Raw genomic sequence first — 288,358 nt, 5'->3', positions numbered from 1 at the left:
ATCTAAGGGCTAAACGTCTTTACAAAACACCTTTTCAATATATGTGCAGCCACAGAAGCATGTTAAAACACTTAAAACATCAAGAAAACCATTCAAACAGAAGTTACATGCCAAACTCTGTAAATGCATTGAAAACGCTATTCAGAAGCTGTAAAGCACTTTAGAGCAATACAAAAATGAAAGTCTGATAAACTGAATCTAAAGGCTAAACATCTTCACAAAACACCTTTACCATGTACAAACAGCCGCAGAAACATGTTATAACACTTAAAACATCAAGAAAACCATTCAAACAGAAGTTACATGCCAAACTCTGTAAATGCATTGAAAACGCTATTCAGGAGCTGAAAAGCACTTTAGAGCAATGAAAAAATGAAAGTCTCAAAAACTGAATCTAAGGGCTAAACATCTTCACAAAACACCTTTACCATTTACAAACAGCCGCAGGAACATGTTATAACACTTCAAATATGAAGAAAAACCATTCAAACAGAAGTTACAGCCAAACTCTGTAAATGCATTGAAAACGCTATTCAGGAGCTGAAAAGCACTTTAGAGCAATAACGATAGGAAAGTCTCAAAAAGTGAATCTAAAGGCTAAACATCTTCACAAAACCCCTTTACCATGTACAAACAGCCGCAGAAACATGTTATAACACTTCAAACATCAAGAAAACCATTCAAACAGAAGTTACAGCCAAACTCTGTAAATGCATTGAAAACGCTATTCAGGAGCTGAAAAGCACTTTAGAGCAATAACGATAGGAAAGTCTCAAAAAGTGAATCTAAGGGCTAAACGTCTTTACAAAACACCTTTTCAATATATATGCAGCCACAGAAGCATGTTAAAACACTTAAAACATCAAGAAAACCATTCAAACAGAAGTTACATGCCAAACCCTGTAAATGCATTGAAAACGCTATTCAGGAGCTGAAAAGCACTTTAGAGCAATGAAAAAATGAAAGTCTCAAAAACTGAATCCAAGGGCTAAACATCTTCACAAAACACCTTTTCAATATATCTGCAGCCACATAATCATGTTAAAACACTTCAAACATCAAGAAAACCATTCAAACAGAAGTTACAGCCAAACTCTGTAAATGCATTGAAAACGCTATTCAGGAGCTGAAAAGCACTTTAGAGCAATAACGATAGGAAAGTCTCAAAAAGTGAATCTAAGGGCTAAACGTCTTTACAAAACACCTTTTCAATATATATGCAGCCACAGAAGCATGTTAAAACACTTAAAACATCAAGAAAACCATTCAAACAGAAGTTACATGCCAAACTCTGTAAATGCATTGAAAACGCTATTCAGGAGCTGTAAAGCACTTCAGAGCAATACAAAAATGAAAGTCTGATGAACTGAATCTAAAGGCTAAACATCTTCACAAAACACCTTTACCATGTACAAACAGCCGCAGAAACATGTTATAACACTTAAAACATCAAGAAAACCATTCAAACAGAAGTTACATGCCAAACTCTGTAAATGCATTGAAAACGCTATTCAGGAGCTGAAAAGCACTTTAGAGCAATGAAAAAATGAAAGTCTCAAAAACTGAATCTAAGGGCTAAACATCTTCACAAAACACCTTTTCAATATATCTGCAGCCACATAATCATGTTAAAACACTTCAAACATCAAGAAAACCATTCAAACAGAAGTTACAGCCAAACTCTGTAAATGCATTGAAAACGCTATTCAGGAGCTGAAAAGCACTTTAGAGCAATAACGATAGGAAAGTCTCAAAAAGTGAATCTAAGGGCTAAACGTCTTTACAAAACACCTTTTCAATATATATGCAGCCACAGAAGCATGTTAAAACACTTAAAACATCAAGAAAACCATTCAAACAGAAGTTACATGCCAAACTCTGTAAATGCATTGAAAACGCTATTCAGGAGCTGTAAAGCACTTTAGAGCAATACAAAAATGAAAGTCTGATAAACTGAATCTAAAGGCTAAACATCTTCACAAAACACCTTTACCATGTACAAACAGCCGCAGAAACATGTTATAACACTTCAAATATGAAGAAAAAATATTCAAACAGAAGTTACAGCCAAACTCTGTAAATGCATTGAAAACGCTATTCAGGAGCTGAAAAGCACTTTAGAGCAATAACGATAGGAAAGTCTCAAAAAGTGAATCTAAAGGCTAAACATATTCACAAAACCCCTTTACCATGTACAAACAGCCGCAGAAACATGTTATAACACTTCAAACATCAAGAAAACCATTCAAACAGAAGTTACAGCCAAACTCTGTAAATGCATTGAAAACGCTATTCAGGAGCTGAAAAGCACTTTAGAGCAATAACGATAGGAAAGTCTCAAAAAGTGAATCTAAGGGCTAAACGTCTTTACAAAACACCTTTTCAATATATATGCAGCCACAGAAGCATGTTAAAACACTTAAAACATCAAGAAAACCATTCAAACAGGAGTTACATGCCAAACTCTGTAAATGCATTGAAAACGCTATTCAGGAGCTGAAAAGCACTTTAGAGCAATAACGATAGGAAAGTCTCAAAAAGTGAATCTAAAGGCTAAACATCTTCACAAAACCCCTTTACCATGTACAAACAGCCGCAGAAACATTTTATAACACTTCAAACATCAAGAAAACCATTCAAACAGAAGTTACATGCCAAACTCTGTAAATGCATTGAAAACGCTATTCAAGAGCTGAAAAGCACTTTAGAGCAATGAAAAAATGAAAGTCTCAAAACTGAATCTAAGGGCTAAACATCTTCACAAAACACCTTTTCAATATATATGCAGCCACATAATCATGTTAAAACACTTCAAACATCAAGAAAACCATTCAAACAGAAGTTAAAGCCAAACTCTGTAAATGCATTGAAAACGCTATTCAGGAGCTGTAAAGCACTTTAGAGCAATACAAAAATGAAAGTCTGATAAATTGAATCTAAAGGCTAAACATCTTCACAAAACACCTTTACCATGTACAAACAGCCGCATAAACATGTTATAACACTTAAAACATCAAGAAAACCATTCAAACAGAAGTTATATGCCAAACTCTGTAAATGCATTGAAAACATTATTCAGGAGCTGAAAAGCACTTTAGAGCAATACAAAAATGAAAGTCTCATGAATTGAATCTAAAGGCTAAACATCTTCACAAAACACCTTTTCAATATATATGCAGCCACAGAAGCATGTTAAAACACTTCAAACATCAAGAAAACCATTCAAACAGAAGTTACATGCCAAACTCTGTAAATGCATTGAAAACGCTATTCAGGAGCTGAAAAGCACTTTAGAGCAATAACGATAGGAAAGTCTCAAAAAGTGAATCTAAGGGCTAAACGTCTTTACAAAACACCTTTTCAATATATATGCAGCCACAGAAGCATGTTAAAACACTTAAAACATCAAGAAAACCATTCAAACAGAAGTTACATGCCAAACTCTGTAAATGCATTGAAAACGCTATTCAGGAGCTGAAAAGCACTTTAGAGCAATGAAAAAATGAAAGTCTCAAAAACTGAATCTAAGGGCTAAACATCTTCACAAAACACCTTTTCAATATATATGCAGCCACATAATCATGTTAAAACACTTCAAACATCAAGAAAACCATTCAAACAGAAGTTACAGCCAAACTCTGTAAATGCATTGAAAACGCTATTCAGGAGCTGAAAAGCACTTTAGAGCAATAACGATAGGAAAGTCTCAAAAAGTGAATCTAAGGGCTAAACGTCTTTACAAAACACCTTTTCAATATATATGCAGCCACAGAAGCATGTTAAAACACTTAAAACATCAAGAAAACCATTCAAACAGAAGTTACATGCCAAACTCTGTAAATGCATTGAAAACGCTATTCAGGAGCTGTAAAGCACTTTAGAGCAATACAAAAATGAAAGTCTGATAAACTGAATCTAAAGGCTAAACATCTTCACAAAACACCTTTACCATGTACAAACAGCCGCAGAAACATGTTATAACACTTCAAATATGAAGAAAAACCATTCAAACAGAAGTTACAGCCAAACTCTGTAAATGCATTGAAAACGCTATTCAGGAGCTGAAAAGCACTTTAGAGCAATAACGATAGGAAAGTCTCAATAAGTGAATCTAAAGGCTAAACATCTTCACAAAACCCCTTTACCATGTACAAACAGCCGCAGAAACATGTTATAACACTTCAAACATCAAGAAAACCATTCAAACAGAAGTTACATGCCAAACTCTGTAAATGCATTGAAAACGCTATTCAGGAGCTGAAAAGCACTTTAGAGCAATGAAAAAATGAAAGTCTCAAAAACTGAATCTAAGGGCTAAACATCTTCACAAAACACCTTTTCAATATATATGCAGCCACATAATCATGTTAAAACACTTCAAACATCAAGAAAACCATTCAAACAGAAGTTACAGCCAAACTCTGTAAATGCATTGAAAACGCTATTCAGGAGCTGAAAAGCACTTTAGAGCAATAACGATAGGAAAGTCTCAAAAAGTGAATCTAAGGGCTAAACGTCTTTACAAAACACCTTTTCAATATATATGCAGCCACAGAAGTATGTTAAAACACTTAAAACATCAAGAAAACCATTCAAACAGAAGTTACAGCCAAACTCTGTAAATGCATTGAAAACGCTATTCAGGAGCTGAAAAGCACTTTAGAGCAATAACGATAGGAAAGTCTCAAAAAGTGAATCTAAGGGCTAAACGTCTTTACAAAACACCTTTTCAATATATATGCAGCCACAGAAGCATGTTAAAACACTTAAAACATCAAGAAAACCATTCAAACAGAAGTTACATGCCAAACTCTGTAAATGCATTGAAAACGCTATTCAGGAGCTGTAAAGCACTTTAGAGCAATACAAAAATGAAAGTCTGATAAACTGAATCTAAAGGCTAAACATCTTCACAAAACACCTTTACCATGTACAAACAGCCGCAGAAACATGTTATAACACTTCAAATATGAAGAAAAACCATTCAAACAGAAGTTACAGCCAAACTCTGTAAATGCATTGAAAACGCTATTCAGGAGCTGAAAAGCACTTTAGAGCAATAACGATAGGAAAGTCTCAATAAGTGAATCTAAAAGCTAAACATCTTCACAAAACCCCTTTACCATGTACAAACAGCCGCAGAAACATGTTATAACACTTCAAACATCAAGAAAACCATTCAAACAGAAGTTACATGCCAAACTCTGTAAATGCATTGAAAACGCTATTCAGGAGCTGAAAAGCACTTTAGAGCAATGAAAAAATGAAAGTCTCAAAAACTGAATCTAAGGGCTAAACATCTTCACAAAACACCTTTTCAATATATATGCAGCCACATAATCATGTTAAAACACTTCAAACATCAAGAAAACCATTCAAACAGAAGTTACAGCCAAACTCTGTAAATGCATTGAAAACGCTATTCAGGAGCTGAAAAGCACTTTAGAGCAATAACGATAGGAAAGTCTCAAAAAGTGAATCTAAGGGCTAAACGTCTTTACAAAACACCTTTTCAATATATATGCAGCCACAGAAGCATGTTAAAACACTTAAAACATCAAGAAAACCATTCAAACAGAAGTTACATGCCAAACTCTGTAAATGCATTGAAAACGCTATTCAGGAGCTGTAAAGCACTTTAGAGCAATACAAAAATGAAAGTCTGATAAACTGAATCTAAAGGCTAAACATCTTCACAAAACACCTTTACCATGTACAAACAGCCGCAGAAACATGTTATAACACTTCAAATATGAAGAAAAACCATTCAAACAGAAGTTACAGCCAAACTCTGTAAATGCATTGAAAACGCTATTCAGGAGCTGAAAAGCACTTTAGAGCAATAACGATAGGAAAGTCTCAATAAGTGAATCTAAAGGCTAAACATCTTCACAAAACCCCTTTACCATGTACAAACAGCCGCAGAAACATGTTATAACACTTCAAACATCAAGAAAACCATTCAAACAGAAGTTACATGCCAAACTCTGTAAATGCATTGAAAACGCTATTCAGGAGCTGAAAAGCACTTTAGAGCAATGAAAAAATGAAAGTCTCAAAAACTGAATCTAAGGGCTAAACATCTTCACAAAACACCTTTTCAATATATATGCAGCCACATAATCATGTTAAAACACTTCAAACATCAAGAAAACCATTCAAACAGAAGTTACAGCCAAACTCTGTAAATGCATTGAAAACGCTATTCAGGAGCTGAAAAGCACTTTAGAGCAATAACGATAGGAAAGTCTCAAAAAGTGAATCTAAGGGCTAAACGTCTTTACAAAACACCTTTTCAATATATATGCAGCCACAGAAGTATGTTAAAACACTTAAAACATCAAGAAAACCATTCAAACAGAAGTTACAGCCAAACTCTGTAAATGCATTGAAAACGCTATTCAGGAGCTGAAAAGCACTTTAGAGCAATAACGATAGGAAAGTCTCAAAAAGTGAATCTAAGGGCTAAACGTCTTTACAAAACACCTTTTCAATATATATGCAGCCACAGAAGCATGTTAAAACACTTAAAACATCAAGAAAACCATTCAAACAGAAGTTACATGCCAAACTCTGTAAATGCATTGAAAACGCTATTCAGGAGCTGTAAAGCACTTTAGAGCAATACAAAAATGAAAGTCTGATAAACTGAATCTAAAGGCTAAACATCTTCACAAAACACCTTTACCATGTACAAACAGCCGCAGAAACATGTTATAACACTTCAAATATGAAGAAAAACCATTCAAACAGAAGTTACAGCCAAACTCTGTAAATGCATTGAAAACGCTATTCAGGAGCTGAAAAGCACTTTAGAGCAATAACGATAGGAAAGTCTCAATAAGTGAATCTAAAAGCTAAACATCTTCACAAAACCCCTTTACCATGTACAAACAGCCGCAGAAACATGTTATAACACTTCAAACATCAAGAAAACCATTCAAACAGAAGTTACATGCCAAACTCTGTAAATGCATTGAAAACGCTATTCAGGAGCTGAAAAGCACTTTAGAGCAATGAAAAAATGAAAGTCTCAAAAACTGAATCTAAGGGCTAAACATCTTCACAAAACACCTTTTCAATATATATGCAGCCACATAATCATGTTAAAACACTTCAAACATCAAGAAAACCATTCAAACAGAAGTTACAGCCAAACTCTGTAAATGCATTGAAAACGCTATTCAGGAGCTGAAAAGCACTTTAGAGCAATAACGATAGGAAAGTCTCAAAAAGTGAATCTAAGGGCTAAACGTCTTTACAAAACACCTTTTCAATATATATGCAGCCACAGAAGTATGTTAAAACACTTAAAACATCAAGAAAACCATTCAAACAGAAGTTACATGCCAAACTCTGTAAATGCATTGAAAACGCTATTCAGGAGCTGTAAAGCACTTTAGAGCAATACAAAAATGAAAGTCTGATAAACTGAATCTAAAGGCTAAACATCTTCACAAAACACCTTTACCATTTACAAACAGCCGCAGGAACATGTTATAACACTTCAAATATGAAGAAAAACCATTCAAACAGAAGTTACAGCCAAACTCTGTAAATGCATTGAAAACGCTATTCAGGAGCTGAAAAGCACTTTAGAGCAATAACGATAGGAAAGTCTCAAGAAGTGAATCTAAAGGCTAAACATCTTCACAAAACCCCTTTACCATGTACAAACAGCCGCAGAAACATGTTATAACACTTCAAACATCAAGAAAACCATTCAAACAGAAGTTACAGCCAAACTCTGTAAATGCATTGAAAACGCTATTCAGGAGCTGAAAAGCACTTTAGAGCAATAACGATAGGAAAGTCTCAAAAAGTGAATCTAAGGGCTAAACGTCTTTACAAAACACCTTTTCAATATATATGCAGCCACAGAAGCATGTTAAAACACTTAAAACATCAAGAAAACTATTCAAACAGAAGTTACATGCCAAACTCTGTAAATGCATTGAAAACGCTATTCAGGAGCTGAAAAGCACTTTAGAGCAATAATGATAGGAAAGTCTCAAAAAGTGAATCTAAAGGCTAAACATCTTCACAAAACCCCTTTACCATGTACAAACAGCCGCAGAAACATGTTATAACACTTCAAATATGAAGAAAAACCATTCAAACAGAAGTTACAGCCAAACTCTGTAAATGCATTGAAAACGCTATTCAGGAGCTGAAAAGCACTTTAGAGCAATAACGATAGGAAAGTCTCAAAAAGTGAATCTAAGGGCTAAACGTCTTCACAAAACACCTTTACCATGTACAAACAGCCGCAGAAACATGTTATAACACTTAAAACATCAAGAAAACCATTCAAACAGAAGTTACATGCCAAACCCTGTAAATGCATTGAAAACGCTATTCAGGAGCTGAAAAGCACTTTAGAGCAATGAAAAAATGAAAGTCTCAAAAACTGAATCCAAGGGCTAAACATCTTCACAAAACACCTTTTCAATATATCTGCAGCCACATAATCATGTTAAAACACTTCAAACATCAAGAAAACCATTCAAACAGAAGTTACAGCCAAACTCTGTAAATGCATTGAAAACGCTATTCAGGAGCTGAAAAGCACTTTAGAGCAATAACGATAGGAAAGTCTCAAAAAGTGAATCTAAGGGCTAAACGTCTTTACAAAACACCTTTTCAATATATATGCAGCCACAGAAGCATGTTAAAACACTTAAAACATCAAGAAAACCATTCAAACAGAAGTTACATGCCAAACTCTGTAAATGCATTGAAAACGCTATTCAGGAGCTGTAAAGCACTTTAGAGCAATACAAAAATGAAAGTCTGATAAACTGAATCTAAAGGCTAAACATCTTCACAAAACACCTTTACCATGTACAAACAGCCGCAGAAACATGTTATAACACTTCAAATATGAAGAAAAAATATTCAAACAGAAGTTACAGCCAAACTCTGTAAATGCATTGAAAACGCTATTCAGGAGCTGAAAAGCACTTTAGAGCAATAACGATAGGAAAGTCTCAAAAAGTGAATCTAAGGGCTAAACGTCTTTACAAAACACCTTTTCAATATATATGCATCCACAGAAGCATGTTAAAAAACTTAAAACATCAAGAAAACCATTCAAACAGAAGTTACATGCCAAACTCTGTAAATGCATTGAAAACGCTATTCAGGAGCTGAAAAGCACTTTAGAGCAATAACGATAGGAAAGTCTAAAAAGTGAATCTAAAGGCTAAACATCTTCACAAAACCCCTTTACCATGTACAAACAGCCGCAGAAACATGTTATAACACTTCAAATATGAAGAAAAACCATTCAAACAGAAGTTACAGCCAAACTCTGTAAATGCATTGAAAACGCTATTCAGGAGCTGAAAAGCACTTTAGAGCAATAACGATAGGAAAGTCTCAAAAAGTGAATCTAAGGGCTAAACGTCTTTACAAAACACCTTTTCAATATATATGCAGCCACAGAAGCATGTTAAAACACTTAAAACATCAAGAAAACCATTCAAACAGAAGTTACATGCCAAACTCTGTAAATGCATTGAAAACGCTATTCAGGAGCTGTAAAGCACTTTAGAGCAATACAAAAATGAAAGTCTGATAAACTGAATCTAAAGGCTAAACATCTTCACAAAACACCTTTACCATGTACAAACAGCCGCAGAAACATGTTATAACACTTCAAATATGAAGAAAAAATATTCAAACAGAAGTTACAGCCAAACTCTGTAAATGCATTGAAAACGCTATTCAGGAGCTGAAAAGCACTTTAGAGCAATAACGATAGGAAAGTCTCAAAAAGTGAATCTAAGGGCTAAACGTCTTTACAAAACACCTTTTCAATATATATGCAGCCACAGAAGCATGTTAAAACACTTAAAACATCAAGAAAACCATTCAAACAGAAGTTACATGCCAAACTCTGTAAATGCATTGAAAACGCTATTCAGGAGCTGAAAAGCACTTTAGAGCAATAACGATAGGAAAGTCTAAAAAGTGAATCTAAAGGCTAAACATCTTCACAAAACCCCTTTACCATGTACAAACAGCCGCAGAAACATGTTATAACACTTCAAATATGAAGAAAAACCATTCAAACAGAAGTTACAGCCAAACTCTGTAAATGCATTGAAAACGCTATTCAGGAGCTGAAAAGCACTTTAGAGCAATAACGATAGGAAAGTCTCAAAAAGTGAATCTAAGGGCTAAACATCTTCACAAAACACCCTTTCAATGTATATGCAGCCACAGAAGCATGTTAAAACACTTCAAACATCAAGAAAACTATTCAAACAGAAGTTACATGCCAAACTTTGTAAATGCATTGAAAACACTATTCAGGAGCTGTAAAGCACTTTAGAGCAATAAAAAAATGAAATTCTCATAAACTGAATCTAAAGGCTAAACATCTTCACAAAACACCTTTACCATGTACAAACAGCCGCAGAAACATGTTATAACACTTAAAACATCAAGAAAACCATTCAAACAGAAGTTACATGCCAAACCCTGTAAATGCATTGAAAACGCTATTCAGGAGCTGAAAAGCACTTTAGAGCAATGAAAAAATGAAAGTCTCAAAAACTGAATCCAAGGGCTAAACATCTTCACAAAACACCTTTTCAATATATCTGCAGCCACATAATCATGTTAAAACACTTCAAACATCAAGAAAACCATTCAAACAGAAGTTACAGCCAAACTCTGTAAATGCATTGAAAACGCTATTCAGGAGCTGAAAAGCACTTTAGAGCAATACAAAAATGAAAGTCTGATAAACTGAATCTAAAGGCTAAACATCTTCACAAAACACCTTTACCATGTACAAACAGCCGCAGAAACATGTTATAACACTTCAAATATGAAGAAAAAATATTCAAACAGAAGTTACAGCCAAACTCTGTAAATGCATTGAAAACGCTATTCAGAAGCTGAAAAGCACTTTAGAGCAATAACGATAGGAAAGTCTCAAAAAGTGAATCTAAGGGCTAAACGTCTTTACAAAACACCTTTTCAATATATATGCAGCCACAGAAGCATGTTAAAACACTTAAAACATCAAGAAAACCATTCAAACAGAAGTTACATGCCAAACTCTGTAAATGCATTGAAAACGCTATTCAGGAGCTGAAAAGCACTTTAGAGCAATAACGATAGGAAAGTCTAAAAAGTGAATCTAAAGGCTAAACATCTTCACAAAACCCCTTTACCATGTACAAACAGCCGCAGAAACATGTTATAACACTTCAAATATGAAGAAAAACCATTCAAACAGAAGTTACAGCCAAACTCTGTAAATGCATTGAAAACGCTATTCAGGAGCTGAAAAGCACTTTAGAGCAATAACGATAGGAAAGTCTCAAAAAGTGAATCTAAGGGCTAAACATCTTTACAAAACACCTTTTCAATATATATGCAGCCACATAATCATGTTAAAACACTTCAAACATCAAGAAAACCATTCAAACAGAAGTTACAGCCAAACTCTGTAAATGCATTGAAAACGCTATTCAGGAGCTGAAAAGCACTTTAGAGCAATAACGATAGGAAAGTCTCAAAAAGTGAATCTAAGGGCTAAACGTCTTTACAAAACACCTTTTCAATATATATGCAGCCACAGAAGTATGTTAAAACACTTAAAACATCAAGAAAACCATTCAAACAGAAGTTACATGCCAAACTCTGTAAATGCATTGAAAACGCTATTCAGGAGCTGTAAAGCACTTTAGGGCAATACAAAAATGAAAGTCTGATAAACTGAATCTAAAGGCTAAACATCTTCACAAAACACCTTTACCATGTACAAACAGCCGCAGAAACATGTTATAACACTTCAAACATCAAGAAAACCATTCAAACAGAAGTTACATGCCAAACTCTGTAAATGCATTGAAAACGCTATTCAGGAGCTGAAAAGCACTTTAGAGCAATGAAAAAATGAAAGTCTCAAAAACTGAATCTAAGGGCTAAACATCTTCACAAAACACCTTTTCAATATATATGCAGCCACAGAATCATGTTAAAACGCTTCAAACATCAAGAAAACCATTCAAACAGAAGTTACAGCCAAACTCTGTTAATGCATTGAAAACGCTATTCAGGAGCTGTAAAGCACTTTAGAGCAATACAAAAATGAAAGTCTGATAAACTGAATCTAAAGGCTAAACATCTTCACAAAACCCCTTTACCATGTACAAACAGCCGCAGAAACATGTTATAACACTTCAAATATGAAGAAAAACCATTCAAACAGAAGTTACAGCCAAACTCTGTAAATGCATTGAAAACGCTATTCAGGAGCTGAAAAGGACTTTGGAGCAATAACGATAGGAAAGTCTCAAAAAGTGAATCTAAGGGCTAAACATCTTCACAAAACATCCCTTCAATGTATATGCAGCCACAGAAGCATGTTAAAACACTTCAAACATCAAGAAAACTATTCAAACAGAAGTTACATGCCAAACTTTGTAAATGCATTGAAAACGCTATTCAGGAGCTGTAAAGCACTTTAGAGCAATAAAAAAATGAAATTCTCATAAACTGAATCTAAAGGCTAAACATCTTCACAAAACACCTTTACCATGTACAAACAGCCGCAGAAACATGTTATAACACTTCAAACATCAAGAAAACCATTCAAACAGAAGTTACATGCCAAACTCTGTAAATGCATTGAAAACGCTATTCAGGAGCTGAAAAGCACTTTAGAGCAATGAAAAAATGAAAGTCTCAAAAACTGAATCTAAGGGCTAAACATCTTCACAAAACACCTTTTCAATATATATGCAGCCACAGAATCATGTTAAAACGCTTCAAACATCAAGAAAACCATTCAAACAGAAGTTACAGCCAAACTCTGTAAATGCATTGAAAACGCTATTCAGGAGCTGTAAAGCACTTTAGAGCAATACAAAAATGAAAGTCTGATAAACTGAATCTAAAGGCTAAACATCTTCACAAAACCCCTTTACCATGTACAAACAGCCGCAGAAACATGTTATAACACTTCAAATATGAAGAAAAACCATTCAAACAGAAGTTACAGCCAAACTCTGTAAATGCATTGAAAACGCTATTCAGGAGCTGAAAAGCACTTTAGAGCAATAACGATAGGAAAGTCTCAATAAGTGAATCTAAAGGCTAAACATCTTCACAAAACCCCTTTACCATGTACAAACAGCCGCAGAAACATGTTATAACACTTCAAACATAAAGAAAACCATTCAAACAGAAGTTACATGCCAAACTCTGTAAATGCATTGAAAACGCTATTCAGGAGCTGAAAAGCACTTTAGAGCAATAAAAAAATGAAAGTCTCAAAAACTGAATCCAAGGGCTAAACATCTTCACAAAACACCTTTTCAATATATCTGCAGCCACATAATCATGTTAAAACACTTCAAACATCAAGAAAACCATTCAAACAGAAGTTACAGCCAAACTCTGTAAATGCATTGAAAACGCTATTCAGGAGCTGAAAAGCACTTTAGAGCAATAACGATAGGAAAGTCTCAAAAAGTGAATCTAAGGGCTAAACGTCTTTACAAAACACCTTTTCAATATATATGCAGCCACAGAAGCATGTTAAAACACTTAAAACATCAAGAAAACCATTCAAACAGAAGTTACATGCCAAACTCTGTAAATGCATTGAAAACGCTATTCAGGAGCTGTAAAGCACTTTAGAGCAATACAAAAATGAAAGTCTGATAAACTGAATCTAAAGGCTAAACATCTTCACAAAACACCTTTACCATGTACAAACAGCCGCAGAAACATGTTATAACACTTCAAATATGAAGAAAAAATATTCAAACAGAAGTTACAGCCAAACTCTGTAAATGCATTGAAAACGCTATTCAGGAGCTGAAAAGCACTTTAGAGCAATAACGATAGGAAAGTCTCAAAAAGTGAATCTAAGGGCTAAACGTCTTTACAAAACACCTTTTCAATATATATGCATCCACAGAAGCATGTTAAAAAACTTAAAACATCAAGAAAACCATTCAAACAGAAGTTACATGCCAAACTCTGTAAATGCATTGAAAACGCTATTCAGGAGCTGAAAAGCACTTTAGAGCAATAACGATAGGAAAGTCTAAAAAGTGAATCTAAAGGCTAAACATCTTCACAAAACCCCTTTACCATGTACAAACAGCCGCAGAAACATGTTATAACACTTCAAATATGAAGAAAAACCATTCAAACAGAAGTTACAGCCAAACTCTGTAAATGCATTGAAAACGCTATTCAGGAGCTGAAAAGCACTTTAGAGCAATAACGATAGGAAAGTCTCAAAAAGTGAATCTAAGGGCTAAACGTCTTTACAAAACACCTTTTCAATATATATGCAGCCACAGAAGCATGTTAAAACACTTAAAACATCAAGAAAACCATTCAAACAGAAGTTACATGCCAAACTCTGTAAATGCATTGAAAACGCTATTCAGGAGCTGTAAAGCACTTTAGAGCAATACAAAAATGAAAGTCTGATAAACTGAATCTAAAGGCTAAACATCTTCACAAAACACCTTTACCATGTACAAACAGCCGCAGAAACATGTTATAACACTTCAAATATGAAGAAAAAATATTCAAACAGAAGTTACAGCCAAACTCTGTAAATGCATTGAAAACGCTATTCAGGAGCTGAAAAGCACTTTAGAGCAATAACGATAGGAAAGTCTCAAAAAGTGAATCTAAGGGCTAAACGTCTTTACAAAACACCTTTTCAATATATATGCAGCCACAGAAGCATGTTAAAACACTTAAAACATCAAGAAAACCATTCAAACAGAAGTTACATGCCAAACTCTGTAAATGCATTGAAAACGCTATTCAGGAGCTGAAAAGCACTTTAGAGCAATAACGATAGGAAAGTCTAAAAAGTGAATCTAAAGGCTAAACATCTTCACAAAACCCCTTTACCATGTACAAACAGCCGCAGAAACATGTTATAACACTTCAAATATGAAGAAAAACCATTCAAACAGAAGTTACAGCCAAACTCTGTAAATGCATTGAAAACGCTATTCAGGAGCTGAAAAGCACTTTAGAGCAATAACGATAGGAAAGTCTCAAAAAGTGAATCTAAGGGCTAAACATCTTCACAAAACACCCTTTCAATGTATATGCAGCCACAGAAGCATGTTAAAACACTTCAAACATCAAGAAAACTATTCAAACAGAAGTTACATGCCAAACTTTGTAAATGCATTGAAAACACTATTCAGGAGCTGTAAAGCACTTTAGAGCAATAAAAAAATGAAATTCTCATAAACTGAATCTAAAGGCTAAACATCTTCACAAAACACCTTTACCATGTACAAACAGCCGCAGAAACATGTTATAACACTTAAAACATCAAGAAAACCATTCAAACAGAAGTTACATGCCAAACCCTGTAAATGCATTGAAAACGCTATTCAGGAGCTGAAAAGCACTTTAGAGCAATGAAAAAATGAAAGTCTCAAAAACTGAATCCAAGGGCTAAACATCTTCACAAAACACCTTTTCAATATATCTGCAGCCACATAATCATGTTAAAACACTTCAAACATCAAGAAAACCATTCAAACAGAAGTTACAGCCAAACTCTGTAAATGCATTGAAAACGCTATTCAGGAGCTGAAAAGCACTTTAGAGCAATACAAAAATGAAAGTCTGATAAACTGAATCTAAAGGCTAAACATCTTCACAAAACCCCTTTACCATGTACAAACAGCCGCAGAAACATGTTATAACACTTCAAATATGAAGAAAAAATATTCAAACAGAAGTTACAGCCAAACTCTGTAAATGCATTGAAAACGCTATTCAGAAGCTGAAAAGCACTTTAGAGCAATAACGATAGGAAAGTCTCAAAAAGTGAATCTAAGGGCTAAACGTCTTTACAAAACACCTTTTCAATATATATGCAGCCACAGAAGCATGTTAAAACACTTAAAACATCAAGAAAACCATTCAAACAGAAGTTACATGCCAAACTCTGTAAATGCATTGAAAACGCTATTCAGGAGCTGAAAAGCACTTTAGAGCAATAACGATAGGAAAGTCTAAAAAGTGAATCTAAAGGCTAAACATCTTCACAAAACCCCTTTACCATGTACAAACAGCCGCAGAAACATGTTATAACACTTCAAATATGAAGAAAAACCATTCAAACAGAAGTTACAGCCAAACTCTGTAAATGCATTGAAAACGCTATTCAGGAGCTGAAAAGCACTTTAGAGCAATAACGATAGGAAAGTCTCAAAAAGTGAATCTAAGGGCTAAACATCTTTACAAAACACCTTTTCAATATATATGCAGCCACATAATCATGTTAAAACACTTCAAACATCAAGAAAACCATTCAAACAGAAGTTACAGCCAAACTCTGTAAATGCATTGAAAACGCTATTCAGGAGCTGAAAAGCACTTTAGAGCAATAACGATAGGAAAGTCTCAAAAAGTGAATCTAAGGGCTAAACGTCTTTACAAAACACCTTTTCAATATATATGCAGCCACAGAAGTATGTTAAAACACTTAAAACATCAAGAAAACCATTCAAACAGAAGTTACATGCCAAACTCTGTAAATGCATTGAAAACGCTATTCAGGAGCTGTAAAGCACTTTAGGGCAATACAAAAATGAAAGTCTGATAAACTGAATCTAAAGGCTAAACATCTTCACAAAACACCTTTACCATGTACAAACAGCCGCAGAAACATGTTATAACACTTCAAACATCAAGAAAACCATTCAAACAGAAGTTACATGCCAAACTCTGTAAATGCATTGAAAACGCTATTCAGGAGCTGAAAAGCACTTTAGAGCAATGAAAAAATGAAAGTCTCAAAAACTGAATCTAAGGGCTAAACATCTTCACAAAACACCTTTTCAATATATATGCAGCCACAGAATCATGTTAAAACGCTTCAAACATCAAGAAAACCATTCAAACAGAAGTTACAGCCAAACTCTGTTAATGCAATGAAAACGCTATTCAGGAGCTGTAAAGCACTTTAGAGCAATACAAAAATGAAAGTCTGATAAACTGAATCTAAAGGCTAAACATCTTCACAAAACCCCTTTACCATGTACAAACAGCCGCAGAAACATGTTATAACACTTCAAATATGAAGAAAAACCATTCAAACAGAAGTTACAGCCAAACTCTGTAAATGCATTGAAAACGCTATTCAGGAGCTGAAAAGGACTTTAGAGCAATAACGATAGGAAAGTCTCAAAAAGTGAATCTAAGGGCTAAACATCTTCACAAAACATCCCTTCAATGTATATGCAGCCACAGAAGCATGTTAAAACACTTCAAACATCAAGAAAACTATTCAAACAGAAGTTACATGCCAAACTTTGTAAATGCATTGAAAACGCTATTCAGGAGCTGTAAAGCACTTTAGAGCAATAAAAAAATGAAATTCTCATAAACTGAATCTAAAGGCTAAACATCTTCACAAAACACCTTTACCATGTACAAACAGCCGCAGAAACATGTTATAACACTTCAAACATCAAGAAAACCATTCAAACAGAAGTTACATGCCAAACTCTGTAAATGCATTGAAAACGCTATTCAGGAGCTGAAAAGCACTTTAGAGCAATGAAAAAATGAAAGTCTCAAAAACTGAATCTAAGGGCTAAACATCTTCACAAAACACCTTTTCAATATATATGCAGCCACAGAATCATGTTAAAACGCTTCAAACATCAAGAAAACCATTCAAACAGAAGTTACAGCCAAACTCTGTAAATGCATTGAAAACGCTATTCAGGAGCTGTAAAGCACTTTAGAGCAATACAAAAATGAAAGTCTGATAAACTGAATCTAAAGGCTAAACATCTTCACAAAACCCCTTTACCATGTACAAACAGCCGCAGAAACATGTTATAACACTTCAAATATGAAGAAAAACCATTCAAACAGAAGTTACAGCCAAACTCTGTAAATGCATTGAAAACGCTATTCAGGAGCTGAAAAGCACTTTAGAGCAATAACGATAGGAAAGTCTCAATAAGTGAATCTAAAGGCTAAACATCTTCACAAAACCCCTTTACCATGTACAAACAGCCGCAGAAACATGTTATAACACTTCAAACATAAAGAAAACCATTCAAACAGAAGTTACATGCCAAACTCTGTAAATGCATTGAAAACGCTATTCAGGAGCTGAAAAGCACTTTAGAGCAATAAAAAAATGAAAGTCTCAAAAACTGAATCCAAGGGCTAAACATCTTCACAAAACACCTTTTCAATATATCTGCAGCCACATAATCATGTTAAAACACTTCAAACATCAAGAAAACCATTCAAACAGAAGTTACAGCCAAACTCTGTAAATGCATTGAAAACGCTATTCAGGAGCTGAAAAGCACTTTAGAGCAATAACGATAGGAAAGTCTCAAAAAGTGAATCTAAGGGCTAAACGTCTTTACAAAACACCTTTTCAATATATATGCAGCCACAGAAGCATGTTAAAACACTTAAAACATCAAGAAAACCATTCAAACAGAAGTTACATGCCAAACTCTGTAAATGCATTGAAAACGCTATTCAGGAGCTGTAAAGCACTTTAGAGCAATACAAAAATGAAAGTCTGATAAACTGAATCTAAAGGCTAAACATCTTCACAAAACACCTTTACCATGTACAAACAGCCGCAGAAACATGTTATAACACTTCAAATATGAAGAAAAAATATTCAAACAGAAGTTACAGCCAAACTCTGTAAATGCATTGAAAACGCTATTCAGGAGCTGAAAAGCACTTTAGAGCAATAACGATAGGAAAGTCTCAAAAAGTGAATCTAAGGGCTAAACGTCTTTACAAAACACCTTTTCAATATATATGCATCCACAGAAGCATGTTAAAAAACTTAAAACATCAAGAAAACCATTCAAACAGAAGTTACATGCCAAACTCTGTAAATGCATTGAAAACGCTATTCAGGAGCTGAAAAGCACTTTAGAGCAATAACGATAGGAAAGTCTAAAAAGTGAATCTAAAGGCTAAACATCTTCACAAAACCCCTTTACCATGTACAAACAGCCGCAGAAACATGTTATAACACTTCAAATATGAAGAAAAACCATTCAAACAGAAGTTACAGCCAAACTCTGTAAATGCATTGAAAACGCTATTCAGGAGCTGAAAAGCACTTTAGAGCAATAACGATAGGAAAGTCTCAATAAGTGAATCTAAAGGCTAAACATCTTCACAAAACCCCTTTACCATGTACAAACAGCCGCAGAAACATGTTATAACACTTCAAACATAAAGAAAACCATTCAAACAGAAGTTACATGCCAAACTCTGTAAATGCATTGAAAACGCTATTCAGGAGCTGAAAAGCACTTTAGAGCAATAAAAAAATGAAAGTCTCAAAAACTGAATCCAAGGGCTAAACATCTTCACAAAACACCTTTTCAATATATCTGCAGCCACATAATCATGTTAAAACACTTCAAACATCAAGAAAACCATTCAAACAGAAGTTACAGCCAAACTCTGTAAATGCATTGAAAACGCTATTCAGGAGCTGAAAAGCACTTTAGAGCAATAACGATAGGAAAGTCTCAAAAAGTGAATCTAAGGGCTAAACGTCTTTACAAAACACCTTTTCAATATATATGCAGCCACAGAAGCATGTTAAAACACTTAAAACATCAAGAAAACCATTCAAACAGAAGTTACATGCCAAACTCTGTAAATGCATTGAAAACGCTATTCAGGAGCTGTAAAGCACTTTAGAGCAATACAAAAATGAAAGTCTGATAAACTGAATCTAAAGGCTAAACATCTTCACAAAACACCTTTACCATGTACAAACAGCCGCAGAAACATGTTATAACACTTCAAATATGAAGAAAAAATATTCAAACAGAAGTTACAGCCAAACTCTGTAAATGCATTGAAAACGCTATTCAGGAGCTGAAAAGCACTTTAGAGCAATAACGATAGGAAAGTCTCAAAAAGTGAATCTAAGGGCTAAACGTCTTTACAAAACACCTTTTCAATATATATGCATCCACAGAAGCATGTTAAAAAACTTAAAACATCAAGAAAACCATTCAAACAGAAGTTACATGCCAAACTCTGTAAATGCATTGAAAACGCTATTCAGGAGCTGAAAAGCACTTTAGAGCAATAACGATAGGAAAGTCTAAAAAGTGAATCTAAAGGCTAAACATCTTCACAAAACCCCTTTACCATGTACAAACAGCCGCAGAAACATGTTATAACACTTCAAATATGAAGAAAAACCATTCAAACAGAAGTTACAGCCAAACTCTGTAAATGCATTGAAAACGCTATTCAGGAGCTGAAAAGCACTTTAGAGCAATAACGATAGGAAAGTCTCAAAAAGTGAATCTAAGGGCTAAACGTCTTTACAAAACACCTTTTCAATATATATGCAGCCACAGAAGCATGTTAAAACACTTAAAACATCAAGAAAACCATTCAAACAGAAGTTACATGCCAAACTCTGTAAATGCATTGAAAACGCTATTCAGGAGCTGTAAAGCACTTTAGAGCAATACAAAAATGAAAGTCTGATAAACTGAATCTAAAGGCTAAACATCTTCACAAAACACCTTTACCATGTACAAACAGCCGCAGAAACATGTTATAACACTTCAAATATGAAGAAAAAATATTCAAACAGAAGTTACAGCCAAACTCTGTAAATGCATTGAAAACGCTATTCAGGAGCTGAAAAGCACTTTAGAGCAATAACGATAGGAAAGTCTCAAAAAGTGAATCTAAGGGCTAAACGTCTTTACAAAACACCTTTTCAATATATATGCAGCCACAGAAGCATGTTAAAACACTTAAAACATCAAGAAAACCATTCAAACAGAAGTTACATGCCAAACTCTGTAAATGCATTGAAAACGCTATTCAGGAGCTGAAAAGCACTTTAGAGCAATAACGATAGGAAAGTCTAAAAAGTGAATCTAAAGGCTAAACATCTTCACAAAACCCCTTTACCATGTACAAACAGCCGCAGAAACATGTTATAACACTTCAAATATGAAGAAAAACCATTCAAACAGAAGTTACAGCCAAACTCTGTAAATGCATTGAAAACGCTATTCAGGAGCTGAAAAGCACTTTAGAGCAATAACGATAGGAAAGTCTCAAAAAGTGAATCTAAGGGCTAAACATCTTCACAAAACACCCTTTCAATGTATATGCAGCCACAGAAGCATGTTAAAACACTTCAAACATCAAGAAAACTATTCAAACAGAAGTTACATGCCAAACTTTGTAAATGCATTGAAAACACTATTCAGGAGCTGTAAAGCACTTTAGAGCAATAAAAAAATGAAATTCTCATAAACTGAATCTAAAGGCTAAACATCTTCACAAAACACCTTTACCATGTACAAACAGCCGCAGAAACATGTTATAACACTTAAAACATCAAGAAAACCATTCAAACAGAAGTTACATGCCAAACCCTGTAAATGCATTGAAAACGCTATTCAGGAGCTGAAAAGCACTTTAGAGCAATGAAAAAATGAAAGTCTCAAAAACTGAATCCAAGGGCTAAACATCTTCACAAAACACCTTTTCAATATATCTGCAGCCACATAATCATGTTAAAACACTTCAAACATCAAGAAAACCATTCAAACAGAAGTTACAGCCAAACTCTGTAAATGCATTGAAAACGCTATTCAGGAGCTGAAAAGCACTTTAGAGCAATACAAAAATGAAAGTCTGATAAACTGAATCTAAAGGCTAAACATCTTCACAAAACCCCTTTACCATGTACAAACAGCCGCAGAAACATGTTATAACACTTCAAATATGAAGAAAAAATATTCAAACAGAAGTTACAGCCAAACTCTGTAAATGCATTGAAAACGCTATTCAGAAGCTGAAAAGCACTTTAGAGCAATAACGATAGGAAAGTCTCAAAAAGTGAATCTAAGGGCTAAACGTCTTTACAAAACACCTTTTCAATATATATGCAGCCACAGAAGCATGTTAAAACACTTAAAACATCAAGAAAACCATTCAAACAGAAGTTACATGCCAAACTCTGTAAATGCATTGAAAACGCTATTCAGGAGCTGAAAAGCACTTTAGAGCAATAACGATAGGAAAGTCTAAAAAGTGAATCTAAAGGCTAAACATCTTCACAAAACCCCTTTACCATGTACAAACAGCCGCAGAAACATGTTATAACACTTCAAATATGAAGAAAAACCATTCAAACAGAAGTTACAGCCAAACTCTGTAAATGCATTGAAAACGCTATTCAGGAGCTGAAAAGCACTTTAGAGCAATAACGATAGGAAAGTCTCAAAAAGTGAATCTAAGGGCTAAACATCTTTACAAAACACCTTTTCAATATATATGCAGCCACATAATCATGTTAAAACACTTCAAACATCAAGAAAACCATTCAAACAGAAGTTACAGCCAAACTCTGTAAATGCATTGAAAACGCTATTCAGGAGCTGAAAAGCACTTTAGAGCAATAACGATAGGAAAGTCTCAAAAAGTGAATCTAAGGGCTAAACGTCTTTACAAAACACCTTTTCAATATATATGCAGCCACAGAAGTATGTTAAAACACTTAAAACATCAAGAAAACCATTCAAACAGAAGTTACATGCCAAACTCTGTAAATGCATTGAAAACGCTATTCAGGAGCTGTAAAGCACTTTAGGGCAATACAAAAATGAAAGTCTGATAAACTGAATCTAAAGGCTAAACATCTTCACAAAACACCTTTACCATGTACAAACAGCCGCAGAAACATGTTATAACACTTCAAACATCAAGAAAACCATTCAAACAGAAGTTACATGCCAAACTCTGTAAATGCATTGAAAACGCTATTCAGGAGCTGAAAAGCACTTTAGAGCAATGAAAAAATGAAAGTCTCAAAAACTGAATCTAAGGGCTAAACATCTTCACAAAACACCTTTTCAATATATATGCAGCCACAGAATCATGTTAAAACGCTTCAAACATCAAGAAAACCATTCAAACAGAAGTTACAGCCAAACTCTGTTAATGCAATGAAAACGCTATTCAGGAGCTGTAAAGCACTTTAGAGCAATACAAAAATGAAAGTCTGATAAACTGAATCTAAAGGCTAAACATCTTCACAAAACCCCTTTACCATGTACAAACAGCCGCAGAAACATGTTATAACACTTCAAATATGAAGAAAAACCATTCAAACAGAAGTTACAGCCAAACTCTGTAAATGCATTGAAAACGCTATTCAGGAGCTGAAAAGGACTTTAGAGCAATAACGATAGGAAAGTCTCAAAAAGTGAATCTAAGGGCTAAACATCTTCACAAAACATCCCTTCAATGTATATGCAGCCACAGAAGCATGTTAAAACACTTCAAACATCAAGAAAACTATTCAAACAGAAGTTACATGCCAAACTTTGTAAATGCATTGAAAACGCTATTCAGGAGCTGTAAAGCACTTTAGAGCAATAAAAAAATGAAATTCTCATAAACTGAATCTAAAGGCTAAACATCTTCACAAAACACCTTTACCATGTACAAACAGCCGCAGAAACATGTTATAACACTTCAAACATCAAGAAAACCATTCAAACAGAAGTTACATGCCAAACTCTGTAAATGCATTGAAAACGCTATTCAGGAGCTGAAAAGCACTTTAGAGCAATGAAAAAATGAAAGTCTCAAAAACTGAATCTAAGGGCTAAACATCTTCACAAAACACCTTTTCAATATATATGCAGCCACAGAATCATGTTAAAACGCTTCAAACATCAAGAAAACCATTCAAACAGAAGTTACAGCCAAACTCTGTAAATGCATTGAAAACGCTATTCAGGAGCTGTAAAGCACTTTAGAGCAATACAAAAATGAAAGTCTGATAAACTGAATCTAAAGGCTAAACATCTTCACAAAACCCCTTTACCATGTACAAACAGCCGCAGAAACATGTTATAACACTTCAAATATGAAGAAAAACCATTCAAACAGAAGTTACAGCCAAACTCTGTAAATGCATTGAAAACGCTATTCAGGAGCTGAAAAGCACTTTAGAGCAATAACGATAGGAAAGTCTCAATAAGTGAATCTAAAGGCTAAACATCTTCACAAAACCCCTTTACCATGTACAAACAGCCGCAGAAACATGTTATAACACTTCAAACATAAAGAAAACCATTCAAACAGAAGTTACATGCCAAACTCTGTAAATGCATTGAAAACGCTATTCAGGAGCTGAAAAGCACTTTAGAGCAATAAAAAAATGAAAGTCTCAAAAACTGAATCCAAGGGCTAAACATCTTCACAAAACACCTTTTCAATATATCTGCAGCCACATAATCATGTTAAAACACTTCAAACATCAAGAAAACCATTCAAACAGAAGTTACAGCCAAACTCTGTAAATGCATTGAAAACGCTATTCAGGAGCTGAAAAGCACTTTAGAGCAATAACGATAGGAAAGTCTCAAAAAGTGAATCTAAGGGCTAAACGTCTTTACAAAACACCTTTTCAATATATATGCAGCCACAGAAGCATGTTAAAACACTTAAAACATCAAGAAAACCATTCAAACAGAAGTTACATGCCAAACTCTGTAAATGCATTGAAAACGCTATTCAGGAGCTGTAAAGCACTTTAGAGCAATACAAAAATGAAAGTCTGATAAACTGAATCTAAAGGCTAAACATCTTCACAAAACACCTTTACCATGTACAAACAGCCGCAGAAACATGTTATAACACTTCAAATATGAAGAAAAAATATTCAAACAGAAGTTACAGCCAAACTCTGTAAATGCATTGAAAACGCTATTCAGGAGCTGAAAAGCACTTTAGAGCAATAACGATAGGAAAGTCTCAAAAAGTGAATCTAAGGGCTAAACGTCTTTACAAAACACCTTTTCAATATATATGCATCCACAGAAGCATGTTAAAAAACTTAAAACATCAAGAAAACCATTCAAACAGAAGTTACATGCCAAACTCTGTAAATGCATTGAAAACGCTATTCAGGAGCTGAAAAGCACTTTAGAGCAATAACGATAGGAAAGTCTAAAAAGTGAATCTAAAGGCTAAACATCTTCACAAAACCCCTTTACCATGTACAAACAGCCGCAGAAACATGTTATAACACTTCAAATATGAAGAAAAACCATTCAAACAGAAGTTACAGCCAAACTCTGTAAATGCATTGAAAACGCTATTCAGGAGCTGAAAAGCACTTTAGAGCAATAACGATAGGAAAGTCTCAAAAAGTGAATCTAAGGGCTAAACGTCTTTACAAAACACCTTTTCAATATATATGCAGCCACAGAAGCATGTTAAAACACTTAAAACATCAAGAAAACCATTCAAACAGAAGTTACATGCCAAACTCTGTAAATGCATTGAAAACGCTATTCAGGAGCTGTAAAGCACTTTAGAGCAATACAAAAATGAAAGTCTGATAAACTGAATCTAAAGGCTAAACATCTTCACAAAACACCTTTACCATGTACAAACAGCCGCAGAAACATGTTATAACACTTCAAATATGAAGAAAAAATATTCAAACAGAAGTTACAGCCAAACTCTGTAAATGCATTGAAAACGCTATTCAGGAGCTGAAAAGCACTTTAGAGCAATAACGATAGGAAAGTCTCAAAAAGTGAATCTAAGGGCTAAACGTCTTTACAAAACACCTTTTCAATATATATGCATCCACAGAAGCATGTTAAAAAACTTAAAACATCAAGAAAACCATTCAAACAGAAGTTACATGCCAAACTCTGTAAATGCATTGAAAACGCTATTCAGGAGCTGAAAAGCACTTTAGAGCAATAACGATAGGAAAGTCTAAAAAGTGAATCTAAAGGCTAAACATCTTCACAAAACCCCTTTACCATGTACAAACAGCCGCAGAAACATGTTATAACACTTCAAATATGAAGAAAAACCATTCAAACAGAAGTTACAGCCAAACTCTGTAAATGCATTGAAAACGCTATTCAGGAGCTGAAAAGCACTTTAGAGCAATAACGATAGGAAAGTCTCAATAAGTGAATCTAAAGGCTAAACATCTTCACAAAACCCCTTTACCATGTACAAACAGCCGCAGAAACATGTTATAACACTTCAAACATAAAGAAAACCATTCAAACAGAAGTTACATGCCAAACTCTGTAAATGCATTGAAAACGCTATTCAGGAGCTGAAAAGCACTTTAGAGCAATAAAAAAATGAAAGTCTCAAAAACTGAATCCAAGGGCTAAACATCTTCACAAAACACCTTTTCAATATATCTGCAGCCACATAATCATGTTAAAACACTTCAAACATCAAGAAAACCATTCAAACAGAAGTTACAGCCAAACTCTGTAAATGCATTGAAAACGCTATTCAGGAGCTGAAAAGCACTTTAGAGCAATAACGATAGGAAAGTCTCAAAAAGTGAATCTAAGGGCTAAACGTCTTTACAAAACACCTTTTCAATATATATGCAGCCACAGAAGCATGTTAAAACACTTAAAACATCAAGAAAACCATTCAAACAGAAGTTACATGCCAAACTCTGTAAATGCATTGAAAACGCTATTCAGGAGCTGTAAAGCACTTTAGAGCAATACAAAAATGAAAGTCTGATAAACTGAATCTAAAGGCTAAACATCTTCACAAAACACCTTTACCATGTACAAACAGCCGCAGAAACATGTTATAACACTTCAAATATGAAGAAAAAATATTCAAACAGAAGTTACAGCCAAACTCTGTAAATGCATTGAAAACGCTATTCAGGAGCTGAAAAGCACTTTAGAGCAATAACGATAGGAAAGTCTCAAAAAGTGAATCTAAGGGCTAAACGTCTTTACAAAACACCTTTTCAATATATATGCATCCACAGAAGCATGTTAAAAAACTTAAAACATCAAGAAAACCATTCAAACAGAAGTTACATGCCAAACTCTGTAAATGCATTGAAAACGCTATTCAGGAGCTGAAAAGCACTTTAGAGCAATAACGATAGGAAAGTCTAAAAAGTGAATCTAAAGGCTAAACATCTTCACAAAACCCCTTTACCATGTACAAACAGCCGCAGAAACATGTTATAACACTTCAAATATGAAGAAAAACCATTCAAACAGAAGTTACAGCCAAACTCTGTAAATGCATTGAAAACGCTATTCAGGAGCTGAAAAGCACTTTAGAGCAATAACGATAGGAAAGTCTCAAAAAGTGAATCTAAGGGCTAAACGTCTTTACAAAACACCTTTTCAATATATATGCAGCCACAGAAGCATGTTAAAACACTTAAAACATCAAGAAAACCATTCAAACAGAAGTTACATGCCAAACTCTGTAAATGCATTGAAAACGCTATTCAGGAGCTGTAAAGCACTTTAGAGCAATACAAAAATGAAAGTCTGATAAACTGAATCTAAAGGCTAAACATCTTCACAAAACACCTTTACCATGTACAAACAGCCGCAGAAACATGTTATAACACTTCAAATATGAAGAAAAAATATTCAAACAGAAGTTACAGCCAAACTCTGTAAATGCATTGAAAACGCTATTCAGGAGCTGAAAAGCACTTTAGAGCAATAACGATAGGAAAGTCTCAAAAAGTGAATCTAAGGGCTAAACGTCTTTACAAAACACCTTTTCAATATATATGCAGCCACAGAAGCATGTTAAAACACTTAAAACATCAAGAAAACCATTCAAACAGAAGTTACATGCCAAACTCTGTAAATGCATTGAAAACGCTATTCAGGAGCTGAAAAGCACTTTAGAGCAATAACGATAGGAAAGTCTCAAAAAGTGAATCTAAGGGCTAAACGTCTTTACAAAACACCTTTTCAATATATATGCAGCCACAGAAGCATGTTAAAACACTTAAAACATCAAGAAAACCATTCAAACAGAAGTTACATGCCAAACTCTGTAAATGCATTGAAAACGCTATTCAGGAGCTGTAAAGCACTTTAGAGCAATACAAAAATGAAAGTCTGATAAACTGAATCTAAAGGCTAAACATCTTCACAAAACACCTTTACCATGTACAAACAGCCGCAGAAACATGTTATAACACTTCAAATATGAAGAAAAAATATTCAAACAGAAGTTACAGCCAAACTCTGTAAATGCATTGAAAACGCTATTCAGGAGCTGAAAAGCACTTTAGAGCAATAACGATAGGAAAGTCTCAAAAAGTGAATCTAAGGGCTAAACGTCTTTACAAAACACCTTTTCAATATATATGCAGCCACAGAAGCATGTTAAAACACTTAAAACATCAAGAAAACCATTCAAACAGAAGTTACATGCCAAACTCTGTAAATGCATTGAAAACGCTATTCAGGAGCTGAAAAGCACTTTAGAGCAATAACGATAGGAAAGTCTAAAAAGTGAATCTAAAGGCTAAACATCTTCACAAAACCCCTTTACCATGTACAAACAGCCGCAGAAACATGTTATAACACTTCAAATATGAAGAAAAACCATTCAAACAGAAGTTACAGCCAAACTCTGTAAATGCATTGAAAACGCTATTCAGGAGCTGAAAAGCACTTTAGAGCAATAACGATAGGAAAGTCTCAAAAAGTGAATCTAAGGGCTAAACATCTTCACAAAACACCCTTTCAATGTATATGCAGCCACAGAAGCATGTTAAAACACTTCAAACATCAAGAAAACTATTCAAACAGAAGTTACATGCCAAACTTTGTAAATGCATTGAAAACACTATTCAGGAGCTGTAAAGCACTTTAGAGCAATAAAAAAATGAAATTCTCATAAACTGAATCTAAAGGCTAAACATCTTCACAAAACACCTTTACCATGTACAAACAGCCGCAGAAACATGTTATAACACTTAAAACATCAAGAAAACCATTCAAACAGAAGTTACATGCCAAACCCTGTAAATGCATTGAAAACGCTATTCAGGAGCTGAAAAGCACTTTAGAGCAATGAAAAAATGAAAGTCTCAAAAACTGAATCCAAGGGCTAAACATCTTCACAAAACACCTTTTCAATATATCTGCAGCCACATAATCATGTTAAAACACTTCAAACATCAAGAAAACCATTCAAACAGAAGTTACAGCCAAACTCTGTAAATGCATTGAAAACGCTATTCAGGAGCTGAAAAGCACTTTAGAGCAATACAAAAATGAAAGTCTGATAAACTGAATCTAAAGGCTAAACATCTTCACAAAACCCCTTTACCATGTACAAACAGCCGCAGAAACATGTTATAACACTTCAAATATGAAGAAAAAATATTCAAACAGAAGTTACAGCCAAACTCTGTAAATGCATTGAAAACGCTATTCAGAAGCTGAAAAGCACTTTAGAGCAATAACGATAGGAAAGTCTCAAAAAGTGAATCTAAGGGCTAAACGTCTTTACAAAACACCTTTTCAATATATATGCAGCCACAGAAGCATGTTAAAACACTTAAAACATCAAGAAAACCATTCAAACAGAAGTTACATGCCAAACTCTGTAAATGCATTGAAAACGCTATTCAGGAGCTGAAAAGCACTTTAGAGCAATAACGATAGGAAAGTCTAAAAAGTGAATCTAAAGGCTAAACATCTTCACAAAACCCCTTTACCATGTACAAACAGCCGCAGAAACATGTTATAACACTTCAAATATGAAGAAAAACCATTCAAACAGAAGTTACAGCCAAACTCTGTAAATGCATTGAAAACGCTATTCAGGAGCTGAAAAGCACTTTAGAGCAATAACGATAGGAAAGTCTCAAAAAGTGAATCTAAGGGCTAAACATCTTTACAAAACACCTTTTCAATATATATGCAGCCACATAATCATGTTAAAACACTTCAAACATCAAGAAAACCATTCAAACAGAAGTTACAGCCAAACTCTGTAAATGCATTGAAAACGCTATTCAGGAGCTGAAAAGCACTTTAGAGCAATAACGATAGGAAAGTCTCAAAAAGTGAATCTAAGGGCTAAACGTCTTTACAAAACACCTTTTCAATATATATGCAGCCACAGAAGTATGTTAAAACACTTAAAACATCAAGAAAACCATTCAAACAGAAGTTACATGCCAAACTCTGTAAATGCATTGAAAACGCTATTCAGGAGCTGTAAAGCACTTTAGGGCAATACAAAAATGAAAGTCTGATAAACTGAATCTAAAGGCTAAACATCTTCACAAAACACCTTTACCATGTACAAACAGCCGCAGAAACATGTTATAACACTTCAAACATCAAGAAAACCATTCAAACAGAAGTTACATGCCAAACTCTGTAAATGCATTGAAAACGCTATTCAGGAGCTGAAAAGCACTTTAGAGCAATGAAAAAATGAAAGTCTCAAAAACTGAATCTAAGGGCTAAACATCTTCACAAAACACCTTTTCAATATATATGCAGCCACAGAATCATGTTAAAACGCTTCAAACATCAAGAAAACCATTCAAACAGAAGTTACAGCCAAACTCTGTTAATGCATTGAAAACGCTATTCAGGAGCTGTAAAGCACTTTAGAGCAATACAAAAATGAAAGTCTGATAAACTGAATCTAAAGGCTAAACATCTTCACAAAACCCCTTTACCATGTACAAACAGCCGCAGAAACATGTTATAACACTTCAAATATGAAGAAAAACCATTCAAACAGAAGTTACAGCCAAACTCTGTAAATGCATTGAAAACGCTATTCAGGAGCTGAAAAGGACTTTAGAGCAATAACGATAGGAAAGTCTCAAAAAGTGAATCTAAGGGCTAAACATCTTCACAAAACATCCCTTCAATGTATATGCAGCCACAGAAGCATGTTAAAACACTTCAAACATCAAGAAAACTATTCAAACAGAAGTTACATGCCAAACTTTGTAAATGCATTGAAAACGCTATTCAGGAGCTGTAAAGCACTTTAGAGCAATAAAAAAATGAAATTCTCATAAACTGAATCTAAAGGCTAAACATCTTCACAAAACACCTTTACCATGTACAAACAGCCGCAGAAACATGTTATAACACTTCAAACATCAAGAAAACCATTCAAACAGAAGTTACATGCCAAACTCTGTAAATGCATTGAAAACGCTATTCAGGAGCTGAAAAGCACTTTAGAGCAATGAAAAAATGAAAGTCTCAAAAACTGAATCTAAGGGCTAAACATCTTCACAAAACACCTTTTCAATATATATGCAGCCACAGAATCATGTTAAAACGCTTCAAACATCAAGAAAACCATTCAAACAGAAGTTACAGCCAAACTCTGTAAATGCATTGAAAACGCTATTCAGGAGCTGTAAAGCACTTTAGAGCAATACAAAAATGAAAGTCTGATAAACTGAATCTAAAGGCTAAACATCTTCACAAAACCCCTTTACCATGTACAAACAGCCGCAGAAACATGTTATAACACTTCAAATATGAAGAAAAACCATTCAAACAGAAGTTACAGCCAAACTCTGTAAATGCATTGAAAACGCTATTCAGGAGCTGAAAAGCACTTTAGAGCAATAACGATAGGAAAGTCTCAATAAGTGAATCTAAAGGCTAAACATCTTCACAAAACCCCTTTACCATGTACAAACAGCCGCAGAAACATGTTATAACACTTCAAACATAAAGAAAACCATTCAAACAGAAGTTACATGCCAAACTCTGTAAATGCATTGAAAACGCTATTCAGGAGCTGAAAAGCACTTTAGAGCAATAAAAAAATGAAAGTCTCAAAAAGTGAATCTAAGGGCTAAACATCTTCACAAAACACCTTTTCAATATATATGCAGCCACAAAATCATGTTAAAACACTTCAAACATCAAGAAAACCATTCAAACAGAAGTTACAGCCAAACTCTGTAAATGCATTGAAAGCGCTATTCAGGAGCTGAAAAGCACTTTAGAGCAATAACGATAGGAATGTCTCAAAAAGTGAATCTAAGGGCTAAACATCTTCACAAAACACCCTTTCAATGTATATGCAGCCATAGAAGCATGTTAAAACACTTCAAACATCAAGAAAAACCATTCAAACAGAAGTTACATTCCAAACTTTGTAAATGCATTGAAAACGCTATTCAGGAGCTGTAAAGCACTTTAGAACAATACTAAAATGAAAGTCTCATAAACTGAATCTAAAGGCTAAACATCTTCACAAAACCCCTTTACCATGTACAAACAGCCGCAGAAACATGTTATAACACTTCAAACATCAAGAAAACCATTCAAACAGAAGTTACAGCCAAACTCTGTAAATGCATTGAAAACGCTATTCAGGATTTGAAAATCACTTTAGAGCAATAACGATAGGAAAGTCTCAAAAAGTGAATCTAAGGGCTAAACATCTTTAAAAAACACCCTTTCAATATATATGCAGCCACAGAAGCATGTTAAAACACTTCAAATATCAAGAAAACCATTCAAACAGAAGTTACATGCCAAACTCTGTAAATGCATTGAAAACGCTATTCAGGAGCTGAAAAACACTTAGAGCAATACAAAAATGAAAGTCTCAAAAACTGAATCTGAAGGTTAAACATCTTCACAAAACCCCTTTACCATGTACAAACAGCCGCAGAAACATGTTATAACACTTAAAACATCAAGAAAACCATTCAAACAGAAGTTACATGTCAAACTCTCTAAATGCATTGAAAACGCTATTCAGGAGCTGAAAAGCACTTTAGAGCAATAACGATAGGAAAGTCTCAAAAAGTGAATCTAAGGGCTAAACATCTTTAAAGAACACCCTTTCAATATATATGCAGCCACAGAAGCATGTTAAAACACTTCAAACATCAAGAAAACCATTCAAACAGAAGTTACATGCCAAACTCTGTAAATGCATTGAAAACGCTATTCAGGAGCCGAAAAGCACTTTAGAGCAATAAAAAAATGATAGTCTCAAAAACTGAATCTAAGGGCTAAACATCTTCACAAAACACCTTTTCAATATATATGCAGCCACAGAAGCATGTTAAAACACTTCAAACATCAAGAAAACCATTCAAACAGAAGTTACATGCCAAACTTTGTAAATGCATTGAAAACGCTATTCAGGAGCTGTAAAGCACTTTAGAGCAATACAAAAATGAAAGTCTCATAAACTGAATCTAAAGGCTAAACATCTTCACAAAACCCCTTTACCATGTACAAACAGCCGCAGAAACATGTTATAACACTTCAAACATCAAGAAAACCATTCAAACAGAAGTTACATGCCAAACTCTGTAAATGCATTGAAAACGCTATTCAGGATTTGAAAATCACTTTAGAGCAATAACGATAGGAAAGTCTCAAAAAGTGAATCTAAGGGCTAAGGCCGAATCCCAATACTCCCCCTTACCCCTTCCCCTTAATTTACCCCTAGCCCTTGGCCCTCGAAACTAAGGGGTAAGGGCTACATAGCCCTAAGCAATGGGACACCACTTGGTTACAGGTACGTCATCTAGCACGTATCGATATCTCCAAAGCAAGTAGTGTTATGCACTGATTTAAACGAAATTCGCTGCTAATGGAGTTTACTTTAAACCGTAGACATGCTAGTCAAAGAAATGCGGGACTGTTGTGCAATTCAGCACTGTAATATTAGCGTACCAAACTAGCAATTTTTAGAAACGTTTCAATTAGGAAAATGGTTGCAAATATATATGTTCATGACCGCATATAACACAAAACAAGACTGTCATAATTTTTTTATCAATTAATTAAGCCGAAAATATTATATTTAGCGGACTCTCTGGATGATCTGGCCGCCATTGTTGCCGGTCGCGCAGTTTTCACATAGCCCTCGGTTTCAAGTAAGCTCCCGACCTCACTTGGTTTTAAGGGGTGTATACCCCTTAGTCTTAGCCCTTCCCCTAGCTCAAAAGGAGTATTGGGACAACACTAGCTCTCACGGGAACGCGCAAAACGAAGGGGAAGGGGTAAGGGGAAGGGGTAAGGGGGAGTATTGGGATTCGGCCTAAACATCTTTAAAAAACACCCTTTCAATATATATGCAGCCACAGAAGCATGTTAAAACACTTCAAACATCAAGAAAACCATTCAAACAGAAGTTACATTCCAAACTTTGTAAATGCATTGAAAACGCTATTCAGGAGCTGTAAAGCACTTTAGAACAATACTAAAATGAAAGTCTCAAAAAGTGAATCTAAGGGCTAAACATCTTTAAAAAACACCCTTTCAATATATATCCAGCCACAGAAGCATGTTAAAACACTTCAAACATCAAGAAAACCATTCAAACAGAAGTTACATGCCAAACTTTGTAAATGCATTGAAAACGCTATTCAGGAGCTGTAAAGCACTTTAGAACAATACTAAAATGAAAGTCTCATAAACTGAATCTAAAGGCTAAACATCTTCACAAAACCCCTTTACCATGTACAAACAGCCGCAGAAACATGTTATAACACTTCAAACATCAAAAAAACCATTCAAACAGAAGTTACAGACAAACTCTGTAAATGCATTGAAAACGCTATTCAGGATTTGAAAATCACTTTAGAGCAATAACGATAGGAAAGTCTCAAAAAGTGAATCTAAGGGCTAAACATCTTTAAAAAACACCCTTTCAATATATATGCAGCCACAGAAGCATGTTAAAACACTTCAAACATCAAGAAAACCATTCAAACAGAAGTTACATGCCAAACTCTGTAAATGCATTGAAAACGCTATTCAGGAGCTGAAAAACACTTAGAGCAATACAAAAATGAAAGTCTCAAAAACTGAATCTGAAGGTTAAACATCTTCACAAAACCCCTTTACCATGTACAAACAGCCGCAGAAACATGTTATAACACTTAAAACATCAAGAAAACCATTCAAACAGAAGTTACATGTCAAACTCTCTAAATGCATTGAAAACGCTATTCAGGAGCTGAAAAGCACTTTAGAGCAATAACGATAGGAAAGTCTCAAAAAGTGAATCTAAGGGCTAAACATCTTTAAAGAACACCCTTTCAATATATATGCAGCCACAGAAGCATGTTAAAACACTTCAAACATCAAGAAAACCATTCAAACAGAAGTTACATGCCAAACTCTGTAAATGCATTGAAAACGCTATTCAGGAGCCGAACAGCACTTTAGAGCAATAAAAAAATGATAGTCTCAAAAACTGAATCTAAGGGCTAAACATCTTCACAAAACACCTTTTCAATATATATGCAGCCACAGAAGCATGTTAAAACACTTAAAACATCAAGAAAACCATTCAAACAGAAGTTACATGCCAAACTTTGTAAATGCATTGAAAACGCTATTCAGGAGCTGTAAAGCACTTTAGAGCAATACAAAAATGAAAGTCTCATAAACTGAATCTAAAGGCTAAACATCTTCACAAAACCCCTTTACCATGTACAAACAGCCGCAGAAACATGTTATAACACTTCAAACATCAAGAAAACCATTCAAACAGAAGTTACATGCCAAACTCTGTAAATGCATTGAAAACGCTATTCAGGATTTGAAAATCACTTTAGAGCAATAACGATAGGAAAGTCTCAAAAAGTGAATCTAAGGGCTAAGGCCGAATCCCAATACTCCCCCTTACCCCTTCCCCTTACCCCTTCCCCTTAATTTACCCCTAGCCCTTGGCCCTCGAAACTAAGGGGTAAGGGCTACATAGCCCTAAGAAATGGGACACCACTTGGTTACAGGTACGTCATCTAGCACGTATCGATATCTCCAAAGCAAGTAGTGTTATGCACTGATTTAAACGAAATTCGCTGCTAATGGAGTTTACTTTAAACCGTAGACATGCTAGTCAAAGAAATGCGGGACTGTTGTGCAATTCAGCACTGTAATATTAGCGTACCAAACTAGCGATTTTTAGAAACGTTTCAATTAGGAAAATGGTTGCAAATATATATGTTCATGACCGCATATAACACAAAACAAGACTGTCATAATTTTTTTATCAATTAATTAAGCCGAAAATATTATATTTAGCGGACTCTCTGGATGATCTGGCCGCCATTGTTGCCGGTCGCGCAGTTTTCACATAGCCCTCGGTTTCAAGTAAGCTCCCGACCTCACTTGGTTTTAAGGGGTGTATACCCCTTAGTCTTAGCCCTTCCCCTAGCTCAAAAGGAGTATTGGGACACCACTATCTCTCACGGGAACGCGCAAAACGAAGGGGAAGGGGTAAGGGGAAGGGGTAAGGGGGAGTATTGGGATTCGGCCTAAACATCTTTAAAAAACACCCTTTCAATATATATGCAGCCACAGAAGCATGTTAAAACACTTCAAACATCAAAAAAACCATTCAAACAGAAGTTACAGACAAACTCTGTAAATGCATTGAAAACGCTATTCAGGAGCTGAAAAGCACTTTAGAGCAATAACGATAGGAAAGTCTCAAAAAGTGAATCTAAGGGCTAAACATCTTCACAAAACACCCTTTCAATGTATATGCAGCCATAGAAGCATGTTAAAACACTTCAAACATCAAGAAAAACCATTCAAACAGAAGTTACATTCCAAACTTTGTAAATGCATTGAAAACGCTATTCAGGAGCTGTAAAGCACTTTAGAACAATACTAAAATGAAAGTCTCATAAACTGAATCTAAAGGCTAAACATCTTCACAAAACCCCTTTACCATGTACAAACAGCCGCAGAAACATGTTATAACACTTCAAACATCAAGAAAACCATTCAAACAGAAGTTACAGCCAAACTCTGTAAATGCATTGAAAACGCTATTCAGGATTTGAAAATCACTTTAGAGCAATAACGATAGGAAAGTCTCAAAAAGTGAATCTAAGGGCTAAACATCTTTAAAAAACACCCTTTCAATATATATGCAGCCACAGAAGCATGTTAAAACACTTCAAATATCAAGAAAACCATTCAAACAGAAGTTACATACCAAACTCTGTAAATGCATTGAAAACGCTATTCAGGAGCTGAAAAACACTTAGAGCAATACAAAAATGAAAGTCTCAAAAACTGAATCTGAAGGTTAAACATCTTCACAAAACCCCTTTACCATGTACAAACAGCCGCAGAAACATGTTATAACACTTAAAACATCAAGAAAACCATTCAAACAGAAGTTACATGTCAAACTCTCTAAATGCATTGAAAACGCTATTCAGGAGCTGAAAAGCACTTTAGAGCAATAACGATAGGAAAGTCTCAAAAAGTGAATCTAAGGGCTAAACATCTTTAAAGAACACCCTTTCAATATATATGCAGCCACAGAAACATGTTAAAACACTTCAAACATCAAGAAAACCATTCAAACAGAAGTTACATGCCAAACTCTGTAAATGCATTGAAAACGCTATTCAGGAGCTGTAAAGCACTTTAGGGCAATACAAAAATGAAAGTCTGATAAACTGAATCTAAAGGCTAAACATCTTCACAAAACACCTTTACCATGTACAAACAGCCGCAGAAACATGTTATAACACTTCAAACATCAAGAAAACCATTCAAACAGAAGTTACATGCCAAACTCTGTAAATGCATTGAAAACGCTATTCAGGAGCTGAAAAGCACTTTAGAGCAATGAAAAAATGAAAGTCTCAAAAACTGAATCTAAGGGCTAAACATCTTCACAAAACACCTTTTCAATATATATGCAGCCACAGAATCATGTTAAAACGCTTCAAACATCAAGAAAACCATTCAAACAGAAGTTACAGCCAAACTCTGTAAATGCATTGAAAACGCTATTCAGGAGCTGTAAAGCACTTTAGAGCAATACAAAAATGAAAGTCTGATAAACTGAATCTAAAGGCTAAACATCTTCACAAAACCCCTTTACCATGTACAAACAGCCGCAGAAACATGTTATAACACTTCAAATATGAAGAAAAACCATTCAAACAGAAGTTACAGCCAAACTCTGTAAATGCATTGAAAACGCTATTCAGGAGCTGAAAAGGACTTTAGAGCAATAACGATAGGAAAGTCTCAAAAAGTGAATCTAAGGGCTAAACATCTTCACAAAACATCCCTTCAATGTATATGCAGCCACAGAAGCATGTTAAAACACTTCAAACATCAAGAAAACTATTCAAACAGAAGTTACATGCCAAACTTTGTAAATGCATTGAAAACGCTATTCAGGAGCTGTAAAGCACTTTAGAGCAATAAAAAAATGAAATTCTCATAAACTGAATCTAAAGGCTAAACATCTTCACAAAACACCTTTACCATGTACAAACAGCCGCAGAAACATGTTATAACACTTCAAACATCAAGAAAACCATTCAAACAGAAGTTACATGCCAAACTCTGTAAATGCATTGAAAACGCTATTCAGGAGCTGAAAAGCACTTTAGAGCAATGAAAAAATGAAAGTCTCAAAAACTGAATCTAAGGGCTAAACATCTTCACAAAACACCTTTTCAATATATATGCAGCCACAGAATCATGTTAAAACGCTTCAAACATCAAGAAAACCATTCAAACAGAAGTTACAGCCAAACTCTGTAAATGCATTGAAAACGCTATTCAGGAGTTGTAAAGCACTTTAGAGCAATAAAAAAATGAAATTCTCATAAACTGAATCTAAAGGCTAAACATCTTCACAAAACACCTTTACCATGTACAAACAGCCGCAGAAACATGTTATAACACTTCAAACATCAAGAAAACCATTCAAACAGAAGTTACATGCCAAACTCTGTAAATGCATTGAAAACACTATTCAGGAGCTGAAAAGCACTTTAGAGCAATGAAAAAATGAAAGTCTCAAAAACTGAATCTAAGGGCTAAACATCTTCACAAAACACCTTTTCAATATATATGCAGCCACAGAATCATGTTAAAACGCTTCAAACATCAAGAAAACCATTCAAACAGAAGTTACAGCCAAACTCTGTAAATGCATTGAAAACGCTATTCAGGAGCTGTAAAGCACTTTAGAGCAATACAAAAATGAAAGTCTGATAAACTGAATCTAAAGGCTAAACATCTTCACAAAACCCCTTTACCATGTACAAACAGCCGCAGAAACATGTTATAACACTTCAAATATGAAGAAAAACCATTCAAACAGAAGTTACAGCCAAACTCTGTAAATGCATTGAAAACGCTATTCAGGAGCTGAAAAGCACTTTAGAGCAATAACGATAGGAAAGTCTCAATAAGTGAATCTAAAGGCTAAACATCTTCACAAAACCCCTTTACCATGTACAAACAGCCGCAGAAACATGTTATAACACTTCAAACATCAAGAAAACCATTCAAACAGAAGTTACATGCCAAACTCTGTAAATGCATTGAAAACGCTATTCAGGAGCTGAAAAGCACTTTAGAGCAATGAAAAAATGAAAGTCTCAAAAACTGAATCTAAGGGCTAAACATCTTCACAAAACACCTTTTCAATATATATGCAGCCACAGAAGCATGTTAAAACACTTCAAACATCAAGAAAACCATTCAAACAGAAGTTACAGCCAAACTCTGTAAATGCATTGAAAACGCTATTCAGGAGCTGTAAAGCACTTTAGAGCAATACAAAAATTAAAGTCTGATAAACTGAATCTAAAGGCTAAATATCTTCACAAAACCCCTTTACCATGTACAAACAGCCGCAGAAACATGGTATAACACTTCAAATATGAAGAAAAACCATTCAAACAGAAGTTACAGCCAAACTCTGTAAATGCATTGAAAACGCTATTCAAGAGCTGAAAAGCACTTTAGAGCAATAACGATAGGAAAGTCTCAATAAGTGAATCTAAAGGCTAAACATCTTCACAAAACCCCTTTACCATGTACAAACAGCCGCAGAAACATGTTATAACACTTCAAACATCAAGAAAACCATTCAAACAGAAGTTACATGCCAAACTCTGTAAATGCATTGAAAACGCTATTCAGGAGCTGAAAAGCACTTTAGAGCAATACAAAAATGAAAGTCTGATAAACTGAATCTAAAGGCTAAACATCTTCACAAAACATCTTTACCATGTACAAACAGCCGCAGAAACATGTTATAACACTTCAAATATGAAGAAAAACCATTCAAACAGAAGTTACAGCCAAACTCTGTAAATGCATTGAAAACGCTATTCAGGAGCTGAAAAGCACTTTAGAGCCATAACGATAGGAAAGTCTCAAAAAGTGAATCTAAGGGCTAAACATCTTCACAAAACACCCTTTCAATGTATATGCAGCCACAGAAGCATGTTAAAACACTTCAAACATCAAGAAAACTATTCAAACAGAAGTTACATGCCAAACTTTGTAAATGCATTGAAAACGCTATTCAGGAGCTGTAAAGCACTTTAGAGCAATAAAAAAATGAAATTCTCATAAACTGAATCTAAAGGCTAAACATCTTCACAAAACACCTTTACCATGTACAAACAGCCGCAGAAACATGTTATAACACTTCAAACATCAAGAAAACCATTCAAACAGAAGTTACATGCCAAACTCTGTAAATGCATTGAAAACGCTATTCAGGAGCTGAAAAGCACTTTAGAGCAATGAAAAAATGAAAGTCTCAAAAACTGAATCTAAGGGCTAAACATCTTCACAAAACACCTTTTCAATATATATGCAGCCACAGAATCATGTTAAAACGCTTCAAACATCAAGAAAACCATTCAAACAGAAGTTACAGCCAAACTCTGTAAATGCATTGAAAACGCTATTCAGGAGCTGTAAAGCACTTTAGAGCAATACAAAAATGAAAGTCTGATAAACTGAATCTAAAGGCTAAACATCTTCACAAAACCCCTTTACCATGTACAAACAGCCGCAGAAACATGTTATAACACTTCAAATATGAAGAAAAACCATTCAAACAGAAGTTACAGCCAAACTCTGTAAATGCATTGAAAACGCTATTCAGGAGCTGAAAAGGACTTTAGAGCAATAACGATAGGAAAGTCTCAATAAGTGAATCTAAAGGCTAAACATCTTCACAAAACCCCTTTACCATGTACAAACAGCCGCAGAAACATGTTATAACACTTCAAACATCAAGAAAACCATTCAAACAGAAGTTACATGCCAAACTCTGTAAATGCATTGAAAACGCTATTCAGGAGCTGAAAAGCACTTTAGAGCAATGAAAAAATGAAAGTCTCAAAAACTGAATCTAAGGGCTAAACATCTTCACAAAACACCTTTTCAATATATATGCAGCCACAGAAGCATGTTAAAACACTTCAAACATCAAGAAAACCATTCAAACAGAAGTTACAGCCAAACTCTGTAAATGCATTGAAAACGCTATTCAGGAGCTGTAAAGCACTTTAGAGCAATACAAAAATTAAAGTCTGATAAACTGAATCTAAAGGCTAAATATCTTCACAAAACCCCTTTACCATGTACAAACAGCCGCAGAAACATGTTATAACACTTCAAATATGAAGAAAAACCATTCAAACAGAAGTTACAGCCAAACTCTGTAAATGCATTGAAAACGCTATTCAGGAGCTGAAAAGCACTTTAGAGCAATAACGATAGGAAAGTCTCAATAAGTGAATCTAAAGGCTAAACATCTTCACAAAACCCCTTTACCATGTACAAACAGCCGCAGAAACATGTTATAACACTTCAAACATCAAGAAAACCATTCAAACAGAAGTTACATGCCAAACTCTGTAAATGCATTGAAAACGCTATTCAGGAGCTGAAAAGCACTTTAGAGCAATACAAAAATGAAAGTCTGATAAACTGAATCTAAAGGCTAAACATCTTCACAAAACATCTTTACCATGTACAAACAGCCGCAGAAACATGTTATAACACTTCAAATACGAAGAAAAACCATTCAAACAGAAGTTACAGCCAAACTCTGTAAATGCATTGAAAACGCTATTCAGGAGCTGAAAAGCACTTTAGAGCAATGAAAAAATGAAAGTCTCAAAAACTGAATCTAAGGGCTAAACATCTTCACAAAACACCTTTTCAATATATATGCAGCCACAGAATCATGTTAAAACGCTTCAAACATCAAGAAAACCATTCAAACAGAAGTTACAGCCAAACTCTGTAAATGCATTGAAAACGCTATTCAGGAGCTGTAAAGCACTTTAGAGCAATACAAAAATGAAAGTCTGATAAACTGAATCTAAAGGCTAAACATCTTCACAAAACCCCTTTACCATGTACAAACAGCCGCAGAAACATGTTATAACACTTCAAATATGAAGAAAAACCATTCAAACAGAAGTTACAGCCAAACTCTGTAAATGCATTGAAAACGCTATTCAGGAGCTGAAAAGGACTTTAGAGCAATAACGATAGGAAAGTCTCAAAAAGTGAATCTAAGGGCTAAACATCTTCACAAAACACCCCTTCAATGTATATGCAGCCACAGAAGCATGTTAAAACACTTCAAACATCAAGAAAACTATTCAAACAGAAGTTACATGCCAAACTTTGTAAATGCATTGAAAACGCTCTTCAGGAGCTGTAAAGCACTTTAGAGCAATAAAAAAATGAAAGTCTAATAAACTGAATCTAAAAGCTAAACATCTTCACAAAACACCTTTACCATGTACAAACAGCCGCAGAAACATGTTATAACACTTCAAACATCAAGAAAACCATTCAAACAGAAGTTACATGCCAAACTCTGTAAATGCATTGAAAACGCTATTCAGGAGCTGAAAAGCACTTTAGAGCAATAACGATAGGAAAGTCTCAAAAAGTGAATCTAAGGGCTAAACATCTTCATAAAACACCTTTTCAATATATATGCAGCCACAGAATCATGTTAAAACACTTCAAACATCAAGAAAACCATTCAAACAGAAGTTACAGCCAAACTCTGTAAATGCATTGAAAACGCTATTCAGGAGCTGTAAAGCACTTTAGAGCAATACAAAAATGAAAGTCTGATAAACTGAATCTAAAGGCTAAACATCTTCACAAAACCCCTTTACCATGTACAAACAGCCGCAGAAACATGTTATAACACTTCAAATATGAAGAAAACCATTCAAACAGAAGTTACAGCCAAACTCTGTATATGCATTGAAAACGCTATTCAGGAGCTGTAAAGCACTTTAGAGCAATAACGATAGGAAAGTCTCAAAAAGTGAATCTAAAGGCTAAACATCTTCACAAAACCCCTTTACCATGTACAAACAGCCGCAAAAACATGTTATAACACTTCAAACATCAAGAAAACCATTCAAACAGAAGTTACATGCCAAACTCTGTAAATGCATCGAAAACGCTATTCAGGAGCTGAAAAGCACTTTAGAGCAATGAAAAAATGAAAGTCTCAAAAACTGAATCTAAGGGCTAAACATCTTCACAAAACACCTTTTCAATATATATGCAGCCACAGAATCATGTTAAAACGCTTCAAACATCAAGAAAACCATTCAAACAGAAGTTACAGCCAAACTCTGTAAATGCATTGAAAACGCTATTCAGGAGCTGTAAAGCACTTTAGAGCAATACAAAAATGAAAGTCTGATAAACTGAATCTAAAGGCTAAACATCTTCACAAAACCCCTTTACCATGTACAAACAGCCGCAGAAACATGTTATAACACTTCAAATATGAAGAAAAACCATTCAAACAGAAGTTACAGCCAAACTCTGTAAATGCATTGAAAACGCTATTCAGGAGCTGAAAAGGACTTTAGAGCAATAACAATAGGAAAGTCTCAAAAAGTGAATCTAAGGGCTAAACATCTTCATAAAACACCTTTTCAATATATATGCAGCCACAGAATCATGTTAAAACACTTCAAACATCAAGAAAACCATTCAAACAGAAGTTACAGCCAAACTCTGTAAATGCATTGAAAACGCTATTCAGGAGCTGTAAAGCACTTTAGAGCAATACAAAAATGAAAGTCTGATAAACTGAATCTAAAGGCTAAACATCTTCACAAAACCCCTTTACCATGTACAAACAGCCGCAGAAACATGTTATAACACTTCAAATATGAAGAAAACCATTCAAACAGAAGTTACAGCCAAACTCTGTATATGCATTGAAAACGCTATTCAGGAGCTGTAAAGCACTTTAGAGCAATAACGATAGGAAAGTCTCAATAAGTGAATCTAAAGGCTAAACATCTTCACAAAACCCCTTTACCATGTACAAACAGCCGCAGAAACATGTTATAACACTTCAAACATCAAGAAAACCATTCAAACAGAAGTTACAGCCAAACTCTGTAAATGCATTGAAAACGCTATTCAGGAGCAGTAAAGCACTTTAGATCAATACAAAAATGAAAGTCTGATAAACTGAATCTAAAGGCTAAACATCTTCACAAAACCCCTTTACCATGTACAAACAGCCGCAGAAACATGTTACAACACTTCAAATATGAAGAAAACCATTCAAACAGAAGTTACAGCCAAAGTCTGTATATGCATTGAAAACGCTATTCAGGTAAAGCACTTTAGAGCAATAACGATAGGAAAGTCTCAATAAGTGAATCTAAAGGCTAAACATCTTCACAAAACCCCTTTACCATGTACAAACAGCCGCAGAAACATGTTATAACACTTCAAACATCAAGAAAACCATTCAAACAGAAGTTACATGCCAAACTCTGTAAATGCATTGAAAACGCTATTCAGGAGCTGAAAAGCACTTTAGAGCAATACAAAAATGAAAGTCTCATAAATTGAATCTAAAGGCTAAACATCTTCACAAAACCCCTTTACCATGTAAAAACAGCCGCAGAAACATGTTATAACACTTCAAATATGAAGAAAAACCATTCAAACAGAAGTTACAGCCAAACTCTGTAAATGCATTGAAAACGCTATTCAGGAGCTGAAAAGCACTTTAGAGCAATAACGATAGGAAAGTCTCAATAAGTGAATCTAAGGGCTAAACATCTTCACAAAACACCCTTTCAATGTATATGCAGCCACAGAAGCATGTTAAAACACTTCAAACATCAAGAAAACTATTCAAACAGAAGTTACATGCCAAACTTTGTAAATGCATTGAAAACGCTCTTCAGGAGCTGTAAAGCACTTTAGAGCAATAAAAAAATGAAAGTCTCATAAACTGAATCTAAAGGCTAAACATCTTCACAAAACACCTTTACCATGTACAAACAGCCGCAGAAACATGTTATAACACTTCAAACATCAAGAAAACCATTCAAACAGAAGTTAAATGCCAAACTCTGTAAATGGATTGAAAACGCTATTCAGGATTTGAAAATCACTTTAGAGCAATAACGATAGGAAAGTCTCAAAAAGTGAATCTAAGGGCTAAGGCCGAATCCCAATACTCCCCCTTACCCCTTCCCCTTACCCCTTCCCCTTAATTTACCCCTAGCCCTTGGCCCTCGAAACTAAGGGGTAAGGGCTACATAGCCCTAAGAAATGGGACACCACTTGGTTACAGGTACGTCATCTAGCACGTATCGATATCTCCAAAGCAAGTAGTGTTATGCACTGATTTAAACGAAATTCGCTGCTAATGGAGTTTACTTTAAACCGTAGACATGCTAGTCAAAGAAATGCGGGACTGTTGTGCAATTCAGCACTGTAATATTAGCGTACCAAACTAGCGATTTTTTGAAACGTTTCAATTAGGAAAATGGTTGCAAATATATATGTTCATGACCGCATATAACCCAAAACAAGACTGTCATAATTTTTTTATCAATTAATTAAGCCGAAAATATTATATTTAGCGGACTCTCTGGATGATCTGGCCGCCATTGTTGCCGGTCGCGCAGTTTTCACATAGCCCTCGGTTTCAAGTAAGCTCCCGACCTCACTTGGTTTTAAGGGGTGTATACCCCTTAGTCTTAGCCCTTCCCCTGGCTCAAAAAGAGTATTGGGACACCACTAGCTCTCACGGGAACGCGCAAAACGAAGGGGAAGGGGTAAGGGGAAGGGGTAAGGGGGAGTATTGGGATTCGGCCTAAACATCTTTAAAAAACACCCTTTCAATATATATGCAGCCACAGAAGCATGTTAAAACACTTCAAACATCAAAAAAACCATTCAAACCGAAGTTACAGACAAACTCTGTAAATGCATTGAAAACGCTATTCAGGAGCTGAAAAACACTTTAGAGCAATAACGATAGGAAAGTCTCAAAAAGTGAATCTAAGGGCTAAACATCTTCACAAAACACCCTTTCAATGTATATGCAGCCACAGAAGCATGTTAAAACACTTCAAACATCAAGAAAACCATTCAAACAGAAGTTACATTCCAAACTTTGTAAATGCATTGAAAACGCTATTCAGGAGCTGTAAAGCACTTTAGAACAATACTAAAATGAAAGTCTCAAAAAGTGAATCTAAGGGCTAAACATCTTTAAAATACACCCTTTCAATATATATGCAGCCACAGAAGCATGTTAAAACACTTCAAACATCAAGAAAACCATTCAAACAGAAGTTACATGCCAAACTCTGTAAATGCATTGAAAACGCTATTCAGGAGCTGAAAAACAATTAGAGCAATACAAAAATGAAAGTCTCAAAAACTGAATCTGAAGGTTAAACATCTTCACAAAACCCCTTTACCATGTACAAACAGCCGCAGAAACATGTTATAACACTTCAAACATCAAGAAAACCATTCAAACAGAAGTTACATGCCAAACTCTGTAAATGCATTGAAAACGCTATTCAGGAGCTGAAAAGCACTTTAGAGCAATAACGATAGGAAAGTCTCAAAAAGTGAATCTAAGGGCTAAACGTCTTTACAAAACACCTTTTCAATATATATGCAGCCACAGAAGCATGTTAAAACACTTAAAACATCAAGAAAACCATTCAAACAGAAGTTACATGCCAAACTCTGTAAATGCATTGAAAACGCTATTCAGGAGCTGTAAAGCACTTTAGAGCAATACAAAAATGAAAGTCTCATAAACTGAATCTAAAGGCTAAACATCTTCACAAAACCCCTTTACCATGTACAAACAGCCGCAGAAACATGTTATAACACTTCAAATATGAAGAAAAACCATTCAAACAGAAGTTACAGCCAAACTCTGTAAATGCATTGAAAACGCTATTCAGGAGCTGTAAAGCACTTCAGAGCAATACAAAAATGAAAGTCTCATAAACTGAATCTAAAGGCTAAACATCTTCACAAAACCCCTTTACCATGTACAAACAGTCGCAGAAACATGTTATAACACTTCAAATATGAAGAAAAACCATTCAAACAGAAGTTACAGCCAAACTCTGTAAATGCATTGAAAACGCTATTAAGGAGCTGAAAAGCACTTTAGAGCAATAACGATAGGAAAGTCTCAATAAGTGAATCTAAAGGCTAAACATCTTCACAAAACCCCTTTACCATGTACAAACAGCCGCAGAAACATGTTATAACACTTCAAACATCAAGAAAACCATTCAAACAGAAGTTACATGCCAAACTTTGTAAATGCATTGAAAACGCTATTCAGGAGCTGAAAAGCACTTTAGAGCAATGAAAAAATGAAAGTCTCAAAAACTGAATCTAAGGGCTAAACATCTTCACAAAACACCTTTTCAATATATATGCAGCCACAGAATCATGTTAAAACACTTCAAACATCAAGAAAAACCATTCAAACAGAAGTTACAGCCAAACTCTGTAAATGCATTGAAAACGCTATTCAGGAACTGAAAAACAATTAGAGCAATACAAAAATGAAAGTCTCAAAAACTGAATCTGAAGGTTAAACATCTTCACAAAACCCCTTTACCATGTACAAACAGCCGCAGAAACATGTTATAACACTTAAAACATCAAGAAAACCATTCAAACAGAAGTTACATGCCAAACTCTGTAAATGCATTGAAAACGCTATTCAGGAGTTGAAAAGCACTTTAGAGCAATAACGATAGGAAAGTCTCAAAAAGTGAATCTAAGGGCTAAACGTCTTTACAAAACACCTTTACCATGTACAAACAGCCGCAGAAACATGTTATAACACTTCAAATATGAAGAAAAACCATTCAAACAGAAGTTACAGCCAAACTCTGTAAATGCATTGAAAACGCTATTCAGGAGCTGTAAAGCACTTTAGAGCAATACAAAAATGAAAGTCTGATAAACTGAATCTAAAGGCTAAACATCTTCACAAAACACCTTTACCATGTACAAACAGCCGCAGAAACATGTTATAACACTTCAAATATGAAGAAAAACCATTCAAACAGAAGTTACAGCCAAACTCTGTAAATGCATTGAAAACGCTATTCAGGAGCTGAAAAGCACTTTAGAGCAATAACGATAGGAAAGTCTCAAAAAGTGAATCTAAGGGCTAAACATCTTCACAAAACACCCTTTCAATGTATATGCAGCCACAGAAGCATATTAAAACACTTCAAACATCAAGAAAACTATTCAAACAGAAGTTACATGCCAAACTTTGTAAATGCATTGAAAACGCTCTTCAGGAGCTGTAAAGCACTTTAGAGCAATAAAAAAATGAAATTCTCATAAACTGAATCTAAAGGCTAAACATCTTCACAAAACACCTTTACCATGTACAAACAGCCGCAGAAACATGTTATAACACTTCAAACATCAAGAAAACCATTCAAACAGAAGTTACATGCCAAACTCTGTAAATGCATTGAAAACGCTATTCAGGAGCTGAAAAGCACTTTAGAGCAATGAAAAAATGAAAGTCTCAAAAACTGAATCTAAGGGCTAAACATCTTCACAAAACACCTTTTCAATATATATGCAGCCACAGAAGCATGTTAAAACACTTCAAACATCAAGAAAACCATTCAAACAAAAGTTACATGCCAAACTTTGTAAATGCATTGAAAACGCTATTCAGGAGCTGTAAAGCACTTTAGAGCAATACAAAAATGAAAGTCTCATAAACTGAATCTAAAGGCTAAACATCTTCACAAAACCCCTTTACCATGTACAAACAGCCGCAGAAACATGTTATAACACTTCAAACATCAAGAAAACCATTCAAACAGAAGTTACATGCCAAACTCTGTAAATGCATTGAAAATGCTATTCAGGATTTGAAAAGCACTTTAGAGCAATAACGATAGGAAAGTCTCAAAAAGTGAATCTAAGGGCTAAGGCCGAATCCCAATACTCCCCCTTACCCCTTCCCCTTAATTTACCCCTAGCCCTTGGCCCTCGAAACTAAGGGGTAAGGGCTACATAGCCCTAAGAAATGGGACACCACTTGGTTACAGGTACGTCATCTAGCATGTATCGATATCTCCAAAGCAAGTAGTGTTATGCACTGATTTAAACGAAATTCGCTGCTAATGGAGTTTACTTTAAACCGTAGACATGCTAGTCAAAGAAATGCGGGACTGTTGTGCAATTCAGCAATGTAATATTAGCGTACCAAACTAGCGATTTTTAGAAACGTTTCAATTAGGAAAATGGTTGCAAATATATATGTTCATGACCGCATATAACACAAAACAAGACTGTCATAATTTTTTTATCAATTAATTAAGCCGAAAATATTATATTTAGCGGACTCTCTGGATGATCTGGCCGCCATTGTTGCCGGTCGCGCAGTTTTCACATAGCCCTCGGTTTCAAGTAAGCTCCCGACCTCACTTGGTTTTAAGGGGTGTATACCCCTTAGTCTTAGCCCTTCCCCTAGCTCAAAAGGAGTATTGGGACACCACTATCTCTCACGGGAACGCGCAAAACGAAGGGGTAAGGGGTAAGGGGGAGTATTGGGATTCGGCCTAAACATCTTTAAAAAACACCCTTTCAATATATATGCAGCCACAGAAGCATGTTAAAACACTTCAAACATCAAAAAAACCATTCAAACAGAAGTTACAGACAAACTCTGTAAATGCATTGAAAACGCTATTCAGGAGCTGAAAAGCACTTTAGAGCAATAACGATAGGAAAGTCTCAAAAAGTGAATCTAAGGGCTAAACATCTTCACAAAACACCCTTTCAATGTATATGCAGCCATAGAAGCATGTTAAAACACTTCAAACATCAAGAAAAACCATTCAAACAGAAGTTACATTCCAAAGTTTGTAAATGCATTGAAAACGCTATTCAGGAGCTGTAAAGCACTTTAGAACAATACTAAAATGAAAGTCTCATAAACTGAATCTAAAGGCTAAACATCTTCACAAAACCCCTTTACCATGTACAAACAGCCGCAGAAACATGTTGTAACACTTCAAACATCAAGAAAACCATTCAAACAGAAGTTACAGCCAAACTCTGTAAATGCATTGAAAACGCTATTCAGGATTTGAAAATCACTTTAGAGCAATAACGATAGGAAAGTCTCAAAAAGTGAATCTAAGGGCTAAACATCTTTAAAAAACACCCTTTCAATATATATGCAGCCACAGAAGCATGTTAAAACACTTCAAATATCAAGAAAACCATTCAAACAGAAGTTACATGCCAAACTCTGTAAATGCATTGAAAACGCTATTCAGGAGCTGAAAAACACTTAGAGCAATACAAAAATGAAAGTCTCAAAAACTGAATCTGAAGGTTAAACATCTTCACAAAACCCCTTTACCATGTACAAACAGCCGCAAAAACATGTTATAACACTTAAAACATCAAGAAAACCATTCAAACAGAAGTTACATGTCAAACTCTCTAAATGCATTGAAAACGCTATTCAGGAGCTGAAAAGCACTTTAGAGCAATAACGATAGGAAAGTCTCAAAAAGTGAATCTAAGGGCTAAAAATCTTTAAAGAACACCCTTTCAATATATATGCAGCCACAGAAGCATGTTAAAACACTTCAAACATCAAGAAAACCATTCAAACAGAAGTTACATGCCAAACTCTGTAAATGCATTGAAAACGCTATTCAGGAGCCGAAAAGCACTTTAGAGCAATAAAAAAATGATAGTCTCAAAAACTGAATCTAAGGGCTAAACATCTTCACAAAACACCTTTTCAATATATATGCAGCCACAGAAGCATGTTAAAACACTTCAAACATCAAGAAAACCATTCAAACAGAAGTTACATGCCAAACTTTGTAAATGCATTGAAAACGCTATTCAGGAGCTGTAAAGCACTTTAGAGCAATACAAAAATGAAAGTCTCATAAACTGAATCTAAAGGCTAAACATCTTCACAAAACCCCTTTACCATGTACAAACAGCCGCAGAAACATGTTATAACACTTCAAACATCAAGAAAACCATTCAAACAGAAGTTACATGCCAAACTCTGTAAATGCATTGAAAACGCTATTCAGGATTTGAAAATCACTTTAGAGCAATAACGATAGGAAAGTCTCAAAAAGTGAATCTAAGGGCTAAGGCCGAATCCCAATACTCCCCCTTACCCCTTCCCCTTACCCCTTCCCCTTAATTTACCCCTAGCCCTTGGCCCTCGAAACTAAGGGGTAAGGGCTACATAGCCCTAAGAAATGGGACACCACTTGGTTACAGGTACGTCATCTAGCACGTATCGATATCTCCAAAGCAAGTAGTGTTATGCACTGATTTAAACGAAATTCGCTGCTAATGGAGTTTACTTTAAACCGTAGACATGCTAGTCAAAGAAATGCGGGACTGTTGTGCAATTCAGCACTGTAATATTAGCGTACCAAACTAGCAATTTTTAGAAACGTTTCAATTAGGAAAATGGTTGCAAATATATATGTTCATGACCGCATATAACACAAAACAAGACTGTCATAATTTTTTTATCAATTAATTAAGCCGAAAATATTATATTTAGCGGACTCTCTGGATGATCTGGCCGCCATTGTTGCCGGTCGCGCAGTTTTCACATAGCCCTCGATTTCAAGTAAGCTCCCGACCTCACTTGGTTTTAAGGGGTGTATACCCCTTAGTCTTAGCCCTTCCCCTAGCTCAAAAGGAGTATTGGGACAACACTAGCTCTCACGGGAACGCGCAAAACGAAGGGGAAGGGGTAAGGGGAAGGGGTAAGGGGGAGTATTGGGATTCGGCCTAAACATCTTTAAAAAACACCCTTTCAATATATATGCAGCCACAGAAGCATGTTAAAACACTTCAAACATCAAAAAAAACATTCAAACAGAAGTTACAGACAAACTCTGTAAATGCATTGAAAACGCTATTCAGGAGCTGAAAAGCACTTTAGAGCAATAACGACAGGAAAGTCTCAAAAAGTGAATCTAAGGGCTAAACATCTTCACAAAACACCTTTCAATGTATATGCAGCCACAGAAGCATGTTAAAACACTTCAAACATCAAGAAAACCATTCAAACAGAAGTTACATTCCAAACTTTGTAAATGCATTGAAAACGCTATTCAGGAGCTGTAAAGCACTTTAGAACAATACTAAAATGAAAGTCTCAAAAAGTGAATCTAAGGGCTAAACATCTTTAAAAAACACCCTTTCAATATATATCCAGCCACAGAAGCATGTTAAAACACTTCAAACATCAAGAAAACCATTCAAACAGAAGTTACATGCCAAACTTTGTAAATGCATTGAAAACGCTATTCAGGAGCTGTAAAGCACTTTAGAACAATACTAAAATGAAAGTCTCATAAACTAAATCTAAAGGCTAAACATCTTCACAAAACCCCTTTACCATGTACAAACAGCCGCAGAAACATGTTATAACACTTCAAACATCAAAAAAACCATTCAAACAGAAGTTACAGACAAACTCTGTAAATGCATTGAAAACGCTATTCAGGATTTGAAAATCACTTTAGAGCAATAACGATAGGAAAGTCTCAAAAAGTGAATCTAAGGGCTAAACATCTTTAAAAAACACCCTTTCAATATATATGCAGCCACAGAAGCATGTTAAAACACTTCAAACATCAAGAAAACCATTCAAACAGAAGTTACATGCCAAACTCTGTAAATGCATTGAAAACGCTATTCAGGAGCTGAAAAACACTTAGAGCAATACAAAAATGAAAGTCTCAAAAACTGAATCTGAAGGTTAAACATCTTCACAAAACCCCTTTACCATGTACAAACAGCCGCAGAAACATGTTATAACACTTAAAACATCAAGAAAACCATTCAAACAGAAGTTACATGTCAAACTCTCTAAATGCATTGAAAACGCTATTCAGGAGCTGAAAAGCACTTTAGAGCAATAACGATAGGAAAGTCTCAAAAAGTGAATCTAAGGGCTAAACATCTTTAAAGAACACCCTTTCAATATATATGCAGCAATAGAAGCATGTTAAAACACTTCAAACATCAAAAAAACCATTCAAACAGAAGTTACAGACAAACTCTGTAAATGCATTGAAAACGCTATTCAGGAGCTGAAAAGCACTTTAGAGCAATAAAAAAATGATAGTCTCAAAAACTGAATCTAAGGGCTAAACATCTTCACAAAACACCTTTTCAATATATATGCAGCCACAGAAGCATGTTAAAACACTTAAAACATCAAGAAAACCATTCAAACAGAAGTTACATGCCAAACTTTGTAAATGCATTGAAAACGCTATTCAGGAGCTGTAAAGCACTTTAGAGCAATACAAAAATGAAAGTCTCATAAACTGAATCTAAAGGCTAAACATCTTCACAAAACCCCTTTACCATGTACAAACAGCCGCAGAAACATGTTATAACACTTCAAACATCAAGAAAACCATTCAAACAGAAGTTACATGCCAAACTCTGTAAATGCATTGAAAACGCTATTCAGGATTTGAAAATCACTTTAGAGCAATAACGATAGGAAAGTCTCAAAAAGTGAATCTAAGGGCTAAGGCCGAATCCCAATACTCCCCCTTACCCCTTCCCCTTACCCCTTCCCCTTAATTTACCCCTAGCCCTTGGCCCTCGAAACTAAGGGGTAAGGGCTACATAGCCCTAAGAAATGGGACACCACTTGGTTACAGGTACGTCATCTAGCACGTATCGATATCTCCAAAGCAAGTAGTGTTATGCACTGATTTAAACGAAATTCGCTGCTAATGGAGTTTACTTTAAACCGTAGACATGCTAGTCAAAGAAATGCGGGACTGTTGTGCAATTCAGCACTGTAATATTAGCGTACCAAACTAGCGATTTTTAGAAACGTTTCAATTAGGAAAATGGTTGCAAATATATATGTTCATGACCGCATATAACACAAAACAAGACTGTCATAATTTTTTTATCAATTAATTAAGCCGAAAATATTATATTTAGCGGACTCTCTGGATGATCTGGCCGCCATTGTTGCCGGTCGCGCAGTTTTCACATAGCCCTCGGTTTCAAGTAAGCTCCCGACCTCACTTGGTTTTAAGGGGTGTATACCCCTTAGTCTTAGCCCTTCCCCTAGCTCAAAAAGAGTATTGGGACACCACTATCTCTCACGGGAACGCGCAAAACGAAGGGGAAGGGGTAAGGGGAAGGGGTAAGGGGGAGTATTGGGATTCGGCCTAAACATCTTTAAAAAACACCCTTTCAATATATATGCAGCCACAGAAGCATGTTAAAACACTTCAAACATCAAAAAAACCATTCAAACAGAAGTTACAGACAAACTCTGTAAATGCATTGAAAACGCTATTCAGGAGCTGAAAAGCACTTTAGAGCAATAACGATAGGAAAGTCTCAAAAAGTGAATCTAAGGGCTAAACATCTTCACAAAACACCCTTTCAATGTATATGCAGCCATAGAAGCATGTTAAAACACTTCAAACATCAAGAAAAACCATTCAAACAGAAGTTACATTCCAAACTTTGTAAATGCATTGAAAACGCTATTCAGGAGCTGTAAAGCACTTTAGAACAATACTAAAATGAAAGTCTCATAAACTGAATCTAAAGGCTAAACATCTTCACAAAACCCCTTTACCATGTACAAACAGCCGCAGAAACATGTTATAACACTTCAAACATCAAGAAAACCATTCAAACAGAAGTTACAGCCAAACTCTGTAAATGCATTGAAAACGCTATTCAGGATTTGAAAATCACTTTAGAGCAATAACGATAGGAAAGTCTCAAAAAGTGAATCTAAGGGCTAAACATCTTTAAAAAACACCCTTTCAATATATATGCAGCCACAGAAGCATGTTAAAACACTTCAAATATCAAGAAAACCATTCAAACAGAAGTTACATGCCAAACTCTGTAAATGCATTGAAAACGCTATTCAGGAGCTGAAAAACACTTAGAGCAATACAAAAATGAAAGTCTCAAAAACTGAATCTGAAGGTTAAACATCTTCACAAAACCCCTTTACCATGTACAAACAGCCGCAGAAACATGTTATAACACTTAAAACATCAAGAAAACCATTCAAACAGAAGTTACATGTCAAACTCTCTAAATGCATTGAAAACGCTATTCAGGAGCTGAAAAGCACTTTAGAGCAATAACGATAGGAAAGTCTCAAAAAGTGAATCTAAGGGCTAAACATCTTTAAAGAACACCCTTTCAATATATATGCAGCCACAGAAGCATGTTAAAACACTTCAAACATCAAGAAAACCATTCAAACAGAAGTTACATGCCAAACTCTGTAAATGCATTGAAAACGCTATTCAGGAGCCGAACAGCACTTTAGAGCAATAAAAAAATGATAGTCTCAAAAACTGAATCTAAGGGCTAAACATCTTCACAAAACACCTTTTCAATATATATGCAGCCACAGAAGCATGTTAAAACACTTAAAACATCAAGAAAACCATTCAAACAGAAGTTACATGCCAAACTTTGTAAATGCATTGAAAACGCTATTCAGGAGCTGTAAAGCACTTTAGAGCAATACAAAAATGAAAGTCTCATAAACTGAATCTAAAGGCTAAACATCTTCACAAAACCCCTTTACCATGTACAAACAGCCGCAGAAACATGTTATAACACTTCAAACATCAAGAAAACCATTCAAACAGAAGTTACATGCCAAACTCTGTAAATGCATTGAAAACGCTATTCAGGATTTGAAAATCACTTTAGAGCAATAACGATAGGAAAGTCTCAAAAAGTGAATCTAAGGGCTAAGGCCGAATCCCAATAATCCCCCTTACCCCTTCCCCTTACCCCTTCCCCTTAATTTACCCCTAGCCCTTGGCCCTCGAAACTAAGGGGTAAGGGCTACATAGCCCTAAGAAATGGGACACCACTTGGTTACAGGTACGTCATCTAGCACGTATCGATATCTCCAAAGCAAGTAGTGTTATGCACTGATTTAAACGAAATTCGCTGCTAATGGAGTTTACTTTAAACCGTAGACATGCTAGTCAAAGAAATGCGGGACTGTTGTGCAATTCAGCACTGTAATATTAGCGTACCAAACTAGCGATTTTTAGAAACGTTTCAATTAGGAAAATGGTTGCAAATATATATGTTCATGACCGCATATAACACAAAACAAGACTGTCATAATTTTTTTATCAATTAATTAAGCCGAAAATATTATATTTAGCGGACTCTCTGGATGATCTGGCCGCCATTGTTGCCGGTCGCGCAGTTTTCACATAGCCCTCGGTTTCAAGTAAGCTCCCGACCTCACTTGGTTTTAAGGGGTGTATACCCCTTAGTCTTAGCCCTTCCCCTAGCTCAAAAAGAGAATTGGGACACCACTAGCTCTCACGGGAACGCGCAAAACGAAGGGGAAGGGGTAAGGGGAAGGGGTAAGGGGGAGTATTGGGATTCGGGCCTAAACATCCTTAAAAACACCCTTTCAATATATATGCGGCCACAGAAGCATGTTAAAACACTTCAAACATCAAAAAAACCATTCACACAGAAGTTACAGACAAACTCTGTAAATGCATTGAAAACGCTATTCAGGAGCTGAAAAGCACTTTAGAGCAATAACGATAGGAAAGTCTTAAAAAGTGAATCTAAGGGCTAAACATCTTCACAAAACACCCTTTCAATGTATATGCAGCCACAGAAGCATGTTAAAACACTTCAAACATCAAGAAAACCATTCAAACAGAAGTTACATTCCAAACTTTGTAAATGCATTGAAAACGCTATTCAGGAGCTGTAAAGCACTTTAGAACAATACTAAAATGAAAGTCTCATAAACTGAATCTAAAGGCTAAACATCTTCGCAAAACCCCTTTACCATGTACAAACAGCCGCAGAAACATGTTATAACACTTCAAACATCAAGAAAACCATTCAAACAGAAGTTACAGCCAAACTCTGTAAATGCATTGAAAACGCTATTCAGGATTTGAAAATCACTTTAGAGTAATAACGATAGGAAAGTCTCAAAAAGTGAATCTAAGGGCTAAACATCTTTAAAAAACACCCTTTCAATATATATGCAGCCACAGAAGCATGTTAAAACACTTCAAACATCAAGAAAACCATTCAAACAGAAGTTACATGCCAAACTCTGTAAATGCATTGAAAACGCTATTCAGGAGCCGAAAAGCACTTTAGAGCAATAAAAAAATGATAGTCTCAAAAATTGAATCTAAGGGCTAAACATCTTCACAAAACACATTTTCAATATATATGCAGCCACTGAAGCTTGTTAAAACACTTCAAACATCAAGAAAACTATTCAAACAGAAGTTACAGCCAAACTCTGTAAATGCATTGAAAACGCTATTCAGGAGCTGAAAAACACTTTAGAGCAATACAAAAATGAAAGTCTCAAAAACTGAATCTGAAGGTTAAACATCTTCACAAAACCCCTTTACCATGTACAAACAGCCGCAGAAACATGTTATAACACTTAAAACATCAAGAAAACCATTCAAACAGAAGTTACATGCCAAACTCTCTAAATGCATTGAAAACGCTATTCAGGAGCTGAAAAGCACTTTAGAGCAATAACGATAGGAAAGTCTCAAAAAGTGAATCTAAGGGCTATACATCTTTAAAAAACACCCTTTCAATATATATGCAGCCACAGAAGCATGTTAAAACACTTCAAACATCAAGAAAACCATTCAAACAGAAGTTACATGCCAAACTCTGTAAATGCATTGAAAACGCTATTCAGGAGCCGAAAAGCACTTTAGAGCAATAAAAAAATGATAGTCTCAAAAACTGAATCTAAGGGCTAAACATCTTCACAAAACACCTTTTCAATATATATGCAGCCACAGAAGCATGTTAAAACACTTCAAACATCAAGAAAACCATTCAAACAGAAGTTACATGCCAAACTTTGTAAATGCATTGAAAACGCTATTCAGGAGCTGTAAAGCACTTTAGAGCAATACAAAAATGAAAGTCTCATAAACTGAATCTAAAGGCTAAACATCTTCACAAAACCCCTTTACCATGTACAAACAGCCGCAGAAACATGTTATAACACTTCAAACATCAAGAAAACCATTCAAACAGAAGTTACATGCCAAACTCTGTAAATGCATTGAAAACGCTATTCAGGATTTGAAAATCACTTTAGAGCAATAACGATAGGAAAGTCTCAAAAAGTGAATCTAAGGGCTAAGGCCGAATCCCAATACTCCCCCTTACCCCTTCCCCTTACCCCTTCCCCTTAATTTACCCCTAGCCCTTGGCCCTCGAAACTAAGGGGTAAGGGCTACATAGCCCTAAGAAATGGGACACCACTTGGTTACAGGTACGTCATCTAGCACGTATCGATATCTCCAAAGCAAGTAGTGTTATGCACTGATTTAAACGAAATTCGCTGCTAATGGAGTTTACTTTAAACCGTAGACATGCTAGTCAAAGAAATGCAGGACTGTTGTGCAATTCAGCACTGTAATATTAGCGTACCAAACTAGCAATTTTTAGAAACGTTTCAATTAGGAAAATGGTTGCAAATATATATTTTCATGACCGCATATAACACAAAACAAGACTGTCATAATTTTTTTATCAATTAATTAAGCCGAAAATATTATATTTAGCGGACTCTCTGGATGATCTGGCCGCCATTGTTGCCGGTCGCGCAGTTTTCGCATAGCCCTCGGTTTCAAGTAAGCTCCCGACCTCACTTGGTTTTAAGGGGTGTATACCCCTTAGTCTTAGCCCTTCCCCTAGCTCAAAAAGAGAATTGGGACACCACTAGCTCTCACGGGAACGCGCAAAACGAAGGGGAAGGGGTAAGGGGAAGGGGTAAGGGGGAGTATTGGGATTCGGGCCTAAACATCCTTAAAAAACACCCTTTCAATATATATGCGGCCACAGAAGCATGTTAAAACACTTCAAACATCAAAAAAACCATTCAAACAGAAGTTACAGACAAACTCTGTAAATGCATTGAAAACGCTATTCAGGAGCTGAAAAGCACTTTAGAGCAATAACGATAGGAAAGTCTTAAAAAGTGAATCTAAGGGCTAAACATCTTCACAAAACACCCTTTCAATGTATATGCAGCCACAGAAGCATGTTAAAACACTTCAAACATCAAGAAAACCATTCAAACAGAAGTTACATTCCAAACTTTGTAAATGCATTGAAAACGCTATTCAGGAGCTGTAAAGCACTTTAGAACAATACTAAAATGAAAGTCTCATAAACTGAATCTAAAGGCTAAACATCTTCGCAAAACCCCTTTACCATGTACAAACAGCCGCAGAAACATGTTATAACACTTCAAACATCAAGAAAACCATTCAAACAGAAGTTACAGCCAAACTCTGTAAATGCATTGAAAACGCTATTCAGGATTTGAAAATCACTTTAGAGCAATAACGATAGGAGAGTCTCAAAAAGTGAATCTAAGGGCTAAACATCTTTAAAAAACACCCTTTCAATATATATGCAGCCACAGAAGCATGTTAAAACACTTCAAACATCAAGAAAACCATTCAAACAGAAGTTACATGCCAAACTCTGTAAATGCATTGAAAACGCTATTCAGGAGCCGAAAAGCACTTTAGAGCAATAAAAAAATGATAGTCTCAAAAATTGAATCTAAGGGCTAAACATCTTCACAAAACACCTTTTCAATATATATGCAGCCACTGAAGCTTGTTAAAACACTTCAAACATCAAGAAAACTATTCAAACAGAAGTTACAGCCAAACTCTGTAAATGCATTGAAAAAGCTATTCAGGAGCTGAAAAACACTTTAGAGCAATACAAAAATGAAAGTCTCAAAAACTGAATCTGAAGGTTAAACATCTTCACAAAACCCCTTTACCATGTACAAACAGCCGCAGAAACATGTTATAACACTTCAAACATCAAGAAAACCATTCAAACAGAAGTTACAGCCAAACTCTGTAAATGCATTGAAAACGCTATTCAGGATTTGAAAATCACTTTAGAGCAATAACGATAGGAAAGTCTCAAAAAGTGAATCTAAGGGCTAAACATCTTTAAAAAACACCCTTTCAATATATATGCAGCCACAGAAGCATGTTAAAACACTTCAAATATCAAGAAAACCATTCAAACAGAAGTTACATGCCAAACTCTGTAAATGCATTGAAAACGCTATTCAGGAGCCGAAAAGCACTTTAGAGCAATAAAAAAATGATAGTCTCAAAAACTGAATCTAAGGGCTAAACATCTTCACAAAACACCTTTTCAATATATATGCAGCCACAGAAGCATGTTAAAACACTTCAAACATCAAGAAAACCATTCAAACAGAAGTTACATGCCAAACTTTGTAAATGCATTGAAAACGCTATTCAGGAGCTGTAAAGCACTTTAGAGCAATACAAAAATGAAAGTCTCATAAACTGAATCTAAAGTTTAAACATCTTCACAAAACCCCTTTACCATGTACAAACAGCCGCAGAAACATGTTATAACACTTCAAACATCAAGAAAACCATTCAAACAGAAGTTACATGCCAAACTCTGTAAATGCATTGAAAACGCCATTCAGGATTTGAAAATCACTTTAGAGCAATAACGATAGGAAAGTCTCAAAAAGTGAATCTAAGGGCTAAGGCCGAATCCCAATACTCCCCCTTACCCCTTCCCCTTACCCCTTCCCCTTAATTTACCCCTAGCCCTTGGCCCTCGAAACTAAGGGGTAAGGGCTACATAGCCCTAAGAAATGGGACACCACTTGGTTACAGGTACGTCATCTAGCACGTATCGATATCTCCAAAGCAAGTAGTGTTATGCACTGATTTAAACGAAATTCGCTGCTAATGGAGTTTACTTTAAACCGTAGACATGCTAGTCAAAGAAATGCGGGACTGTTGTGCAATTCAGCACTGTAATATTAGCGTACCAAACTAGCGATTTTTAGAAACGTTTCAATTAGGAAAATGGTTGCAAATATATATGTTCATGACCGCATATAACACAAAACAAGACTGTCATAATTTTTTTATCAATTAATTAAGCCGAAAATATTATATTTAGCGGACTCTCTGGATGATCTGGCCGCCATTGTTGCCGGTCGCGCAGTTTTCACATAGCCCTCGGTTTCAAGTAAGCTCCCGACCTCACTTGGTTTTAAGGGGTGTATACCCCTTAGTCTTAGCCCTTCCCCTAGCTCAAAAAGAGAATTGGGACACCACTAGCTCTCACGGGAACGCGCAAAACGAAGGGGAAGGGGTAAGGGGAAGGGGTAAGGGGGAGTATTGGGATTCGGGCCTAAACATCCTTAAAAACACCCTTTCAATATATATGCGGCCACAGAAGCATGTTAAAACACTTCAAACATCAAAAAAACCATTCACACAGAAGTTACAGACAAACTCTGTAAATGCATTGAAAACGCTATTCAGGAGCTGAAAAGCACTTTAGAGCAATAACGATAGGAAAGTCTTAAAAAGTGAATCTAAGGGCTAAACATCTTCACAAAACACCCTTTCAATGTATATGCAGCCACAGAAGCATGTTAAAACACTTCAAACATCAAGAAAACCATTCAAACAGAAGTTACATTCCAAACTTTGTAAATGCATTGAAAACGCTATTCAGGAGCTGTAAAGCACTTTAGAACAATACTAAAATGAAAGTCTCATAAACTGAATCTAAAGGCTAAACATCTTCGCAAAACCCCTTTACCATGTACAAACAGCCGCAGAAACATGTTATAACACTTCAAACATCAAGAAAACCATTCAAACAGAAGTTACAGCCAAACTCTGTAAATGCATTGAAAACGCTATTCAGGATTTGAAAATCACTTTAGAGTAATAACGATAGGAGAGTCTCAAAAAGTGAATCTAAGGGCTAAACATCTTTAAAAAACACCCTTTCAATATATATGCAGCCACAGAAGCATGTTAAAACACTTCAAACATCAAGAAAACCATTCAAACAGAAGTTACATGCCAAACTCTGTAAATGCATTGAAAACGCTATTCAGGAGCCGAAAAGCACTTTAGAGCAATAAAAAAATGATAGTCTCAAAAATTGAATCTAAGGGCTAAACATCTTCACAAAACACATTTTCAATATATATGCAGCCACTGAAGCTTGTTAAAACACTTCAAACATCAAGAAAACTATTCAAACAGAAGTTACAGCCAAACTCTGTAAATGCATTGAAAACGCTATTCAGGAGCTGAAAAACACTTTAGAGCAATACAAAAATGAAAGTCTCAAAAACTGAATCTGAAGGTTAAACATCTTCACAAAACCCCTTTACCATGTACAAACAGCCGCAGAAACATGTTATAACACTTAAAACATCAAGAAAACCATTCAAACAGAAGTTACATGCCAAACTCTCTAAATGCATTGAAAACGCTATTCAGGAGCTGAAAAGCACTTTAGAGCAATAACGATAGGAAAGTCTCAAAAAGTGAATCTAAGGGCTAAACATCTTTAAAGAACACCCTTTAAATATATATGCAGCCACAGAAGCATGTTAAAACACTTCAAACATCAAGAAAACCATTCAAACAGAAGTTACATGCCAAACTCTGTAAATGCATTGAAAACGCTATTCAGGAGCCGAAAAGCACTTTAGAGCAATAAAAAAATGATAGTCTCAAAAACTGAATCTAAGGGCTAAACATCTTCACAAAACACCTTTTCAATATATATGCAGCCACAGAAGCATGTTAAAACACTTCAAACATCAAGAAAACCATTCAAACAGAAGTTACATGCCAAACTTTGTAAATGCATTGAAAACGCTATTCAGGAGCTGTAAAGCACTTTAGAGCAATACAAAAATGAAAGTCTCATAAACTGAATCTAAAGGCTAAACATCTTCACAAAACCCCTTTACCATGTACAAACAGCCGCAGAAACATGTTATAACACTTCAAACATCAAGAAAACCATTCAAACAGAAGTTACATGCCAAACTCTGTAAATGCATTGAAAACGCTATTCAGGATTTGAAAATCACTTTAGAGTAATAACGATAGGAGAGTCTCAAAAAGTGAATCTAAGGGCTAAACATCTTTAAAAAACACCCTTTCAATATATATGCAGCCACAGAAGCATGTTAAAACACTTCAAACATCAAGAAAACCATTCAAACAGAAGTTACATGCCAAACTCTGTAAATGCATTGAAAACGCTATTCAGGAGCCGAAAAGCACTTTAGAGCAATAAAAAAATGATAGTCTCAAAAATTGAATCTAAGGGCTAAACATCTTCACAAAACACATTTTCAATATATATGCAGCCACTGAAGCGTGTTAAAACACTTCAAACATCAAGAAAACTATTCAAACAGAAGTTACAGCCAAACTCTGTAAATGCATTGAAAACGCTATTCAGGAGCTGAAAAACACTTTAGAGCAATACAAAAATGAAAGTCTCAAAAACTGAATCTGAAGGTTAAACATCTTCACAAAACCCCTTTACCATGTACAAACAGCCGCAGAAACATGTTATAACACTTAAAACATCAAGAAAACCATTCAAACAGAAGTTACATGCCAAACTCTCTAAATGCATTGAAAACGCTATTCAGGAGCTGAAAAGCACTTTAGAGCAATAACGATAGGAAAGTCTCAAAAAGTGAATCTAAGCGCTATACATCTTTAAAAAACACCCTTTCAATATATATGCAGCCACAGAAGCATGTTAAAACACTTCAAACATCAAGAAAACCATTCAAACAGAAGTTACATGCCAAACTCTGTAAATGCATTGAAAACGCTATTCAGGAGCCGAAAAGCACTTTAGAGCAATAAAAAAATTATAGTCTCAAAAACTGAATCTAAGGGCTAAACATCTTCACAAAACACCTTTTCAATATATATGCAGCCACAGAAGCATGTTAAAACACTTCAAACATCAAGAAAACCATTCAAACAGAAGTTACATGCCAAACTTTGTAAATGCATTGAAAACGCTATTCAGGAGCTGTAAAGCACTTTAGAGCAATACAAAAATGAAAGTCTCATAAACTGAATCTAAAGGCTAAACATCTTCACAAAACCCCTTTACCATGTACAAACAGCCGCAGAAACATGTTATAACACTTCAAACATCAAGAAAACCATTCAAACAGAAGTTACATGCCAAACTCTGTAAATGCATTGAAAACGCTATTCAGGATTTGAAAATCACTTTAGAGCAATAACGATAGGAAAGTCTCAAAAAGTGAATCTAAGGGCTAAGGCCGAATCCCAATACTCCCCCTTACCCCTTCCCCTTACCCCTTCCCCTTAATTTACCCCTAGCCCTTGGCCCTCGAAACTAAGGGGTAAGGGCTACATAGCCCTAAGAAATGGGACACCACTTGGTTACAGGTACGTCATCTAGCACGTATCGATATCTCCAAAGCAAGTAGTGTTATGCACTGATTTAAACGAAATTCGCTGCTAATGGAGTTTACTTTAAACCGTAGACATGCTAGTCAAAGAAATGCAGGACTGTTGTGCAATTCAGCACTGTAATATTAGCGTACCAAACTAGCAATTTTTAGAAACGTTTCAATTAGGAAAATGGTTGCAAATATATATGTTCATGACCGCATATAACACAAAACAAGACTGTCATAATTTTTTTATCAATTAATTAAGCCGAAAATATTATATTTAGCGGACTCTCTGGATGATCTGGCCGCCATTGTTGCCGGTCGCGCAGTTTTCGCATAGCCCTCGGTTTCAAGTAAGCTCCCGACCTCACTTGGTTTTAAGGGGTGTATACCCCTTAGTCTTAGCCCTTCCCCTAGCTCAAAAAGAGAATTGGGACACCACTAGCTCTCACGGGAACGCGCAAAACGAAGGGGAAGGGGTAAGGGGAAGGGGTAAGGGGGAGTATTGGGATTCGGGCCTAAACATCCTTAAAAAACACCCTTTCAATATATATGCGGCCACAGAAGCATGTTAAAACACTTCAAACATCAAAAAAACCATTCAAACAGAAGTTACAGACAAACTCTGTAAATGCATTGAAAACGCTATTCAGGAGCTGAAAAGCACTTTAGAGCAATAACGATAGGAAAGTCTTAAAAAGTGAATCTAAGGGCTAAACATCTTCACAAAACACCCTTTCAATGTATATGCAGCCACAGAAGCATGTTAAAACACTTCAAACATCAAGAAAACCATTCAAACAGAAGTTACATTCCAAACTTTGTAAATGCATTGAAAACGCTATTCAGGAGCTGTAAAGCACTTTAGAACAATACTAAAATGAAAGTCTCATAAACTGAATCTAAAGGCTAAACATCTTCGCAAAACCCCTTTACCATGTACAAACAGCCGCAGAAACATGTTATAACACTTCAAACATCAAGAAAACCATTCAAACAGAAGTTACAGCCAAACTCTGTAAATGCATTGAAAACGCTATTCAGGATTTGAAAATCACTTTAGAGCAATAACGATAGGAGAGTCTCAAAAAGTGAATCTAAGGGCTAAACATCTTTAAAAAACACCCTTTCAATATATATGCAGCCACAGAAGCATGTTAAAACACTTCAAACATCAAGAAAACCATTCAAACAGAAGTTACATGCCAAACTCTGTAAATGCATTGAAAACGCTATTCAGGAGCCGAAAAGCACTTTAGAGCAATAAAAAAATGATAGTCTCAAAAATTGAATCTAAGGGCTAAACATCTTCACAAAACACCTTTTCAATATATATGCAGCCACTGAAGCTTGTTAAAACACTTCAAACATCAAGAAAACTATTCAAACAGAAGTTACAGCCAAACTCTGTAAATGCATTGAAAACGCTATTCAGGAGCTGAAAAACACTTTAGAGCAATACAAAAATGAAAGTCTCAAAAACTGAATCTGAAGGTTAAACATCTTCACAAAACCCCTTTACCATGTACAAACAGCCGCAGAAACATGTTATAACACTTAAAACATCAAGAAAACCATTCAAACAGAAGTTACATGCCAAACTCTCTAAATGCATTGAAAACGCTATTCAGGAGCTGAAAAGCACTTTAGAGCAATAACGATAGGAAAGTCTCAAAAAGTGAATCTAAGGGCTATACATCTTTAAAAAACACCCTTTCAATATATATGCAGCCACAGAAGCATGTTAAAACACTTCAAACATCAAGAAAACCATTCAAACAGAAGTTACATGCCAAACTCTGTAAATGCATTGAAAACGCTATTCAGGAGCCGAAAAGCACTTTAGAGCAATAAAAAAATGATAGTCTCAAAAACTGAATCTAAGGGCTAAACATCTTCACAAAACACCTTTTCAATATATATGCAGCCACAGAAGCATGTTAAAACACTTCAAACATCAAGAAAACCATTCAAACAGAAGTTACATGCCAAACTTTGTAAATGCATTGAAAACGCTATTCAGGAGCTGTAAAGCACTTTAGAGCAATACAAAAATGAAAGTCTCATAAACTGAATCTAAAGGCTAAACATCTTCACAAAACCCCTTTACCATGTACAAACAGCCGCAGAAACATGTTATAACACTTCAAACATCAAGAAAACCATTCAAACAGAAGTTACATGCCAAACTCTGTAAATGCATTGAAAACGCTATTCAGGATTTGAAAATCACTTTAGAGCAATAACGATAGGAAAGTCTCAAAAAGTGAATCTAAGGGCTAAGGCCGAATCCCAATACTCCCCCTTACCCCTTCCCCTTACCCCTTCCCCTTAATTTACCCCTAGCCCTTGGCCCTCGAAACTAAGGGGTAAGGGCTACATAGCCCTAAGAAATGGGACACCACTTGGTTACAGGTACGTCATCTAGCACGTATCGATATCTCCAAAGCAAGTAGTGTTATGCACTGATTTAAACGAAATTCGCTGCTAATGGAAGGGGTAAGGGGAAGGGGTAAGGGGGAGTATTGGGATTCGGGCCTAAACATCCTTAAAAAACACCCTTTCAATATATATGCGGCCACAGAAGCATGTTAAAACACTTCAAACATCAAAAAAACCATTCAAACAGAAGTTACAGACAAACTCTGTAAATGCATTGAAAACGCTATTCAGGAGCTGAAAAGCACTTTAGAGCAATAACGATAGGAAAGTCTTAAAAAGTGAATCTAAAGGCTAAACATCTTCACAAAACACCCTTTCAATGTATATGCAGCCACAGAAGCATGTTAAAACACTTCAAACATCAAGAAAACCATTCAAACAGAAGTTACATTCCAAACTTTGTAAATGCATTGAAAACGCTATTCAGGAGCTGTAAAGCACTTTAGAACAATACTAAAATGAAAGTCTCATAAACTGAATCTAAAGGCTAAACATCTTCGCAAAACCCCTTTACCATGTACAAACAGCCGCAGAAACATGTTATAACACTTCAAACATCAAGAAAACCATTCAAACAGAAGTTACAGCCAAACTCTGTAAATGCATTGAAAACGCTATTCAGGATTTGAAAATCACTTTAGAGCAATAACGATAGGAGAGTCTCAAAAAGTGAATCTAAGGGCTAAACATCTTTAAAAAACACCCTTTCAATATATATGCAGCCACAGAAGCATGTTAAAACACTTCAAACATCAAGAAAACCATTCAAACAGAAGTTACATGCCAAACTCTGTAAATGCATTGAAAACGCTATTCAGGAGCTGAAAAACACTTTAGAGCAATACAAAAATGAAAGTCTCAAAAACTGAATCTGAAGGTTAAACATCTTCACAAAACCCCTTTACCATGTACAAACAGCCGCAGAAACATGTTATAACACTTAAAACATCAAGAAAACCATTCAAACAGAAGTTACATGCCAAACTCTCTAAATGCATTGAAAACGCTATTCAGGAGCTGAAAAGCACTTTAGAGCAATAACGATAGGAAAGTCTCAAAAAGTGAATCTAAGGGCTATACATCTTTAAAAAACACCCTTTCAATATATATGCAGCCACAGAAGCATGTTAAAACACTTCAAACATCAAGAAAACCATTCAAACAGAAGTTACATGCCAAACTCTGTAAATGCATTGAAAACGCTATTCAGGAGCCGAAAAGCACTTTAGAGCAATAAAAAAATGATAGTCTCAAAAACTGAATCTAAGGGCTAAACATCTTCACAAAACACCTTTTCAATATATATGCAGCCACAGAAGCATGTTAAAACACTTCAAACATCAAGAAAACCATTCAAACAGAAGTTACATGCCAAACTTTGTAAATGCATTGAAAACGCTATTCAGGAGCTGTAAAGCACTTTAGAGCAATACAAAAATGAAAGTCTCATAAACTGAATCTAAAGGCTAAACATCTTCACAAAACCCCTTTACCATGTACAAACAGCCGCAGAAACATGTTATAACACTTCAAACATCAAGAAAACCATTCAAACAGAAGTTACATGCCAAACTCTGTAAATGCATTGAAAACGCTATTCAGGATTTGAAAATCACTTTAGAGCAATAACGATAGGAAAGTCTCAAAAAGTGAATCTAAGGGCTAAGGCCGAATCCCAATACTCCCCCTTACCCCTTCCCCTTACCCCTTCCCCTTAATTTACCCCTAGCCCTTGGCCCTCGAAACTAAGGGGTAAGGGCTACATAGCCCTAAGAAATGGGACACCACTTGGTTACAGGTACGTCATCTAGCACGTATCGATATCTCCAAAGCAAGTAGTGTTATGCACTGATTTAAACGAAATTCGCTGCTAATGGAAGGGGTAAGGGGAAGGGATAAGGGGGAGTATTGGGATTCGGGCCTAAACATCCTTAAAAAACACCCTTTCAATATATATGCGGCCACAGAAGCATGTTAAAACACTTCAAACATCAAAAAAACCATTCAAACAGAAGTTACAGACAAACTCTGTAAATGCATTGAAAACGCTATTCAGGAGCTGAAAAGCACTTTAGAACAATACTAAAATGAAAGTCTCATAAACTGAATCTAAAGGCTAAACATCTTCGCAAAACCCCTTTACCATGTACAAACAGCCGCAGAAACATGTTATAACACTTCAAACATCAAGAAAACCATTCAAACAGAAGTTACAGCCAAACTCTGTAAATGCATTGAAAACGCTATTCAGGATTTGAAAATCACTTTAGAGCAATAACGATAGGAGAGTCTCAAAAAGTGAATCTAAGGGCTAAACATCTTTAAAAAACACCCTTTCAATATATATGCAGCCACAGAAGCATGTTAAAACACTTCAAACATCAAGAAAACCATTCAAACAGAAGTTACATGCCAAACTCTGTAAATGCATTGAAAACGCTATTCAGGAGCCGAAAAGCACTTTAGAGCAATAAAAAAATGATAGTCTCAAAAATTGAATCTAAGGGATAAACATCTTCACAAAACACATTTTCAATATATATGCAGCCACTGAAGCTTGTTAAAACACTTCAAACATCAAGAAAACTATTCAAACAGAAGTTACAGCCAAACTCTGTAAATGCATTGAAAACGCTATTCAGGATTTGAAAATCACTTTAGAGCAATAACGATAGGAAAGTCTCAAAAAGTGAATCTAAGGGCTAAGGCCGAATCCCAATACTCCCCCTTACCCCTTCCCCTTACCCCTTCCCCTTAATTTACCCCTAGCCCTTGGCCCTCGAAACTAAGGGGTAAGGGCTACATAGCCCTAAGAAATGGGACACCACTTGGTTACAGGTACGTCATCTAGCACGTATCGATATCTCCAAAGCAAGTAGTGTTATGCACTAATTTAAACGAAATTCGCTGCTAATGGAGTTTACTTTAAACCGTAGACATGCTAGTCAAAGAAATGCGGGACTGTTGTGCAATTCAGCACTGTAATATTAGCGTACCAAACTAGCGATTTTTAGAAACGTTTCAATTAGGAAAATGGTTGCAAATATATATGTTCATGACCGCATATAACACAAAACAAGACTGTCATAATTTTTTAATCAATTAATTAAGCCGAAAATATTATATTTAGCGGACTCTCTGGATGATCTGGCCGCCATTGTTGCCGGTCGCGCAGTTTTCACATAGCCCTCGGTTTCAAGTAAGCTCCCGACCTCACTTGGTTTTAAGGGGTGTATACCCCTTAGTCTTAGCCCTTCCCCTAGCTCAAAAAGAGAATTGGGACACCACTAGCTCTCACGGGAACGCGCAAAACGAAGGGGAAGGGGTAAGGGGAAGGGGTAAGGGGGAGTATTGGGATTCGGGCCTAAACATCCTTAAAAAACACCCTTTCAATATATATGCGGCCACAGAAGCATGTTAAAACACTTCAAACATCAAAAAAACCATTCAAACAGAAGTTACAGACAAACTCTGTAAATGCATTGAAAACGCTATTCAGGAGCTGAAAAGCACTTTAGAGCAATAACGATAGGAAAGTCTTAAAAAGTGAATCTAAGGGCTAAACATCTTCACAAAACACCCTTTCAATGTATATGCAGCCACAGAAGCATGTTAAAACACTTCAAACATCAAGAAAACCATTCAAACAGAAGTTACATTCCAAACTTTGTAAATGCATTGAAAACGCTATTCAGGAGCTGTAAAGCACTTTAGAACAATACTAAAATGAAAGTCTCATAAACTGAATCTAAAGGCTAAACATCTTCGCAAAACCCCTTTACCATGTACAAACAGCCGCAGAAACATGTTATAACACTTCAAACATCAAGAAAACCATTCAAACAGAAGTTACAGCCAAACTCTGTAAATGCATTGAAAACGCTATTCAGGATTTGAAAATCCCTTTAGAGCAATAACGATAGGAAAGTCTCAAAAAGTGAATCTAAGGGCTAAACATCTTTAAAAAACACCCTTTCAATATTTATGCAGCCACAGAAGCATGTTAAAACACTTCAAACATCAAGAAAACCATTCAAACAGAAGTTACATGCCAAACTCTGTAAATGCATTGAAAACGCTATTCAGGATTTGAAAATCACTTTAGAGCAATAACGATAGGAAAGTCTCAAAAAGTGAATCTAAGGGATAAACATCTTCACAAAACACCCTTTCAATATATATGCAGCCACAGAAGCATGTTAAAACACTTCAAACATCAAGAAAATCATTCAAACAGAAGTTACAGCCAAACTCTGTAAATGCATTGAAAACGCTATTCAGGAGCTGTAAAGCACTTTAGAGCAATACAAAAATGAAAGCCTCATAAACTGAATCTAAAGGCTAAACATCTTCACAAAACCCCTTTACCATGTACAAACAGCCGCAGAAACATGTTATAACACTTCAAATATGAAGAAAAACCATTCAAACAGAAGTTACAGCCAAACTCTGTAAATGCATTGAAAACGCTATTCAGGAGCTGAAAAGCACTTTAGAGCAATAACGATAGGAAAGTCTCAAAAAGTGAATCTAAGGGCTAAACATCTTTAAAAAACACCCTTTCAATATATATGCAGCCACAGAAGCATGTTAAAACACTTCAAACATCAAAAAAAACATTCAAACAGAAGTTACAGACAAACTCTGTAAATGCATTGAAAACGCTATTCAGGAGCTGAAAAGCACTTTAGAGCAATAACGATAGGAAAGTCTTAAAAAGTGAATCTAAGGGCTAAACATCTTCACAAAACACCCTTTCAATGTATATGCAGCCACAGAAGCATGTTAAAACACTTCAAACATCAAGAAAACCATTCAAACAGAAGTTATAGCCAAACTCTGTAAATGCATTGAAAACGCTATTCAGGATTTGAAAATCACTTTAGAGCAATAACGATAGGAAAGTCTCAAAAAGTGAATCTAAGGGCTAAACATCTTTAAAAAACACCCTCTCAATATATATGCAGCCACAGAAGCATGTTAAAACACTTCAAACATCAAGAAAACCATTCAAACAGAAGTTATAGCCAAACTCTGTAAATGCATTTAAAACGCTATTCAGGAGCTGAAAAGCACTTTAGAGCAATAACGATAGGAAAGTCTCACAAAGTGAATCTAAGGGATAAACATCTTCACAAAACACCCTTTCAATATATATGCAGCCACAGAAGCATGTTAAAACACTTCAAACATCAAGAAAATCATTCAAACAGAAGTTACAGCCAAACTCTGTAAATGCATTGAAAACGCTATTCAGGAGCTGTAAAGCACTTTAGAGCAATACAAAAATGAAAGCCTCATAAACTGAATCTAAAGGCTAAACATCTTCACAAAACCCCTTTACCATGTACAAACAGCCGCAGAAACATGTTATAACACTTCAAATATGAAGAAAAACCATTCAAACAGAAGTTACAGCCAAACTCTGTAAATGCATTGAAAACGCTATTCAGGAGCTGAAAAGCACTTTAGAGCAATAACGATAGGAAAGTCTCAAAAAGTGAATCTAAGGGCTAAACATCTTTAAAAAACACCCTTTCAATATATATGCAGCCACAGAAGCATGTTAAAACACTTCAAACATAAAAAAAAACATTCAAACAGAAGTTACAGACAAACTCTGTAAATGCATTGAAAACGCTATTCAGGAGCTGAAAAGCACTTTAGAGCAATAACGATAGGAAAGTCTTAAAAAGTGAATCTAAGGGCTAAACATCTTCACAAAACACCCTTTCAATGTATATGCAGCCACAGAAGCATGTTAAAACACTTCAAACATCAAGAAAACCATTCAAACAGAAGTTATAGCCAAACTCTGTAAATGCATTTAAAACGCTATTCAGGAGCTGAAAAGCACTTTAGAGCAATAACGATAGGAAAGTCTCAAAAAGTGAATCTAAGGGCTAAACATCTTTAAAAAACACCCTTTCAATATATATGCAGCCACAGAAGCAGGTTAAAACACTTCAAACATCAAGAAAACCATTCAAACAGAAGTTATAGCCAAACTCTGTAAATGCATTTAAAACGCTATTCAGGATTTGAAAATCACTTTAGAGCAATAAAAAAATGATAGTCTCAAAAATTGAATCTAAGGGCTAAACATCTTCACAAAACACATTTTCAATATATATGCAGCCACTGAAGCTTGTTAAAACACTTCAAACATCAAGAAAACTATTCAAACAGAAGTTACAGCCAAACTCTGTAAATGCATTGAAAACGCTATTCAGGAGCTGAAAAACACTTTAGAGCAATACAAAAATGAAAGTCTCAAAAACTGAATCTGAAGGTTAAACATCTTCACAAAACCCCTTTACCATGTACAAACAGCCGCAGAAACATGTTATAACACTTCAAATATGAAAAAAAAACATTCAAACAGAAGTTACAGCCAAACTCTGTAAATGCATTGAAAACGCTATTCAGGAGCTGAAAAGCACTTTAGAGCAATAACGATAGGAAAGTCTCAAAAAGTGAATCTAAGGGCTAAACATCTTTAAAAAACACCCTTTCAATATATATGCAGCCACAGAAGCATGTTAAAACACTTCAAACATCAAGAAAACCATTCAAACAGAAGTTACATGCCAAACTCTGTAAATGCATTGAAAACGCTATTCAGGAGCTGAAAAGCACTTTAGAGCAATAACGATAGGAAAGTCTCAAAAAGTGAATCTAAGGGCTAAACATCTTCACAAAAACACCCTTTCAATGTATATGCAGCCACAGAAGCATGTTAAAACACTTCAAACATCAAGAAAACCATTCAAACAGAAGTTACATGCCAAACTCTGCAAATGCATTGAAAACGCTATTCAGGATTTGAAAATCACTTTAGAGCAATAACGATAGGAAAGTCTCAAAAAGTGAATCTAAGGGCTAAACATCTTTAAAAAACACCCTCTCAATATATATGCAGCCACAGAAGCATGTTAAAACACTTCAAACATCAAGAAAACCATTCAAACAGAAGTTATAGCCAAACTCTGTAAATGCATTTAAAACGCTATTCAGGAGCTGAAAAGCACTTTAGAGCAATAACGATAGGAAAGTCTCACAAAGTGAATCTAAGGGATAAACATCTTCACAAAACACCCTTTCAATATATATGCAGCCACAGAAGCATGTTAAAACACTTCAAACATCAAGAAAATCATTCAAACAGAAGTTACAGCCAAACTCTGTAAATGCATTGAAAACGCTATTCAGGAGCTGTAAAGCACTTTAGAGCAATACAAAAATGAAAGCCTCATAAACTGAATCTAAAGGCTAAACATCTTCACAAAACCCCTTTACCATGTACAAACAGCCGCAGAAACATGTTATAACACTTCAAATATGAAGAAAAACCATTCAAACAGAAGTTACAGCCAAACTCTGTAAATGCATTGAAAACGCTATTCAGGAGCTGAAAAGCACTTTAGAGCAATAACGATAGGAAAGTCTCAAAAAGTGAATCTAAGGGCTAAACATCTTTAAAAAACACCCTTTCAATATATATGCAGCCACAGAAGCATGTTAAAACACTTCAAACATCAAGAAAACCATTCAAACAGAAGTTACATGCCAAACTCTGTAAATGCATTGAAAACGCTATTCAGGAGCCGAAAAGCACTTTAGAGCAATAAAAAAATGATAGTCTCAAAAATTGAATCTAAGGGCTAAACATCTTCACAAAACACCTTTTCAATATATATGCAGCCACTGTAGCTTGTTAAAACACTTCAAACATCAAGAAAACCATTCAAACAGAAGTTACATGCCAAACTTTGTAAATGCATTGAAAACGCTATTCAGGAGCTGTAAAGCACTTTAGAGCAAAACATTTACATTTATTCATTTAGCAGACGCTTTTATCCAAAGCGACTTCCAAGAGAGAGCTTTACAAAAGAGCATAGGTCACTGAACATAACAACGAGATAGTCCCAAACATTGCACGCAGCCAAAACATGAAGCATACATTGTGAAAAAGCTAAACAAGTGCCAAAAGGGAAGACCCATAAGAGCATGTAGTTATACAAGTTACAAATAAAACAACATGAACCACAAAAGTGCAGGACTGTACCTGTAAAAGAACAATCAACAGTAAAATATTACACAGCAAGTACAAGACTTAACTTCGTTATATCTAACCTACAATAGCAACAAGTCACTCAATAAGAGTCGTAATGATCCTGGAGGAAACTAACAAATCCAGCCAAGCATTCTTAAGTGCCGTTGTACTCCCGGAACAAGTGCGTCTTGAGCCTTTTCTTGAAGGTGGGGAGCCAGAGCGAATAGTGTTTTTACTGTATGTACATCGTGACTGTCTCCTGACCAAGTAAGTGAGTTTAAACTTGTAGTATTGCGTTGTGTTGTTGCTAAATCTTGTGTCTGGGCAGGGCTGCTAAACAGCAGTTATCCAGCCCTTAAGTTAAGTAGCTAGCTAGAGATCGTGCTCAGGGTACTTGCCGCTGCGTGAGACCCTGGCCTTTGTTTACATAATTAGGGTCATTGTAGGAAGCAGCTAAATAGCCCTGACATCTGTAACCAGATTCAGAGCGAATAGTGTTTTTACTGTATGTACATCGTGACTGTCTCCTGACCAAGTAAGTGAGTTTAAACTTGTAGTATTGCGTTGTGTTGTTGCTAAATCTTGTGTCTGGGCAGGGCTGCTAAACAGCAGTTATCCAGCCCTTAAGTTAAGTAGCTAGCTAGAGATCGTGCTCAGGGTACTTGCCGCTGCGTGAGACCCTGGCCTTTGTTTACATAATTAGGGTCATTGTCAGCTGCGCCTTGCATATTTACATTTACATTTAGTCATTTATCACATATTTAAGGCGGTTAGCACTACAGAGGCAGCCTCGTCTGGCAGCCTCGTCGCACGAAGACTCTGTCGATCAAAGACAAAGGAGTCTACCTGCGGGAGTCCACCAAGGAAGGCCGACGAGGAGGATCACCTCTTCTGATAAGTATCAACCTATTCATATTCATAATTAGATTATATTCTACCTAGAACTTATTCATAGCTAGCATGTGTTTCTTTAGCATTCCTGTTCATTACACTACCCGTAGACGTAGATATGTCACAAAATATATACGGTCTACTTCTAACCTTCACTACCTATCCAGATCTTCTCCACCCTCCCTCTCTCTTTCCTTAGGGCTCTGGAACTGCCAGTCTGCTGTGAACAAGGCAGACTTCCTCCCGGCGTTTGCATCCCATGCTTCTCTTCATGCCCTTGCGCTGACAGAGACATGGATCCGCCCAGAGAACACTGCAACTCCAGCTGCTCTCTCCGTCAACCACTCCTTCACTCACTCACCCCGCTCAACTGGGCGGGGTGGTGGGACAGGTTTGCTTCTTTCCCCACATATTAAATACACATCCACGCCACTCTCTTTTACTGCCAAATCATTTGAACACCATTATGTGATGATAACTAATCCTATCAAAGCATGCTTAATTGTTCTTTATCGCCCACCAGGACCGCTAGCTGACTTTGTGGACGAGCTGGACATGCTCCTCAGCATCCTCCCGGATGATGGAACCCCCCTGATAGTCCTTGGGGACTTCAACATCCACCTCCAAGGAACGCAGGCTGTTGACTTCTTGTCCCTCCTGACTGCCTTTGATTTGACGCTGCTGAGCACACCGGCGACCCACAAGGCAGGCAAACAGCTAGACCTCGTCCTGACGCGTAACTGTATCACTGACTTAACCTCTGTAACCCCACTGCACATATCTGATCACTACTTTATCAAATTCTCTGTCTCTCTCCCTCCAACTCCTCCTACCTCCCCTCCCCTCGTAACTTTCCGGCGCAACCTCCGCTCCCTATCCCCCTCCCATTTCTCCTCTGTTGTAACATCCTCCATCCCTCCCATTGACGAGTTCTCGTCCTACCCCACTAACACTGCCACCGACACCCTGTTAACCACGTTAACTGCATCACTTGACTCTCTCTGTCCCCTGTCAACCAGGCCTGCACGATCTTCTCCCTCCTGCCCGTGGCTTACGGATGTTATTCGTGAAAAGCAGTCCACCCTTCGAGCAGCTGAGAGGAGATGGCGCAAGTCCAAAGACGGTCTGGACCTTGATAAGTATCACTCCCTCCTTAAATCCTTCTCTTCTCACATAACTGGTGCTAAAACCCTCTACTTTCTTAACAAAATTAACTCTGCTTCTAACCCCCACAAACTTTTCTCTACCTTCTCCACCCTTCTTAACCCACCTCCCCCACCCCCCCCCTCCACTCTGACAGCAGACGACTTCTCCTCCTTCTTTGAGGAAAAAGTCTCCGACATTAGCAGTCGGTTCCCTAAACCCACCTTTCCTACCCCCTCACCTTTCACGACTGACCCAACTAAATGTCTAAACTCTTTCTCTCCCCTGTCCGAGTCAGAGCTCTCTGACCTCATTCTCTCTCATCGCCCCACCTCCTGCCCCCTTGATCCTGTCCCCTCCCCTCTCTTTCAAACTATCTCCCCCTCTATCATAACTTTTCTGCTCCAGAACTACAGACCAGTATCACTGCTACCCTTCTTTTCTAAAACAATTGAACGTGCTGTGTCTAACCAACTGTCTAACTTTCTCTCTCAGAACAACCTGCTTGACCCCAACCAATCGGGCTTCAAGAACGGCCACTCCACAGAGACTGCCCTCCTTTCAGTCACCACTGCCCTCCAGTCTGCCAGAGCGGCTTCGAGGTCATCCGTCATCATTCTGCTGGACCTTTCTGCAGCGTTTGACACGGTTAACCACCAGATCCTGCTCTACAGACTTGGAGAGATGGGCATCACTGGCACTGCACTCCAGTGGATCTCATCCTACCTCTCGGGAAGATCCTACCAGGTCTCCTGGGGAGGCAAAGTGTCAGACCCCCGCCAGCTCTCCACCGGTGTCCCACAGGGCTCCGTCCTTGGACCCCTCCTCTTCTCTCTGTACACCACCTCACTTGGACCAATCATCACCTCCCATGGCTTCTCCTACCACTGCTACGCTGACGACACCCAGCTGTACCTGTCGTTCCCCCCGACCGATCCGGGGATCTCTGCTAGGATTGAGGCCTGCCTCGCAGACATCTCCGCCTGGATGACCGAGCACCACCTCCAGCTGAACCTCGCCAAAACAGAACTTCTCATCATCCCGGCTAAACCCACCATCTCCCACGACCTGTCAATCACCCTGGGATCTGCGACGGTGACCTCCTCATCCTCTGCCAGGAACCTTGGGGTTACAATGGATGACGAGCTCTCCTTCACGGCCCACATCGCCGCAGTCTCCCGGTCTTGTAGATTCACCCTCTACAACATCCGAAAGATCAGGAGATACCTGTCTGAGCACTCCACCCAGCTGCTAGTCCAAGCACTGGTCCTCTCCAAGTTGGACTACTGCAACTCGCTGCTCGCTGGTCTCCCAGCATGTGCAACCCGCCCTCTTCAGAGGATTCAGAATGCAGCGGCCCGCCTGGTCTACAATCTACCCAGACGCTCCCATGTTACCCCGCTCCTCATCTCCCTCCACTGGCTACCCATCAACGCCCGTATCAGATTCAAGACCCTGGTACTGACCTTCCGAGCAGTGAACGGGACTGCACCCATCTACATCAAGTCTCTCCTGCAACCTTACACCCCCACCCGTCACCTACGGTCTTCTTCAGACAACCGCCTGGTGGTCCCACCGCTCAAGACTGCCCGGTCCTAACGATAGTAAAGTCTCATAAACTGAATCTAAAGGCTAAACATCTTCACAAAACCCCTTTACCATGTACAAACAGCCGCAGAAACATGTTATAACACTTAAAACATCAAGAAAACCATTCAAACAGAAGTTACATGCCAAACTCTCTAAATGCATTGAAAACGCTATTCAGGAGCTGAAAAGCACTTTAGAGCAATAACAATAGGAAAGTCTCAAAAAGTGAATCTAAGGGCTAAACATCTTTAAAGAACACCCTTTCAATATATATGCAGCCACAGAAGCATGTTAAAACACTTCAAACATCAAGAAAACCATTCAAACAAAAGTTACATGCCAAACTCTGTAAATGCATTGAAAACGCTATTCAGGAGCCGAAAAGCACTTTAGAGCAATAAAAAAATGATAGTCTCAAAAACTGAATCTAAGGGCTAAACATCTTCACAAAACACCTTTTCAATATATATGCAGCCACAGAAGCATGTTAAAACACTTCAAACATCAAGAAAACCATTCAAACAGAAGTTACATGCCAAACTTTGTAAATGCATTGACAACGCTATTCAGGAGCTGTAAAGCACTTTAGAGCAATACAAAAATGAAAGTCTCATAAACTAAATCTAAAGGCTAAACATCTTCACAAAACCCCTTTACCATGTACAAACAGCCGCAGAAACATGTTATAACACTTCAAACATCAAGAAAACCATTCAAACAGAAGTTACATGCCAAACTCTGTAAATGCATTGAAAACGCTATTCAGGATTTGAAAATCACTTTAGAGCAATAACGATAGGAAAGTCTCAAAAAGTGAATCTAAGGGCTAAGGCCGAATCCCAATACTCCCCCTTACCCCTTCCCCTTACCCCTTAATTTACCCCTAGCCCTTGGCCCTCGAAACTAAGGGGTAAGGGCTACATAGCCCTAAGAAATGGGACACCACTTGGTTACAGGTACGTCATCTAGCACGTATCGATATCTCCAAAGCAAGTAGTGTTATGCACTGATTTAAACGAAATTCGCTGCTAATGGAGTTTACTTTAAACCGTAGACATGCTAGTCAAAGAAATGCGGGACTGTTGTGCAATTCAGCACTGTAATATTAGCGTACCAAACTAGCGATTTTTAGAAACGTTTCAATTAGGAAAATGGTTGCAAATATATATGTTCATGACTGCATATAACACAAAACAAGACTGTCATAATTTTTTTATCAATTAATTAAGCCGAAAATATTATATTTAGCGGACTCTCTGGATGATCTGGCCGCCATTGTTGCCGGTCGCGCAGTTTTCACATAGCCCTCGGTTTCAAGTAAGCTCCCGACCTCACTTGGTTTTAAGGGGTGTATACCCCTTAGTCTTAGCCCTTCCCCTAGCTCAAAAAGAGTATTGGGACACCACTAGCTCTCACGGGAACGCGCAAAATGAAGGGGAAGGGGGAAGGGGTAAGGGGGAGTATTGGGATTCGGCCTAAACATCTTTAAAAAACACCCTTTCAATATATATGCAGCCATAGAAGCATGTTAAAACACTTCAAACATCAAAAAAACCATTCAAACAGAAGTTACAGACAAACTCTGTAAATGCATTGAAAACGCTATTCAGGAGCTGAAAAGCACTTTAGAGCAATAACGATAGGAAAGTCTCAAAAAGTGAATCTAAGGGCTAAACATCTTCACAAAACCCCTTTACCATGTACAAACAGCCGCAGAAACATGTTATAACACTTCAAACATCAAGAAAACCATTCAAACAGAAGTTACAGCCAAACTCTGTAAATGCATTGAAAACGCTATTCAGGATTTGAAAATCACTTTAGAGCAATAACGATAGGAAAGTCTCAAAAAGTGAATCTAAGGGCTAAACATCTTTAAAAAACACCCTTTCAATATATATGCAGCCACAGAAGCATGTTAAAACACTTCAAACATCAAGAAAACCATTCAAACAGAAGTTACATGCCAAACTCTGTAAATGCATTGAAAACGCTATTCAGGAGCCGAAAAGCACTTTAGAGCAATAAAAAAATGATAGTCTCAAAAATTGAATCTAAGGGCTAAACATCTTCACAAAACACATTTTCAATATATATGCAGCCACAGAAGCATGTTAAAACACTTCAAATATCAAGAAAACCATTCAAACAGAAGTTACATGCCAAACTCTGTAAATGCATTGAAAACGCTATTCAGGAGCTGAAAAACACTTAGAGCAATACAAAAATGAAAGTCTCAAAAACTGAATCTGAAGGTTAAACATCTTCACAAAACCCCTTTACCATGTACAAACAGCCGCAGAAACATGTTATAACACTTAAAACATCAAGAAAACCATTCAAACAGAAGTTACATGCCAAACTCTGCAAATGCATTGAAAACGCTATTCAGGATTTGAAAATCACTTTAGAGCAATAACGATAGGAAAGTCTCAAAAAGTGAATCTAAGGGCTAAACATCTTTAAAAAACACCCTTTCAATATATATTCAGCCACAGAAGCATGTTAAAACACTTCAAACATCAAGAAAACCATTCAAACAGAAGTTATAGCCAAACTCTGTAAATGCATTGAAAACGCTATTCAGGAGCTGAAAAGCACTTTAGAGCAATAACGATAGGAAAGTCTCAAAAACCGAATCTAAGGGCTAAACATCTTCACAAAACCCCTGTACCATGTACAAACAGCCACAGAAACATATTATAACACTTAAAACATTAAAAAAAAAAACATTCAAACAGAAGTTACATGCCAAACAATGTGAATGCATTGAAAACGCTATTCAGGAGCTGGAAAGCACTTTAGAACAATAAAAAAAGGGAAAGTCTCAAAAAGTGAATGTAAGGGCTAAACATCTTCACAAAACACCTTTTCAATATATATGCAGCCACAGAAGCATGTTAAAACACTTCAAACATCAAGAAAACCATTCAAACAGAAGTTACAGCCAAACTCTGTAAATGCATTGAAAACGCTATTCAGGAGCTGAAAAGCACTTTAGAGCAATAACAATAGGAAAGTCTCAAAAAGTGAATCTAAGGGCTACACATCTTCACAAAACACATTTTCAATACATATGCAGCCACAGAAGCATGTATAACACTTCAAACATCAAGAAAACCATTCAGGCAGAAGTTAAATCCCAAACTTTGTAAATACATTGAAAACGCTATTCAGTAGCTGAAAAGCACTTTAGAGCAATACAAAAAGGAAAGTCTCAAAAACTGAATCTACCTCTATCTCACATATATATTATTATTTATTGTTTATTTTCCCCCCCCTAAGGCTCAGTCAATATTTGGACTACACTGACAACGGCTGTGTCAAAATGTTTGTCTTGGTCTCGATTGCGTTGGTTGTATTTTGATTTACGTTCCAGTTTAGAAGGTTACAACGTTTTTGTGGGGACAAAGTACCTTTTGTCGATGAAGGGTAACCTGTGCTAGCTACGTCACCACGTCAACACACGTTAGCAACGACGCATGGATACAATGTGATGGAGACTTTCTTGCTCGCAAATTGGAGCTTGGATTACGAGTAAAAAATACCACCCCCAAAAAATCACAACCATTTGGCTTTGTAGAGAAAGCGATTTCGATTTCTCGATTTCTTGCTTTTTTGCATTTTTAGGTCGTGACAGTCTTTGAAATTTGAGCGAGTGCAGGTCGCCCGTGAGACCGCCTCGTCTTTTAGGTGGCAGCCATGCTTGGAAGCGTCATAGTTGTATTTTTTGTAGCTAAATTTATAGTTCAATTTTACACAAAAAAACTGTTAAGGTTTTTGTGCAAATTATTCTCCCTTTAAAAGTAATGGTAAATCCTTTCAAATCATTAAAAAAGCTTCCTCTTTCAAACTTAACTACTTCAGCATACTTTCAGTCCTCCTCTTTCAAACTTAACTACTTCAGCATACTTTCAGGTAGAGACACCATTCAAACTTTAAAATGTTCACAAGACATTCAGCTTATAACTTTCTACTAAATTTTGGTCAGCATGGTCAGCTATCCCCATTCAGGTTTTCAGCATTCTCACTGGTGTTTCGCAGGAACAGCCTTTTCTAGTTATTTTTGCCCCCCTAAAACGTTGTCAATATTTGGACTACATAGACAACATAGGTGTCAAACGTTTCGTCTTGGTAGCGATTGAGTTGCTTGTATTTGGATTTACGTTCCATTGCACAGTTTAGGAGGTTACAACGTTTTTGTGGGGACAAAGTGCCTTTTGTTGACGAAGGGTAACCTGTGCTAGCTACGTCACCACGTCAACACACGTTAGCAACGATGCATGGATAGAACGTGATAGAGACTTTCTAGCTCGCAAATTGGAGCTTGGATTACGAGTGAAAAATACCACCCCCAAAAAATCACAACCATTTGGCTTTATAGAGAAAGCGATTTAGACTGGAACTGTAATCCATTATTTTTCATTTAGGTTGTGACAGTCTTTGAAATTTGAGCGAGTTCAGGTTGCTTGTGAGACCGCCTAGTCTTTTAGGCGGCAGCCATGCTAGAATACTTCATAGAAGTATTTTTTGTAGCTAATTTTATAGTTCAATTTTACACGAAAAAACAGAAAGAGGGAAATGTTATGACGATATGACTATTGTGAAAACAGCCAGGTGGTGAGATTTTAATATAGATTGCTGTAAAAACGTTGATTTGTTTGCTACGTGAGAGCCTGTCAGCCTCCATTGACGATTGCGGCAGCAACAAAAGTGTTGTCAACTCAGTCAACTGTCGATCTGCGTCTGGTGAGTATTTTTTTTTTTTCGTACCAGGGTCAATTGTACATCTAAATGGACAGTAGTGTTTTAAAGATATGGCGATTGCAAAGACAGCCAGCGGGTCAGCATAGTTTGTTATTTGTGTAAAACTTGGAATCTTGTTTTGACGTTAGCCACAGAGTCACAGACTCGGCTCGCCCACTGGCAGTGTAGTAGGCTACAGTACTGTCTTCAATGCCACAGCTATAGACCAATTATTTGTTTATAAACATTCAGGTTGCGCGCGCAACGTGGTTGCAGAAAACTGGGAAAGTATAGCATTTTAAATGGCAAAAGGACCACACGGATGATTCAAATAGTTAGATTTAAAAAGACCAAAAAGGTCGAGGAGGACAGCCTTTAAGAGAGAAAGCGACTACCAATTGATCTGTTGCATCAGAATTTAGATTTGGGTCACGAAAGTCTTGAAATTTGAGTGAGAATGTTGCCCGTTACAGACCGCATAGTCGAGCGGCAATGTCTTCACGTCATGTCACAAAGTTCATAATTTTACAGTTTTACAGTCAATTTTAGGCTACATCTAAAAAGTCGAACAGGGCAGCTTTCAAGAGATATGCAAATTCTGCTTTTAGCCAGCTGGTCCGATTATTTTTCGCATTTGTTTAAACTGGGAATCTGAGAGAGACTGAGTCCCGTTACACTGTTTTGACGTTAGCCTCAGTCAGACTCGCTCACTGGCAGTGTGCACAATGTTGTATTTCACTCCATTATAAGCTACACCAGAAACGTCAGGGAGGACTGCCTAATGTAGATACGAGCCTGATGAAGATACCCAGCTTCTCGGATTTCTTTAACAGAGCCTGTTTCATTCGTCATTTGCCTGAGAAAGCGACCTCCATTAGCCAGGCTAGTTTTGCCCGATCACTTCAGGCTATTTAAGGGTATCGGGGTCAAGTGACTTTTGTGCATAGACAAGTGAAAAGGTAAATGTATTTGTCCAAAGGCCGAGAGCCTCAAAAAGTTAATGTCAAGCCCTGCACTCCAAGTGTAATAGACCGGGGAGAAGTTCGTCATTTGCAACCCACATGCGCAGTTGAGTTTGCTGGACAGTTGTGTGACGTAGGGTGATAATTGGTCTATAGCTAAACTTTATTATGTCTTATTATATGGCAACGACGGTACGAGCGTTCTGATTGGCCAAAGGGTAGTCATACCAGCCGCGTATTGCCCTCTGACGTCAGCTTCAAAATGAGCGATATCGACGAGTCAGCTGCTGAGTTTGACTATCCAGATGATGCTGAAAAGATTTGTCATTGAAAGTGAGGATCAAGACTAGACTCTTTGAATCACTTGTGTCGTTATTTTGGGTTGAAATTAAAGCCATTTTAGCAGAACCATGTTGTCCGCTTTCTATCAAAGGTAATGAGTTGCTAGGCAACACATGAAAAACACAGTGAGAAGTTTTTGAAGGCTTTGCCGTATCAACCTCGCTATAGCTTGGTCGATACGTTCCAGTAAAAAAAAAATATTTCCTGCATGACCTCACTCTCGGTTAGTAAGTAGTTTTTATTACTTTATCCATATATTCATATAGTACTCTAGTATTCTACTTAAACCATATATCCATATAGTCAATCATTTTTGGGGATTTCAGTTTCTTCTGTAAGGTTAGTTTTTTTCAATGTTTAAATGTTTAAAGGACACCCAAATATAGATTTCTAAAGTAGTACAAGGGAAGTGACCCTCGTAAGGAGGGATCTGTTGCAGGCTCAAAAAAACCTGTATTGGGGTATGGGCGCTTGACGAGGTTAATTCAGGACACTGGCCTCTTGTTAGAGACAAGCTATGGAAAAACCCCAGGCTGAGAGCGAGGAGCTAGCTGAGTTTTGTCCTGGTCAAAACATCCTCAGGGTGTTTCCTTCTATGGGCCTCTTCTGTGTTCCCGATAAAGTAATCTTTAATAGAATGTTCTGCTCCCGCCAAAAACTACTCTGTTGCTGTGTACCAGATAAGGCAGTCAGGTCAGGCTGACATAGGAAACAGCTGGCGGGAAAGAACTACCACTTGAGACCTAGCAACAAGCCAAGTAAACAGCCCCCATCTGTTGATCATGAACCAAGACTGATTGCCAACATGCAGCCAAAAGTATTTGTATGACGTGCATGATCTGTATAAATATCGGCTGTACTATTTCCAGTCAGACTTCTCTAGCTGAGACGTCTTGCGAATGTGACTTCCAGTTCCTGGCACAATTAAAGCAAACCTTTGTAATCCGATTGATGACTCAAAGCCTAGTTCTTGAACTATTGAAGTAGCCTTGGGACCCTTTGAAAGTCCACCACAGTCTTAAACATACGTATGAGGTCATGAAATCAATTAAGCAATGAAATCAAAATACAGTCAAACTAGATGCTATGACCCACACAAGTGCAAAGGTGTGACAACCAACACAACATTTAAAATATTGAAAAAATACACAATGGAGGTTAGTTTTGATGTCGAGGTTAGTTTGATGAGTGATAATTGAATCAAACATGTGTGATGAAATCAGAGTACAGAAAGATATTTAAAAATGCACTAGGATCCCTCCTTTCACACCCTTCAAAGGGTGTAACAACAAACACAATTTAAAAATATAGCTGCAAGCAGCGATGCGGGTTCCTCCGCAAAATGGCAAAATATTATAACATTTACATTGTAGAAGGTCAAGAGTTGGAGGTCAAGAGTTGGACAACAAGAGAGCAAAACTACTTAATGTTGGGCCAACTACAATAGGCTGAATTTGAACTCATGAGCATAAGGTTACAAGGTAGCCTCTCTATCCTCTCTGCTACACACCAACTGTTGACAATGTATGAGTAGAAAAGGCAGAGTATTAGCTTTGGTCAGCTTTGGGACAAAGGTGAAGCAACGGTTGACATTTCAAAGTGCAATTGCATGAAATTGCGCATGGTATAATGATGTCATCCTGTTTAACTAAACAGATATTCAAATTTAAGACAGGCTGAAAGACTGCGACTGGATTCAAACCTCCAACCTTATACTTTGCAGGTCACTGTCCCTGTCCTTTGAGCTATTCTCAGTGTTGAATATTGTCATGTTCAGTTACTGTATAAAAAAGTAAGCTGTTTCTTCTGTGGTAAGAGTTGTTAGATTCAGCCAAAGTTTAAACTAATCAAATTCAATCATATGTTGACATACCAAGGTGAAATTGTTGATGGTACTTCAGAGTGATGTCATCTTGAACCCAAAAAGGTTTGAAAACCATCAGTCAAAATGATATTTGATTTATTGACATAAAGATATTGAGGCAATGTGTACATTTACATAAACACACCCCTTTCAGACATTTTGTATTACATTTCTCATTCCATTTCACCCTATATAAAAATACAACTGCCCGCACACTATCCCAATCCATGCCGTTTACCTTCCTCCCAGCGCAAGTCACACCAAAGCAGAAATGCTGTAGCGGACGCATGAGATGTCAACCAATAATTGCCTCCCACATTCAAAACACATTGATCATAACACTGTTTACAGAATTCCTCAAAGATGGCTTGAAGACCGCTTTCCAGAACCACCGTCATCTTACAATCAAGAATAGCCTCATTGGCAAAAGGTCTATGGCATAGCCCATGTTCATCCCCTTGCCAACATTAATGTATACTGGCCGACTCTCATTTCCCATTAAGCCACACAACATGCACTCTCAGGGTGACCAACAAGATTATTTTAACTAACAATCAACAATATTACAAACATCTAACTGAACGAACGCAACAACTGAAATCGCTTGCATATAGCTGTTGTAACCAAACTATTTTCCACAAGTCTTGGCGTTTTTTGACATGCCACACTGCATGCTGGGTACCCAAGAGCGCTGACGCTGATGATCTAGCTGTGCTCCGACTGCGTGATATGACGAGATGCTAGTGACGCGCTAAGGTCTCGGAGTCTCCTGAAATGGAACTCTTTCTGCCTTGAAGCTGCGTACGCATCATCATCAAGACCCCATTTATACGTCAAGATAACATCCAAGCTAACAATTTCGCCAAATCTGACTGCAGCTTTGTATACCATATGTACTGTGTTATGGTTGTTTGAGTTAAACAACTTGCTTAATGAATTCAATGGCTGTTAAATGTCAAATCCAACTATAAATGTATAAAAGAGTTCCAATCAAATCTGAATTATTTTTAAACCTAGAGGTTTAAAAGACAACCTTTGCCTAAACTGACATGCACCAACTCAGAGAACTGAGTGTCAACATCCATTTACACATTTAGTCTCTATTTTTTACTCTACTCTTAAGGCATAACTATGTTTACCTTAATGTCTGCACCTCTCTGTCACTAACTGTCTCTGGAGTGGGGGGTGGGGGCTTCACAGGGTGTCTACAGGTGTAAACAAGTTACATTTAAGACCTATTAATACCACTTCCAATTGAAATTAAAGACCACATTTATGATGCAAATACAAATCAAAAGTGGAAATATACAGTAATCTTCCCAAACACTGATGTCTGTTCAATATGAACAGTATGTTAAAATGACAACAATCGGTTGAGTTTAAGAACATTGACTGAATGTGTGTAATGTGAAAGGATAACACAAAAATGTAATTGCTGTCCTAAATTATATTTTGTATTACACAATGGTGGAGCAGAAACTAGCAATGCTATGAATCCCATGGAAACAAAGGCAAATGTGTGAGATGAACTGATGTGGAGCAAAAATCATCCAAGAAGCAGTACTTCTCTTGAGTGGTTTTTATTCAGATGACTAATCATTGGATTCAAGTCAAAAGTCTATAAATTGAACTGGTTTCATTACTTAAGACACTAAAAGTCAGCAGCTTGGCATGCTGTGACATGGAAAGGATTAAGCATTTAGACTTTCATCAAAGTAAAACATGCTGGTTTGTCCTTTTTCATCAATGTCCTCAAAAAAGCAGCCTGCAGAGCTGCTGTGTCTGTGGGGTGACTGTCTGTCTCTGGAGGGGAAAGCAGGGCCTGCAGGCAAGGGCAAGCAGGGCCTGCAGGCAGGGGCAAGCAAGGCCTGCAGGCATGGGCAACCAGGGCCGGCAGGCAGTCAGGGCAGGCCAGCTGGATGAAGCTGTCCTGGGGTCAGGGCTGAAGAGAAGCTGTCCTGATTCTGATTCTGTCCAGCTAGAGGGAGGTAGTCCAGCAAGGGATCAGTTTTTCTCTCAGCATCCTCTGTTGAACTCTGTTGAGCAGGCCTCTGCATGACCCTCCAGACCTGTAAAAGTGAAGAAATGATCCATGTCAGTTGTGAAAAATTAAGCTTTTCACATCTACACTGAACATAAACTACAGTTTTGACTGTGAAATGCAGTGGCATCACTTGAACTTGAATCCAAATGTGTTGAACTGACCCGGCCATGCAGTCACTCCAAACATTTGGCTCGATTCCAGGCTCTGGCAGGAGTATTTAGCTCTAAACTGGTCAATATACACATCTGACCAAAGACCAGTTCGACCTTTGCCTGTAAACAGTGATTCTGACTGTCAGAGACCTTTAAATAGGCTGACCGAGTGAAACTAGCCTGGCTAACGGAGGTCTTTTTCTCAGGAAAATGACAAATGAAATAGGATTGTTTTGAAAGATCCTATATACTGGATATCTTCAATAGACTCTTGTCAACAAAAAGCAGCCCTCCCTGACGTTTTAGGACTACAATTTAGTGAATTACGATATCGTTTACACACTGCCAGTGAGTGAGCGAGCCGAGTCTGTCACTGAATCAAAGTCAAAACAATGTACCCCCGGACGCAGTCTCACTCCACTTGCAAGTTTTCCACAAATCACAAAAATAATCGGAGCATCTGGCTACGAGCACAATTCCTACATCTCCGCTTCCCTCCTCGAGGTTTGGTAACAAACACATTTTTGGTGTCGACCGAACTGTAAAATGGTGAACTTATGAACATGACGCGACCAAAACATGGCTGCCGCCTAAGCCTATGCGGTCTCCCTGGCGCATAGGCTTATTACAAAGACTTTCACGAGCCAAATCAAAATTCTGAGCCGACAGGTCTGTGGGGAATCGCTTGTTCTCATAAAAGCTGCCCTCCTGTAACTAATTACACAGAGGGAAAAACTAGCTACTTTTCGAGTTTGGTTTTCCGTCTCTTCAAACTCACGATTTAAAGGTCTCAAAGTGCTCAAACCTTGACCATCATTCACTAGTGTACTTTCACGAACCCAGTCATTGATTCTAGCTTAAAATGTGCAAAAACAGGACTTACCGAACGTGGCTGCCTCCAACACGGCTTTCAGGTGATTCTAGTTGAAAACAACAATGGCCGCCAAAAAATTATTTATATTTGTAACGGCGAGCTGCGATTGGAAGTGAAATGAGGGTGAGGGTGGGGCTTGGTCAGCACACCATTTCCAGAAAGGATGTGTGTGCGTCTCGCCAAGCTCGCGCGTGTCAGTAGGTTGACCACCTGTTCCTCTTTGCGCTGTATAGCACAGCATTTTCAATATGCGACGTGCGGAACAAGGGTTGAAAATGCTGTGCGACACAACGCAAATCACAACAGGTGGTCACCCTAGTGTCAAGGGGCAGGATGAGTCTGTGAGAATTTGGAGCGCGCGCACTGTGGAGCAATTCAATTGAATTCAATCATATATTGACATACCAAGGTGAAATTGTTTATGGTACTTCAGAGTGATGTCGTCTTGAACCCTATTAGGTTTGAAAAACAATCAGTCAAAATTATATTTGATTTATTAACACAAAGATATTGAGGCAATGTGGACATTAACATAAATACACTTCTTTCGGCCATTTTGTATTGCATTTCTTATTCCATGTCACCCTATGTAAAGACATGTATAAAGAGATGTGTAGCTACACACCTGTAACTAATTTCAAGTCGATTGGGTCTATGGTTTATGAGTAGAAGGGTTTTGAAGGTTGTACCAAATTTGGACTGTACAGCAAAATCTATCATGGCGGACCTTATGGGTCCTTGAGGCTTTTTTGTTCCCCATGAGAAATAAGGCTTTTATACCAATTTTCAGGCATTTTGGAGTAATAGGGCGCTGGGGAAATCACGTAGACTTTGGGCGTGTTTTATAGCACCACCTATGGGCGTACATGGGCCACTAGCCGTCTGGGAGTAATGAGCGACCTGTTGAATCATTGGGCCAAATTGGAAAAAATCGGGTCCAGGACTTTTTGAGCTATTGGGCCATCTAGCGGAGAAATATAATAATAAGAATACTAACAAAAACAATAGGTTTCCTCCTACCGGAGGAACCCTAAATACTAACAAAAACAATAGGTTTCCTCCTACCGGAGGAACCCTAATAAGAAGAATAAGAATACTAACAAAAACAATAGCTTTCCTCCTACCGGAGGAACTCTCAATATAGCTGCAAGCAGCAATGCGGGTTCCTCCGCAAAATGGCAAAATATTTAAAAATGTACAATGTGGAAGCAAAATGACTTAATGTTTGGCCAACAACAATAGGCTGAATGGGGATTTGAACTCATGAGCAAAAGGTTACAAGTTAGTCTCTCTATCCTCTCTGCTACACACAAACTGTCTGATTTTATGAATAGAAAGGGCAGAGTATTACCTATGGTCAGCTTCGGGACAAAGGTTAAGAAACTGTCTACATTTCAATGTCAAATTGCATGAAATTGCACATGGTACTACTTCAGAATGATGTCATCTCAAATCCAATAAGGTTTGAAAAACCATCAGTGAAAATGTTATTGTATTTATTGACACAACGATATTGAGGCAATGAGGACATTTACGTAAGTACAACCCTTTCAGCCATTTTGTATTGCATTTCATATTCCATTTCCCCCTATACAAAGACACATCTGCCCACATGCTGTTTCCTTCTCTCCCAGCACAGGTCATGCCAGAAGAGAAATGCTGCGGCGGCCACATGAGGTTTAGGGGTAGTCCAAAAACTAACCTCCCACAATTTACACATATTTCCCAAGATGGCTGAAAACGAGATATTGTAACTCTTCTTGAGTTAATCTCTTTCCAGAATCTCAGTCAATGCACAATTAACAAAAGTCATGTGGGCAACCGGGCTACGGCAGAGCTCATGCTCAGCTCCTTCTGAAAATAGCCCATAGCAGTACAGCAGCCGACTCTCTGGTCCTATTAAAATACACAACATGCACAATCAGGGTGACCAACAAGATTATATTAACTGATAAAAAATAATATTACAAACATCTAACTGAACAAACACAACAACTGAAATCCCTCACACGGCTGTTGTAACCGCACTATTTTCCACAAGTCTTTACCTATTTGACATACCACACTGCATGCTGGGTACCCAAGGGGCGCTGACGCTGATTATCTAGCTGTGTTCCAACTGTGATTTGAGTATTAGCTTTGGTCAGCTTTGGGACAAAGGTTAAGAAACGGTTGACATTTCAAGGTGAAATTGATCATGGTATATCAGAATGATGTCATCCTGTTGAACTAAACAGATAATCAAAATTATGACTGGCCAAAAGACTTCGACTGGATTTGAACCTGTGACCTTGCTCCTTGCAGTACACTGTCTAAGCCTACTGAGCTATTCTCAGTGTTGAGAACCATTGTGGTCAGTTACTGTATAGAAAAGTAAGCTCTTTGTTCTGTGGCAAGCTTTATAAGATTTGGCTGAAGTTTAAACAGCTGTAATTCTGTGATCTTCTGAGATATCAAGGCAGGGGCATGCAGGCCAGCTGGATGAAGCTGTCTTGGGGGCAGGGCTGAAGAGAAGCTGTCCAGGTAGAGAGGGGTAGTCCAGCAAGGGGTCTGTGTTGCCCTTAGCATTCTCTATTGTATCCTCTCTTGTTGCTCTCATTATGCTCTGTTGAACTCTGTTGAGCAGGCCTCTGCATGACCTGTAAAAGTGAAAAAAGGGTCCATGTCAGTGGTGAAAAATAAAGCTTTTCCCATCTACACTTAACACAAACTTCAGTTGACTGTGAAATGCAGTGGCAATACTTGAACTTGAATCCTAATGTGTTGGAAACCCTTGCAAAGTCACTCAAAACACAGGCTCTAGCAAGAGTATTTAGCTCTAAACTGGTCAATATACACATCTGACAAAATACCAGCTCGACCTTTGCCTGTAAACAGTGATTCTGACTGTCAGAGACCTTTAAATAGGCTAACCGAGTGAAACTAGCCTGGCTAATGTAGGTCGCTTTCTCAGGCAAATGACGAATGAAATAGGCTTGTTTTGAAAGACCCTATATACTGGCTATCTTCAGCAGGCTCTTGTCTTCCTCACATTTTAGGAGTTGCAAGTTTTCCACAAAATACAAAAATAATCGGAGCATCTGGCTAAAAGCACAATTCCCACATCTCCTAAAGGCTGCCCTCCTCGACATTTTTGGTGTCGACCGAACTGTAAAATGGTGACCTTATGAACATGACGCGACCAAAACATGGATGCCAGGGAGACCGCATAGGCTTAGGCGGCATCCATGTTTTGGTTGTGTCATGTTCATAAGTTCAATATATAAGCGGAGCTAGTTCAGACATGGAACTCGGGCAGCGCGGGCCATATCACCCATCGGCGTGTTTTCAGCCTATAGGCTTAGCTTGATAGGCGGCGCCATAAAGTCGCACACATCCACGCACACGCGTCCTCACCCCCTTGTGTTCTGCGCTGCTGCCATTGCGGGCCGTGCCCCGTTCTCTGTGTTGTGTTGGCCTGTCTGTCGTTCGCGTTTCCTTGTTCGTCTCTTTGGTCCCGGATGCCGTGTGCGTGTTTTGTATGAATAAATGGTGAAATCAATCACGTGAGTGTCTTGACTGAAATACACATCTGACAAAAGACCAGCTCAACCTTTGCCTGTAAACAGTGATTCTGACTGTCAGAGACCTTTAAATAGGCTGACCGAATGAAACAAGCCTGGCTAACATAGGTCGCTTTCTCAGGAAAATGACATAGGCTTGTTTTGAAAGATCATATATACTGGCTATCTTCAGCAGACTCTTGTCTACAAGAAGCAGCCCCCCTGACGTTTTAGGACTAGAATTTAGTGAATTACGATATTATTTACACACTGCCAGTGAGCGAGCCGAGTCTGTCTCTGAGGCTAAGTCAAAACAATATACCCCCGGGATGCAGTCTCACTCCACTTGCAAGTTTTGCACAAATCATAAAAATAATCGGAGCATCTGGCTAAAAGCACAATTCCCACTGACCAAGCAGTAATTGAGTCGGATGAGTTTTGTGAACAGTCGGACACTAATGATTAAACACAAATACTGAAATCAAGAACAAATTTGAAGATTCAAAGCAATTTTTAACCACCTCTAAAAAGGGTGTGACAACCATTATTGAACACAATGCAACAATAATGATGAGACTATGTAGCGTTATGGCCAAGTGGAGTGGACACACGGACACAGCAGGGAACGACCCTAATGATATTATAGGGAAAAACCCATCACCACTCCGCAGAGTGAGCATTCGCCATCCATGTGTCCCCGGCAGACCTAGACATACTCGCAGGTCCCCTCACCACACACATACAATTTAAGCCAAGCCATTATAATTGTAGCATAGGAAAAATGAAGGAAATACATTTCAGACATTCAGGAAAACAAAAGGAATGTATAGGCAATTAGACAGGATATTTTTAAGTTTTAGTAGAATCCCTCCTTTCACACCCTGTAAAGGGTGTGCCAACACAAATATAAAATATATACATGGTTTATTATGAAATTGAAGGGGGAGGAAAATAATTAATTAATAGTAATAAGAGATAGAGATTTTTTTAAGGGTTCAAAATAATGGCTAAAGAAATGGGACATGGCCCTAGCGACAGCCGCAGCTCCAGTCTTGCCCACTTGTAGCCTCACAAAAACGCTCGATCTCTGAATGGACTTCACTGTGCTCCAACATTTCCGTCCCCAGATAGAACTGTGCCTGCTGCTCCGTTAAACTGTTGGTCAGTCTACCTATCAGGTTCTTAACGCAGGGTATGCAGCAGCACAAAATCAAGATGGCTACCGTCGCTGTCACTGCCCCTACCACTGAGACAATAGTAGATGTCCATTTACCAAACCATGACTCCAGCATTGAGGTGAAGTAGTTGTGTACTCCACTGTTCTTGGCCAGCTCCTTACTCAGAGATGTTAGTCCCTTCAATAACCTGGATAAAGAGCCGTCTGGTGCGGTTTTGTTAGGGATAAACGTACAGCACAAGGTTCCAAAAATCCTGCACACTCCGCCCTTCTCTGCCAACAATATATCCAGTGCCATACGATTCTGCAGTGTCATGGTGCTGGTTCGGTCCAGCTGTTCAGCCAACCCTCCGATAGCATCTCTGGTGAAACCGCTGCTGATTGTAATATAATGTATCAACTCCATGTTCTTGTTTATCGATGAACAGAGACTCAAAACCCGCCAGAATCTGGTTTCTCGTCTTGTATTCGTCTGGAACCCCTCTTGGTACGCTTATGGCATCTATCCAGATGCCGGAGTTGAATGATCCTCTGATTGCCCTTGTCTGTCTTTTGGTGTGGCTAATACCTCTGTCTGCCATCTCTTCAATCTCATCGGCTGTTCCCGGAATGGCATATAATGTCATTACAAGCTGATCTGGTGCACATACTCCCCTCCAGTCATGAGGCAATATTGGATACAGCGTTTTTACACAATACCACCAAACATCCGCTCTAGGGTATTGCATTTTAGTCAAACGTCGAGTGTGTATCCACTTGGTGTGTAGGTTTGGTTACACTGGGTTAGGTTACCCACGTCAATGTGCCCTGACAATTTTCAAATGCAGGTGTAACTTCCATCAAATGGGGTGAAATGGAGTGGCCTTGTCATGGGTACCGGAGGAAATTTGACAGTGGAGCAACCTTCAGGGTGTGGCTGACTGAAAAGTTTCAGTAGGCAATAGAACGTCTTTTTTATCATCTTTTGGGGAGACAGGAAAAGGTACAGTTCCTAGCAGTGGCCTTGCGGTCCCGCAGGCCACACAGTTTTTAACCCTGTGCTGTTCCACAGTGTACGTCATCCAGTCTACCCACACATTTCTGTCGGCGTATCCTGTTTCTGCTACAATGGTGTCTTTGAGCGTGGTCCGTCCTGAGTGCTGGGCGTTAGTGCTGTCTGGAAATGTGTCTTCTTTTGATATTATGATCCCAAAAGTTCAGATTGTGTCTCTGCCCCTTTCCTCAATTCCTAGACAGTAGCTTCCCGCATCGCCTTCGTAGGGATCGTGCAAGGTGACAAGCAGTGGGTTACAGATCTAGGTTTGCAGTCCTTGGCAGACTTCCCTCTGATTACTGACAGTCTTTCCAGTTGGTTTCTGTTTTGACTGACCCTTTTTAGCGCAGGGACAGGCTTGTATACCCAGTTATGTGGTCCAGTGTTCAATCCTACATCTCCCCATGACCCACAGTGTTTGGTTACTCCCATTAAGATGTTCAAAGATCTGTAGTACTCTTGACTGCCCCAACTGCATGGCAATATGTCGCAGAGGTCTACCTTCAATGTTGCTGTTTGGCCCAGGGTGTATTTCAGACTGCTTAAACACTTATCTTCAGCGGTCGTTTTAAGACAACCCACTACTATTGCTCCTCCCACTCCTTTCGCTAAAGCGTAGACGAGCAGTCCCCAAAAGCACATTCAAGACATATTGATGTGTTGACATGGTCTATTTTTGATGGAATTTGGACAGAAGTGAGAACCAGTTGGGCTAGAAGGAGTATTGTTATTGCTATAAAGGATATGATGAGCACGTCAGCTGTGGTGAACCTCTCGTTGACCGGAATTGGTTGTTGTTCAATGGGCTCCGTTGTTCTAGGTGGGCATCTGAATGTTTCGATCTGGACTACAACTCTGTCTTGGTCTGTCCTCTCCATTAGGTTTCAGGTTCGTCGGTGGGTTTGTCTTCAGGTCAACACAGGCCCTTTTCTAACTTCCCCCTGAGTGCGGAAGGGGGCCTCCACAGGTGCACAGTATGTGAGGTGATGCCAGTGATCTCCATTTTTTCCTCTGACTGTCAAGGCGTGGGAGGCAAGTTCTGTTACCTGCCATGGACCTGTCCACCGAGGTTCAGTCCACTTTTGTTTGTGTACTTTAACTCTCAGTCTCCAGGCCCTACTGCTGTGTCCTGGTGCTTGGATGCTTCTTGCTCGGCTTGCCGCACCTGTGTGGACAAAACGTTGGTAAGCTCCGTCAGTGCTTTCATATACTCAGAAGCCTCTATCTTCCACAATCCTAGCATTGGGCTCCTGTCCCTATCTCTAGGTGGTCCTGGCATTGGTTTCCCTGTCAGCAACTCGTGTGGGTGAGTCGTAGTGAGTCTTTTCAGATTGGGAACTTCTCATTGACATTCGGGCTAATGGCAGGGCATCCACCCATGACATTTTGGTACCATAGCAGACCTTAGCAGTCTTCCGTTTCAATGTTCCGTTCACCCTTTCAACTATTCCTTGTGATGCCGGATAGTAAACTGCCCCACAGCTGTGTGTTATTCCCAACTGTTGTTCCACTTCTGCCAGGTGTTGGCTTGTGAAATGGCTGCCGTTGTCTGATCGGATTCCTGCTGGGACCCCATATCGGGGTTTGAGTTCGTTCTGTAGCCATTTCATCACGGATTTTGCGTCTTCTCGTTTTGTGGATATTACCTCCACCCACTTTGTGAATCTGTCCACCATCAGCCGCATGTATCTAAAACCTTTTACTACATTCTCTGCCCCCATGTCCATGTTCTTGCCAGGTGTTGTGAGTGTTCCATTTGCCAGTTCCTGCCACATTTCCAGTGTTTCCCTTGCAGCAACATCTGTCACTAGACAGTCCAGTCCGGGTCTTTTAGTGGTGTGGTGGTAAGGTCCGGTCTTATCTTCAGATCCTGCTGGGACACAGTCCGAGTTGTGGGGTATGAGTTCAGTAGGATCCAACTCATGGGCCATGTTGATGTTTCCAGTCTCGTACGCAATGTGTGGTTTTTGTCAATGTTCCACGTATTTTTGCTTTTGGTACGGCAGAGATGGTGAAAGCCCTTGAAGTGAGAAATGACACCACTCTGTGTGTTATGTTGACTTTTAGTGGGTGGCACATGACCATGTGTGCTGTTTTTTGATGGCCTTGGCTGCCAAGTGTCTGCCGCACCCTGTTTGTCCCATTTCAAGATTACAGAGGTTTGAGCTGTGATACACGAGTACTCTTCTTTCTCCCTCCTTTTTCTGAAACAGAACCGCCGTAACAGTACCACCTGTTTCAGAAAACATCCAGGTTTCGTTTAGTCCGGATGACAGAGATGTTCGGCTTGTCCCAATGCTTGTTTGGTGCAGATAAATGCTTGCTCGGCCTCTGGTGTCCATACAAGTATTTGTTGGTGTTCCTTGATTCCGGCGGTGTTAAGTATATCCCTCAGTGGTTGGGATAGGGAGACATAGTCAGGGATGTGGTTTCAGCTGTACCCGGTCAATCCCAGAAATGCCAGCATGCGTTTGACAGTAGTTGGTTTCCCGTGGTTCAGAATGGACTGTTTGTGAGTTTGTTAGTGTCATGCTGTTGGCTGAGATCAATCTGCCTAGGCCGCGAGTAATAAGTCATCCACATATTGGATTATCTCTGCTCCTTCGGACAGAGTAATGTCTGTCAGATCACCTTGCAACACTAGGTTAAAGATTCCCGAGGAGTCCTTGTATCCTTGTGGCAGGCGATTGTAGGTGGATTGCTGTCCATTGTATGTGACTGCTAACCAGTCCTGGACGTCTTGACGGAACGGGATGCAGAAGAAGGCATTTGCCAGATCCATAACTGAGAAGTGGGTTTGTTCTGGGGACAGATTCATGAGTGAGACATATGGATCTGGTACGACCAACAGTCGTGTTTCTGTTACATTGTTGATTGGGCGAAGATCATGTACCATCCTCCATCCTTTTCCTCCTGCTTTTGGTACCGGCAGTATTGGTGTGTTCCATTGAGAGTTCGACAGCCGTATCACTCCAGCCGTTAACAATCCGGCAATGGTCTTGCCGATCCCTTCGATCTGTTCTTGTTTGAGTTTGTATTGAGGACGCCAGACTGGTGTGTCGTGTGTATTTTTCAGGGTCATCTCAACCTCGCTGCTCACCTTCCCTACGTTATATGGTCCCGTCGTCCACAACTTTTCTGGGACATCCTTTAGGTAGTAGTCCGTGTTTGGGTGGTTTGTGTGTTCCCGTCCATGGTCCCTTTCCAGTTCCACTTCTTCCATGCTTCCTTCGTTGTCTTGTGTGTCAGAAATTCTCCACATGTCTCCTGCAGCGTTCACGTGTAAATTTGGTGCTGCTGTGGGCATCCATGTCATTGCCAATGCCTTTTTCACCATTGGACTGAGATACCTTGCTTCTCCTCCTGCTGCAACTGATAGAGTGATGTGGGGTACTGATTCACTGGTCAGTGTGAACCATGCCATTTGGTCAGGTGTTAGTTCACAATACGCTGCGACTCCTTTTCCCACATATGTCTCTTGATCGTATTTTCTCAGTTTTTCCCTCTCTGTTTGTCTGCCACGCCTCCTGATATACTTTGTCTGGTGCCCGCAGGTAGTTGTATGTGCAATGTGGAGGGTCCAGTGGTGGTCTGTATGGATGAAGTTCATTGATCCATGCCTTCCAGTCCATGTAGGTTTTGAGCACTCCTTTTGCTTCTTCTGGTGGAGTCAGTCTTGTCCAGTATATTTGCATCATTTTGGTCATACCTGCTGGTATTTCTGCGTTGGTTGCCATGAATAATATCCTCTGGCCATCAACGATCATCTTTGTTTTCTCTCCTCGCATATACAGTGTTAATCCTTGTGCAGAGCAGGTGATGGTCACTCCTATTTTTTGTATCAAGTCTCTCCCCATGAGGTTCATGGGGCATTTGGGGGCATGCAGAAATGAATGTGCCAGTGTTTGTGAGCCGACTGTGGTGATCAGTGGCTGGGTGTACCGTTGTTCTTCGCTTTGTCCTGAGTATCCAACTGTCCTGATGTTTTAGAAGGGAGTGGGGTTGTCTTTTTTAGTTTATTCAGGCATGACACAGCTGCACCTGTGTCTACCATTAGTTCCACTTTTTCCCCATCAATCATGCAGGTGACCATTGGTACTTTACTGGCTTGGACGTCACCTGCAGTCGGATCCTCTGGGTCTCCTCATTGTGAACCCTCCCACTGGTCCACGCTCCATGACGTGACTGGCATCTGTGTCGCATGTGGTGGCAGAGGCAGATTGCTTGGTGGTTGCTGAGTTTGTTGTTGCGGCTGTGGTGACCGTGTAGCCTGTTGAGGCTGCAGAATGATTATTTTGCCTCTTCCTTCTTTCTTGTTGAAGCCACCTCTTCCTCGTTTGTTGTTGTTTTGGCCTTAGGGACAGTCCTTGGCATAATGTCCCATATCTCCACATGTGAAACATCCTCTTGTTGGGCCTCCTCGTCCGCTGCCTGTTGGGTGGGTATACTGAGGAACATTTTGTTGAGGAAATGCAGGTGGATACTGATATTGGGGTTGAGGATATTGTGTTTGAGGGTATTGGGGTTGAGGGTATTGGGGCTGAGGATATTAGGGTTTTTGGGGTTGAGGATATTGGGGCTGAGGATATTGGGATTGTTGGGGTTGAGGATATTGGGGTGGGGGTTGTTGGGGTTGAGGTTGTTGGGATTGAGGATATTGGAGTTGGGGGTATTGGGTCTGTGGTTGTTGGGGTTGTTGGGGTTGAGGTAGTTGGGGTTGGGGTTTGGGTTGTTGGGGTTGAGGTAATTGGGGTTGACGTTGTTGGGGCCTCGGCAGATGGGGTTGTACTTCCATTGCAATTTGTTAATTCGGAGATTCTTCCACTATCATCTGTGTCTTAGCAGCTTTCCTCTTCTCATTGGCCAGGTCGTGTCTGTCTGCAACCTGACCCTTCACAAGCTGTCTGTTCATTTCACTGTCTTTCTGACATAACTCTTTTTCTGCCTTCTCATGCTTCTGATAATGTAAATTTGACATTTAGTCATTTAGCAGACGCTCTTATCCAGAGCGAACGGCCTTCGGGAGTGCTCTTACCACTGCATATTTCCAAACAGTTTGCCCCTGGCGTTCTCCAGTTCCTTCCAGCAACACATCCTCATCTCTCCTGAGGAATGCATGCATCTTTTCTCCTGGCTCTATTTCCAAGCTTTCCAGGGCTGCCAGGTTTTGTTCTTGCGGGTAAACATCGCTAACGGCATCCAAGTATGTTCCTCTGACGTTGTTGAGTAGTTCTCTATCGTCAATCCCCTCACATCTAGCCTTGTAGTCGATAGCTTGAACCTTCACCTGTCCATCCAGTCGTAAAATGATGGCTCGGATGTCACCCAGGGACAAGCGGTCTTGCGCTGTCAGCTTCACGAAAGCCCTTATCCAACGGGCTCCTCCGGCCGATAGGGGGGGGAGTACAGTGACTAGCTCGTTCATGTCTCTATGGCTCCATGGTTCGTACCGGGCTGCCCCGCCAGCATCTATCAGTAGTGGGCCCTGGAACTGGCTGTTGTCGGTCCGCCCTCTGCTGTAGGCCTGTGACCTGGTGCGGGCTGAGATTCCTCTTTGGAAACTGTGCTAACAGTTATTAGCAATGCTAACGTTTTCTGTATATAGCATACCATGTAGAATGCTAAATACGTTTCTACACACATCAAATGACTCTAGCAAGACTAGCTGTAGTCTGCATTAGAAGGGAAGCTTCCGAAAAATAGCCAGAAAATGAACAGCAGTCTGGCTTATTGCTAACGCCTGTCAAGATAATCTATTTGAAAGAACTGGAGAAAGGCAGGTTCTTGATACAGGATATGTTAGCATTGCTAGTGTAACAAGACTAAGTCTTGCCTTGTAGGGGAAATTAGAGTGTTACCCTGGAAGACTTAAAGAGCAAAAGGAGCTTAGTCCCCACTCTAGTGCTTTGAGTCTCAATATACACTCTTTGTATGTGTTTTACCTGACACTATTTTATTATGTACTACAGGAATAAGTAGCGTAGGCTTCAGATAAGTATATTGATACGGTGGCCTCCTGAAGTGCATGTGGTGGAAACAAGCCTACCTCCACATCCCCACCCACCTAATCCTAATAGTGCCAGTGAGACGCCCCTACCCCAAGGTAACTTGATAAGATATTGTCCGATGTTTCAGTTTTAACCACAGGCCGTTTATTTTGCTTCCCCTATGTTACCCTATTCCCTTTAATAGGATAAAATGACAAAAGTACAAAAAAACGTTATTCTGGATTCTTATAAAACATGAACACTTAAAAGAAACCTTAACAGTTCAGAAATGTTTCTTAGAAACCTCTAATCCACTTATACAATTCTTATAAATCCAGTCAAGTTATCACAACATTACATTAATACATTGAAACACTTAGTCTGTATTAGTGAAATGTCCGTGTGTGTGTGTGTGTGTTGAACTGTTGTACCGGTCTTCCTTCTGACGACCGATGCGTTGACTTGAGGAGATACCGATGACAGAATAAACAGCTGAGGCAGGACAATGAGATGTCGAGTGGCAGGGTAAATAAAAGAACTCAGGAAAACTTCCTGACAAGATGCCGCAGCTCAGCCTGCACGCACACGAGCAACCCAAATCGCCAAAGAAAAATAATGTATCCCAAAAATCAAATCTGGATCAAAGGCGATCGTCAGTCTCTTTAAAAAACAAGAAAACTCGGGAATGATGTATAAACCACTCCTCCAACAACGATCGTTCACCTTATTGTTCACTGTCGAGTGCAATCAATTGGTCCGTAGAAGGAAATCAACCCACCTCGCTCCAACACCGTCCACGGACGACTCACTAAAACAGCAGGGCCCCTCAAAAATGCCTCCGGCTCCACACAAGTCCTCCGTTCCACACTGACCCGCTAAACCTCGATCGACCGTGCACTACTGTCCGACATCACAGCTCCAACGCAACAATATTAGCTTTTACGGCCATCGTGGAGTGTCAGCCTTTCTCTCCTAGCTAGCCCTCCTTCTACCCAGGAGTCTTTGCATCTCCCGCTAGCGCCGGAGAAAATGAAATAGTCAAAATAAAAGTCCCCAAAGACAAAAGTACCTGTGTTACACTAGTAACTGTTACTATTAACACCTAGACTGTAGGCATGTAACCAAGTTTAGCTTGCTAACGCAAGAGCATAGGTAGAATGTGTGATAATTTAGCCTAGTTTATTGGCAATGGGGCTAACATTGATTCATGTTCCTGACTGTGTTTCATTCAAATAAATAAACTGTGTAATGTAAATCTACAATTCACGATGCATGTTTGTCCAGATCTTGGTCATGTTATTTTTCAGCAAGTCCTTTAGAGCTAGCTAGCTAACTGAAGCCGAGTAGAATCAGGATAATAGTGTGGTTGCTAAGCTGTAGCCTAACGTTCTACCCACCTAAGTCAATACAGTTTGCTTCAACAACAGAAGTGGAAACAAGTAATGTTATAATTTCAAATGATATATAGTCAAACTGTTGAAAACAGTGTTGTGTAGACACAATAGATTTATTTGCGCATTTTTATTTCAAGTCTCCAACTTCGATGTTTCAGCGAGTGCTGCTGTTGGCCGTGTTGCGTTTTTGCTCCCCAGCTTCACTCGTTGAAAACCAACCAATCAGCGCACAGCTTATCTAAATATTAATGAGCATACCATAAAAGGAAAAAAGCTAGTGTTTTTTCCTGGGAACATTTCAGAGGATCTGTCAGGGGGCATAGAACAGCACCCGGGCCATTTTCAACCCAACCAATGTTACATACCCTATTCGGAGACCTTAAGGAACAGTGTGAAATACCCCAAAAACCCAGTCAATTGCCCCTTAATAAGTATTATCAATCTGCAGATTGGGAGAGAAGTCTTAGGTCTCAATCTTGTCTCTCTTGGCTCTAAAGGCCGGAGGACCAAAAGGACCAAAATATATTTTATAGGGCACAAGAATGTAAACAAAGATAGTGACAGTCAGGCAGTAATGACGTTACAACAGTCTCAGAGAAAGAGATTCACAGCTCCCAACACATGACCACTCAGACTAGAGAGTTCATAGTTGGAGCTCTCCTTGTAGTCATGACAAGGAACATTTAGCCAGTACTTTCTCCTGATCCCGAACATCTATTAAACCTGACACAATCTACTCGTATTAATAGCAAGCTTACATGACAACATACTACCTAGTATCCAATGACTAGTTCTATTGATTAGTGAATAATGTAAGCACACAGGAATGAGCAATTTCTTCCACAATATCCAGTTTAGGCCTATTCCTTATTTTGTTTGATTGCTGTCATGGCAGAAAATCCTGCTTGATGTTGGAAATGGAAACAGGGTTTTCAGTGCTTTAGTGGCGATCTCAGGATAGCCTTCATCCAAAACACAGATAGAGTTGTTGTCTCAACAGGCTTCATTGAGTGGTAACTATCACTTGTCAGACGCATATGATACCGCTCAATAAAGCCCACAAACTTGCTAAAAATGACACAAGGCTTTACAGAGCTTTTTTGCTCAGGGGAAAAGGCCCACGGAGGAGAGAATCAGGTCATTTTTCAGAATAAAACGTCTTTCAGACTGATAATCAATTAAAAGGAAATAGTGTTATTAATTATTTTTGTGTGGTCTGGTACAAAATGACCCACGGACCGGTACCGGTCCACGGAACTGTGGGCATCGGTTGGGGAACGCTGCTCTAAAGACCCGGCAATTCAATCAATTTCCCGGCACATTTGCTATGTAATGCAATGCAGATAGCAAATGTGCCGGGAAATTGATTGAATTGCAAAATCGTGACCACAATTCAAATTCAAATGCATTTCCAGAAATGCAAAATGAACGAAAAAGCATTCTGAGCGGCGCAGTAGAGTGACGTCAGTAGCCGCTCTTCTTCAGCTCCCTGCTGACCGAGCTACCCATCTTGTTCGGTAAGGGGCGCCGTGCACATGTAATGCAATGCAGATGGGCAACACCGCCCCCTACCGAACAAGATGGGTAGCTCAAAAACCTTCTGCATTTGCATTTGAATTTTGGTCCCGATTTGCTTCCATAGTATCTGGGTTGACTGTGTATTTGGTCTGCCACCAGTCTAGTATTTTATAACCTGGTCTTAATTCAATGTGCGATGGACGCCACTCATCCATTTGTCCTACCCTTAGAGACACATAAACATACATTTACTGTACACATTTACTATGCTCTTTGCCTAGTTCGAAACAAACATTTACATGTATTCATTTAACAGACGCTTTTATCCAAAGCGACTTCCAAGAGAGAGCTTTACAAAGTGCATAGGTCACTGATAATAACAACAAGATTGTTGTTAAAGCATTGCGGGTAGCCAAAAACAAGAAGTACACATTTTGAACAACCAAAAAATAAGTGCTAAAGGGAAGAAACCATAAGAGCATGTAGTTAAGCAAGTTACAATTAAACAACATGAATCTCTCAGTGCAAGTGTATCTGTAGGAAAGCAATAAAAATAGGATTAACTAAAATAGAATAAACAACAGTTTAAATCAGCTACCACTAACCAACAAGAGCAACAGTCTAAGCAAGAGTCATTATGATCCTTGAGGAAAATAGCATTGGGTTCAGCAAAACATTCCTAAGTACCGTTGTACTCCCGGAACAAGTGCGTCTTGAGCCTTCTCTTGAAGGTGGAGAGACAGTCTGTGTCTCTGATGGAGGTGGGGAGTTGATTCCACCACTGGGGGGCCAGGCAGGAGAAGAGCTTGTGTTGGGACCGGGCGGTCTTGAGCGGTGGGACCACCAGGCTGTTGTCTGAAGAAGACCGTAGGTGGCGGGTGGGGTGTAAGGCTGCAGGAGAGACTTGATGTAGTCGGGTGCAGTCCCGTTCGCTGCTCGGAAGGTCAGTACCAGGGTCTTGAATCTGATGCGGGCCGTTATGGGTAGCCAGTGGAGGGAGATGAGGAGTGGGGTAACGTGGTAGCGTCTGGGTAGATTGTAGACCAGACGGGCCGCTGCTTTAAAAACATAAAACAAACGAACATAAAACAAACATAACAAAACACGAAACAAACATGGCAAATACATTCAGACAAACAAGGTCACGTCTGACCTGGAGGTTCCAGACACAGGGACTTCACTGTCTCACCACTAGTTGGAACCAAACAAGAACCGCTGCAATAATAATACAATCCACCACCAGTCGGAGCCAGACAAGATATGGCTGCAATATCACCCAACTGCCACTGGCCGGATCCTGACCAGAGACAGTTGCAGTACCACCCAACTGCCCTGATACGATCCAACCAGAAACGGCTGCAACACCACCCCACTGTTAGTCAGAGCCAACCGCTAGGGATGTTAATCAAAGTCCTATTAGGGGGTTGAGTTACAGTGTATGCTCAGTGAAATTAAAGTGCTCCAATGTTTATGTGACCTAAGTAAGTACCTGGAGGGTTGAGACCGTCTGTGTCTGCCCAGTAGCTAAAGTTACAGAGAGTAGTTATTATAGAAAAATTACTGCAATAGTGGTAAAACTACCTGAAATAGTTGTAATTGGGTAATAACAGAGTGAGTGGTAATAACAGTACAGTACAAATATATTGTCAGACCTAACAGGTGATCTATGATCTATTTGAATGTTGTCAATGAAAGGTATACTATTTTTTCAAAAGTATTTGTTTTTGATTGTTTATAAGAGGAAATTATGTATTTGCCAACTTGGAAATAAAGTAATTGTTAAGAGGTGATGCCATTTTGAATCATTTGACATTAAGTGATATTGCACAGTGGTGTACTTCTTTTGTATACTGCAGGCATGAAAACGTGTCAGGGGCAAAAAAGGTGAGAAGAATATTACCCCTCTAAGGGGTCCGGGTGCATGCTCCCCCATAAGAAAAATTTAAATATTTCATATTTTAAAGCGTCAATCTGATGCATTTTGAGATACTTTTTTGCCAACCTGGGGAGAGCTGAGGAAACGTAACTTAAGCCATGAGTCAAAGATTATTATGGCCTCTTTACTAAGTATTATGCAAGCCATTTCATGCCAGCCTGTCACTGGGTCTAACATTTACAGTATATGAGGCACAATGTGGTAAGGGCACCACAAATGGCTTAATGCATAACCCCCACAAGAGATGGTGGATATGCTTTAACTTAACCTGTCTACTCTTCCATCATGATTGACAGTCAATACAAGTTAGTACCAGCATACTTTGAAGTCGAAGGCGTATCCGCTACACAAATGGCATACAGGTTGGCAGGTCTGCTTCTTGATAGAACGGCAGGGACGGACTGGGAGTAAAAATAGGCCCTGGACTTTGATCCAGACCGGCCCACCATAACCGGTCCCGTATACGCCACCACAGCGAGCGCCCTGCTAATGCATGCAAATTCTGTGCCTGATGTGCTCTTCTCCTGCCTGGCCCCCCAGTGGTGGAATCAACTCCCCACCTCCATCAGAGACACACACTGTCTCTCCACCTTCAAGAGAAGGCTCAAGACGCACTTGTTTCGGGAGTACAACGGTATTTAGGAATGGTTTGCTCAACCCAATGCTAGTTTCCTCAAGGATCTGAATGACTTGCTTAGACTGTTGCTCTTGCTGGTTAGTGGTAGCTGATTTAAACTGTTGTATTATATTCTATTTTAGTGAATCCTATTTTTTTATTGCTTTCCTACAGGTACACTTGCACTTAGAGATTCATGTTGTTTAATTGTACCTTGCTTAACTACATGCTCTTATGGTTTCTTCCCTTTAACACTTATTTTTTGGTTGTTCACAATGTGTACTTCTTGTTTTGGCTACCCGCAATGCTATGGGGCTATCTTGTTGTTATTATCAGTGACCTATGCACTTTGTAAAGCTCTCTTTTGGAAGTCGCTTTGGATAAAAGCGTCTGCTAAATTAATACATGTAAATGTTTGTTTCGAACTAGGCAAAGAGCATAGTAAATGTATACAGTAAATGTATGTTTATGTGTCTCTAAGGGGAGGACAAATGGATGAGTGGCGTCCATCGCACGTTGAATTAAGACCAGGTTATAAAATACTAGACTGGTGGCAGACCAAATACACAGTCAACCCATATTAATTGGCAATGTTACCAAATAGCTACTGAAACTACACATAGGAGACCGACACTTAGGAGACTGACACTGAGGGAAAAATATATATTTTATATTGATTCATAGCCACCCCCCCCCCCCAAAAAAAAAAAATACATACACCAGAAAGGCACACGGTATTTCAAGTACAACCACTGGGGACATTCTTACAACAATAAAATAAAATACAAAATACAAAGTAAAGGCTACCACCATTAGAAAATGTGTATTTTGTCCATGGTACTCCCACACAACAATGAGTATAAACAAACTCACAAATCCCATGAGTTTTTAAGAATTGGGAACAATTTGGTCTTGCTATTTTTCAACATTGCACATTATTGGTTTGCTTAAAATGTTCCCCTTATCATTTGAGGTTGGTCAAGTAATTTAAAGTTAAGCATTACATTCATAGCCTTCAAGTTCCCAACAGTGACAGATCAAAAACATTCCCCATTTTTGGTGTGGTATCAGTTGCTTCATATAGTTCATAACAGGAAAAAATACCACCACGCAACAGACAATGTACACTTTTTGATTTAGTATTAGTGACAATTATTACATTTAATTTCCCTAAATCTTTGGTGGGATAAGGCAAAGGATAGAGTGAATATTATTTTAAAAAGTTCTGAGATGTTGCAGATCACATCAGAAAGGTTGTGGTGTACAGTGAGGATTGCATTGCTCCCCCCAAGCTCCATCATTCAACTATCTAAGCACTGCACACGCCAATTCATTTTATTCCCTTCATTGAGGATGGGTGGGACCATTCTGGATGGTAGCATGCAAACTGGTCCAGTAGAGTTGCTGTCTGTGTGCGATGAGGTCCAAGGCCTATTTTTAAAGGTTCAGGCCAAGTTTGCAAAAGTGGTTTCACAAGCACACTCCTTTACTTGGAGTTCATGCAAAATGCTCAGTGTTCCTTCAACCTGTAGAGGGAACGCATAATTATCAAACAGCAGTAATGCAAAATACAATGAGTACTATGTGAAGTAATCAAGAGATTATCTGGTTGACATATACATTAAATAATGCATGAATTAATACACATTTAATACACATAATTTACAAAACCCTATTCCACTGACAAACACTGCTGAGTCATTGGTCTAAAAGGGTTGACTTAAACCAATGCCAGACATTGCTTGGCTTCTGAACAAGAAATGAGACACTGTATTCAGGGCTCTACGCTAATGTTCTCACCAAGGAGTACATGTGCTCCTAAATGAAAACATTTTGGAGCACAAAAATAAATTTAGGAGCACAGTTTTTAAAATTGTTTTTATTTGTTTATTAAACATAACTTAACATAGGGGCGTTGTTAGACCCTTTTTACAGGGGCACGTGCCCAGTATAAATCTGCTGTGCCCCAGTAAAAATTAAAGTTTGAGTTTTAACAAACCGAAAACACAAAGCTTCCATTAACTATAGATGTCCCTGCCAAAGCTGATATCAAACTTGCGTCCCTGAACTGTTATATAGTGGGTTAAGCGAGGGATGTTTCTTAAGTCTAATAGTGCATTGTGTGCAGCAAAATTGGAAGAAGGGATATGAATAAGGGCCTGTGCCCCAGTACAGTTTTATGTCTAACAACGCCACTGACTTAACAGTTAATGCTAGACAACTAGCAACTTTCACTCTGATAGAACTAGAACAAATAGTTTAAGAAACATGTATATAGTTGGTGGCCAAGCCGCGAAGCCACTTAAGTGTTTCTACCTTTTCTTATTATTATGGTTCCTCCGTCAGGAGGAAACCTATTGTTTTCGTCAGTTTTATTATTATCATTAGGGTTCCTCCGTTAGGAGGACCCTATTGTAATTGTTGGTATTCTTATTATTCTTCTTATTATTGTAATTAACTCATGAACACATTAGTAAAAAGTGTTGAAATTTGGTACATTGATACAACATGCCACAACTACGGCCAAAACACAGACTGGCCCACATCATACCATAGGGGGCGCCACAGGCAACGGCCAAATGTCCACTTTTCAGAGTGGTTGCATTTCCCCCCCATTGCTCCGATTCTTCTGAAACTTGGTGTGCATGCCTCATTTTTCATGAGGAATAAAACAGCCTGAAAATGTCTGAAAGGGGAGTATTTATGTAAATGTCCACATTGCCTCAATAAGTTTGTGTCACTAAATCAAATGTAATTTTGAATGATGGTTTTTCAAACCCAATAGGCTTTAAGATGACACCTGAAGTACCCTGCAAAGTTTCACCTTGATATGTAAAATTATGACTGAATTACAGCTGATTGAGCATGGACCAAATCTGACAATGCTTGCCATTGGAGAAACATCTTATTTTACTATCCAGTTGATGACTGAACATGGCAAGAGTCCAGATCTGGCAATAGCTCAATTGGCTGAGAAGTTGTGCTGATAAACAAAGGGTTGTAGGTTCAAAACCAGACAGAGGCATAGTTTTTTATTTTTTATTCTGACAAAACGGTTTCTAGTCTTCCGATAAATCCTCATAGCAATGCATGTTTATTTGAGCCCATCACAACACTTTAATCATCTGTTTAGCGAGACTATGTTAACCACTGCCAAACAAGCCAGGTTCACCACAGTAGCTAGTCTACGCATGGTAGAGATAACGTTAATGGTTATCTCTCATGAAGTAAATTGATTGTTCAGTTGGATCCCTTGTCTGTTGCACAAATTCATTTCAGTGACCTAAGCCAGGACACATCCCCACTGACGCTAGGCTTGATTTGAAATTCCCTTCCATAACAAGTTATGGCACTCCAAACAACCTTTTTTAAAAACTGCGGAGCCGCAAGGCTAGCAGAAGAAGGCCCAATCCCACTAGGCAGTTTACATGCCGAGCTGAGTGACAGAATTCAACTCGTACGGAGACACCATGCAATCTTTTCTTAAAACAGAAATAGAAGGCCTTGGCAAAGAAATAGGCGGCAAGATCTCAACCTTGCGGGAGACAACCAAAGCGGACATGAAAGCTATTCCTGACGAGCTAACAGAAAAAGTTGAGATGTTTTTCATGCAGGCAGAAACAGCGAACACACAGATGGAGCAATCCCTCAACGACACTTCTGACAGGCTCATGGCTCTAGAAACTTCCTACCAATCTCTGGCTGCTGATCATAAGAAACTTCAGGAAAAATGCCTCGATTTGGAGAACAGGAGCCGCCACCAAAACATCAAGATACTAAACATCCCAGAAGGGTCCGAAAACAATACGCCAACCGTGTTTGTGACCAAGTTTCTGTCTAGAGTGCTTGGTGAAGACAACTTTAACGGCCCCATACTTATTGACCGGGCCCACAAAAGTCTTGCCCCAAAACCACGGAATGGTGAACAGCCCAGACCCATAATTGCCCGCCTTCACTACTACTCGGATAAGGAAAAGATCATGTCGCTGTCCCGGTCCAAAGGCAAGCTGTCCTTCGAAGGAGCACAGGTTCATATCTTCCCTGATATCAGCCCAGAGGTGAAGCTAGGTCGGACGACAACGAGCAGCCTTTAATCAAGTGAAAGCCAAACTACGTGACGCTGGAATCCAGTACAGAATGTTTTTCCCTGCCAAATTGGAGATTACATCCAACGGTTCTAAAAAGTCGTTCACCGATCCACGGGCAGTGGAGAGGTTTATTGACAACAACAAATCATCATCACTGGAGGAGCATTGAACATATGAACGCTATTTTGGACACTTATGTGTGGTAATCCTATGGCTTAAAGATACACAAACTGAGTAACATACTCTCAACCAGGTACCCAAAGAATGTGAACCCTTTTACCATTTATTTATTTGTGTTATTTTTACTTACATTTATTTGTTTCAAATTTTGGGTAACTCTAGGTTACATTACGCATTGGTACTGGCCAAAAAAATGGTTACGGTCTGGAAAACGGAATTAGTTAATTTAAAAAAATTCGTTAATTAATTAGTTAATAAAAAAATAAAAACAGTGGTAAGTCAAATGTTCACACACCTCTCTGAGTGTATACATAACCTTTATTTTGGGAATACACGCTCCCTCTGTAGTTCTGACAGAGAAGCTAGTTCAGGAGAGATCAGGGTGGGAGTAGGGTTTGTTGTGTTTAGGGATTTTGGTTTGTTCTGTATTCTTGCCTGCACTACAATTGAATGTATTTTTCCAACTAAACAATTATGGCTAAAAACAATATTTTAGACTTGGCTTGTCACAAAAACTTGGTCAAAATTATTTCCTGGAATTGTAAAGGACTCAATGAACCTATTAAACGAGGGAATGTATTGACCCACTTAAATTTCGAAATGGATATCGGGTTTTTACAAGAAACTCACTTGAGAGATCAGGATCATAAATGGTTACGAGCTACTTGGATTGGACCGGTATTTCATTCTAATTTCCCAGTGAAAAACAGAGGCGCTGCTATAATTATTAGAAAGACAATTCCCTTCTTGGTATCAAAAACAATATCTAATCCTCCAGGGCGTTATGTTATTGTTACAGGAAAATTGTACAATAAACCAATTACTCTAGCCAGTGTATATGCCCCCAATGTTGATGATGAGGCTTTTATTACCTCTTTCTTTACGGCATTACCTAATATGGACTCCCATAAATTGATTATTGGAAGGGACTTTAATCTGGTGTAGACACAATGATGGATAGGTCATCACAAAAACCATCCAACATATCAAAGTCTGGTAAAGCCATTCATACGCTCATGAATACCTATAAATTATTTGATCCATTTAGGGTTTTATCTCCCAATACAAGAAAATATTCTTTTTTCTCTCTGGTTCATCATTTGTTTTCTAGAATAGATTTCTTCTTTTCCCACCCCTAAAACGTTGTCAATATTTGGACTACATAGACAACCAAGGTGTGAAAAGTTTAGTCTTGGTAGCGATTGAGTTGCTTGTATTGGGATTTACGTTCCGTTGCACTGTTTAGGAGGTTACAACGTTTTTGTGGCGTCAAAGTGCCTTTAGTCAATGAAGGGTAATCTGTGCTAGCTACGTCACCATGTCAACACACGTTAGCAACAACGCATGGATACAACATGATAGAGACGTTCTAGCACGGAAATTGGTGCTTGGATTACGAGTGAAAAATACCACCCCCAAAATATCCCAACCATTTGGCTTTGTTGATTTCGAGTGGAACTGCAATCTCGGATGTTTGATTTAGGTCGTCAAAGTCTTTGTAATTTGAGCGAGTGCGAGTCGCCCATGAGACCGCCTAGTCTTTTAGGCGGCAGCCATGCTAGAAAGCGTCACAGTAGTATTTTCGTAGATAATTTTATAGAAAGAGGAACATTTTATAACGATATGACTATTGTGAAGACAGCCAGGTGGTGAGATTTTAATATAGGTTGCTGTAAAACTTTGATTTGTTTGCTACGTGAGAGCCCCGTCAGCCTCCATTGACGATTGCGGCAGCAATCGTCGACAAGTGTTGTCGATCTGCGTCTGATGAGTATTTTCTTAATTTCGTACCAGGGTCAATTTTACATCCAAATGGAGAGCAGTGTTTTAAAGGGGCAATTGACTGTTTTTTGGGGGTATTTCACACTGTTCCTTAAGGTCTCCAAAAAGGGTATGTAACATTGGTTGGGTTGAAAATGGCCCGGGTGCTGTTCTATGCCCACTGACAGATCCTCTGAAATGTTCCCGGGAAAAAAACACTAGCTTTTCTCCTTTTATGGTATGCTCATTAATATTTAGATGAGCTGCGCGCTGATTGGTTGGTTTTCAACGAGTGAAGCTGGGGAGCAAAAACGCAACACGGCCAACAGCAGCACTCGCTGAAGTTGGAGACTTGAAATAAAAACGTGCAAATAAATCTATTGTGTCTACACAACACTGTTTTCAACAGATTGACTATATATCATTTGAAATGATAACATCAATGATAACTTGTTTCCACTTCTGTTGTTGAAGCAAACTGGATTGACTTGGGTGGGTAGAACGTTAGGCTACAGCTTAGCAACCAAACCATATCCTGATTCTACTCGGCTTCAGTTAGCTAGCTAGCTCTAAATAACTTGCTGAAAAATAACATGACCAAGATCTGGACAAACATGCATCTTGAATTGTAGATTTAAATTACACAGGTTATTTATTTGAATGAAACACAGGAACATGAATCAACCTTAGCCCCATTGCCAATAAACTAGGCTAAATTATCACAAATTCTACCTATGCTCTTGCGTTAGCAAGCTAAACTTGTTTACATGCCTACAGTCTAGGTGTTACTAGTAACAGTTACTAGCAATGCTACCGTATCCTGTATCAAGCACCTGCCTTTCTCCAGTTCTTTCAAATAGATTATCTAGACAGGCGTTTGCAATAAGCCAGACTGCTGTTCGTTTTCTGGCTATTTTTTGGAAGCTTCCCTTCTAATGCCGACTAAAGCTAGTTTAGCTAGAGTCATTTGATGTGTGTAGAAACTTATTTAGCATTCTACCTGGTATGCTATATTATACAGGAAACGTTAGCATTGCTAATAACTGTTAGCACAACATCATACTGTCCTTATAGGCGGTTGCAATGAGCATACGGTCGGAACAGCACCTCTTTCCAGGTTCAGCTTCCTAGCAAATCCTGCTTGCTATTGTCCAAGGTTCTCCAAACTGTCTTGGGTGAAATATTCAGAGCAAATGAATGATTGTCGAACTTTGCCGGGATCTTCTCATAAGACAACAGCAGCCATGCCTGTTGAATGTTTGGCTCCTTGGGAAGACTGTGAGTGTTAGCCTTCCCTGTAGGCTACAGCCTGGAACACAGCATTTACGACCGTGGTCCATTTTCAATATCCTTGTTATAATTCAAAACGTTCTTCTTTGTAATTCCTTATAAGTAGCTTACACAGAGCAGCGCACAGCTAAACTAGTATCGGAGATAGACGCTACCTCGGGCTGGTCTGGATGTAAATTCTGGGGCGTGACAAAGATACAGACCAGAGCCAATAAGAGGGCGATCACCGGTCCTACGTAGGACCGGTAGCTTTGTTGAAAAGCTAGCGTTTTACAGCCAAATGTTTTCTTTTTGAGATTTGAATAGGAAAGAGGTGTCAATGGACTTTGATATTCACAGTATGTTCATTTTACCCACTGAACTGTCGTTATTCAACTATGACAAGGTAAAATCGGTTTTGCAGTCAATTGCCCCTTTAAAGATACGGCGATTGTGAAGACAGCCAGCGGGTCAGCATATTTTTGTTATTTGTGTAAAACTTGGAATTTGATTGAGACCACGTCTTGTTTTGACGTTAGCCTCTGAGTCACAGACTCGGCTCGCCCACTGGCAGTGTGTAGTAGTAGGTTACACAGCTGTAATTCTGTAGAATGCTCCATTCACTTGAATGGGGCTTCCCAACGTTCTGCGGTGAACAATTTTCTCATATTTGACCGTTGCTATGCATATTTGACCGCTGTCAAGGGAAGTGGCCTTTTTGCCTCGGATTCACGTCTTTCGTAGCACTCCGCAAGTAGTCCGGTAACTTTTCAACCCCAGTGTACTCTGTTGCTTAGCGACGTCAGCTGATTTGAAGCCTAAACTCCAGCATACTCTGTTGCTTAGCAACGTCAGCTGATTTGAAGCCCAAATAATGCTCAAAGTCTATGAAGTTCAACGTCTTTGGCGAACTATTTCTCTGCTGATCACCAATACGAATGGTAACGAATACATTGTAAAAAGACACACTGTGTTAAGTTATTTTTGTTGGCAAGTAGCCATCAAATTAGTGTAATAAGCGGTATAAAGTATAGAACGCCGGTCATTATCGGGGAAATAAGCCCTTTCATGGCGAAACAAAACTGGCGAAAACTCTGCTTCGCGTCGTGCCTAACAACTCCCCTTACCTGTTCTAAAACCAGCGCAAGAGGCCTCTTGGGGTTTATTGCTTAATTATCCCTTACAAAAGAAACGTTCTAATTTCCTGCGCTTTCAAACAATCAGTGTAGTGTGGATAGCAACGGCAGCTAGCTTGCCTGTAGCAAACTGCTTTTGAATTAGCCATGTCCCCCTAAATTAATATCGAACTTATTATACATTTTGGGGGGGCTTATTTTCAGTTAGCAGACGGTACTATTTGAATCGCAATTCCATCTGAAATACTGCCAGTGACACTGTTGTTACAGTAGCTTGTTTCAAAGGGGGTTCCTTGTTTCAAACGGTATTCTTAATGAATTATGCAATATGAATAGGCTAAATGCTTGAACATATCACAAGAAGGGAAAGCGGACCCACCTGCATCTGAAGCAAGCAAGCACACCCTACAATTTCCCCAGAAATTGTACCCTCTCTAGTTACACTTCTTCTGCCATTGGAGTCTATGGCAGCCCCTAGAACCGTATGCTAAAAAGTTGTGAAATTTGGCACACTCATTAAGCACAGTCCCCTCTTTATATTCACCAAGTTTCATGTCTCCCATTTGAGCACTCTAGCGCCATCAACTGGTCAAAGTTGGACTTGTGTTTACACACGTAACTTTTGAATAGTATGAGCGATTTTCAAAAATGAGGTACCATTGGATTCCCTGGGTCAAGACGAGTTCAACACACCCTATGACGTCATTTTCCGGTTATATAGATTTTCCGCCATTTTTTATTTAATGTTTGTCAAATTTTCCCCAGAATTGGCAGACATCCTCGTCAGAGCAACCTTCAAAGAATTTATCAAACGATTTTTGATTTTCAAAACCGTTTGTCCGGTACAGCCAATCAAAATCGGCAACAAAGCAACCAAACCGGAAGTTGGGTCATATCTCAGCAAATCTTTGAGATACCAACACCAAACTTGGTGTGATGACTCGAAACCCTTGTCTGAGGATGTCCACACAATTTGGTGTCATGTGATCACTGGGCGTGGCCGTAGGAAGCAAAAATGTGTTTTGGCCGATAACTATTGATTTGTTTGCTTTTTGAAGTGATTCCTTTGTCTCATTATATATTGGGACGTTTCATGTGTGACTCGATAATCTGTGATAATAGCCGAATTGATATGGCTGCCATTTTGAATTCATTGAAAAAAGTTTTTTCTCTACTTGTCCGACAAAGTGTCTCCAATCTGAACCAAATTTGCCAGAGATTATCTTCAGACCAAGCCTCACGAAGGCCATCACATAATTTTTTGATTTTCAGAACTGTTTGCCCGGTACAGCCAATCAAAATGTGCCATTAAGCCAGCAAACAGGAAGTTGGGTCGTAGCTCAGCAAATCTTTGATGGATTCACACCAAACTTGCGGCATACACTCAGTATGTAAGCACGCCACAGATTAAAAGGCTTGGTAGTCAAAGCTAGGTAGACCCAGAGCCATATAAAAGAGAGTTGGGACACTTCCCAACTCTTGCGTATCATTTGCGACCTATAGTCCCAAACATTCAACCCCATTCATGTTCAGTGTTACAAATCAAGTTAGCGGATTTTGAAAATAGTTTTAAAATAATGCAGTCATTTAATCAATTTACCAGCTAACTTGCTCCGTAACACTGAACATGAATGGCGTAATAGTTTGTGAAAGACCCAGAGAAACACAAATTTCTGACGAGGCAAAATCACGGACAATTTTGGAATCCTTGCCGGACGCATTTTTTTGGTCTCGAAAAGAGGACATGTCCGGGTAAAAGAGGACATCTGGTCACCCACATTTTATATAGCCAGCTTTACTTCAAGTTTATTGTAAGATATAGCTTGTTAGATTCTAAATGCACATCTGATTAGAGCTAGCAACAATGAATTGCAGATTAAGGGGTCCCCTATCGTCCAGCTAGCTGTCGACGCTCGGCAGGAATTTCAGGTCCACTCGCTAAAAACAAACGACCCTCTTACTGGACATATTGCATGATAAAATGTTTTATTGAATGCAATTGATTGCCTTGTATATTCTGTTCTATTTACCAAACTCCTTTCTTGTCTGAAATTGAGGAGGTGTGAGCTACAGCATGGTAGCTAGCATAGCCATTTCTAGCTCTGCTTGACCATATTGCTGCCTAGTGTTATAAGTTAATGTAATACATAAATGTTAATAAAGTATCAGACATATACATAATACAACACACCAGTAACCAATTGATAATGTGTTAATATACCAGAAATGTCAGTCAATCGAGATGCTGCTACTGTCTGTCCCGTTGAAAACCAAATAGGTTGCCAGCAGTGGTTTTTTTGCGAGCTACTTGAACCAAGTGATCATGTGTCGGCGAGATCAAAGAGTGTTATAACTCTCTTTTTATATGGCTCTGGCCCATTGGTTGCGAATCGTCGCTTGCGCATTATGCTATGTTGACATCGTGGAGTCGCGACTTTGTCACTTGCTTTCCATGTGAAATCAATGTTGCTTTACTTCATCGCGCTGTTGTTCCGTGTATTGACAACAGCCCGTCACTCGCGCACTGTGCTTGTAAATTATTTTTCAAGTTCGCACATACATATTTTTAGGCGCAAATGCGAGTGAAATGCTCGCAGTGTAGAGCCCTGGTACTCGTCTTCTTTTGAGCCATGCTAGCACCAATTCATTCAATAAAGGAATGAAACCCAAGTAAGACTTTACTTATACAGTAATACTATATTTATATAACACCTTTCATACAAGAATTGCAGCTCAAGGTGCTCAATCGTGGCCAATAATAATTTTTGGGGCCTTGGTGACATGTGTCAACATCACCGTAATGCAAACAGCAGCCATTGGAAGTTGTGTTCCCATGAAGTAGATGGGTTAGGGTTAGTTTGTTTGTGTTGTAGTTGTGTTTGAAATCTAGTTAATGTGCAGTCTTCCTCCAGAAGGTAAAGGGCATGGTAGAAATGTTGATCATATGCATAGATGTATGAGTATGAAATCTATAAGCTGCTATGTTCATTGGTAAGATACAGGAAGGGAAGATAATTAAGTTGAGTTCAAAGGAATGTGTGGTGCTGATTGGTCTGTGGGCCATCAGCACATATTGAAGCAGTTGCTCTGAACTTTGGCTAGAGAAGGACTGTGTCCTGTTTTGTTGTTTGTGTTAATTAAAGTATTCTTTGAAGATGACCACACAAAGGACAGTTGACCATTTGACTGGCCAACCCCTGTGGCTTTATTATCTACTGCTCTGGAGAGAGCTGTGACATCAAAGAACTGTGGGACACTTGGTATGAGTCAAACTGTCACAAGTGCTGGCCAATCACAGAGACCGCTATATTGATGAATTGTACATCTAGAGATCTTTTGTTCTAAGTTCATATAAGGCAGTGCATGTGTGATAGTTGTCCATCACTCTTGCGAATGATTTGTGACCAGCACACCCTTCGTAATGACTGATCACAAAGTACTTTGTTTAATTTTAAGTTTGTGCCAACTAAATAAATTATATTGAAACCGCCATTTTGACTATGTTCAAATCTACACAGTGCAGCTAAGAATTTTCTTTGACAAGGGTCACACTGCCCCTGAACCTGTGGCGGAGGGAGATCAAACAGTAGAGATAGGCCTATTTGTAGAAGAGAGTGAGAAGGAGAATGGCAAGAGAAAGGCAAGAGAAAATTGCAGACTCCAAGTAGAGCACTCCCTTTACTTTGTTTATTATGATAAAAGTTATAACCATTTGTTTTTTGCAGTTGTGAACCTATTGGCCAATAAATTGTAGTAGCTGCCTGCAAGCACTTGTATATATTTAAGAACCAGACCTGGTCTGTTTGAAGTTTATCACCCTGGTTGCCGTTGTATTAGTAATTTCAGTACAGCAATGTATGATGAAAAAGCGGAGATAATTGGACAAAACTCACTCTACAGCAGTGCTAGGGAGAGGTTTGCTATGGGTCATCTCCTTCATCACCAGCCGCAGCAACAGCTTCACAAAATACACACACACACACACATTTGAAAAAGGTAATGATGCCACATGTTACAACAAAATCTTGACTTTCAACAATTATGCTTGAATTTGATTCTGAGCTTCACAGCACCTACCAGCAGAGCTAAGAAGTCTGCTGTCATCAGCATGTAGAAGACTTGGTTCCAGCCTCCCTCAGACAGCAGTCCTGCCAACAGTGGCCCCAGTGCTGCACCTGGATGGAAAACAAACACACACAGTTAAGGTCACTACAGTCAGCCACATCCAAATATTCGCTAAATGGAGGTACAGATACCAAACATTAGCATTGTAAATAAGGGGATAGACAATGCAAATTTAAAATTCAGATCATGTACATTTCCTTTCTGTATGCTTGGAACATAAAGTTTACAAATACAATCTGGTCATAGCACAGTACCCTCCATACATATACAACCTTGCCTTGTGGTATAAAATATATCTATTAGCAAAACAATTGGTGTATAGGCACTGGTTGCTGACCTACGGATCCTGTTCCATCGATGATGGCTGTAACCGTGGACAGGGCCCTGGCATTGCCCTTCAGGCTCTTGTGTGTTCCCTAGGATGGGAGTACAGCAGAGTAAGACATGAGCTTAATACATACAAGAATTTCAGTAGCACTTCTTATGGACCATTTCAGAAACCATTGTAGGATTTTTGTTAAGTACTGAACACTTGTTAAAGATAATAAACTAGTGAGGGTACAATTTCTGGGAAAATTGTGGGATGTTCTTGCGTTGGTTGCAACAGGTTCAACACCCTGTGTTTTTGTCCGCCTTTCGACTGGTTAACTCTTGCGATTCCCACACAGCAGAAGTCTAGTAGAAGTCTAGTAGCTAGCTGTACAATTTACCGGGGCTAGGTCTGTACAATTTACCGGGGTTAGGTGTGAATCTAGGAGCAAAATGAAGCACAGCTGCAAGCTAAAGGTATATGCAGCTTGCACAATGGTGTTCACTTCACTTATGTACTAAACCAGACTATTTTACTTCCTGTAATATAAGTTATAGTTCAAATACAATATTTAATGTGACATTACGTACTGTACATTCAAGTCTTAAATTGCTGAGCAACAGAGCAAACACAGGCAGGGATACAGTAGCAACACTACTGCTAAATAACTATTTAGCTGGTCGGCTCCATGGCGCCGGGTAAGTAGGGCTAGTGAGATTGCTCACCAAAAGAACGAAGGGGAACCCACTTGTCTAGCAGATTGTTCATAGACATGTTCGTAGGTACCTAGCGAAAAGTAGCCTCAACTTTCCTAGACTTTTATCTACGGTACTAATGCTGAGGGCTCGCTGATGTCGCTGTCTGTGTTACTAGAACGGCGTATCTATGCGTTGTTGCTAACGTGTGCTGACGTTAGGCTAGCACTGCGGTCCCTTGGTGCACACAAGGCACTTTTTGCCACAAATACTTAATTCAAGCCTAAACCGCGCAACGGAGCATAAATCCTAGGGGTGTGAATATTTTGGTACCTCACGATTTGATTCTTGGGGTTATGATCTCAGTAAAACGATTTTATCGATTAACAATTTTTTAAATCAAATTTAGATTCAATATGCTTACATTTGATTCCAGTTTGCTGTTTAGTGTTTCTTGTTTCTATTTGACTGTGATAGGCAGTTCTGTTGAAGAAAAAAATCCCACTATGTAGTCCAAATATTGAGGGATCCTTAAGGGTTGGGAAAATAATAATAAATATAGCTGCAAGCAGCAATGCGGGTTCCTCTGCAAAATGGCAAAATATTATAAAAATGTACATTGTAGATGATCAAGAGTTGGACAACAAGAGAGCAAAACTACTTCCTGTTTGGCCAACAACAATAGGCTGAATGGGGATTTGAACTCATGAGCATAAGGTTACAAGTCAGTCTCTCTATCCTCGCTGCACACCAACTGTTGAAATTTTATGAATAGAGGGCAGAGTATTAGCTTTGGTCAGCTTTGGGACAAAGGTTAAGAAACTGTCTACATTTCAAGGTGAAATTGCATGAAATTGCGTATGGTATTTCAGGATGATGTCAGACTGTGGCTGGATTTGAACCTATAGCCTTGCACGTTGGAGTACACTGTCTCAACCCATTGAACTATTCTCAGTGTTGGTAAATTCTGTGGTCAGTTACTGTATAAAAACAGGAAGCCGTTTTTCCTGTGGCACTCATTGTTACATTCGGCCAAAGTACACCCAATGATTAGAATGAATATAATGGTGGGTAAATAAATGCATGTCCAGCAGGGACGTGCACAGGCTATGGCTAAGGTTGCCCGGGCAACTGCCCGCTTGCCCTCCTCGAGTCAAAGTGCCCCTCTGAGGAAAATAAATAATAGTGAATTTAAACAGCTGCAGAATTTCATGTAGACCTAGATTTTAAAAATTGCCACCCGAAACATTTCATAAAGTAGCCTAATTCACTTCCAATCGATAAGCCTATGGGCAACGAGAGTGAAAGTCACAAGGGGGAGGGGGTATGCCCCCTACTCTGTTTACTCTACGGTACTGCACGCAACTGCAACCTGCATTTTCTTGCACTTAAGAGACGGTTACTGTTGTTTTATTCTGTGTCGATAAAAACTGCTTTGTCGTTGTCAGAAAAGGTGAGTTTTAAGTTGTAGAAATGTATAACAAACGAACAATCCTCATCAAGTTTTATGAAATCAATTAAATCTTCATAAATCCAGGCTCAGTTTGCCACGTTTAGCCTAAATAATCAGACGGCTAGCTTGCCTACCAGACAACCAGCTCGTTATCACATGCTGATTTTTTGGTAGGAAAACTAAGCTACATGTCTGCTGATGGTTTGTTTATAACATTTAGTTTTAACAAGAAGAATAAATGATGGAAGTACATGAATTATTATCATTAGTAGGCAGGCTATCATTTTTTTTATTTGGGGGGGGGGGGGAGGCAGACCAGAGCAACTGCCCTTCAAAATTCCTATGCACGTCCCTGATGTCCAGAACCAATTTGTTCAAGCACTTTGACATCAAACACACATTTTTCACAACAGTGGTGTACCTAAATAAACCAAAAAGTTTTCCCAGACCATGCTTTGGTGTCAGGTTCCACATTTGTGTGTTTAAATCCTAAATTTACATCTTTACAAATCCACAATTTGAAGCAATTATCTTCCAGCCACAAACACTTAAACCCTAACTTAAGCAGCCAAGCAGTGAAGCTGCTAACCTTAAGGGTTACTACCTTTTCTTATTAGGGGCCAGGCAGCGAAGCTACAAGGCAACAATTGTTTTTGTTATTATTATTATTAGGGGCCAAGCAGCGAAGCTGCGAAGTCACCTTAAGGGTTTCTACCTTTTAGGACTAGGAGTCTATGGCAGCCCATAGAACCGTATGGTAAAAAGTTTTGAAATTTGGCACACATTGGGGACAGTCTCCTGATCATTTTCAGTAAGTTTCATGTTGACCACTCGAGCACTATAGCGCCACCAAGGCGTCAAAGCTGGAGTTGTTTACGCCCATAACCTTTGAACTGTAAGACCAAATGTCTAAGTTTTTTCTGAAAAACTTACTTTTTCATACTCCTAGGCTGTTATTGTGTTAAATCATCTTCAGACTATGCCGACAAAATGTTATCAACATTTTATTGAGTAGTCAAATAGTTCACAAATAACACGTAAATGATTTTGACAAAGAGCACGCCAAAGCAGACATGAGGCCATAACTCTGCAACGGTTTACCGTATGGAGACGAAACTTTGGAAATTTCACCACAAGCATGATTTGAGGGTAGTTGCACAGTGCCACCTACTGGTCAGGAAATACGACAAAATATGTGTTTTACTTATATCTTCTGAACAGTTTTGTCATAAATCACAAGATTGCTCTCTTCTGATTCTATGTGGCCTAACCAAGTCGAAATATATCACATTGTCCCATGTCTGCCATTTTGGGCGTTGGCCATTGTGAAATTTTCATAAAAACCTACTTTTTCAAACTCCTCGTTCGCCATTGTTCCAATTTTCATGAAAATGTAATCAGATCATCTTCAGACCACAATCACCGTCATATTTTAAAATATGACTGAATTACAGCTGTTTATACTTGGGTCAAATCTGACAATGCTTGCCACAGGAGAAACGGTTTACTTTTTAAATACAGTATCTGAACACAGCAATTCCCATTACAGAGAATAGCTAACTGGGATAAGACTGGCTCCTTTGAAGTGCAAGGTTATAGGTTTGAACCAGCCACAGCCATCAAGCAAGTCATGATACTGGATTATCTGTTCAGTGAAACAGGATGCCAGGTATGCCACAGTAGCTGTCTAGCAGTATAATCATAATCGTAATGTTTATGTTTCATTCTGTGCTTTGTAGATATAATGATGCTTCATCTAGCCAGCGCATTGGATTTCTTGCATCATAACTTCTGAACAGTTTGATCAAAAATCACAAGATTAGAGTCTCCTGATTCTATGTCACATACAAAGTCGTAAAATATATCACTTTCCCATGTAGGCCATTTTGGGGCGTTGGCCATTTTGAATGTTGTCCTAAAATGATATATTTACTGAACACATTGGCTTATCATTACAAAACTAGGTATACCTCTTTTGCACAATGCCATTAAGGTAATCAGACTACAGACTAGGCCTGGAGGAGTGGCCATCAACACAGAATTTGACTCTATACCCAGCATGCTGCATGTTGAGGCTCTTACCCACTTTAACCCTATTTCTATGGAAGCGTTCATCGAGCTGGTAGATTCCTCGAAACCCATCAGCTGCCTTCTTGATCCCCTCCCTGCCAAACTTTGTAGGGAACTTCTCCCTATTATTGGACCTTCCATGCTTAGTATTATGAATGAATCTATTGTAACTGGACAAGTCCCTGACAATTTCAAACAAGCTATTATTAAGCCCCTTCTTAAAAACCAAACCTGGATCCAGGTTGTATTAGCAACTATAGGCCAATTTCAAATTTGCCATTTCTCTCCAAAATTTTAGAAAAAGCTGTGGCACAACAGCTAACTGAGCACCTCTCCTCAAATCAGCTTTATGAACCTCTCCAGTCTGGATTTCGTCTTCACCACAGCACTGAAACTGCATTAGCTAAGGTAGTCAATGATCTATTATTAGCCTCTGACGCGGGCTCTATCTCTGTTCTGGTTCTTCTAGACCTTAGTGCAGCATTTGACACTGTGGATCATGAGATTCTCCTGGAGCGTATGGAGAACTATGTTGGGATCTCTGGTACTTCACTTCAGTGGTTTAGATCGTATCTATCTGATAGATCACAATATGTCCACTATGATGGTTGCTCATCCAGGAGCACTACTGTAAAATACGGAGTACCACAGGGTTCAGTTCTAGGCCCTCTGTTATTTTCACTCTATATGTTGCCTTTAGGAAACATAATTAGAAGCTCTGGGGTAAATTTTCACTGTTATGCAGATGATACTCAGCTATACATGTCCATAAAGCCTGGAGAATTTCCACATGCTATGGAAAAATGTGTTTCCGGGTTGAGAACTTGGATGACAGCAAATTTCCTTCTTCTTAATTCGGATAAAACCGAGGTTCAAATTTTCGGCCCTAAAAAATACAGAAATAATTTATCCAATCTGACCTTAAACTTAGATGGTGTCAAAGTATCTCAAAGCCAGTTGGTAAAAAATTTAGGAGTCACATTGGACCCAGACCTTTCGTTTGAGTACCATATTAAACAAATCACCAGAACTGCATTTTTCCATCTACGTAATATTGCCAAAATACGAAAATTCCTCTCAAAGGATGATGCTGAAAAACTAATACATGCTTTTGTTACGTCCCGATTGGACTACTGCAATGTGTTGTTCTCTGGCCTCCCAATTACCTACTTGAAAAATTTACAGCGGGTACAAAATGCTGCTGCTAGACTATTGACAAAAACAAGAAAGTTTGATCATATAACATCTACTCTTATCTCTTTACACTGGCTCCCTATCCAAGCCAGAGCTGATTTCAAAGTTTTACTACTAACTTACAAATCTCTACGTGGATTGGCACCACTGTACCTCTCCGGTCTCCTTGCACCCTATTGCCCCGCAAGGACTCTAAGATCTCAAGATGCCGGCTATCTGGTAATACCCAAAATTAAGAAAAAAACTGCTGGAGGTAGGGCGTTCTCATATAGAGCACCTCTTCTCTGGAACAAATTACCTGTCTCAATTAGGGAGGCTGATACTGTTTCGACATTTAAAACTAGGTTAAAAACGTTCCTGTTTAGTCAATCCTATGATTGTTAAATGTGTGTACTTTCTATGTAAACCTGGGGTGTGCGTTTGCCTATGTGTGTATCACATGTAACTTTTAAATTGTAATTTTAGCTTATGTTCACACTGCCCATTTAAATGTTACAAATAAAGTAAACCTGTTATTGTATATTGTTACTGTAATAGTTCCGTTGCTGTATATTTTAATTGTTATAGTTTACTAGTTGGAGACAACGGGGGGCTGGTTGTTTTCATCCTTATTTCGTATAAATATAACTTATTTTAGAGTTGTTTCCCCTGGAACAGATTTCATGTTCCAACCAAGGGGGGCTGTCGCTGTCTTGGTGTGTGGGGCTGCATAAAATACCCTCTTAGCTTTGTTAAATTGCTGCACTAGTCCACACTTGACCGGTGGGGATCTCATTCTATTACGACTGAAACTGTTAGCTGCTCCTGGCATTCTCTAATCCCTGTTCTCCTCTCTGTCCCCCCCCCACATCCCTTGTGGTGTGGGGGGTCTGAGCTGTCAGGACCTGCCTGGTCGTCGGTCTACCAACGCTGGACCAGGTCGTCAACCGGAAACCAGCCTCCATGACCGCCAACAGCGAGTTTCCAGGTCCCATCCAACGTCTATAAAGCCGAACAATGGATTTTTGGTGTTTCAGTGTCATTGACACTGTATGACTATGTTTAGCTTGTGTTCTGCTCCTCTCTCTTGCCAACCGTCTCTGGAGGAGGGGATTCCTCTCTGAATTGCTCCTCCCAAGGTTTCTTCCATTTTTTCTCCCGTTGGGAGTTTTTCCTTGTCTTCCTTGAGGGTTTAGGTTGGTTGAGGGGCAGTTCTATGGGCGTATGTGAAGCCCTCTGTGACATGCTTGCGTGTAAAAAGGGCTATACAAATAAATTTGATTTGATTTGATCAAAATGTTTCGGGGTATACAAAAAGTTTACTGCAATTTTAATAAATCAATTTTTTTTTAATTAGTTTTGCTTTTATTCTTTAGCTACTTGATTTCCATCTTTTGTGCCTCTTGGCCCCTAAATTGATAATAGCAGCTATATTTAGGATTCCTCCGTCCGGTGGAAACCTATTGTTATTAGGGTTCTTCCGGTAGGAGGAAACCTATTGCTTTTGTTAGTATTCTTCTTATTCTTCTTCTTATTTATTTTTTCTTCTTGCACCCCAAAATCTCAAAAAGTCCCTGGTCATACATTTTCTAATGTATTTTTTCCCCACACCAAATATGGGACACATCCGACTGTAGGGGGCGCCACAGGCCAAGCCCTAAAGTCCGATTTTTAAAGTGATGGCATTTCCCCCATTGCTTCAATTCTTCTGAAACTTGGTGTACATGCCAATGTACACCATTAAATGTTTAATCGTTTCCATGTCCCAGCATGCCAAGCTCCTGAATTTGAGTGTATTAACCCATTAATTAGTAGCGTCACGTATATGTGATCGTTCGAAAGCGGGCCCCACAGAGTACCGTCACACATATGTGATTCTGAACATTTCAACCGACTATTTTCCGATAGACAAAAACTATATGACAAACGCTATAGTATGGCTTCAAAATTTACAATTGGGAGGCTAACAAGTAACACTAGCAGGTAGTAGCATTGCTACGAGTATTATGCTAGGTTGCTAGGTAACGGAAGCTAACTAAAGCTAGCTAGCTTTTGTTTTGAAAAAATTACTCACTCTGGTGGCAGCATCGGTAATATTTAGAACTCACTCCTCTAAAGGTTAAGTGATGAAACAAGTTCAAGTGATACACTTTTGACCTGAATCCAATGATCATTCATCTGAATAAAAAACACTCAAGAGAATTACTGCTTCTTGGATGATTTGTGCTCCACATCAGTATATCTCACACATTTGCCTTTGTTCCCATGGGATTCAGGGAATTGCTAGTTTCTGCTCCACCATTTCCACCATAGTGTAATAATAAATATAATTTAGAACAGCAATTACATTTTTGTGTCATCCTTTCGCATTACACACATTTAGTCAATGTTCTTAAACTCAACCGATTATTGTCATTTTACCATATTGTTCAAATTGAACAGATCAGTGATCAGTGTTTACTTGGAAAGATTACTGTATATTTCCACTTTTCATTTGTATTTCCATCATAAGTTTGGTATTTAATTTCATTTGGGTGGTATTAAAAGGTTTTAAAAAGTCTTAAATTGAACTTGTTTATTCTTATTCTCTCCAAATTTTGTATAACCTTCAGAACCCTTCTTCCTCATGAACCATAGATCAAATCAATTTCAAATGTGTTACAGATGTGTAGAATACATGTCTTTACATAGGGTGACATGGAATAAGAAATGCAATACAAAATGGCTGAAATTTATGTAAATGTCAATTGGTATGTAAAAATAATTGAATCTGAGTAGTTTAAACTTTGGCTGAATCTAACAACTCTTACCACAGAAGAAACAGCTTACCTTTTTATACAGTAACAATGGACTGCTTTAACAGCTCAATGGACTGGGACAGTGACATGCAAAGTATAAGGTTATAGGTTTGAATCCAGCTGCAGTCTTTTAGCCTGTCTTAAATTTGAATATCTGTTTAGTTAAACAGGATGACATCATTATGAAATACCATGCGCAATTTCATGCAATTCCACTTTGAAATGTCAACCGTTTCTCAACCTTTGTTCCAAACCTGACCAAAGCTAATATTCTGCCTTTTCTACTCATACATTCTCAACAGTTGGTTTGTAGCAGAGAGGATAGAGAGGCTGCCTTGTAACCTTATGCTTATGAGTTAAAATCCCCATTCAGCCTATTGTAGTTGGCCCAACATGAAGTAGTTTTGCTCTCTTGTTGTCCAACTCTTGACCTTCTACAATGTAAATTTGTATAATATTTTGCCATTTTGCGGAGGAACCCGCATCGCTGCTTGTCAAGGATGTTGTGATACTGGATTATCTGTTTAGCAAAGCCTGGTACGCCCCAGTAGCTGTCTAGCAGTATAATCATAAAGATAACGATAACACTGCTACATCTAGCCAGCAAATTTAGTCTCAAAATGACATATTTACCAAACGCATCGGCTCATCGTTACAAAACTTGGTATAAGTCTTTTGCGCAACGCCGTGAACGTAATGGAAAGTTTCAGGGTAGCGCCAACGCGTTGCTGAAAAGTATAATACAATTTTTAAAAAGCGAATGTTTTTTATTAAAAGTTTTGCTTTGCTGCAAAGCTACTGAATTTACATATCAAATGCTGCTTGGCCCATCCATTGCTTGCCTCAATATCTTTGTGTCAATAAATCAAATATAATTTTTACTGTTTTTCAAACCTTATTGGCTTCAAGGGGACATGATTCTGATGTACCATGCACAATTTCATGCAATTTTACCTTTAAATTTCAACCGTTTCTTAAGCTTTGTCCCAAAGCTAATAGTCTCCCCTTTTAATTTCTACAATCTCAACAGTTGGTGTGTAGCAAAGAGGATAGAGAGACTGACTTGTAACCTAATGCTCATGAGTTCAAATCCTCATCAGCCTATTGTTATTGGCCAAATATGAAGTAGTTTTGCTCTCTTGTTGTACAACTCTACATCTTCTACAATGTACATTTTTAAATTATTTTGCCATTCTGCAGAGGAACCCGCATCGCTGCTTGCAGCTATATTTTTTATTATCTCTGTGCGCTTCCACGGAATTACAAAGAAGAACGTTTTTCAAGGATATTGAAAATGGACTATGGTCGTAAATGCAGTGTTCCAGCCTGTACAGGGAATGCTGACACTTTTCAGAGTCTTCCCAAGGAACCGAACACTCGACGGGCTGGGATGTTTGTCTATGAGAAGATCCCTGTGCAGTTTGACCCTCAATTACACATTTGCTCAAACCATTTCACAGAGGACAGTTTTGAAAACCTGGGACAATGTAAAGCAGGATTTACTATGAAGCTGTTGCTGAAAAGAGGTTCTGTTCATCAAAACTGCAAGCTGTAGTATGATGTTGTCACTAACAGTTATTAGCAATGCTAACGTATCCTGCCTGTATTGGTAGAATGTGTGATGATTTAGTTTACTGGCAATGGGGCTAACGTTATTTCATGTTCCTGATTGTTTCATTCAAATAAGTAACCCGTGTAAATCTACAATTAAAGATGCTTGTTTGTCCAGATCTATTTTCCAGCATGATAGCTAGAGCTAACTGAATCATGATAGGTTGTTTGCTAAGCTGTAATGCTACCGTTACCCACCTAAGTTGATCCTGTTTGCTTCACGACAGAAGTGGAAACAACTAACATTATCATTTCAAATGAAATCTAGTCAATCTGTTGAAAACAGTGTTGTGTAGACACAATAGATTTAGTTGTACGTTTTATTTCAAGTCTCCACCTTCAATGTTTCAGTGAGTGCTGTTGGCCATGTTGCGTCTTTTTGTCTCTGCAGCTTCACTCGTTGTAAACTAACCAATCAGCGCGCAGCTCATCTATATATTCATGAGCATACCATAAAAGGAGAAAACCTAGCATTTCATTCTGGCGCTATTTCACAGGATGCGTTAGGGCTCATAGAACAGCACCCGGGCCATTTTCAGCTCAACCAATGTTACATACCCTATTCAGAGACCTTAAGAAACGGTGTGAAATACCCCAAAAACACAGTCAATCACCCCTTTAAGTTTTTGGCTTCTGATGATATTTTCATGCATTTAGCCTACTCATATTGCATAATTCATTAAGAACCCCCTTTTGAAACAAGCTGAACCCCCTTTGAAACAAGCTATCGTAACAACGTTGTCACCGGCAGTATTTCAGATGGAATCGCAATTCAAACAGTACCATCTGCTAACTGAAAATTTTATGTGACATTACTTACTGTACATGCAAGTCTTGATTTGCTTAAATGTACATGTGCTGCTAGTACACCACGGCACAATACTCACTGTGCAACAGCATATCTATGAATGCATGTTGTATCCATGCGTCATTGCTAACGTGTGCTGATGTTGTGATGTAGGCTAGCAATGAGTTCCCTTTTTGACACAAGGCACTTTTTGCCACAGAAACGTACTTTCAGCCTAAACCGTGCAATGGAACGTAAATAAAAATACAAGCAACTCAATCGCTAACAGGACAAAACTTTTGACACCGACGTTGTCTATGTAGTCCAAATATTGACGGATCCTTAGGGGGCGAAAAAAAAAAATATATATACATACAGCGCCCTTCACAATTATTGGTACCCCTGTTTAAGATGTGGTCGTGGACTAAAAGATTCTCTTTTTTTTTTATAACATAGAACCCAAATGCAAAAAAAGAGAAAAATCCAACCTTTCATTTAAGTACATTATTTGGTGGTTAAAAAAAAATCACACATTTAGAAAAAAACTAAACTTGAAATCATGTGTTCCACAATTATTGTCACCCCTAACAATTCGTCTGAATAATGTAATTGATTTTTTTTATTTTTATATATATATTTTTCTGTTGTTGCTAAAGTTGGTCAAGGTATCAAGGAACCTTTAATTAGTAATTAATGACTTCCTGTTTCCCTGGGGTATAAATATGATGTGACACAGAGGCCTAATTCTCTTACCCATTTGTCAACATGGCAAAGACAAGAGAACACACCATTCAAGTAAGGCAGATGTGTGTCAACCTTCATAAGTCAGGCAATGGCTACAAGAAAATAGCCACTTGCCTTAACTTGCCCGTATCTACAGTCAGAGTAATCATTAAGAAGTTTAAAACAACTGGAACAGTGACAAACAAGGGTGGAAGAGGTCCCAAGTTTATCTTGCCACAACGCACAGTAAGGAGGATGGTAAGAGAAGAAAAAAAAAAAGTCCTAAGCTCACCGTCACAGAATTGCATCAAAGAGTGGCATCTTTGGGTCACAAAGTCTCCAAAACAACCATCAGACGCTCTCTACATGCCAACAAGCTGTTTGGGAAGCATTCAAGGAAAAAGCTTTTTCTAACAAACACTCACAAACGTAAACGTCTGGAGTTTGCTAAGCGGCACAGGGACTTCAACTGGGATCGTGTGCTTTGGTCAGATGAGACCAAGATTGAGCTTTTTGGCAACAAACACTCTAAGTGGGTCTGGCGTAAAAGAAAAGATGAGTATGCGGAAAGCACCTCATGCACACCGTGAAGTATGGTGGAGGATCTGTGATGCTGTGGGCCTGTTTATCTTCCAAAGGCCCTGCAAACCTTGTTAGGGTGCATGGCATTATGGACGCTTTGAAATACCAAGACATTTTAAATGAAAACCTGATGGCCTCTGCAAGAAAGCTGAAGATGGGTCGTCATTGGGTCTTTCAGCAGGATAATGATCCAAAACATGTGGCAAAATCTACACAAAAATGGTTCAGCAGTCACACCCTCAAGGTCCTCCCATGGCCATCTCAGTCGCCAGACCTCAACCCAATCAAACCCTGTGAGGCGAGCTAAAGAGAGTGCATAAAAGAGGACCCAGGACACTGGATGATCTAGAAAGATTGTGCAAAGAAGAATGGTCAAAGATCCTTCTCTCTGTGTTCTCCAATCTTGTGAAATGTTATAGGAGGAGATTAAGTGCTGTCTTGTTGGCAAAAGGGGGTTGTACAAAGTATTAACATCAGGGGTGGCAATAATTGTGGCACAGATTTCAAGTTTTGTTTTATTTCTGAATGCGTGATTTTTTTTTACCACCAGTAATGTATTAAAAGAAAGATTGGATTTTTCTCTTTTTTTTGTTGTTGAATTTTTAGAAGTCCACGACCACATCTTAAATCAAAATCAAATCAAATCAAATTTATTTGTATAGCCCTTTTTACACGGAAGCATGTCACAGAGGGCTTCACATACGCCCATAGAACTGCCCCTCAACCAACCTAAACCCTCAAGGAAGACAAGGAAAAACTCCCAACGGGAGAAAAAATGGAAGAAACCTTGGGAGGAGCAATTCAGAGAGGAATCCCCTCCTCCAGAGACGGTTGGTAATCTTACACAAGGGTGCCAATAATTGTGGAGTGCACTGTATGTGAGAGAACAATGGTTGTGCTCGCCAAAGGTGTGAGCACACCCAATAATGTTTCCTCAGTCTATTTAAACAAATCCTGAGGTGGTGTCCCGTTAACTAAAACTTTATTATAGATTAAATATTTCTAATCTTAAGCATGTATACCCCCCTACATAATGAATGAATGCCATATAGGCTGTAGGCTTAATGCTTGTATCACTAGAAGGGAAAAACTTAAGGAACGTTTAAGTCATAGAAGTTTGGACGATTTAAACACAGGATTGCCAAATTACTTCGTTTTGATGCAGCTTTTCAACTAGGTTGCTATATGGCCGATCACCATTCCTTCTTGCACGGGAAATTAGAAGACTACTGTTTCATTCTACATGTTACTCCTAGTATTATGAATTTTAAATGAGCAGCAACACACTTATGCTTTTAAATCTATGCAATCTTAAAAAATAATAAGTATGCATTTTTGGATAAAATATACAGAAATAACAGCAGTAATATTTCTGTAAAAAACGGACCTATCTGCAACAGAGATTGCAAGCACACCTAACAATTTCCCCAGAAATAGTACCCTCTCCAGTTTAATTGGAGGGTTCTAGCATTGCGGCAAGATGCGACATAATGCAAGATGTTGTGGTGGGTGTACAAAAAATGTTGATAGTTGTTAGTAGAAGAATGCTAATAATGTGACACTGATACGGAGGGCCTCTATTGTAACATCAGATAGATTTGATCCCTGTAACTGTTTTTGAGACCAGAAAGTGGGAATTCTTCCAAATGTCATCATCAAGACTTCAAAGGGTACAGATGACTGCAGAAAGAAAAGCCGTAAAGCCTACACAATCTGGCTTCTGATTATATCTCTGAACTTTTTGTCATTCGTAATTCCACAGATCTTAGAGTTTGAAGTTGAATCTGCTTTACTGTGATGCAGTGGCGGATCTAGAACATTTTACATGGGGTGAGGGGTGGCAAGAGGTCTTGGCAGGGTGGCATGCGTAAATGGTACGTGGGATTCCCTATATATGAATTATATATAGGCCTACTGCTTAGCTAATCATATACAAATTATTTATCTCCCAACTGGCACTGTATTGAGTGTTGTAGCGTAATGTCGATGAAACAGCAACCATCAGTAAACGTTAATGGATACAAACAATATTTCATATTAAGCTGTTCTTGTCTTTACTAAAATCAAAACTAATCAAAGGGCAAGGTGCTTACAAATCCCGAGGTAGCGATTTGACTTTTGGCTGACTCTAGAGTGGGGGGGGCAGCTGCACCCCCTTGCCCGCCTGTAGATCCGCCCATGCTGTGATGTGAGGTCATGGACTGAAAGACATTTGGTGTTCATGGTCTGTGACAAAGCAAATTTACTACTGCACAGTGCCCGTGAAGCAGTCGGTGAAACACAAAATACAGATGACTTGAACTATAGATAGTGCACAGTGCCTGTGATAACATTTGTGGCACATTTGTGGCACACATACACATTTTTTCTGGAATTAAAGAGAGATAGTGCAGTGCCCGTGATGCAGGTGGTGATGACAGCTCTTTTCAGTAGTTTGTGTACCTATATTTGTCAGATCACAATTGAAATTCTCTGTCATCTCTGAAATGTTATTATTTTAAACAAATTGCCAATGCTCTGGTACATTCATGCAAATGATTATGTAGCCTTCATTTGTCTGCTGATTCTTACATGATCAATTGCTTATGTTATGTTGATGTATTATGTATTATAATGTATTATATAATATAAATGTACTATATTGGTTCTCTGTTAAATTGTCTTACCACCACAAACATCGCAAGTCATTAATGCACAATGGTTGAGCCAGTTGTCATAATTGTAGGCCTAATTCACCATACAGCGCTTGCATGTACCGTTCTGTTTATGTTTACGTTTGTATTTGTTTAGGGCTGTCAAGCGCTTTAAATATTTAATCGCGATTAATCAGATTATTTCATATGATTAATCGAATAGAAAATTATTCAATCAGTTAAAATTTTACGCCAATAAATGATAAAAAAAAAAAAACATTAAAAGGGTACTTAAAAACTTTGGCCTAACTGGATGATAATGTCCATATAACAAGTTCAGATGGAACACAACTTAAATTGTGAGGGAGTTTTATTCACTCACAAACTATACTATAAAACTATATAAACATCCACAAAATTAACCTTGTTCTGGAATATAAAATATATTTAAGACATGTTGTCCCATACCCTACTACGATATCCTGCTCCATTATATATAACGTTGTGGGAGGCCTAAGTTTGAGTGCACGGGCAGCGGCTCTATGACATGACGAGCAAGCACTTTCTTACTGCTGCTGGCATTTAGTAGCTTCCTCGAGCAAAAATAAGCACCAGGCTCTCTCAGTTTCTTGTACCAACTGCCAAAAGGCTTGCCGTTTCTACCTTCTTCTATCCACGCGCAGCGCCATTTATTTTTGAGTCATTTATCTATGGGTAAGACCAGTAGCACCATAAGGGGGGAGGGGGGGGGGGCACCGTGAGAAAATTGCTGGCCCCCCACCGCTATTCGCATATTGTCCGTCATCCAGATATGTATATATTTTTTTTTTCATAAATGGAAAACGGGATTTCAACTTCACTGTCGGACAAATCAACCCAAATTAAATTTAAAACACATTTTAGTCTATAGAAACCACAGTCTACGATTGAAACATTTCGTCATAGAAATCCGCGCATCTCCACACTCAGATCCTGTAACGTATCTCCACAATCAGATCCTGTCACCCATCCCCCCACAAGAGGTTGCACTGGGCCAGGAGAGAGTGCAGTTTATTACGGTGCGTGTCCACTACAGTGGCGCGTCGGCTTCCAATTCATTTTCAATTAAACCGGGCGTTGACGCTCGCGTAGTGCATTGTGGGAGCCTCAACTCCCGGTTTCATTGAAAATGAATTGGAAGCCGACGCGCCGTGCGCTCCGCTGTAGTGGACACGCACCGTGACGGTACATAAAAGCTGAGGGAGCTTCAGCTTCTCGTCAATGAAGGCCAGCCCAGTTAGACGCTGCTAAGTGCAGATACCAAGTTAAAGAAAAAAGTAGGCTAAGTACAAATATTCAATAAACTGTTTTTGAATTTTAATTACCTATTTACAGTAGGCAACCTAGCTTACATTGGTTAACTACAGTAGTTAGTCTAATTAGCAAGTGCTAGTTAAAGTCTGTATTTTGGGAGGGCTGACTGTCTTACCTTGCTAGCTAGTTTAGACAAACTGCAGTATATGGGGCGGCGTTATGTTCTGACAGCCAATCACGTTGGACTAGGAAGTTTGAGCCCACTGTTGTAGCTTTAATACATGTGGTAATCAGTTGCTACTGTACTCTATTAGTAAAGCCAGAGAATGTCGAATATAGAGAGAACTGCCACTCTCGGGAAACTTCCGGGTTCTGAACTGGTTGAAGTTCCATGTGAGGGCGCTAACGAGCGAGTGCAGAATGAATGGACGTCTATGGAGCTATACACCTCAAAATCCACTTTTCTTAGGATATTTTTTTTTTTCTAGTAATTTGAATTCTGAATTCGAAAAGGAAGGCAAAAAAAAATACACACTGCTGGCTGTTAGATTTTTTGTAAAGTCGCCTTTCTGTTCTAAAAAGCTTTTGAAAATGTAATTGACGTCATGCACATCGTACGACCAGAGCTACTACTTTACGGCAAGCTCTGGTCACTTACTTTTTTCTCTCAGGGCATGGACAACACAGCTGACAGGTTAGGCTCTTCCTGTCAATACACATGCTAGAAAGAATTTTGGCTTGCTAATGTTGTTGCTAATGTTGCTAATGCTCTGACATTCTGATTACGCTTCGGATGCCATCAAGCAAGAGCTCTGGTCGTATCAGTCCTTCACTAACCAATCAGCATTCATTAGCAGAATGCTAGCGTGTTATAGGCAACAACGACTCACCCTGTAAGAAATCAAAAGGACATAAGTACTCGTTCATTCAACTTTCGACCTATAACCCATGTTGAACATGCAAAAACTACAATCAAATCGGAGATTTCTCAACGACAATCAGGCAAAAGAGACAAATTTAGCCGTTTAGCTCCATAGATTCCCATTCAACATGCACTTGCTCGCGATCACTCCCAGTGGAACTCTGGTGGGACTGCAACCAAATTCGGTACAATGGGGCTTAATAGGGAGTGGCAAGGCTCTCCTTAAACAGGCTCTGGTAAAGCTAATGATTGGCCTGTAAGCCATTGTGTATTCATTTAATGCGGCACGGAACACAACATGGTGTCAGAAGTAGTGAACCGCTGAACATTTTCGCCTGGTGTGAGGGTGAATTGCCTGTGGATAGCCTGCTTGGACAGCTAGTTTACAACCATCGTTGCTAGCATGCGCTAACGCTGCAGTGAGTACGAGGACAGACTGTTTTGACGATGCAATCATTCACTCCACCGTCACCGTTGCCCCTGACGGGAAACCTTGCAGAAAATTGGCAAAAATGGGAGCAAAGATTGCGCCTCTCTCTTGGCTAGTGGACTTAAAGGTGACATGACATGCTGTTTTTGGATGCTTTTATATAGGCCTTAGTTGTCCCCTAATACTGTATCTGAAGTCTCTTTCCAGAAATCCAGCTACAAGTAGTCCCACAATCAGCTTTCCTCAGAACGCGCTGTTTCTGTGTTAGCTTTAAATGCTAATGAGGAAGAGAGGGGCGGTAACATACGCTAATGTTTACAGGATGTATCGCAATGGCTCGTTGCCCCCGTTGCTGTAAGATGCCTCGAATTTAGCCATTCTCATCTGATCACCCTGGTTTGCAGAGGTGCAAACTCAGTCATTTCAATGTGGAGAAAGGCGGATATCGCGAGCCATAACACCAACAGCAGAACGGTTATCCAAATAACAAAGAAGTGTACAACACTCGCGTTACAGCGTTTGTATTCACACACACACTTGATGCCATTTATCTTTACATTAGCAACAGTAACTCAGCTGTTAGCTGCAGAGCTAATGTTAAAGCCACATTCTAAGGGTAGCAAGCTAGGTAACCATATACAGTAAAGCAACAAAATGATATAGCGCTAGTTAACTTACTTGTCCAAGGTTTGTAGCTTGACCAAAGAGATTTAGTAATGATCCAGAATTTAATTTCAGCAAGGCCAGCTTTGAGTTGGCTCAAGTTGAGGAAATGTTTGGCGCAGACATACAACACTTTGAGAAGTTGTGTCGGCGCATTTCCAGCGACAATACAATTAAGATACGGGTTGTGCAGAGGCTCGGAAGAAGGAACAAAAAAAAAAAGATGTGTGCTTGCATTTGTATATGCAAGCACTGAGCAACTGCTTTGTTTGTTTGCTCGCCATGATGCCTCTCCAGGAAAAACCGATATCGCACTCGCCCTTGCACGGTGGTAGCTCAGTTTCTCATGGGCGGGCCAGATGATCTGGTCGGGCAAAGCAGAGAGAGGGGAGGTAACCTTCCCCCTATCTACGTCACTAGGGGGAGATTTTCAAACAGCGCAATTGAGCCTTCATTTTGTCAAAGGCGGAGAAGAACACGCAGGACTTGGTTTACACTTATCGAAAATTCTAGCCACTGGGGGACCAAAGGCAGGCTAGGGGAACTCATATTAATGTTAAATAACCTCATAAAATGACGTTTTCATGTCATGTCACCTTTAATGATAAAGCAGAGGGTCGGAAAATAGCCGTGTCGCTACACTGCATTGGTGAGGATGCGTTGGAGATCTACAACACGCTGGAAATGACCTATGAAGATGCCAACAACAAAACAATGGACGAGGTAATTAAAAGCCTTTGAAGATGACTGTGCACCACGTAAGAACACTGTTTTTGAAAGGCACCAATTCTGGGCACATCATTGTCATAAACATACTGCTATAGACAAGTTTGTCACGGAATTGAGACGGAGAGCATGCGTTCAAAGAGACTGAGGATTTAATGCTCAGGGACAAAATTGTGTTCAGTGTTTCGATGCTCGTCTCAGGGAGAAACTTAACTATCTCAGACTTATCTCTAACCAAAGCCATCGACATATGCCGCACCAAGGAAGTTACACAAGCTCAGGCCTAACAGTGCGTGTCCACTGCAGCGACGCGATGCGAGCGACAACAAGTTTTCCATTCATTTTCTATGGAGTCAGGCGAATCGCTTGCGTGGTGCATTGTGGGTAGCGACGCGACGCGATTCAAGCGATTCGAGTTGAGATTTTCTCAACTTTATGCTAATGAGGAGCGATTTTCGCTAGCGATGGCCAATCGGAGTGTTTTCTTGTTTCTCGTAACGTAGAAACCATGGTAAACATTTCTAGCTTTCTAGGTTTCAAACTGGAGGAGAAACTAATTGTTTGTGTGGCTGCTTACCCAGTCCTGTACGATACATATCTGTATTCGTACAGAGATGTTAATACAAAAAAACGATGCATGGCGCAAGGTTTGCCGAAGTTGTGGGTGCTTGTACTTTCAAATTCAGTTTAGTCACATTACGTAACTTCGTTCTGTCCTAACTAGTTAGCTAGCCGGGCTGAAACTCCCCATCGTATCGGCAGATTAGCAGAGATTGAGGAATATAGAGTAAAACGTTTTTTTTACATATGTCAACGTGTATGTCTACAGTATTAAACAGTTTTATATTTTGTAAACAAGTTGTATTTTGATCGATGTTGCAACTACGTAAACCCAAGTCTGCACACTTGGCCATGACAACTACAACAGTGACTTTAGAGAACTACATTCTACATTAATCTGTTTGAAACGCCCCCGAGCGTGGTGAACTGTGGGAAGGCAAGCGATGGCAAGCGATTCGCGTCGCTGCAGTGGACACGCACTGTAAGTCATGGCGGCTAGTGCACAGAGCAAGAGGTGCTTGCAATAAAGAAACGCCAGACATCCGAGATTGCGCGCAAGCCCGACCAGTGAACAGCGGGTGAAGACATGCGACAGATGTGGCAAAATGCACAAGCAAAGGAACTGTCCCACATTCAATGTGGAATGTAGAAAATGCGGCATGAGAAAAACATTTTGCAGCCGTTTGCCAATCAGCACCTGATGTTGCACCCATTGATACAGAAAGCATGGGTATGGATGCACTGTTCATTGGTGCGGTTACACGAGCACAGGCTCGCTCTTAAGACACTGGGTGGCGCACAACGCTCCCCTAGCCGGAGACATTTGAAAACGCCGGGTACGCGTAGTAGTGTGGATGGGGTCCCCGGAGCTTTTCAGATACGATGACGCTCAGTTGCCATGGCACTGGGGTAGCTTGCGCTCTAGAGGTTATAACGTTAAGATGGAAAGTGAAAGAAATATGCTGCTCTGTCTCTATAACTTATTTATAAGTTAGTGTAACTGTTTTTTGCATGACAGTTTTTTTTACCTCAAAACAAGTGTCGCGGGCATGTAAACAGAGCAGCATGGCGGGAGGGAGGGGCAGAAATGGCGTAACCATGACAATGATTGTCATGGGTCCGTGTTAGTGTGGACGGCAAACATTTGGAAAACGATATGAAAAAGCTAGTGTAGACGGAGATCGTTTTCAATTTGAATACGCATATTTGTATTTACCCGGGCTAGTGTGGACGGGGCTTAATACTGCGTATTCGGACACTGAAAACGGAGCTTCGTAGTGTGGATGGGGTCCACGGAGCTTTTCAGATACGATGACGTTCAGTTCCCATGGCATTGGGGGTAGCTTTTGCTCTATAGCTATAATGTCAAGATGAACATGGAAGGTGAAAGAAATATGCTGCTCCATCTCTATAATTTATTTACCAGTTTAGTTAGTGTACTTTAGGTACAAGTACTATCACTTAATAGATACGCGTTACTCCTACGCAGAAGGCAAGCGTTGTCCTCGGTGTGCCTGAACGATAGGGGGACAAGGCAGAGAAGACGGTTTAAACCAAACATAGAGCGGCGATTCTGGGGGAGACCTGGCTGAACAGCTAGCTGGTGGGACAATTTTAAACACCAAATAGTATTGCCAGAGGAGTATGTAAACAGGCAACCGTGGCGGGAGGGAGGGGCAGTAAACTGTAAGTGTAAATGTAAAGTGAAAATAACAAAACCAGTCAGTATGATGACTTGAGTGAATATCATTCATGTCCTACTAAAACAGCGGCCACGCGAAAGGGAATGAGGAAACTGTTTCCTCTACTAAAAAATACAATGCGAGTCACGTGAAAAAAGGATCCAAAGACTCGTAGAAAGACCGAGTCGGGAAATGAACGAATCGTTTGTTTCCTCTAGCTACAGAGCCTATGCAGGTCACATGAAAAATTATCCAAAGACTTGTAAATGAACAAATAATTTCTGTTTACTTGGGGGAGCCTATGCAACAGTCTCGATGCATGGCCACGAAAAAATAAACAAATCACTCTTTTAGAGGACTCATTACTCCCGAGTACTTGTAAGGATTCATTCAAAATGAACGAATCGTTCACGAACGACACATCACTAGTAGCCGCAACTCTACACATGGCAGATTATTTTCTTCTTAAAAATCTTGATTTTATTTGGGGACAATGACATCCCTTACAAAAAAGAAGTATATTTTAAGTTTATTTTGTAAGTATACTTGGTATAAAAAGTTTACTATTATTATGTTACTTAAAGTATACTAGCAGTGTACTTATTTATATACTATTTTTGTACTAAGTAAACTGAATTGGACCACTTTTTAGGTCATTTAGTACACTTTAAAGTACACTTAGTGTATTTCAAGGTTTATTTTTGAATACTGTAAAGTAGCCTGTGTAGTACACTTTCAGTTCATGAAGTATACTTCCTAAAGAGCCTCAAAGTATACTTTGCAATACTTTCAAGTGCACTTTCAATTAATGTAAGTACCTCAAGAAGTAAACTTAATAAATGTAATTTCACTATGACTTGCTAATAAATTAAAATGTTTAGGGGACCCTCAGACGCCTCAGATCAGATCTTGCGTCACATGGCGAGAACGGGGGCCCTCACAAAGTCACACTGCAGATTCTGAAGGAAGCTACTTACTGCATAGGCATCAACATTTTACGAATCCAGCTCTACTGGTGAAACGTAACAGTCATTTAATTCATGGTTACAATGGTAAACCAGCACAACAATGACAATTACCACGCAACAAAACACTACATTCTAAGCAGACACATTTAAAAAACAAAATTCATGAAGTTACATTTGTATTTCGAACGAACAGCAAACTTGTCAGCAATTTTTTACACTATTTACCGCCTTGCATCATCGGAATTGACTAGCTAATGAGCCACACTATCTTCATTATTTCATGTTGTTATTTTGTTCTTCAGTCTAACAGTATAACCTTCAAATTGTCAAGTAGCTTTTTTCTTTTTTTTTCCATTAATACTCCAATTGATAATTATTAGTATAAGAGTATAGTTGAGGGGCAGTTCTATGGGCGTATGTGAAACCCTCTGTGACATGCTTGCGTGTAAAAAGGGCTATACAAATACATTTGATTTGATTTGAAGAGTATAGGGCTTCAGAATGTTTTGGCAGTAATTAAGGTTACAGCTTCAGTAACAAAAAAAAGATTCAATGTGCAATGCATAATAGATTTTCATAGACATGAATAATTAGAATGAGATGGATCTAAAAAATGTAACCTGTAATGTACTGTAATTAATTAAGCACTGACGTTTGACCAATGACAGCCGGGGATGCTACTGTACCAGAGTGGGAACTAGTAAGTGACAGGTGTCCGGCACACCCGGCACGCCCTCTTGATTTGTCGCCCATTTTGTCAAAATTCACAAAGACTGTAGACCAGGGGTTTTCAAAGTGTAAGACAGTGAGCCTCCCTTGAGAGAAAATCAAGTCACCGGGGCCTCCCCCATTTTAACAAAGTAATAGAATTATTTTTGGGGGGTATTTCACACTGTTGCTTAAGGTCTCCGAATAGGGTATGTAACATTGGTTGGGCTGAAAATGTCCCGGGTGCTTTTCTATGCGCCCTGATGCACCCTGTGAAATAGCCCCAGAATAAAAAGAGAGGGTTTCTTCTTTCTATGGTATGCCCAGTGCCACCGCTCCCGCCACGCTGCGCGTAGGGCACCGAGTGCTGAGGGGGCACCAAAAAGCCTAATGAAAAATCATCATCATAATAATTATAATGCAGATATTATTTTAGTATAGAAATAGTATGCTCTTTTTAGGCATGCATATCACAAAACAGCCAGAACAAGAGATGTATTTAATTGCTGAAGAAAGTAACGATGGTGCCCCCCCCCCCCCAAAAAAAAAAAAAAAAAAAAAAACTTTATCATGTACCAAAAATACATGGCACTCCTTTCCCTGCAGAGAAGTTTTGAGCACATTATCTTATCAAAGATATCAGACGAATAGGCTAACCTTGCCACCCAGTTCATGACCTCCATGTGTTTCACCAACGGAGAGCTGATTTAGGCGAGAAACAGGAGGACTTCCTCACGCAAGTCACACAGGTGGGTGAGGACCTTGCCCCGGGACAACCAGGGGACTTCAGAGTGCAGGAGCAGAGGCGATGAGAAGGGCGCACCCGAACCTAAGACCTAGGCAACGTTTTGATGTGAGGTGAGCGAGCGAATTTTTTTGCATTAATTTCAGTGCAAAATTGTTTTTTTTAGCTTTATGTACCCAAGCCTAATATGGACATTAAGTTGGACTCATATTCTTATATTTTCCGGAAAATACAACCCAAATGTTTACTTAAAATTTTAAGGGCTTTTGAGAAAACATATTTTTCCCACCCTTGCAGGAACCTAGATTTATGAAGTGACAGATCTTTCTTTTTTTTACCTGGCTTTTTCAGTTCCTTTTGGCATCTTTTTCCCCTTCTATTTTATTCTTCTCTTATCAGCTTAATCTAGCTAACTCCCTCCACAACAATAATGATGGTTTATTGTCTCCATGGCAAACACTTGGTAGGCTACAGGCACTTGTGTCATTCGGTGTGTGAAAAAAAACTAAGAGAAAGCAGGCGATTTTATAAGAGGGCAGAGCGGGCCACTGTGAATTCTCCCGAATCTCCATGTGAATTCTCCCGATTCTCCCGATGGCCTGAAAACTATTAATAAACAAGCAATATTTTGGGGGGTGCTATCGGGGTGCTTTGGTCTTTCTTGGGGGTGCTGAAGCACCTGCTAGCACCTCCCTAGCGCTGCCGGTTTCACCGATGCTGTGGGGCTTACCCGCCTTTGCAATAGGCCTACGTAATGCAACAAGATATGATGCCTCAGTTAGGGTTAGCCTCTTTGCAGACGACACATTGTGGCTTTTGAACATTGGATGGCCCTATCCAAGAAAATCCCAACTTTATATATATCTAGTCATATTTTCTGAACTTTCTGATGGGTTCAGACATTTTCATCGATTTTCTAAGTTGCTGTCACTGCTAGCTAAAGATATTTCGTGTAAATTATACTTCACATACTGTCCGGACTGAGAGAGGGATTAAATGACATACAATCTGTATATTCCATACATCTACCAAATTATTATTTTCCAGAAAGCATATATGTTTTAATTTTTTTCAATAATTAAATATATATATTTGCCGCCTCCCCTGAAACTCTTTGGCGCGCCTCCCCTAAAACTCTTTGGCGCCCCCCAGGGGAGGCACGCTGTAGACTAATGACAGCGGAAGTATGACAATACAATCAAGTGCTTGTGGCTACTGTGTGTAATAAAGTGGGGAATGTGATTCTTGACATGGCTGGTGGTAGCAACATTTTGAATAAGGTAGATTATTTATTTTCTCCTCCGTTTTCTTAGTTTTTGTTGTAAGAAAAATTTGAAGTAACATGACTTGGGACACACCGTCCGAAAACACAAAGGGAGGCAAGAGCTAATTTATCATAGACTGCATTATCGTGTTCAAGTAACATTATATAACTCAGTAAAACTCAATAATTAGTATGAATTACACTCTGAAAGCAACATAACAAGAAAATTCACAAAAAATTACATTTGTATGCAAAAACACTCACATACCAGGTCAGCAGAAACTGCAGTTGTGATAAGGGCATATGGTCCATTCACCAGTCCTCCACACACTACTAGCATACCTTGAAGAAGAAAATGTTATTATGTTGACATGATTTACTTACTGAGGGAGCTTTTTAATTAAGTAATTGAAAATGTGTGGTATCCATACCATGAATGACTATATTAACTGAAGGAAAAGAAAAAAAAAAACATTGAATTACCAATAGTGGGTCCCAGGCCGAACTCACTGATCATTGAGAAGCCGTAAAGCTGAAGTAAACACAAAGTGGCAGTATTCATTTAGTCCATAGGGTATACCATTCAGGAGGAATGGGAGATGTGCAAGATGGAAAGAGAATAGAGTCACTTACTGTGGGAGCAGCCAGGAATAACATTACTGCACAGGTGGTGGCTCTCTTACCCATCTTATCAGAGATAACCCCAGCCAAGATTCCACCTGTGAACACACACCCGTGGTACCCCAAAAAAGAAAACAAAAAAGAAAGACACTACTTTAGCGGAGTTAAAGAAAGTGTTATGTATTGAGATTATAGTATATAACTACACAAATCAAATATAGTATTCAACACTAGAAGCGCCAAGCTATTTTCCCATACTTATAGCGCCGTAAGGGTCAAATTGGCCCGTGAGTTCACAGGCAGGGACATTGTTACTGACACGTGCTTGCTCTCCCGTTTATCCTGCCCTCAAATGTTTGCTCATTCAACAATAAATTGTACTGTGGCTTGTGTGTTTACATCAATAAAAAATGCAAAAACTTTAAGCTAGTTTCTAATTAGGCTACTGGTCATTGCTGGTGGAGCTTATGACTGTCGTGTTCACCCTTGTAGTTTGATTCTCTTGAGTCTTTGATAGTGGTTGGCCGCCATCGGCGTTAACGTGCTGCGTTAACGTGACACTCTTATCAGGCAATAAAACAAATATCACCGTTAATCTATTCTCAAAGTTGGGTTTGGAGCTGGGTCTATACTACGCAAGCTATGATGACTTTCACCTTGATATTTTAGCATGGATGTATACCTAGCCGATTTGCAATGTAGGGGGCAAGAACAAGTCATTGAACCTGTGTGTATGCCTTGTGTATGAAATTATCACATCAAACGTGATGTGCTAACATGGATGCAGCTATGAAGCCGCCTGGTTTGCTTCAAGGAAAATGTATTTTTAAGAAGCTTCCAATGGAATCCTTGACAAGACTAAGGTTGTTTGCACCTTGTGCTAACGGAATTTGTTTACTGTAGGAGTTCTTCCAGTCTCAAATACCAACTAAAAGCAAAGCATCCCATAGCTAATACAGAAGATGCCGGGCCAAGCACTGATGCAGCACAGGGGAAGAGACATCGTCAAACTACTATGTTTGAGTGCAACCGAGGCAAACCCGTCAGCACAGTTCTATCAGCCAAGCTAACTAATCTAATAAACAGTTAATAAACACAAGTACATTTTATTTAACATAATTAATTTTAATCACCAATTATCATAGTAGAACAGCTTTCTCAAGCAGTTTGTGATGCATTTTGGAAACAGGAGATGAGCCCCTGGTCTAATGCGCCAGCTGGCTTGAGAAACCCATTCTTAAAAACTTACTTTTAGTCATATTCTGAATGCCTTCGGCGGAATTCAAATGAGCCATTTTAATATAGATTAATGCCAAGATTACAGTGAGATTAATCTAGATTAAAAAAATTAATATATTTCCACCACTAGTCTTGGATCTCTTTGTACGGACCCCCCAAAAAAGTAAAAATTCTATAGCCTACATCTAGTCCAGTAACAGAGAAATCGCATTAAAGTTCGCTTTCATAGAACTAGCGCTGCAACTATCGATTATTTTAATAATTGATTAATCTGTCGATTCTTTTTTTAATTAATCGATGAATCAGATAAAAAACAAAAAAGCATTAATTTCCAACCCTTTATTCAAAAACAGAACTGACAGTGCACAAACAGGCACACAATTTTGAAAACGTTATTAAAGGGGCGATTGACTGGGTTTTTGGGGTATTTCACACTGTTCCTTAAGGTCTCCAAATAGGGTATGTAACATTGGTTGGGTTGAAAATGGCCCGGGTGCTCTTCCATGCCCCCTGACAGATCCTCTGAAATGTTCCCGGGAAAAAACACTAGCTTTTCTCCTGTTATGGTATGCTCATTAATATTTATTTAAGCTGCGCGCTGATTGGTTGGTTTTCAACGAGTGAAGCTGGGGAGCAAAAACGCAAAACCGCCAACAGCAGCACTCACTGAAACACCGAAGGTGGAGACTTGAAATAAAACGCGCAAATAAATATATTATGTCTACACAACACTGTTTTCAACAGATTGACTACATATCATTTGAAATTATAACATTACTTTTTTCCAACTTCTGTTGTTGAAGAAAACTGGATTGACTTGGGTGGGTACAACGTTAGGCTTAGCAACCAAACCGTATCGTGATTCAACTTGGCTTCAGTTAGCTAGCTAGCTCTAGATATCTTGCTGAAAAATAACCTGACAAAGATCTGTACAAACGTGCATCGTTAATTGTAGATTTACATGACATATGTTATTTATTTGAATGAAACACAGTCAGGAACATGAAACAACGTTAGCCCCATTGCCAATAAACTAGGTTAAATTATCACACATTCTACCTATGCTCTTGCGTTAGCAAGCTAAACTAGTTTACATGCCTACTACAGTCTAGGTGTTACTAGTAACAGTAACTAGCAATGCTAACGTATCTTGTATCTAGCACCTGCCTTTCTCCAGTTCTTTCAAATAGATTATCTAGACAGGCGTTAGCCAGACTGCTGTTCGTTTTCTGGCTATTTTTTCGGAAGCTTTCCTTCTAATGCCGACAACAGCTAGTCTAGCTAGAGTCATTTGATATGTGTAGAAACTTATTTAGCATTCTACCTATGCTATATATAGGACACGTTAGCATTGCTAATAACTGTTAGCACAACATCATACTGTCCTTACAGCTTGCGGTTGCAATGGGCATACGGTCGGAACAGCACCTCTTTCCAGGTTCAGCTTCCTAGCAAATCCTGCTTGAAATTGTCCAAGGTTATCAAAACTGTCTTGGGTGAAATGTTCAGAGCAAATGAATGATTGAGTGTCGAACTTCGCCGGGATCTTCTCAGACAACAGCAGCCATGCCTTCCGAATGTTTGGCTCCTTTGGAAGACTGTGAGTGTTGGCCTTCCCTGTACAGCCTGGAACACAGCATTTACGACCGTGGTCCATTTTCAATATCCTTGTTATAATTCAAAACGTTCTTCTTTGTAATTCCTTATAAGTAGCCTACACAGAGCAGCGCGCAGCTAAACTAGTATCGGAGATAGACGCTACCTTGGGCTGGTCTGGATGTACATTTTGGGGTGACAAAGATACAGACCAGAGCCAAAAAGGGCAGTGGCTTTGTTGAAAAGCTAGCGTTTTACAGCCACATTTTTTCGTTTTGAGATTTGCATAGGAAAGAGGTGTCAATGGACTTTGATATTCACTGTATGTTCATTTTACCCACTGAACTGTCGTTATTCAACTATGACAAGGCAAAATCGGTTTTGCAATCAATCGCCCCTTTAAGATTAGCGTGGATTTAATGCTATTTTCCAAGAGGAGCAATGTATTTGAGTTTTGTTAAAAACTTTTGAAAATTGAAAGGTTGTAGAAGTAGGCCAGACTTTATTTGAATAATCTGGTGTATATTTACGATTCTTTGACAACATTTTGAAAAAAGTTAAGATTTGCAGGGATTAAGCTATTTTCAAAGATTAGTGATTTTCTATCATTTTATTTGAAAATTAATTGAAAAGGAAAGGCTGTTGAAGCATACCAGACGTTGTCTAAATGATTCACAATGGTATGGGTTTTTTTTTCACCCGGTCCCTAACGCGATGCTGCACAGTAGCGTCTTCCGAATGTGAGATGAATGTCGAATATTAAACTAACTCCACCTTGGTCAATTAACACACAATTTATTTAGTGTGAAATGCTTCCACACCTTGGATGACTTAGGTCGTACTGATTTCTCTGCCTCCTCCATGTGTTTTAGAACAACGTTACTCAACAACGTCTCTCCGACGGTCTTTCCTATAGCCTACATCTCCACGACTTATTGAGTGGTGTAATAATCGCGCGACACAACAAATCGATAATTCAATTTGTCACCAACTCTTAATAATCAATTTGTATTGATTCGTTGTTGCAGCCCTACTTAGAACCAAACAAAGTGTTGGTTCCCTTAGATCCAGACAATTTTATTTACCACTGGAATTGTCCTGTGAGGCTACATTTGCCCCAGTGTGTCTTGTATTAATTGTGTTTTGTTTAGTGCTGTCAAACGATTAAAATATTTAATCGCGATTAATCACATTAATGTCATAGTTAACTCGCGATTAATCACAATTAATCGCACATTTTAATCTATTCTCAATGTCCCTTGATTTCTTTTTGTCACATTCTTTTTTTCAAATTGTAATGCTCTTATCAACATGGAAAAGTGGTTCGGATTGCTTCGTGCCAATATTTTTTTTATTGAAAACAACATTGCAATCGCCTGGCTTTGACGAGGGGGCGGAGAATTCGCATCAGCTGTGTGCTTGGCCATCAAGTGGTATTTCAGACTGGACGTGCTGCGATGATAGCTCAGTTTACAACGACAAAACACACAGATCACTGGTCTTGTCAATGGAACCATTTGGCAACTTTTTAAAAGTAAACTCTCCATTCAGAATCTTATTGGCATCCATTTCGGCATCTCGCACTCGCCATCCACTCAAAACGTAACGTTAGCCTACTACAAGAGAATGTCTAATATCCGTAAACGGGCTCTGCTACTACTCTTTAGCCGGCTCGCAAGCCAAACAAGTGTTTGTTTCTCTTTAGCCGGCTGTGTTTGTGGCGCGCCTGTTGTTTTGTTTCCGGTCTAGCTAGATCCGGTGTGGTGTTGTTGTTTTTCTAAAGTCGGTAATTGTTGCAACAGCATGTGAAAAAAACTACAAAGTCTGCAAGGCCAAAAAGAGCGTTAATCGCGCGATAAGAAAATTGACGCCGTTAATTTGGGTTTGCGTTAACGCCGTTAATAACGCGTTAAACTGACAGCACTAGTTTTGTTGTTGTGAACTGAGCTATCATCGCAGCATGTCGAGTCTGAAATACCACTTGATGGCCAAGCACACAACTGATGCGAATTCTACGCCCCCACGTCAAAGCCAGGCAATTGCAATGTTGTTAAAAAAAAAAATAAAAATAAATAAATTATATATATATATATATATATATATATATATATATATGACAGTAAGAAACTATACCCTCTGGTGGCTCTATGTTGCACAGGCCTTTTTGTTCATGGAGTGTTACCAGATTCTATGCTCTCTGTTGTGCTAGTACCAGTGATAAAAGATAAAGTGGGGAAGCTAAACAGCTCTGATAATTACAGGCCAATAGCTTTGGCCAGTGTCATGTCCAAAGTGCTGGAGACAGTTCTACTGAGTAGACTTGAGAGGTATGTCCTGTCTACTGACCACCAATTTGGTTTTAAAAGAAAGCATGGTACTGATTTATGTATTTTTGCACTAAAGGAAATTTTAGATAAATATAATAGGCAAAATTCCACAATGTTCATGTGTTTTATTGATGCTTCTAGAGCTTTTGATCGTGTTAATCATGGGAAATTGTTTTTAAAATTGTCTAAAAGTGGGGTTCCTGGTTTTTTAATTAGAATCTTGGTCTATTGGTACTCGCATCAGGCAATGAGGGTGAGATGGGGGAGTGTAACATCTGATCCCTTCCATGTTACCAATGGTGTTCGCCAGGGCGGAATTTTGTCTCCTTTTCTTTTTAATATGTATATGAATGACTTGTCTTTGATTTTAAATGCATCTGGTACAGGCAGTAGGATTGGGGACTCACTCATTAACCACCTTATGTACGCAGATGATCTGGTCATCTTTAGCCCATATAGTGCTGGTCTACAACAGCTTCTGAGAGTATGCACACAGTATGGTGATGATTTTGACATAAAATACAACGCAAAAAAGAGTAAGATCATGATTGTCAGAAGCAGAGGAGACAGACAGTCAACCTTCCCTGACTTCTATCTGTCTGGCACTGCACTTAGTGTGTGCAGTGAAATTACATACTTGGGCCATATTATGTCTAATGACCTGTCGGATGACAAAGATATCTATAGGCAGCGTCGGAAGCTGTATGCACAAGCGAACATGCTCTGCCGTAAGTTTAGTATGTGCTCTGTACCTGTGAAAATCTCACTCTTTAGAGCGTATTGTACGCCGCTGTATACTGCCCACCTGTGGTGTCGTTATAAACAAGGCAGCATTAGAAAGCTTACAGTGGCCTATAATGATAGCATGAGGCTACTGCTGAGAGCTCCAAGAAGCTCCAGTGCAAGCCAAATGTTTGTAAGTGTTGGGGTCCCTACCTGCTCTGCTGTGTTACGTGGCCTGATGTATGGATTTATGTGTAGGGCATCTGAGTCTGAAAATAACCTAATTGCAGTTTTGGCCAACCCTCTATGCAGTTCGGTCAGATTTTCTTCCAGACTGTGGAACCATTGGCGATCATGTCTGTATGCTTGGCACTGAATATTGTGAAAGGCTGTGTATTTTTTACTCTGTGTTTGTGTATTTGTTTATGTTGTTTGTATTGATATGGATCCCCCTGGGTCTGAAATAAATAAAGAATTATTATATATATATATATATATATATATATATATATATATATATATATATATATGAGCAAGCCGATCCACTTTTCCATGTTGATAAGAGCATTAAAATGAAAATGAAAATTATGGGACAAAAAGAAGGGACATTTAGAATAGATAAAAATGTGCGATTAGTTGCAATTAATTGCGAGTAAACTATGACATTAATGCGATTAAATATTGTTATCGTTTGACAGCACTAATATATATATATATATATATACACACACACACACATTAGGTATATTTATTAGGGCTGTCAAAGTTAACGCGTTAACGCAATCTCATTTTAACGCAACAAGAAAAAATTTGGGCCGTTAACGCAGGTTTCTTTTTGACCTTGGGAATCACCTGTCTTCACTTGATTTCGACTGCCGACGGTAGCTGATGGAGAGAGGGATTTTAGATGGGAAGTTCTTCTTCAAAAGGTTCCGAGACGGTTCGGTTAACAACACTAAGGCTGTGTGTACTGATTGTCAGGCTGAGTTTAGTTATCACCGTTTGAATTAACTTTGTTTGAATAACAGAAGACTTGCATACGGGAGCCCTTGCGACATCTGCTAACAGAAAGAGAATTGCAACCAAATGAATGCAGGAAAGAAAAAGCAGAACGCGCACCTGGCAACAATTTAACAGTAAACAGGAGTTAAATAGCCTTAAATGTGCTTTTCCGGTGTGGTAAAAAATTCAATACATGATGATAAAACACACATATCTAGGAAAAGTGAAGAAAGCAGGGTCTTGGAGTGCAGATACACATTTTTTTTTTTTTTTTTCACTGGGCCCAAATGACGCCTCTTGGCACTTCTAGTGTTAAGTACAGTAAATGCTTAAGGAATATTAAGAAGGGAAACAAACCAACAATTCCTCCCACGTCAAACAGTGTGGACAGATCCCCGGCCTTCTTGGCATCCAAGTGAGCTGACAGACAGATTAACTCGTTTTACTCTGTGGACACTTAGTGACTAATCTCTGGTTTAGCAAGTGTGACCACATACCACAATAAGGACATTCCAATACCGTCAACAAATGCAAGCACATGGAAGGCATCTAACTGTGTCACATAAAATATTTGGTTGATGGTAGATAGTTTGCCTCAGTTAGTTACTTAGTGATAAGTAACTAAACTGTCCATACCCGTTTTGGTGATATAAAGAGGCAGCCAAAAAAGGAAGGTGTAGCTGACTAGTTTGGCAAACAGCAAACAGAGGGAGAACTCTATCACTCCCTGGTGAGACAAAGAAGAATTAATCCATTTTTCAAATAGTAATTGCACCACATGACCCAATGGCTATTGAAGCATTAAGTAGTAAGAGCAATTAACACATTTATAGCAATTGTTTTGTAGGAGGCGTGTGGGCACGTGACTAACCGGTATGCGTAGGGCTCCCATGAAACTGATTGCAGAGGGCTCTGACTCACTCTTCACCACCACCACTTGTTGAACAGGAACGTAAACACTCCCATTGTCTGGGGGGAGAAGCAGTTCTGCGTCCCAGCTCTGAACCAAAGAAGCAGAGAATGGTTACACAAACACCTAGTGCACGGTATACCGAAATGTCGGTACTTTTTGATACTTTTTTGTTAATCAGGGTTCGGTATTAGAATTTCCCAATATTCGGTACTTAGGTCAAACGGGCTGCCAATGTTTACTGTAGGACTACTTTACCTACAGAGCCGATGCTGACAAACCCACGAACATTACAAAGAATTCGAATTATTTAGACTTTTCTACTTTTTACATTTAAGATTCCTATATGTTTATTGTATGCACCTTCTTGCCACAATTCCTTGTTTGTGTGAACTTACATGGGAAATAAAGCCAATTCTAATAGTATTTGTAAAAGGTGATATAAAACCATGTTGTACAAGTGAGGAAACATTTCTAACCTCGCCAAGCACCTCAGTGACAGACACATTACAGATTACATTTACATTTATGCATTTAGCAGACGCTTTTATCCAAAGCGACTTCCAAAAGAGAGCTTTACAGCTTTCAGCTTTTGCATAGGTCACTGATCATAACAACGAGATTGCCCCAAACATTGCGGGTAGCCAAAACATGAAGCATACACTGTGAAAACTAAATAAATCCCAAAAGGAAGAACCCCAAGGAGCATTTAGTTGAACAAGTTACAATTAAACAATTTAACAACATGAACCTCAAAAAAGTGCAAGGGTATACCTGTGAAAAAAATCAAGCAGCAAAAATATATTACACAGCAAGTACAGTAGTTTTAGTTCAGTTACAACTAACCAACAAAACCAACAAGTTTCTCATTAAGAGTGATTGTGATCCCGAAGGATACATCAGGTCCACCCAATCATTCCTAAGTACCGTTGTACTCCTGGAACAAGTGTGTCACACCAAGACACCAAGGCCTACACGCCGAGTACAAAAACCGACAGGTAAGCGAATAAGATGGCTGGATAGCCAGCTGGTAGGATGGTGAAATACAATGTCAGGCCTACCCTACTTTGTAAATAGCATGACAAACAAGCATACTAGAAAATGTTCCAAGACGACAAATATATTAAGCTACAGTTATTTGGTGGTCTCATTTTGGTGCTTTTTAAAACAGCCACTAGCTAAGTAGCATAGTAGAGCTACGAGCTAGCCCAAACAGAACGGACAATTAAAAAAGACACACTCCCACTGTAAATGTAGCGAACATAGCACTGCCTATAGTTTAGATAATGCCCCTGGCAAAAAAAAGGTTGGGTTGCTGGAGACACATTTAAGTGGAAATGGCCTGTTGGTAGAATCATTGTCATTTTGGCTGTTATCTGAAAATGTGATCAACCCTTGTGGACTGTTTGTTTGTGATATATTAGTATCAAGCATCGAATCAGTATAGTTTCAGTTTCATGTATGGTTTCAGTATAGAGTATCATGATACTAAACTTGGTATTGGTATCAAAGTCACAAATGTTGGTATTGTGACAACACTACACACACCCCGTACACACCCTGTACACCTTATGAGAGATACAGTACACCATCCCTAAATATCCTACGCACACGCACCAATGTAAACACACACACCTGATCTTTGCCTCCCTTGTAGTTGTACAGTTCCTTGTGTCCATTCATCCCTTTCCAGGTCTTTTTTGGCTTATGCTGAAAGGGAATCAATATATTAAAGTTACCATCACATTACAGCCTATAGATATGCACAACCAGCAAATTTGCCACAGGTACAGTTGGAGAAGTCAAAATAGCATTAATGCAAATAAAATATTGTTTCCTGGAGGAAGGGAACAAGGTACAACCACAGCAATGGGGGATTGCATCTTCACAAGATCCACCTGAAGAATCTTCAATAATGCCAGAATAGGCCAGAGGAAACAGGGATAAAGGTGACACAGCCCTCCGTATAAATACTAAATCACCTGGTATCTGCAAAATTAAGTTTCATCCAAGTAACAAACATATAACATAGCAAACTATAGAGGGTACAATTTCTGGGGAAATTGTGGGGTGTGCTTGCGTAGGTTGCAGATGGGTGTTTTTTTGTAATTAAATTGTACAAGTCATATTTGGGTCATTAAAATAAGCATGCACACTTATTATGTATGAAGATTACATATATTAAATAGTTAACATTTGTTGCAGCTGATTTACACTTCTAAAATAATAAGAGTGTATAATGTGTCTACTGATAGCCCTGCATGTGTTCAGATGTTTATCTGTTCCAAATTACTGGGTTGTCAACACATAAGTTGATAACCTGTCACTATAAGGTCAATCACTGCTGCTGTTACTTGACAAACTTCACTCAGGGGATTGTTTGAATGCGCCAGAAATGAAAAATGTTTCTTTGTGTATATTTGAGTCCACACATTCGTAGATATAGCCCTACGTTTCAACTATATGGAAATGGTTTATGAGGTCGAACTGATTAAATGAGCGAAAATGAAGCACAATTTCACCTCATCTGTCCATATGAGAAATGCCTATGGCAAGCTAACTAGTGCGAGCCAGATAGAGTGCAGCCTGGGCATGTTGGCCGTTTTTACAAACAAATTGACATAAAGTTTAGGCTGTGGCATTGAAGACAGCGACGCACCACACAAGCTTGAGTTTAAATCCATTATTTAATGTGACATACTTACTGTACATGCAAGTCTTGAATTGCTTAAATGTATGATGCTGCTAGTACATCACTGCACAATACTTGCTGAGGAACAGTCTTACTAGGGCCAGGGACTAGTGATGGTCCGCACGGTACTACGGTGGCGATACTGTCCCGACACGTTCAACACTCACTGCATCGGAACAACGTTTCGAGATGGGTTTTAAAAACACTTCCGATCATGTCACATGTTTTGTGACATGTTTTGTTTTGTGACATGTGACTCTTACTGACATGACATTTGTGACATGTGACTCTTACTTTCCAAAAGACTCTGACGTGTCGGGGTATAAAATGAGGCAGCAAAGCCAAAGGTTTTGAATGCGTGAGACCTTGGCTGAGAGATTTGTGAGAGTTTGAGACAGTTTGAGAGAGTTTAAGACAGTTTGAGAGCATTTGACAGTTAGAGAAAGTTAGAGACAGAGAACGTTACAGAAAGTTAGTTACTTGTGTGCCATTAGCGAAATCCTGTTTGTTCATTCGTCTGTTTGTGTGCTGTTGTGTGTATGAATAAATTAAAAAAATATATATATCTATGAATAAGTAACAACTTTACACTGAGTTTATCAGTTCGAAAATCATATTTTGACTTAATTGTATTTTTTGATGAAAGCCATCGCTCCCGTATTAGAGACCACGTCATCTGCATTGCAGGACGCCAATAATTCAGTTCAACCACAAGGATCCTTAAGAACACAATGTGGAACTAGAGAGGGTACAATTTCTGGGGAAATTGTAGGGTGTGGTTGCTTGCAGGGGTCCGTATTTAAATTACATTTTACAACTGATATTTCTGTATATTTTATATTAAAATGAATATCCTACTTATTATTTATAAAGATTACATAGATTTAAAAGCATATTTTTTTCTGCTCATTTACAACTCAAAATACTAACGGTGCGTTCACACTGCAGCGGGGCGGGCAGAGCGGGGCGTCGGCTTCCCATTCATTTTCAATGAAACCAGGCGTTGACGCCCGCGTAGGGCATTGTGGGAAGGCGAGCGGGGCAGCGAAAGTTGGATTTTCTGAACTTTATGTAAATGAGGAGCGTGAAAACGCCAGCGATGGCCAATCGGGTTGGTTTCTTGTTTCTTGTAACGTAGCAACTGTTCGTAATGGTAAACATTTCTAGGTTTGACAATTTTCAAGATGGAAGAGCAACTCATCGTATGTGTCTTCATACCCAGTATTGTATGATACGTCTATGTTAGATTACAGAGACGTAAACAAAAAGAAATATGCCTGGCGCAGGGTTGCTGAGGTTGTCGGCGTCCTTGGTTTGTTGTATTTTGTACTTTAATTCAGTTTCTTCACATTACGTAACTTTCTTCTGTGCTAGCTGCATAGTCTAGCTAGCTCACCCGGCACACAACTGACATTCAACGCTGAAATGCTGGCTGGCGGCCACTCGCTATCCATACAGTGAATGTGTAGAGGCAAGTCATAATCTAGCGAATGATTTGCACAGATTTCGAGTAATATAATAAAAGGTTACACATGTCAACGTTTATGTCTGATACATCTTTTTTTCCAGCCGGAAAAAGACCCGTTACATAGAGTGCGGGTGGCATTTAATCTTTCACTCGGCCTAAAAAAAGTGTGGAAAAAGATAACCTATTGTGTGCTGAAGATAAGATCATGTCAGATCTAGAAAGCGTGTCGGATTCTTGCTTAATGTGTGTAAAAGTTGTATTTTGTCTGCACATTTGCCATGACATTATAGAACTACAACAGTGATTTAAGAGAACTACAGCTCTGAATGAATCTGTCTGGCACGCCCCCGAGCGTGGTGCACCGTGGGAAGGCCGGCGGTGCTGAGCGGTAAAAAAGTCTGCAGTGTGAACGCAAGTAAGAGTGAAGAATAGAATGAAATAGTTGTCTTCTCATTTCCCCTGCAAGAGGGAATGGTGATCAGCAACCTCAGTTGAATCAAAATGAATATATTTGGCAGACCGGTGTAAAAATTGACCTAATCTCTATGACTTAAACGTCACTGTAAGTTTTTCCCTTCTTGTGATATTTTCATGCATTTAGCCTACTCATATTGCATTAATTAATAAAGAACCCCCTTTGAAGCTTATTTTAACAACGATGTTACCAGCAGTAGCTATCTCAAATGGAATCGCGATTCAAATAGTACCATCTGCTAACTGAAAATATGCCCCCAAAAACGTAAATAAGCTTGACATTTATATAGGGGAAAATCACTCATTCATAAAAATGCCAGTGGTAGAGATCATTGTCAGTAACAAGGCAAAATGCGATTTAGCCCTGCTGTGTAGAGAAGCTGCCCCAGTAAATTGTAGGCTACAACTACTACTAGACTGTCTTGGTAGCGATTGCGTTGGTTGAATTTGATTTAAAGTTACTTCCGTTGTACGGTCTAGGCTGAAATTAATTATGTTCATGAACCAATTGAAGTTTAGGCTGTGGCAATGGAGTTCAGGTTAGTAGTCACTAGTCAGATAGTTTCACCTATTGAAAGACTTTTGATTTGAGTAAAGGTAGTGCCGAACATGTGCCGCCGTTTGACTTCCTACGTGGGCTACTGTAAACAGCTGTGGAGATTTTTTAGCTACTAGACTATGCTACAGTACAGCGTTGCAGTGAGTTACACTGGTTTGAAACCACAGGTAATGATCATTTCATTTTCAATTTGAAAATGTATTTGTGACGAATGTTTATTTTAACGATTGAAAACAGATGCATCATAGGCCGCTGTAGTATGTGTTGCCTGGGCAACAGAGGCTAATGTCATGATGCTAATGCTTCAGTGAAATAGTAGACTACTGTTTCCGAAAGTAAGTAACTACTTCCTTATATCAGCTTATATTGTACATTACACTTCACAATTGTGTTTCATATCACAAAGTAAAATTAGTAATTAGTTATCACCCTGGCCTATTTGCTTGTGGCGTTTCTGCAGCTCCCTTGCAGTAAAACAGTTAGCCTAGCTATCTCCCAGAAACAAGCTAACAAGCTGCTATACGCAATATTTCGTGACATTAGTGACGTTAGTAGCGTCAGTGACTGTGGCTAGCAAGTTAGCCACCGTTAGCTTCACTTTTGCCACAAAAACTTAATTAAAACCTAAACAGTGCAACCAAACATAAATCCCAATAGAACCAGCCCAAACGTGACCAAGATGAACCTTTTGACATTGACTGTCTATGGAGTCCAATTATTGACTGAGCCTTAGGGGCGCGGAAATAAACATTAATAATAACTAGAAAAGGCTATTCCTGCTAAACAGCAGTGAGAATGCTGAAAACCTGAATGGGGATAGCTGACCATGCTAAAAAAGATGAAAATAGTGAAAATGTAGTTGAAAGTTATAAGCTGAATGTCTTGTGAACATTTTAAAGGTTGAATGGTGTCTTTATCTGAAAGTATGCTGAAGTAGTTAAGTTTGAAAGAGGAAGCTTTTTTAATGATTTGAAAGGATTTACCATTACTTTTAAAGGTAGAATAATTTGCACAAAAACCTTAACATTTTTTTAAGTATAAAGGGGAGAAATACCAAAACACAGCACACATCTCCTGAAGGAGCTGAACGTTTGTTTTTTTATATATATATTTTTTTTTTTTTATTGCTGAAAATACACAAATGAGAAAATACCAGCAAGCTGAAAGCTGAAATGAATTTCAAAAATGTGTGAGTCACACAAAAGAGGCAGTGTGGAAGCTGAACTGCATGATCTAACAAAGCTAAGAGCTAAAATGGCCTACAATGAGGGAGAAGCTGAAAGCTGAACTGTTAAACAGAGAAGAAGTAGGCTAGCTAGTCATAACAAGAATATTATCGTTTTAACAGCTGAAAATATAGTTGAGATAGTAATAGCAGTAGCAGATGTAGCCTACCATTGAGTGCATTTACTCGGCTTTCTTAGTAGGATTCAAACATACAGCAGTAGGGCCGATACAAGAAGACATGGCGACACTTTGTTGCAGAAGTATGATGGTGCAAGTTGTTCGTGAAGCATACAACAATTAATAAAAAAGAATCATGTAGACGTGTTTATTGAGTAATCGCATAACTAATTACACATGTAAACGGAGTAATTGTATTATTGGCATGAACCGACAATTGCTAGTAATCGGGTTTGATGAATGATGAACTTTATTGGTTCGTCGAGAATAACAGAAATTGCCTAGCATCCATACCTCAAACAAGTTAAACTAGACGCAAAACTACATGTCCAATCCCCAAAAAAACGGATATTTTCCGAGACCCAAGACTGCCGAAACCATTGATATCCTTTATGTGTCTGTGCGGTCAGAAATACAACTCTTTTTGCAGTTTCCAAAACGTTACCCAATTCTGCTTTCATGGTGCGTGTCTGTTTGGTTGCCACTGCAATGGAGCAGCTGTAATCGCTAACAAGCTGGGCAGAGAATGACACATTTAGCTAGAATCCACACCTCAAACAAGTTAACCTAGACGCAAAACTGTACGTCCAATCCAAAAATTAGGATATTTTCCGAGACCCAAGACTCTGCCGAAACCAGAGATATTCTTTATATGTCTGTACAGTCAGAAATAGACTCTACCTGCAGTCTTGAAAACGTGTTCCTTTTGGTTTCCTGGTGTGTGTTTGTTTGGTTGCCACGGCAATGGAGCAGCTGTGCTCGCTAACGAGCTGGGCAGAGAATCACGAATTTAGCTGGATTCCACACCTCAAACAAGTTAACCTAGACGGAAAACTATACGTCCAATCCAAAAAATGAGGATATTTTCCGAGACCCAAGACTCTCCCGAAACCAGACATGTCCTTTATATGTTTGTGCAGAAATACGACTCTACCGGCAGTTTAAAAACACGTATATTTTCGAAATTTTACCCACCTCTCCATTGAAGTTAGTGAGAGAATTTGAAAGGCTGCTCTCGCTTCAAGGCTCAAAGCTGAAAATCTGTAAATGTTAGCTCTTTAGTAGTTACATTGGCTGAAAGAGGACAAGTTTTCCTACATTTTAAGGTATAACTTGTTTCTGTAAGTTAAACTATATGAACGTCAGAGGAATTTGTTTGACAATTTAGTTGAATATCAGAAAAAGAGCAGCCAGCAGTGTGCCACTCAGCTGGCTGCTCAACCAAGAAGGAGCTAAATGTTTCATGTATTTAAACCTGTCACGATTGAAAATTGGCTGAATATTTGAAAAAGCTGAATCATTTGGGAATAGCTGAATGTCTTGTGAACATTTTAAAGTTTGAATGGTGTCTCTAGCTGAAAGTATGCTGTTTGAAAGAGGAGGAAGCTTTTTAATGATTTGAAATGATTTACCATTACTTTTAATGGGAGAATAATTTGCACAAAAACCTTAATTGTCTAAAAAGTATAAAAGTGAGAAATACCAAAAGTCATAGCCATCATCTCCTGAAGGAGCTGAACATTTTGATACCAAAATTGTAGGAAAAGTATGCAGGACTAGTTAAAGGCCAAAAAACGGCGGAAGAACTAAGAATATGGAATAACTAGAACATGCATTTCCTGCTGAAAATGCGTTGGAATGCTGAAATCTGTTTTTTTTTTTTTTTATGGCTGAAAATACAGAAATGAGAAAATACCCTGAAGCTGAAATTATTTTAACGAATGTATGACTTACACAAAAGATGGAGTGTGGAAGCTGAACTGCATCATCTAACGAAGCTCAGTGCTTAAAAACTATGCGGGAGAATACGTTTGAACGTTGTGAAGCAATCAAAGAAAAAGTTTAATTTCAAGAGGCAGTATGGAAGCTGAACTGCATCAACAAAGCTATAAGAGCTTAAATTGCCTACACAATGCGGGAGAGGCTGAAAGTTGAACTGTTAAACAGAAGAAGAAGTTGGCTATCATTGTAACGAGAATATTATAGTTTTAACAGCTGAAATGAAATTATAGTTGGGATAGTAATATCAGTAGCAGATGTAGCCTATCATTGAGTGCGTTTACTCGTCTTTCTTAGTGGGATTCAATGTTTTGATGGAATGACACATACAGCAGTAGTAGGGCTGATACAGGAAGACACGGCGACACTTTGTTGCAGAAGGATGATGGTGCACGTTTTGTCCGTGGACCATACAAGGATTAATAAAAAGAATCATGTAGACGTGTTTGAGTAATCACATTACTAATTACACATGTAAACGTAGTCAGTGCCGCCGCTAGCCATTTTGGTGCGCTACGCATAATTCCTTTATGATGACCCCCCCCTCCACCACCACCAGAGCTGCCCTGTCAATGCATCCACATTCTGTGTTTGATATGATGCTGGTTACGGAGTTAATGCGTAAAAACGTGTTTCCTTAAAATTCAAAATGGTGGAAAATCTATATAACCGGAAATTGACGTCATAGGGTGTGTTGAACTCGTCTTGATCCAGGGAATCCAATGGTACCTCATTTTTGAAAATCGGTCATACGGTTCAAAAGTTACGTGTGTAAACACAAGTCCAACTTTGACCAGTTGGTGGCGCTAGAGTGCTCCAATGAGAGACATGAAACTTGGTGAATATAAAGAGGGGACTGTGCTTAATAAGTGTGCCAAATTTCACAACTTTTTACCATACGGTTCTAGGGGCTGCCATAGACTCCAATGACAGAAGAAGTGTAATAATAATAATAAGAAGAAAAGGTAGAATCACTTATGTGGCTTCGCCACTTCGCGGCTTGGCCACCAATAACTGCAAGCAGTAATGGCGGATTCCTCCAAACATTGTGAACCATTGATTTTTTTTTATTCTTGACAAATTGCTACTGTATAGAAAAATCAATGCTGCTGACTTACCAAGGGGATACCAAATCTGACCAATTCCAAATATAGCTGCAAGCAGCAATGAGGTGGCCAAGCAGTCAAATAACCCAGAAAACATTTTAGACATCCTCAGAAGAGGGTAACAAGTACACGCAGCAAGTTTGGTGTGAATCCATCAAAGATTTGCTGAGATACAACCCAACTTCCTGTTTGCTGGCTTAACGGCACATTTTGATTGCCTGTACCGGAAAAACGGTTTCGAAAATCAGAAAACCATGTGTTAGCTTTTGTGAGGCTTGGTCTGAAGATAATCTCTGCTAAATTTGGTGAAGATTTGACAACATGTGTAGGAGGAGTACAGAAAAAACGTTTTTCATTGAATTCAAAATGGCGGCCGCATAAATTCGGCTATTATCACAAATTATTATGAGTCACACACGGGATGTCCCAAGATATCATGAGACAAAGGAATCACTCAATAAAGGCAAACAAATCAATAGTTATTGGCCAAAACACATTTTTGCTTCCTGCGGCCACGCCCAGTGATCACATGACACCAAACTGTCTAGATATCCTCAGAAGAGGGTTCCGAGTCATCATACCAAGTTTGGTGTTGATATCTTGAAGATTTGCTGAGATATGACTTCACTTCCTGTTTGGCTGCTTTTCTGCTAATTTTGATTGGCTGTACCGGACAAAAGGTTGTGAGGATCACAATTCTAATCGATAACTCTCATGAGGCTTGGTCTGAATATCATCTCTGGTCATTTTGAAGAAGTTTTGACAAAAATTGTAGGAGGAGTAGGCTTTCAAAGGTTTTTGATAAAACCGGAAATAGCGGAAAATCTATATAACCGGAAATTGACGTCATAGGGTGCGTTGAACTCGGCATGATCCAGGGAATCCAATGGTACATCATTTGTGAAAATCGGTCATACGGTTCAAAAGTTGCATGTGTAAACACAAGTCCAACTTTGACCCGTTGGTGGCGCTAGAGTGGTCTAATGGGAGACCTGAAACTTGGTGTAGGTATAGAATGAACTGTCCTTAATGAGTGTGCCAAATTTTACAAAAAGTTGTCGAAGGGGTCTAGGGGCTGCCATTGACTCCCATGGCACTAGAATAAAAAAAAAAAGAAATATAACTGCAAGCAGTAATGGCGGATTCCTCCAAACACTGCGAACCATTGAAAAATGTTTATTCTTGACAAATTGTAACTGTATAGAAAAATGTATGCTGCAGAATTACCAATGGTTTACCAAATCTGAAATGCAATACCATCAAGATCCACAAGGGCCTTTATTTCAAGCCAGTAAGTGAAGGAAGGGGGCTTGGTGAGCTTATCCTTTCCAGAAAGCCTTGTATCTTTATGCATTAAGGCGTGGCCTGTAGCGGCACCTATGGGTAATGGTGGGCCATTTGTGGTGTGGTAGTTACTCTTGGCCTATACTATTAATGTTTCAGGATTTTTAAAACTTTTTACCATTGCATATAAAATCGGAAATGCAATACCAACAGGATCCACATGGGCTTTGGGTAAAGTGTGGTAGTTACTCTTGGCCTGTACTGTCAATGTGTCAGGATTTGGAGACCTTTTTACTATTGCATACAAAGTAGGAAATGCAATGACACCAAGGTCCTCAAGGGCCTATGCTGATATTCAAGGAATGAGTGGGGGCTTGGTCAGCCCACACAGTCCTGATATGTTGCGTGTGTATCTTGCCAAGCCCGCGCGTGTCAAGGGAAGAATGAGTGTGTGAGAATTTGGAGCATGCGCGGGGAGGAGCAGGGGACACATTTCATTGTAAATTTGCCTAGAAATTAGCCGAGCATGCATGTTTCAAAGATTCACCAAAAATCGACCTTTCATCTTAGAGTCAACTTTTTCTCAGATTTGTGTACTAAACATTCTCAAGAGTCTTCATATGAACTTGTTTGACTGGCTTACATGTAAAGCATTGCGAACCATTGAAAAATGTATATTCTTGACAAATTGTAACTGTATAGAAAAATCAATGCTGCAGAATTTCCAATGGGATACCAAATCTGAAATGCAATAACATCAAGATCCACAAGGGCCTTTATTTCAAGCCAAGAAGTGAAGTGCTTTAATCTTCACAAGAAGTGAAGTGCTTTGTGCTTTAAGGCGTGGCCTGTAGCGACACCTATTGGTAATGGTGGGCCATTTGTGGTGTGGTAGTTACTCTTGGCCTATACTATCAATGTTTCAGGATGTTTTTAACTTTTTACCATTGCATACAAAATCGGAAAAATATACCAACAAGATCCACATGGGCTTTTGTTAAAGTGTTGTTGTTACTGTTGGCCTTTACTATCAATGTTTCAGGATTTGGAGAACTTTTTACCATGGCAAACAAAATCTGAAATGCAATACCATCAAGATCCACAAGGCCTTTGCAAAAGACCAAGGAATGAGTGGGGGCTTGGTAAGCCCACACTCTCCTGAAATGTTGCGTGTGCGTCTTGCCAAGCCCGCGCGTGTGTCAAGGGAAGACCTATGGGTAATAGTGGGCCATTTGTGGTGTGGTAGTTACTCTTGGTCTATACTATCAATGTTTCAGGATTTTTATAACTTTTTACCATTGTATACAAAATCGGAAAAGCAATACCAACAAGATCCACATGGGCTTTTTGTTAAACTGTTTCTTTGCCTATACTATCTATGTTTCAGGATTTTGAGACCTTTTTACCATTGCATACAAAATCGGAAATGCAATACCATCAAGATCCACATGGGCCTTTTTTTCAAGCCAATAAGTGAAGGGAGGGGGCTTGGTGAGCCTATCCATTCCAGAAAGCCTTGTATCTTTGTGCTTTTGGGCGTGGCCTGTAGCGCCACCTATGGGTAATGGTGGGCCATTTGTGGTGTGGTAGTTACTCTTGGTCTATACTATCAATGTTTCAGGATTTTTATAACTTTTTACCATTGCATACAAAATCGGAAATGCAATACCATCAAGAGCCACATGGGCCTTTGCTAAAGACCAAGGAATGAGTGGGGGCTTGTTCAGCCCACACTCTCCTGAAATGTTTCGTGTGCATCTTGGCCGCGCGTGTCAAGGGAAGGCTGAGTGTGTGTGAGATTTTGGAGCACGCGCGGGGAGGAGCAGGGGAGACATTCATTGGAAATTTGCCTAGAAATTAGCCAAGCAAGCATGTTTCAAATATTCACCAAAAATCGACCTTTCATCTTACAGTCAACTTTTTCACAGATTTGTGTTATGAACATTCTCAAGAGTCTTCATATGAACTTGTGATTGAATCAGAGTATCAGTTTTTGACTGGCTGATGTGTAAAGCATTATTTTAGCGTTAGCGATAAGTTCAATTTGCTTTATATCAATCATTTTTAGAGATATGAATTTGCCTTTGCACATGGTAACATGTTGTAGTGTCTTCCTCCGATCTACCAAGTTTAGTGTTGATATCTCAAAGATTTGCTGAGACATGACTTCACATCCTGTTTGGCGGCTTTTCTGATGAATTTGATTGGCTGTACCGGACAGACGGTTATGAGGATCAGAATTCCTTTGATAACTTTTGTGAGGCTTGGTCTGAAGATCATCTCTGGTGATTTTGAAGAAGATATGACAAACATTGTAGGAGGAGTAGGCTTTCAAAGGTTTTTGATAAAACCGGAAATGGCGGGAAATCTATATAACCGGAAATAACGCCATGGTGTGCGTTGAACTCGGCTTGATCCAGGGAATCCAATGGTACCTTATTTTTGAAAATGAGTCATACGGTTCAAAAGTTGCGTGTGTAAACACAAGTCCAACTTTGACCCATTGGTGGCGCTAGAGTGGTCTAATGGGAGACATGAAACTTGGTGTAGGTATAGAAGAAACTGTCCTTAATGAGTGTGCCAAATTTCACAAAAAGTTGTCGATGGGGTCTAGGGGCTGCCATTGACTCCCATGGTACAAGAATTACAAATAATAAAACCACCAATAACAATAGGTTTTCTCCTTACGGAGGAATCCTAATAAAACTAACAATAACAATAGGTTTCCTCCTTACGGAGGAATCCTAAATAGGTTTCCTCCTTACGGAGGAATCCTAATAAGAAAAGGTAGAATCACTTATGTGGCTTCGCCGCTTCGCGGCTTGGCCACCAAATATAGCTGCAAGCAGCAATGTGGTGGCCAAGCAGTCAAATGACCCATAAAACACTTTAGAAATCCTCAGAACAGGGTTCCGAGTGCATGCAGCAAGTTTGGTGTGAATCCATCAAAGATTTGCTGAGATACGACCCAACTGGCTGGCTTAATGGCACATTTTGACTGCCTGTACCGGGCAAACCGTTCTGAAAATCAGAAAATCATGTGAACCCCTTTGTGAGGCTTGGTCTGAAGATACTCTCTGCCAAATTTGGTGAAGATTGGACAACATGTGTAGGAGGAGTAAAGAAAAAACGTTTTTCAATGAATTCAAAATGGCGGCCACGCCCAGTGATCACATGACACCAAATTAATTGGACAGCCTCAGAAGAGGGTTCCGAGTCATCATATTAAGTTTGGTGTTGATTTCTCAAAGATTAGCTGAGATATGACCCAACTTCCTGTTTGGTTGCTTTGTTGACGATTTTGATTGGCTGTACCGGACAAACGGTTTTGAAAATCGAATATCCTTTGATAACTTCTGTGAAGGTTGGTCTGATGATAATGTGTGCCAATTCTGTTCTGAGGATTTCTTAAGTGTTTTATGGGTCATTTGACTGCTTGGCCACCACATTGCTGCTTGCAACTATATTTAGGGGCCAAGCAGCGAAGCTGCGAGGCACCTATTGTTATTGTTAGTTTTATTATTAGGGGCCAAGCAGCGAAGCTATTGTAATTGGTAGTATTATTATTATTATTCTTCCGCCATGGGTGTCTATGGCAGCCCCCATAAGCGCTTGGTCGAAAGTTTTGAAATTTGGCACACTCATTGGGGACAGTCCCCTGGTCCAATTCACAAAGTTTCATGTCCCATGCTTCGGCACTCTAGCGCCACCAACGGGTCAAAGTTGGAGTTGTGTTTACACACGCAACTTTTGAACCGTATGTCCCATTTTCAAAAAGGAGGTACCATTGGATTCCCTGGATCAAGCCTAGTGCAATGCACACCATGGCGTCAATTTCCGGTTATATAGATTTTCCGCTATTTCCGGTTTTATCAAAAACCTTTAAAAGCCTACTCCTCCTACAAATTGTCAAATCTTCTTCAAAATTCCCAGACATGATCTTCAGACCAAGCTTCACAAAAGTTATCGAAGGATATTTAATTTTCAAAACCGTTTGTCCGGTACAGCCAATCAAATTCTGCAGAAAAGCCGCCAAACAGGAAGTGAAGCCATATCTCAGCAGTTCTTTGAGGCAGTGACACCAAAGTTGGTTGGCCTACTCAGAACTTTATTCTAAGGATGTCCTCCAAAAATGGTGTCATGTGACTAAAAGGGGGCGTGGCCAGAAGCATAAACGTGTTTTGGCTAATAACTGTTGAAGTGTTTACCTTAATAAAGTAATTTATTTGTCTGTTGATGTCTTGTGAGATATCAAGCTTGACCATCGATAATATTTCATAACAACTGAATTGACGCCGCCGCCATTTTGGATTTCATGGAAAAGTGTAAAAACCTTTTACACGCCCCAAATTTTGTCCAATGTTTACTAAATTTGGCACAGATGATCTTCAGACCAAGCTTCACAAAGGTGTCTGATGGATTTTCCATTTTCGAAACCGTTTGTTCGGTAGAGCCGATCAAAGGCGGCGGCGAAGCCACAAAAGACACGTTAGAGCGTAACTCAGCAACCATTTTAGCGATTGTCACCGAACTTGGGTTCCATCGTTCCCAAGAGGAGCAGAGGAGGCCTGTGGTGTTATACCAGAAAAAAACAGTTTGAAAACTCAGTACTTTGGAACGCAAAAAGATATTTCAACCAAACTTGGTGTGTTGCAATGAGTGCAACAGGTTATTGTGACTTGATTGTTGCGCAAGTGCTATGGAGGCCATGTCCTGCTCTGGACTGCTTGGCCCCTCCATTGCTGCTTGCAGCTATATTTAGGATTCCTCCGTAAGGAGGAAACCTATTGTTATTGGTGGTTTTATTATTTGTAATTCTTGTACCATGGGAGTCAATGGCAGCCCCTAGACCCCATCGACAACTTTTTGTGTAATTTGGCACACTCATTAAGGACAGTTTCTTCTATACCTACACCAAGTTTCATGTCTCCCATTAGACCACTCTAGCGCCACCAATGGGTCAAAGTTGGACTTGTGTTTACACACGCAACTTTTGAACTGTATGACTCATTTTCAAAAATGAGGTACCATTGGATTCCCTGGATCAAGCCGAGTTCAACGCACACCATGGCGTTAATTTCCGGTTATATAGATTTCCCGCCATTTCCGGTTTTATCAAAAACCTTTGAAAGCCTACTCCTCCTACAATTTTTGTCATATATTCTTCAAAATCACCAGAGATGATCTTCAAACCAAGCCTCACAAAAGTTATCAAAGGAATTTTGATCCTCATAACCGTCTGTTTGGTACAGCCAATCAAATTCATCAGAAAAGCCGCCAAACAGGATGTGAAGTCATGTCTCAGCAAATCTTTGAGATATCAACACTAAACTTGGTAGATCGGAGGAAGACACTACAACATATTACCATGTGCAAAGGCAAATTCATATCTCTAAAAATGATTGATATAAATCAAATTGAACTTATCGCTAACGCTAAAATAATGCTTTGCACATCAGCCAGTCAAAAACTGATACTCTGATTCAATCACAAGTTCATATGAAGACTCTTGAGAATGTTCATAACACAAATCTGTGAAAAAGTTGACTGTAAGATGAAAGGTCGATTTTTGGTGAATATTTGAAACATGCTTGCTTGGCTAATTTCTAGGCAAATTTCCAATGAATGTCTCCCCTGCTCCTCCCCGCGCGTGCTCCAAAATCTCACACACACTCAGCCTTCCCTTGACACACGCGCGGCCAAGACGCACACGCAACATTTCAGGAGAGTGTGGGCTGACCAAGCCCCCACTCATTCCTTGGTCTTTAGCAAAGGCCCATGTGGCTCTTGATGGTATTGCATTTCCGATTTTGTATGCAATGGTAAAAAGGTCTCAAATCCTGAAACATTGATAGTATAGACCAAGAGTAAATACCACACCTCAAATGGCCCACCATTACCCATAGGTGGCGCTATAGGCCACGCCCTAAAGCACAAAGATACAAGGCTTTCTGGAATGGATAGGTTCACCAAGCCCCCTCCCTTCACGTATTGGCTTGAAAAAAGGCCCATGTGGATCTTGATGGTATTGCATTTCCGATTTTGTATGCAATGGTAAAAAGGTCTCAAAATCCTGAAACATAGATAGTATAGACCAAGAGTAACTACCACACCACAAATGGCCCACCATTACCCATAGGTGGCGCTACAGGCCACGCCCAAAAGCACAAAGATACAAGGCTTTCTGGAATGGATAGGCTCACCAAGCCCCCTCCCTTCACTTATTGGCTTGAAAAAAAGTCCCATGTGGATCTTGATGGTATTGCATTTCCGATTTTGTATGCAATGGTAAAAAGGTCTCAAAATCCTGAAACATAGATAGTATAGGCAAAGAAACACTTTAACAAAAAGCCCATGTGGATCTTGTTGGTATTGCTTTTCCGATTTTGTATACAATGGTAAAAAGTTATAAAAATCCTGAAACATTGATAGTATAGACCAAGAGTAACTACCACACCACAAATGGCCCACTATTACCCATAGGTCTTCCCTTGACACACGCGCGGGCTTGGCAAGACGCACACGCAACATTTCAGGAGAGTGTGGGCTTACCAAGCCCCCACTCATTCCTTGGTCTTTTGCAAAGGCCTTGTGGATCTTGATGGTATTGCATTTCAGATTTTGTTTGCCATGGTAAAAAGTTCTCCAAATCCTGAAACATTGATAGTAAAGGCCAACATTAACAACAACACTTTAACAAAAGCCCATGTGAATCTTGTTGGTATTGCATTTCCGATTTTGTATGCAATGGTAAAAAGTTAAAAACATCCTGAAACATTGATAGTATAGGCCAAGAGTAACTACCACACCACAAATGGCCCACCATTACCAATAGGTGTCGCTACAGGCCACGCCCTAAAGCACAAAGCACTTCACTTCTTGTGAAGATTAAAGCACTTCACTTCTTGTGAAGATTAAAGCACTTCACTTCTTGGCTTGAAATAAAGGCCCTTGTGGATCTTGATGTTATTGCATTTCAGATTTGGTATCCCATTGGAAATTCTGCAGCATTGATTTTTCTATACAGTTACAATTTGTCAAGAATATACATTTTTCAATGGTTCGCAATGCTTTACATGTAAGCCAGTCAAACAAGTTCATATGAAGACTCTTGAGAATGTTTAGTACACAAATCTGAGAAAAAGTTGACTCTAAGATGAAAGGTCGATTTTTGGTGAATCTTTGAAACATGCATGCTCGGCTAATTTCTAGGCAAATTTACAATGAAATGTGTCCCCTGCTCCTCCCCGCGCATGCTCCAAATTCTCACACACTCATTCTTCCCTTGACACGCGCGGGCTTGGCAAGATACACACGCAACATATCAGGACTGTGTGGGCTGACCAAGCCCCCACTCATTCCTTGAATATCAGCATAGGCCCTTGAGGACCTTGGTGTCATTGCATTTCCTACTTTGTATGCAATAGTAAAAAGGTCTCCAAATCCTGACACATTGACAGTACAGGCCAAGAGTAACTACCACACTTTACCCAAAGCCCATGTGGATCCTGTTGGTATTGCATTTCCGATTTTATATGCAATGGTAAAAAGTTTTAAAAATCCTGAAACATTAATAGTATAGGCCAAGAGTAACTACCACACCACAAATGGCCCACCATTACCCATAGGTGGCGCTACAGGCCACGCCTTAATGCATAAAGATACAAGGCTTTCTGGAATGGATAAGCTCACCAAGCCCCCTTCCTTCACTTACTGGCTTGAAATAAAGGCCCTTGTGGATCTTGATGGTATTGCATTTCAGATTTGGTATGCCATTGGTAATTCTGCAGCATACATTCTTCTATACAGTTACAATTTGTCAAGAATAAACATTGTTCAATGGTTTGCAGTGTTTGGAGGAATCCGCCATTACTGCTTGCAGTTATATTTATTATTATTATTCTTCCGCCATGGGTGTCTATGGCAGCCCCCATAAGCGCTTGGTCGAAAGTTTTGAAATTTGGCACACTCATTGGGGACAGTCCCCTGGTCCAATTCACAAAGTTTCATGTCCCATGCTTTGGCACTCTAGCGCCACCAACGGGTCAACGTTTGAGTTGTGTTTACACACGCAACTCTTGAACCGTATGACCCATTTTCAAAAATGAGGTACCACTGGATTCCCTGGATCACGCCGAGTTCAATGCACACCATGGCGTCAATTTCCGGTATACAGATTTTCCGCTATTTCCGGTTTTATCAAAAACCTTTGAAAGCCTACTTCTCCTACAATTCTTGTCGAATCTTCTTCAAAATTGCCACAGATGATCTTCAGACCAAGCCTCACAAAAGTTATCGAAGGATATTTGATTTACCAAACCGTTTGTCCAGTACAGCCAATCAAATTCTGCAGAAAAGCCGCCAAACAGGAAGTGAAGCCATATCTCAGCAGTTCTTTGAAGCAGTGACACCAAAGTTGTTAGGCCTACTCGGAACTTTATTCTAAGGAGGTCCTCCAAAAATGGTGTCATGTGACTAAAAGGGGGCGTGGCCGGAAGCATAAACGTGTTTTGGCTAATAACTATGGAAGTGTTTACCTTAATAAAGTAATTTCTTTGTCTCTTGATGTCTTGTGAGATATCAAGCCTGGCCATTGATAATATTTCATAATAACCGAATTGACGCGGCCGCCATTTTGGATTTCATGGAAAAGTGTAAAAACCTTTTGCACGCCCCAAATTGTGTCCAATGTTGACTAAATTTGGCACATATGATCTTCAGACCAAGCTTCACAAAGGAGTTGCATGGATTTTCCATTTTCAAAACCGTTTGTTCGTTAGAGCTGATCAAAGGCGGCAGCGAAGCTGCAAAAGACACGTGAGAGCATAACTCAGCAAAAATGTGTCTGATCATCACCAAACTTCGGTTCCTTCGTTCCCATGAGTAGCAGAGGAGGCCTGTGGTGTTATACCAGAAAAAAATAAAATTTGAACACTCAGTACTCTTGAACGCAAACAGATATTTCAACCAAACTTGGTGTGTTGCATGAGTGCAACAGGTTGCTGTGACTTAATTGTTGCGCATGTGCTATGGAGGCCTTGTCCTGCTCTGGACTGCTTGGCCCCTCCATTGCTGCTTGCAGCTATATTTGGTGGCCAAGCCGCGAAGCGGCGAAGCCACATAAGTGATTCTACCTTTTCTTATTAGGATTCCTCCGTAAGGAGGAAACCTATTGTTATTGGTGGTTTTATTATTTGTAATTCTTGTACCATGGGAGTCAATGGCAGCCCCTAGACCCCATCGACAACTTTTTGTGAAATTTGGCACACTCATTAAGGACAGTTTCTTCTATATCTACACCAAGTTTCATGTCTCCCATTAGACCACTCTAGCGCCACCAATGGGTCAAAGTTGGACTTGTGTTTACACACGCAACTTTTGAACCGTATGACTCATTTTCAAAAATGAGGTACCACTGGATTCCCTGGATCAAGCCGAGTTCAACACACACCATGGCGTTAATTTCCGGTTATATAGATTTCCCGCCATTTCCGGTTTTATCAAAAACCTTTGAAAGCCTACTCCTCCTACAATTTTTGTCATATCTTCTTCAAAATCACCAGAGATGATCTTCAGACCAAGCCTCACAAAAGTTATCAAAGGAATTTTGATCCTCATAACCGTCTGCCCGGTACAGCCAATCAAATTCATCAGAAAAGCCGCCAAACAGGATGTGAAGTCATGTCCCAGCAAATCTTTGAGATATCAACACTAAACTTGGTAGATCGGAGGAAGGCACTACAACATGTTACCATGTGCAAAGGCAAATTCATATCTCTAAAAATGATTGATATAAATCAAATTGAACTTATCGCTAACGCTAAAATAATGCTTTACACATCAGCCAGTCAAAAACTGATACTCTGATTCAATCACAAGTTCATATGAAGACTCTTGAGAATGTTCATAACACAAATCTGTGAAAAAGTTGACTGTAAGATGAAAGGTCGATTTTTGGTGAATATTTGAAACATGCTTGCTTGGCTAATTTCTAGGCAAATTTCCAATGAATGTCTCCCCTGCTCCTCCCGGCGCGTGCTCCAAAATCGCACACACACTCAGCCTTCCCTTGACACACGCGCGGCCAAGACGCACACGCAACATTTCAGGAGAGTGTGGGCTGACCAAGCCCCCACTCATTCCTTGGTATTTAGCAAAGAGCCCATGTGGCTCTTGATGGTATTGCATTTCCGATTTTGTATGCAATGGTAAAAAGGTCTCAAATCCTGAAACATTGATAGTGTAGGCCGAGAAACACTTTAACAAAAGCCCATGTGGATCTTGTTGGTATTGCATTTCCGATTTTGTATGCAATGGTAAAAAGTTATAAAAATCCTGAAACATTGATAGTATAGACCAAGAGTAACTACCACACCACAAATGGCCCACCATTAACCATAGGTGGCACTACAGGCCATGCCCAAAAGCACAAAGATACAAGGCTTTCTGGAATGGATAGGCTCACCAAGCCCCCTCCCTTCACTTATTGGCTTGAAAAAAAGGCCCATGTGGATCTTGATGGTATTGCATTTCCGATTTTGTATGCAATGGTAAAAAGGTCTCAAAATCCTGAAACATAGATAGTATAGGCAAAGAAACACTTTAACAAAAAACCCATGTGGATCTTGTTGGTATTGCTTTTCCGATTTTGTATGCAATGGTAAAAAGTTAAAAACATCCTGAAACATTGATAGTATAGGCCAAGAGTAACTACCACACCACAAATGGCCCACCATTACCAATAGGTGTCGCTACAGGCCATGCCCTAAAGCACAAAGCACTTCACTTCTTGTGAAGATTAAAGCACTTCACTTCTTGGCTTGAAATAAAGGCCCTTGTGGATCTTGATGTTATTGCATTTCAGATTTGGTATCCCATTGGAAATTCTGCAGCATTGATTTTTCTATACAGTTACAATTTGTCAAGAATAAACATGCTTTACACGTATGCCAGTCAAACAAGTTCATATGAAGACTCTTGAGAATGTTTAGTACACAAATCTGAGAAAAAGTTGACTAAGATGAAAGGTCGATTTTTGGTGAATCTTTGAAACATGCATGCTTGGCTAATTTCTAGGGAAATTTACAATGAAATGTGTCCCCTGCTCCTCCCCGCGCATGCTCCAAATTCTCACACACTCATTCTTCCCTTGACACGCGCGGGCTTGGCAAGACACACACGCAACATATCAGGACTGTGTGGGCTGACCAAGCCCCCACTCATTCCTTGAATATCAGCATAGGCCCTTGAGGACCTTGGTGTCATTGCATTTCCTACTTTGTATGCAATAGTAAAAAGGTCTCCAAATCCTGACACATTGACAGTACAGGCCAAGAGTAACTACCACACTTTACCCAAAGCCCATGTGGATCCTGTTGGTATTGCATTTCCGATTTTATATGCAATGGTAAAAAGTTTTTAAAATCCTGAAACATTAATAGTATAGGCCAAGAGTAACTACCACACCACAAATGGCCCACCATTACCCATAGGTGGCGCTACAGGCCACGCCTTAATGCATAAAGATACAAGGCTTTCTGGAATGGATAAGCTCACCAAGCCCCCTTCCTTCACTTACTGGCTTGAAATAAAGGCCCTTGTGGATCTTGATGGTATTGCATTTCAGATTTGGTATGCCATTGGTAATTCTGCAGCATAAATTTTTCTATACAGTTACAATTTGTCAAAAATAAACATTTTTCAATGGTTCGCAGTGTTCGGAGGAATCCGCCATTACTGCTTGCAGTTATATTTATTATTATTATTACACTTCTTCTGTCATTGGAGTCTATGGCAGCCCCTAGAACCGTATGGTAAAAAGTTGTGAAATTTGGCATACTTATTAAGCACAGTCCCGTCTTTATATTCACCAAGTTTCATGTCTCTCATTGGAGCACTCTAGCGCCACCAACTGGTCAAAGTTGGACTTGTGTTTACACACGTAACTTTTGAACCGTATGACCGATTTTCAAAAATGAGGTACCATTGGATTCCCTGGATCAAGACGAATTCAAAACACCCTATGACATAAATTTCCGGTTATATACATTTTCCATTTTGAATTTTAAGGAAACACGTTTTTTCGCTTCAACTACTTCTATTTTTTTCAAATCTTCCCCAGAATTGGCACACATTATCATCAGACCAACCTTCACAGAAGTTATCAAAGGATATTGGATTTTCAAAACCGTTTGTCCGGTACAGCCAATCAAAATCGCCAACAAAGCAACCAAACAGGAAGTTGGGTCATATGTCAGCTAATCTTTGAGAAATCAACACCAAACTTACTATGATGACTCTGAACCCTCTTCTGAGGCTGTCCAATTAATTTGGTGTCGTGTGATCACTGGGCGTGGCCGCAGGAAGCAAAAATGTGTTTTGGCCAATAACTGTTCATTTGTTTGCTTTTATTAAGTGATTCCTTTGTCTCATGATATGTTGGGACATCCCGTATGTGATACATGATAACTTGTGATAATAGCCGAATTGATCCGTCGCCATTTTGAATTCATTGAAAAACGTTTTTTCTTTACTCCTCCTACACATGTTGTCCAATCTTCACCAAATTTGGCAGACAGTATCTTCAGACCAAGCCTCACAAAGGGCTTCACACGATTTCTAGATTTTCAGAACGGTTTGCCCGGTACAGGCAGTCAAAATTTTCCATTAATCCAGCCAACAGGAAGTTGGGTTGTATCTCGGCAAATCTTTGATGGATTCACACCAAACTTGCAAAAATTTAGCAAAAATCCACACCTCAAACAAGTTAACGTAGATGCAAAACTATACGTCCAATACAAAAAATAAAAGATATTTTCCGAGACCCAAGACTCTGCCGAAACCAGAGATGTCCTTTATATGGCTGTGCGTTCAGAAATACGACTATAACAGCAGTTTATAAATCTTGTTATTTTTTGTTTTCTGTGATGAATTTGTCACCAGATTTGCATTGGACTCTATGGGGCGAGAGTTGGACTTTGTCTCGCTTTCGTGGGGCTCTGAACAAATGTGTAAGTCTTTTGGATTCCACAGACAACTGTCTACAACCAGCACAAAATTAGCTATCTATTGATCCAAAGACGAAGCATAAAGAGCGAAAATTGTGGCAATGCTGGCAAACTAGAAATATGTTTTCAACGACACCCGAAGCTTCCCTCCGCTCTAAGCGATTCAGTCTGCACTCTGGGCTTTCTCGTAAACACCCATGTAAATCTCAGAAACGGTTTGAAAAAGTCATGAAACGTAATCAGTGATATTGAAAAAAGTTGAATAGATATCAGAAAGCTGAATTTTTTAAAAATAGTTTATGGTTTTGTCAACGTTTTAAAGTTTAAAAGGTGGCTCTAGCTGAAAGATTGAGGACTTAGAAGGATTTGGAAGTTGAAGAAGTTTTAAGAAGTTTGAGAGGATTTGAAAGAAAACTCCATTGGAAACCCATGTAAAAAATATTATGAATATTGATTTATATTAATTCAAGCATAAGAGGTACAAAGCTGAAAAGTCATAGCAGTCATAGCCTGAAACTGCTGAATTTTTTGATAGTTGAACGGTTTTAATAGCTGAAGATTTGAAGGCGCTGAAAGGTGCCGCGGAAGAAATAGAAGAATAAGAAGAAGTTGAATAAAGATTCAGAGAACAATACTTGGAATGCTGAAGCAGCATTCCAACAATAATAAGAAAGAGAAACAGGAAAACAATAGTGAGAATGCTTAACAGCATTCTCACAATAATAACTAGAGAGGGTACAATTTCTGGGGAAATTGTAGGGTGTGCTTGCTTGCTTCGGTTGCAGGTGGGTCTGTTTTCCCTTCTAGTGATATTTCAAGCATTTAGCCTACTCATATTGCAAAATTCATTAAGAACACCCTTTGAAACAAGGAACCCCCTTTGAAACAAGCTACTGTAACGGTGCGTTCACACTGCAGCGGGTCGGGCAGAGCGGGGCGTCGTCTTTCAATTCATTTTCAATTAAACCTGGCGTTGACGCTCGCGTAGGGCATTGTGGGAAGGCGAGCGGGGCGTCGAAAGTTGGATTTTCTCAACTTTATGTAAATGAGGAGCGTGAAAACGCTGGCGTTGGCCAATCGGTTGGTTTCTTGTTTCTTGTAACGTAGCAACTGTTGGTAATGTAAACATTTCTAGGTTTAACAATTTCAAGATGGAAGAGCAACTCATCGTATGTGTCTTCATACCCAGTATTGTATGATATGTCCATGTTCGATTACAAAGACTTAAACAAAACAAAAATCATGTCTGGCGCAGGGTTGCTGAGGTTGTCGGCGTCAATGGTGTGCATTTTGTACTTTAATTCAGTTTTGTTGGTAACTTTCTTCTGTGCTAGCTCACCAGGCACACGATTGACATCCAAAGTTGAAATGCTGGCTGGCAGTCACTCGCTATCCATGCAGTGAATGTGTAGTGGCAAGTGATAATCTAGCGATTGATTTGCAGAGATTTCGAGTAATATAATAAAAGTGTACACATGTCAACGTTTATGTCTGATGTATCTTTTTTGTAGATAAGATCATGTCAGATCAAGAAAGCGTATCGCATTTTTGCTTACTGTGTGTAAAAGTTGTATTTTGACTGCACATTTGCCATGACATTATACGAACTACAACAGTGATTTAAGAGAAAACTACAGCTCTGAATTAATCTGTCTGACATGCCCCCAAGCATGGTGCACTGTGGGAAGGCCAGCGGTGCAGAGCGGTAAAAAACGGTGCAGTGTGAACCAAGCCCCCACCCCTCGACTCTCGGCTTGAGGCAACAGCCCCGGTGGATGTAGGTGGTATTGCATTTCCGATTTTCTACCCGACTCGTCCGGTCGTTTTTATTCTATTAACTCCAGTCAACATATCTAAAACTATCTCCCCCAATAATGTTTTTTTTTTTTTGTTCGATTCTCGAACCTGGCTCATAATTCTATGAAAAAGCTAGTAGTTTTTTTCCTGATTTTTACTAAGATTGAAACCAATCCGAAATGGGTACACTCGCAGCCCATTTATTTGCTTACATCAAGAAAAGTTGCCTGGAAACGTGCTCGCGGATACGAACAATGAACGAGCACAAAAGGGAGCATCAGCAAATCGCTGATTTACCTGAGCTGAATGAGAACAAGGAGAAAGGATTTGATAATCTACAGCGGCCTGCCTTGATTGTACCACGTTTTACAAATGGTTGCACATACATGACGGTTGTTTGTAGAGTTAATTTTAGTTTTTAAAGCATATTTAACCATTTTGTAATGAACGCTATTATGCTTATGGCATGACAAACGTAATTATAGCCTAATATAATTAGTTATAATATCGTGGCATATTTTTTCCACATCTGACAACCAACCCCCTTGTGACACGCATTACAGATATCTTACCATGTGTCATAATCGTGTTGAGTTCCGTTTCCCATTGTCCTTTAATATGTATATAAATAATGTAAACACATTTACATTTATAGAAAATCAACTTAAATAAATAATAAATGCATTAAACAATGATTAAAAATGATTTCAGAATGATACATATCTACATACCCTACTTTACACTTATGGCCATTTTCCCAACACAAAAACCAAGTTGAAAAGTTAGGCTACTGGATAATGAATTTGTTAATAGTATTTATTTAAAACAATGTCAAAAAAGTCAATTTAGAATTGTTTAGAGGGTGTATGTTCTTTTAAACAATAAAAGGTCTATAAAAAAGGACCTTAATCTACATAGCCTATTGTTCATGTCAATCATGGTGTGTTTTTTATTTTTGATGAAGTGGTAGATGAGCTGTCATTGTATGCGGCTTAAAGAAAACTTTCTTTTGGGAAGAAGTCACGTGGTTGTGAACATTACGTTTTGCCGTGGTGGATCGATATGATCCATGTCCTACCTCTCGGGATGATAAAGAAAAGGGTGCAACTGTAATTATCTTAACTTTTGGAATCAGACTTGAATTAGTCGATTGCATGAACTAGAATTGGCCTGACTGACTTGTTAGGTTAGTTCAATTCTGGTTTGGGACTTTAATCCCCAATTTTTTGAGTGGCCTTTATGGAACAGGCTCATGGTTTACTGCTTTAATAATCTATCAGTCCCACCACAATACTAGCTCAACAGCACAAATACAGGGAAAACACCGCCCACCATGGACCCCCACCAGGACCGCCAACCAGGATCGCTAGCCGACTTTGTGGAGGAGCTGGACATGCTCCTCAGCGTCATCCCGGATGATGGAACCCCCCTGATAGTCCTTGGGGACTTCAACATCCACCTCCAAGAAACGCAGGCTGTCGACTTCTTGTCTCTCCTGACCTCCTTCGACCTGACGCTGCTGAGCACTCCGGCAACCCACAAGGCAGGCAAACAGCTAGACCTCGTCCTGACACGTAACTGTATCACTGACTTAACCTCTGTAACCCCACTGCACATTTCTGACCACTACTTTATGCAATTCTCTGTCTCTCTGTCTCCAACCCCTCCTACCTCCCCTCCCCTCGTAACTTTCCGGCGCAACCTCCGCTCCCTATCCCCCTCCCATTTTTCCTCTATTGTAACATCCTCCCTCCCTCCCATTGACGAGTTCTCGTCCCACCCCACTAGCACTGCCACCGACACCCTGTTAACCACTTTAACTGCATCACTTGACTCTCTCTGTCCTCTGTCAACCAGGCCTGCACGATCTTCTCCCTCCTGCCCGTGGCTTACGGATGTTATTCGTGAGGAACGGTCCACCCTTCGAGCAGCTGAGAGGAAATGGCGCAAGTCCAAAGACGGTCTGGACCTTGATAAGTATCACTCCCTCCTTAAATCATTCTCTTCTCACATAACTGGTGCTAAAACCCTCTACTTTCTGAACAAAATTAACTCTGCTTTAAAACCCGCACAAACTTTTCTCTACCTTCTCCACCCTTCTTAACCCACCTCCCCCACCCCCTCCCTCCACCCTGACAGCAGACGACTTCTCCTCCTTCTTTGAGGAAAAAAGTCGCCGACATTAGCAGTCGGTTCCCTAAACCCACCTCTCCTACCCCCTCACCGTCCATGACTGACCCAACTAAACGTCTAAACTCTTTCTCTCCCCTGTCCGAGGCAGAGCTCTCTGACCTCATTCTCTCTCATCGCCCTACCTCCTGTCCCCTTGATCCTGTCCCCTCCCCTCTTTTTCAAACCATCTCCCCCTCTATCATAACTTTTCTGCTCCATGTCCTAAACTCCTCTCTTACCTCTGGCACCTTCCCCTCTGCCTTCAAACAGGCCAGAGTTACCCTTCTCCTCAAAAAACCCTCCCTTAACCCTGCCGTCCTCCAGAACTACAGACCAGTATCACTGTTACCCTTCTTCTCTAAAACAATTGAACGTGCTGTATCTAACCAACTTTCTAACTTTCTCTCTCAGAACAACCTGCTTGACCCCAACCATCGGGCTTCAAGATCGGCCACTCCACAGAGACTGCCCTCCTTTCAGTCACCACTGCCCTCCAATCTGCCAGAGCGTCTTCGAGGTCATCCGTCATCATTCTGCTGGACTTTTCTGCAGCGTTTGATACGGTTAACCAAAAGATCCTGCTCTCCAGACTTTCTGAGATGGGCATCACTGGCACTGCACTCTAGTGGATCTCATCCTACCTGTCGGGAAGATCCTACCAGGTCTCCAAACTGAGGCAAAGGCAAACTGTCAGACCCTTGCCAGCTCTCCACGGGTGTCCCACAGGGCTCCGTCCTTGGACCCCTCCTCTTCTCTCTGTAGACCACCTCACTTGGACCAATCATCAACTCCCATGGCTTCTCCTACCACTGCTACGCTGACGACACGCAGCTGTACCTGTCGTTCCCCCTGACCAATCCGGGGATCTCAGCCAGGATTGAGGCCTGCCTCACAGACATCTCCGCCTGGATGACTGAGCACCACCTCCAGCTGAACCTCGCCAAAACAGAACTTCTCATCATCCCGGCCAAACCCTCCATCTCCCACGATCTGTCAATCACCCTGGGATCTGCGACGGTGAACCCCTCATCCTCTGCCATGAACCTTGGGGTTACCATGGATGACAAGCTCTCCCTCACGGCCCACATTGCTGCAGTCTCCCGGTCGTGTAGATTCACCCTCTACAACATCCGGAAGATCAGGAGATCCCCTGTCTGAGCACTCCACCTAGCTGCTTGTCCAAGCACTTGTCCTCTCCAAGTTGGACTACTGCAACTCGCTGCTTGCAGGCCTCCCAGCATGCGCAACCCGCCCTCTTCAGAGGATCCAGAACGCAGCGGCCCGCCTGGTCTACAATCTACCCAGACGCTCCCACGATACCCCGCTCCTCATCTCCCTCCACTGGCTACCCATAACGGCCCGCATCAGATTCAAGACCCTGGTACTGATCTTCCGAACAGTGAACGGGACTGCACCCGACTACATCAAGTCTATCCTGCAGCCTTACACCCCCACCCGCCACCTACGGTCTTCTTCAGACAACCGCCTGGTGGTCCCACCGCTCAAGACCGCCCGGTCCCAACACGAGCTCTTCTCCTGCCTGGCCCCCCAGTGGTGGAATCAACTCCCCACCTCCATCAGAGACACAAACTGTCTCTCCACCTTCAAGAGAAGGCTCAAGACGCACTTGTTCCGTGAGTACAACGGTACTTAGGAATGGTTTGCTGAACCCAATGCTAGTTTCCTCAAGGATCACAATGACTCTTGCTTAGACAGTTGCTTTTGTTGGTTAGTGGTAGCTGATTTAAACTGTTGTATTCTATTTTAGTTAATCCAATTTTTATTGCTTTCCTACAGGTACACTTGCACTTAGAGTTTCATGTTGTTTAATTGTAACCTGCTTAACTACATGCTCTTATGGTTTCTTCCCTTTAGCACTTTTTTCTTTGGTTGTTCACAATGTGTACTTCTTGTTTTTGGCTACCCGCAATGCTTTGGGGCTATCTTGTTGTTATTATCAGTGACATATGCACTTTGTAAAGCTCTCTCTTGGAAGTCACTTTGGATAAAAGCGTCTGCTAAATGAAAAAATGTAAATGTAAAACAAAGATGATGAAGTATTAGCTAACTGGTTGGTAGCTAGTACTGTAGCTGGCTACCAGCTGGTAGTACATTCGGTGCTTAGGAGAACTGCATATCAACTACAGAAGAGCACAACCTAGCAGGCTGTGCTCCGTTTTGCTCCCAGCTTCAGAACTGATGCTCGGACCGGTAAGTAACTTGTACAGCTCAGATAACTATTACTGCTGTGTGGGATTGCTAGAGCTAACCAGTACAAAAGGCGAAAATACAGGACGTTTATCACAGCCTGGATACATAGCTAGCTACATAAGATGTTATCATCCTGGCCTATGCCTGTGGCATTTCTGCAGCCATCTTTTTGCAGTTTCAATTAACGTCACTGTGTCCAACCCCAACCGCCGTAAGCTCCTATTGTCCAAACCCAAATTTTCCAACGTAACCCAGTTTCATGTCTTTTTGCCAGCATTTCTTTTGCGATCGCCAGCAAAGTGTAAGTAGTATTATTTTAGGCATACCAAACAATCTACGTGTCGAATTCCATGAACATATATGGATGTTTAAATGTCTAAATAATATAGGAAAGTTACATTGATTAGAGAAAGCCAAAAGACCACTCGGGCGACGATATTTACTCTGAAAAAAGTGTTTCTGTATTGTCATCGTACTGCTACTATGGGTTAGCATATGAGTGTTTTTTTTTTTACGCTAGCTTAACATTACTTTGTATAGCCAATGAAAATACACCATCATGTGTGAGGTGATCTGTAGTCGAGGGGATGAAGGGAGGGGAGCAGGTAAACACGTTTGATGTCAAGTTGTGACAGCAGGTTTGTTTGGTCTGAAACGTAAAGGCAGACATTATCAAATGTTTTTTTTTTTTTCATAAGTTAGGCTACATCAAGTATTTTATCATGTGTGTGGGTTGGGATGAGGAGCTGCGTGACAAGGAGTATTTTAAATGTTATTTGTGTCCTGAGTAATTTAGTATTTTCTTTTTGTCTGTTTTGTATTTAAATAAATTTTCATATTTTCAAAGATTTGCACAATTCATTTGCAGTGTTGAGTAACGTTACTTTTTAAAGCAACTAATTACAGTTACTAGTTACATTCCTTGTAAAGTAACTAGTTACGTTACTTAGTTACTTGCTGTAGAGAGTAAGGCGTTAAGTTATTTTGCGTTACTTTAAGAAAAGTATTTTATTTCTTAGACAATTCACCTTGGTCACTCTTATGCCCAGAAGGCAGATTTAATGGGTTGACCTCAGCAATAGTACATATTGTACTGAATGTTCAGTGTCACTCGCATATAACATGATCAATTTTCATTATACAGCAAGACGGATCAAGATAATAATCCACTATAATGAATAGCAATATTTGCATGAAGTTCTTCAATCAAGAAACTCTTTAATCAATAAATAATTTAGTAAAATGTCAGGCAGAAGTCTAGTAGTTAGCTAGCTCTACAAGGGCTAGGTTTGAATCTAAGAGCAAAATGAAGCTAAGCTATAGCTAGGTATATGGTAGAAAAATGGTGTTCACTTATGTACTGAACCAGACTATTTTACTTACTGTAAAATAATCCTAAACCGAAACCACTGAACGATACAGCAACACATCAAACAAGCTTGAGTTCAATACATTATTTAATGTGACATTACGCAGGCCTGTACATGCAAGTCTTAAATAACTATAGCTGGTCGGCTCCATGACGCCGGGTAAATTGGGCTTGTGAGACTGCGCACCAAAAGAACGAAGGGGAACCCACCTGTCTAGCAGATTAAGACGTTTTCGTAGGTACCTAGCGAAAAGTAGCCTCAACTTTCCTAGACTTTTAGCTACATGCTGAGTGCTCTTGACCATAAGACTAAATTAAGTAACGCGTTACTTGTTTGAACAAGGAACTAGTAACGGATTCATTCAATTAAATAAGTAACGCGTTAAGTTACTCGTTACCTAACAAAAGTAGTCTGACTACTATAACGTGTAACGCGTTACACCCAACACTGCTCAAAACATTTAAGGGAACACTTAATCATGACAGTATAACACCAAGCCAATTAAACTTCAGAAGAATCAGTCTATCCAGGTTAGGATAGGAAGCATAAATTATTGTAAATCAATGTCACCTGTTTTGGTGCAAGAGAAACAGGAACACTGGAGAGGCAACAGCAAGACTATTCCCAAAAAGGGAACGGTTTTGCAGATAGTTGCCATAGACAATTGCTCTCTCCTTACCCTTCCTAACTGATTCTCCTTTCGTTTCTCATCCTGCTATGGTCCTTGTCACTACTGGTAGCATGAGGCAGTACTTGCAGCACATTCAGGCTGCACAGGTAGTCCAGGATGGCACACCCCTACATGCCGTTGCAAGAAGGTTTGCTGTGTGAGTCTTGTACAGCATGCACTTTTGAGAGCACGGAAGCGATACCAGGAGACGGGCCGTTACATCATGAAAGCTTCAACCCAGTAGCTTGCTGGTGTCTGCTCCTTTTTGCAAGGAGGAAGCACAAAGGAGCACTTACTGGTCATTTGTCTTTTGCTAACCGTCCTGTTACCTTTGACCCCATTCAATGTTTGAGGTCTCTAAATATATGATTGACTATTGCTTAATATTTCATGAAATTCAAATTTAATGGGGACAACTGAATAAACGTTAAATTAACATGATATGTTTTCAATGTTCAGTACACATGCGGTATGCATCGGTGTTCTTTGGATAACATATTTTGTAAGTTTTGCAAGGGACTGACATGAGAAGAGTTCAACAAAACATCCAGCAGGTGGTGGTATACAGTCAAATTGAGCTTTTATCGAATAGTTTGGAGATGTTGAAGCGTGATATCTTATTGTGAAGGACATAATTACGTCCCCGGATATGTTGGCAGCGTTGATGGTCAATTTGGTGACCCTGGATCAAGTTAAGTGTTTACTACAAGGATAGAAGTACGGTCGGGTTTGGACAAGGGTAGCGCACGGCTAATTTACCGGCGCCAGCGTCTTTTTACCGGCTCTAGTAAAGGCTCAGCTGACTCAATTTTTTTTTACAATATTTAGCTCGAAAGGCAAGAAGTTAAAGCTTAACGTGAAATCAGCTGAAAACGTGATACGATCATTTTTATCAATATTTGAAGTGGAATTTATCAGAATGTTAGCTAAAAAACTGTTGGTATTGGACACAGTGACGCTAGCTAGTTATCTCTTGGAAGCAAACGAGCTACCGAACTGGTGTTCTACTATAGGTAATCGTGTGCAGGTTTGTGACGTTGTGACTGTGACTAGCTAGTTAACCACCGTTAGCTTCACTTTTCGCCAATCTTTTTTTAATTATGCCTAAACCGCGCAACTGAACCTACAAGCCGATACAGGCAATCCTTTCAACAAAACACACATTTTGACACAGAGACTGTCTATGTAATGCAAAAATTGAGGAACTAGTTAGGGTGGGAAAATAATAATAAATATATATGAGATAGAATATAGGTTGTATCTTGCCAAAGTGTATGGCCTACACTATATATCCTTTTCGAGAGACAGGCAAAGAGGCAGGCAGGTAGACTCACATTACTGCAAAGTACCTGGTTCTGGGCATGGATGGTCTTCAAATCATTTGGATCTGGGTGAAGAAAAACAACTAGGTGAGAACAAACATTCCATCCAAGAGAAGAAAACTAAATTAATGTAGCCAGATTTAAGTCATGAGAATTTGTATTGCCACTTGGAATGCAATTTAGACCAAGTTTGCAACAAAACCTTACCTGAAAAATGTCAACCAATATAAACTCTTTATTAATACCTCAAGCTATCAATGGACAATTAAAATAAGTAAAAATACATGAGTCCTGTTAAACGTCTCGATAAACGTCTCATGTTAAAACTATATAATTACTTCAAACACCATACAATTACTTTAAACAATAAGTAGCTAGCTTGTGAATAAACTGAATGGCAATGTTGATGGGAAAGCAGAATCCAATGTGATGTATGAGGTGCTGAAATATGTAAAGTTGCTCAGAGATCAGAACAATTGGAAGCATATTTTGGTGCCTCATACATTACATTTGAGGTGCATTCGATGTCGCCTTCCATCACAGTCTTTGCTCACCTCACACAACACAAAGTAAACACAACACAGAAAAAATACAATGTAGCAAGTAAATAACAGACATTTAAGACATTATAAGAACTTATATTTAGGACACTCTGGGTACCCTATAGGATAGGATAGGGTCACCCTGTCTACCCTATCTCCAATCAATGTAAGCTCTTCCTTGCGTGTCTCTACCTAGCCAATGACAGGGCACTACTCACGTTCGATGAGAAAGAGGAAGCAGACCAGGCCCATGAGGGCTATTATGAGACCAGGAACGATAAAAGACAATCCCCAGTTAGAAGAGACCCAGTATCCAGCTATCAGGGAGCCTAGGATGTTCCCAACGGAGGTGTGGGAGTTCCATAGGCCCATGATCAGGCCTCGTCTGACATAAACCAGACCAGAGTTAGTTGTGTCATAATAGGTTATGGAAGTCTTATGACATGCACTTCTCACAGACAAAATAAGTTAATGTCAAATTAGCATATTAGTTACTTTATATATACACTGCTCAAAACATTTAAGGGAACACTTAATCATGACAGTATAACACCAAGTAAATTACACTTCAGAGGTATCAGTCTATCCAGGTTAGGACAGGAAGCATAAATTATTATAAAGCAATGTCTACTGTCTTGGTGCAAATGAAACACGAACACTGGAGAGGCAACAGCAAGACTATTCCCAAAAAGGGAACGGTTTTGCAGATAGTTGCCATAGACAATTGCTCTCTCCTTACCTTTCCTAACTGATTCTCCTCTCGTTTCTCATCCTGTTATTGTCCTTGTCACTACTGGTAGCATGAGGTAGTACTTGCAGCACATTCAGGTTGCACAGGTAGTCCAGGATGGCACACCCATACATGCCGTTGTAAGAAGGTTTGCTGTGTGAGTCTTGTGAGAGCATGGAAGCAATACCAGGAGACGGGCCGTTACATAATGAAAGCTGGAGAGGACCATATAAGGGCTTCAACCCAGTAGCTTGGCTGGTGTCTGCTCCTTTTTGCAAGGAGGAAGCACAAAGGAGCACCGCCAGGGCCCTACCAAATGACCTCCAGCAGGCTACTGGTGTGCATGTTTCTGACCAAACTGTCAGAAACAGACTTCATGAGACTGGCATGAGGGCCCTAAATCCTCTAGTGCAGTGTTTCCCAACCAGTGTGCCGTGGTACACTAGTGTGCCATGAGAGATTGTCAGGTGTGCCGTGGGAAATGATCTATTATCACCTAATTAACCTGTAATAAAGTCTGGCAGAAAAAGAAAAGAAAATGCATTTATCAAAAAACATAAAACAAATATTTCCCCAAAAAACAGTTCTTCATGCTTTGGCTTTTGCCTACTATACACTTTGTGCTTTGGTTCGCGTGAGTTCTAAATATTACCTACGCTTCCACCAGAGTGAGTTTTTTCCAAAACGGAAGCTAGCTAGCTTTAGTTAGCTTCCGTTACCTAGCAACTTAGCATAATACTCGTACCAATGCTACTACCTGCTAGTTAGCCTCCTGAAATTTTGAAGCCATATAATAGCGTTTGTCATATAGTTTTTGTCTATCAGAAAATAGACGAGGAGCAAGAGGAACTCATTGAACTGAAACAAGATTGTGGTTTAAAGGTCACATGACATGAAAACTTCACTTTAGGAGGTTATTTAACATTAATACGAGTTCCCCTAGCCTGCCGTTGGTCCCCCAAAGGCTAGAATTTTCAACCAAGCCCTGGGTGTTCTTCTCCGCCTTTGAGCAAAATGAAGGCTCAAACGCTCTGTTAAAAAATCTGCTCCTTGTGACGTCACAAGGAGCCTCTGCACAACCAGTAGCCTATCTTAATTTTATTTTTGTTGAGTGTGCAGCTCTGCAAACCAAGGTAATCAGATGAGAATGGGCAAATTCGAGGCATCTTACAGCAACGGGTCTACAAGCCATTGCAATACATCCAATGTAAACATTAGCGCATGGTGCCGCCTCTCTCCTCATTTAGCATTTAAAGCTACAGACACAGAAACAGCGCATTCTAAGGAAAGTTCATTGTGGGACTTCTCGTAGTGGCTATAATTCTGCACCAAAGGCTGAATTTCGGGAAAGAGACTTCAAATACAGTATTAGGGGACCACTAAAGCCTATATAAAAGCATCCAAAAACAGCATTTCATGTGACCTTTAAAGCTAAACTTTGCTGATCTTCCTTTGGACAGTTTTTGGTTATCTGTTGCCAGAGAGTTCCCCATTCTAGCCAACAAAGTTATTTTGACATTGCTCCCGTTTTCAACCACATATCTGTGTGAGCTGAGCTTCTCAAGCTTGACTGCGATAAAAACTAAAAACAGAGACAGAGCTGCTGAGGAAGAGCTTTGTGTGTGTCTTTCTACCATTACTGCCAGGATATCCATCCACAGACCCAGGTTTCCCACTAAGTATAAATACATTGAAAAACTATATTATTAACTTTATGTATTATAATAAAGGTAATCTAATATGTAGACATCATCCAAGCGTTTGCATCTCATGCTTCTCTACATGCCCTTGCGCTGACAGAGACATGGATCCGCCCAGAGAACACTGCAACTCCAGCTGCTCTCTCCGTCAACTACTCCTTCACTCACTCACCCCGCTCAACCGGGCGGGGTGGTGGGACAGGGTTGCTTCTTTCCCCAAATACACATCCACACCATCATTCATCAACATCATTATGTGATGCTGACTGATCCTATCAAAGCATGCTTAATTGTTCTTTATCGCTCACCAGGACCGCTAGACAACTTTGTGGAGGAGCTGGACATGCTCCTCAGCGTCCTCCCGGATGATGGAACCCTCCTGATAGTCCTTGGGGACTTCAACATCCACCTCCAAGGAATGCAGGCCGTCGACTTCTTGTTTCTCCTGACTTCCTTCGACCTGAGGCTGCTGAGCACACCGGCAACCCACAAGGCAGGCAAACAACTAGACCTCATCCTGACACGTAACTGTATCACTGACTTAACCTCTGTAACCCCACTGCACATTTCTGATCACTACTTTATCCAATTCTCTGTCTCTCTCCCTCCAACCCCTCCTACCTCCCCCTCCCCTTGTAACTTTCCGGGCAACCTCCCTATCTCCCTCCCATTTCTTTTCTATTGTAACATCCTCCCTCCCATTTACGAGTTCTCGTCCAATCCCACTAACACTGCCACCGACTCCTTGTTAACCACTTGAACTGCATCACTTGACTCTTTCTGTCCCCTGTCAACCAGGTCTGCGCGATCTTCTCCCTCCTGCCCGTGGCTTACGGATGTTATAACGGTCCACCCTTTGGGCAGCTGAGAGGAGATGGCGCAAGTCCAAAAACGGTCTGGACCTTGATAAGTATCACTCCCTCCTTAAATCCTTCTCTTCTCACATAAGTGGTGCTAAAACCCTCTACTTTCTGAACAAAATACTTTCTGCTTCAAACCCCCAAAAGCTTTTTTCTACCTTTTCCACCCTTCTTAACCCACCCCCTCCCTCCACCCTGACAGCAGACAACTTCTCTTCCTTCTTTGAGGAAAAAAGTCGCCGACATTAGCAGTCGGTTCCCTAAACACACCTCTCCTACCCTCTCACCCTCCACGACTGAGGGCTCCGTCCTTGGACCCCTCCTCTTCTCTCTGTAGACCACCTCACCTGGACCAATCATCAACTCCCATGGCTTCTCCTACCACTGCTACGCTGACGACACGCAGCTGTACCTGTCGTTCCCCCTGACCAATCCGGGGATCTCAGCCAGGATTGAGGCCTGCCTCACAGACATCTCCGCCTGGATGACTGAGCACCACCTCCAGCTGAACCTCGCCAAAACAGAACTTCTCATCATCCCGGCTAAACCCTCCATCTCCCACGATCTGTCAATCACCCTGGGATCTGCGACAGTGACCCCTTCATCCTCTGCAGTCCAAGCACTGGTCCTCTCCAAGTTGGACTACTGCAACTCGCTGGTCTCCCAGCATGTGCAACTCGCCCTCTTCAGAGGATTCAGAACGCAGCGGCCCACCTGGTCTACAATCTACCCAGACGCTCCCATGTTACCCCGCTCCTCATCTCTCTCCACTGGCTACCCATCAACGCCCATTTCAGATTCAAGACCCTGGTACTGACCTTCCGAACAGTGAACGGGACTGCACCCGACTACATCAAGTCTCTCCTGCAACCTTACACCCTCACCCGTCACCTACGGTCTTCTTCAGACAACCGCCTGGTGGTCCCACCGCTCAAGGTCGCCCGTCCCAACACAAGTTCTTCTCCTGCCTGGCCCCCCAATGGTGGAACCAGCTCCCCACCTCCATCAGGTACACTGACTGTCCTTCCCCCTCATGAAAAGGCTCAAGACACACTTGTTCCGGGAGTACAATGGCACTTAGGAATGCTTTGCTGGACCTGATGTTACTTTCCTCCAGGATCACAATGACTCTTATTGAGTGACTTGTTGCTCTTGTAGGTTAGTTAGTTTCCTCCAGGATCACAATGACTCTTATTGAGTGACTTGTTGCTCTTGTAGGTTAGTTATAACTTAGTTAACTCTTGTACGCGCTGTGAAATATTTTACTGTAGATTGTTCTTCTACAGGTACAGTCTTGCACTTTTTGTGGTTCATGTTGTTTTAATTTGTTACTTGTATAACTGCATGCTTTTATAGGTCTTCCTTTTGGCACTTGTTTAGTTTTTTTAACAATGTAAGTTTCATGTTTTGGCTGCTTACAATGTTTGGGACTACCTCGTTGTTATGATCAGAGACCTATGCTCTTTTGTAAAGCTCTCTCTTGGAAGTCGCTCTGGATAAAAGCGTCTGCTAAATGCATAAATGTAAATGTACTGTGTTAGAGTGTCATTTTGTGTCATTTTGGTTGGTGGTGTGCCCCAGGATTTTGTAAATGTAAAAAATGTGCCGCAGCTCAACAAAGGTTTGGAAACACTGCTCTAGTGGGACCTGTGCTCACAGCCCTGCGTTGTACAGCTCAATTTGGAATTTGCCAGAGAACACCAGATTTGGCAGATCTGCTATTAGCGCCATGTTCTTGTCAAAGATGAGAGCAGGTTCACACTGAGCACGTGACAGACGTTAAAGAGCCTGGAAACGCAGTGAATGTTATGCTGCCTGCAACATCATCCAGCATGACCGGTTTGGACATGGGTCAGTGATGGTCTAGGGAGGCATATCCTTGGAGGGTCACACGGACCTCCACATGTTAGCAAACGGTACCCTGACTACTGTTTGGTTACCATGGATTTCCTCCCAATGTAGAAGAATGCCTGGCCGAATGTGGCCAGAGTGTCTAGGCAGTTCCTGGATGAAAAAGGCATTGATGCAACTGTCTGGCCCTTACTTTCCCTAGACATGAATCCAATTGAAAACCTCTGAAATGTTACGTATCGGTGTATCCAACGCCTGGAAGTATTGTTACAGGCTGTCCAGGAGCTTACTGATACCCTGATCCAGGTCTGGGAGACCCATCAGGAGCATGCCTAGACATTGTCATGAGTGCATACAGGCATGTGGGGGCCATATACACTACTGAGTCACATTATGAGTTGCTGTGATGAAATTAATGTAAGTTGGAATAGCCTGTGATTTAAATAGTTTACTATTTAAATAGTAAACTATTATTTTACTATTTCGGTGTGAGTTTGACTCCAGCTCTCAATTGGTTGGTGATTTCAGTTTCCATTGATCGGTTACTTAATTTTGTCAACAAATTACACTATGTACAGTAAGGTTTTGATCTTGAATATATTTTGTTTATCGAGACCCAATGTGTAATTAGGAGTTCACTTTATTTTTCTGAGCAGTGTATTTAAACTCAATACTCTACAAAACATGCATACATTAAATATTAAAAATACATTTAACCATGTAAGACCCGATTTCAAATTCACCTTTAGCTCTCCAAAAAAACACATTTGCTAATAAGATTTTTTTTGAACGACCTTTACATAACCACTGGTCCTATTGTCTTGCCTTGCAATGCTATTGGATAAATTTGGTATATAAAAAAATAAATAAATGAGCAATTAAAGAGCTAAAGGTGACGTAATCTTAAACATCTTGAGGAGTCAGGTGGCTGAACGGTGAGGGAATCGGGCTAGTAATCTGAAGGTTGCCAGATCGATTCCCGGCCGTGCCAAATGCTTGGGAAAGGCACTTCACCCTACTTGCCTCGGGGGGAATGTCCCTGTACTTACTGTAAGACGCTCTGGATAAGAGTGTGTGCTAAATGACTAAATTTAAATGGGGTCTTAAAGGGTTAAGATTGATTCAGGATGCCATCCTCACCTTCCTTTGCCAAACCAGTTTCCAATACAGGTGACCACACTTGGCCATCCAGTGGTCTGAACCAAGCCATTGGCAATCTAAGTTACAGAGGAATAAAACAAAAGGATTAGCCTTATTAACAGTGTATTTGTGTATGTGTTTTCCCTCCAGGTGCAGCACTAGGCCTTCTGTTGTTGCTCACCTGGACAAATATATAGAAGCCGAGACTGTGTATGTTATAGATGTAGCCCAGGCCAAACAGACAAGTGAAGAGGCCACTAGTCAACATGCCCACTGTCAGGTACCAACGGATGGGCAGGCGTTCACCAATGATACCACTGTAAGGGTTAGGGTAAAAATGACAGCACAATAATGTTTTTCAATTTAGAGGCACAGAGGAAATATCGCATTTCTTTGAATAAACACCGCCCTTGACTGAACGCCGCCCTCGAATAAACGCTGCACCAACAAATGCCGCGGTGTTTATTCGAAGAAATACAGTAGATATCCCAGAGGACTCCCAAACACTTTAGAAGATCAGTATTCCTTGAATTTTAAATACTTTACTTAAAAAATCTATTTGCTGACATCATTTCCAACAGACTGGTCATTAAGTGGACCATCGTAACCATCAGTTAACTTCTAGAATATTTCAAAGAGGCTTATTACACCATGTCCTAACTGGATGTGACACGAGAGACGGGATGCGAGCAACGCGACTAAAAGCTGTTTGATTCCTAACTGGACGGGAGCGCACATTTTTGTCGGACGCCCTGTTTCTATGTATTTTTCGTTGCTTGCGTTGTAAACTCTGTAGCACATGAAGTCATAGTAACGTGGCTAGTGTACATGACGTAACAGAAGTGAATTTGACGGATTCAGTGTGGACAGGGCATCCCATGCTACGCGACAGTCGTACGCTCGCATTCCAGTTAGGACACGGTGTCACACAACAAACCGTATTAATGCACAGAAATCTAATGAATTGACAACCAATAATTCAGCAGAATAAAAAGGTGTTCATTTTAAAAAGGACAAACACTACAATTCTGCCTGTCATATTTTTGTACAGTAAAAACGGCGACACTACATCTCAACACAGCATGAAGTGTACACCATGGAGACTTGTCTTGGATTGAGGGTGTATGTAGAAAAATTAAGGGAGAGAACGGAGGGCAGAATGGCATATGTCTAGTGAAGAGTAGATTATATACAGTAATCTGGTGCATGACCAAACATTCATCACTTCAACCTCCCCTAAATGAAAAAAACCTCAAGGTGCTGTTTAACACCAATTGACAAGTGTGAGATACAACTGTCACTAACTGCTGAAATGCTGGATAAAACCTGAGTGTATTTCCATATGCTTTGTGGGTTTGTTTGGTAGAAGTTGTAGCTGTTTGTCTATCGGGGATAAAATAGTGCTGCACTTTACTGTCTGGCTGCTACAGTTTTCATCATCGTTTTCATCCATGATTGGCTAGCAGTTGCATGAACCTTACCTGAGGTACATGCCAATAGCATAGGCACACAGGAATGAGTAGTCCATGGCTCCCAGCAGCTGCTTGTAGTTGCCTTTATCTAAATATGGAGACAAGATTGCTTTGACTCGAATCTGTTGAAACCAATACCAGTTATCTGAAGGATACTTTTCAGGATAGTTTTATTTACTTATCAGAGATGTATGTATTTATTGGTGAATGGAAGAGACATATAAATTAATATACAAGAGAGAACAAACAATATAAAAAAGGGTGACTGTGGCTTAAATAGGGAGTTAGATTAAGAGGGACAAAAGAGAAAGACAGATAATAGATAAAAGATAGAAAACAAGAGAGGAAGAGAGAGGGGGGAAAGAGCGTCAGAGAGATAAGCGGAAAGTACGACAGAAAAAGAACAATAGACAGAGACAGATTTGAGTTCAGATAGAGAGTGTTAAGATGGCTGAAGTGGGCCTCACCAAAGGGCTTCCAGCTGCAGTCTACATCAGAGTGTAGCGTTGGCTGGCCACTAGAGGCTTGGACCTCAGTGAGAGACGAGCAGTTCCTATGTAGTTCACTCTAAAATATAAATGTATTTATATTTAAATAAAAAAATATCTGCAACATGATGGGCAAAGCACCTGCAATATCCAATAACTTGTTATAATGTTGTTTAACTAGAGAGGGTACAATTTCTGTGAAAATTGTGAGATGTGCTTGCAGATGGGTCTGTTTTATTACTTATATCAGTGTTTTTCAAACCTTTTTGAGCCAAGGCACATTTTTTTTACATTGGAAAAATCTTGCTGAACACCACCGACCAACATGTTTACAAAATGACACTCTGTAGCCTAATGCAGTATATATAATTGGGTGTGCGCAAGCCTTCGGCGAGAACAACCAATTCTGCTCTCTAATATATATTTATTATTATTATTGATCATTTTCCCACCCCTAAAAAAACGTGGTCCTGATTGAGTTGCTTGTATTGGCGCGAACGTTGCTACCTGCATATACCTACATAGATGGCATCTGTGTTTTGCTCCTAGATTCAGACCTAGCCCCAGAAAATTGTAGACTTCACACTTCTGCTGTGTGCTCTTTTTACTAGGGCCTTCGTCTAGGTCAGAATCTTGTCCAGGGCCCAGTTCGCAGTTTGCATTCTTTCTTTTTAAAAACTTCTCCATCACTGTAACCACGACCTGTCACATGCGTCACTAATTCTCTTGTCTCTAAGAAGGAACGAGGCAATAAACTACCTGCTGCCACCCGGACGAATATTACATTACTCTGCCAGTCAATATATTACAGACACTCGACAATGGCATATTATTTGCAGATAATAATTAATAAATGTTTTATTTATTTTTTCAATAATAATTTTGGGAAATTTGGATCCTTTCTCAAGGCACACCTGTGTGCACACTAGTGTGCCGTGGCACAGTGGTTGAAAATCACTGACTTCATATATATATATATATATATATATATATAAATATGTTTAATTATGCATAGGCATAATTATTATTATTATTATTTGCCTTTTATGAAGATTGCATAGATTAAAAAGCATACATTTGTTGCAGCTCATTTACACTTTAAATGTGTATGAAGTAGAATGTGTATGAAATGTAGAATTAAATTAGCCTGGCTGCCAGCCCAACTTCTCCCCGCCCACAATAACATTTGGTCGGGAAGTTGGGTCTGGAGGGTCTCGTATTGGGAACAACTACATAAAACCAGGATCTGGGCAGACCAATGAAATTGCCAGGGCGGGCTTTATACAATGATGGACAGATGATCAACAGTAACGTAATCAACAACGTCACAAAAGAGCCCTTGGGTTGAATTCGTTTTCAACAAACAACATATTACGTTGCTCTGATTGGTTGTAGGTCTATCCAATTGAGCGAAGAGGCATTTGTTTTAGGAGTTCGGTTGAAACACGCCTCATAGTCACAGCCCAACGGAGAGTTTTCAGACTTATATTCTGACTAGAATTATGAGTATGACAATGTCAGGCGAGAATGAAATAGGGTTCTCTTCTAATTTCCCTTAGTGCAAGAGGTAATGGTGATAGGCTTTCAGGCAGCCTCACATAGTCGAATTAGTTGCATCAAAACGAAGAAATTGGGCAATCCTGTGTCTGTAACAAAGTCCCTTTCTGAAGAATAGGGGCTCGCATGACCGGTTCTCCGGAGTATGCGCGTTGTAAGTAGGGAAAAGCGCATTCAACTTTGCCAGCTTCTCCTATACTCCCTCTATATCAGCCTCTCTCAAACCTGGTCATTGATCCTGGTCTCTGGGCCTACTGTAGCCCTGTTTATCTGACTGGGTTGTCAAAACAAAAGTTGGAAGCAAGATAGATACCACTAATCAAGCTTCACTGAGGGGATTGTTTGAATGCGTCGGAAAAATGTTTCATCTTGTATATTTGAGACCACACATTGGTAGATATTTATTTACTAGGCATGGGCCAGGTTTCCGGTTTCAAGGTATACTGCGATTTGAAAAAGTCCCGTTTCAATATCTCTCTAATTTTCGGTAATACCGTTGCTGCGGTATGAGCTTTTTTTTTATGTCTCAGAAAAGATGGAAAGTGCAGGAATCCCTCAGGTTTTAGAAAGTAACCCTCTGGTTGGTGCAAGCAAGCAGTCAGTCACCACCATGGTATGGTAATCTCACACCAAACTTTTGATACAATTTAAGAGCCCTGCTACAAAATTTCAGGGTTTTAGTACAATAATTATGGCCTACATTTAGCTGGTTTCACATATATACTTTTATTTAAGTCTTCCACTAACCCTGTGTGTGTGCATAAATTAAATACAACTAATATAATTAGTTACTAAAATAATTATGTATTGTTCTTTTGAGTAAAATATAAAACAAAGAATTGAACTATTTAACTTGATGTTTGCTGCTGTTCAAAAATTGTATATAATAGAAAATAAATGTATATAAAATAAAATATATTGTGTTCAACTAAAATATTTTAGAGCTGTAATCGCAATACGGTGGTATTTTTTCTCAAAGTTATCATACCGTCAAAATCTTATATCGGCCCATGCCTAGTTTCCACTATATGGAAACGAATTATGAGGTTGATGTGATTAACAAAGCGAAAACAAGGCACAATTTTCCCTTATCTGTCCATATTTTTTTTTTTGAAATGATCAATTATCAAATAAAAAAATAAAAATGTATTATGGCAAGCTAACTAGCTAGATAGACCGAAGCAGGGCAGTTTTTCAATGCTCAAAATGTAGCTCTGAAATAGGGGCTCTCGTCGGACATAAGTCCCAACTAGAAAATATTAGCTGTTTTCATAGCCCTGTAGAGGAGACCTTTTAGTGCAAAAACTGAAGGACAAATTAGGGTGGGAAAATAGATGTAATAAATAAATATATACGAGAGAGAATATAGGTTGTGCCCTGTCGTTCGGCAAGCACACCCAATAAATATATACGAGAGAGAATATAGTTTTGTGCCTAACAATAATATTTCTATAATGAGTCGCCTGTGGAACGTGCCAAGTATTGTGTCCCTTGTAGGAAAAGCAGAAATGGACAGGCCAGTGTGTCAGTGTGTTTATAACCTAAATATATATTTAGGATTCCTCCGTAAGGAGGAAACCTATTGTTATTGGTGGTTTTATTATTTGTAATTCTTGTACCATGGGAGTCAATGGCAGCCCCTAGACCCCATCGACAACTTTTTGTGAAATTTGGCACACTCATTAAGGACAGTTTCTTCTATACCTACACCAAGTTTCATGTCTCCCATTAGACCACTCTAGCGCCACCAATGGGTCAAAGTTGGACTTGTGTTTACACACGCAACTTTTGAACCGTATGACTAATTTTCAAAAATGAGGTACCATTGGATTCCCTGGATCAAGCCGAGTTCAACGCACACCATGGCGTTAATTTCCGGTTATATAGATTTCCCGCCATTTCCGGTTTTATCAAAAACCTTTGAAAGCCTACTCCTCCTACAATTTTTGTCATATATTCTTCAAAATCACCAGAGATGATCTTCAAACCAAGCCTCACAAAAGTTATCAAAGGAATTTTGATCCTCATAACCGTCTGTCCGGTACAGCCAATCAAATTCATCAGAAAAGCCGCCAAACAGGATGTGAAGTCATGTCTCAGCAAATCTTTGAGATATCAACACTAAACTTGGTAGATCGGAGGAAGACACTACAACATATTACCATGTGCAAAGGCAAATTCATATCTCTAAAAATGATTGATATAAATCAAATTGAACTTATCGCTAACGCTAAAATAATGCTTTGCACATCAGCCAGTCAAAAACTGATACTCTGATTCAATCACAAGTTCATATGAAGACTCTTGAGAATGTTCATAACACAAATCTGTGAAAAAGTTGACTGTAAGATGAAAGGTCGATTTTTGGTGAATATTTGAAACATGCTTGCTTGGCTAATTTCTAGGCAAATTTCCAATGAATGTCTCCCCTGCTCCTCCCCGCGCGTGCTCCAAAATCTCACACACACTCAGCCTTCCCTTGACACACGCGCGGCCAAGACGCACACGCAACATTTCAGGAGAGTGTGGGCTGACCAAGCCCCCACTCATTCCTTGGTCTTTAGCAAAGGCCCATGTGGCTCTTGATGGTATTGCATTTCCGATTTTGTATGCAATGGTAAAAAGGTCTCAAATCCTGAAACATTGATAGTATAGACCAAGAGTAAATACCACACCTCAAATGGCCCACCATTACCCATAGGTGGCGCTATAGGCCACGCCCAAAAGCACAAAGATACAAGGCTTTCTGGAATGGATAGGTTCACCAAGCCCCCTCCCTTCACGTATTGGCTTGAAAAAAGGCCCATGTGGATCTTGATGGTATTGCATTTCCGATTTTGTATGCAATGGTAAAAAGGTCTCAAAATCCTGAAACATAGATAGTATAGGCAAAGAAACAGTTTAACAAAAAGCCCATGTGGATCTTGTTGGTATTGCTTTTCCGATTTTGTATACAATGGTAAAAAGTTATAAAAATCCTGAAACATTGATAGTATAGACCAAGAGTAACTACCACACCACAAATGGCCCACTATTACCCATAGGTCTTCCCTTGACACACGCGCGGGCTTGGCAAGACGCACACGCAACATTTCAGGAGAGTGTGGGCTTACCAAGCCCCCACTCATTCCTTGGTCTTTTGCAAAGGCCTTGTGGATCTTGATGGTATTGCATTTCAGATTTTGTTTGCCATGGTAAAAAGTTCTCCAAATCCTGAAACATTGATAGTAAAGGCCAACAGTAACAACAACACTTTAACAAAAGCCCATGTGGATATTGTTGGTATATTTTTCCGATTTTGTATGCAATGGTAAAAAGTTAAAAACATCCTGAAACATTGATAGTATAGGCCAAGAGTAACTACCACACCACAAATGGCCCACCATTACCAATAGGTGTCGCTACAGGCCACGCCTTAAAGCACAAAGCACTTCACTTCTTGTGAAGATTAAAGCACTTCACTTCTTGGCTTGAAATAAAGGCCCTTGTGGATCTTGATGATATTGCATTTCAGATTTGGTATCCCATTGGAAATTCTGCAGCATTGATTTTTCTATACAGTTACAATTTGTCAAGAATATACATTTTTCAATGGTTCGCAATGCTTTACATGTAAGCCAGTCAAACAAGTTCATATGAAGACTCTTGAGAATGTTTAGTACACAAATCTGAGAAAAAGTTGACTCTAAGATGAAAGGTCGATTTTTGGTGAATCTTTGAAACATGCATGCTTGGCTAATTTCTAGGGAAATTTACAATGAAATGTGTCCCCTGCTCCTCCCCGCGCATGCTCCAAATTCTCACACACTCATTCTTCCCTTGACACGCGCGGCAAGACATACACGCAACATATCAGGACTGTGTGGGCTGACCAAGCCCCAACTCATTCCTTGAATATCAGCATAGGCCCTTGAGGACCTTGGTGTCATTGCATTTCCTACTTTGTATGCAATAGTAAAAAGGTCTCCAAATCCTGACACATTGACAGTACAGGCCAAGAGTAACTACCACACTTTACCCAAAGCCCATGTGGATCCTGTTGGTATTGCATTTTCGATTTTATATGCAGTGGTAAAAAGTTTTTAAAATCCTGAAACATTAATAGTATAGGCCAAGAGTAACTACCACACCACAAATGGCCCACCATTACCCATAGGTGGCGCTACAGGCCACGCCTTAATGCATAAAGATACAAGGCTTTCTGGAATGGATAAGCTCACCAAGCCCCCTTCCTTCACTTACTGGCTTGAAATAAAGGCCCTTGTGGATCTTGATGGTATTGCATTTCAGATTTGGTATGCCATTGGTAATTCTGCAGCATACATTCTTCTATACAGTTACAATTTGTCAAGAATAAACATTGTTCAATGGTTTGCAGTGTTTGGAGGAATCCGCCATTACTGCTTGCAGTTATATTTATAATTGTAATTATAAAAATATGTATTAAATAATTGATATACCTTGACAATGCTGATGGGCTTCCTAGAAAGGTGGAAGCTAGTGTACAGGAGGAAGGTGAGGATGAAGGTGAAGGCTCTGTACCTGCAGGACAAGAAGATAACACAAGGGGCAGCAGTCATGTCATAGTAGATGTAGATTTGGGGGAAAGACAGACAAAATAAGTAAGAGAGAGGTTATGGGAGCTAGAAAAATAGAAGTAAACACTGAACTATGGACCAAAAACAACTAAATCCTTTTACTGGCTTGAAACAGATACTATCTTTACGATAAAGCTACATAAAAGGCCCAAAAAATGACACTACAGGCTAGACCAAGCTTAACAGGTATTTGCAGATCATTGTGACATATGCAAATGTACAATGGAGCAATACTGCCACTAAATGTCACCTATCCCTCTGGACTTGGAAAACAAATCATCGTTTTCTGACACACCCCAACCACTGATAGTAGTGTAAATAATAGGCTTACACACATTAGGAAATCTAGGTTGCCCAAGTACAAAGTAGTTGAGTACTAACTTCTGGAATGCAGAGGTGATTAACAGTTTTTTTTTTTTTTTTTCAAGTACAGTATAAAAGCAAAAAGAATATGAAAAACTCAACTGTCAGATTTCCTTTATTAAAGATTATATTTTCATTACATTTTAGGACCCAGGGGCCAGTTGCATGAACTTAGTTTAAAGGGTCGATTGATTGAAAAACCGATTTTTCTTTGTCATAGTTGAAAAATGACAGTTTGGTGTGTAAAATAGACATACAGTGAACATCAAAGTCCATTGACGCCTCTTTCCCATGCAAATCTCACAATTTGTAACTGCTGCTGTGAAAAGATAGGTTTCGAAAAATTCCCCACTGTGACGTCCCAACGGGGCTCCACCTTTTTTTGGCTCTTTGTCACGCCCCAAAAGTTACCTACAGACCAGCCCACCGGTGTTCTGACCCAGGAACATAAATGGAGGTTGCGTAGATCTCAGACACTAGTTTATCTGCACGCTGGTCACGAAAAATGGAATTGAAAGAAGAAAATGTTCCAAGTTTTTCTAAGGATATTGAAAATGCACCACGGTCGTAAATGCAGTGTTCCAGGCTGTACAGGGAATGCTGACAGTCATAGTCTTCCCACGGAACCAAACACTCAACGGGCATGGCTGATGTTTGTCTTTGAGAAGATCCCTGTGAAGTTTGACACATTTATTCATTTGCTCGCCTCGAACCATTTCACCAAAGACAGTTCTGAATGAAAACCCTGGACAATTTAAAAGAAGGATTTGTTAAGCCGCTGTTGCTGAAAGAGGTGCTGTTCCAACCGTATGCTCATCACAAACACAAGCTGTAAGTATGATTTTGTCGCTAACAGTTAGCCTATTAGCAATGCTAACATCTCCTGTATGTAGCATAGGTAGAATGCTGTTTTCTAAACACATCAACATACCTTACTTAGCAAATTACTCGACTAGCTAGCAGTCAAGCCTATTGCTAACGCCTGTCTAGATTATCTATTAGAAAGAACTGGAGAAAGGCAGGTGCTAGATATAGGATACGTTAACATTGCTAATAACTGTTACTGACAATCATTCTACAGCTTGATGCTTGCTTGCAGGTTGTGATGAACATAAAGTCGGAACTAGGGCTGCAACAACGAATCGATTAAGTCGATTAAAATCCAGGGCTCTCAAGTTTTGAAGACAGGCAAGAGTGACTCCCCTCCCTGCCAGGGGGTCAAAATTAATTAATTAATTGCTTTTTACCTGACATCTTGGAAATGCAGCAATGATTAATGCATCCATGGCCAGGATATAATTATAAAATATGACATTATTTTAAAAGTCAATGGTATCGGAGCTGTGTCCGTACCCCACTGGGTTCGAACCTGCCACCTCTGACATCCTAAGCGCCACCACTACCATCTACGCCAACAAACAGCTAGCAATTAGTTGATGCGGGTGGCCTGTTAATTACCTGAGGACTGAGTTTCACCGGCTACATCTATGAATGACTTGTTCTGAGCAGGTGTTGTCAGTGAACAGGCTGTAAAACTGTTGGTTAAGAGACTTGGAAACATTTTCTAACAGCAGTCAAGTTGTAATTGTTTGTGTCAAACAAGTTGTGAATTTGTTGTAACATTAAAACAACAGATCATGACTGTGCTCAAAGTGATGCTCGAGCTCCAGCGGTTTGCTTTGTAGGAGAACAAAACTTTCTGAAGACGTAGCAGAATCACAAAAAATTACATGATATGCTTTTTTTTCATTGGTTGTTGCATTGAATCTTACCCAGATACAATGGTGCTATTTTCCGATTGGCTTTTGTATAGACCCTTTCTTTTTTTTTTTATTGGCTGATAAGTGGCAGGCTCGACTAAGAACTCCAGGGGTGACGCGCTTGACTGCCGGTCCTTACATAGTGAGAGTGGCGCGGCCAGAGGAATTTTGGTTGGGTGCTGCGGCATATTAAATATATTATAAATATTTTTTTTCTGCTTGAGAAATACAATGTGTGGCGGTAGGTCGTGACAAAAGACCGAAATGAGTGACTATTACGCTCGATGCGTGACACTTGAGAGCCCTGAAAATCAATTATTCAAAGCGTTGGCAACGAATTTCATTATCGATTCGTTGTGTTGCGCAATTATTACGCCACTCAATAAGTCGCGGGGATGTTTGAGTATAAATAACAAAAAGTGTAATTCAGCACGGAGCAGAGCGGAGGTAGAGGAAAGGCCATCGGAGAGACGTTGTTGAATAACGTTGTTCTGAAACACATGGCGGAGAAATCAGTACGACTTAAGTCATCCAAGGTGTGGGTGCATTTCACACTAAATACGTCGATAAGGTGTGTTAATTAACCAAGGTGAAGTTAATTTGATATTCGACAGTCTCACATTCAGAAGACGCTACTTTGCAGCGTCGCGTTAGGGACCGGGTGAAAACTACCCATACCATTTTGAAAAATTTAGACTTTTACAATATTTATATGAATATAAAACCTCAAACAGACACCAGAGTATCTTAACAATGTCTGTTATACTTCCACAGCCTTTACTTTTTCAATGAAGTTTCAAATAAAATGATAGAAAATCACTAATCTTTGATTAGTCTCTTCCCTCCACCCCACTGTGGTTTGGTCTCTGCCCGGGTCATGACCAAGGATGTATCCTTGCCAACACAATCTGCATAGGGAGAATTGGACTGATTGTGGCCTAGGTCGAGGGCGCCAACCCAGACCTACTCACACATTAACTTTCAACTACTACAGATATCACCACCCCCCCACCCACATCCAATGTCTTTGCCTGCTTGTTTCCCCAGGGTGGCTGGTGGGTCTGTGTCCAGCGCCTACCATGGCTGCAGGCCCAGATGCTGCTTGTCTACCCCCCCCCCCACTCCCCGTTGCAAGTCACGAGTTTTTGTAAATGTTGTTGGGCTTATGTGCTGAGGTTTTTTCCTGTTCTCAAACTGTGCTCCTCTTGGAGCATTGTCTGGGGGTTGCCTTTTCTCTCCTCCTCTCTCCTTATGTTATGCTGTAACTTTTCTAGTTGGCGCCGAAAATGGCACCTAAGTAGGCTCTCCTGCCAAAGTAAATTCCTTGTCTGTGCAAACTTTCATGGCGAATAAACACCAATTCTGATTCTGAAAATATCTTAATCCTTGCAAATCTTTTTTTTTTTTTTCTTACATATAACCAGGTTATTCTAATAAAGTCTGGCCTACTTCCACAACCTTTCAATTTTCACAAATGTTTTAAACAAAGCTCAAATAAATAGCTAATCTCTGAAAATAGCATTAAATCCACGCTAATATTAATAACTTTTTCAAAATTGTGTGCCTGTTTGTGCAAATTCACAGTGCATCCGATTCATCGATTAATCGAAAAAAGAATCGAGATATTAATCGATTAACTAAAATGCGGAACGCACCACTTTTCAGCAAAAGCTTCATAGCAAATCCTGCTTTACATTGTTCCAGGTTTTCAAAACCGTCCTTGGTGAAATGGTTCGAGCAAATATGTAATTGAGGGTCGAACTGCACAGGGATCTTCTACGCTAAGGTATAGACAAACATCAGCCATGCCTGTCGAGTCAATGTTAGCTAGACTCTAGCTCATCTGCTTTTTATTAACGCTGATTTGCAAGGAATGCAAGAACAGCTAGATAGCAAAAACACCAAAACTGTAGGCATGTAAACTAGTTTAGCTTGCTAACGCAAGAGCATAGGTAGAATGTGTGATGATTTAGCCTAGTTTATTGGCCATGGGGCTAACGCGTTATTTCATGTTCCTGACTGTATTTCATTCGAATAAATAACCCATGTTGTCATGTAAATCTACAATTCACGATGCATGTTTGTCCAGATCTTTGTCAGGTTATTTTTCATTTTATTTTCAGCAAGATATCGAGCTAACAGAAGCTGAGTTGAATCACAATATCATTTGTTTGCTAAACTGTAACGCTACCCACCTAAGTCGATCCTGTTTCCTTCGACAACTAACGTTATAATTTCAAATTATATCTAGTCAATCTGTTGAAAACATTGTTGTGTAGACACAATAGATTTTCTTGCACGTTTTTATTTCAAATCTCCACATTTGATGTTTCAGTGAGTGCTGTTGGCCGTGTTGCGTTTTTTGCTCCGCAGCTTCACTCGTTGAAAACCAACCAATTAGCACGCAGCTCATCTATATATTCATGAGCATACCATAAAAGGAGAAAACCTAGTGTTTTTTCCCGGTGTAACTGGCCAAATTAACTCCCGCCCAGATTCAGTGGCGGATTTAGTGTTTTGGGGGCCCCAGGCGAAGACAGGCATGGGGCCTCCTTAACTCCTATTCTCACTTGTTTCAATCCTTATAATAATTATTAATATAATAGTCATAACTAGAGAGGGTACAATTTCTAGAGAAATTGTCGGGTGTGCTCTATGACACCTTAAGTTTTTCCCTTCTAGCGATATGTTTAAGCATTTAGCCTACTCATATTGCATTAATTCATTAAGAACCCCCTTTGAAACAAGCTATTGTACAACATTGTCACCAGCAGTATTTCAGATGGAATCGCGATTCAAACAATATCATCTGCTGACTGAAAATATGTCCCCAAAAACGTGAATAAGCTTGACATGTATTTAGGGGGAAATGGCTAATATAAAAAAAAAAGTTTGCTGGTAGCGATCATTGTCTAGCCTGGCTGCCAGCCCAACTTATCCCTGGCCACCGCCCAAATATTTGGTCGGGAAGTTGGGTCTGGAGTAGCCTGGCTCTGCCCTCCTACGTACTTCCGCTCAATTTGGATTTTGCTTCAGTATTAGGTCTGGGAGCTAGGCTCTGAAGTTGGTTTTCAGTAACACATTTTTTGTAGGTCCAATCAGCGAACAGAGAGAGTGGCTGAGAACAATGACGTTAATGTCGTCGACTAGTTTGAGTAGTTTCAGTCATGGCGGCGGAGAAAGATGCGAGCAAATATGCCGAATATCCATAAGTTAAAGCCGGAGCAAGAACATTCCTTGCTGAGTTTTGTTGGTGGCCATGATGTTGTGGACCTCCTCCCCACGGGGTTCGGGAAAAGTTTGATTTTCCAGCTACGGCAGCTAGCTCCGTTACAGTAGTGGTGAAGGAGTTGGCTAAGGCGAACGCTTGCGATTGGTTATGGCAGATCAGAGTGGCTCTGGGCAGATCCAATAGTTTTAAAGTTTAACAGAGGACCCGCCTTCAAGGAAGTTAACGCTCGTCAATGAAGAGATCCCAGACCCTCTGTACAAATGAAACGTACGAGGGTCTGGTTAGGACCAGGCTAGGTCTGGAGGGGCTCGATTGCGGAAAAACTATTTCCGAACAGGAGCTGTTCGGACCAATTAAATTGTCAGGGTGGGCTTTATAGGAGGATGGACATATGATCAAAAGTAACGTAATCAACAACGTCACCAAAGAGCGCTTGGGTTGAATTCGTTTTCAACAAACAACATATTACGTTGCTCTGATTGGTTGTAGGTCTATCCAATTGAGCGAAGAGGCATTTGTTTTACGAGCTCGGTTGACACACGCCCCATAGTCACAGCCCAACGGAGAGTTTTCAGACTATTATTCTGAATAGAATTATGAGTATGACAACGTCAGGCTAATCATTATCAGTAACAATGCCAAATTTAGTCTTAGTATAGAGACCTGCGTGGAGAAGCTGACCCCGATAAATTGTGCAACGAGAAAGCTAGCCTAAAGTAGCTGCTGTTGCTAGCAAAACTTCACTGAGCAGCACTCGTGCTAGCTGCCGCATCATTGGATACCAGTGGAGAAAAACTGTTTCCTTCAGTAGTTTCAGTTTGGCAACTACTTGTTTACTCTCGTCTTTGTCTTTCTCTTTTGTGCCCCACTCGGGGAGTTGCGTTTTATTTAGCAAATTGTTTTTTGCATTCACTTCACTCTTCTACTGTCTCATATTAACCAACTGAAATGACGTGCTTTGCTGCAATCGATGGAATAGTCCACAGTAGAATGGGGTGGGGGGGGAAGCCGGCGTTGACACAAATAGAATAAACGCTCTGTTGGTACTTTGTTGATACTTTTGGGGAAGGTTTTGACTTTTAATTGATTTGTATTATTATTATTCTTATAGTAATTATTGATCATATAGTATTTTTATGGAGTCTTTCAAGGGGCCCCCTGGCAGCTGGGTGCCCCAGGCGGTTGCCTACTTTGCCTAATGGGTAAATCCGCCCCTGCCCAGATTAAACCTGGGTATCCTTTGGCCCAGGCCAGAGTATATCCCGGGGATAAACTGTCCTCGGCCAAACTATACCCGGGGGTGTAAAATAGCCTGGGCCATCCTATGCCCCTCCAGGCCAGAGTATAGGCCAGAGTATAGCCCAAGGGATAAACTGTCCTAGGCCAGAATTGGTGGTCAGATTTCATAGAATGGTGTGATTGATTACATTTTGCAGCAAGGAAGGCCTGAAGGATTGCACAGTAACCCTTAAAGTGTGATGCTAGGGAGTGGAATGTAAATAGTTTTTGAGACAAAGTTAATTTGTAAAATGTATTTCTTTGTTTATTTAGCATATTAGCTCTGATAAATAAAGGTACAATACTTTACTGTAGAACTGTGTTACCCAGAAATCTGATAAATTACCCACTGGGGTCAATTAGACCCCAGCAATTTAAACCTCCAGAATATACAAAGGTTTGTGTCTCAGGTAATTTATGTCTTTGTTGACTACTTACATCCACCACCCACCCCTTATACATCCAGAATACCTATTGCATGACTATGGACACATTTTCAAATCACCATTAAAACTTAGTTTTATAATATTTGTAAGTATAGATTTTTGTAATTTATAACATTTATAAGTATTCCAAAGGTTTGCTGTTGCTTCTCCTTTTGACTTGTAGACTCCTGCCAAAATGAGCAAACCAATGGAGGCTTGCAAGTCAGGCACATTGAAGTCTTTTCAACAGTCCCCATACACACGCTGATGAAGAAAGTGTTTTGTCCGTCTCTTCATAAACGGAGTGACTAAGTTCAGTTGAGTTCTGGATTTTAATAAGTATTTATCAATCTGCATATTGGGAGAGAAAACCAGACCTCTGACAATAAATGACAACACAACACCAGGCTTAGGTCTCAATCAAGTCTCTCTCCGCTCTGAAGGCCGGAGGACCATCTTTTATAGGGCACAAGAATGTAAACATAGATAGTGACAGTCAGGCAGTAATGACGTTACAAGAGTCTCAGAGAAAGAGATTAACAGCTCCCAACACATGACCACTCAAACTACAGAGTTCATAGTTGGAGCTCTCCTTGTAGTCATGACAAGGACCATTTAGCCAGTACTTTCTCCTGATCTCAAACATCTATTAACCCTGACACATAGACACAATCTACTCTTATTAATAGCAAGCTTACATGAGAACATACTAACTAGTATCCAATGACTAGTTCTCATGATTAGTGAATAATAAAAGCACACAGGATATCTAAATTTCTTCCACAACGCCTACCCTAAGTTTATCATTTGAAGTATATCCTTTTCAATTGATGGTGTAATGAAAAGCTCAAATGCTGATTTTATATCTTGGACTTGGCTGACTGCATATTTAATGGGCCCTGGAACCATTTTGATGACATTAGCAGCATTGAGTCTACTCTGTCGTTCAAGTGGGGAGCGGGACCATGATAACTTTCCATTTTTGGAAGGTAATGGGTCTGCTGGTCGTTGAGAGACAACAGGAGGGGCAACACTAGAAAACTCATTCTCATGTGAGGAGGAATGCATCATAATCAGTGTCCTCCTCAATATTATCAACCTTTCTCAGACACATTCTCCTCTATGTCACTTTCACTGTCAAAAAACTGTGACAAAATCTAATTGACAGAAAATCTTTGCTTAGATGTCATTTTCAAATGAGAAAGATAGAGAACATAAAGAGAGAGCACACACAAGAGAAATGGTTTAGAAGAGCTTCTGTTCACACCTTTGCAATGTTTGCTCCTCCCCTTTGTTTGGTAAACCATGAGAATTATGTATTTCTTGTGTATATCACTCAACACTACTGACATCATGGGGGTATAATCTGGCCTGGGGGGGTATAAATTGTCCTAGGCCATAATATACCCAGGGTAAGATCTAGCCGAGGCCACAATATACCCAGGGTATAGTCCAGACTGGGGGTATACTATGGCCTTCACAGGAAGCACCAGGGGGCAGAGAACAGCACCCGGGCGACTTACATACCCTATTCGGAGACCTTAAAGAACAGTGTGAAATACCCCCAAAAACTCAATCAATGTCAAAGTCAATGACTCCCTTAAGGAGTGTTGCAGTCAACACAGCCCCATAAGAGTGTGAAGGGTAGAGTTCCTCAGAGATTACTAGAAATGTTAGTCTGATTGGTTGAAGATACATGATCAACTTTTAGCGGGAGATGACTTTATGGGCCAGAAGCATTCAAGTAGACCCCAAAGAGCCGCCAAGCAGCGCAATTAGATTTTCAGCCAAAGCCAGCTAATAATTTTGTAAGCCAAATTGAGCCGGCATTGGATGTTTTTTTGGCTGAGCCAGCTGAAATGATCTGTTTTCAATAAATATCACATACAGACATACACAAAAAATAAATGAAACAAAATCAATTTTGCACACCGGATTCGCCAGTCTTGTGCTCGTTGCTATGATACACAGGACTCACATTAAATTGATGACCAATTATACCGTTTTTTCCGATAGTGATGATTATTAGACAGTAAAGAAGAAATGCATTTTTCTCTCATTCTTCACATTGTATCCTTAGCCAAGAGATAGATGCTTTGCTTGCAACGAACCCATAGCAATACTTTCCCAGCACTGTCTGCTATGGCACAATGCTACCTCTGCATTTCACCAGGGAGTGTGCCGGTGGAATGCTTGTTTAGCTCCACTGGCCTTCTGCTCAATGGCAAACGATCATCACTTACTCCTTCAAGGTGTAATATGATCACCTTCATTCATAATAATGCCAAGTTCCTGTATACAACTTAAGTCAAAGTTAACATCCCATAACATGGGATGTCACATTTCTCACTGTCCTCTTTACTTTGCTGCCTATGCATAACACATTGGGTATTAGTTAATGTTGTCAAACGATTAAAATATTTAATCGCGATTATTCGCATTAATGTCATAGTTAACTCGCGATTAATCACAATTAATTGCACATTTTAATCTATTCTAAATGTCCCTTGATTTCTTTTTGTCCCTCTATTTCTTTTTTTCTTTTTGGAAAAGTGGTTCGGATTGCTTCGTGCAAATATTTTTTTTATTGAAAACAACATTGCAATCGCCTGGCTTTGACGAGGGGGCGGAGAATTCGCATCAGCTGTGCGCTTGGCCATCAAGTGGTATTCCAATGCTGCGATGATAGCTCAGTTTACAACGACAAAATACACAGATCACTTTGGTCTTGTCAATGGAACCATTCCGCAACTTTTTTAAAGTAAACATTCCATTCAGAATCTTATTGGCATCCATTTCGGCGTCTCGCGCTCGCCATCCACTCAAAACGTAACGTTAGCCTACTACAAGAGAATGTCTAATATCCATAAACGGGAGTACTCTTTAGCCGGCTCGCAAGCCAAACAAATGTGTGTGGCATGCCTGTTGTTTTGTTTCCGGTCTAGCTAGATTTAACTCCTCATCAACCGAGTTCAAGTTTCACACCTCGTCGACCATCTGACAACAGCTGGCATTTTAATTTTGAAATTCCTTGGAAGAAAATCCCATCTGAGGTCATCAGAAAGCTGGAAACAGGGATACGACCCCAAAAAAGTGAGAGACTTGAAATGATACAACTAATTGTCAGTGAAATTTTAACAATATGCGCAACACCCGGGAAGAAACACCTCAGTGAGATTGCAAGAAAGATGATAAAGACGTATCCTGCAGCATACACATCACAGATGTCATTGAAGGTGAAACTGTAGGCAGTGGGTATGACTCACTCACAAAACAGATGATAAGCAGAATGGATAACTTGGAGAGGCACCACCGCACTTTCCTTGAAGAGACAAATAAGTAGCACCAGTGACAAAAAGGAGACCACACCCAGGAAGAGAAGACTAGACACCTACTGATGCGTAAACTGGCAACCAATGTGCTGGGCTTGATGAGACACCTGAATCCCCCAAAAATGCACAAGAAGAGTTAAAGAAAATATACAAGGAAAGATGCTGTGACACCAAAGGCATTGAGGGTATTGAGAATATTATGAAGGCCACCTTCTTTACTCAGAGAAAATACATTATTAGTGGAATCGAAACCTCTGACAAATGAATGGCCATATTTATTTGAGACAACTGGCATGAAGATTCATTTTAAAGAGCTTACAGGCATGGACATTGATGACAAAGCCATGGCAAACCAATGCGCCAGAGTTGTGTCATACCTCAAGTCTAGTGACAAGACATGGAAGATGGAGACCATCTTCAAACAAATGGAAACATCAACCAAGAACATTGCAGATGTCAATGCTGCTGGGTTTCTACTTCCTATATTTTTCAAAGAGGAAGAGCACCAGATGTTCTACAAAAATGATCAAACAACCCTGCCCACAAATTTAAAAACAAAAACTCAAAACATCTCAAAACTATGTGCAGTGATATGGGGACCTTTAGTGGATTATCAATTGTTATTATCAAATTATTATCAAACGGTTCCATGCCAAGGCCCCCCAAAAAGCATAAGCTATTGACACCATTATAGAAATTGTAAAAAGTTAAAAAATTTAAGGACACCTTTGCTGAGACCCCCATGACATCTCAAAACTATATATAGTGATATTAGATCCTAAAACAGTTCCTTGGTACCCTAAAACAGAGGTTCCCAAACTTGCTAAAGCCCTCTTGGCAGTCCCCAGCAGAATGAGTTTCAATGATTGCGCGCTTGGATATCTCCCGATTGGTAAATTGTGTGACCCCTCATCATGTGACCACTCTATGGAAAGCTAAATATTAGCTGAATTACACGAGAATGGTTTAGGAAAAACAGTTTAGGCAATTGTGATACATTATATGTCCAGTAGATTGGGACAAAGACATCCTGCTTCGCTTAAAACGATATAGTCACTAAGGTTCAAACTAATGTTTTAGCTATTAGGAACAGTGTTTGCGATTTGAAATTACTTCAGAATGTCAACAAGGCATGGAACTATTTTACCGAGTGGAATTAGTCAACCAGACACTACTTTTTACAACAAAAATCATACAAGGTAGGACAAAGTTGTTGTGATTTCAAAATGTTAAACTTTTTTTGGTGATATATTTATGGATTGTTTTGTGTGTTAGTGTTAGCCCAACATGGTTGGCATTTTTGGGAAGGGCTATATAGTGGCTTTCAATTGAAGTATTATTTTCGTGGCTACGTTGAGTAATATATGTTCATTGAACACATTTACATCGGATCAGCAGTGCCGCAAATGCGGAAGTCGGTGTTGTTGTTGCTACTTCGTGCAATCCATGCATTTATATTATTTGCTTTTGGCAAAAAAAATTATACACTGCCGTTCAAAAGTTTGGGGTCACCCAGACAATTTCGTGTTTTCCATGAAAACTCACATTTTTATTTATCAAATAACTTTCTAAATGAATAGGAAATATAGTCAAGACATTTACAAGGTTAATTATTTTTATTTGAAATCATTATTTTTATTTGAAATATTAATGTTGTTCTTCAAACTTTGCTTTCATCAAATAATGCTCCATTTGCAGCAATTACAACATTGCAGACCTTTGGCATTCTAATTCTTATCCTTCTAATCATCCATTAGTCTTCTAAAAGGCAATAGGGGTTATGCGGAGCGCTCAGTGTTCAAACCGGAAAACAGATGTAATCGTTTCCGCTTCTCACTTCCGTACACATCTGCAGTGCTAGGTGATCAAAATAACTTATTAACAGGGAAGTTGAAGGATTTGTGACAGGAATAAAGTGATGAGTTCATATAACGATATAATAGCCTAACGTTAGACCGTTTCCCAGGAGGTAGCACTAATGCTAGCTCTACACATTACGTTACAGTAAGCTACATAGCTACACAAATAGTGCTAAGTTATCAATGAAATATATCAATTCAGCAAATTAATTTGAGAAGCTCATTTTAATTTAGTGTCATATCCATATCATTATTCTGGTTTCTATGGCTAGGACCTACCGTTCCTAGAAGGAATTACGTTTACTAGCCTACTACGAGACCAAAAAAACGTTAAAGTTAGCAGGTGTATAAGATTACGCTACCGACAAAATTGACCTGTAAATAAATACTGTCACTGGTAGTTGTTGCAGTTGATTGCCAAACACTGCGTTCTTTGAGTCCACTTGGACTTTGTTGTCATATTGTGTCTCTTTCTGTGAAACTGTTATAACTTGCTAGTAGGCTACAACAAACTAATTGTAAAATATTTTTTTTGCAGCTTAGATCATTTCTATGAGGTGTCCAGAACAACATACTAAACGTCCTCAGAAATCCTACTTGAGGAAATATGGCTCAAGACGCACTTGTTCCGGGAGTACAACGGTACTTAGGAATGGTTTGCTGGACCCAGTGCTAGTTTCCTCAAGGACCACAATGACTCTTGCTTACAGCCTTGTTGCTCTTGTTGGTTAGTGGTAACTGATTTAAATTGTTGTACTCGCTGTGAAATATTTTATTTTACTGTTACTTGCTTTTCCACAGGTACACTTGCACATATAGCGATTCATGTTGCTTAATTGTAACTTGTTTAACTACATGCTCTTATGGTTCTTCCCTTTGGCACTTATTTTGGCTGTTCACAATGTGTGCTTCATGTTTTGGCTACCCGCAATATTTTGGGGCTATCTTGTTGTTATTATCAGTGACCGATGCACTTTGTAAAGCTCTCTCTCGGAAGTCGCTTTGGATAAAAGTGTCTGCTAAATGTAAATGTAAATATGTTAAATCAATCCGAGATGTGTGCCAATAAGTTGTGCCAATAAGACCAGGCAACATTACACCCCAAAGGAGCATTGTTTTTCCTATTCTCTTATCAAAATGAAACTGTACACACTGAAACTACCCATGACAAGTGACATTTTTGGTATTACAAGTTTCTTTGAAAATGAATGTTAATATGCAAATTACCTATACACTAATCGAATATGCCCCAAATAGGCTATTTTTTCCCCTTTACTCCTACCACAATAAAAGTTAACATAGTAAAAGTATACATGAAAAGTAACTTTTTTTGTATAACAAGTTTCTGTTGAAATAAATTTGAATATGCACATGAGCTCCAAACTTATTGAATATGTTCTAATTTAGATAGGCAGAAACACCATTCATTTGACAAATACAACGGCCCAATCTTCATCCTACTGCCAATGACCTGATAGTCATTATCAATCTCCTGTCCAAAACATGCCACCCCCAGTCTTTTGGTCCATACGTTCACTTCCCCCTTTCCACTCCATCATTTGGTAAAAGACCCAAAGACTATGGAACTTTGCAGCGTTTGACGTTGGAGGGATAGTTACATTTACGCATTTAGCAGACGCTTTTATCCAAAGCGACTTCCAACTGAGAACATTTATAAAAGTGCATAGGTCACTGATCATATTGAGATAGCTCCAAACATTGCGGGTAGCCAAAACATGAAGCATATATTATGAAAAACCAAATAAGTCCCAAAGGGAAGAACCATAAAAGCATGTAGTTAGAAAAGTTACAATTAAATAACATGAACCTCAGAAGTGCAAGAGTGTACCTGTAGAAAAAGCAAGCAACAATAATATAATTCACAGCGAGTACAATGACTAAGTCAGTTACAACTAACCAACAAGTCTCAACAAGAGTCATTGTGATCCTAAAGGAAACTAATATCAGGTCTAGCCAATCATTCCTAAATACCGGAACAAGTGTGTCTTGAGCCTTTTCTTGAACGTGGGGAGACAGTCACTGTCTCTGACGGGGGGGGAATTGATTCCACCATTGGGGGGCCAGACAGGAGAAGAGCTTGTGTTGGGACGGGGTGCTCGTCTCCACTAGTCTCCACTATATTACGCTGCACCTCAAAATGTTTCTGACCTTAGATCACAATACTTTCTTTTACCAATGTACTATTTTTATTGCTGCATACATAGCCTAACTCTTATATACATATACAGTACATTTGCCTCAACCCTTACTGCAGTTCTGGGCTTGTGCCATTGTTGTTCAGTTTCTGTGCAGGCATGAACAGGGGGGACAACCTGGATATTGAGCTCTGAAATGAGCAGTGCAAAGCTGGCACAGCAGCTTTGCACGAACACTGGAGGTCATGACGACAGGTTCTGAATCACGTAGCACTATCAGTGTAGAACACACAAAGAGACAATTAGACAAATATTGATACTGATGTATCCTTTGAAGTGTTTTTGAAGTGAATTTTTCTAATATTCAGATACCTCTGAATTAAGAATTGGTCTAGTAAACCCATCCCTAAACATTAGCCTACTCTCAAGCTTTTTTTATTATTCTGCATGGACCTGTGACAAGCTGCTCTGACACTGACAGTACCTATCAACCTGTCTTTGTTTGAAACTGCTGGACAAGAAGATACAACATTCATCCATTTAGTACTTTTAATATTATTCTAACAATGTTTTAGAAATCTGAAACACCTGTCAGAACAGCAGTCTACATTAGACATGCAGTTGACACGTTAGACCTACAGTCAGATGGATTACCTTAACGGTTGACCAGTATAAACACACAGGACATCGTAGTATTTATAATGTTGGTATTATAACCCCATTGCTAAAATGCAGTCTTCGTTTGACTGTTTTAATCGTCTGTGAGCAAAAATAAAAGGCTAAACTACTGATAGAATAAAAGTCTAAACTAACTAGCCTACTGTTATGTTAGCTAACACAATCGCTACTGACGTCACTAACGTCACAAAATATCACGTGACTACCTCTAGCAGAACATTAGTTTAGCAGCTCGTTAACTCCTGGGAGATAGCTAGGCTAACTGCTTTACTGCAAGGGAGCTGCAGAAACACCACAAGCAAAGAGGCCAGGGTGATAACTATTTACTCATTTTACTTTGTGATATGAAACACAATTGTGAAGTGTAATGTACAATAAAAGCTGATGTAAGGAAGTAGTTACATCTACTTTCGGAAACAGAAGTCTACTATTTCACTGAAGCATTAGCATCATGACATTAGCCTCTGTTGCCCGGGCAACACATACTACAGCGGTCTATGATGCATCTGTTTTCAATCGTTAAAATTAACATTCCTCGCAATATCATTTTTGTTGTAGGATTTATTATGACATTAGAGTACAAGTAAACAATTTGTTGGTGAAATTTTCATTACCTGTGGTTTCAAACCCGTGTAGCTCACTGCAACACTGTCTAGTCCTGTAGCTAACAAAAACATCTCCACAGCTGTTTACAGTACTAGTAGGAAGTCAAACGGCGGCACATGTTCGGCACTACCTTTACTTAAATCAAAAGTCTTTCAAAAGGTGAAACTATCTGACAAGTGACTACTAACCTGAACTCCATTGCCACAGCCTAAACTTGAATCTGTTCATGAGAATAATTCATTTCAGCCTTGACCGTACAATGGAAATAACGTTAAATTGAATTCAACCAACACAATCGTGATTTTCCCCTAATTAAATGTCAAGGTTATTTACGTTTTTGGGGGCATTGGGTTAGCAGATGATACAATTTGAATTGCGATTCCATCTGAGATGGCTAGCTACTGCTGGTAACGTCGTTGTTCAAATACATTTCAAAGGGGGTTCTTTATTAATGAATGAATGCAATATGAGTAGGCTAAATGCCTGAAAATATCAGGAGAAGGGAAAAACTTACAATGACGTTTAAGTCATAGAGATTAGGTCAATTTTTACACCGGTCTGCCAAATGTATTTGTTTTGATTTAACTATGAGGTTGCTGATCACCATTCCCTCTTACAGGGGAAATGAGAAGACAACTATTTCATTCTACTCTTCATTCTTAGTATTTTGAGTTGTAAATGAGCAGAAAAAAAAACATGCTTTTAAATCTATGTAATCTTTATAAATAATAAGTAGGCTATGCATTTTAATATAAAATATACAGAAATATCAGTTGTAAAATGTCATTTAAATACGGACCCCTGCAACCAAAACAAGCAAGCACACCCTACAATTTCCCCAGAAATTGTACCCTCTCTAGTTAAGGGTAGCTCCTTTAAACACCGGCTATCCACCTTATTCCTAGCTCCCATGATCCATTTCCTGAATTATGGGCATGACTTCCGGAGCCGGCGATTGTCATGGTAACGCTCATAAACAGTCATTGCGGTAAGCAAATTCTGATGCGAAATTAAACATGAGGGAACACAGCCTGTTACACCTGAATCGGGACAGTTTGATCTTACCTCTGCCTTCTACTATCGAAGGATGGGAGGCCGACCTGAAAAAGTGGCTAGCGTACACTAGCATTTAGCTACTTTATTAACTCTGTTGCTACAGACGGTGAAGTGATAAATAACCTGAAAAGTTCTGAGTCTTATCAGTAGCTAGCTACCTCCACAGCAATAAAGTTGGTCGCGTTTTAATAAAGGAGGTGGGACACAACCTTATCTACCTTAAAGCAGACATAGAGCCTAGTCAGAGCCTCAAAGTCCCACATCACCGGTCCTGGGTTTTAGTTTCATCGTCAGGTGAAATAGAAACGGCTGGGTGCTCATGTGTAGCTGGAGTTTTTCTGTCTGTCTGCTTGCTCTGTGAAATGCTGCTCTCCGCTGTCTCTCCCTTTCCGGTGGGGAAACAGCCCACGCTGCCACACCGTTACCATGGAAACACCAATCAGCGTGAACCACACAGGCCAAAGTTAAAATTGAGCGGAGGGGCACTTTCAAATGTGCCCCACGTAATCTTCCTAGCAACTAGACTGAACATACAGTAACTAAACATGCAGCCAGATCAATGCCAGTTACGGGTTAGTTACCAATCGCTAGATTTTGACAACTTTGGAAAAGTTTTTTAGGTATATGAATAACGTAGATTATTTGTTGAGGGTGCAATTTAGCACATTGCTCCTGGAAGAAAAAATTGAAATAAAACGTTAGGGGCCCCACAGACCAGACGACTTGACCCTGCAGCAGCCTGGTGAGAAAGTGAATCGAACTTTCAAGATGGAGTGGTTTGAAAGAAAAACATGGCTAACTGCGAGCACAACAAAAAGAGCACTGTTCGGTTTTCCATGCCTTCTTTTTGGAAATACAACTAATGCAGACTCAGTTTGGACAACTGATGGATATAAGACCTGAAGCATCTGGCAGAAAGAACGGTGAAACATTAGAGTAGTAAATGTCATATCAACCATGCGCCATGAAATTGGGACTATTGGGAAAGGTCAACATCATGGCAAAGCTGGATAGTGCTTATCAGCGGAACATTTTAGAGCACAACAAGCAGGCGGAGGAGAATCGATATGTACTGGGGAGGCTGATACCAGGTCTAAAGCTATGTGGGAAGTGTGAACTGGGTCTGCGTGGCAGGGCCGGCTCAAGCCTTTATGGGGCCTTAAGCAGAATTGATTTAAGGGCCCCACTGTAATGCAAATTTTATTGATTATGATTGCTATTAATCTAATGCACTAATTAGCAATGTTATTAGTTGTGTTGCTTACTTGATAACATTGATTTATTTCGCCCTTATACAGTTTTTAATTTTAACAGAAGCAAATCCAGATTAGTCATGTGATGATTTGAACTTTAAGTATTCAAAGTCTTACAGTACTAAGTGGTGTACCTAATGTGGTGTACTGAAAAGTAGCTTAATAAACCAGACAATGCATCTATTGTACACAAGTTAACCACTTTAATAGTTTATGGTTTAAACTAGCGATGTGCAAAAGTGCAAAACATTCAACTCCAAATAACTTCAAGATACAGTATTTTCTTGTTTCTTACAAAACTGATATTAAATTAAATACCTACAATATATACTGATCTGGGATTGTCGAAAACTGACTTGCTGTATCATCAACTATAGCACTGGCACTTCTGTGCAGGAGGCGTTGGTTGTGGCCCAGCTCCAAAATATTTCAACAGTGCTCCTAGGGAGGATTCATACGAGTACATAGTAGACGGATCAGAATATTCATTTAACAACATAAATGATTTTACACATTTGATCTCGTGCTGAGCGCTTATGCATGTGAAATGTATTTGAAAAAGGATTTCTGCTCCCTGCTGGCACTCAAAATGCAGCCCATAGTATATCTGACTGGTCTATATAGGCCTACTGTAATAATAATCAACTACCCCTATTTTTGTGACGGTGACATGACGTCATACAAAATTGCCCCATCAGAAATTTCAGGCTAAAATCGCCACTGTCCGTGGTATACTTTTCAGTGTTTCCCACACAGACTAATTTGTGGTGGTGCGCCACAGAATCAACACCGGCCGCCACATAATGTGTTTCGTAAACAAAATGTTTTTCGTAAACAAAATGTTTTTAACACTATTTAGATTAAAACACGCAGCTAATTCTTTCAGCTGCATTTCCTTTCCCTGCTCTCCTGTCTCTCTGTCACTTACGCGTCTTTCTCACATATATAGAGGGTTTTCACCAACATCACGTTCTGGGCGGTAACCCGGATGCGTAGCCATTGTGGAGGCACTCGGTGTAAAAAAACTGAACGGAGTACAGTGAAGTATTATGCCCTGGGAAACTTTAAGTGAATGTAGCCATGTCCAAACAACCGAAAAGCTCATCAAAACACGTCCAAGATGCAAAGGCATACAGGGAAGGACTTGGACCACAAGAAAATGTGCGATATTTCGAGAAATTACGATTTATTGGTGGTGCAGATCCCTACAAGTTAGCATTAGCTCCCTCTTGGTTCCGTGACGACCCGGTGATTCTTCCTTCAGTTGCATATCCCGATATAGTCAACTATACCTGGTTTTCTCGCCGTGCCCATACACAGCGGAAGACCTTAAATCCTACAAAGGTTTGGAGGCCTATAACCAGATGGTGTGTGCATGGGTGAGGGAGGCTCAGTACCAAGTTATCAACAATATAAATATTGTGTTGTGAAGGCCAAAGTAAGTAATGCAATAACGTATTTAACCAACCTAACCTTAACTGTATGATATCATTGCAATACTCAAGGTGTAGCCAAGTGACTCTCAATTGTGTTTTTTCCCTGGTATCTTGGTTGAGCATTGCCAACCACAAGCGCATCCTTTAATTTAATAATCTCTGATATTCCTCTCCCTGGTTTTTAATAACTTTTGGAAGTCGATAATATTGCAAGTGTTTCTCTCGATCTGTCCTATTGGTACAACTTGAAACACGGCAATAATTAACCATTTTCTTTGACGACGTTCGGTATATACTTAAGTGCCTGTGCTTTGTTGTGATGCGGAGTGCCTCCAATATGGCGACTTCCGGTCTGATGACGCACCGTGAAAACCCTCTATATAGTCACAACATTTGCAACGATGCACACGTTAGCAACGATGCATACATACGCCGTTCTTGTAAGACAGACAGCTATATCAGCGAGCATTCAGAATTAGTGCCGTAGCTAAAGATCTAGGAAAGTTCAGGCTACTTTTCGCTAGGAACCTACAAACATCTTAATCGAAGGTTCCCCTTCGTTCTTTTGGTGCTCAGAAAGCTACTTACCCGGCGTCATGGAGCTGACCAGTTAAATAGTTATTTAGCACTACCGTTGCTACCTGCATATGCAGAAATTATTTGTTTGTGGTTGATTTTATGAAGGTGTGAATCATTTTGGATTAATATTTAATATAATAAAGTTCTGTGTAACAAATTATTAACGAAGGAATAATTTTGAACCCCCCCCCCCCGTTCGTCGGAGGGCATTACGGATCCGTATTGGGCTGTGAGTAGTAGTGATGTGTCGTTCGTGAACGATTCATTCTGAACGAATCGTCTAGTAAGACGTGAATAACATTCGCTCAAGTCATCATACTGACTGGTTTTATTATTTTTATACTTTACATTTACACTGACAGTTTAGTGCAGTGTAATTGTTTGCCATGATAATTAAATGCTAATGTGATTATAAATGACAATTTCAAACCATACAAACAGTCATGCTGTACTGTATTTAATTGAGGAGGTTTTCTTAATCATCTGCCACACAAATGTGCAATTCAAGTAAAATGGTCTTATATTATATGGAAAATTCTGTGTAAGAAACACTTGATTTAAGTCTGTGAACTTTGAGTGACATTGTCCATAGAAGGGGGGCATGCAGCAAGTTCACAGTTCACACCAATTGAAAGAGGTCAGGTTACAAATGTAGGGCCTACTGCACTTCATGTTGGTGCCAAATAAGGGTGGCAATTTAAAACCTAGTGGCTCTAATGAGGCTCTTGTCAAAATGATAAATTGTCATTTATTATCACACTAGCATTTCATTAGTGAGTAGGTCACCAAGTGGATGGCATGACTGCGCATCAGCCAATCGGAACACTTGTACTCTTTTTTGAGTCTTTTGTTTTTAACTCAAGTGTTGTCTCATGTGAGGCAGTTGTTTTTGTTTTTAATAAATAATCAAGTGTGACGAAGTACGGTACAGTTATTTTGTACCATTTCTTAATTGAATTTAAAGAACAATTACTATACCGTGATATATACCGTAACCGTGATATAAAATTAGTCATACCGTGATAGATTTTGGCCATATCACCCACCCCTAGCTCAGTTTGTCACAAAAAGTTACTGATCCCTTCTCGTGTATATGAACAACAGGAAGTTCTCATTTGGCAGCAGACCACTTTGTTGGCTGTGGACCAGACCAGTAAATGGCCACATCTCTGTCTTCAGTGATGCTCTTGCGTTGATGTTTGCCTCCTACTACTGCCTGAACATCTCTTACCCAGCAGACCAAGGAGCAACATTAGAGTTCTTGCAGAGGTAAGTAAGAAGAAGTCAATTGTATCAAAACAGATAGAGAATGACCCCAATGTTTTACCCATCGATAATCAAATGCAATCAAATACAACAGCCTTTTAATAAACCCTCCCTATCAGACTGTCAGAGATATGTTGATTCAATTGGGTGGCCATTTTTAAGGCTGCTGTTTGTGTTGGTGTTTGATTGAAATGCATTATTCAAATGTTGTCCACCTACATTTTCATATAACTGAACAACTGGCACTTTACATGGAGGGGACATGTTCTTGTTGTGTTTGCAAAGGCATCCTCCAGGTGGTTGGGTTGGAGTCCTACACAGGTCCACTTAATAAAATCTGTGGACATGCAGCACACACTGTGGTGGGAGTTTGCATGTTCTCCCTGTACCAAACATGCTTCGTGCAACTTCGTGCAGCTTCCACTGTCTGGTCACTTTTATTTCTAATATATGAAATTAGTATATTACAGTCCACATTTTATTTCTGAAGTTGTTTGTTGTATTTCATTCGACAGATGCCTTTTCAGGATCAACCCAGACAAGGGATCAAAAGTGGAGAAGAGTGCTTCCAGAAAGCTGCTGGCGGCAGTCCAAAGGCGCTTTCCTTAATAACCAAAAGTTCGGACAACGAATGGTGAGAGTAAAAAGAAAAACATCCAGAAGAAACCCTCCTTCTTTCACTTGCATATTAATTCACTGAGTTTGAGTTTGAATGTGTGTTAAGTACCACTGGGTTTTGTTTGTATTACTCCTTTAATAGCCATTTGGAAATAAATTGTTCACAATGTCAAGTTATTTTCTTCTTATGACTTCTTATCACTCCTTGAAGTATTTGAGTAGATTAGAGATTACACACAATTTAAAGTTTTCTTAAGCAAGAATGTTGCAAGAGGGACAACTGCTTTCTGTTCTGCTCAACTGACTAAAATAAATGTTGAGCACAGGAAGTAAGTGTGTTCAGTTGTTATTTAGGATTCCTCCGTAAGCAGGAAACCTATTGTTATTGTTAGGATTCCTCCGTAAGGAGGAAACCTATTGTTGTTGGAATGCTGCTTCAGTATTCCAAGTATTGTTCTTTGAATCTTTATTCAGCATCTTCTTCTTCTTCTTCTTCTATTTCTTCCATTAAACCTTTCAGCGCCTTCAAATCTTCAGCTATTAAAACCGTTCAACTATCAAAAAATTCAGCAGTTTCAGTTTCAGTTTCATGGGTGCTATGACCTTTCAGCTTTGTACCTCTTATGCTTGAATTAATATAAATATTCATAATATTTTTAACATGGGTTTCCAATGGAATTCTTTCAAATCCTTTCAAACTTCTTAAAACTTCTTCAACTTCCAAATCCTTCTTCTTCCTCAATCTTTCAGATAGAGCCACAATTTAAACTTTAAAACATTGACAAAACCCTAAACTATTTTTTATATAATTCAGCTTTTTGATATCTATTCAACTTTTTTTTATATAAATGATTATGTTTCATGACTTTTTCAAACCATTTCTGAGATTTACATGGGTGTTTAGGAGAAAGCCCAGAGTGCAGACTGAATCGCTTAGAGCGGAGGGAAGCTTCGGATGTTGTTGAAAAAATATTTCTAGTTTGCCAGCATTGCCACAATTTTCGCTCTTCATGCTTCGTTTTTGGATCATTAGATAGCTAATTTTGTGCCGGTTGTAGACAGTTGTCTGTGGAATCCAAAAGACTTACACATTCGTTAAGAGCCCCATGAAAGCGAGACAAAGTCCACCTCTCGTCCAATTAAAATGTGGTGACAAATTCGTCACAGAAAACAAAAAATTACAAGACTCATAAACTGCCGTTATAGTCGTATTTCTGAACGCGCAAACATATAAAGGACATCTCTGGTTTCGGCAGAGTCTTTGGTCTCGGAAAATATCTTTTTTTTGGATTGGACGTATAGTTTTGCGTCTAAGTTAACTTGTTTGAGGTGTGGATTCTTGCAAAGTTTCTGGTAATCTCTGCCCTCAGCGCATTAGCAGCCATAGCTGCATCATCACCATGGCAACCACACAAACAAGCGCCAGTCTCTTACACAGGTGATTGGTATTAGCTGATTAGTGGAGACACAAGACAAGCGATTCAGTCAACTCGTCTCATTAAAAGACTAAGAGCACCACAACACAACTACTACCACTACTGATACTGCTATATCTTATGCCACACTACAACTACTAATTCTGAAGATGCTAGTAATATCTTTTTTGCTAACTACTATGCTAATGCTACTGTTTTGTTCTACTACGCCACTGAGTGCGTTCACTTGACCATGAGAAACCAGATAGCAATTGTCAGTTTATGCCAATAAAACGATTACTCCGTTTACATGTGTAATTGGGGTGTGCTTGCCTTCGGCGAGCAAAAACTATTGTAATCTCACATATTTATTTATTTTATTTATTTTATTTATTTTATTTATTGTATTTATTTACTTTTGCCCCCCTAAGGCTCAGTCAATATTTGGACTACATAGACAACGTCGATGTCAAAAAGTTTGTATTGGTAGTGATTGAGTTGCTAGTATTTGGATTTACGTTCCGTTGCACAGTTTAGGAGGTTACAACGTTTTTGTGGGGACAAAGTGCCCTCTGTCGACGAAGGGTAACCTGTGCGAGCTACGTCAACACACGTTAGCAACGACGCATGGATACGTGATAGACTTTCTAGCTCGCAAATTGGAGCTTGTATTACGAGTGAAAAATACCACCCCCAAAAAATCACAACCATTTGGCTTTGTAGAGAAAGCGATTTCGAGTGGAACTGCAATCTCGCATTTTTTATTTAGGTCGTGACAGTCTTTGAAATTTGAGCGAGTGCAGGTCGCCCGTGAGACCGCCTCGTCTTTTAGGCAGCAGCCATGCTAGAAAGCGTCATAGTAGTACTTTTTGTAGCTAATTTTATAGTTCAATGTTACACGAAAAAACAGAAAGAGGGAAGTATTATGACGATATGACTATTGTGAAAACAGCCAGGGGGTGAAATTTTAATATAGGTTGCTGTAAAAACGTTGATTTGTTTGCTACGTGAGAGCCTGTCAGCCTCCATTGACAATTGCGGAAGCAATGTTGTCAACAGTGTTGACACTAAGTCAACTGTCGATTTGCGTGTGGTGAGTATTTTCTTAATTTCGTACCAGGCTCAATTCTACATCTAAATGGACAGCAGTGTTTTAAAGATATGGTGATTGCGAAGACAGCCAGCGGGTCAGCATAGTTTGTTATTTGTGTAAAACTTGGAATTTGAGTGAGAATGCGTCTTGTTTTGACGTTAGCTACAGAGTCGGCTCGCCCACTGGCAGTGTAGCTACAGTACTGTCTTCAATGCCACAGCTATGGCTAAACTTTATTATGTCTTATTACACGGCTGTTCTTAATGCTGTAGAATGCTCCAGTCACTTGAATGGGGCTTCCCAACGTTCTGCGGTGAACAATTTTCTCATATTTGACCGTTGCTATGCATATTTGACCCAGAGCCATAGAAAAAGAGAGTTGCGACACGCTTTGATCTCGCCGACACGTGATCACGTGGTTCATGTAGCTCGATGTAGTTCCAAAAAGCCCCACTGTTGTCAACTTTTTTGAATGGTTTTCAATGGAGCTGGCCAACGGAAGTCGCTTTCTCAGGCAAAATACGAATGAAACAGGCTCGCATGAAGAAATCCGATATTCTGGCTATCTTCAACTGACTCGTATCTACATAACGCAGTCCTCTCTGACGTTTTTGGTGTAAAATGGAGTGAACTACAACATTGTGAAAACTCACTGCCAGTGAAACGCAGGAAAAAAGCTAGAGCTTTTTTGTGACGTGATTCCGGTAGCTCGCTGTTGTTAAAAAAAACCCCACTGCTGTCAACCTGTTTGAATGGTTTTCGGCGGGACAGACAGCAGCACCATCTCATTTTACGGATATTTTCGGTATATTAACACAATGTCAATTGGTTACTGGTGTGTTGTATCATGTATGTCTGCTACTTTATTAACATGTATGTATAACATTAATTTATAATACATAACGCAATATTGTGAAGCAGAGCTAGAAATGGCTATGCTAGCTACCATACTTTACGAACTGTACATACCAAACAGTAGCCTAATGAGGACTAAATTGTTCCACTTAACGTTTAACATTCGACTGTTGAAGTAACTGGTATTTTTTAAATTCATAATTCCACTTACAATTTACCACATTAACAACACTTATATCTGTAGTACTTGATGCAAGTTGAATCAAACCATGATCACCAGCAACTGTTCAATAGATAAAAATAGAACAGAATATACAAGGCAACCAACTGCAATTCAATAAAACATTTTATTGTTTACTGTACAAAATGTCCAGTGTTCTTCCACTCCGTTTGTTTGTAGTGATCCAGTGATCTAAATGTCTGCTGTTCACAAACCTCAGCCTAGGCACACACACAATTATTATAGTGGTTGAAATGCAGTATAAAATGTCCAATGATTGAGCTCCTGCACTTCATTTGATCCTAGAAAAAGTGTTGCTTAGCTCTACATTAGATACTAGCCCTAGTCTAGCTCTAACTGCAATTAGAATCTAACAAGTCATAATCTTACGATAAATTGTATCCAAAGCTGGCTATATGAAATACTACTAATAACAATTGATATGTGTTGGTTGAAATATATAAAAAATGCAGGATTTTCATCAATTTACCAGCTAACTTGCTTCGGATCCTTTAATCTGCCATTCATTGTTGCTAGCTCTACTAACTAGGCTAATATGAGAAGACTAACTTTGTATGCCAATGAACACCAATAACTAGAACTAATTTCACAGACTATAACCAAACCAACGGACTTCTGGTTATGATACACGTGCTCTCTAGCTATAGCTTCAGTAAAAGTGTTGCTTAGCTCTACGTTAGATAGCTAGCTAGCTAGCTACTAGAATTACAGTTTAGCTCTAACTGCATTTAGAATCTAACACGCTATAATCTTACGATAAATTTGATCTAAAGCTGGTTATATGAAATACTACTAATAACAATGGATATGTGGTGGTTGAAATATAAAAAAATGCAGGATTTTCATCAATTTACCAGCAAACTTGCTTCGGAGACACTGAAAATGAATGGGGTTCAACGGTGGAAAATACAATGTTTGGAACTATACGTCGCGTGAGACACGCTTTACTTCCGCATTCCTCAATAACAATGGGAGTCTATGGAAGTGTCGCAACTCTCTTTTTCTATGGCTCTGATTTGACCGCTATCAAGGGAAGTGGCCTTTTTGCCTCGGATTCACGTCTTTCGTAGCATTCCGCAAGTAGTCCGGTAACTTTTCAACCCTAGGGTACTCTGTTGCTTAGCAACGTCAGCTGATTTGAAGCCTAAATAATGCTCAAAGTCTATGAAGTTCAACGTCTTTGGCGAACTATTTCTCTGCTGATCAACAATACGAATGGTAACAAATACATTGTAAAAAGACACACTGTGTTAAGTTGTAACGTAACTGCTTTACTGCAAGGCAGCTGAAGAAACGCCACAAGAGACCTGGGTTATAACTATTTGCTCATTTTACTTTGTGATATGACACACAATTGTAATGTGTAATGTACAATATAAGCTAATATTATTTAGGAAGTACATCTACTTTCGGAAACAGTAGTCTACAATTTCATTGAAGAATTAGTATCATGACATTAGCTTCTGTTGACCGGGCAACACATACTAGAGCGGCCTATGATGCATCTGTTTTCAATCGTTAAAATAATCATTACTCACAAATAGGCTACATTATCTTTGTAGGATTTATTATGACATTAGATTACAAATAAACGATGTGTGGGTGAAATTATCATTTCCTGTGGTTTCAAACCAGTGTACAGTAGCTCACTGCAACGCTGTAGCTAGTAGCTAACAAAAACATCTCTACAGTACAGGCACAGCTGTTTACAGGAAGTCAAACGGCGGCACATAATCAACACTACCCTTACTTAAAAAGTCTTTCAATTGGTGAAACTATCTGACTAGTGACTTCTAACCTAAACTCCATTGCCACAGTCTAAATTTGTCAATCTGTTCATGAAAATAATGCATTTCAGCCTAAACCGTACAACGGAACGTTAAATCGAATTCAACCAACGCAATCGCTACCGAGACGAACACAATCTACTGTAGTACTGTAGTACAATTTACCAGGGCAGCTTCTGCATACAGGGCTATTTTGCGTTTTTACTGACAACGATCGCTACCACTGAGCTTTTTATGAATGAGAGATTTTCCCCTAAAAAAGCTTATTTACGTTTATGGGGGCATATTTTCAGTTAGCATGGTACTATTTGAATCGCGATCCCATCTGAGATGCCCGGTAATGTCGTTGTTAGAATAAGCTTCAAAAGGGGTTCTTTATTAATGAATGAATGCAACATGAGTAGGCTAAATGCCTGAAAATATAACAAGAAGGGAAAAACTTAAAATTATGTTTAAGTCATAGAGATTAGGTCCAGTTTTACACTGGACTGCCAAATGTATTTGTTTTGATTCAACTATGAGGCTGCTTGCATTCTACTCTTCACTCTTAATATTTTGAGTTGTAAATGAGCAGAAAAAATATATACTTTTAAATCTATGTAATCTTTATAAATAATAAGTAGGCTATGCATTTTTGATATAACATATAGCCTACAGAAATATCCATTGTAAAAATGTCATTAAAAAACGGACCCCTATGCAACCGACAACCGGCAAGCAAGCACACACTACAATTTCCCCAGAAATTGTACCCTCTCTAGTATATATATATATTTTTTCAATTCTTGTACCATGGAAGTCAATGGCAGCCCCGAGAAACCTTCGATAACTTTTTGTGAAATTTGGCACACTCATTAAGGACAGTTCCTTTTATACCTACACCAAGTTTCATGTCTCCCATTAGACCACTCTAGCGCCACCAACGGGTCAAAGTTGGACATGTGTTTACACACGTAACTTTTGAACCGTATGACTGATTTTCAGTCACCTTTGGATTCCCTGGATCAAGAGAAGTTCAACTATGACGTCAATTTCCGGTATTACAGATTTTCTGCAATTTCCGGTTTTATCAAAAAACGTTGAAATCCTACTCCCTCCTACAATTGTTTTCCTATCTTCCCCAGAATTGGCACACATCATCGTCAGAGCAAGCCTCACTCAGGCATTATAAAGATATTTGATATTCAAAACCGTTTATCCGGTACAACCAATCAAATTCAACAACAAAGCAACCAAACAGGAAATTGGATCAAATCTTGGCAAATCTTTGAGATGTCAACACCAAACTTGGTAAGATGACTCGGAACCCTCTGCTGAGGATGTTCACACAATTTGGTGTCATGTGATCACTGGGCGTGGCTGCAGGAAGCAAAAATGTGTCAGATTTGGTATCCCATTGGTAAGTCTACAGCATGGATTTTTCTATACAGTGACAATTTTGGAAGACTATACATTTTTCAATGGTTCGCAATGTTAGGAGGAATCCGCCATTGCTGCTTGCAGCTATATTTCTAATTATTACCATTATGTTTCGGGTTTTTTTAGGCTTTAGACATTTCTTTAAATGTGAATCCATTGTTTTAATAGGTGGACATACTTTTTAAACATTAAATATCTATTAAATATCCAAGATTTCTATGTTAAGTAAAATCTTAAAACTTCTATTACACATGATATCATCTTACATGAATTGTGGCAATTATAAAGCTGATAGCATGTTAATTAACAGTATTTTGATATATTTTTTTAAGGTAAATCAAATGTTTTTGGGTAGTATATAATGTTATTACATTAAATATTGATGTAATAAATATGAATGTTTACATCAAATTATGCAATTAAATCCCACTAATAACAGCACTATTCTGCGTTTTAAGCCTGAATATTTGTATTGCAGCAATATTTGACCATATATATTGGATATGTTATTGTTTTTAAAAGTGAAAATGTCCTTCATTAAACGTAAAAAAAATCTAGATATCACAGAATTCATGTAAAATTACTGCTACAAACTGTATTTTATTATGGAAAATTCATGTAATTGAACGAGTCGAACTCGCGTAGGTCTATTGTGGGAGCATCAACGCCCGGTACTCTTTAACGACTGACATCACCTCATAACACAAAATACAAAAAAAAAAATCTCTTTGAAGCATAAACATGTATTCACTTTCCCATCCTTCTTGAAACTGCCTTCCATCCAGGGCTGTATGCAGCCTGCTTTGACTGGGGGTGCACAAAGATTTCTAGGGGGTAGGCCTGTCGCGATAGTCAATATATTGACTTATTGCACAGTTTATGGAAATGACCGCAATAATTTTTGGTGCTGTAATATATTGCAACTGATCATTTTTATAACAAATAATGATTACATTAATTTTTACGTAAGAACGAATGTCACCAACATTTTAGTCGATCCCGCTGCCTCAGTCATCTTCTCTGCTTTCTGTGTCCAAAGCGTAGACGGGACTAGCGTCTCCACACACAGAGCGGACACCGACAGGTGAAGAGAAGGCGTGAACTCACTGTGTTATAAAATGTTCTGTTTCGTGACATCTACAGCTAGTTAGGAAGAACAAGTTAAAATTGACTTGGTTTCAAAGCCGCAATCTTCAGCTCCGGTGTGGGAACATTTTGTCCTTAAGACGAATGAGATGAGAGCCAATTAACGACAACGAGTCGGTATGTCAACTTTGTTTAAAACAAGTGGAAACGAAAAGAGGCAACTAACCTAACATCTCACCTAGCAATACATAACTGTCTATCCCACCCAGTTTTTCAACCTGTGAACAACAACTGCAGCTGGAGCTGGAAAGGGGTCTTCCTTACAGTTCTGTTACAGATGCCTTTTCCCGACAGTGCAAATGTAAACGTGACAGCGCGAAATGGTGCACACTCACGGATAGCGTAACTCGCTATATAGCCAAAGAGATGCAGCCATTAAACACGGTCAAAAAACCACCATTTACAAATATGCTGCAAACTTTTGACAAACACAGGGCTGCCAACTCTCACACATTGGCCGTGAGACACACGCATTCCAACCATTTCACACGCTCTCACGCCACACCTTCTCAAGCAGAAAAAGTAAACACCAACCAAGTAGCCCTGTTAACGTTGTAAACAGTAAGCTATGATGGAGTGAAGCGACATAGACACGCGAACAGCCATGAAAACTCACCTTGGGGGGGGGGGGGTCATTATGTAATTAGTGGCATAAAATGGACTGAAAATTACAATTGACGGTGTGCAATGATATCGTTTATCGCAATTAATTTTGGTGCAATATATCGCACAAGAAAAAGTAGTTATCGTGACAGCCCTACTAGGGGGTATCATGATTACGGAAAGGGATCGTATTATTTTTCATATTGATAAAAATTTTTAGACTGCTTATCAATCCGAGTGTTAATCAGGCGCAGAGCCCAAACCTAGGACGTATTCTGGGTTTGATGTGATGCTAGATAGGGGCTTCCACAGTTAATGCGAGCGTGCAGAGCACGCGAACGGGCCTATATAAAACGCTATAAAACGGGTATAAAACGCTGGATGAATAACAACCAAGTAACGCTAGGGTAACGACTGACTAACAATAGCCAAACGCGTGCAACGTTAGTCAAACATTCCACAGCGTTATCCAGCGTTGAAAACTAAATGTTGAAGAACCCTGGTCTCTATGAGAACTTTTGTGCATGTTGAACGTTGACCAGAACGTTATGGTGTGACGAGGCCTTTACTCTACATTGTAAATTGTCAAGAATTACAATTTAAACAAACATCGGGATAGTGACAGAGAACAACCAAGGTACACAGAGACACAGATTGCCAGACAGCCAGACTCACCACTGGACCTTGTTTAATGAAACCAGGAAGCGGATGCCAGGGGGTACAGGTGCCATGTTTGGAGGAGGGAGGGGTTGTGGCTGATGAAGACTGGGTTGAGGGCAGGTGGACTTCACAGAAGGAGTGTCCAGAAGGAGGAGAAGGACTGAGGCCAAAACATCAGGCTCCTCTCAGGAGGTGGTTGGAGTCCATTCCTTGTAGACATGGCCACACATGCATGTGTATGAACCAAATCATGTTGCCTCCATATTCTGTAATGTAAATGCGTGGAAATGTGTGTGACTGTGTTCAAGGCAGAGTACATCAGTTCCCTAATCCCACATAAGCATCGAGAAAGATTTTTTGAGAAAGATTTTCATTTGTCCAATGTACATACAGAAATCCTAGCTTAAGGAGATCACAAGTCTAGCTTGTGACAAGTCAGAGCCATAGATGAAAACTGTAGCTGTATTATGCAGGAATAAAGAGCATGGTTGAGGAAGCTACTGAAAATGTAGATGTTATCAACCATTTTATATTTAATTTAAAACCTTGTCTCTAACTGGACTCTGGCACATTAATGAAGTTTAAGAGATGTTATTTGAACTTTGAGGTAAACTTCTAAGAAGTTTACAGATATTTTACTTAAACTAACATGTAGCTTAAACAGAATGAATGCGTTTGTCATTCGAGAACACGATCATCCTGCTCACTCCATGTCTTTTCCAACAAAAATAAACATACATAAGACAACCCCAGCAGCAAAATAACACCGCCTACGTGGAATGGTTGAACACTCAAGGAGAGTGACAAGGAGATGGACTCAGCCAAGAAGTTAACACTTTTACCACTGCAAGTATAAAGCAATTAGGTTTCTATCACAATTGTATTGACTGCCTTAAAAAAATAGATTACCTACGTCAGGACGTGGCTGATTAGCTTATCGGTGATCTATAGTTATGATTTTTTACGAAAATACATGATTTACTGACATTTGTAGTTTATTGACAAGCGCGTAATATGATCCTAGCATTAATGGAGATATAACGCTAGGTTACTATTTGTTAGGCGGAACCATTGTCTTCAATATCTTAACTGGCTGCGTACTCTAGTTACAGTACATCGTTAGCCTCATTAACACGATCATCCTTGTTCAAACGAAACTATCTGAACGTTTCAATTGGAAATTACCACGTCCATTCCCTCATAGTTATATAGATGCATACTCTGCCACACTTACTTGTTCTTAAAACTGTAGAATCTTGAAAACAGCTGTCCTGAATATTTCTGAAACTCGAGCAGCTATCACTTCCTTGTTCTGAGAACGCTCCTCTGATCTGTCATCAGACACACAGCCGCAGCGGTCGCGCAACGTTCATTCCTCTCGTTGCTTTCGTGACGTCAGAGCAGGACATTAAAAATCTTAATGATCCTAGGTGAAAATGTATTTTGAAAGATGCTCTAAATTACACGCGAGAACTAACTTGCTACCTCACGAACAAGGAAAACATTTATGTTGCCTGTCGTCAATAAACTGAGACATGTTGTAAATGGAGACAGTGCTGTAGCATTTAACGAGACATGTGAGCCACATGTTTTAATAGATCTTAGTAGTTAACGCTAGATGGTTGTTTAAAATATTTATTTTGTAGGCTATGCAACTACTAATTTCTAAACGTTGTAAAATAAATATTTCGCTGGTGATTGGGTGTAGAGTAATAACTACTCTATTGTCATGACAACCGTAAACGAATTTCAGGCGTGACTGATCCTAGACTGGCTCAGCTTCAGAGTAAACATTTCCTTTAGAGGCTAATCTATCCATATAAACTACCATGTCAGATGTGGGTTCTGAGGATTTTGAGGATGATCAAGGTTACCTTGGAGTGAGTGAAAATATGATTTAGTCATCATCTCTTGGCTAGGATAGCAAAACAGTTACTGCATAGCTACTAGTAGCTCTACAGTAGTACTAGTACTTGAGCTACAGTTCAGTTCCGTTGTTGATGGTAGACTAGGCTACTGTAATTGTACAGTAAAATACGCAAAAACAGACTCGCTAGTTTAGCTGCATTTAAGTCAAGACGATGATGACCCTTTTACACTAGTAGTACTAAAATAACTATTGCTAATAAATAACTACACTAAGTAGCTAACAAAGCTGATGGCTGTACTGTTGTAAGAACGTATTTCATTTATTGACACAGGAGTATGAAGGTGACCGGAATGAAGCTGGAGAGAGGCATGGGGTCGGGAAAGCAGTGTTGCCAAACGGAGACACTTACCAGGGAATGTATGAACATGGAAAAAGATGTGGACAGGTAGGATGCCATTCTCACCTGGCTGTTCCTCTCAAGAAAGCTGCGTTTTACCCTCTCTAATTTACAGTGAGACGTCGGACACGATGAACGTAGTCTTACAGCTATGCTAGCCTAATAAGCAGAAATGCCTTACAGTGGATGTAATTGAAACAAAAACAATGTGTACATCTTAGCTAATAGAGGGTTTTCACGACGCGTCATCAGACCGGAAGTCGCCATATTGGAGGCACTCCGCATCGTAACAAAGCACAGGCACTTAAGTATATACCGAACGTCGTCAAGGAAAATTGTTAATCATTACCGTGTTTCGGTTTGTACCAATAGGACAAATCGAGAAAATCATTTGGAATATTATCGACTTCCAAAAGTTATTAAAAACCAGGGAGAGGAATGCCAGAGATTATCAAAGGAAAGGAGGCGCTTGTGGTTGGCAAAGCTCAACCAAGATCTATGAGGGAAAAACACGATTGAGAGTCACTTGGCTACACCTTGAGTATGGCAATGATATCATACAGTTAAGGTTAGGTTGGTTAAAGACGTTATTGCATTACTTACTTTGGCCTTCACAAAACAACGGTCGTTGATAACTTGGTACTGCGTCTCCCTCACCAATCCACACACATCTGGTTATAGGCCTCCAAACCGTTGTAGGATTTAAGGTCTTCCGCTGTGTATGTGCTCGGCGAGAAAAACAGGTAGTTGACCAAATTGGGATATGCAACTGAAGGAAGAATCACCGGGTGGACACAGATCCAAGAAGAGGGAGCTAACTCATAGGGATCTGCACAGCCAATAAATCGTAATTTCTCAAAATATCGCGCCTTTTCTTGTGGTCCAAGTCCTTCCCAATATGCCTTTGCATCTTGGACGCATTTTGATTAGTGATGTTACGCTCGATACTGTGCTCACTAAGTGGTATCGACCATTCGAAACAATTGGTACTGACACAAACTTGTCAAGAGTGGCTTCAAATGGGCAAAAACCACGTGATCACCTGTCGAAGTGACGTTCGAAGCTTCAGACGTCACACGAGCAGCTGAGACAAACAGCGTTTTATTCAAACGCTTAAAAATACATCAGAAATCACTAATGTTCGTAGGTTATAGAGAGGAGACATAGGCCTATTTACGGACTCTATTGAATACATTAATTGACAGAGCCAGAGATACAGATAGATTGCCAGAGAGATATAGACAGAGATAGATACGGATGTGAGATAGTAGGTGTACACAAGCACATAGCCTATATCTTTCTCTAGTTTACCAGCCTTCAATTGTGGCCATCCCTTTCCCGGTTGCAAAAGTATGTTCCAAAACCTTAACCGCTAGCCTACATTATCATATAATAATGTATTCATTTAGCATACTTCCACTAAAACATGATGCCCGGATGTGTTCTCACAATGTCTGAATGAGGGGCAGCGCTCTTACCACTAGGCCATACTCAGATGGGCAATTTTTGTAATTAATATTATAAGAACCTAAAAATAAATGTTATGAACGTAAAGTAGTAAAGACCTTGTTTATAATACAAAAATACATGTTAACATATTTTTGACACTTGCAAATCGGAACATTTGTCACATAACCTTTATTTATCAAGTTGTCAATAGGTGCGTTCGACATGGACTGCGGTGCGGCTGCATGAAACGACCGACAAGAGTAGCCGCTTGCAGTCGGGGAGGAGTTGAAAACGGCTCTGTGAAGTTGGACATTGCAGATTCTCGTGGTTCGCTGCGTTGATGTCAGTCATGGCCGATCAAGCGCTGTTTGCTTACTTTACTTTATTGGTGGCCAAGCCGCGAAGCCACTTAAGTGTTTCTACCTTTTTGGTGGCCAAGCCACAAAGCAGCGAAGCCACTTAAGTGTTTCTACCTTTTCTTATTATTGGTGTCCAAGCCGCGAAGGGGCGAAGCCACTTAAGTGTTTCTACCTTTTCTTTTTATTATAAGGGGCCAAGCATCGAAGCTGCGAGGCACCTATTGTAATTGGTAGTATTATTAGGGGCCAAGCAGCGAAGCTGCGAGGCACCTATTGTAATTAGGGTTCCTCCGGTAGGAGGGAACCCTATTGTTATTAGGGTTCCTCTGGTAGTTATTGATGGTATTATTGGGTGTGCTTTGCCTTCAGCAGGGGCACAGCCATTGTATTCTCACATATATATTATTTATTTATTTTCCCACCCCTAAAACATTGTCAATATTTGGACAACATAGACAACCAAGGTGTCAAAAGTTTCGTCTTGGTAGCGAGAGTTTACGTTCCGTTACACAGTTTAGGAGGTTACAACGTTTTTGTGGCGTCAAAGTGCCTTTAATCGACGAAGGGTAATCTCTGCTAGCTACGTCACCACGTCAACACACGTTAGCAACAACGCATGGATACAACGTGATAGAGACGTTCTAGCACGGAAATTGGAGCTTGGATTACGAGTGAAAAATACCACCCCCAAAATATCCCAACCATTTGGCTTTGTTGAGAAAGCGATTTCGAGTGGAACTGCAATCTCGGATGTTTGATTTAGGTTGTCAAAGTCTTTGTAATTTGAGCGAGTGCGGGTCGCCCGTGAGACCGCCTAGTCTTTTAGGCGGCAGCCATGCTAGAAAGCATCATGTAGTATTTTCGTAGCTAATTTTATAGAAAGAGGGACATTTTATGACGATATGACTTGTGAAGACAGCCAGGTTGGGAGATTTTAATATAGGCTGCTGTAAAAACTTTGATTTGTTTGCTACGTGAGAGCACCGTCAGCCTCCATTGACGATTGCGGCAGCAAACAGACAACAGTGTTGTCGATCTGCGTCTGATGAGTATTTTCTTAATTTCGTACCAGGGTCAATTCTACATCCAAATGGAGAGCAGTGTTTTAAAGATACGGCGATTGTGAAGACAGCCAGCGGGTCAGCATATTTTTGTTATTTGTGTAAAACTTGGAATTTGAGTGAGACCGCGTCTTGTTTTGACGTTAGCCTCTGAGTCACAGACTCGGCTCGCCCACTGGCAGTGTGTAGTAGTAGGTTACACGGCTGTTCTTAATGCTGTAGAATGCTCCATTCACTTGAATGGGGCTTCCCAACGTTCTGCGGTGAACAATTTTCTCATATTTGACCGTTGCTATGCATATTTGACCGCTGTCAAGGGAAGTGGCCTTTTTGCTTCGGATTCACGTCTTTCGTAGCACTCTGCAAGTAGTCCAGTAACTTTTCAACCCCAGCGTACTCAGTGTTGCTTAGCGACGTCAGCTGATTTGAAGCCTAAATAATGTTCAAAGTCTATGAAGTTCAACGTCTTTGGCGAACTATTTCTCTGCTGATCAACAATACGAATGGTAACAAATACATTGTAAAAAGACAGTGTTTTAAGTTATTTTTTGGGGCAAGTAGCCATGTAATAAGCGGGATAATTTATAGAACGCCGATCATTATCGGGGAAATAAGCCCCTTCAGGGTGAAACTAAACCCCTCCGTTTTGTGCTGCTCGCCCTGTCGGGTCTATATCCCTTACAAAAGAAACGTTCTAATTTCCTGCGCTTTCAAACAATCAGTGGTGTGGATAGCTTGCCTCTAGCAAACTGCTTTTGAATTAGCCATGTCCCCCTAAATTAATATCAAACTTATTTACGTTTTGGGGGGGCTTATTTTATGTTAGCAGACGGTACTATTTGAATCGCAATTCCATCTGAAATACTGCCAGTGACAACGTTGTTACAGTAGCTTGTTTCAAAAGGGGTTCCTTGTTTCAACCGCTGTTCTGAATGAATTATGCAATATGAGTACTAAATATGAGTAGGCTAAATGCTTGATTGAAATATAAAATATCACAAGAAGGGAAAACGGACCCACCTGCAAAAGAAGCAAGCAAGCACACCCTACAATTTCTCCAGAAATTGTACCCTCTCTAGTTATTAGGAGCCAAGCAGCGAAGCTGCGAGGCACCTATTGTTATTAGGGGCCAAGCAGCGAAGCTGCGAGGCACCTATTGTAATTGTTAGTTTTTCTATTATCAGGGGCCAAGCAGCGAAGCTGCGAGGCACCTATTGTAATTGTTAGTTTTTCTATTATTAGGGGCCAAGCAGCGAAGCTGCGAGGCACCTATTGTTATTGTTAGTTTTATTATTAGGATTCCTCCGTAAGGAGGAAACCTATTGTTATTGTTAGTTTTATTAGGATTCCTCCGTAAGGAGGAAACCTATTGTTATTGTTAGTTTTATTAGGATTCCTCCGTAAGGAGGAAACCTATTGTTATTGGTGGTTTTATTATTTGTAATTCTTGTACCATGGGAGTCAATGGCAGCCCCTAGACCCCATCGACAACTTTTTGTGAAATTTGGCACACTCATTAAGGACAGTTTCTTCTATACCTACACCAAGTTTCATGTCTCCCATTAGACCACTCTAGCGCCACCAATGGGTCAAAGTTGGACTTGTGTTTACACACGCAACTTTTGAACCGTATGACTCATTTTCAAAAATAAGGTACCATTGGATTCCCTGGATCAAGCCGAGTTCAACGCACACCATGGCGTTATTTCCGGTTATATAGATTTCCCGCCATTTCCGGTTTTATCAAAAACCTTTGAAAGCCTACTCCTCCTACAATGTTTGTCATATATTCTTCAAAATCACCAGAGATGATCTTCAAACCAAGCCTCACAAAAGTTATCAAAGGAATTCTGATCCTCATAACCGTCTGTCCGGTACAGCCAATCAAATTCATCAGAAAAGCCGCCAAACAGGATGTGAAGTCATGTCTCAGCAAATCTTTGAGATATCAACACTAAACTTGGTAGATCGGAGGAAGACACTACAACATATTACCATGTGCAAAGGCAAATTCATATCTCTAAAAATGATTGATATAAATCAAATTGAACTTATCGCTAACGCTAAAATAATGCTTTGCACATCAGCCAGTCAAAAACTGATACTCTGATTCAATCACAAGTTCATATGAAGACTCTTGAGAATGTTCATAACACAAATCTGTGAAAAAGTTGACTGTAAGATGAAAGGTCGATTTTTGGTGAATATTTGAAACATGCTTGCTTGGCTAATTTCTAGGCAAATTTCCAATGAATGTCTCCCCTGCTCCTCCCCGCGCGTGCTCCAAAATCTCACACACACTCAGCCTTCCCTTGACACACGCGCGGCCAAGACGCACACGCAACATTTCAGGAGAGTGTGGGCTGACCAAGCCCCCACTCATTCCTTGGTCTTTAGCAAAGGCCCATGTGGCTCTTGATGGTATTGCATTTCCGATTTTGTATGCAATGGTAAAAAGGTCTCAAATCCTGAAACATTGATAGTATAGACCAAGAGTAAATACCACACCTCAAATGGCCCACCATTACCCATAGGTGGCGCTATAGGCCACGCCCAAAAGCACAAAGATACAAGGCTTTCTGGAATGGATAGGTTCACCAAGCCCCCTCCCTTCACGTATTGGCTTGAAAAAAGGCCCATGTGGATCTTGATGGTATTGCATTTCCGATTTTGTATGCAATGGTAAAAAGGTCTCAAAATCCTGAAACATAGATAGTATAGGCAAAGAAACAGTTTAACAAAAAGCCCATGTGGATCTTGTTGGTATTGCTTTTCCGATTTTGTATACAATGGTAAAAAGTTATAAAAATCCTGAAACATTGATAGTATAGACCAAGAGTAACTACCACACCACAAATGGCCCACTATTACCCATAGGTCTTCCCTTGACACACGCGCGGGCTTGGCAAGACGCACACGCAACATTTCAGGAGAGTGTGGGCTTACCAAGCCCCCACTCATTCCTTGGTCTTTTGCAAAGGCCTTGTGGATCTTGATGGTATTGCATTTCAGATTTTGTTTGCCATGGTAAAAAGTTCTCCAAATCCTGAAACATTGATAGTAAAGGCCAACAGTAACAACAACACTTTAACAAAAGCCCATGTGGATCTTGTTGGTATATTTTTCCGATTTTGTATGCAATGGTAAAAAGTTAAAAACATCCTGAAACATTGATAGTATAGGCCAAGAGTAACTACCACACCACAAATGGCCCACCATTACCAATAGGTGTCGCTACAGGCCACGCCTTAAAGCACAAAGCACTTCACTTCTTGTGAAGATTAAAGCACTTCACTTCTTGGCTTGAAATAAAGGCCCTTGTGGATCTTGATGTTATTGCATTTCAGATTTGGTATCCCATTGGAAATTCTGCAGCATTGATTTTTCTATACAGTTACAATTTGTCAAGAATATACATTTTTCAATGGTTCGCAATGCTTTACATGTAAGCCAGTCAAACAAGTTCATATGAAGACTCTTGAGAATGTTTAGTACACAAATCTGAGAAAAAGTTGACTCTAAGATGAAAGGTCGATTTTTGGTGAATCTTTGAAACATGCATGCTTGGCTAATTTCTAGGGAAATTTACAATGAAATGTGTCCCCTGCTCCTCCCAGCGCATGCTCCAAATTCTCACACACTCATTCTTCCCTTGACACGCGCGGGCTTGGCAAGACATACACGCAACATATCAGGACTGTGTGGGCTGACCAAGCCCCAACTCATTCCTTGAATATCAGCATAGGCCCTTGAGGACCTTGGTGTCATTGCATTTCCTACTTTGTATGCAATAGTAAAAAGGTCTCCAAATCCTGACACATTGACAGTACAGGCCAAGAGTAACTACCACACTTTACCCAAAGCCCATGTGGATCCTGTTGGTATTGCATTTTCGATTTTATATGCAGTGGTAAAAAGTTTTTAAAATCCTGAAACATTAATAGTATAGGCCAAGAGTAACTACCACACCACAAATGGCCCACCATTACCCATAGGTGGCGCAACAGGCCACGCCTTAATGCATAAAGATACAAGGCTTTCTGGAATGGATAAGCTCACCAAGCCCCCTTCCTTCACTTACTGGCTTGAAATAAAGGCCCTTGTGGATCTTGATGGTATTGCATTTCAGATTTGGTATGCCATTGGTAATTCTGCAGCATACATTCTTCTATACAGTTACAATTTGTCAAGAATAAACATTGTTCAATGGTTTGCAGTGTTTGGAGGAATCCGCCATTACTGCTTGCAGTTATATTTCTTTTTATTTTTATTCTTGTACCATGGAAGTCAATGGCAGCCCCTAGAACCCTTCGATAACTTTTTGTGAAATGTGATTTTTGATCAATTATTAGGGGCCAAGCAGCGAAGCTGCGAGGCACCTATTGTTATTGTTAGTTGTATTATTATTAGGATTCCTCCGTAAGGAGGAAACCTATTGTTATTGGTGGTTTTATTATTTGTAATTCTTGTACCATGGGAGTCAATGGCAGCCCCTAGACCCCATCGACAACTTTTTGTGAAATTTGGCACACTCATTAAGGACAGTTTCTTCTATACCTACACCAAGTTTCATGTCTCCCATTAGACCACTCTAGCGCCACCAATGGGTCAAAGTTGGACTTGTGTTTACACACGCAACTTTTGAACCGTATGACTCATTTTCAAAAATGAGGTACCATTGGATTCCCTGGATCAAGCCGAGTTCAACGCACACCATGGCGTTAATTTCCGGTTATATAGATTTCCCGCCATTTCCGGTTTTATCAAAAACCTTTGAAAGCCTACTCCTCCTACAATTTTTGTCATATCTTCTTCAAAATCACCAGAGATGATCTTCAGACCAAGCCTCACAAAAGTTATCAAAGGAATTTTGATCCTCATAACCGTCTGTCCGGTACAGCCAATCAAATTCATCAGAAAAGCCGCCAAACAGGATGTGAAGTCATGTCTCAGCAAATCTTTGAGATATCAACACTAAACTTGGTAGATCGGAGGAAGACACTACAACATGTTACCATGTGCAAAGGCAAATTCATATCTCAAAAAATGATTGATATAAAGCAAATTGAACTTATCGCTAACGCTAAAATTATGCTTTACACATCAGCCATTCAAAAACTGATACTCTGATTCAATCACAAGTTCATATGAAAACCCTTGAGAATGTTCATAACACAAATCTGTGAAAAAGTTGACTGTAAGATGAAAGGTCGATTTTTGGTGAATATTTGAAACATGCTTGCTTGGCTAATTTCTAGGCAAATTTCCAATGAATGTCTCCCTTGCTCCTCCCCGCGCGTGCTCCAAAATCTCACACACACTCAGCCTTCCCTTGACACACGCGCGGCCAAGACGCACACGCAACATTTCAGGAGAGTGTGGGCTGACCAAGCCCCCACTCATTCCTTGGTCTTTAGCAAAGGCCCATGTGGCTCTTGATGGTATTGCATTTCCGATTTTGTATGCAATGGTAAAAAGGTCTCAAATCCTGAAACATTGATAGTGTAGGCCGAGAAACACTTTAACAAAAGCCCATGTGGATCTTGTTGGTATTGCATTTCCGATTTTGTATGCAATGGTAAAAAGTTATAAAAATCCTGAAACATTGATAGTATAGACCAAGAGTAACTACCACACCACAAATGGCCCACCATTACCCATAGGTGGCGCTACAGGCCACGCCAAAAAGCACAAATATACAAGGCTTTCTGGAATGGATAGGCTCACCAAGCCCCCTCCCTTCACTTATTGGCTTGAAAAAAAGGCCCATGTGGCTCTTGATGGTATTGCATTTCCGATTTTGTATGCAATGGTAAAAAGGTCTCAAAATCCTGAAACATAGATAGTATAGGCAAAGAAACACTTTAACAAAAAGCCCATGTGGATCTTGTTGGTATTGCTTTTCCGATTTTGTATACAATGGTAAAAAGTTATAAAAATCCTGAAACATTGATAGTATAGACCAAGAGTAACTACCACACCACAAATGGCCCACTATTACCCATAGGTCTTCCCTTGACACACGCGCGGGCTTGGCAAGACGCACACGCAACATTTCAGGAGAGTGTTCCTTGGTCTTTTGCAAAGGCCATGTGGATCTTGATGGTATTGCATTTCAGATTTTGTTTGCCATGGTAAAAAGTTCTCCAAATCCTGAAACATTGATAGTAAAGGCCAAGAGTAACAACAACACTTTAACAAAAGCCCATGTGGATCTTGTTGGCATTGCATTTCCGATTTTGTATGCAATGGTAAAAAGTTAAAAACATCCTGAAACATTGATAGTATAGGCCAAGAGTAACTACCACACCACAAATGGCCCACCATTACCAATAGGTGTCGCTACAGGCCACGCCCTAAAGCACAAAGCACTTCACTTCTTGTGAAGATTAAAGCGCTTCACTTCTTGGCTTGAAATAAAGGCCCTTGTGGATCTTGATGTTATTGCATTTCAGATTTGGTATCCCATTGGAAATTCTGCAGCATTGATTTTTCTATACAGTTACAATTTGTCAAGAATATACATTTTTCAATGGTTCGCAATGCTTTACACGTAAGCCAGTCAAACAAGTTCATATGAAGACTCTTGAGAATGTTTAGTACACAAATCTGAGAAAAAGTTGACTCTAAGATGAAAGGTCGATTTTTGGTGAATCTTTGAAACATGCATGCTTGGCTAATTTCTAGGGAAATTTACAATGAAATGTGTCCCCTGCTCCTCCCCGCGCATGCTCCAAATTCTCAGACACTCATTCTTCCCTTGACACGCGCGGGCTTGGCAAGACACACACGCAACATATCAGGACTGTGTGGGCTGACCAAGCCCCCACTCATTCCTTGAATATCAGCATAGGCCCTTGAGGACCTTGGTGTCATTGCATTTCCTACTTTGTATGCAATAGTAAAAAGGTCTCCAAATCCTGACACATTGACAGTACAGGCCAAGAGTAACTACCACACTTTACCCAAAGCCCATGTGGATCCTGTTGGTATTGCATTTCCGATTTTATATGCAATGGTAAAAAGTTTTTAAAATCCTGAAACATTAATAGTATAGACCAAGAGTAACTACCACACCACAAATGGCCCACCATTACCCATAAGTGGCGCTACAGGCCACGCCTTAATGCATAAAGATACAAGGCTTTCTGGAATGGATAAGCTCACCAAGCCCCCTTCCTTCACTTACTGGCTTGAAATAAAGGCCCTTGTGGATCTTGATGGTATTGCATTTCAGATTTGGTATGCCATTGGTAATTCTGCAGCATACATTTTTCTATACAGTTACAATTTGTCAAAAATAAACATTTTTCAATGGTTCGCAGTGTTTGGAGGAATCCGCCATTACTGCTTGCAGTTATATTTAGGGGCCAAGCAGCGAAGCTGCGAGGCACCTATTGTAATTGGTAGTATTATTATTATTATTATTATTATTATTATTATTCTTAAGACTGGGTGTCTATGGCAGGCCCTAGAAGCGCTTGGTCGAAAGTTGTGAAATTTGGCACACTCATTAGGGACAGTCCCCCGGTCCAAGTCACAAAGTTTCATGTCCCATACTTTGGCACTCTAGCGCCACCAACGGGTCAAAGTTGGAGTTGTGTTTACACACGCAACTTTTGAACCGTATGTCCCATTTTCAAAAATGAGGTACCATTGGATTCCCTGGATCAAGCCGAGTGCAATGCACACCATGGCGTCAATTTCCGGTTATATAGATTTTCCGCTATTTCCGGTTTTATCAAAAACCTTTAAAAGCCTACTCCTCCTACAAATTTTGTCAAATCTTCTTCAAAATTACCAGATATGATCTTCAGACCAAGCCTCACAAAAGTTATCGAAGGATATTTGATTTTCAAAACCGTTTGTCCGGTACAGCCAATCAAATTCTGCAGATAAGCCGCTAAACAGGAAGTGAAGCGATATCTCAGCAGTTCTTTGAGGCAGTGACACCAAAGTTGGTACGCTTACTCTGAACTTTATTCTAAGGATGTCCTCCAAAAATGGTGTCATGTGACTAAAAGGGGGCGTGGCCGGAAGCATAAACGTGTTTTGGCTAATAACTGTTGAAGTATTTACCTTAATAAAGTAATTTCTTTGTCTCTTGATGTCTTGTGAGATATCAAGCTTGACCATCGATAATATTTCATAACAACCGAATTGACGCGGCCGCCATTTTGGATTTCATGGAAAAGTGTAAAAACCTTTTACACGCCCCAAATTTTGTCCAATGTTTACTAAATTTGGCACAGATGATCTTCAGACCAAGCTTCACAAAGGTGTCTGATGGATTTTCAAATTTTCGAAACCGTTTGTTCGGTAGAGCCGATCAAAGGCGGCGGCGAAGCCACAAAAGACACGTTAGAGCGTAACTCAGCAACCATTTTAGCGATTGTCACCGAACTTGGGTTCCATCGTTCCCAAGAGGAGCAGAGGAGGCTTGTGGTGTTACACCGGAAAAAAAACACTTTAAACACTCAGTACTTTGGAACGCAAACAGATATTTCAACCAAACTTGGTGTGTTGCATGAGTGCAACAGGTTATTGTGACTTAATTGTTGCGCAAGTGCTATGGAGGCCATGTCCTGCTCTGGACTGCTTGGCCCCTCCATTGCTGCTTGCAGCTATATTTATTATTATTATTATTCTTCCGCCATGGGTGTCTATGGCAGCCCCCATAAGCGCTTGGTCGAAAGTTTTGAAATTTGGCACACTCATTGGGGACAGTCCCCTGGTCCAATTCACAAAGTTTCATGTCCCATGCTTTGGCACTCTAGCTCTCTCCGCTATTTCCGGTTTTATCAAAAACCTTTGAAAGCCTACTTCTCCTACAATTCTTGTCGAATCTTCTTCAAAATTGCCACAGATGATCTTCAGACCTAGCCTCACAAAAGTTATCGAAGGATATTTGATTTACCAAACAGTTTGTCCAGTACAGCCAATCAAATTCTGCAGAAAAGCCGCCAAACAGGAAGTGAAGCCATATCTCAGCAGTTCTTTGAGGCAGTGACACCAAAGTTGGTAGGCCTACTCGGAACTTTATTCTAAGGATGTCCTCCAAAAATGGTGTCATGTGACTAAAAGGGGGCGTGGCTGGAAGCATAAACGTGTTTTGGCTAATAACTATGGAAGTGTTTACCTTAATAAAGTAATTTCTTTGTCTCTTGATGTCTTGTGAGATATCAAGCCTGGCCATTGATAATATTTCATAATAACCGAATTGACGCGGCCGCCATTTTGGATTTCATGGAAAAGTGTAAAAACCTTTTGCACGCCCCAAATTTTGTCCAATGTTGACTAAATTTGGCACAGATGATCTTCAGACCAAGCTTCACAAAGGTGTTGCATGGATTTTCCATTTTCAAAACCGTTTGTTCGTTAGAGCTGATCAAAGGCGGCAGCGAAGCTGCAAAAGACACGTGAGAGCATAACTCAGCAAAAATGTGTCTGATCATCACCAAACTTCGGTTCCTTCGTTCCCATGAGGAGCAGAGGAGGCCTGTGGTGTTATACCAGAAAAAAATAAAAATTTGAACACTCAGTACTCTTGAACTCAAACAGATATTTCAACCAAACTTGGTGTGTTGCATGAGTGCAACAGGTTGCTGTGACTTCATTGTTGCGCATGTGCTATGGAGGCCTTGTTCTGCTCTGGACTGCTTGGCCCCTCCATTGCTGCTTGCAGCTATATTTAGGATTCCTCCGTAAGGAGGAAACCTATTGTTATTGTTAGTTTTATTCTTTTTTTTATTTTATTCTAGTGCCATGGGAGTCAATGACAGCCCCTAGACCCCTTCGACAACTTTTTGTAAAATTTGGCACACTCATTAAGGACAGTTACTTCTATACTTACACCAAGTTTCATGTCTCCCATTAGACCACTCTAGCGCCACCAATGGGTCAAAGTTGGACTTGTGTTTACACATGCAACTTTTGAACCGTATGACCGATTTTCAAAAATGAGGTACCATTGGATTCCCTGGATCAAGCCGAGTGCATGGCACACCATGGCATCAATTTCCGGTTATATAGATTTTCCGCTATTTCCGGTTTTATCAAAAACCTTTAAAAGCCTACTCCTCCTACAAATTTTGTCAAATCTTCTTCAAAATTCCCAGACATGATCTTCAGACCAAGCTTCACAAAAGTTATCGAAGGATATTTAATTTTCAAAACCGTTTGTCCGGTACAGCCAATCAAATTCTGCAGAAAAGCTGCCAAACAGGAAGTAAAGTCATATCTCAGCAGTTCTTTGAGGCAGTGACACCAAAGGTGGTACGCCTACTCGGAACTTTATTCTAAGGATGTCCTCCAAAAATTGTGTCATGTGACTAAAAGGGGGCGTGGCCGGAAGCATAAACGTGTTTTGGCTAATAACTGTTGAAGTGTTTACCTTAATGAAGTAATTTCTTTGTCTGTTGATGTCTTGTGAGATATCAAGCTTGACCATCGATAATATTTCATAACAACCGAATTGACGCGGCCGCCATTTTGGCGTTGAAAACCTTTTGCACGCCCCAAATGTTGTCCAATGTTTACTAAATTTGGCACAGATGATCTTCAGACCAAGCTTCACAAAGGTGTCGGATGGATTTTCCATTTTCAAAACCATTTGTTCGGTAGAGCTGATTAAAGGCGGCGGCAAAGCCGCCAAAGACACGTGAGAGCATAACTCAGCAAAAATGTGTCCTGTCATCACCAAACCTGGGTTCCATCATTCCCACGAGGGGCAGAGGAGGCCTGTGGTGTTATACCAGTAAAAAAACACTTTGAACACTCAGAACTTTGGAACGCAAACAGATATTTCAACCAAACTTGGTGTGTTGCAATGAGTGCAACAGGTTATTGTGACTTAATTGTTGCGCAAGTGCTATGGAGGCCATGTCCTGCTCTGGACTGCTTGGCCCCTCCATTGCTGCTTGCAGCTATATTTAGGGGCCAAGCAGCGAAGCTGCTTATTAGGATTCCTCCGTAAGGAGGAAACCTATTGTTATTGGTGGTTTTATTATTTGTAATTCTTGTACCATGGGAGTCAATGGCAGCCCCTAGACCCCATCGACAACTTTTTGTGAAATTTGGCACACTCATTAAGGACAGTTTCTTCTATACCTACACCAAGTTTCATGTCTCCCATTAGACCACTCTAGCGCCACCAATGGGTCAAAGTTGGACTTGTGTTTACACACGCAACTTTTGAACCGTATGACTCATTTTCAAAAATGAGGTACCATTGGATTCCCTGGATCAAGCCGAGTTCAACGCACACCATGGCGTTAATTTCCGGTTATATAGATTTCCCGCCATTTCCGGTTTTATCAAAAACCTTTGAAAGCCTACTCCTCCTACAATTTTTGTCATATATTCTTCAAAATCACCAGAGATGATCTTCAAACCAAGCCTCACAAAAGTTATCAAAGGAATTTTGATCCTCATAACCGTCTGTCCGGTACAGCCAATCAAATTCATTAGAAAAGCCGCCAAACAGGATGTGAAGTCATGTCTCAGCAAATCTTTGAGATATCAACACTAAACTTGGTAGATCGGAGGAAGACACTACAACATATTACCATGTGCAAAGGCAAATTCATATCTCTAAAAATGATTGATATAAATCAAATTGAACTTATCGCTAACGCTAAAATAATGCTTTGCACATCAGCCAGTCAAAAACTGATACTCTGATTCAATCACAAGTTCATATGAAGACTCTTGAGAATGTTCATAACACAAATCTGTGAAAAAGTTGACTGTAAGATGAAAGGTCGATTTTTGGTGAATATTTGAAACATGCTTGCTTGGCTAATTTCTAGGCAAATTTCCAATGAATGTCTCCCCTGCTCCTCCCCGCGCGTGCTCCAAAATCTCACACACACTCAGCCTTCCCTTGACACACGCGCGGCCAAGACGCACACGCAACATTTCAGGAGAGTGTGGGCTGACCAAGCCCCCACTCATTCCTTGGTCTTTAGCAAAGGCCCATGTGGCTCTTGATGGTATTGCATTTCCGATTTTGTATGCAATGGTAAAAAGGTCTCAAATCCTGAAACATTGATAGTATAGACCAAGAGTAAATACCACACCTCAAATGGCCCACCATTACCCATAGGTGGCGCTATAGGCCACGCCCTAAAGCACAAAGATACAAGGCTTTCTGGAATGGATAGGTTCACCAAGCCCCCTCCCTTCACGTATTGGCTTGAAAAAAGGCCCATGTGGATCTTGATGGTATTGCATTTCCGATTTTGTATGCAATGGTAAAAAGGTCTCAAAATCCTGAAACATAGATAGTATAGGCAAAGAAACAGTTTAACAAAAAGCCCATGTGGATCTTGTTGGTATTGCTTTTCCGATTTTGTATACAATGGTAAAAAGTTATAAAAATCCTGAAACATTGATAGTATAGACCAAGAGTAACTACCACACCACAAATGGCCCACTATTACCCATAGGTCTTCCCTTGACACACGCGCGGGCTTGGCAAGACGCACACGCAACATTTCAGGAGAGTGTGGGCTTACCAAGCCCCCACTCATTCCTTGGTCTTTTGCAAAGGCCTTGTGGATCTTGATGGTATTGCATTTCAGATTTTGTTTGCCATGGTAAAAAGTTCTCCAAATCCTGAAACATTGATAGTAAAGGCCAACAGTAACAACAACACTTTAACAAAAGCCCATGTGGATCTTGTTGGTATATTTTTCCGATTTTGTATGCAATGGTAAAAAGTTAAAAACATCCTGAAACATTGATAGTATAGGCCAAGAGTAACTACCACACCACAAATGGCCCACCATTACCAATAGGTGTCGCTACAGGCCACGCCTTAAAGCACAAAGCACTTCACTTCTTGTGAAGATTAAAGCACTTCACTTCTTGGCTTGAAATAAAGGCCCTTGTGGATCTTGATGTTATTGCATTTCAGATTTGGTATCCCATTGGAAATTCTGCAGCATTGATTTTTCTATACAGTTACAATTTGTCAAGAATATACATTTTTCAATGGTTCGCAATGCTTTACATGTAAGCCAGTCAAACAAGTTCATATGAAGACTCTTGAGAATGTTTAGTACACAAATCTGAGAAAAAGTTGACTCTAAGATGAAAGGTCGATTTTTGGTGAATCTTTGAAACATGCATGCTTGGCTAATTTCTAGGGAAATTTACAATGAAATGTGTCCCCTGCTCCTCCCCGCGCATGCTCCAAATTCCCACACACTCATTCTTCCCTTGACACGCGCGGGCATGGCAAGACATACACGCAACATATCAGGACTGTGTGGGCTGACCAAGCCCCAACTCATTCCTTGAATATCAGCATAGGCCCTTGAGGACCTTGGTGTCATTGCATTTCCTACTTTGTATGCAATAGTAAAAAGGTCTCCAAATCCTGACACATTGACAGTACAGGCCAAGAGTAACTACCACACTTTACCCAAAGCCCATGTGGATCCTGTTGGTATTGCATTTTCGATTTTATATGCAGTGGTAAAAAGTTTTTAAAATCCTGAAACATTAATAGTATAGGCCAAGAGTAACTACCACACCACAAATGGCCCACCATTACCCATAGGTGGCGCTACAGGCCACGCCTTAATGCATAAAGATACAAGGCTTTCTGGAATGGATAAGCTCACCAAGCCCCCTTCCTTCACTTACTGGCTTGAAATAAAGGCCCTTGTGGATCTTGATGGTATTGCATTTCAGATTTGGTATGCCATTGGTAATTCTGCAGCATACATTCTTCTATACAGTTACAATTTGTCAAGAATAAACATTGTTCAATGGTTTGCAGTGTTTGGAGGAATCCGCCATTACTGCTTGCAGTTATATTTAGGATTCCTCCGTAAGGAGGAAACCTATTGTTATTGGTGGTTTTATTATTTGTAATTCTTGTACCATGGGAGTCAATGGCAGCCCCTTGACCCCATCGACAACTTTTTGTGAAATTTGGCACACTCATTAAGGACAGTTTCTTCTATACCTACACCAAGTTTCATGTCTCCCATTAGACCACTCTAGCGCCACCAATGGGTCAAAGTTGGACTTGTGTTTACACACGCAACTTTAGAACCATATGACTCATTTTCAAAAATGATGTACCATTGGATTCCCTGGATCAAGCCGAGTTCAACGCACACCATGGCGTTAATTTCCGGTTATATAGATTTCCCGCCATTTCCGGTTTTATCAAAAACCTTTGAAAGCCTACTCCTCCTACAATTTTTGTCATATCTTCTTCAAAATCACCAGAGATGATCTTCAGACCAAGCCTCACAAAAGTTATCAAAGGAATTTTGATCCTCATAACCGTCTGTCCGGTACAGCCAATCAAATTAATCAGAAAAGCCGCCAAACAGGATGTGAAGTCATGTCTCAGCAAATCTTTGAGATATCAACACTAAACTTGGTAGATCGGAGGAAGACACTACAACATGTTACCAGGTGCAAAGGCAAATTCATATCTCAAAAAATGATTGATATAAAGCAAATTGAACTTATCGCTAACGCTAAAATAATGCTTTACACATCAGCCAGTCAAAAACTGATACTCTGATTCAATCACAAGTTCATATGTAGACTCTTGAGAATGTTCATAACACAAATCTGTGAAAAAGTTGACTGTAAGATGAAAGGTCGATTTTTGGTGAATATTTGAAACATGCTTGCTTGGCTAATTTCTAGGCAAATTTCCAATGAATGTCTCCCCTGCTCCTCCCCGCGCGTGCTCCAAAATCTCACACACACACTCAGCCTTCCCTTGACACACGCGCGGCCAAGACGCACACGCAACATTTCAGGAGAGTGTGGGCTGACCAAGCCCCCACTCATTCCTTGGTCTTTAGCAAAGGCCCATGTGGCTCTTGATGGTATTGCATTTCCGATTTTGTATGCAATGGTAAAAAGGTCTCAAATCCTGAAACATTGATAGTATAGACCAAGAGTAAATACCACACCTCAAATGGCCCACCATTACCCATAGGTGGCGCTATAGGCCACGCCCAAAAGCACAAAGATACAAGGCTTTCTGGAATGGATAGGTTCACCAAGCCCCCTCCCTTCACGTATTGGCTTGAAAAAAGGCCCATGTGGATCTTGATGGTATTGCATTTCCGATTTTGTATGCAATGGTAAAAAGGTCTAAAAATCCTGAAACATAGATAGTATAGGCAAAGAAACAGTTTAACAAAAAGCCCATGTGGATCTTGTTGGTATTGCTTTTCCGATTTTGTATACAATGGTAAAAAGTTATAAAATCCTGAAACATTGATAGTATAGACCAAGAGTAACTACCACACCACAAATGGCCCACTATTACCCATAGGTCTTCCCTTGACACACGCGCGGGCTTGGCAAGACGCACACGCAACATTTCAGGAGAGTGTGGGCTTACCAAGCCCCCACTCATTCCTTGGTCTTTTGCAAAGGCCTTGTGGATCTTGATGGTATTGCATTTCAGATTTTGTTTGCCATGGTAAAAAGTTCTCCAAATCCTGAAACATTGATAGTAAAGGCCAACAGTAACAACAACACTTTAACAAAAGCCCATGTGGATCTTGTTGGTATATTTTTCCGATTTTGTATGCAATGGTAAAAAGTTAAAAACATCCTGAAACATTGATAGTATAGGCCAAGAGTAACTACCACACCACAAATGGCCCACCATTACCAATAGGTGTCGCTACAGGCCACGCCTTAAAGCACAAAGCACTTCACTTCTTGTGAAGATTAAAGCACTTCACTTCTTGGCTTGAAATAAAGGCCCTTGTGGATCTTGATGTTATTGCATTTCAGATTTGGTATCCCATTGGAAATTCTGCAGCATTGATTTTTCTATACAGTTACAATTTGTCAAGAATATACATTTTTCAATGGTTCGCAATGCTTTACATGTAAGCCAGTCAAACAAGTTCATATGAAGACTCTTGAGAATGTTTAGTACACAAATCTGAGAAAAAGTTGACTCTAAGATGAAAGGTCGATTTTTGGTGAATCTTTGAAACATGCATGCTTGGCTAATTTCTAGGGAAATTTACAATGAAATGTGTCCCCTGCTCCTCCCCGCGCATGCTCCAAATTCTCACACACTCATTCTTCCCTTGACATGCGCGGGCTTGGCAAGACATACACGCAACATATCAGGACTGTGTGGGCTGACCAAGCCCCAACTCATTCCTTGAATATCAGCATAGGCCCTTGAGGACCTTGGTGTCATTGCATTTCCTACTTTGTATGCAATAGTAAAAAGGTCTCCAAATCCTGACACATTGACAGTACAGGCCAAGAGTAACTACCACACTTTACCCAAAGCCCATGTGGATCCTGTTGGTTTTGCATTTTCGATTTTATATGCAGTGGTAAAAAGTTTTTAAAATCCTGAAACATTAATAGTATAGGCCAAGAGTAACTACCACACCACAAATGGCCCACCATTACCCATAGGTGGCGCTACAGGCCACGCCTTAATGCATAAAGATACAAGGCTTTCTGGAATGGATAAGCTCACCAAGCCCCCTTCCTTCACTTACTGGCTTGAAATAAAGGCCCTTGTGGATCTTGATGGTATTGCATTTCAGATTTGGTATGCCATTGGTAATTCTGCAGCATACATTCTTCTATACAGTTACAATTTGTCAAGAATAAACATTGTTCAATGGTTTGCAGTGTTTGGAGGAATCCGCCATTACTGCTTGCAGTTATATTTATTATTAGGATTCCTCCGTAAGGAGGAAACCTATTGTTATTGGTGGTTTTATTATTAGGATTCCTCCGTAAGGAGGAAACCTATTGTTATTGGTGGTTTTATTATTTGTAATTCTTGTACCATGGGAGTCAATGGCAGCCCCTAGACCCCATCGACAACTTTTTGTGAAATTTGGCACACTCATTAAGGACAGTTTCTTCTATACCTACACCAAGTTTCATGTCTCCCATTAGACCACTCTAGCGCCACCAATGGGTCAAAGTTGGACTTGTGTTTACACACGCAACTTTTGAACCGTATGACTCATTTTCAAAAATGAGGTACCATTGGATTCCCTGGATCAAGCCGAGTTCAACGCACACCATGGCGTTAATTTCCGGTTATATAGATTTCCCGCCATTTCCGGTTTTATCAAAAACCTTTGAAAGCCTACTCCTCCTACAATTTTTGTCATATCTTCTTCAAAATCACCAGAGATGATCTTCAGACCAAGCCTCACAAAAGTTATCAAAGGAATTTTGATCCTCATAACCGTCTGTCCGGTACAGCCAATCAAATTCATCAGAAAAGCCGCAAAACAGGATGTGAAGTCATGTCTCAGCAAATCTTTGAGATATCAACACTAAACTTGGTAGATCGGAGGAAGACACTACAACATGTTACCATGTGCAAAGGCAAATTCATATCTCAAAAAATGATTGATATAAAGCAAATTGAACTTATCGCTAACGCTAAAATTATGCTTTACACATCAGCCATTCAAAAACTGATACTCTGATTCAATCACAAGTTCATATGAAAACTCTTGAGAATGTTCATAACACAAATCTGTGAAAAAGTTGACTGTAAGATGAAAGGTCGATTTTTGGTGAATATTTGAAACATGCTTGCTTGGCTAATTTCTAGGCAAATTTCCAATGAATGTCTCCCTTGCTCCTCCCCGCGCGTGCTCCAAAATCTCACACACACTCAGCCTTCCCTTGACACACGCGCGGCCAAGACGCACACGCAACATTTCAGGAGAGTGTGGGCTGACCAAGCCCCCACTCATTCCTTGGTCTTTAGCAAAGGCCCATGTGGCTCTTGAGGGTATTGCATTTCCGATTTTGTATGCAATGGTAAAAAGGTCTCAAATCCTGAAACATTGATAGTGTAGGCCGAGAAACACTTTAACAAAAGCCCATGTGGATCTTGTTGGTATTGCATTTCCGATTTTGTATGCAATGGTAAAAAGTTATAAAAATCCTGAAACATTGATAGTATAGACCAAGAGTAACTACCACACCACAAATGGCCCACCATTACCCATAGGTGGCGCTACAGGCCACGCCAAAAAGCACAAATATACAAGGCTTTCTGGAATGGATAGGCTCACCAAGCCCCCTCCCTTCACTTATTGGCTTGAAAAAAAGGCCCATGTGGCTCTTGATGGTATTGCATTTCCGATTTTGTATGCAATGGTAAAAAGGTCTCAAAATCCTGAAACATAGATAGTATAGGCAAAGAAACACTTTAACAAAAAGCCCATGTGGATCTTGTTGGTATTGCTTTTCCGATTTTGTATACAATGGTAAAAAGTTATAAAAATCCTGAAACATTGATAGTATAGACCAAGAGTAACTACCACACCACAAATGGCCCACTATTACCCATAGGTCTTCCCTTGACACACGCGCGGGCTTGGCAAGACGCACACGCAACATTTCAGGAGAGTGTTCCTTGGTCTTTTGCAAAGGCCATGTGGATCTTGATGGTATTGCATTTCAGATTTTGTTTGCCATGGTAAAAAGTTATCCAAATCCTGAAACATTGATAGTAAAGGCCAAGAGTAACAACAACACTTTAACAAAAGCCCATGTGGATCTTGTTGGTATTGCATTTCCGATTTTGTATGTAATGGTAAAAAGTTAAAAACATCCTGAAACATTGATAGTATAGGCCAAGAGTAACTACCACACCACAAATGGCCCACCATTACCAATAGGTGTCGCTACAGGCCACGCCCTAAAGCACAAAGCACTTCACTTCTTGTGAAGATTAAAGCGCTTCACTTCTTGGCTTGAAATAAAGGCCCTTGTGGATGTTGATGTTATTGCATTTCAGATTTGGTATCCCATTGGAAATTCTGCAGCATTGATTTTTCTATACAGTTACAATTTGTCAAGAATATACATTTTTCAATGGTTCGCAATGCTTTACACGTAAGCCAGTCAAACAAGTTCATATGAAGACTCTTGAGAATGTTTAGTACACAAATCTGAGAAAAAGTTGACTCTAAGATGAAAGGTCGATTTTTGGTGAATCTTTGAAACATGCATGCTTGGCTAATTTCTAGGGAAATTTACAATGAAATGTGTCCCCTGCTCCTCCCCGCGCATGCTCCAAATTCTCAGACACTCATTCTTCCCTTGACACGCGCGGGCTTGGCAAGACACACACGCAACATATCAGGACTGTGTGGGCTGACCAAGCCCCCACTCATTCCTTGAATATCAGCATAGGCCCTTGAGGACCTTGGTGTCATTGCATTTCCTACTTTGTATGCAATAGTAAAAAGGTCTCCAAATCCTGACACATTGACAGTACAGGCCAAGAGTAACTACCACACTTTACCCAAAGCCCATGTGGATCCTGTTGGTATTGCATTTCCGATTTTATATGCAATGGTAAAAAGTTTTTAAAATCCTGAAACATTAATAGTATAGGCCAAGAGTAACTACCACACCACAAATGGCCCACCATTACCCATAGGTGGCGCTACAGGCCACGCCTTAATGCATAAAGATACAAGGCTTTCTGGAATGGATAAGCTCACCAAGCCCCCTTCCTTCACTTACTGGCTTGAAATAAAGGCCCTTGTGGATCTTGATGGTATTGCATTTCAGATTTGGTATGCCATTGGTAATTCTGCAGCATACATTTTTCTATACAGTTACAATTTGTCAAAAATAAACATTTTTCAATGGTTCGCAGTGTTTGGAGGAATCCGCCATTACTGCTTGCAGTTATATTTTGTAATTCTTGTACCATGGGAGTCAATGGCAGCCCCTAGACCCCATCGACAACTTTTTGTGAAATTTGGCACACTCATTAAGGACAGTTTCTTCTATACCTACACCAAGTTTCATGTCTCCCATTAGACCACTCTAGCGCCACCAATGGGTCAAAGTTGGACTTGTGTTTACACACGCAACTTTTGAACCGTATGACTCATTTTCAAAAATGAGGTACCACTGGATTCCCTGGATCAAGCCGAGTTCAACGCACACCATGGCGTTAATTTCCGGTTTTATAGATTTCCCGCCATTTCCGGTTTTATCAAAAACCTTTGAAAGCCTACTCCTCCTACAATTTTTGTCATATCTTCTTCAAAATCACCAGAGATGATCTTCAGACCAAGCCTCACAAAAGTTATCGAAGGAATTTTGATCCTCATAACCGTCTGTCCGGTACAGCCAATCAAATTCATCAGAAAAGCCGCCAAACAGGATGTGAAGTCATGTCTCAGCAAATCTTTGAGATATCAACACTAAACTTGGTAGATCGGAGGAAGACACTACAACATGTTACCATGTGCAAAAGCAAATTCATATCTCAAAAAATGATTGATATAAAGCAAATTGAACTTATCGCTAACGCTAAAATAATGCTTTACACATCAGCCAGTCAAAAACTGATACTCTGATTCAATCACAAGTTCATATGAAGACTCTTGAGAATGTTCATAACACAAATCTGTGAAAAAGTTGACTGTAAGATGAAAGGTCGATTTTTGGTGAATATTTGAAACATGCTTGCTTGGCTAATTTCTAGGCAAATTTCCAATGAATGTCTCCCCTGCTCCTCCCCGCGCGTGCTCCAAAATCTCACACACACTCAGCCTTCCCTTGACACACGCGCGGCCAAGACGCACACGCAACATTTCAGGAGAGTGTGGGCTGACCAAGCCCCCACTCATTCCTTGGTCTTTAGCAAAGGCCCATGTGGCTCTTGATGGTATTGCATTTCCGATTTTGTATGCAATGGTAAAAAGGTCTCAAATCCTGAAACATTGATAGTGTAGGCCGAGAAACACTTTAACAAAAGCCCATGTGGATCTTGTTGGTATTGCATTTCCGATTTTGTATGCAATGGTAAAAAGTTATAAAAATCCTGAAACATTGATAGTATAGACCAAGAGTAACTACCACACCACAAATGGCCCACCATTACCCATAGGTGGCGCTACAGGCCACGCCAAAAAGCACAAATATACAAGGCTTTCTGGAATGGATAGGCTCACCAAGCCCCCTCCCTTCACTTATTGGCTTGAAAAAAAGGCCCATGTGGCTCTTGATGGTATTGCATTTCCGATTTTGTATGCAATGGTAAAAAGGTCTCAAAATCCTGAAACATAGATAGTATAGGCAAAGAAACACTTTAACAAAAAGCCCATGTGGATCTTGTTGGTATTGCTTTTCCGATTTTGTATACAATGGTAAAAAGTTATAAAAATCCTGAAACATTGATAGTATAGACCAAGAGTAACTACCACACCACAAATGGCCCACTATTACCCATAGGTCTTCCCTTGACACACGCGCGGGCTTGGCAAGACGCACACGCAACATTTCAGGAGAGTGTTCCTTGGTCTTTTGCAAAGGCCATGTGGATCTTGATGGTATTGCATTTCAGATTTTGTTTGCCATGGTAAAAAGTTCTCCAAATCCTGAAACATTGATAGTAAAGGCCAAGAGTAACAACAACACTTTAACAAAAGCCCATGTGGATCTTGTTGGTATTGCATTTCCGATTTTGTATGCAATGGTAAAAAGTTAAAAACATCCTGAAACATTGATAGTATAGGCCAAGAGTAACTACCACACCACAAATGGCCCACCATTACCAATAGGTGTCGCTACAGGCCACGCCCTAAAGCACAAAGCACTTCACTTCTTGTGAAGATTAAAGCGCTTCACTTCTTGGCTTGAAATAAAGGCCCTTGTGGATCTTGATGTTATTGCATTTCAGATTTGGTATCCCATTGGAAATTCTGCAGCATTGATTTTTCTATACAGTTACAATTTGTCAAGAATATACATTTTTCAATGGTTCGCAATGCTTTACACGTAAGCCAGTCAAACAAGTTCATATGAAGACTCTTGAGAATGTTTAGTACACAAATCTGAGAAAAAGTTGACTCTAAGATGAAAGGTCGATTTTTGGTGAATCTTTGAAACATGCATGCTTGGCTAATTTCTAGGGAAATTTACAATGAAATGTGTCCCCTGCTCCTCCCCGCGCATGCTCCAAATTCTCAGACACTCATTCTTCCCTTGACACGCGCGGGCTTGGCAAGACACACACGCAACATATCAGGACTGTGTGGGCTGACCAAGCCCCCACTCATTCCTTGAATATCAGCATAGGCCCTTGAGGACCTTGGTGTCATTGCATTTCCTACTTTGTATGCAATAGTAAAAAGGTCTCCAAATCCTGACACATTGACAGTACAGGCCAAGAGTAACTACCACACTTTACCCAAAGCCCATGTGGATCCTGTTGGTATTGCATTTCCGATTTTATATGCAATGGTAAAAAGTTTTTAAAATCCTGAAACATTAATAGTATAGGCCAAGAGTAACTACCACACCACAAATGGTCCACCATTACCCATAGGTGGCGCTACAGGCCACGCCTTAATGCATAAAGATACAAGGCTTTCTGGAATGGATAAGCTCACCAAGCCCCCTTCCTTCACTTACTGGCTTGAAATAAAGGCCCTTGTGGATCTTGATGGTATTGCATTTCAGATTTGGTATGCCATTGGTAATTCTGCAGCATACATTTTTCTATACAGTTACAATTTGTCAAAAATAAACATTTTTCAATGGTTCGCAGTGTTTGGAGGAATCCGCCATTACTGCTTGCAGTTATATTTAGGATTCCTCCGTAAGGAGGAAACCTATTGTTATTGGTGGTTTTATTATTTGTAATTCTTGTACCATGGGAGTCAATGGCAGCCCCTAGACCCCATCGACAACTTTTTGTGAAATTTGGCACACTCATTAAGGACAGTTTCTTCTATACCTACACCAAGTTTCATGTCTCCCATTAGACCACTCTAGCGCCACCAATGGGTCAAAGTTGGACTTGTGTTTACACACGCAACTTTTGAACCGTATGACTCATTTTCAAAAATGAGGTACCATTGGATTCCCTGGATCAAGCCGAGTTCAACGCACACCATGGCGTTAATTTCCGGTTATATAGATTTCCCGCCATTTCCGGTTTTATCAAAAACCTTTGAAAGCCTACTCCTCCTACAATTTTTGTCATATCTTCTTCAAAATCACCAGAGATGATCTTCAGACCAAGCCTCACAAAAGTTATCAAAGGAATTTTGATCCTCATAACCGTCTGTCCGGTACAGCCAATCAAATTCATCAGAAAAGCCGCCAAACAGGATGTGAAGTCATGTCTCAGCAAATCTTTGAGATATCAACACTAAACTTGGTAGATCGGAGGAAGACACTACAACATGTTACCATGTGCAAAGGCAAATTCATATCTCAAAAAATGATTGATATAAAGCAAATTGAACTTATCGCTAACGCTAAAATTATGCTTTACACATCAGCCATTCAAAAACTGATACTCTGATTCAATCACAAGTTCATATGAAAACTCTTGAGAATGTTCATAACACAAATCTGTGAAAAAGTTGACTGTAAGATGAAAGGTCGATTTTTGGTGAATATTTGAAACATGCTTGCTTGGCTAATTTCTAGGCAAATTTCCAATGAATGTCTCCCTTGCTCCTCCCCGCGCGTGCTCCAAAATCTCACACACACTCAGCCTTCCCTTGACACACGCGCGGCCAAGACGCACACGCAACATTTCAGGAGAGTGGGGGCTTGGTCAGCCCCCACTCATTCCTTGGTCTTTAGCAAAGGCCCATGTGGCTCTTGATGGTATTGCATTTCCGATTTTGTATGCAATGGTAAAAAGGTCTCAAATCCTGAAACATTGATAGTGTAGGCCGAGAAACACTTTAACAAAAGCCCATGTGGATCTTGTTGGTATTGCATTTCCGATTTTGTATGCAATGGTAAAAAGTTATAAAAATCCTGAAACATTGATAGTATAGACCAAGAGTAACTACCACACCACAAATGGCCCACCATTACCCATAGGTGGCGCTACAGGCCACGCCAAAAAGCACAAATATACAAGGCTTTCTGGAATGGATAGGCTCACCAAGCCCCCTCCCTTCACTTATTGGCTTGAAAAAAAGGCCCATGTGGCTCTTGATGGTATTGCATTTCCGATTTTGTATGCAATGGTAAAAAGGTCTCAAAATCCTGAAACATAGATAGTATAGGCAAAGAAACACTTTAACAAAAAGCCCATGTGGATCTTGTTGGTATTGCTTTTCCGATTTTGTATACAATGGTAAAAAGTTATAAAAATCCTGAAACATTGATAGTATAGACCAAGAGTAACTACCACACCACAAATGGCCCACTATTACCCATAGGTCTTCCCTTGACACACGCGCGGGCTTGGCAAGACGCACACGCAACATTTCAGGAGAGTGTTCCTTGGTCTTTTGCAAAGGCCATGTGGATCTTGATGGTATTGCATTTCAGATTTTGTTTGCCATGGTAAAAAGTTCTCCAAATCCTGAAACATTGATAGTAAAGGCCAAGAGTAACAACAACACTTTAACAAAAGCCCATGTGGATCTTGTTGGTATTGCATTTCCAATTTTGTATGCAATGGTAAAAAGTTAAAAACATCCTGAAACATTGATAGTATAGGCCAAGAGTAACTACCACACCACAAATGGCCCACCATTACCAATAGGTGTCGCTACAGGCCACGCCCTAAAGCACAAAGCACTTCACTTCTTGTGAAGATTAAAGCGCTTCACTTCTTGGCTTGAAATAAAGGCCCTTGTGGATCTTGATGTTATTGCATTTCAGATTTGGTATCCCATTGGAAATTCTGCAGCATTGATTTTTCTATACAGTTACAATTTGTCAAGAATATACATTTTTCAATGGTTCGCAATGCTTTACACGTAAGCCAGTCAAACAAGTTCATATGAAGACTCTTGAGAATGTTTAGTACACAAATCTGAGAAAAAGTTGACTCTAAGATGAAAGGTCGATTTTTGGTGAATCTTTGAAACATGCATGCTTGGCTAATTTCTAGGGAAATTTACAATGAAATGTGTCCCCTGCTCCTCCCCGCGCATGCTCCAAATTCTCAGACACTCATTCTTCCCTTGACACGCGCGGGCTTGGCAAGACACACACGCAACATATCAGGACTGTGTGGGCTGACCAAGCCCCCACTCATTCCTTGAATATCAGCATAGGCCCTTGAGGACCTTGGTGTCATTGCATTTCCTACTTTGTATGCAATAGTAAAAAGGTCTCCAAATCCTGACACATTGACAGTACAGGCCAAGAGTAACTACCACACTTTACCCAAAGCCCATGTGGATCCTGTTGGTATTGCATTTCCGATTTTATATGCAATGGTAAAAAGTTTTTAAAATCCTGAAACATTAATAGTATAGGCCAAGAGTAACTACCACACCACAAATGGCCCACCATTACCCATAGGTGGCGCTACAGGCCACGCCTTAATGCATAAAGATACAAGGCTTTCTGGAATGGATAAGCTCACCAAGCCCCCTTCCTTCACTTACTGGCTTGAAATAAAGGCCCTTGTGGATCTTGATGGTATTGCATTTCAGATTTGGTATGCCATTGGTAATTCTGCAGCATACATTTTTCTATACAGTTACAATTTGTCAAAAATAAACATTTTTCAATGGTTCGCAGTGTTTGGAGGAATCCGCCATTACTGCTTGCAGTTATATTTATTATTATTATTCTTAGGAGTGGGTGTCTACGGCAGCCCCCATAAGCGCATGGTCGAAAGTTTTGAAATTTGGCACACTCATTGGGGACAGTCCCCTGGTTTAATTTACAAAGTTTCATGTCCCATACTTGGGCACTCTAGCGCCACCAACGGGTCAAAGTTGGACTTATGTTTACACACGCAACTTTTGAACCGTATCACCCATTTTCAAAAATTAGATACCGTTGGATTCCGTGGATCAAGCCGAGTTCAATGCACACCATGGCGTCAATTTCCGGTTATATAGAGTCTCTGCTATTTCCGGTTTTATCAAAAACCTTTGAAAGCCTACTCCTCGTACAATTTTTGTCAAATCTTCTTAAAAATTACCAGAGAGGATCTTCAGACTAAGCCGCACAAAAGTTAGAGCATTTTGATCCCCACAACCGTTTGTCCGTGACAGCCAATCAAAGTCATCAGGAAAGCCACCAAACAGGAAATGAAGTAAAATCTCAGCAGTTCTTTGAGACAGTGACACCAAATTTGGTATGCCTACTCGGAACCTTATTCTGAGGATGTCCTCCAAATATTGTGTAATGTGACTAAAAGGGGGCGTGGCCGGAAGCATAAACGTGTTTTGGCTAATAACTATTTAAGTGTTTACCTTAATAAAGTAATTTCTTTGTCTGTTGATGTTTTGTGAGTTATCAAGCTTGACCATCGATAATATTTCATAACAACCGAATTGACGCGGCCGCCATTTTGGATTTAATGGAAAAGTGTAAAAACCTTTTACACGCCCCAAATTTTGTCCGATGTTTACAAAATTTGGCACAGATGATCCTCAGACCAAGCTTCAAAAAGGTGTAAGATGGATTTTCCATTTTCAAAACCGTTTGTTCGGTAGAGCCGATCAATGGCGGCAGCGAAGCCGCAAAAGACACGTGAGACCGTAACTCAGCAACCATTTGTGCGATTGTCACCAAACTTGGGTTCCATCGTTCCCACGAGGGGCAGAGGAGGCCTGTGGTGTTATACCAGAAAAAAAACCAGTTTGAACACTCAGTACTTTGGAACGCAAACAGATATTTCAACCAAACTTGGTGTGTTGCAATGAGTGCAACAGGTTATTGTGACTTAATTGTTGCGCAAGTGCTATGGAGGCCATGTCCTGCTCTGGACTGCTTGGCCCCTCCATTGCTGCTTGCAGCTATATTTCTTATTATTAGGGGCCAAGCAGCAGCGAAGCTGCTGTGGCACCTATTGTAACTGTTAGTTTTATTATTAGTGGCCAAGCAGCAGCGAAGCTGCTGTGGCACCTATTGTAACTGTTAGTTTTATTATTATTATTATTATTATTATACTTAGGACTAGGAGTCTATGGCAGCCCATACAACCGATTGGTGCGAAGTTTTGAAATTTGGCACACTGATTTGGAACGGTCTCCTGATTATCGTCACCAAGTTTCATGTCGATCCCTGAAGCACTATAGCGCCACCAAGGCGTGAAAGTTGGAGTTGCGTTTACGCCCACAACTTTTGAACTGTGAGACCGTTTTTCTAAATTGAGGTATCATTGGATTCCTTGGATGCAGACGATTCGATTGAACCCTGTGACGTCATTGTCGTCATGATGGTTTTTACGTCATTTGTATTTTAAGAAATTGCTACTTTTTCGAACTCGTCCTAGGCCGTTGCTCCGATTTTCATGAAAATTGCAACAGATCATCTTCAGACCATGCCGACAAAAAGTTATCAAAAGTTTATCGATAAGTCAAACCGTTCACGAGTAACGCGCCAACGATTTTGACAAGGAGCACGCCCGGACGTGAGGCCTTGTCTCTGTGACGGTTTACCGTATGGAGACGAAACTTTGATAATGTCATCACGAGCATTTCATCTAATCATCTTCCTACTACAATCACCTTGATATGTCAAAATATGACTGAATTACAGCTGTTTATTCTTGGGTCAAATCTGACAAAGCTCGCCGCGGGAGTCACGGCTTCCTGTTTTTTATAATGTTACCGAACACAGCATTTTCCAGCAGCGAGAATAGCTCACAGGGATACGACGTGCTGCTTTGGAATGCAAGGTCGTCGGATCGAATCCAGCCACAGTCGTCAAGCATGTTGTGACACTGGATTATCTGTTTAGCGAAACCAGGTATGCCACTGTAGCTGTCTATTAGTATAATCGTATTAGTAACAGTAACATTTCATTGTCATGGGATTTATAGTCGAGAAGAAGTGGATTTATTGTGCTTTGTAGATACAACGCTGCTACATCTAGCCAGTGCATTTTGTCTCAAAATGACATGACTGTTTTATGATTTGTTTCTTTAGCTACTGAATTTCCATATTGAATGCTGCTTGGCCCCTTCATTGCTGCTTGCAGCTATATTTATTATTACACATCTTCTGCCATGGGAGTCTATAGCAGCCCCTAGAACCACATGGTCAGAAGTTGTGAAATTTGGCACACTCTTTGGGACCAGTCCCCTCATCAATTTCACCAAGTTTCATGTCTCCCATTCCAACCATCTAGCGCCACCAATGGGTCAAAGTTGAAGGTGTGTTTACACATGTTACTTTTGAACCATATGCCCCACTTGTCCAAAATGAGGTATCGTTGGATTCCCTGGATCAAGACGAGTTCAACGCACTATGACATCATACCCAGTTCTATAGATTCTCCGCCATTTTGAATGTAAAGGAAAAGCGTTTTTTCGCTACTCCTCCTACAATTATTGTAGAGTCTTCTTCAAAATTGCCACAGATGATCTTCAGACCAAGCCTCACAAAAGTTATCCCCTGGAGCTTTGATTTTCGCAAACGTTTGTTAGTTACCGCCACATCAAATTGATGTGGCTGAATTGATGTGCCCGCCATTTTGAATATACCGTTTTTTCACTTCCTCTCCTATAAGGTTAGTCCAATCTTCACCAAATTTGGCACAGATCATCTTCAGACCAAGCCTCACAAAAGACATCACATATTTTTTTGATTATCTAAACCTTTTGACTGAAACAGACAATCAAAGTCGTCAACCAAGCCACCATAAAAAGAAGTGAGTTCATAGTTCAGCACCTCTTTACCGCATTGACACCAAATTTGGTATAGGGACTAGGGACCCTGTTCTAAAGAAGTCCAAAATAGGTCATGCCATTTCACCTCTAGGTGGCGCTGCAATAAGTTGATACGTTAAAGCCTCAGTTGGATATTTCCCGGCATGACCTCACTCTCAGTTAGTAAGTAGTTAGCCTTCACGAGTCATCCTAGATCAAGAATGCTAGCAACGCCACCAGTGTAATTTTACAACAATAATTTTACAGCACGAGACATAACTTGAACAACAAATCGAATTGGTTACCTGCAGAATGTGTCCTCAAATATATAATTAATTAGCATTGGCATGAATGTGGTCCGCTCAGACAAAATACACTCCACATCGAAAATTCCGTCAGACCAACGCAAATGTGCTTCAAGGTCAAACGAAAATAGCAAATCAAATAAAAGTTCAACTACAATTCTAAATATCGCAAGAATGCGATTTATATGATGGCTTATATTAGGCCTGGGCAATAAATTGATAAAAATAACTATTGAAGTAATGACTTCCCTCGATAAAGATATCGTAACATTAATTCATTTTCAATAATAGCGATAATGTCGATAGAGAATAATTAGGAACAGCAGTCCATTTAATTTCTGTGATGCAGCAGGAAGTTGCGGAGAAATGGTAGCCTACGCTCACTAAAATATACTGAGCACCTCGAGTGAAGTAGCTAATGTTAACCGCGGAAAATTAGTCTTATTGCCGAAAACAGTGCTAGCGATAGCCATGGCGAGGGAGCAACTTCCAATGAAGAAATTATTGATAAAAAAGGTTTGTCTTCTTCAGTAATTTGGAAGTTGTTTGGCTTTTTGAAATCCGACAAAGAGCAGAGCAATGTTCGGTGCAAATTGGTGTAGTAAACCAACAAGTGGCTACCAAGTCTGGGAATACGACAAGCTGCAAATGTGGACTTCTTGTTGACCTCGACCTACGGTCTCGGTTAACAAACGTTTTAACAAATCTCTGCTTACAAAGGTGTTGGCAGATCTGTCGAAAAATCCATACAAGAGAACGAGACCTCTGGAGAGGTCTGCAAATGGCTTTGCGGAGTTCTTAGAACGTCTCTGGATCATTAGGAACAGCGTATTGGTCCAATTATAATACTAATATATAAGAAACCTTTTTTACCACCTGAAGCAAAATCACTCGTTGGAACATGCAGAAAGTGTGAGTTTGCGCCAATGTCTTGATAGGCAGGCTATTGATAAAAAGTAAGGTTTTAAAAAGCTTAACTTACTTGACCCCAGGTACGTGCTCCCTGGCCGCAAACATTTCTCTCACACTGCTCTGCCTAAACTTTATGCCGAGTATAGGGAAAAAGTTGAGGAGGAGACTTATTTAGCTACTACAACAGATCTGTGGTCTATCATTTAATTATCGTTATCGAATGTAAATATAAATATCTATATTGATAATTTTTTACCCATATCGCCCTGCCCTAGCTTACAGGGCTCCGGACTAACTTTTTTTACAAGGAGCACAGTAGCCCCTGACTGAAAATTTTTGGAGCGCAAGCAGAACATTTAGGGGTACACCTTATATTGACCTGCAATGCATTTATTAGTGTAACTAGATAGGGTACAATTTAGCGGCAATTGTTTAGACCCCTTTTAGGAGAGCTCAAGCACCCCTAAATTTAATCTCAGCACCCCAAAAAATAATACATTTTTTAAATATATTGTTTATTATCATTTGATGCTGGTAGTTAATGAAGAAAGGGACATCCTTAGTGTTTTCATTCAATATTTTGCATAATAATACATAAATATATCAATTGTTATCCAGTGAAATTAGGGGTTTAGATTAGCAAGGGGGTTTACGTTTAGCACTTTTGCAAGGCATTGTATTCATGTCACATTCTCATTGAGGGCTGAGCCCTCCTAAAGGTCTGATCCTAGAATTGCCCCTGGGACAATTTCTGGGGAAATTGTGGGGTGTGCCTGCGTTGGTTGCAGATGGGTCAGTTTTTTTACTGTCATTTTTACAACTGATATACAGCGACACACCATATAAGCTTGAGTTTAAATACATTATTTAATGTGACATTACGAACTGTACATGCAAGTCTTAGGTAAATGACTTAAATGTATGATGCACTTTTCAATCAGTCCTCCGACACCACAACACAATACTTGCTGAGTATAACAGCGCAACAGCTCAAACACAGGCAGGGATACAGTAGCAACGCTAGTGCTAAATAAGTATTTAGTGGTAGGCTCCATGACGCCTGGTAACAAGGGCTCGTGAAACTGCTCACCAAAAGAACGAAGGGGAACCCACTTGTCTGGCAGATTACGACGTTTGTAGGAACTTAGCGAAAAATAGCCTAAACTTTCCAAGACTTTTAGCTAGGTTTATAGGTACCTAGTGAAAAATAGCCTTAACTTTCCTAGATTTTTAGCTACGGTACTTATACAGAAGGAACACTGATATCGCTGTCTGACTAGAACGTCGTATCTATGCGTTGTTGCTAACGTGTGCTGACATTGTGCACACCCAATGAATTCAAAATATGTAGGTCGCACATGCGAGAGTGTTTGTAAAAAATGCTGCACTGTCTCAAAAAATGGTTGCATTAGGTCGCAGTCTGGAGCCCTGGCTTATATACAATACAACAACCAGACATTTAATTGACACGTGTAATACAAAAATATAGTATAAGAGTATACCGCGGTTGAAACGGTATAGGCACATCTATCCCGGTAGACACATTTCTACCGTCGCACGGTATATACTGTCATACCGCCCAGCCCTACTATACATGCAAGTCTTAGCTAAATGACTTAAATGTTAAACGTTTTTCGACCAGTCCTCCCCTGACACCACGAAACGATACATGCTGAGTATAACAGTGCAACAGCGTAAACACAGGCAGGGATACAGTAGCAACGCTATGCTAAATAAGTATTTAGCTGCTTCATTAATAATAATACAATTATGACAACTGTCTTGTGTATGTAATGCAGGCATGCAAACTCCCCACCTTTAGGTGAGACTCACCTTTTTCAAACCAAAATGCAAAATGCTTCGCAACTTTACAACTGGCTTTGGAAACGTCACTCCTAATGTCGTAATGCCTAAACCTCATAGCCAATCAGGGGCAGAGTGGGGAGAGGTTTTTTACATTGATCTAAGCCTCTTAATTTTGCTCTCAAAGTGCACTAGATTGATGCGTTTAACTAAAGCATACCCCCGGACCCCCCTGGAGTGTCGGGGATTCGCCGTATCATTGTCACCTTTTTTACCCCTGACCTGTTTGTTTGCATGCCTGGTAATGACTTCGGTTATGAACTAAATGTATAGACAGTGTTTCCCCTATGTTGATTTTGTCGTGGCGGCCCGCCACGGCTAAATTTCTGCCGCCGCGGTATCAGAAATAAGGCTGTACAACATTTTAGGCCGTCTATCAGCAGTGATTGTTAGCGTGCATGTCGGAGAATAGCAAGGACACGTGCTTCACAGCGCAGTTGAGATTGCGTGTGTGCGTCCTTGAGAACAGTAAGTCGTATAACTTATGTTTTCAGTTCATTAAAGCCTGTTATTGTATTAGTCTACAGTTTTTGCAAATTTAAGTTAACTGGTGATTTTCGTTGTTTGTATTCTTCCCCTGCTAGCATAATTGCATGCCTGTTGATTCGATAGTGATTGCTGCCCTTGCTCACGTTTGTATTTTAGGTGCATTATTATGCTGAAGTAGTTTTAATTAATAGTGGGTATATTGTTATTATTTGCTACAGAATGCTTAGCCTATCAAGATCAAATGAAGCCGACAGTGTACATGCTTTCGAGTACCTCGATAGGCTAGGCTACTGACCATTTACAATAAGTTGTTACGTCAATTATTAATTGGCAGCATATTTCTGCCATTTAGAACATACTTTAAGTAGCCCAACTGTATTGCTTTACGGAAAATAGGACAAAAATATATGCAATATTACTATTACATTAACCTACTCCAAAATATAGGGTTAGAACTTTATTTCGGCCGAGGAGGAGAGGGGGGGAGGGGGGGGGGGGGATCGGACTAGACCCCACTGCTAAAAAAAATCCTTGGGGAAACACTGATAGATGTTTGTGGTGTTAAGTCAATTCCTGGGCACTATTCCTACCATTTTAGCCTCCTTGGTCAGTTTCTTGAGGCGTGAATATAGCGATCCACAAACAGGCATACGACAGGAATAATGTTCGTACAAATGTTGTCTCCTTGGTCAATTGTCATGTCTTATTTATGTGAATGCGATACAGAAAATACAAGACTATTTACATCATTGCATAGCACAAAGGTGTGCTTTCATTAGCGCACGTTCACGTTTTATTTGCAACTCCATTCATTCCAGAAATTCTTTTTTTTTTATGCCAGAAACGGATGCAAGCTCCAATTATGACATTTTCTTTTGTGTGCCAGGGGACATACCGGTTCAAGAATGGGGCCAGATACATTGGAGAATATGACATGAATCTGAAGCATGGCCAGGGTATCTTCTACTACCCAGATGGATCAAAATACGAAGGTTGCTATAAGGCTGAGAGCTTAGACTTGGATAAACAAACATTCATACAGTGTATCAGCCTATGTGTGTCTGACACCCCCTCCTTTTTCTTTTTTTTTTAGGAACCTGGGTTGAAGATCAGCGCCAGGGTCACGGAATATACACCTACCCCAATGAGGACACATTCGATGGAGAGTGGTTGTGCCATCAAAGGTAATTTAGTTGATACTACTGCCTTACTATGATTTTAATCTGTAAGCCTGACTCTTAAAGTTACTGCTGCCACTGCTGCTGCCTCCAGGTGTAGGACACTCTTTAAAGTGGAACTGAATCACGATTAGACACAGTGATATTATAATAGTATATACATTCAGTAACATAACAAATATATAAAATACAACTCTATGCCATATTATATGAATAATCAATATCTCTAGTGTGTAAATTATGTACTTAAAAAGAACAGGGCGCCACCATGTTTAAACTATGTATGCAGCTGACGTCAGGAGAATGGTTGCGCTCCATTTCAACCCGCCAAACTGCATTAAAAATTGAAGATCAAACCATCATACCTATCCCTGATCATTCCATGGCGTATGCTTTCAAACCGATACATAATTATGTTTCCGCAGTTGTTCCATATGATGCAAAAGATGGTTTTGTCGTAAGATATAAATATAGTTGACACTGACAGGTTGAACAACACCGAGTGGTGTAGGCTACTTGACAAGTAGTACTTGTCGTAACTGCACGACAAGGCCAACAGAGACAGAACGACCTGATCAAAGAGGCAGACCTGCATAACCTGGGTGTTGGTGGTCCACCAAAATTATCGTGCATATTTGAGCACAGGCTCTTTCCCATACTGTGTGAAGAGAAAGACCTTTTTGAGGTGGCCAAGCTTTCCCTGAAAGATGTTCAGTTAGGTCAGTATAGGTTATAAGGTTAGCATAGGATAATATGTGAATTATAGGTTTAGTATACTGTTTTGTTTATTTTTTTGTATATTTAGAAGGTTTAGTATATTATATGTTAGCTTATTATAGGTGTAACCTATGATCTGAGTACTATATGTCATGTTATGCCAGGTTACCTTGCGTTGTCTTGTCCTAAGAATTTCAGTGCTTGGTCGGACCCTGTGTTGTTTTGTGCATCTGGCAATAAAATACTTGAACTTGAAAGTTTGGAGCCCTATAAATAGCTGGTAAATTTCAGCTACTAGTACTGTTACCTTCAAGTTGTGTGGAACATGCTCACTGGTCGAGTTGATAACTTGTTCGCTAGGTTAAACAAACTACAGTGTAGGTAGCTAGCTAACCTTATGGAGCTAGCTTTGTGCGTTAAATTATTACTAATATTATTAAGCCATCATATCTGTGAATTTAGTGGCTAGAGCTAGCTATGTCAAAAACGCCAGTGTGTGTAGCCTATGTAACGTTAGCGTATTTAACAGGTTTATAAATATAATCCACTTCTGTTAAGTGATTACTGCAAACTCTGAATCCGGGGGCAACTGGCTTTGGCGCTTCATTTTCATAAAACCGGTTGCTGCTTGAGGGGTAGGAAATGATAGTGAATGCATTCTATCTTTTAAAATGTGTTTGTACAACCTGGGGCTACACAATAACACCCCCCTTTGTATCTTTTTTTAGCTTGTTCGTTTGAAGCCATTTCTACCTATGTTGTCAATCTGTCAATGTCAATCTTGATGACTGCTAGCTGTCAGTCACAGTACCTAACCATTCTCATGACGTCACAGACATGATGATTCAAAGATGGCCACGCCCTGTAGTTAAGTAGTAAAGTTTCAAATGTTTTTATTTACAAATGGAACAGTTAGCGCTTTTAGTTGTCAGATAAAGTATTGTGGTCTTATTCTAACCCTAACCCTGGGGAAAATTGTAAGGGGGCCCGCTGTTACATATCCCTCTCTCTTTTCTCTCGTTATGGTAGGCATGGGCAGGGTACATACAGCTACCATGTCACCGGCTCCAGGTACATAGGGACGTGGGTGAATGGTAAGATGGAGTTGGCGGGAGAGTTCATTCATCTGAACCACAGATACCAGGGAAACTTCCTTAACAACAATGTAAGTCAGCCTTGCAGGTTTCAATGTTAACTGGTCCTAAACAATTATTTGCTGTTCTTATTAATACTAGAAGCGCCAAACCAGTTTTCCTTACTACATGACCTCTGGGTTATCAGCCAGGGACATTGTTACTGACAGAAATTGGTCGCTGGATGGCGCTTCTTGCACGGAGCAAGGTCGGAAAATGAACATGCCTTCGTCAATCTGTCATTTATTTCTGTGTTGTTAGTCATTGATTATGTCATTACAGCGTTTGTTGTCTAGACCTTCAATCATTCAACAAAATTAAATTTATTGGCAAAAGGATGTCAAACATGTTGCGGGTTAAACTGCGGTTGGTCTATAGCAGCCCGACATTATCAACATTTTATAGTCGGCTGACAAGATTATGTTGGGTTAGGGTTGTCCCCTAACCCAACATGTCAAGTAGGCGACCTATCTACTACAACTAGCCTGACAGATCATTTAGAATAGCCTACGTTTTCTTCAAGAACGATCGGTTACACTGTTGTGACTCCAATGATCATAACAGCCCTTGCATTGCTGTTGTAGCACTTATTACGAGTAATAGATAAGTTGGTAAAGAGGACCAGAGTTTAGGTTTGGTAGGAGCAGTTGGTATAGTTAAACAATGGAAATATTAATATAGTAAACACACCACAGACCATAGAATGAATTGAAATACCGGCTTCTTTATTTAAGAATAGTAAAGAAATGAGTTGTTTGGATAGAATATAGAATTGGTACCATATTACATATTTCACAATTACAATTAACACAACACACGTTACATACACATCTTCAAATGAATTAAATTAAATGTGAAATTCAATCTTTTTCTTTTAGACAACAAAATTATTTACTATTATTATTTTTGTTTTATCAAATTCCTGATTTTACTTCTGTTTAACTTGTTTATTGTGTTTAACTTACTGTTTTTAAACAGTAACTTGGAATTATTATTTACCTTCTATTTGAGTTAACTTTTTATGAATAAGTTCTAAATTTATATTGAATTAGGCCTATTTAAACATCTAGTTTACTTTCCTATGTTACACCTCAGCTAAACCAGTGAGTTATTGAGTGTGCTTTGCCTTCGGCAAGGGCACAACCAGTTATCTCACATATATATTATTATTAATTTATTTTCCCACCCCTAAAACGTTGTCAATATATGGACTACATAAACAACCTAGGTGTCAAAGGTTTTGTCTTGGTAGCGATTGAGTTGCTTGTATTTGGATTTACGTTTCGTTGCACGGTTTTGTAGAAACTAAGTTTTTGTGGCGAAAAGTGAAGCTAACGGTGGCTAACTTGCTAGCCTCACTAGTCATTGACGCCACTAACGTCACTAAAGTCACGAAAACTCGCGTGACTATCTCTAGCAGAACATTAGTTTAGCAGCTTGTTAACTTCTGGGAGATGGCTAGGCTAACTTCTTTACATCAAGGCAGCTGCAGAAACGCCACAAGCAAAGAGTCCTGAGTGATAACTATGTGCTCATTTTACTTTACTTCATTTTACGTGATATGACACACAATTGTGATGTGTAATGTGCAATATAAGGTAATATTATTAAGGAAGTACATCTACTTTCAGAAACAGTAGTCTACTATTTCACTGAAGCATTAGCATCATGACATTAGCCTCTGTTGAACGGGCAACACATACTACAGCGGTCTATGATGCATCTGTTTTCAATCGTTAAAATAAACATTCCTCACAAATACTTTTCGTTGATTATGACATTAGATTACAAGTGAACGATTTGTTGGTGAAATTATCAGTACCTGTGGTTCAGCTTCTCCACACAGCAGGGCTATATCGCATTTTGCGTTGTTACTGACAAGATCGCTACCACTGACATTTTTATGAATGAGTGTTTTTCCACTAAATAAGTGTCAAGCTTATCAAGCTGGGGGCATATTTTCAGTTAGCAGATGGTACTATTTGAATCGCGATTCCATCTGAGATAGCTACTGCTGGTAACGTTGTTGTTAAAATAAGCTTCAAAGGGGGTTCTTTATTAATGAATGAATGCAATATGAGTAGGCTAAATGCCTGAAAATATCAAAAGAAGGGAAAAATTTACAATGACATTTAAGTCATAGAGATTAGGTCCATTTTTACACCGGTCTGCCAAATGTTTTCATTTTGATTCAACTATGAGGTTGCTGATTGCCTTTCCCTCTTGCAGGGGAAATGAGAAGATAACTATTTAATTCCACTCTTCACTCTTTGTATTTTGAGTTGCAGGGGCAAATCTACGTTCCCACTTTTGGGGGGGCTAAGCCCCTAGATAAAACCTATTATTTTTCCTGTGTCCCAGCAAAACTAGGGCCCCCAGAAGACATTTTTGAAAATATCCTTTTAAATAGTGTCCTTTAGTGGGTTTTAAGGAAATGAGAAGAAATGAACACATTTAGATTTAAAATATGAAAGAAAAACAAAATGTATAAAGTTTTTTATTTTTATTTTTTATTTAAAACATTTGGGGGGCTAATGAAAGTTTTGGGGGGGGCTCAAGCCCGTAACTTAAATATGGACCCCTGCAACCAACGCTAGCAAGCACACCCTACAATTTCCCCAGAAAATGTACCCTCTCTAGTTATAATAGCATTAGCATAACCCAACATATGCTTCACCAACATACATAGGGAAAATAATATGCATACAATCAAAATCAAGTTTCACATATAACATTCAAATATCACAAGAAAACATTATAAACATACTGTGAATGTAATGGTGTATATTCAGGTCAGTGGTAACAAGTTCAGACGGATTCTTTCTTACGACCTCTTGTGCAGTTCGTGAATTCCATTTGAGGTAGGAACAGTCCGTTGATCTGAGAACCACGCAATCCAACGTTCACACAAACTCCTGATTGAAGTAATGTAGGTTTCTGTCACCGTTTGTTGGACAAAAGGATTTATGCTTGTGTCAGAAAAGCTTTCCTCCGATGGAACAGGATTCAGTTCAGTGCGGTTACTCGCTGGGAAGGCTTGCCATCTATTCTTCTGCAAGCATGGAGCTAGGATGCTGGCATGGATGCAGCCGCATGGAGGCTTAGCTCCACGCAATTTCTCGGTGTCTCTCAATAACTTAATAACTAATGCTAAAATAACCACAGTCTACCGACGTAGACAGAACACAACTCAAAACACTTTTAGAAAATAAAATGAAAGCTTACAACAATACCAATACAGTATTTTCAAGTTATTTAGCTCACTGGTTTCAAACAAACTCTTTTCTATATCGCTGTCTTCAATCTACTGCAACTAGTGATGTGTCGTTCGTGAACAATTCGTTCATTTTGAACAAATCCTTACAAGGACTCGGGAGTAACGAGTCCTCTCAACAAGTGATTCATTAATTTCCCGACTTGGTCTTTCTACGAGTCTTTGGATCATTTTTCACGCAACTTGCATAGGCTCTGTAGCTAGAGGAAACAAACGATTCGTTCATTTCCCGACTCGGTCTTTCTACGAGTCTTTGGATCATTTTTCACGTGATCATACGTGTTTGCAGTGGACGTATGCCCCCCCCCCCCCCCCTGTTGAAATGAACGAATGACTCGAAACAAGATTTGTTCATTTTACTGAACGAGATTCAAAGAACCGAATCAGTAAAATGAACCGAACTTCCCATCACTAACTGCAACTACGTTCTTCCCGCCACAGAAAGCGCTACAATTATTCTGATTGGCTGTATCTTTAAGTACCAGGATACCGTTTTCTAAACATTTTAATCTGATTAAATCATGGATTTAATAACTAATATACATTTTACTCAGGTAAGTTTCAATACTGTGTATTCACTTATTTATTAACTAAATCATATTCCTTTTTAACCTGGGTTACACTGTCATATCCTGTTCTCTCTCATATATACAGTCATGGCCGAAATTGTTGGCACCCCAGAAATGTTTCCAGAAAATCAAGTATTTCTCACAGAAAAGTATTGCAGTAACACATGTTTTGCTATCCACATGTTTATTCCCTTTGTGTGTATTGGAACAAAACAAAAAAAAAGGAGAAAAAAAGCAAATTGGACATAATGTCACACAAAACTCCAAAAATTGGCTGGTCAAAATTCTTGGCACCCTTTCAAAATTGTGGATAAATAAGATTGTTTCAAGCATGTGATGCTCCTTCAAACTCACCTGGGGCAAGTAACAGGTGTGGGCAATATAAAAATCACACCTGGGAGCAGATAAAAAGGAGAGAAGTTCACTTAGCTTTGATTGTGTGTGCCACACTAAGCATGGACAACAGAAAGAGTAGAAGAGAACTGTCTGAGGACTTGAGAACCAAAATTGTGGAAAAATATCAACAATCTCAAGGTTACAAGTCCATCTCCAGAGATCTAGATGTGCCTTTGTCCACAGTGCGCAACATTATCAAGAAGTTTGCAATCCACGGCACTGTAGCTAATCTCCCTGGGCGTGGACGGAAGAGAAAAATTGATGAAAGGTTGCAATGCAGGATAGTCCGGATGGTGGATAAGCAGCCCCAAACAAGTTCCAAAGAAATTCAAGCTGTCCTGCAGGCTCAGGGAGCATCAGTGTCAGCGCGAACTATCCGTCGACATTTAAATGAAATGAAACGCTATGGCAGGAGACCCAGGAGGACCCCACTGCTGACACAGAGACATAAAAAAGCAAGACTACAGTTTGCCAAAATGTACTTGAGTAAGCCAAAATCCTTCTGGGAAAACGTCTTGTGGACAGATGAGACCAAGATACAGCTTTTTGGTAAAGCACATCATTCTACTGTTTACCGAAAAAAGAATGAGGCCTACAAAGAAAAGAACACAGTACCTACAGTGAAATATGGTGGAGGTTCAATTATGTTTTGGGGTTGTTTTGCTGCCTCTGGCACTGGGTGCCTTGAATGTGTCCAAGGCATCATGAAATCTGAGGATTACCAAAGGATTTTGGGTCGCACTTTCCAACCCAGTGTCAGAAAGCTGGGTTTGCGTCTGAGATCTTGGGTCTTCCAGCAGGACAATGACCCCAAACATACATCAAAAAGCACCCAAAAATGGATAGCAACAAAGCGCTGGAGAGTTCTAAAGTGGCCAGCAATGAGTCCAGATCTAAATCCCATTGAACACCTGTGGAGAGATCTTAAAATTGCTGTTGGGAAAAGGCACCCTTCCAATAAGAGAGACCTGGAGCAGTTTGCAAAGGAAGAGTGGTCCAAAATTCCGGATGAGAGGTGTAAGAAGCTTATTGATGGTTATAGGAAGCGACTGATTTCAATTATTTTTTCCAAAGGGTGTGCAACTAAATATTAAGTTAAGGGTGCCAAGAATTTTGACCAGCCCATTTTGGGAGTTTTGTGTGACATTATGTCCAATTTGCTTTTTTTCCTCCCTTTTTTGTTGTTGTTCCAATACACACAAAGGGAATAAACATGTGTATAGCAAAACGTGTTACTGCAATACTTTTCTGTGAGAAATACTTGATTTTCCGGAAACATTTCTGGGGTGCCAACAATTTCGGCCATGACTGTATTTATTGGGTGTGCTCAAGCCTTCGGTGAGCACAACCATTGTTCTCTCTCATATATATTTATTGGGTGTGCTCAAACCTTCGGCGTGCACAACCATTGTTTTGTCACATATATATTATTATTTTTAATTATTTATGTATTTTACCACCCCTAAGGATCCATCAATATTTGGACTACATAGACAACGCTGTCAAAATGTTCGTCTTGTTAGCGATCGCATTGCATGTATTTTTATTTACGTTCTGTAGCACGGTTTAGGAGCTTACAAAGTTTTTGTGGCAAAAAGTGCATTGTGTGGCAAAAGGGAACTCAGTGCTAAGCTAACGTCACAACATCAGCACACTCTCGGAAAACTTCCCGGTTCTGAACTGGTTGCAGTTCCACTCTAGTTCCATATGAGGGCGCTAACGGTCGAGTGCAGAACGAATGAAGGTCTATGGAGCTATACCCCTCAAAATACACTTTTCTCAGGATATAATTTTTTGTCTAGTAATTTGAATTTTGATATCGAAAGGGGAGGCAAAAAAAATACACACCACTGGGTGTTAGCCTTTCTGTTCTAAAAAGCCATTGAAAATGGCATTGACGTCATACACATCGTACGACCGGAGCTACTGCTTGATGGCAAGCTCTGGTTACTTCCACTTTTTTCTCGAGGCATCGACAACACAGCTGACAGGTTAGGCTCTCCCTGTCAATACACATGCTAGAAAGAGTTTTGGCTTGCTAATGTTGTTGCTAATGTTGCTAATGCTCTGACATTCTGGTTCTGCTTCGGAGGCCATCAAGCGGGATCTCTGGTTGTAGTCAGTCCTTCACTAACCAATCAGCATTCGTTAGCAGAATGCTAGCGTGTTATGGGCAACAACGACTTACCCTGTAAGAAATGGAAAGGAAATAAGTACTCGTTCATTCAACTTTTGACCTGTAATCCATGTTGAACATGCAAAAACTACAATAAAATCTGAGATTTATCAACGACAATCAGGTGAAAGAGACAAATTAAGCCGTTAAGCTCCATAGACTCCCATTCATTTTGTACTCGACCGCAATCACTCCCAGTGGAACTCTGGTGGAACTGCAACTTAATTTGGTACAATGGGGCTTAAAGTGGAACTGAACTGCGATTATACACAGTGACATTATAATAGTATATACATTCAATGACTTAAAAAAATATATAACATACAACTAACGGTATGCCATATTCTATAAATAATCGAAATCTCTAGTGTGTAAATTATGTACTTAAAAAGAACTGGGCGCCGCCATGTTTAAATGACGTACACATCTGACGTCACGAGAATGGTTGCTCTCAATTTCAACCCGTCAAACTGCATTAAAAATGGAAGAAAATCAGCCCATCATACCTATCCCTGTTCATCCTATGGCGTATGCTTCCGAACCAATACATAATTATGTACCCGCAGGACCGCAGTTGTCCCATATGTTGCAGAATATGTGTTTTTGTCGGAAGATATAAATATAGTTAACACTGACAAGTTGAACAACACCGAGTGGTGTACTTATAGCTAGCTACTTGTCGTAACTGCAGACAATGCCAACAGACAGAATCGATCTGATTAAAGAGGCAGACCTGCACAACCTGGGTGTTGGTGGTCCACCAAAATGATTGTTCATCATTGAACACAGGCTCTTTCCCATGCTGTGTGAGGAGAAAGGCCTTTTATGTTAGCATAGGTTACACATATGATAAGCTGAGTCTGACCCTCTGTTGTTCTGTGCATCTGACAATAAGTTTGGAGCGCCCTACAATGGAAGCAAATCGTGACCAAAATTCAAATGAAAATGCATTTCCAGAAATACTTTTTTATTTTAAGAATGTGGCTGCATTATTTGACTCATAAATAAAATTAGTAATCAATCATCCTATTTGCATTTTAATTTTCTTCTTTAAGACTGCTCATTCTTTCACTTAATTAAAATGAAAACGAAAAAGACATTTGAAATGTAATTTTCAAAATATGCCCCAGCAAATAGATACCAAAATTCAATTTGAAATGTAAAATTCGAAAATGTAAATGCATTTCCAGAAATGCGTTTTCATTTTAAGAACGTGGCTGCAACATCGTGACCACAATTCAAATTCAAATGCATTTTCAGAAATGCATTTTCATTTTCAAGAACATGGCTGCAACATCGTGACCACAATTCAAATTCAAATGCATTTCCAGAAATGCATTTTCGTTTTCGTGTTCTGCCCACATAGAACTGCCCATGATTCGAAAACGAAAATGCATTCTGAGCGGCGCAGCAGAGTGACGTCAGTAGCCTCTCTTCTTCAGCTCCCTGCTGACCGAGCTACCCATCGACTTTGGTAGGGGGCGGTGTGCACATACGCATTGCATTGCATGGCAAAATTTGCCGGGAAATTGATTGAATTGCCGGTTCTTTAGAGGACGCATCACAGATCATGGCGCTCCCTCAAATTGTGCAGATACTTGTAAGGTATTTTTTTGTGGGCTTTTATTGTGACAGGGGTGTGTGGTTCTGACGTTGGAAGAAAGTGAGTGGACCGAAATGCTATGTGTGGGGGAGATACAGTAAAGTACAAAGTGTGCCCGAAGACCGTGTCCGTGTCTAATGATTAATGCAACATAAACGAACCCAAACAGTCGGCTACATACTGATAGAATTAGCTGAGCTGGTAGAAACTAATAATATATCTGAGTCTGATGCCCGTGACCGAGTAGAACAAGACACAGAGAGCTTGGCTGCATACTCTGCCGTCACAGACATAGACATATATATGTCTATGGTCACAGACGTACACATTAATGAGGTTGCCATAGTAAACCTCTCTTCAGTCCTGGAACGGCTGGATACTGTGGAGCCTCGAATGGTACGGGGACGACCAGACAACCAACCATCCACATCCCGTTCGAGTCCATCGAAAACTATTTATTAAAGGGTTTAAAAATAAAGGACATAACGGAGCTGTTCGGCGTAGGCCACCAGACCATCCGTTGGAGGATGCAAAGCAACGGATTTATGGAGCTAGAAAGCTGACAAAAGTATCTGAATTTAAGTATGAAAGATCTGAAATATTTGTGTGTCGAATTTCATAAAACTGAAATATTTTGCTGTTTAATATATAATATCTGAATTATTTGTATGCTGAATTTAATTAAACTGAATTATTTTGATCCAAAAATACACATTTCAAAAATTCAGATTGCAGGAATTCAGATTCTTGAAATTCAGATTGCTGAAATTCAGATTCAGATTGCGGAAATTCAGATTTTGTCTGAAATAGGCCAAAGGTGAAACAGCTTGCCTTCACAGGGAAAAGTAGACGATTTCAGAACGACCGAACTTTACCTCAGAACAAAAGCTCAGTTGCTCGTTGGAGGAACAGTATGGAGCAAGTGCTTATGAAACTTGTAAAAACTTGTGTCTTCTCCTTTGCCAAAATCGGCAGTTACTGTTACCAAGTGAGTCGAGACAGACTCGGAGGGCGGCGGAGACCGATGGAAGACGTGGAACAACTGGCAAAGCTATAGCCTATATATTTGTTTCGTTGTTTTCTTTTCTGTGTTGGAGTTCTTTTGAGAGCTTGATGCCATCAACATCCAGCCTGATATAAAATCATGAACTTCAATTGTGTCTCTTAATTATAATACCCACACAGAAAATACAGGTTGAATCAAGTCACGCTAGCTAGCTACTGTATTGCTAATAGCCAATTTTGGATGGTCAAGCATATTTTTCATTGTCTCCTTATTCCTATCAAAGTCAATGTTCAGGCTATAGGCTATGTTCATTTGCTAAGTGACATTTCATATCGGTTATGGATAGTGAAATATTTACTTTCTGAGAGATCGGACATAGCCTAGTATTTAACAGCATATAAAGAGTTATCTATCAGAATATATCTGTATGGGTGTGATTTGATTCATCGTCCACACATCGTCTGGAAGTCAGTTTCGATCAAATACCAACTATCTCCATACTACATCTTACCGACGTATCTTCTACACATCGGGCCGACGTCGACAAGACGTATGTGTGCTATCCCAGATGATCTGGGTCTTCCTCAAGCAACTAGCAACTCAGTTTGTTTTACTCGGTCAAGGGCATCAGACTCAGATATATTATTAGTTTCTACCAGCTCAGCTAATTCTATCAGTGTCTGCACAATTTGAGGGAGCGCCATGATCTGTGAAGCCTCTAAAGAACCGGCAATTCAATCAATTTCCCGGCAAATTTTGCCATGCAATGCAATGCAATGCGTATGTGCACACCGCCCCCTACCAAAGTCGATGGGTAGCTTGGTCAGCAGGGAGCTGAAGAAGAGAGGCTACTGACGTCACTCTGCTGCGCCGCTCAGAATGCATTTTCGTTTTCGAATCATGGGCAGTTCTTTGCGGGCAGAACACGAAAACTAAAATGCATTTCTGGAAATGCATTTGAATTTGAATTGTGGTCACGATGTTGCAGCCATGTTCTTGAAAATGAAAATGCATTTCTGGAAATACATTTGAATTTGAATTGTGGTCACGATGTTGCAGCCACGTTCTTAAAATGAAAACGCATTTCTGGAAATGTTTTGATTTTCGAATTTTACATTTCAAATTGAATTTGGTATGTATTTGCTGGGGCATGTTTTGAAAATTCAATTTCAAATGTCTTTCGTTTTCATTTTAATTAAGTGAAAGAATGAGCAGTCTTAAAGAAGAAAATTAAAATGCAAATAGGATGATTGATTACTAATTTTATTTATGAGTCAAATAATGCAGCCACATTCTTAAAATAAAAAAGTATTTCTGGAAATGCATTTTCATTTGAATTTTGGTCACGATTTGCTTCCATACCCTACACATAGCTGGTAGCCTAAGTTTCAGTTACTAGTAGCCCCTTCAAGTTGTGTGAAACATGCTCACTGGTTGAGTTGATAACTTGTTCGCTGCTAGGTTAAACAAACTACAGTGTAGGATACAATCAGATGTGAATTTAGGAGCTACTGTAGAGCTGTAGCTTGTTTTATCTGGATCAAACGAAGATGGCAGCCTCAGTCAAAAAGTTGGACAACTTTTCAACTGAGGCTGCTATAGCTTATAAATGAGCAGCAACAAATGTATGCTTTTAAATCTATGCAAACTTCATAATAAGTAGCAATTTTCATGTAAAACATACAGAAATATCAGTTGTAAAAATTACAGTTAAAAAAAGGTCCCATCTGCAACCGATGCAAGCAAGCACACACTACAATTTCCCCAGAAATTGTACCCTCTCTAGTTAATAAATGGTTTAGCCTACTGTCAGAAATATTAATCTATCAAGCATTGCACAGTCAGTCGGTGAACAAGTTTAAGAAAGTTTATTGCTTGCGGCCGGCCCATAAGGAGACAAAAACATCACACGCCATTGTGCTACAAGTTTGTCTGCTAGCATGTTGTGCTAGCTAGCTATTTAAGCAGAACCGCTCTTTACAGTCATTGGTTAAGACAAAGGCATGCAAATGTTCCATTGCTCTTCTTCATTGGCTCCTTGCATAGACCTGGCGCGCGTGTGTGCATGCGTGTTTGAGTGTGTGCGTGTGTGTGCCTTTTGACCCCTGTAAGCTTGACCACATGATTCACCCAACACATAAGGCCAGACATCTTTTATGGCCTCTCCAATAAGAGAGAGTGGTCAGCCCAGGTCACCTTGTTTACATATGCCTCGTGTTCCCCAAAGTTCAGATTTGGGGGTAGGCCTCTGTCTACTCAAAAGAAATGCTGAACACAGAATCATTCTTATACAGGATAAATGTGTTACATCTTCAATTTTCCCAACAACTACCATTTACAAAATAGTTGCAAACTATCAAAGTCATATAATATTATTAGTTTCACTCATTTGGGAATATGCAAACTGCATTCATTAGTTACGTTTATCTGCTTTACAAAACATATTTGCATTTTATGAATACAATTATTGTATTATCCCGCTATGTTGCAGCCTTGAAAGGCATAGGAAAAAATTGCAGAATGTGCAATTAAATCAAAACATGAACAAAATAGCCTTAAATTAGCTTTGCCTGGTGTGATTTTGAAAATTTTCAAATAATGGGTGATAAAACACACATCTCTCTAATAATGCCAGGAATCTCTATTTATTTATGTGTCCTTGTTAGTTTTCCACGATTATCTGGAGAGCCAGGTTGTACATAATTTCGCAGATGGCTTTTATATAATCCAACGAATTGATGTTGTTCGGATCAGCATTTCGACATTTCCGAAACCAATCCCCATCTTTCATGTGCCTCCACGGCATCATGGGAACTCATCCCAACCCCATCACTCTGATTGGTCCTCTGGTCATCCCTCGCACCATATGCTTCAGCAGCGCGGAAAGAAAAATAGGGAAATTCAGTTTAGTTATTTAGAAGCAAGTTCACTTTTTAAACCGATATGGCCAGGTTTGTGCAGACTGCTGGTCTAACATTGAATCTCTGCTTTAAAACGGGTGCCCTCTTTTTTTCACAGGCCTTCATTGCAAAACAAAAAAAGTTCTGGACTTAACTGTCTTGTTTACCTAGTTTAGTTAAACAAATATTTGTACAAATATTAGTAAATATATTGTATGTGTTATCAAATGTGCATGGGGTGTGTATGTGATCTATCTTGTTTCAGCCTTATGGACCAGGAAAATATGTATTTGACATCGGATGTGAGCAGCATGGCGAATACCTACATGTTGATCAGGTAACATTACACTTTGTACCCATTACCTACAGTAATGTACCTTCTTAGCCTGAAAGAACCTACAGTAGCCTAGATTACATTTTAAGTGTAGCCTCTGTACAATTTTGCCAGGTACTTTTAGTTTTATACACTGTTGTGTGGTATGAAATGATGAAAAAAAGGGAATACTGAATTACATTCTTGATAGTGGTGGGCCGTTATCGGCGTTAAGAATGTAACCAAATGAGAACATTTCAGAACTATGCAGAAAAGACTAGTTAACAGGTTTTTGGAAAGAAACAGTAGTCGGTCAACACTTTCTGGCTTGAGGGATGAGCAAAGGCAGGTCACAGGTAGGTTTTTTTGTTTTCTTTGTTAAAATAGTAGCCTTATGACCGACTGCTATCTGTTGTGGAATTTTCCACACGTTACGCTGGCCCCGTCCACACTAACCTGGGTAAATACAAATACGCGTATTCAAATTGAAAACGATCTCCGTCCACACTAGCGTCTTCTTATCGTTTTCCAAATGTTTGCCGTCCACACTAACACGGGTACATGACAATCGTTGTCATGGTTACGCCACTCCTGCCCCTCCCGCCACGGTGCCCTGTTTACATACCCCTCTGACAATACTATTTGGTGTTTTAAAATGGTCCCACCAGCTAGCTGTTCAGCCAGGTCTCACCCAGAATTGTCGCTCTGTTTGGATTAAACCGCCTTCTCTGCCTTGTCCCCCTATCATTCAGGCACACCGAGTACAACGTTCGCCTTCTGCGTAGGAGTAACGCGTATCTATTAAGTGATAATACTTGATAATACCTGAAGTACACTAACTAAACTGGTAAATAAATTACAGAGATGGATCAGCATATTTCTTTCACCTTCCATGTTCATCTTGACATTATAGCTATAGAGCGAAAGCTACCCCGAATGCCATGGTAACTGAACGTCATCGTCTCTGAAAAGCTCCGTGGACCCCGTCCACACTACTACACGAACCCGGCGTTTTCAAATGTCTCCGGCTAGAGCGTATTCGAAAAGCTCAGTTTTCAGTGTCGAATATGCCGTATTAGGTGTGTTCGACTCCATGCAGCGCCGCAGCTGGCTGCAGCCTGCAGATTGGAGAAAGAGTTTATCATAGCCCAATACATAAATAGACACATTTTCCGACTTTAGAACCGTTTCTCCCCGACTGCAAGCTGCAACTCTCGCTGGTCGTCTCATGCAGCCGCAGCCGATGTCGAAAGCACCTATTGGTTAAAGGAGCGCTAGATTGGCTTTGCAAAAAATAACTTTGATACGCGTTCTATTAAGGGAATGACGCATATTAAATATCGCTCGATCACGTGAATTTGATCGAGGAAAGCTGTGATCGTGATTAAAATTTGATTAATCGTGCAGCCCTACTAGCTAACTTTAGTTAGCTTCTGTTACCTAGCAATCTAACATAATACTCGTAGCAATGCTACCACCTGCTAGTGTTGCTTGTTAGCCTCCCAATTGTAAATTCTGAAACCATACTATAGCGTTTGTCATATAGTTTTTGTCTTTCGGAAAATAGTCGGTTGGAATTTTCAGAATCGCACATGTGTGATGTTACTCGGTGAGACCCGCATTCGTGACTCTACTCCTTAACCTCCCAATGGAAACCTCGACAAGACTAAGGTTGTTTTCACCTAGTGCAATGCGGAATTAGTTTACTGTAAGAGTTCTTCCAGTCTCAAATACCACCTAAACGCAAAGAATCCCTTAGCTAATGCGGAAGATGTAATTATTTGGGTATCCACACATATCCTGAATGCCTTCAGCGGAATTCAAATGAGCCATTTTGATCTAGATTAATCTAGATTAATTCCAAGATTACAGTGAGATTAATCTAGATTTTAAAAAATTAATCTATGCCCACCACTAATTCTTAAACATGTCCATTATCAACAGGACAGAGGAGATGGAGAGGAGGATGAGATTGTCAGCGCCTTGGTTCTGAAGTGGAAACCCAAAGCTGTCACTGCCCTATCGCTATGGGCACCAGCCAAGGATTACTCACCTTCAGGTGAGTAGGGACTTCAGCCAATGTGTCAGATGCTACCAAGGTTTCATAGAGATTGGTTTACAACTGATCCCCACCTGCAGGTCTGTGGAAGACAGAGGAAAGGGGACTGGTATCAGAAGACAAAGAGGGAGCCAAGTTTCTCACTACAGACAAACTCACCTGAACCCTTGTGACATTCAGCTCTTGTTGGATGCAAATAATTACATAATTGCATATAATTTATTTATATGTTACCAATCAATAATACTATTATACTCATTGATTGTTTTTTATAGTGAAGTGAGTGACAACTAAATACATTAAGTGGTGAGATTACTCATCTTTGTGTTTTTCTTTGTCTTTGTGGTAAACGAGTACATACCGAGAGTGGCAGTTCTCCCCATATTAGACATTCTCTGGAAATACTGTATGGTCAGCGCCATGTTGAACTTCTGGCTTTTCTGGTCTTATAAAGTATGGTTGCTCTCGCCATGCTAGAAATGGGGTGCTACTTTCCACATTTCAGTGTTTCCTCTATTTTGATTTTGTCGTGGCGGCCCGCCATGGTCCATTTTCAATATCCTTGTTATAACTCAAAACGTTCTTCTTTGAATTCTTTGTAAGTAGCCTACACAGCGCAGCGCGCAGCTTAACTAGTATCGGAGATAGGCGCTACCTCGGGCTGGTCTGGATGTACATTTTGGGGCGTGACAAAGATACAGACCAGAGCCAAAAAGGGCGGTCCCCGGTCCTACGTCACACCGGTGGCTTTGTTGAAAAGCTAGCGTTTTACAGGCAAATGTTTTCTTTTTTAGATTTGCATAGGAAAGAGGTGTCAATGGACTTTAATATTCACTGTATGTTCATTTTACCCGCCGAACTGTCGTTATTCAACTATGACAAGGTAAAATCGGTTTTGCAATCAATTGCCCCTTTAAGGAAGTACATTTACTTTCGGAAACAGCAGTCTACTATTTCACTGAAGCATTAGCATCATGACATTAGCCTCTGTTGAATGGGCAACACATACTACAGCGGTCTGATGCATCTGTTTTCAATCGTTAAAATAAACATTCCTCACAAATACTTTTCGTTGCAGGATTTATTATGACATTAGATTACAAGTAAACGATGAAATTTGGTGAAATTATCTGTACCTGTGGTTCAGGCAGGAGGACTCAGTATGTATTTACTTGATACTTTATTCACACGGTACAATACATCATTGTAACATTTGATTTGGCATTATGGTTCTGCTTGCATCGGCTCCCTGCCGCACCCAACGGAGACACCGTCTCGACCTCCGAGCAGAGAGCAGCGACGCATTCCCCCTACGATAGGAAACACAGAACCAAGGGTGGAGGCCGGGGAGGCGGAGGCAGCAGATTAAACAGAAGCACCTTGTGTGGCACTAGCAAGCAGAGTGCAGCGATATCCTGATTAAATACCCGCCCTGCTAAGGTGTGCCCCTATTGCGTGATGACGCACTGCCAGTGACACGCTGCTAATGAGGCGCTATGTCTCGCGTCTCCCTGCATGAACCAGCTCCGCTTGTTTTCAAACCAGTGTAGCTCACTGCAACGCTGTACTGTACTGTAGCCTAGTGTAGCTAACAAAAACATCTCCACAGATGTTTACAGTTCGTAGGATGTCAAACAGCGGCACATGTTCGGCACCTCCCCTACTTCAATCAAAAGTCTTTCAATAGGTGAAACTATCTGACTAGTGGCTACTAACCTGAACTCCATCGCCACAGCCTAAACTTTGTCAATCTGTTAATGAAAATAATTCATTTCAGCCTAGACCACAACTGAAGTAACGTTAAATCGAATTCAACCAACACAATCGCTACCAAGACAGTCTAGTAGTAGTAGTAGCTTACAATTTACCGGGGCAGCTTCTC

General features: G+C 39.5%; 2 protein-coding genes across 6 annotated transcripts; one reads left to right on the top strand and one right to left on the bottom strand.

Moving 5' to 3' along the window:
- Window positions 1-107,331: 107,331 nt before the first annotated feature.
- On the bottom strand, window positions 107,332-233,215 carry slc37a1 (solute carrier family 37 member 1). 5 transcript variants are annotated; one of them, XR_014741553.1, is made up of 21 exons: window positions 233,061-233,215; window positions 231,842-232,092; window positions 200,573-200,654; window positions 194,535-194,634; window positions 194,077-194,155; window positions 192,777-192,912; window positions 192,596-192,672; window positions 186,533-186,699; window positions 186,281-186,316; window positions 185,785-185,837; window positions 154,093-154,167; window positions 152,419-152,547; window positions 152,184-152,274; window positions 151,905-151,967; window positions 144,673-144,758; window positions 144,523-144,571; window positions 144,304-144,381; window positions 119,580-119,658; window positions 119,195-119,292; window positions 119,011-119,075; window positions 107,332-108,209 (listed from the first exon to the last, which is right to left on the bottom strand). XR_014741553.1 is itself a non-coding variant. In XM_084688154.1 (21 exons), exons 2-21 carry the CDS (start codon window positions 231,895-231,897, stop codon window positions 108,194-108,196), a joined length of 1,611 nt encoding a protein of 536 aa, XP_084544280.1. In that variant the 5' UTR covers window positions 231,898-232,092; window positions 233,061-233,214; the 3' UTR covers window positions 107,332-108,193. The 5 variants fall into 5 exon arrangements, 4 of the variants coding, with proteins under 4 accessions (XP_084544280.1, XP_084544281.1, XP_084544283.1 ...); XM_084688154.1 differs by having other exon boundaries at window positions 144,308-144,381; window positions 233,061-233,214; XM_084688155.1 differs by having other exon boundaries at window positions 144,308-144,381; window positions 185,800-185,837; window positions 233,061-233,214.
- Window positions 233,216-233,506: 291 nt separating this feature from the next.
- rsph1 (radial spoke head component 1) lies at window positions 233,507-286,807 on the top strand. Its single transcript, XM_084688158.1, has 8 exons — window positions 233,507-233,706; window positions 234,028-234,141; window positions 270,039-270,144; window positions 270,246-270,336; window positions 272,077-272,212; window positions 284,370-284,441; window positions 286,362-286,476; window positions 286,557-286,807. The coding sequence occupies exons 1-8, from the start codon at window positions 233,656-233,658 to the stop codon at window positions 286,637-286,639; spliced, it is 768 nt and encodes a 255-aa protein (XP_084544284.1). The 5' UTR covers window positions 233,507-233,655; the 3' UTR covers window positions 286,640-286,807.
- Window positions 286,808-288,358: the final 1,551 nt, after the last annotated feature.

Source organism: Hypomesus nipponensis, chromosome 23 (assembly GCF_054491055.1).
Source record: "Hypomesus nipponensis isolate SF chromosome 23, ASM5449105v1, whole genome shotgun sequence".
Classification (NCBI taxonomy): domain Eukaryota; kingdom Metazoa; phylum Chordata; class Actinopteri; order Osmeriformes; family Osmeridae; genus Hypomesus; species Hypomesus nipponensis.
The sequence above is the reverse complement of the archived record's forward strand: the minus strand, read 5'-3'. Positions and strand labels throughout refer to the sequence as shown.

Coding starts and splice junctions, on each gene's coding strand:
- slc37a1 (XM_084688154.1), bottom strand. CDS start 231,897: ATGGCACCTGTACCCCCTGGCATCCGCTTCCTGGTTTCATTAAACAAG. Junction 194,635..200,572: donor AGCCCATCAGCATTGTCAAG/GTATATCAATTA, acceptor TTTATATTTTAG/AGTGAACTACATAGGAACTG. Junction 144,382..144,522: donor CGGCCTGGGACCCACTATTG/GTAATTCAATGT, acceptor TTCTTCTTCAAG/GTATGCTAGTAGTGTGTGGA.
- rsph1 (XM_084688158.1), top strand. CDS start 233,656: ATGTCAGATGTGGGTTCTGAGGATTTTGAGGATGATCAAGGTTACCTT. Junction 270,337..272,076: donor GAGTGGTTGTGCCATCAAAG/GTAATTTAGTTG, acceptor TCGTTATGGTAG/GCATGGGCAGGGTACATACA. Junction 286,477..286,556: donor CAAGGATTACTCACCTTCAG/GTGAGTAGGGAC, acceptor CCCCACCTGCAG/GTCTGTGGAAGACAGAGGAA.